Source organism: Mesoplodon mirus (genome assembly GCF_964341445.2).
Source record: "Mesoplodon mirus genome assembly, chromosome: 5".
NCBI lineage: Eukaryota > Metazoa > Chordata > Mammalia > Artiodactyla > Ziphiidae > Mesoplodon > Mesoplodon mirus.
The window spans coordinates 77,709,853-77,987,557 of NC_138980.1; the positions used below are offsets into that span (position 1 = coordinate 77,709,853).

The 277,705-nt window shown below is 38.0% G+C and overlaps 1 protein-coding gene across 1 annotated transcript; it reads left to right on the forward strand.

Annotated features, from left to right (window-relative positions):
• The first annotated feature begins 4,168 nt into the window (after positions 1–4,168).
• On the forward strand, positions 4,169–232,884 carry FBN2 (fibrillin 2). The gene is made up of 65 exons (XM_082621174.1): positions 4,169–5,164; positions 5,989–6,071; positions 11,603–11,701; positions 14,021–14,116; positions 29,126–29,221; positions 73,591–73,788; positions 81,352–81,477; positions 114,310–114,435; positions 125,282–125,434; positions 126,926–127,159; positions 128,084–128,221; positions 132,049–132,168; positions 133,704–133,829; positions 134,671–134,793; positions 136,458–136,580; positions 142,042–142,194; positions 144,611–144,664; positions 146,259–146,384; positions 148,295–148,420; positions 153,128–153,247; positions 158,924–159,061; positions 159,653–159,703; positions 160,179–160,304; positions 162,960–163,187; positions 164,023–164,148; positions 168,762–168,890; positions 169,663–169,788; positions 171,853–171,978; positions 172,441–172,563; positions 172,720–172,845; positions 173,177–173,302; positions 174,385–174,507; positions 176,796–176,918; positions 178,811–178,936; positions 184,377–184,499; positions 185,371–185,493; positions 187,860–188,021; positions 188,752–188,820; positions 189,273–189,398; positions 190,582–190,707; positions 191,312–191,464; positions 194,921–194,989; positions 195,875–196,000; positions 196,182–196,307; positions 197,938–198,063; positions 199,870–199,986; positions 201,513–201,641; positions 202,060–202,179; positions 204,950–205,075; positions 205,739–205,891; positions 206,693–206,758; positions 207,073–207,198; positions 207,780–207,899; positions 208,802–208,924; positions 209,359–209,490; positions 214,646–214,771; positions 216,091–216,297; positions 217,247–217,372; positions 218,959–219,081; positions 220,305–220,421; positions 221,043–221,171; positions 222,884–223,003; positions 227,505–227,736; positions 228,978–229,149; positions 230,999–232,884. Exons 1-65 carry the CDS (start codon positions 4,911–4,913, stop codon positions 231,371–231,373), a joined length of 8,739 nt encoding a protein of 2,912 aa, XP_082477300.1. The 5' UTR covers positions 4,169–4,910; the 3' UTR covers positions 231,374–232,884.
• Positions 232,885–277,705: the final 44,821 nt, after the last annotated feature.

Genomic DNA, 277,705 nt, shown 5'->3' on the forward strand with positions numbered 1-277,705 from the left:
AGGTTCAATTTTTTTTGACAAAGATATTTCACAGGAAGTTCTGTGTGCCTCTAGTTGTACCACTTAAGCAGACACATAATGTCTGATTATCCTATTTTTTAGAAGTTAGCAATAATCACTAGGTTCTGGGGGTAACAGCTTGAATCATTCATTAAAAAGGTCCCCACTGACTGTTCATCTAATGCGAGGGTTCTCAAATAAATTGCTATTTTGGACCAGATAATACTTTGTTATGGGGGACTGTCCTATGCACTGTAGGATATTTAGTAGGATCCCTGGTACCCTCAACACTCTTGCCCCATACACACCATCTTATTGTGACAGTAAAAAATGTCTCCAGATGTTGCCAAATGTCCTCCAGTGAGAAGATGGCCCCCAATCGAGAATCCTTGACTTTACAGTTTTAGTAGCCATTAATAACTCTTGCCTGGATCCATTATTTCATTAGAGTTTGCAAAGTTGTGATTTTTTAAAATTCTATCATTCCTGTGTTTACAACTGTAATTTTTTTAAAAAATACTTCCTCTGAGTCTATCCAGCAAAGGCAAAATAAATGTTTGATTATTTTATTTATCAATGTTTCTAGAATAAGCTGTGCCCTAACAATCTCCAAAGTGACCAATTAATTTTTGTTTAAAGTATCATTTGTAATTCTTGAATAGTTACACATTTCATATATTTCAGTCCTTTGCAGTCATTTTTCTTTGTGATGTTTGGGTTTTCCCATCTTTCGTCAGTGGAATCTTTTTCAAGTTAGGTCCTGTTTCCTTTTGATAGGACCCAAAATTGTTTGATAATTTCCTTGCTTTCAAATATGACAAAATAGATAATCCAGACTCATTTTACATAATTCCTGCCCCAGACCTGAAATCAGCCACCTACCCAAAGGAGCCCTCATTCCTTTTACTGGGAAATGGTATTTAGGGACCACAATCTGAGCACAATGGGTGCTTATTGCTATTGGGTTGTCACTACTTTCAGGTCTTTTCAATGCGTAGGACCAGGAAATACATATTTTTTAATGATAGATGTAAGTTCTGATTACATCTTGGCATTTTAATTCAATTTAACTTGCAGTGTTTTTACTTTCATTTTATATTTCATCTCTTTCCTCTTATGCTGAAATCATGATTTCTAATATCTATCTCCCTCTTTCTCTCTCCCCCTTCCCAATCTCTCTCTCTCACATTACCACCATGGAATGCAATTTCAGACTTCTTTTTGTTCATTTCATCCTTAGGTTACATCCTACTAAAGATGTACAGTCCAAATATTGTATTTAAATGTCACTTTAAATAATAATTCTCTCCATTTATGCCACTAATGTGATAAACAGGTTCATTTGTTTTAGTTTCTTTTCAAATTTTAGGCATAGCTCTTTTAAATTTCATTTTGTTTTTAACTATGTAAGATATACACATGGCTCCAAAGTTAGAACTATAAAACAAGGCATATTTGGAAAGGTAGAGGTTCCATCATTATCTATTCCTTCACATCCTCTTCCTTCTCTAAGATAACTATTTTTATTAGATATGGTTTATACTTGTATTTTTTAAAAGTGTACACACACAGACACACACACACATGCATGTGCATGTTTGCCCCCCAAAGGTAGCATACCGTATACAATATCCTGCACCTTACATGAAAATTTTTATTGTTGTAAAATATACACAACATGAAGCTTATCATTTTAGCCATATTTAAGTATACGATTCAGTGGCATTAAGTACATTCAAAATATTGTGCAATCATTGTCACATTATTAATTTTCAGAACATTTTCATCACCTTAAATGGAAACTCTATACCCGTAAAACAATGATTCCTCATTCCCTTCTCCCACCTCAGCCCTTGGTAACCTTTATTCTTCTTTCTGTCTCAATAGATTTACCTAGTCTATCTGCAGTTTGGTTTTTTTGTTTGTTTGTTTTTCTTTTTCATTGAATTGTATATTCTAGAGATCACTCATAGGCATATAGAGAGATCCTCATTCATTTTTTACATCTGTATAGTATTCTACCGAATGGATTAAACCATATTCAACCAGTTTCTTGTGGATGGGAACTTTGTATTTCTAATCTTTTGCCATTATAAACAGTGCTGCAATGAACAGACTATAGCATTCATCATTTCATTTTTTGCCTGTTTTATCTTTTAAATACATTTCTAAATTTGGAATTGGTAAGTCTAAGGATAAATGCCTATGTAATTTTAGAGCATTTGGATTTGATACAATAGACAGAAATGAACCACAAAACTATTTAAGTATTAAATAAAAACCCATTTAATGGCGCTAAGTGTTTAAAAAGTATGATTAAAACACTGCTTTAACCCAGGGGATACTTTATTTAGCTCTTTTTTTTTTCTTTTTTTTTTTTTTTTGCGGTACGCGGGCCTCTCACTGTTGTGGCCTCTCCCATTGCGGAGCACAGGCTCCAGACGCGCAGGCTCAGCGGCCATGGCTTACGGGCCCAGCCGCTCCGCAGCATGTGGGATCTTCCCGGACCAGGGCATGAACCCGTGTCCCCTGCATCGGGAGGCGGACTCTCAACCACTGCACCACCAGAGAAGCCCTTATTTAGCTCTTTTAATTAAAATGATTTTGTTTGAAGGACAGGGCATGACAAATACCTCTCTTGCTGTCTTTAGTTTCTTTGGATTTGAACAGATTGGTGTCCCACATGAAATTATGTTGCTCCTACTTTTCCTTATGAGAATACTGTAAGAAGGAATACTACCTTACAAGTCTTTGCCTAACTACATTGGGGAAAAAAGGAGGGAGCTATGCCAATTCTCAGAGAATTTTGGCTGCCAAATAGCACATCTGGGCAATGTGGGCCAGGAAAAAATCTTTAGGTATATAAATCTTTAAAGTAAGTTTCTCTAGGCCTGAATAATCCAGACATTGGTGTCTCGTACTATATCCTAAACCATGATTGGATGTCCAGTCCCAGTTTTCAGGGGTGTTAGATTTTTAATTATGAAATGCTGAGAGACAACTAGGGCTTCACAGAAATCTCATGAAATCAGGGCCACAAAGGAAGAACCCAAAGTCGGGTGAGCACAGAGGCTACTCTACGGATCCAGAGGGCATGTGGCCAGCCAGTGGATGCACCAATTGCTAGCGTTTAACCATTAATCAGAAGTTTAAGACAGGAACCAGGGATATGCCCCCAAATCCATTTACCCACCATGCTCGTCCCCCCCAAACACACTTCTGAGGATGTAACTCTTCTCTGGCTGCGAACTCATGCAGAGTCCTGGCAGGGCTCACCCCGAAGCACACCCCCTGTACGGACTCCCCAGGACCGCGGCGCCTGCAAGCTGCCAAGGCTCCCCGCGGCTACGTGAGCTCGGTCTTGGAGGTGGAGGGCGCATTTCAATCCGGAAACGCCCAGCCCCTCTGCGGGTTCCGCAGACTGACGCCGCTCCCGATGGGGAGGTGGGGGTAGGAGGGCGATGGGGAGGGCCCGGCCTCCTCGGATGAAGGTTGCAGCCAACTCCCGCGGGAGTCTCTAGTCCTGCTTGACTGAGAATCCCCCAACCCCGGGTCTGGGTCTGGGTCGCTGCAGGAGGACCCGTTCTCATCCTCAACCTTGTGGCCTCTGCCTGGTGGGGAAGTTCAGCTGCGGGTCTAGCCAAGCCAGGCACGTTTAGAGACCCTTGTCCCTGGTCCGTGGCCCAGCGAGGGCGGAGGGGGAGGGGAAGGGGCTGCAGCCTCCTTTCCCAAATCCGGTCCCTAACTGCCCCCTCCCCCGTCGTCTGCTCGCTTTGTACAGGCAGTCAAAACAGAGCTAGCGGCCAATTGAGGGGGACGGGAAGCAAAGTCGACTAGCGCCTCGCCCCCTCCTCCAGGCGCCCCCGCCCTCCCTCCTCTTTCCCACTTCTCTCCTCGCCCTAACCTCGCCCCCATCCCCCGCTCATTTCCTCTCGTACCCAAGCTCGCCAATCCCTCTTTCCAAGCCCCTTTTCCAAACCCTGGCCTTCCTATCCGGATCGCCCCCCTTCTCCCCAATCTGAGTCCTTTCCCCTCCCTTCACCCTACCCCTTTCCTTCCTCTTCCCCTCCCCCAGCCCCTGGCTCCCCTTGTTCCTCCCCACCCCATCGCCCCCTTACTCTGTCTCCGCCCACTCTGCGCCGGCCCCTCGGTCAGGGCTGCGCCCCACGTGTGGACGGCTGCGCTCCAGCCCCCACTGACAGCCGCCGCCCGCCGGCCCGCCCAGCGCCCCGCCGGGCCTCAAAACCCCCGCGCCTAGCCCTCGCCCGCCGCATCTTCCCCGGCGTCCAGCCTCCCGCCCTCCCTCTCACCGGCGGCTCGCCCCGGTCCCGCGCACCTCCGCCCTGCTCTTCGGCCGCCGCCGGCGCGTCGCTGCCTAGTGGAACTCCGGGCGAGCCGGGAGAAGACCCTCCTTTTCTTTGGGGGGCGACTTTTGTTTGCTTTCCGGCTTCTTTCTGGTGACTTTTGCAGCTTTCCAAGATCTGTGCCCGGAGCGCACGGGAATCCGCCGAGTTGCTGCGTGCAGGCCCTTTTTTTCTTTTGAGGTCCGCTTTCTTTGTAACTTTACGCCGCGGCTGCTCGGGTTACTTTTGTAATTTCCCGCCCCCGCCTGCTGGCGGTCCTGGAGTCGCTCGGGGCAGCGGCCCGGGGGATGCAACGTGGACCGCGCGGGGCTGCCGGCCGCTCAGCCGCCGCGCCTCGCCGCCCGCTTCTCTAGAGCTCGCGCCTCGCCGGCAGTCAGCGGGCCGGCGCTCGGTCCGGGACTCCCACTAGAGCAGGGAGCCTGAGCTCAAGGGAGTCTCGGAGCCGACGAAAGGCTTGTTAGACCTGACTTTTTTCGGGCCGCGTAGATTTTGTCTTCGAGCGCTTCCTCTCAGCGGACCACGGTCCGCGCGCTCTCAGCGCGCGCGATGGGGAGACGGCGGCGGCTGTGTCTCCAGCCCTACTTCGTGTGGCTGGGCTGCGTGGCGCTCTGGGCGCAGGGCACGGCCGGCCAGCCCCAGCCCCCGCCGCCCAAGCCGCCCCGGCCCCAGTCGCTGCCGCAACAGGTCAGGCCCGCAGCGGCGGGCTCTGAAGGCGGGTTCGCAGTGCCCGAGTACCGGGAGGAGGGCGTCGCGGCGGCCAGCCGCGTCCGCAGGCGAGGACAGCAGGACGTGCTCCGAGGGTAGGTGGGCAGGCGGCACGGGGGGGAAACCTCGGCTTGGCAGCTTTCCATCCCACCCCCTCCCAAAACCCAGTTCTGGCGGCTAGAGCCGGGGCCCCTTCCACCAGTAGACCCCAAAGACTCCCAGAAGCGCCTCCCCCTTTTCCTCCGCAGTTCGGCCGGCAAAAAAAAAAACAAAAAAAAACACAACTCCCTCGGGGGGTTGGGCAGCGGGTGGGTCGGAGGCCCCTGGGTGCGGATCGCGGAGCGCCTGCAGAGCCCACCGTGCGGGAACAAGTTCCTGAAGGAAGGCGCGCTTGAGGCCGCCCCGCGCCGCGCTGGGGCTGGTCAAGCCTGCCTGCTCCCCACCGTCGGGGGCGCAACTCCCGAGCCTTTTGTTTGAGGACGTGTGCGGGGCTTACAGCTCACTCTAATCATCAAGCCGAGCGCTCCACCTTCCGACTCGCCATCCTTGACATGTCGGGGCCAAAGTAACAGTTGATCAAGGAGGGATGGATTTGGGGACGAGGGCAAGGATTTTTGAAACGGAGTGCTCCCTTTGTTCTCTGCATCCGGAGTCTAGAATAGTAGCAAATTATATGTTTCCCTGTTTCTTTTCGCTCTTTAAAAAGGTAGCAACGAAGGGCGGATGAAAGGCAATGTTTAGACATTTCTGACCCTCCTCATTCCAGTGTCTAGTTCGTTTACTTCCACGTCTGAGCCCCAAGCCCCAGGAATTTGACGTGTGGTTTTGGTCTGTTGGTTGTCCCATAAATGTTACGAAAACTGCTAATGTATTACCTCACCCCTCTCTAAGTGTGCGTTACTTCACTTGTCTATCGCAGGCCCAACGTATGCGGATCCAGGTTCCACTCCTACTGCTGCCCGGGATGGAAGACGCTCCCTGGAGGAAACCAATGCATTGTCCGTGAGTGCTAGGCTGGGATCGCAGTTTGGGGCAGCACGCTCGGCCCCATCTCAGGGCCGACCTCTTGCATTCAGTCGTTTGGACACACATTTGCGTTTAGAATCCGGTGGCCACATAACAGTAATAATTAGGACGCGCGGCCCCATTTGAATGGTGGGGAAGTAGCAGCCAGTTTGCCTCGGTTTAGACTTCACTTGTAGACTCTGTTGAAGGGCAATAATAATAAAGGTTTCAAAGATACTTGGAAGTTTTATCTTTCTATGTCTATTAATACAAACTGAAGGGGGAGTACAGCAATTCCCCAGATAACCCACACCACTTTTTCCTGAAGGAGAGCAGATAAGACCACAATGTGATTATGTAAATTATCTGCCTTTTGACTCTGCAGGAGGTTTAGGCCTTCTGAATATCAAGCTTTCTTAGGCCTCTGTACAAAACCGCTTTATTATCTCTGGTTTCATCTCAACAGTCACCTAACATAGATATGAAAGGAGCACTCTCAGAGATTTAGAGTTGATCCAGGTTAACAAAAATTTTAAAAGAGAGAACTCTTCCAAATGGCTTGACTTTTTTTTTTTTTAATTTTTGGAAGACATTTAGGAAATTTAGGATTTCCAGATCCCAGATCTCATAGTGTACAGTAGATTTCCAAAGTGTGAGTCTTAGAACTTCAAAAGTTTTGCATATCTGACCTTAAAAGTTTTGATTATTTTATTCAGTTTCCAAAGTGTATACCCAGCTCTCCAAGTTTTAATTGGAGAAGTCATTAGTTACCATTATCAGCCTCACAGTGGTGGACTATGGGATGTCTTACTTCACATGCCTGTGAATTTGTGAGTTGAAGTGTGACTGGCCTTTTCTTGTGTATTTATATAGCACAGCCACATTTGCCTTGTTGGGAGGACAGCCAGGTGTCATAGCACATTTATTTAGAGACAGTCTTGACTTTAGATTGACCTCGATATTCTCCAGGGAAAAGATAATTATGCCACATGAAGAGAGAAAAAGGGCAAGCCACACTAGCCAAGGGATAATAAGGATGTAGTGGCATCTCTGACTCTATATTTATTGGTTTTGTGGGTTTGAGATAGACACTTGATGTTATTTCTGTGCAGTTTTTAAAAAGGCATGATATCTCAAGTGTTGTGAATACTAGCTTCTTATTATTTCTACCCTAAAAATCCCACAATATCCAGTAATGAGGCAAAAACAGGAAGCAACAACTGTGTTCTTTAGGGTGATTCATAAATATTTTAAATAAACCTTTTGATTATAAGCCTTTACTTTTATTAAAAAGAATGGAAGGGTATTGGGTTCTTTTCCCTCCAGCACATAAGTCATATACATGAGGCATTTGTAGGGGTGCATTTACTTTTTCAGACCAGTAGGGTGTTACTGTGCCTGCGTTAAACTTACATGGTTCCTAGAATCCTGAAACAGCTAAGTCACTCACCACACACCTGCCATACTAGCGGAGAGTGACTTAGGCACTGCGGAAAGTCTGACTCACTAAATGTAATGAATGTGACTGCCATTATTGAGTTGGAGAGTAACCGAGGAGAAGGGATTGGTTTATGGTACGTGTTGAAAATCTGTAAAGTCAGATTTTATTGGATCAGTGTGGAATGGGAATTCCAGAGAACAGAGCCTTCCAGAATATTTGCAGTAGGAAAAAAAAAAAAAAAGTATATGTATATATATGGCCCTCTGAGTGTCAGCTTTAAATATATTTTTGGTCTTTGAGTAACAGTGTGCTCTTTACATGTTTAGAAAATCAGCTTTGGAAATCTCAAAGTAACAGTGAATATTGTAGCCCACATTTCTGATACTCCAAGTATTTGGGTGCTTATGAAATACACTGGAATGTACATGTATCATAAATCTATAAAAAGCATAAACTTTGAAATGATCTTTATATCTCCAAGAAACATTTACAGTACTTGTGTCAAGAGATATCTACAAAAATATTTATTAGCACATTTAAAAGGTAATTCAAACACCCAAGACTATAAAATAGTGCACAAAAGAGAGGGAGACTGTAATGCATTTATATTCTCTTGCATGGGTCTCATCTAAATTTTACCTTAATATTTTGCATTAAATTCACTAGTTCAATTAGTTTGACATTTAAAACTGTAGTATATGGAGGTAATAACTAAATTGAAACCATCATAATGTCAAAATTAAGAATTTTCATTCCATGAAATTCTGCCATTTGCAGCAATGTGGATGGACCTAGAGAAAATTATGCTTAGTGAAATAAGTCAGACAAGAGAAAGAAAAAAAATGTATGATATCACTTATATGTGGAATCTAAAAAATAATACAAGTGAATGTATGTGCAAAACAGAAACAGACCCATAGATACAGAAAACTAGTGGTTACAAAAGGGAGAAGTGGGGAAGGGACAAATTAGGGGTGTGGGATTAACAGATACAAACTACTATGTGTAAAATAGATAAGCAACAAGGATATATTGTATAGCACAGGGAATTTTAACCATTATATTGTAATAACATAATGGAGTATAATCTGCAAAAATACTGAATCACTGTGCTATACACCTGAAACTAATATTGTAAATCAACTAGACGTCAATAAAAAAAGAATTTTCATTCCATAACTTTCTTATGATAAAAATTATTTATTATATTTATTGAATTTCCATCATTTAGCAAAAGAAAAGCTCTGAGGAAACTTACAAAAAGAGAATAAGTGAAATACAAATAGAAAAGGAGGACCAAAGATTAATTTCCTTATACATTTATACATCAACATTTTTTCTTTACAGAAAGATATTAAAATGATCAAGTCCTAGAATTTTAATCTGGTTGGCCTTAATCAGGCTTCATGAGAAGATATTAAAATAAAAATATATTTCTCAAACTACTGGAAACTTAATGCATTTTGATTTGAGTCTGCGTCTTGTTGTTATTGTTCTTAATTGTGGCCTGCAAAAATCACTGAAGTACTTCCAAACTTCCAAATATTTGTTTCCAAAATTGACTTTCTCACTTCCCATTTGTTTTTTTAAAATCTTGTTAGAACATGAAGCAATGGAAAAGTTTGCTTATTAATTATTTTGTTGTGAGATTATACTATGAAGAGCATTTTGATCAGTGGAATAACAGTGGGAAGGGGTTGGCCCAGAATCATAGCATTTGAGACCCGAAGAGACATCAGAACATTCCAGTATAATCCTTTTGTTTTATTTTACCAATGAGAAAACTAAACCCAGAGAAGCTGTGGGTTTTTTTCCGAGCTTGCAGTGGGTCAATGGCAGAGCAGGAACTCAACCTCAGACCTCTTGCATACCATTCATTTACTCTCCACTGTGCCATGCATCTTCTCCCAGTGTCACTGAAATCCCAACACCCAGGTCCTCTCTCCTTTCCCCTCTGGTATTTCTGGGCCTCATCATTTTTGTAATTGTGGGAGGGACAGATATTTAGATGAGATGTACAATAGTTTGAGATGAGTGTGAAGAGAAAGAGCCTAAGCATTCTTGCTTCTCATGGGTTCACGGATATACAGGGTACACCTGTGGCCATGACAGGGATCCATCTGAGGATGAGTAGTCTCCAGCCCATCAGACCTTCTTTGGGTTTAGGACCTGGGAAGGGGCACTTTGTATATAATGTAAGCCTAGACTAAATGTCTACCTACTGAGGGTAAGGGGGCTTTGAGATAAAACAATGTTTTAGTAAACATTTGTCATTGGAAAGTTATTGGTGATCAGAAAATCTAGCACATTTTAAGAATTAATAGTCAACTCCATGGCAGAAGCCATATTCTTGCCTAAAATTGTTTTTTATCTTCACACTGTAATTTATGACATTTTCGTTTATAGGGAGTGGTAATAGAGATGATGGCCATATTATGTGGGTGTCAAAAGGCAATCCGGAGAAGAACAACATTTATTGAGTTCATTTCTATAGAACACACCCTTTACATTACATATTGAGGGGCTCAGATCTCTTTGAAAGTTGTGAGACCCCCTCCCTAGCGAAAGATACATACACACATTTACATACATATTTACAGCTACTTTCAGGGCATTCCCAGACTCTCCTCTTCCTGTCTTCATGCATCCACTCATGGAACATTAAAGCATTTGCCTGTGTGCACACAGAGAATTCACTTGTGGATATAGAGATAAATCTCTCAGCTCCTAAATGAACTGACTCTAAATATGGGAGAGACTTCCCATTTGAAGGCACTGGGCTACCGATTTTGAGGATCTGTGGTATGTGCTGTGTCAGTGAGCCTAACATTCTTTGCTCTGATGACCCTCATACCTTGGAGGTCATAGCTGCAGGAGGCGTTGACTCTCCCTCCATCAAAATGTCGCAGCAGCTTTTCTGAGCAGCAGGAATAGGCTAGGTTGTGGAGGTAAAATGGGAGAAGAAAGGCTGGAGGAAGGAGAGAGAGAATTATTAAGGGGAACAAAGATTGATGATGGGGCAGGTCAGATACCAGCCGGGAAGGAATGTGCATGGAACCCCTGGGGCTTGGCCAAGTAGTTAGAGCGTGGAGTCTCCAGCTCAGCCAATTTCACATTCTCTGTCTCCTGTGAAGGTCCTTTACAGAGTTGGCTGTGTTTTCTGAAGGTATGCAGGACCTCTAGGTTTCCTCAACCCTCCCAGCTTCCTAGGACCAAGACTGTCTTCTCACGGTGAATTCTGAGTATAAACTCTTTCCCTTGAATGGAAAAGATGACCTGTATTGATAAGAGTTGAATGATTAGGATTATGGAACTTGAAGTAGCTTCATTTGTGTGAACATTATCATAGGGATACTTAAGAGACTTATTCGCTTGTCTACAATGGGTGATTTTGTTGTATATCTGAAATTAGGCATTATATATCACATATTTAAAAACATTTTTTAACATCTTTATTAGAGTGTAATAGCTTTACAATGTTGTGTTAGTTTCTGCTGTATAACAAAGTGAATCAGCTATACGTATACATATATACCCATATCCCCTCCCTCTTGCATCTCCGTCCCACCCTCCCTATCCCACCCCTCTAGGTGGTCACAAAGCACCCAGCTGATCTCCCTGTACTATGTGGCTGCTTCCCACTAGCTATCTATTTTACATTTGGTAGTGTATATATGTCCATGCCACTCTCTCACTTTGTCCCAGCTTACCCTTCCCCCTCCTCGTGTCCTCAAGTTCATTCTCTACATCTGCATCTTTACTCCTGTCCTGCCTCTAGGTTCGTTAGAACCTTTTTTTTTTTTTAGATTCCATATATATATATATATATATGTTAGCATATGGTATTTGTTTGTCTCTTTCTGACTTACCTCATTCTGTATGACAGGCTCTAGGTCCATCCACCTCATTACAAATAACTCAATTTCGTTTCTTTTTTTGGCTGAGTAATATTCCATTGTATATAATATATCATATATTTTATATCTTAGTTTTTCAGGTTTATTGTTTTTAACTATAGTTTTCTTATTTTGTAAACTATGGTTTATTACCTAATTGTTCGTTCGCTTCCCTGTTTTGCTTTCTACAGCAATTTGTAGAAATAGTTGTGGAGATGGATTTTGTTCCCGTCCTAACATGTGTACTTGTTCCAGCGGCCAAATATCACCAACCTGTGGATCAAAATCAAGTACGTTTTTAATATGTGACCTTATTTACTGCATTATCCGTAAGCTTTTGAGTCAATACTGAATGTCCTTTTCAATGAGGATATAGACCCATGATAATTTTCCTCACTAACTAGGTCAGTACTAATCTTTGGAGTAAAAATCTTTGGTGGCTTAGTTGTTGCCACCAACAACTAAGGGGTAATGGGGGAGTGATTTTCATTAAGAAAAATAATTTCATACTGGTCCAGAAGCTATGTGTCTATTCAGTAAAAGAGCCTGGATTTAGTGGAGAAGTAATTCTTTGCAAGTAATAGCTATAATTTACTGGGTTTTTACCGTGTTGCAGGTACTGTTTTAAGTGTTTAACTATATCATTTTATTTAATTCTCACATGAATATTATGAGATACTATTATTACCCGATTGACAGAGAAGGAGAATGAGGCATATAAGTTTAACTAGCCCAAAGTAACATGGACTTGAAGCCAGGGATTCTGATGCCTAAGCCTGTAGTCTCAAACCCTCAGCTCTGTTTTTTGCCTTTGCTTAATTCCTGTGGCTCATATCCTGTTTTGTGGGTTAACTAAAGGGAAAAGATAAGAGGATTGAGATGACAACAAATATTTATTGTGAACTGACCAGATGTTTTACATATATTAGCTATTTTGCTTTACACACACTGACTCCCAACAGCTCTGTAAGATCACAATAACAGTGGGCTAAGATTGTGTTTTTCATGACCTAAGTAGAAATTTTTGGGTCTTTAAGGTCCAAAATTAATCTTTTAGGCCAGTGTTTAAGGTAATATTTTATAGCAAGTTGGAAGCAGATATTATTTATTTAATTGCTCAATAATTAAATCTTTGTCTGCCTCAAACTAGTGTGAAGTTGGTATATTTTTAACACTTCTCTCTACAAATTTTCCCTAAGAAAAGGTAATAGATAATCTATCTGATTGAGGAATATAAGATTCAAGATTCATATAACAAATGTCATTGTCTGATGATGAAACTTCTGATTAATGCTCTAGTTTCGTTTTCTGTGAAAATAATCTGTCATTTTCCAGACCTTTGAAAACCTGTTATTTAGAATTCATCAAGACTTTCTACCCTGATTAGCAAATTTCTTCCACTACTTTCCTGAACCTCCCTTGTCTGACTGCCTGGACGATACCATTCCCCATATCTTCATTATCCTGTTCTCTTAGTTTTCTCAACTACATCCTCAGCAAAAAACCCAAATCTGGAGAAATTTTTTTACAGTTCAGTTTCTTAATTCCTCTACCTGGGCAGCTGAACAATCACTGGCTGACCCTCAGTTTATGGTATGTAATTTAATAGGGGATCCCTGAATTCATTTGGCCTTGAGTAATACTGGCTGCCTTTTCATCAGGAACTTTTCTCTCCTTTCCAGTCCTCATGATGCTCCAGCTCCACAAAGCATTTAGCACCATGAATCAGTATCTTCTTGAAATGCTTTCTTTTCCCTTCACTTGTAAAATATTAATGGCTCACAATACTCCTTTTCTTGATATTATTTCTTAGTCTCCTTTCTGTATCTTCTCTATTAGCCTTACAGTCACAGTTAGGTATTCCCAAGAGTTCTGTCTACCCTGGGTGAACTTGTTTACGTATATGTCTTCAGTTACTACCAATGTGTGGAGATAATACACAGCCTCCTTGGTCATGGAAGGGTTGCATTATATCCCAAATGCAACAGGGAATCATTGAAAGGGTTTCAATAAGAAAATGAAGCAATGCCATTTATATTATTAAAAGATTACTGTAGCTGCTCTGCAGAGAAAGAATTTGAAGAGGGTAAGAGTAGAAGCTAGGGAACCTATCAGGAGTTTACTGCAACAGTCCAGGTGAGAGATGATACTGAACCACACAGTATCAATGGTGACAGAAAGGAGAAGATGGATTTGAGATATATTTTCCAGTGGAACCTGCAGACCTTGTTAAAACACTTGATGTGAGAGAAAGAGAAGCAGTTGCTTAAGCACTGGGTGATGGCAGTGCCAGGCCTCAGCCACCGCATTCTGAATGGATACATGAGTGCTTCCTGCATCCTAGAACTTACACTTCTAGTCACCTTATATTTCCTTCTTTTAACGTTGAAAGTGTAATAGATTTTAAATATATACTAAATAACATATGTTGTAACAGATATGCTCGTGTGCATACTTACTACAAATAAATAAAGGTATGCTTGGGTCATAACATTTACTTCCGTAGAATACATTTGTCATTAATTGGGTATTTAGTATAGTTTTATAACTCTCACAGATACTATAATTCTAGTGATCGATAATTTTATGTTTTTTGTTGTTCTTTGCAGTTCAGCAGTGCAGCGTTAGGTGCATGAACGGTGGGACCTGTGCAGATGACCATTGCCAATGCCAGAAAGGATATATTGGAACTTATTGTGGACAACGTAAGCAACATTGGGATAGACTCGATTTATTAGAAATAATTTGATTGAGTGGGCATTTGATACTGAGTCATAACTTAAGGTCTTGTAAAGGATCTTAAATTCCTTTAAACATATTTTGATGTAGAAAAGACATACCTTATAGCTGAATACCTAATTTTTTCCAGTTCTTTAAAAATTTTTGTTTTAGAGTATTGATGTTGTTGAATATTACTAGTGCTTTATCAAATTTGACGTATATCACAGGTAAATATTTACTTGATTTTCTTTTATCTAGTTCCATAAAGCATGGATACCTTTCTGAAAAAAATGGTAACGTTCGCTGTGATCTCTCTCTCTTTTTAGGATATCCCAAACTTAACCCTAGCAGAGCCAATCTTATAAATTGTCCTTTTCTCAAATATATTTTATTATTTAATACCACAGTACAGGGCTGTGAAGTGATGTTTTAAAAATCATGTCATTGTGAAAGAGGGAGCTTTAATCCAGCAAAGCTCTTTACTCACTGGAGAATATCCTATTATAATCAAAAACAACCTTTTAGCAAGAATGTAAGGATGATACCTCTTATATTTTGACTTATCACTGGGGAATACTTTAGGTTAGTGTTTCCCAAATTGTGGGACTCTTACAGGAATTCCCATATTTTTAAGTATGGATGAGTAGAAGGACATGATATTAACGAAAGTTGAATCATAAATAGTAAGAAAGTCCCTTTTCACTCCGTTTGCATTTCATCAGGTGCAGAGTCTAGGTTTGCTGCTAATCATCAAGGCCTCCCTAAGAATTGTTCATTAACCATTTTACCATAGCAAGACCACATCTTAGATGTGCAAGAATATCTAGCTTGTTTTAAACTAAACTTATTCTGTTTTTGTTGCAGTCTAAAAAACTTCTAAAATTATTATAAAATATATATATAATATAAAATTTACCATTTTAACTATTAAGTATATGTTCAGTGGCATTAAGTACATTCACATTGTTGTGCAACTGTCGCCAACATCCATCCACAGAACATTTTTTGTGTTGTAAGACTGAAACTCTGTACCCATTAAATGCCATCTCCCCATTTCCCCTCACCCCACCTCCTGGCAAGCACCATTCTACTTTCTGTCTCCATGAATTTGACAGCTCTAGGTACCACATATAAGCGGAATCATATAGTATTTGTCCTTTTGTGGCTGGCTTCTTTCACTTAGCATAATGCGTTCGTGGTTCATTTATGTTGTAGCTTGTGTCAGAATTTTCTTCCTTTTTAAGGCTGAATAATATTCCATTTTGTGTATATATCATATTTTGCTTTTATCTATTTGTCCACTGATGGACACTTGAGATACTTCCACCTTTGGTTACGAATAACACTGTGGTGAACCTGGGTGGATAAACATCCATTCAAGTCCCTGCTTCAGGTCTTTTGGATATATACCCACAACTGGAATCGAGGGATCATATGGTAGTTCTGTTTTACATTTTTGAAGACCTGCCCTTCATACTGTTTTCAATAGTGGCTACACCGTTTTATATTTTACTACAGGTGGGAACCAGCAGTGCACAAGGGTTCCAATTTCTCCACATCCTCACCAACAATTGTTTTTTCTGTTTTCTTGGTGGTAGCAATCTTAATGGATACAAAGTGGTATCTCCTTGTGGCTTTTGATGTTATTTTTGAGGTTGCCTTCAGGTTTGGGTAATTTTAGCTTTCTGTTTATAAGTGCTATAAAGTTTTCTTTTAAAATAATTTAAAATAAACAGGTGAATTGATTTAAAGAAAAATATTCTCTTAAGGTCAGGAGTCGACAAACATTTTCTGTAAAGGCCAGATAGTAACTATTTTACACTTTGTGATCCGTGTCACTATTCAACTCTGCCATTGTAGTGCAAAAGCAACCATATGCAAATAAAAAAGCTTGACTGTGTTTCAGCAAAACTTTCTGGACACTGAAATTTGAATTTCATATAATTTCCATGTGTCACAAAAATATTATTCTTCTTTTGATTTTTCAACCACATAAAATTGTAAAAACCCTTCTTAACTCATGGACAGCACAAAAACTGGCAGCGAGCCAGATCTGTCCTGTGGCCCATAGTTTGCAGACCCCTTGTGTAGGTGGTTCTCAGGTATGGGAAAAGCTGTTGAGCTAGCCTGAGATTGAGCCTGGGAAATGGAATCTTAAGGAATCTGAGAGAACACCGTGCTCTGAGGCCAGTTTTTTGCAAGAATAGAAGATGCCAATGTAATAACTTTTTTTAGGCTAGGGTTGACCAGGTGAGAGCAGGAAACAGCTGGACAACAGTGGATCAGAGATTGTAACAAAATTTCTTTTTTCATAAAAGATTTTTTTTCTGTATTTTTTCATACATTCAAGCATTTTCCAAATTTTATACAATGGACTCCAGATTATAACTATTTTAAAAAGTCTACTATGAACACCATATTTATTTATTTATTTATTTATTTTTATTGAAGTACAGTTGCTTTATAATGTTGTGTTAGCCTCCACTGCACACCAAAATGAATCAGCCATACACAGACAGATATCCCCTCCCTTTTGGAATTCCCTCCCATTTAGGTTACCACAGTGCATTAGGTAGAGTTCCCTGTGCTATACAGCATAATTTGTCTATTTTATTTATAACAAAGCAGATTTATACCTTTTTTTACACCTACAAAAACATTAGGAGATCTGATTGTATCCCTATTTTATAGAATTCAATAGCCAGAGAAGAGACACTGTTAGGCTTCTTGAAACTCAACCTTTTACTTCTTAGGGAGAAAAATTGTAATTCCTTTAGAATTGCAGGGGAAGAGCTTTGCCTCAACTGGTCTTTCAGAGTATTTCGTCAAACCTATCCTAAAACTAGCCACTTTTGCCTGAATTCAGCTGCTGTACCTGTCTGGGATATGTGTGTGTATGTATGTATGTATTTTTCTGAAAGTTCTACAGAAAGAGCTCTTGTAGGTATGTCTCTTCCCTGCTCTTCACACAGAAATGGGAAATGAGGTGACGGAAAGTAGTTTCCCCATCCTGTAGGAGGTGCTTTTATGTTCTTCTGCCCCTGTGGCAAGCCATATTGATGTCACCACACTTTTCAGGAGGGGAAAGCAAAAAAGCACTGGGCCAGAAGCCCATGATACATCTGAAAATTTGTTCTCTAGATATCTCATGGGACGGAACTATCCTTGCCTAACCTTTACTCACGGGTAATAGAACATTTGGTTCAAGAAAGTTATATAACTTAAAAAATTCATTAGTCCCAGCAAATAAGAAGGTGATGGTATGATAACTAGTACATGTCAGCTCAAGAAATGGTTTAAGGAAGATGCTTTCTAAGTTGTCTTATATAGAGAGAGTATTACTGGGAGTAAAGAGGAGGGTGTAACAGTGTCAGCTTGTGAACCCAGAAAAGTCCTGGAAATGTTTTTTAAAATGAAGATTATAGGGCTTCCCTGGTGGCGCAGTGGTTGAGAGTCCGCTTGCTGATGCAGGGGACACGGGTTTGTGCCCCGGTCCGGGAAGATCCCACATGCCGTGGAGCGGCTGGGCCCGTGAGCCATGGCTGCTGAGCCTGCGCGTCCAGAGCCTGTGCTCCACAACGGGAGAGGCCACAACAGTGAGAGGCCTACGTACCGCAAAAAAAAACAAACAAAAAAAATGAGGATTATAAAAACCTTAAAATTGCTTAGCTGTTTTCCCAGAAATGTAGAAAATGTTCTTTAGAAAGTACTCTTTCATTTCCTTCAGCAATGTTTATTGAATAACTACTGTATGCCCCACATTGTGCAAGGTGCTGGGAGTACACCAGTGATGAGCAAGATGATGCCCAACTTCTTAGAGCTTATCTTCTGGTCGGGAAGACAGGTAACAAGTAGGTGAAAAGTGAAATGCCTAATACAAATTTAGGGAATGAGAAGTTCTAGAACAATAAATGAGAGTAAGGGGGAGAGAGTCTGGGTCAGAATAAGCAGTTCTCTGCTATTTTTTAACTGGGGAATCTCTGAGAAGGTGACTTTGAACACAGACCTGAGTCTGTGCTTTTAGGTCTATGGGAAAAGTGTTCTAGAAAGAGGGAAAAGCAAATACGAAGGACCTGTGGTGGGAACATACATTTTTGAAACAAGAGGAAGACTTATGTGGCTGAAGTGAGGGAAAGAAATAATGTCAGGGGATGAGTTCAGAGACAAAGGTGTAGGGCCTCATAAACCAAGGAAAGAAATTTGGACTATCCCCCAAATATTATGGGAACCCATTGGTGCAGTTTGAGCAGTGGAGTGATACAATCCGATTAACATTAAAAAAAAAATCACTCTGGCTGCTGTGTTGAAACTGGATTGTAGAAATGGCAAGAGAGAAAATGAAGGGGCCAGTTAGGAGGCTAGTGCAGTGGTGCTGGTAAATGATGCTCTAGTAACTGAGGATGTGATAAGTGTTTGGATTAAGCTTGCATTGGAGGTAGAATCTATGGAAGGAAGTGTGTACTGATGGAATGGGTGTGGTGAATGAGACTGAAAGAAAAAGCAAAGATCCATAATGACAACTAGAAGGTTTGGGTTGAGCTCTGGGCTGAATGGTGATGCCATTTCCTGATATTCCAAAGACTGAGTGGGGAGTGGGTTGGACTGGGGTCAGGTGGGGCTAAGAGCATGAGATATCAAGAGTTCTCTTTTGGATTTGATAGTTAAAGAAGTTTGTTAGACTTCCAAGTGAAAAGATCTATGAACTCAGCTCTTAGGAGAGAGCTCAGAGATAGAGATATGACTTCGGGAGCATATAGATTGAATTTTTATATGGTTAATCTTTTAATTGTAGGCCTAGACAAAGATCACTAGGAAGTTGGTGCAGGTAGAGAAGAGAGGTAGGCTGAAGCCAGAGCCTTGATTGCTGCCCAACATTTTGAGGTGGAGAAGAGAAAGGAGAAGCCAGCAAAGAGTGAGAAAGAGTAGACAGTGAGACAGGAGGGAAACTGGGAGAGCAGGGTAACCTGGAAGACAAAGGAAAAAGGTAGCGCCAGTAGTAGAGATTTATATTATTTCATGTAGAAAAATAGGCTTTTGTTTCTTTCCTCTTTGTAACATTTTAACCTGGTTTAGCATCTTTTTTTTTACATCTTTATTGGAGTATAATTGCTTAACAAAGGTGTGTTAGTTTCTGCTTTATAACAAAATGAATCAGTTATACATATACATATGTTCCCATATCCCCTCCCTCTTGCGTCTCCCTCCCACCCTCCCTATCCCACCCCTCCAGGCGGTCACAAAGCACCGAGCTGATCTCCCTGTGCTATGCGGCTGCTTCCCACTAGCTATCTACCTTACGTTTGGTAGTGTATATATGTCCATGCCTCTCTCTCGCTTTGTCACAGCTTACCCTTCCCCCTCCCCATATCCTCAAGTCCATTCTCTAGTAGGTCTGTGTCTTTATTCCTGTCTTACCCCTAGGTTCTTCATGACACTTTTTTTTCTTAAATTCCATATATATGTGTTAGCATACAGTATTTGTCTTTCTCTTTCTGACTTACTTCACTCTGTATGACAGACTCTAGGTCTATCCACCTCATTAAAAATAGCTCAATTTTGTTTCTTTTTATGGCTAATATTCCATTGTATATATGTGCCACACCTTCTTTATCCATTCATCCGATGATGGACACTTAGGTTGTTTCCATCTCCGGGCTATTGTAAATCGGGCTGCTATGAACATTTTGGTACATGGCTCTTTTTGAATTATGGTTTTCTCACAGTATATGCCCAGTAGTGGGATTGCTGGGTCATATGGTAGCTCTATTTGTAGTTTCTTAAGGAACCACCATACTGTTCTCCATAGTGGCTGTACCAATTCACATTCCCACCAGCAGTGCAAGAGTGTTCCCTTTATTCCACACCCTCTCCAGCATTTATTGTTTCTAGATTTTTTGATGATGGCCATTCTGACTGGTGTGGGATGATATCTCATTGTAGTTTTGATTTGCATTTCTCTAATGATTAAAGATGTTGAGCATTCTTTCATGTGTTTGTTGGGAGTCTGTATATCTTCTGTGGAGAAATGTCTATTTAGGTCTTCTGCCCATTTTTGGATTGGGTTGTTTGTTTTTTTGTTATTGAGCTGCATGAGCTGCTTATAAATTTTCAAGATTAAGCCTTTGTCAGTTGCTTCATTTGCAAATATTTTCTCCCATTCTAAGGGTTGTCTTTTGGTCTTGTTTATGGTTTCCTTTGCTGTGCAAAAGCTTTTAAGTTTCATTAGGTCCATGTGTTTATTTTTGTTTTTATTTCCATTTCTCTAGGAGGTGGGTCAAAAAGGATCTTGCTGTGATTTATGTCATAGAATGTTCTGCCTATGTTTTCCTCTAAGAGTTTGATAGTTTCTGGCCTTACATTTAGGTCTTTAATCCATTTTGAGCTTATTTTTATGTATGGTGTTAGAGAGTGATCTAATCTCATACTTTTACATGTCCCTGTCCAGTTTTCCCAGCACCACTTATTGAAGAGGCTGTCCTTTCTCCACTGTACATTCCTGCCTCCTTTATCAAAGATTAGGTGACCATTTGTGCGTGGGTTTATCTCTGGGCTTTCTATCCTGTTCCATTGATCTATCTTTCTGTTTTTGTTCCAGTACCATACTGTCTTGATTACTGTAGCTTTGTAGTATAGTCTGAAGTCAGGGGGCCTGATTCCTCCAGCTCCATTTTTCGTTCTCAAGATTGCTTTGGCTATTCGGGGTCTTTTGTGTTTCCATGCAAATTGTGAAATTTTTTGTTCTAGCTCTGTGAAAAATGCCAGTGGTAGCTTGATAGGGATTGCATTGAATCTGTAGATTGCTTTGGGTAGTAGAGTCATTTTCACAATGTTGATTCTTCTAATCCAAGAACAAGGTATATCTCTCCATCTATTTGTATCATCTTTAATTTCTTTCATCAGTGTCTTATAATTTTCTGCATACAGGTCTTTTGTCCCCTTAGGTAGGTTTATTCCTAGATATTTTATTCTTTTTGTTGCAGTGGTAAATGGGAGTGTTTTCTTGATTTCACTTTCAGATTTTTCATCATTAGTATATAAGAATGCCAGAGATTTCTGTGCATTAATTTTGCATCCTGCTACTTTACCAAATGCATTGATTAGCTCTAGTAGTTTTCTGGTAGCATCTTTAGGATTCTCTATGTATAGTATCATGTCATCTGCCAACAGTGACAGCTTTACTTCTTCTTTTCCGATTTGGATTCCTTTTATTTCCTTTTCTTCTCTGATTGCTGTGGCTAAAACTTCCAAAACTAGGTTGAATAAGAGTGGTGAGAGTGGGCAACGTTGTCTTGTTCCTGATCTTAGTGGAAATGGTTTCAGTTTTTCATCATTGAGGACGATGTTGGCTGTGGGTTTGTCATATATGGCCTTTATCATTTGAGGAAAGTTCCCTCTATGCCTACTTTCTGCAGGGTTTTTATCATAAATGGGTGTTGAATTTTGTCAAAAGCTTTCTCTGCATCTATTGAGATGATCATATGGTTTTTCTCCTCCAATTTGTGAATATGGTGTATCACGTTGATTGATTTGCGTATATTGAAGAATCCTTGCATTCCTGGAATAAACCCCACTTGATCATGGTGTATGATCCTTTTAATGTGCTGTTGGATTCTGTTTGCTAGTATTTTGTTGAGGATTTTTGCATCTATGTTCATCAGTGATATTGGCCTGTAGTTTTCTTTCTTTGTGACATCCTTGTCTGGTTTTGGTATCAAGGTGATGGTGGCCTCGTAGAATGAGTTTGGGAGTGTTCCTCCCTCTGCTATATTTTAGAAGAGTTTGAGAAGGATAGGTGTCAGCTCTTCTCTAAATGTTGGATAGAATTCGCCTGTGAAGCCATCTGGTCCTGCCTGGGCTTTTATTTGTTGGAAGATATTTTATCACTGTTTCAATTTCAGTGCTTGTGATTGGTCTGTTCATATTTTCTATTTCTTCCTGATTCAGTCTTGGCAGGTTGTGTATTTCTAAGAACTTGTCCATTTCTTCCAGGTTGTCCATTTTACTGGCATAGAGCTGCTTGTAGTAATCTCCCATGATCTTTTGTATTTCTGCAGTGTCTGTTGTTACTTCTCCTTTTTCATTTCTAATTCTATTGATTTGAGTCTTCTCCCTTTTTTTCTTGATGAGTCTGGCTAATGGTTTATCAATTTTGTTTATCTTCTCAAAGAACCAGCTTTTAGTTTTATTGATCTTTGCTATCGTTTCCTTCATTTGATTTCATTTATTTCTGATCTGATTTTTATGATTTCTTTACTGCTGCTAACTTTGGGGTGTTTTTGTTCTTCCTTCTCTAATTGCTTTAGGTGCAAGGTTAGGTTGTTTATTCGAGATGTTTCCTGTTTCTTAAGGTGGGATTGTATTGCTATAAACTTCCCTCTTAGAACTGCTTTTGCTGCATCCCATAGGTTTTGGGTTGTCGTGTCTCCATTGTCATTTGTTTCTAGGTACTTTTTTATTTCCTCTTTGATTTCTTCAGTGATCACTTCGTTATTAAGTAGTGTATTGCTTTGCCTCCATGTGTTTGTATTTTTTATAGCTCTTTTCCTGCAATTGATATCTAATCTTATAGCATTGTGGTCGGAAAAGATACTTGATACAATTTCAGTTTTCTTAAATTTACCAAGGCTTGATTTGTGACCCAAGATACGATCTATCCTGGAGAATGTTCCATGAGCACTTGAGAAAAATGTGTATTCTGTTGTTCTTGGATGGAATGTCCTATAAATATCAATTAAGTTCATCTTGTTTAATGTATCATTTAAAGTTTGTGTTTCCTTATTTATTTTCATTTTGGATGATCTGTCCATTGGTGAAAGTGGGGTGTTAAAGTCCCGTACTATGAATGTGTTACTGTCAATTTCCCCTTTTATGGTTGTTAGTATTTGCCTTATGTATTGAGGTGCTACTATGTTAGGTGCATAAATATTTACAATTGTTATATCTTCTTCTTGGATCGATCCCTTGATCATTATGTAGTGTCCTTCTTTGTCTCTTCTAATAGTCTTTATTTTAAAGTCTATTTTGTCTGATATGAGAATTGCTACTCCAGCTTTCTTTTGGTTTCCATTTGCATGGAATATCTTTTTCCATCCCCTCACTTTCAGTCTGTATGTGTCTCTAGGTCTGAAGTGGGTCTCTTGTAGACAGCATATATATGGGTCTTGTTTTTGTATCCATTCAGCCAATCTGTGTCTTTTGGTGGGAGCATTTAGTCCATTTACATTTAAGGTAATTATTGATATGTATGTTGCTATTCCCATTTTCTTAATCGTTTTGCGTTCATTATTGTAGGTCTTTTCCTTCTGTTGTGATTCTTGCCTAGAGAAGTTCCTTTAGCTTTTGTTGTAAAGCTGGTTTGGTGGTGCTGAACTCTCTCAGCTTTTGCTTGTCTGTAAACGTTTTAATTTCTCCATCAAATCTGAATGAGATCCTTGCTGGGTAGAGTAATCTTAGTTGCAGGTTTTTCTCCTTCATCACTTTAAATATGTCCTGCCAGTCCCTTCTGGCTTGCAGAGTTTATGCTGAAAGGTCAGCTGTTAACCTTATGGGGATTCCCTTGTGTGTTATTTGTTGTTTTTCCCTTGCTGCTTTTAATATGTTTTCTTTGTTTTTAATTTTTGACAGTTTGATTAACATGTGTCTTGACATATTTCTCCTTGGATTTATCCTGTATGGGACTCTCTGTGCCTCCTGGACTTGATTAACTATTTCCTTTCCCATATTAGGGAAGTTTTCAACTCTATTCTCTTCAAATATTTTCTCAGTCCCTTTCTTTTTCTCTTCTTCTTCTGGAACCCCTATACTTCGAATGTTGGTGTGGTTAATGTTGTCCCATAGGTCTCTGAGACTGTCCTCAGTTTTTTTCATTCTTTTTTCTTTCTTCTGCTCTGCAGTAGTTATTTCCACTATTTTATCTTCCACGTCACTTATCCGTTCTTATGCCTCAGTTATCCTGCTATTGATCCCATCTAGAGTATTTTTAATTTCATTTATTGTGTTTCTAATTGTTACTTGATTCATCTTTAGTTCTTCTAGGTCCTTGTTAACTGTTTCTTGCATTTTGTCTATTCTATTTCCAGGATTTTGGATCATCTTTACTATCATTATCCTGAATTCTTTTTCAGGTAGACTGCCTAATTCCTCTTCATTTGTTAGGTCTGGTGGGTTTTTATCTTGCTCCTTCACCTGCTGTGTGTTTTTCTGTCTTCTCATTTTGCTTATCTTACTGTATTTGGGGTCTCCTTTTTGCAGGCTGCAGGTTCGTACTTCCCGTTGTTTTTGGTGTCTATCCCCAGTGGCTAAGGTTGGTTCAGTGGGTTGTGTAGGCTTCCTGGTGGAGGGGATTAGTGCCTGTGTTCTGGTGGATGAGGCCGGATCTTGTCTTTCTGTTGGGCTGGTCCACGTTTGGTGGTGTGTTTTGGGGTGTCTGTGGACTTTTTATGATTTTAGGCAGCCTCTGTGCTAATTGGTGGCGTTGTGTTCCTGTCATGCTAGTTGTTTGGCATAGGGTGTCCAGCACTGTAGCTTGCTGGTCGTTGAGTGAAGCTGGGTGCTGGTGTTGAGATGGAGATCTCTGGAAGATTTTCACCGCTTGATATTATGTGGAGCTGGGAGGTCTCTTGTGGACCAGCGTCCTGAAGTTGGCTCTCCCACCTCAGAGGCACAGCACTGACTCCTGGCTCCTCAATTTGGGATGATTCGTTGTCTATTCATATATTCCACAGATGCAGGGTACATCAAGTTGATTGTGGAGCTTTAATCCGCTGCTTCTGAGGCTGCTGGGAGTGATTTCCCTTTCTCTTCTTTGTTCTCACAGCTCCCGGGTCTGAGCTTTGGATTTGGCCCCACCTCTCCATGTAGCTCGCGGAGGGCGTCCGTTCTTCGCTCAGACAGGACAGGGTTAAAGGAGCAGCCGCTTCGGGGACTCTGGCTCACTCAGGCCGGGGGTGGGGGGAGGGAGGGGCACGGAGGCGGGGCAAGCGTGCGGCGGCAGAGGCCGGCGTGACGTTGCACCACCCCGAGGCGCGCCGTGCGCTCTCCCGGGAAAGCGGACCCTGGATCCCGGGACCCCGGCAGTGACGGGCTGCACAGGCTCCCCGGAAGGGCTGCGTGGACAGTGACCTGCGCTCGCACACAGCCCTCTTGGCGGCGGCAGCAGCAGCCCAGCGTCCCACGCCCGTTTCTGGGGTGTGCGCTTTCAGCCGTGCCTCACGCCTGCCTGTGTAGCTCCGACTCTAGAGCTCCTTTAAGCAGCGCTCTTAATCCCCTCTCCTCGCGCACCAGGAAACAACGAGGCAAGAAAAAGTCTCTTGCCTCTTCAGCAGGTCCAGACTTTTTCCCGGACTCCCTCCCGGCTAGCTGTGGCGCATTAGCCCCTTCAGGCTGTGTTCACGCCGCCAGCCCCAGTCCTTTCCCTGCGCTCTGACCGAAGCCCGAGCCTCAGCTCCCAGCCCCGCCTGCCCCCACGGGCGAGCAGACAAGCCTCGGGCTCGTGAGTGCTGGTCGGCACCAATCCTCTGTGCGGGAATCTCTCCGCTTTGCCCTACCCAGGTACGTGGGGAGTTTCTTGCCTTTTGGGAGGTCTGAGGTCTTCTGCCAGCGTTCAATAGGTGTTCTGTAGGAGTTGTTCCATGTGTAGCTGTATTTCTGGTGTATCTGTGGGGAGGAAGGTGATCTCCGCGTCTTACTCTTCCGCCATCTTTAGCGTCTGTTTTTATCCCATATGTTTGTGTAGAAGTGACTACCATAATTTCAGATTTGACTTATGTCCAAGTGTTTGTACCTATGTTGAGTGGTACAGGAGTCTGTCTAGTAATAACAGACACTTGTCGTATTACCTAGCACAGAGTAGGTGCTCAGTAAATATTTACTGAATAAAAATATTCAGACTTTGGCAGTCATGATCAGGGTTCTATTTGACAGGCTGACCAGCTTGAAACAGTGTTTGCTTCTCCCTTCTCCCCAGATCATGGCAGGCAGGTAAGAAACCAGCTCATATTTCTTTCCATAGTCGTCTTCTTCCTTGCCTTTTGCTTTGTCCCACACTAGGTGTAAGCACTTTTTTTTTCTTCCTGGGTGGTCAGCATTCTTTCCGTGGTGGAAATTTAGGCTTATAAAAGTTTCTTTCCAACTGCAGTTGAAAGGTAAATTTGTTGCCATTATGTCTTGTTACTTTATAAAATAACTTTTATCCTAATTTATTCAAAAGAAGGAATTTACCTCTTTTTTTTCCTTTTGGTCCACTTTTATATCTACATTGCCTGCTTCTCTTCTTTGGCTATTGCTCTTCAGGGTAAACTTTGGTTGCTATAGAACAAGTCTTATTTTTCATACAGATTCTTTGCAGTGTAAAAAAGAAGGGGAATTAAGATTGTAGAACACTTTAATGTGTAGCCACTGTGAACTTTTTTTTTTACACCATTTTATTTAATCCTCAAACTCCTCTGGGGTAGGGACTATTAACTCTACTTTATAGGCAGGGAAGCTGAGAATCGGAAGGATGACGTGACTGGGATGTGCTGAGCACAGCAGAACTCCTCATCTGTTCCCTGCGTTGTTCCACCTCCCAAAAAGGTGGGAAGAATCCTGCGAGATTTTGACATATTTTGGGAGTTTTTGAGAATCTGCAGTTCATCAAATACTACAGTAAATGAGGGGGAAACAAAGGCAAACTCCTTATGGTCCCTCTCCTGGAAGATCTCTCTCTCAGGTGAGAGTAGGAATAGAAGCAAATGGCTGTATTGGCCGGTCTCATCCTTCTTGTTCAGAGGAACCCTTGGTAGTTCCTTAAATTATTGAAGTCACCAAAGATTTTTTGTTTAAATGGGTTATACGTGCTGATATTTACTGTATTAAAAATTAAAATTGATAAATTAAAAATTTCTTTTCATTTGAAGTAACAAAAAGCCATGTTGCATGTTAACATAATTTTTTATGAATAATAACTACGTTTTCCACACCAAAAAAAAATTCAGTGAGAAGAGAGGCATTGTTAGTCTAACCTGTGTAGGTTAGCCTGGATTTCATGTGTACTGGGCGATCTGTCTCCAGGAGATGCTCCAGGCTCATCCAGCCCTCTTCTCCTCCCTGGCATTTGGAAGCTCTGTCTTGGAAAACCCTGAGAGAAGCCCTCCCTCCGCCTCCTGAGGGATAGATCCTGAGTGACAGTCATGGATGGGTTTTCCCATTCACATTATAAGGGTTAGCATATGCATAATGAGAGAACATGTCTGGGACAGTGACTTTCATTTACATTTCTTACACCTTGATAGTATTTAAAGAAAATTCCTTTCATATTAATTAATTACATTAGGTGAGTGTTACCCATTTGCAGTATACCTTTAACAATCAAAATATTCAAATCCTTACGGTTGTTTCTGTGAAATTATACCCTACCGAGAGTTCTCTTGACAGATTTTTGTTCCTTCCACATTCCTGTCCACCTCCATCTTTCTCATGCTTCTCATGACCTTTATTTCACATCTTTTATCCTGTGTATTTATCCATCTAACTTACTGCCCAACTGTTTTTCCAAGGCAGTGATGAATTGGACTTTCTAGTAAAACTCAGCTTGGGACAAGTGAAGAAGCAGAAAGGTGTGGTTCTTAGGGAGACGTTCCTGTGTAGACATACAAAGAAGTCTGCTTTGGAGCGAAGCCTGATGCAGACAAAGAATTTTAAGAGCATTGGCACACTGATGCTTTAAGACGAAGGTGTCTTGTTTCAAAGTTTGCTTTGGTATTGCTACTATGAGCAGAAGAGAAATCATTCTGTGTGCTCTGGATGATGGTAGGTAATCCAGCTGCATGTTCCTGGTAAGGAAATAGCAACCCTCTTGCATCTTTAGATATCACTTTATTTATTGAGCTTCCCATTTCTGATATGGCCCTCACTTGAAGTGCACGTAAATGTGCTCTGCCTTGTCACTGCCCTTTCGTGTCTTAAGTCCTGTTTTGGAGGCACAGGTCATAGAATGTAATCCTCTTCTACTTCTGTGAGGACAGTGTTAATCTGTTCAACAGGTGGGTAGGTTATGACACAGCTTGTAGTATTGGTATTTTCTCTTGCAGGAGATGAGATTCTTGAATTCAGCTGTCCTCATTATGTTTCACAGGAATACTTATTTTTCAAGTAATCTGAAGGGTGATTTTTTTTAGGACACTTTCTTGTCTTGGGTCCTGGCTGCTGAGTTGCTCCCCTTGGGAGGTGCAGTGGGGAGAGAGTTCAGATTCCTTTCTGACTCTCTGGCTCCCTCTGGGCCACCTGACTTCGGAATTCTGGTCTCCCTTCACAAGTCCAGAGGAGGGAAAGTGTGTGCCGCAGGCGTTTGTCATCATTACTTACAGATTTTGAACTGTGGGTTAATTTCATAAGAAAGAACCTTTTGTGTTGACACAGTGAGGTTTTCCCCTTTCTTTCTTTGTATAAGTTGACACATTAGTTACTTCTCTTGGTATTTTATTGCTGAATTGATAGTATTTTCCCCCATTTTTCGTGTTAGGTTTGCCTTTTACTTATTTATTCTGCCTTCTTTTTTGGCTTCATTTTCTTTGTTTTTTTCTTTTTTATTGCCATATCCTCTTTATTTTTTCATATTGCATTTTCCTCTGCTTCTTTTTCTCCCTCTCTCTGCTCTCTAAAATCTACAATCCTTTTCCTTCATATTTCAGTCACCTTTTACCTATGAAAATAGATTATAGTGTTAATAGAACTGAAATAGTGGATTGAATCATTATATTCTGACTGTATGGGCATTAGAGCCAGCCAATCCTTGTGATTCTGATTAAAAAAAAACTTTTACCAAATGCTTGCTTAACAACGTGATTTACATGAATTATGTAGGTTTTGGTCTCAACATACACTGAAATATATTTACTTAAATGCATGATGTGACGTGTTTTAGAGGTAAGATCCATTATTGCTACATTTCTACACTACTACATTGTACTTGGACATTTACTGTACAGTGAGCTTCTTGTTGTGTTTGTGTGCAGCCGTCTGTGAAAATGGATGTCAGAATGGTGGACGTTGTATTGGACCCAACCGCTGTGCTTGTGTTTATGGATTCACTGGTCCACAGTGTGAAAGAGGTAAGAAGAGAAAAGAGAACCTCCCTTTGGAGAAGTTTATCTTGTTGTAAATGTGTAATTTTTTATTACCTGATGAAAAAAATCTTCTAACGAAATAATATTTTCATTCTTCTTTGATTATGTCTATAACTTGCATGGTCAGATTTTGAGATATAGCTAATAGCAGTTGAAGTGTCTCAGTTTTTTCCACCAGAGTGAACTCAGTTCAGGAGGCCAACTCTGGGACTCCGGCTCTAGAGTAATTCTGAGTGAGTGACTGATGGCAGATCCTAATAACTTGGAGTTAATTCAAATTAGGAGTCACTGTTGGCAGTGCGGCCTCTGTTAAAAAAAAAATGTAGCATGTTCTTGGCTGCAAAACCAACAAAAATCTGAAATAAATTGCCCTAACCAACAAGGAAATATATTACATTGCATACAGAAATTCCAGAGTCACTGGGCTTCAGGTAGGACATGATCAAGCCTTTCATTCTGTTGTTCTACTTCTCTTGGCCTTGCCTTCCTTTGTCAGTTTTGCCCTACCCTCCAGTTCTTTATGGTTGTGAAATGACTGCCAGCAGTAACTAAGGGAACATGCTTTCTTGTTCACATCTAGAGAGAGAAAACCTCTCCTTTAACCATGGGCCAATACTAGCCTTCAGAGATACTCCATACGCTGATTGGATTAAGCTTGAGTTTTTGAACCAGTCCCTGGTAAGAGGAATGGTATTAATATGTTCCATGTAGACTTACCAGGACCTGTCTTTGGAGCAGGAGATGATGAAATCCTCTCAAAGTCATCTATCTGAAAAGGAGAGTTTGGTATCAACCCAGTAGAAGTTGTGTTGGGCAGGAGGAAAGGGGTAGGAGAATGGCTGCTGGGTAGGCATCCAGCATTGTCCACCTTATCCATGTAAACTGTTGGTCAAGCCAATATGAAACCAATTTACCATAATTTAAATAGCAGTTAAACTCGTGACCTGTAGACTACTGAAAATCCCCAGTGTTGATGCAATAAGTGAACTATTAATAATGTTCTGATAGCAAAAGGGCATATCAAAGAAGGTAAATTTTATAAAATGTGATAACTGTTTAGCACTGAACCATAAAAGTAAAATAAGCTTAAACTAAAATCAATATTACATAATCATTCATAATTACATAATACTCAATTGATTTTCCCAGGGCTTTCATAGCATCTAAAGTTGTATAGTGCTTTCTTTGTTGTGAAACTTTGAGTATATGAAGCTATGTCATTGAAATGTTACAGATAAGTAGTGGTGATGGTTTATATATGTATAGAGGCTTTGAATTGCAAAGAAACCTTGTGTTTTTAAAATTATATCCATTACACTGACAAAAACTTAATCCTGGTATTCAGGTTGAAGCTTGAGAAGAAGCTGAGAAATTAGAATTATATGGTGAAGTTTGAAAAGTAAGATGTATGCAGCCTTTTAACATACACTTGTATGTATATGTACATTAAGATATTTACATTATTCCTAAGGTAATAGAGATTTCTTGGGACCGAAGTACATTCCACAAATGACAGAGTTTATAGTTACACTTAGGACAAATTTAAACGTCTTCACCAGATGCTTTTATTTTGGGAAGAAAAATTAATTGTGAAATGTTAGCATAAAATGATAAGTTGTTGAGAATGGAATAAAACAAATTTCCGAGATGATAAGTTTATTTAAACACCATAGAATGGAAAATAGTTAAATTTATAATTTCAAACATAGTTATAATTGGTGGAGATGATGTTCATTTTTCTGGAGGTCATGTAAACTTTGTAGCACTTTTATCTTGAGCAGATTTCAAATTCAATTCCTAATTGGCAAAGGGATTGTGTAGTTTCGAGAAAGAGGCTTCCAGGCATTACATCGTTATTCTGCAACAGTTATTCATTCATTGGGTTTGTTAGTCCTTATTAAATTTATGGAAATTCAGTAAAGACTTAACATATATTTTACATGTACAGTAGCATGTTTTCAGAAGAATTACAAAATTTATTAGTTAATGCATTGGCCTGAAGGATTTTTTTTTTAAACATGGGTTTGTTTCTTAAAAATCTTTTTAAGTACTAACCTTCAGATGAAAGTTCTAAAACTTTGTTTCTTCCAAAGAAGAAATTAGCAATTTCCACTCTTAGGTTGCAACTCTGAACTTTAACGCTTTTGAAAGATATTTTCAATTGAATTTTTAATGTGTAATAGCTAATCCCACTGAAAGTGGAGTTCATAATTTTTCTCAAGAAACATTGTCTGCTTAGCTACAAAAGGAATAATTTATTTATGTTGAGGTTAGTGAATAGGCCCATGTGCCCAGTTTACATTTATGGTTCATATTGTCTTTTTCAATGATTGAATTTTCAAAATATATGTTCTTTGTTCTCCTAGAAAAAACTGTTTTGTAAAATTAGGGATACTTTTCATTCTTAATGTAGAACACATATAATTTCTGTTTAAATTGGTCTCTTGGGATCCGTAGTGTGATAAACATGGCAGCTTTTTCTGCTATCTGGGCTTCTGGCAGACTGGTTTCCGGACTGGAGACAGAGACTGAATGGTAACCAATGGCTGGCATGATTGTGGTATTTAACTTGAGTCTTGGTGCTGGGTAAGCTGAGCCTTTTTGGAGTTCTTTCCTCATTCTTGCTGATATGTACAATGACCTTTTATACTTAACATTGAAGAAAGAGTTCTTGTGGTCCCATGCTGATTGTAAAATGCAGACAGCTTAGCTATGTCCAAGGCACATGACAATATTCAATTTTTTTTGCTTCTCTCTCCATAAAGATGACATTTGAAATAAGATAAATATTGTACTTAATATAAACCTGAAAATACATAGACATGCATTCATCATTATATATCAAGACTTGGTGTTTTTTCTCTAACACTTAAAATATACCTTATTATTTATCAGTAGAAACTTGGAGGGGGCAGGCAGGCAAGAAATGAAATTACCTGAGGGATTTCTGGACTAAGTACAGTGATTACTTATTATAAACTCCAGTGGCCTGGAGACTTCCCTGGTGGTCCAGTGGTTAAGAATCCGCTTTCCAATGCAGGGGATGTGGGTTCGATCCCTGGTTCAGGGAACTAAGATCCCACATGCCGCGGAGCAAGTAAGCGCGTGCGCTCTAGAGCCCTCGCACCACAACGAAAGATACCACGTGTCACAACTAAGACCTGATGCTGCCAAATAAATAAATATTTTTTTAAAAATAAAAATAAACATGGCCTGCCCCAGGTCCCTGTTTCAACTTCTATACCTTAAATGGTTGTTGAAATCGTATTTTGTAATGGAATTTTCCTTGATGCTTATATAAAGACCATCTGTTAGAAATATATCCTAGACCCTTTTAAATTATGCATAAATTACTACTATGAATTGTTAAACAATTATTTTTTAACAGTTTGTAGTAGTAAACATGTAAACATGACTTCCTTTTAAAAAGTGTGTAAATTTGGTAAAATTTCAAATACCCTTATGCTTAGTGATGTTTCCTTTAAAATGTACATCTTTCAGTAAATCGTACCTTAAAAAGGAGGATAGGAAATTTACTTTTTAACCTACTGATATTTTAAAGAAAAGTTCCTTTTGTTAATCTGAATCTGCATCAGAAAAAAAAGTGAGATCAAGTTGCAAATGTTAAAGTTTATAAAATCCAAAGTATCACGCCTTTATGTGAAATGTAAAATGGACAGATTTCCCTTCAGGATAACTTTCATAAAATCATCCAGTTAACGCATGAACTCAGTGTCTAAAAACATGCTGAGGAGGAGTAACTCAGCTTCTGCTCGAATACTTCCAGTCACAGGGTGTGCGCTCGCTCCCTCCATCGTGAGACGGAATTCCGTTGTCAGAGTCCTGGCTGTTTAAACTCTGCGTTATTATGCTCCTGCCTAAGCGGGCATTTAACAGATGTGTAGTGCCTCACTTACTGTCTAATTCAGGGGGAACGTGATGATGGTGACTTCTCTAAAGGCATCCGTTATAACTTACTGCTCAGGATTGTGTGATGGCACCTTAAAGTCTTGAATTATTCTGTACATTTTTGTTCATCCACTCACATTTCAGTTGGTAAAGTAACAATGACTGTTATTAAACCTACTGAGACCTTATCCAGATTCTCCAAGAACGAGCGTGGAGATTGGCAAACTAGGGCTTTCCAGAATTCTGGGGATTATGTAGACCAGACCAAACTTTGTGCAGAAATAATTTATACATTTATTAATCAACATTAATTCCATACTCTTGGAATTTATTATAAAGTATGCAGGGTGGGTTTGTTTAGCCTATAGACATTCAAGTAGCATAGTAAATTAATAATGTGACCAGGAATACAGGGGAGTGTGGTGAGAGAACAGACTGGAATTCTGCAGAATTCTATATGCAGTGGATTTGATACTTCCAAGAAACGAATGGGCAGTACTTTTAGAAAAAATTCCTCCCATTGTAATGTTCTTATCTAAAGGTAATGCGTGTTTGTTATAAGGTAATTTAGAAAATAAGACAAGGAAAAACAAGAAATGCAATTATTTATGATTTTTCTCCAGTCAGAATTAATTACTTTTAAGATTTGGGTTATACTTTGAGTCCTTTCTTCTACCACACATATATTGCTTACAAAGAATGGGCTATTTCCATTCTTATGGAGTCGACTGTAAGAATATTTCACGTTCTGTAACATGAAATGTACTTATGTCCTGCTTCTTCTTTTAGGTTATGAACAACATTGTATTAGATTATGGATTGTAATAGTTACACTGCATGTTGTAATAATGAGGGCTAGGTATCTACATTCTAAACAACTGTATGATATTTGTAAAGTTATTTTCTCTGTCTCACAGATGAGGAAGTTTTGCCCACTTCAAACTTATGGTAGCATTGGGGGTATTAGAACAGGAGGAGGATCTCCAACCATCTGATTTCAGACCTTAAATTCAATTATGGTGATATAGCTGTCTACTGTAATTACATTTTTTATTAATTAACATTTAACATTTAAGGTCATTTTCAGGTTCTCTTGTGATTTTATTGGTTTGTTTCTTAGCAAAGCTGTGATAAAAATCTATGTAGATAAATCTATATCTTTGATTTTATTCTTAGAATATATCCTAGAAGTGTAATTACTGAGTCATTGAATATGTGAAAATTTAAAGCTTTTCATATGTTCTGTTCATTTCCCTCCAAAAAGGCTTTTTATGATTAATTCCTTTGGTATTATGTTTAAAAAGTCTTCCCCATTTCCAAATATTATAAATATCTATAGTTTTTTCCTAGGAATTTCCTAAAATTCCCATTGGAATTTTATTCTTTTACCTTTTTAACCACAAGTTAGAACATACAGGATGGTAACTAAAATAAATTTATTTATAAATATTTATTTATTTATTTATCACATATCTATTGCGTACTTATTTAGTATTAGGCCAAGTATGTGGAGTTCAACTTACAAACAATATATACTCCCTGTTAATGAGAAGCAAATTATCTGTTTAAAGACTAGAACTAGTCATCTGCTTAAACACTAAAATAAAATACAACATAGTAAATACTATAATGGGAGTAGTAACAAATTTATGTGAGAGCTCAGAAATGGTTCCTGATTAAGGGAGAATTACAGAAGTTTTCCTGCAATTAATCTGAATGAAACAAACTCACTCATTATAATGGGAAAAACAGTATCGGACTAATTCCTGTGTTAATATTACACGATATAGCATGATGGAATCTTGTACTGAATAACATTATTTAAACTCCACAATTAATTACCAGTTACCACAGTTACTGAGCTGATGTTGGTTTATAGAAATAAGAGGTCTCCCTTTTTCTTGCACTCAGAAGATTTAGTGAGAATGAAATTACAAGGAACAGAGAAAACATTACCAGCCGCAGATGTCAAACTCACACGCTCCTGCACGATCACACACACACACAGTTCTGCACTCCTGAGGTCGTTAAGAACGTTTTATAACCTTGCACTCTCTAAGCTAAACTTAGCCTTAAATGGGCATCAGAGAAATACCAGAAGATCTGTGGGAACTGAACTTTTTGGCAGTAGCTCAGATGACATCCTTATCTTGAATGCCATTAAGAACACAAGGGAAGGAAAATGAGAGAGAAAAAAAGCAGGCAGTGGAAAGTGGAAGGGAAGGAAAAGAAGAACGGAACGAAGAATGATAGCAAAGGGAGATGGAAAGCTAAAACTCAGAGTGGAGATGCTGGGCTGTGTAAAGGACGGCTCTTAAGTTTTGGAGAAAATCAGTTCATTGATTAATCTGATCTGGGAGAGGCCAAGCTTCCGTTTCTCACTCTTCGATTTAAGCCTGTGCTCTTTTGCTCTATGCAGTAAGATTGAATGTGTTGGCAGCCTGTTAGACCCTGATGCTTTATTTCTAAAACTCCTTTGAGTTAAACCAGTGAGTATTTTCATTTATTCCAGCTCTAAGTGCCCTTATTTATGTATATCTTTGTTTGCTTTTGGTCTGTCTACCTAGAGGCAGAGGAACCTGCAATACAAAATAAAAATATTCAAACATTTTATATTTGTGTAGCTCCATAAATACTTTCCTGTTCTCCTATTTCAGCATCAGGTCCGAAGACATTAGAGTTTTAGTTGGTATGGAAACTAGGTGAAGCTACCACACACACACGAATTAAATATAATGAAAGGTTATTACATAGGATTTAGCCAAAAGCAATAAATAACAAAATGTGCATGGGTGGGGAGAGGGGTTTATGTTATATCACTGTATATTTAAAAAAAAAATTCTCAAATACTAAAAATTCTTAAATAACACCTGTCTGCACGGGTTTCAGATAAAGGATTATGGATCTGCAATTACCTTATAGAGTTGTTGGGAAGATTAAAAGCAATACTATGTTAATAAGCTCTTAACACATAATAGGCAGAGCACCTGGCACATGGTAGGCATCTACTGAGTGATATTTGCTGTGTTTTAGGAACACAGGGTATAGCCAGAATCAAACCTTAATATTAAGACCTGTGTGGCCTTGGAAATGTGATTGCCCTCTCTGATCTGTGTTTCTGAATATATAATAGGTGTCTACTGTGTCAACCTTGAATTATTTTTGAGACTTAATGATACAATACTTGGCACCCAATAAATGATCATTATTGATGCTAATCTCTTTAACTGAACTCCCCAGTTATCAAAAAGATAACAGCGGAATATTCAAAAATGGATTTTCAGATACGGAATAAAGAGATTTTGTCAACCGTTTAAATCATACACATAAAGTTTAATGCTGCTTTTATTGATAGTGTAAGGACTCAGAATAAATAGCATGTTTTAAGAGTGGCTCACATTCTTGGTATAAGAATTAAATGAAAGATAAAGTGCCTAGACAGTGTCTGGCACAGAGTAAGTGCTCAGTAAATAATAAGCTATAATTATGAAAAATAAAGCCAAGATATGATATGCTCTCCTACACAGAATTGTGTTTATGGATGAGGAAGATTGTTCCAGCATCACTCAGAATGTCTTAGGTCAGAGTGCATACGTTGTGAACAATGTAATTTTTATGTGGATTTTTTGTGATAATACAGGTCAAGTGAAAAATACTATATATCATAATCACTGCCTTGCCCGTTATGCAGTTGAATTTTTACACCCTGCTCATCTTTTTTTGGACATGTTTCTACTGTAAGTACCAGTGTTGCTATTAGTAGTTACTCACTATTTAACTGGACTCTTTACTCTCCCCCTGCTCTATGCATGAAGTCTTGTTCCAAGCATTTCACAGTATAACTAATATATAGTAGTTTATTTCACTCAAGGTACTTGTAATCAATGGGCTAGTATATTGCTAAATCTAATACGAGTAGGTCAGAGGGGTCTTCAGACTGTCCAGAGAACAGTTTCTCTGTGAAGCTTTCCTTGACCACCACCTGCCTCCCTGCCTTACCTTACCTTTGGTGCAAAAATTAGGCATGCTCTTCTTTTTTTCCTATACGTGCCATATATCCCATTCCTTTAGACTAGCTCTCTTCATCATTGCATTGTGACTGCTTACTTTTTTGGCTGTGAGCCTTTTAAGAGCAGATATTTTTATCTTAAGTTGCCTTGTGTTCCCTCTGCTCCACACAGTATATAAAAGGCAGGCTGTGTATGTGACTACATAAAAATAGGTTCCAAGTAGAAAAAATATAATGAAAAAAGTACAGACGTAGTTGAGGTCCTTGAATGTTCATGGATGCTTATTCATCAGTGTGGCTCTAAGATACAGTGAAAGGGAAGAGTAGAAGATGAGGCTGGAAAAATAAACTTGGACCTTAATATCCAAAGTCTGGAATGCCAAAGTCAAGAGGCTGCCCTCTATGCAGTAGGCTCTGGGGAGAGGGATTATGAAGGACTTCTAATCTTGAAAGGAGTTCCCTATAAAGGTCAGTCTGGAGTGGTAAACAAAAAGAAATGGAGGGTGGAGAGGCTGAAGGCAAAGACCTCATTCAGGAGAATTCATTGCATGTCAGGTAGATAATAGCAGTGAATCTATTACGTTTGTATGTATAGTGTTTTCAGTCAGATTATGATTTATCTCTGCATAAATTAAAGTAGTATTAATTTGAAATGGAAAATTATGTAATACTGGGGATTATGATAAGATTTTTAGAGAAATTAATACTTATAGCAACCCAAAGATAGCATTTTTTAACGTCATATTACAAATGAGAAAACTGAGGCACGAGGAGGTAAAACAATTTGCTGAAATTCACTCAGCTAATAAATGGAGAAAGTAGGATTGGAATACAGTGGTATAACCTCAAAACTCACACACTTAACTACAACTTTATTTCGAGTAAAACACAAAATTGCAAAAGTCATGTATTTCTACACTTTAGAAATATATTGTATCAATTGTTAAGTATGAGAATGATAGATAGGTACACATTTCCAATAGAATGAAAGAGATGGCTTGCTATTTTTATGTTCTTTTGTTATCTGGCCTAGGGAAATCTTTTTGGTATATAAATTTCTGATTATACCTCTGAATGCTTATACCCAGAGTTTCTTTATGTGTAAGATGTGGTAAAATATTTATTCAAAACTCATAATACTTAAAACAAATTTGAGACTTCTATTTCCAGCCAACATGGCCTAACAGGAACCAGATTAACCCTCCTGCCTGAGAAGAACTGAAAAACAGAATAAATATATGAAACAATGGGTTTCAAGATATTGGACCTCAAGTAACAACAGAAAGTGATCCCTGAAAGGACTCTGCTAGATTTTCCCAGGTTGCTGCTTGAGAGTTTTTCCAGGCTGTGCTGTGGGCAGAGAGAACCCAGGCATAGCCTGACAGATTCTTTAAGCTGTATGCAAAGTGTCTTTTTAGTTCACAATGGAATTAAATCAGAAAGCAGTAACAGAAAGACCTCTGGAAGATACCCAAACATTCAGAAAGTGTGTAACTCATTGCTGGTATCTGTGGATCAAAGAAGAAATCAAAAGGGAAATTAGAAAGCATTTTGAACTGAATGAATGAAAACAATATATCAGAATTTGTGAGATGCCATTGAAGGAATACTTGGAATTTTATAGCTCTAAAGGTCTATATTAGAAGAAGAGAGATCTCAAATCAGGGACCTCAGATTTTTCATTAAAAAATTAAAAGAAAAATTAAACCAAAATAAGCAGAAGAAAAGAAGTAAGTTCAGAGTAAAAATAAATGAAGTAGGAAACAGAAGAAGTGAGAAAATCATTGAAACCAAAAGCTGGTTCACTGAAAAGATTAATAAAATTGATAAGCCACTATCCACACTGACAGGGAAAAAGCAAAGACACGGCTTATCAATATCAAGAATGAGAGAGGTAACATCACTCCAGATTTTACTGATAAGTGAATAATGAGGCGATACCATGAACAGCTTTAAGCTGATAAAAATGAAGTGGGTAATTTCTTGAAAGATGTAAATCAACAAAGTTCACTCAAGAAGAAATAACATAGATATCCCTATATCAATTAAAGAAATTGAACCTGTAGTTAAAAACCTTCTTATAAAGAAAAATCCTGACTCAGATAGCTTCACTGGTAAATTCTGCTGAACATTTAAGAAGGAAATAATGCCAATCCTATAAAAATTTTTCTAGAAAAGAAACAGGAGTTAAAACTTCCCAGCTCATTCTATGAGGCCAGATTACTTTGAAACCAAAACCGGCGAAAGGCATTTCAAGAAAAGAAAAGAGCTTGCAAATATTTTTCATGATACAAAATTTCTGAATTTCAGCAAAGTGCACCAACAGTATATTGAAAGAGTGTATATAATAACCAATTGTTTTATCCCAGAATAAAGAATCAGTATAAGTCACCGTATTAACAAATTTTTAAAAATCACATGATTATCTAACTAGAGGCAGACAAACATTTGACAAAATCCAGAATCCATTCCTGACACAAACTGTCAACAAACTAGAGAGTAAGAGATCTCCCTCAATGTGAGAAAGGGGCAGTTCCAAAAAAGCTGTAGCTAACGTTATACTTAATGATGAATAATTATTTTCTATTTCCTTGATTATTCTTTCTTTCCTATAATGGAGTATTCTTGTTTTCTTAATCTGCTCTGTGCCTTAAAAAAAATTATAGTATGTTAGAAAGTTCCTGTCCCGTTTCTTTTTATCTTATGCTTGCTTAAAATGGGCAGCTCTGTCCAGAATTTCTATTTCCACTAACTTGGTAAAAGTGAATTTTCCTTTTCTTCCTTCCAAAATTACCTAAGAGTTGTCTTCCTGTCCTTGCTCCTGTTCGAGAGCCAGGGATTCAAGTACTTGGTGTTCTGAGCCCAGAAGAGGAGAGGAAGACCTCAGCTGGGGTTTGGGCAGCTTTGATGAAAGGATCTGTGCTCTGCACTTTCTGAGGATATTCTTTGTATGACTTGTGCTAGGATCACTCTGTATGGTCATGGGAATATTCTCTTTTCAAAGAGGATATCCCTGAAATTTGAGTGATTCCTCCCATTTCAGCTATAGTCCCTGGTGTACCTTTGATTTCAGAGAATCATGCTTGGTGCTGATTTCACCCATTTGCCCTATCATTCTCCAGCAGTAGTTTCTCCTTGCTATTGTCATCATAAGGGACTTCAGTCCAGCCTCCTGCTCCCTGAGAATCTTTTTTCCATATTGTCCATGGGTCTCCTCTTCTCCTGTTGAGTACTCGGGATAATTGACCCTGTGTGGCGAGGATCATCCTGTCTTCACTGTCTGGTTTCCTCCCATCTGGTAGAAATCACAATGGCTGGTTCCTCTCTGTTTTTCTGCTTTCTGATGAGCTATTATGTTGGTTGGTAGGGACTTTTACTCCTCCAAACTTTCCCTAATTTCTCCATAAGCTGAACCCACAGTAGCTCTCAAGGGAGAATTAGTGAGACTTCATAGGATATTGATGAATCATTCTCATTCCCTGTATTATTTGGAGGAGCAGTCTCCTATTTCATTCCTTGGCTGCCATTTTCAAATATTATAGCAGGAGGTTGTGCCTATTTCCTACTTTAGGTGCTGAGAGTGAAATTTTTTGTTAGATTTTACCTTTTTTATTGCTGTTTATATTAGCAGTGGGAAAGGGAGATTCTATGATATGGTTTCAATCTCCTGTGTTTGCCAGGAAGTTGATATCACATTTACAAGTTTTTGATCTGAAATCAATCTAAAGTCACAGAGAAAGCCAGGTTATAGGGGTTTCTGATAGAAGATGATATGATTTGTGATATTGCAGTTGACATTTACAAGTAAGATTGTGGTGGCTTATTAAGTACACATTATTGTACCAAGAAACACTGGTTCTATGGGTGCCTCATCTTTTGTGGATTAAAGACTGTGTTTCCCATGACCATACTTAATGTCATGGTTTAATGCATGCAAAATTCTTCCATATGGACAAAGCTGAATGTGAATGTCTTCATCTGACTTAGAAATAGCATACATGGCACATTCCAAATTTTGAACATGACTGTTTTCATCAAAGAAAAAAGAATTAAGTTCTGATTGTCACAGAGAGATTTTAATTAGAATTTGACAAATTAACTGTGCTCTTAAGCAAGTCAATTCATGAGTAATTTCTTGTTTGAAATGTGAGGACACTGGGCTAGATCACTGTTTACCTATCTTTGTTGGTAATAAGAATCACCTGGAGTTTTTTGTTCCAAAATATTGATTCCTATGCCTATATCTTGGAGACTCAAATTTAGTGCTCCAAATTCAATGAATTTCAACCATCGTGGCATATTTACATTTCCAGGGAGCATTTAAAATCCTGACACCCAGGCTTCATCCAGATCAATTACATAAGAATCTTGAACAATGGGACCCACACCCAAGCATCAGCATTTATTTCTTAAAGCTCCCAAAGTAATTCCACTGTAAGGCGAAGTTTGTAGAACACTGGTCTAGCGTGAGGTAGGTACAAAATACCCCAGAATATTCTTATGACAAGTCTGAGAAATCATTTATTAAAATATAGTCAAGATTTTATCAACAACTCAGTTTTTACATTTAGAGCCCCAAATGAAGCCACTCTGAATAAAACTTACTATCGGGTTATTTTGAACAGATTTATAATGTTTTAACAATATTAGAATAGGCTTTCCCTCTCTCTGATGTGGCAAAATTGGATTTGAAAAGAGTCAACTTTATCTTAAAGTTTTCTCCATTTCACAAATTTTTAAATCTCAGTGACCTCAGTAAGATGTTAACACTCCCTGCAGGGGGCAAGATTGAGTCAACAATGTTTAAAATGGCTTCAATTATAATGTTTATAATCTTGGCTTGGTTACTATGTGGTAAACTAAGAAATAAACCCAATATACCTTAAAAATCATAAGTAGAAAATGAAAAGCATTATCTAGGTCTTTTTTAAGGAAAATCTCACTTGTTTGAAGCAACCTTATGACATCATATCTTGCTTAAACTCTGTAGCTTATTCAAAGATACCATTATAGTTTTGTAGATCATAGTGAGATTATAGTAGTGTAGATTATACTGAGATGTACAAAGAGACACATCACATACTTTTCATATCATACGTTATAATATTTCCTCTTTTTAAAATAATTACTGGCATTTATAAGTATTTATTTCTCACTACACAACTATGTACTTCCTGTTGCTTATGACTCTGCAAACTAAAAAAGTATAGTTTATTGTCCCTGTATTTGAGTGGGAGCCAAGGAACTTGATCTCTTACTTGTAATTGTTTTAAGAATGATTTGTGAAGGAGGTGGTATCTGAAACGCTGTTTGACAAACAGACAGTTTGGAGGGCTTGACTAGGGCTGGGGAATACCAGGCAGCATTTTTCAGGCAGAGGGCACTTCAGGAAAAAACCTAGAGCCGGAACCAGACAAGATGAAAGAGCAGCTGAGCAGATAATGGCCAAGGAGCTGAGGGGGTGAGGAAAGGACTTTGGGGAATCCCAGTTAAATCCTCAACTCTGCGGCAAGATGTTTGAAGGGTTTTTGCTTATCTGTTAGGTATGATCATGAGTGTAGGATTTTGCAAACATCCTGGCCAAATCCTCCAATAATTTCAAGGTCCTTGTGGGGCCGTGCAGGAGCCATTTTGGTTATCCTCAGATTGGAGTGGATTTGGGAGGTGACCTCTTCCTGGAGTCTCAAAAGAAGGCAGATGTACTGTGCCCTCTGCATTCCCCTTACTGTATCTAACACACTGTCCCTGCCCTGGACTTCTCATGCTGTGCTTCTCCAGCCTGACTCTGACAGTACTCCTCAGCACAGAGGGGTCAGCCTTTCCTTTTGCTTTTCCTTCCTAACAGGACTTTCTTAGGTCTTATCCTCTTCCTGAGATGCTAGCTGCATGGCCAGTTTGGTGCTAATGAATGCTGGAAAGGTAGAGATTGGTCTAGGAGTAAGGAGCTCTGCATTATGGGTTAGTCCACAAGGTATACTCCAATATATAAAGAACTTGGTACATTGCTTGGTACAAATGCCTAAAAATATTTTCTATTATTTAATTACTAGAATTATGAAACATATACATCCAATCATTCAATTAAAAGCTTTTAGGAGATTCTGTGTTACTTATTGTAAATATCACATTACAAAGGATCTTGAAATAATAGCTCTAACCCTGTTTGCTAGCCCAAAGACATAATAATGAACTAGAAAACATATCTCTTTCTCTGAACACTGTACTGAAAGAAATTTGCAGTAATAAATGCAGAGTTCTAAATTACTGTGCTTTGAATTACCCTGTCTGGGGGCTGCAGTGACCTTGTTCTGTACAGAGTGGCTCTGGATGTCACAGACTATCTTATTGCCTGTTAGGATGACACTAAAGCAAAAGCTTGAACACAGTAGTTACTTAACTAGTAAGCACAGTAGTTCCTGACTCAGGGCATTTATGAGAAGTTTGGAGTGAACTATCTGGCCCTCTGCTTTATTCCTCATTCATTTTGGATTAGATTTATGGTGATTACCAAACCAAATCTAGGAAATTCCACTCACAGTTCCAAGGAAATCTGGCCCACAAATCTCTGAGAATCTGGAATTTCTTGAGTGTGTTCATCCATAACACATGCACACATGTCATATGTTAAGTTTTTGTGTATGGTGTTTGGTGTTCTAGGTGTTGACATCAGGCTGCCCTAGAAATCCTGCCCATCAGGCTGATTATCAGCGTAAGATAAAGCAAGGAATCTCCTTCCCTACCTTACTCTCATTTGTTGAAGACATTTAGGAAAGGGTATCCCAAAATGTCTTAAAATAATTGCTTAATTTGTTCTTTTTTCTCCTTTATTTTATGGAATATCTTTTTATTTACTTATATCTTCTTTAATTCTAACAATGCTTTGTATTTTTGAAGTATGATTTTTATACTTCTTGTGTCAAATTTTGTTAAATTTGTTCCTAAGTATTTTATTTTTTGAGGCCATTGTAAATGGATTTGTTTTCTTAATTTCACTTTTTAATTTTTCATTGCTAGTGTATAGAAATACAGTTGATTTTTGTGTAATGATCTTGTATTCTGCAACCTTGAGGAACGTATTAATTTTTTAGTGGATAATTTAGAATTTTATATATACATGAGATCTTGTCATCTACAAATGGAGATAGTTTTATGTCTTTCTTTCTAGTATGCATGCCTTTTATTTCCTTTTCTTGCCTAATTGCCCTGACTAGAACCTACACTACAGTGCTGAATAGAATTGGCAAGAGCAGACACCCTTGTCCTATTCCTGATGTTAAGGAAAAAGAAAGCAACCAGTCTTTCACCCTTAAGTACGATGTAGCTGTGGGTTTTTTGTAGATGGCCTGCAACAGGTTACCTGTTGTCATAAAATGTTGAGGAAGTTCCCTTGCATTCCTGCCTTTTGACGTGTCTTATGAGAGTCAAGCAAACAAAGACACACTTATTCAAGAAGACCTATTAAATCTAGGTTAAAACAACAAGGGTCTGTGTCACTTGAGCCATGACTTGCTTCCTCCTTCCCCACCCCTCAGTGCAGTGTAATGGAAGCTCCAATCCATGCAGGTATGGCCCATGAAATGGGGCTCCCTCTTCCTCTCAGTTCTCAGTCAAGAACTATTATATCTATACAGAAGGGGCAGCTGCCAGTATTTACAATATATATAGTAATGTGTATACACTGTATAGAGTATATAGTAAATAAGGTAGGAGGATAAGAAAGGGGGGACTATCTCTCAACTCTGAATTCTAGCCATTAAGTTCTATGGTGGGAAATCCAGGCAGAGAGAACATGAAGTACACAGACACAAGATGAAAAGGAAGGGCATGTTTGGGAAGAGAAAATTGGTCCACCATGGCTAGAGTGGGGTGTAATTTGGGGATGGGAGGTTGAGGAATTTATCAGTTATGAAGGAAAAAGGTAATAATGATAACAATAACAGCTAACATTTTTGAACACTCAGTAGTTTTCAGGAACTGGGTAAACACTTGACATGCATCATGTCATTGAAACCTCACAACTCCTCTAATGAGTGGTATCCTTACTTACAGCATAAGGTTCAGAAACATTAATGGTGTACAGTCATACAAAAAGGGCCTTCTATGTCAACTTAAGAAATGTGGACTTTGTTATAAAGAAGAAACTAATTAAAAAAAAAAAGAAATGTGGACTTTATCATATACTAACAGGAAGCCAGCAAAAATATTTTGTTAGGTTGGTACTTTAGAAAATTTTAACTTAGATGTGGAAGAAAATAAACTCTGAAGGCAAATGACACTGAAAGAAGGATGACTGCTGAAATGGTCTAGGAGAGAGCAGGGGGCCTCAACTAAGGCGTCAGAGTTGTACTGAAGGGGAGGCTATGCATTCCAGTGACATTTCCAAAGCAGAATGGACAAGACTTAGTGACAGATCTGGGGCTAGAGTGAGAAGTGTCAAGAATTACTGTAAGGGTTTTAGCTTGGATGACTGTGTGAATGCTGATGACCTTATCTGATGTGATGATCACAGAGAGAAAACCAGAGTTCTAGGAAATGACAGGAGGTTCAGGGTAAGACATGTCATACCTAAGACACCCATGAGACAGTCAGACAACTTTGTCCAGTAAACATTAGCAAAAATGGTCTGATTTCAGAAGAATAGGTGAAAAGTAAAGCCTAAGGATGGAGTAACATTGCTGAAAGGAAGGAACTAGCCCAAGAAAAGAATCAGAGAGGGAATAACAATATTTAATGGATAAAGATGCTTTCTTTAAAAAGTGGCCAGAAAGAAAGAAAGTTGATGAATTAGAAAATGAAATATTTAAAAGACAAATTTCTCTGCATAGAATGCACAAGAAGAGAATGGCAGCATGAAGAGCTCTGTTAATCTGATCCCCAACATTATTTATTTATTTATTTAGTTTTTGCAGTACGCGGGCTTCTCACTGTCGTGGCCTCTCCCGTTGCGGAGCACAGGCTCCGGACGCACAGGCTCAGCGGCCATGGCCCACAGGCCCAGCTGCTCCACGGCATGTGGGATCTTCCCGGACCGGGGCACGAACCCGTGTCCCCTGCATCGGCAGGTAGACTCTCAACCACTGTGCCACCAGGGAAGCCCCCAACATTATTTTTTAACAACCGTAACTGTTAAAAAATATTTTCAAAAACAGCCGTTTTAAGTCTCTGAGTATTTCTGAGTTTGACAAAATGAGATGGGGGGAAAACGTTAACTGTCATTTAGGCATGAATCGCAATACCTTTAACTGGTATTAGGAGAGGAGAAACTTCATTCAAATTCAAGTTCTTCAGAGAATTTGTAGGTCATAGATCAAAATTCAAAGTGATCATGGTGTTTATTAGAAGGGATTGTGACAAGGAGAGAATGGCTCAAAAGAATATCTCTAAAAACTTGGCATCGATGCCCTCAATAGAATTTAATTAGTATCATTTAATTAGAATCAGGTTGAGGAAAAAAAATGCTCATCATTCAGAGATTGGTTTTTTAACTTTTAAAACTAGTGGCAAAATTTCTTTATTCATCAAGGTGGGCTTTTTCTTGATTTGTTATTGTTGCTGCATTTTCCCCACTGTGTTTGTTAAACATTAGAAAATTACCCCCATCGGATATTGGAACCATTTTGGAAGAAATAATTTTGGCTCTATTAAAGAGTAAGAACATTGTCTATGACATAAATGCCAGTATTGTGCCAAAATCATTAGGCTTGTGGCTTGTACTTGGCTCTGGTAGCATTGTGACATGGTAGCTCTAGCAGTCTTTACTTGTTCCAGTTCCTGTGTGGACAGAATGGGATTATTCCCTAAACTCTGTTACCACCCGATCTTGCAAGGAAGCATGCCAGCAGTGCTTTTACCAGTGGAACCTGCTTTTGTTCTCAGTAAATTGTAGAATCTCCAAGTCTCACTGCTTGGAGCATAGTTCTCAGTGTCCTGAGAACATTTGATTGCATTGCAGAAAAATCAAGTGTCTTCTTAAGAAAATTCCAGTATATTTTAGAAAGTGACCTTTTTAAAGGTTATTCAAATTGGTAAAAGTCAGTTTTAAAACTAGGACACCCATTTATGATAAAAACCCTCCAGAAAGTAGGCATAGAAGGAACTTTCCTCAACATAATAAAGGCCGTATATGACAAACCCACAGCCAACATAGTTCTCAGTGGTGAAAAACTGAAACCATTTCCACTAAGATCAGGAACAAGACAAGGTTGCCCACTCTCACCACTCTTATTCAACATAGTTTTGGAAGTTTCAGCCACAGCAATCAGAGAAGAAAAAGAAATAAAAGGAGTCCAAATCGGAAAAGAAGAAATAAAGCTGTCACTGTTTGCAGATGACATGATACTATACATAGAGAATCCTAAAGATGCTACCAGAAAACTACTAGAGCTAATCAATGCATTTGGTAAAGTAGCAGGATGCAAAATTAATGCACAGAAATCTCTTGCATTCCTATACACTAATGATGAAAAATCTGAAAGAGAAATTAAGGAAACACTCCCATTTACCACTGCAACAAAAAGAATAAAATACTTAGGAATCAACCTACCTAAGGAGACAATGACCTGTATGCAGAAAACTTCAGGACACTGATGAAAGAAATTAAAGATGATACAAACAGATGGAGAGATATACCATGTTCTTGGATTGGAAAAATCAACATTGTGAAAATGACTGTACTACCCAAAGCAATCTACAGATTCAGTGCAATCCCTATCAAACTACCAATGACATTTTTCACAGAACTAGAATAAAATATTTCACAATTTTTGTGGAAACACAAAAGACACCAATAGCCAAAGCAATCCTGAAAAGGAAAAATGGAGCTGGAGGAATCAGGCTCCCTGACTTCAGACTATTTTACAAAGCTTCAGTAATCAAGACATATGGTACTGGCACAAAAACAGAAATATAGATCAATGGAACAGGATAGGAAGCCCAGAGAGAAACCCATGCACATATGGTCACCTTATGTTTGATAAAGGTGGCAAGAGTATACAATGGAGAAAAGACAGCCTCTTCAATAAATGGTGCTGGGAAAACTGGACAGCTACATGTAAAAGAATGAAATTAGAGCACTCCCTAACACCTTACACAAAAATAAGCTCAAAATGGATTAAAGACCTAAATGTAAGGCCAGACACTATAACACTCTTAGAGGAAAACATAGAACACTCTATGACATAAATCACAGCAAGATCCTTTTTGACCTACCTCCTAGAGAAATGGAAATAAAAACAAAAATAAACAAGTGGGACCTAATGAAACTTAAAAGCTTTTGCACAGCAAAGGAAACCATAAACAAGATGAAAGGACAACCCTCGGAATGGGAGAAAATATTTGCAAATGAAGCAACTGATGAAGGATTAATCTCCAAAATATACAAGCAGCTCATGCAGCTCAATATCAAAAAAACAAACAACTCAATCTAAAAATAGGCAGAAGACCTAAATAGACATTTCCCCAAAGAAGATACACAGATTGCCAACAAACACATGAAAGGATGGTCAACATCACTAATCATTAGAGAAATGCAAATCAAAACTACAATGAGGTATCACCTCACACCGGTCAGAATGGCCATCATCAAATTATCTACAAACAATAAATGTTGGAGAGGGTGTGGAGGAAAAGGAACCCTCTTGCACTGTTGGTGGGAATGTAAATTGATACAGCCACTATGGAGAACAGTATGGAAGTTCCTTAAAAAACTAAAAATAGAACTACCATACAACCCAGAAATCCCACTACTGAGCACATAACCCGAGAAAACCATAATTCACAAAGAGTCATGTACCACAATGTTCATTGCAGCTCTATTTACAATAGCCAAGACATAGAAGCAACCTAAGTGTCCATGGACAGATGAATGGATAAAGAAGATGTGGCACATAGATACAACGGAATATTACTCAGCCATAAAAAGAAACGAAATTGAGTTATTTGTAGTGAGGTGGATGGACCTAGCGATTGTCATATAGAGTGAAGTAAGTCAGAAAGAGGAAAACAAATACCGTATGCTAACACATATATATGGAATCTAAAAAAAAAAATGTTCTGAAGAACCTAGGGGCAGGACAGGAATAAAGACTCAAACATAGAGAATGGACTTGAGGACACAGGGAGGGGGAAGGGTAAGCTGGGATGAAGTGAGAGTGGCATGGACATATATACACTACCAAATGTAAAATAGCTAGTGGGAAGCAGCTGCATAGCACAGGGAGATCAGCTCGGTGCTTTCTGTCCACCTAGAGGGGTGGGATAGGGAGGGTGGGAGGGAGATGCAAGGGGGAGGAGATATGGGGATATATGTATATGTATAGCTGATTCACTTTGTTATACAGCAGAAACTAACACACCTTTGTTAAGCAATTATACTCCAATAAATATGTTAAAAAAAAACTAGTACAGACTCTATGTATCCTTTCAAAAAAAAAGGCCTTTCCTTTTTTTTTGAAGATAATTTTCTCCTTTTCTTAACTCAAAATTTATAACAGGAGTTTATCTCTGTCTATCTCATGTTACCGTTTTCTTTGGATGTAGGGTGTTATCCTCATCAGTTTAGCATTTGAAGAAATTACATATGGTAAAGGTTTTTCTGAGTATTGGATCAAATCTATTTCCAAATCAATATGGAAATAGATCAGCAAAAACTCGGGAGCACTCTGTACTTGGAAGGAAAAAGTGCATTCCAAGATTTCTGCATTAGTGGTTAAGGAATTGATGAGTAACTTGCTTGTTTTTCATAGAAGCCAGTAATCAGTGGAGTAGAAAACTTGCTATTTTTCATATGCTTGTTACTGTTAATGTAAACTTGCATATCTGGTTATAGATGGGTGAACTTAAAAATGATGTGTGTCCCCTGGCTACATAAACCCATGTGATTTTTTTTAACATCTTTATTGGAGTATAATTGCTTTACAAGGGTGTGTTAGTTTCTGCTTTACAACAAAGTGAATCAGCTATACATATACATATATCCCCATATCTCCTCCCTCTTGCACTCCCTCCCACCCTCCCTATCCCACCCCTCTAGGTGGTCACAAAGCATGGAGCTGATCTCCTTGTGCTCTGTGGCTGCTTCCCACTAGCTGTCTATTTTACATTTGGTAGTGTATATTTAAGCTGGGACGAAGTGAGAGAGTGGCAAGGACATGTATACACAACCCATGTGATTGCACTGCATTATTCTCTATACTTCATGTCTCCATGTGGGCACTAGCATTGATCTCTCCACTTCACAGTACATACAATACCTGCAAGTATGAAGGAGTAAACTCTGGTTTTCCAGTTTCTGTTTAAGAAAATAAGTTGTGGAATTTTAAGGAAAAGTTTGGAGATTTTTATTATTCTCTATTTTGTTTCTTTTTGCATTTACTGAGGTTTCCATGATTCATCCCAACCTTGTTGGTTTTGTCTTCAGTAGAAATGCCAGTGCAAGTTCTCCTGACCTCTCTCTCTCTCTCTCTTCTTTTTCACAAGCCATTCTCACCATCTATACAGCTAACATATGTTGAAATAAAGTTGATATGAAATTGGTCAGCTTTCCTTTTTAATACTTGATCTAGGTATGGCTCTAATCTCAAATTGTCAGCATTATAAAATTACTCTTTTTATATGATTTATTTTTTCTGTTTATAGAAATAATGCATGTTTATCATACAATGCTTGGGCAATGCTGACCATTAACAGAAAATTATTGAAGTCATGTTTAAATAATATTATGATAAATAGCTATTTTTTAATGAGCACCTACTATGTAGAAAGACTCTTCCCATGAATTTTTTCAATAAATTAGTGTCAGGAAGCTAGCAAATGTTGGCACTGAGATTGAACCCAGGTCTTTCTGACTCTAATGTGTATTCTCTCTGCTATACTGCTAGTCTGTATACTATATCGTTCTCCTGGTCATGCATTATAACTAATAACACACACACACTTATTGTTTTTTATGCTGCTGTATTGCTTTGGACGTAGTACCTACCCTCATAGAACCTTTGTTTCCTCAAGTGTCTATTGAGTATAGGAGTAAATTTGCTACTATTTTTATTATTATTAAGAACCATAATTATTTTCCTTTTAAAAATGAATTCATCTGTTATTTACCAATCATGATTACAAGGCATAGATACAAACACATTTACTAGAAAGCCAGAATTTTTAACTTCATTATGGTATTAGAGAGATGTATCGCCTGAGTGCATTAAACATTTCTTATGTAGTATAAAAAGAAAAAAAATGTTTTAAATGGAAGAATATGAAAATAAGAGTATAAAAGCATTTAAAATCCAAATCAGGGGAAAATATAGCTAAATGTATGAGAACAAATATTCCAAATAAAATTTGGTCAAGTGTTTCATGGGCTATCTTGGTCAAATACTTATTAATGAGTACAAATCCAGCTACATTGCCACAGGTGTACTTGCCATTATTGACTCTGATCTAGCATGATTGTATAGAAATGTTCCTTTTTACCATATTTAGTTTAAACTTGATTCCTATCAGTGGCATCTTGCCTTGTCTGAAGCTAGACCTTGAAATGTTACTGAGTTGAGACCTCCAGGCATGTTAAAATCTCCCACAAAATTTATGATAGGTTGCAGCTTACCGACAATCCATGCTTGATAGTCACTGGCAAAAGTATGGCAGCTGACAAAGACTGTTAGTAAAGCAACCGTTTTTACCTTACATCCTGGCAGTTGAATGAGAAGATTTAGGGCTTCAGTGGATGCCAGCCTAAAATTCATTTTTGTAATAGATTCTTGAGTCTGAGTTTATTGAAGCATGAACTCCTAAGGTTTTATCCTGGCAACAAAAGATATGTGGAAAATGAAATGGTCATAAATATGACTGAAACGTTTATTAAATTTCTAGCAGGAGAGTAAGGACTCCAGCTTAGTATATGTGTTCTTTACAACTTCAATAAAATGTCATCTTTATAACTTTTATGACTTTTTAATATGTTGGTTAAGTTTAAGTCTACACTCTGTTTACATGAACTGCATCGAGTTTAACTGGAATTATTTTTTATTTTTATTTTTTTGATAAATCAAGAAGTCTTCTCTAACTGATGTTGTCTAAATTGGAGCAGTGGTGTCCCAAAGGTAAAATAGCTTTTAAGTAATAGGATATGCAAATTCAGAACTTTCATATGTGTTGTGAGAAGTTCTTGTGCATTTTAACCTTTGTTGTCATTGGAATTTCTTGCCCAAGCATGTTAACTGTGTATCAAAATTTGTAAAGTACCTAACATGTTATTTTAAATAAAATAAAGTGAAACATTCATTCATTTAGCATATATTCACTAAGAAGATATCATCTACTAGTCATTGTGCTAAGTACTAGGGAAACCACTATAACCAAGGCATTTAAAATCCCTTTTGTATGGTGCTTACAGTCTGTTTGGAAAATTTAAAACAACAAAAAAAATACACTTAAAAATATATTGTGATAAATTCTCTGAAGGAAACAAAATGTTTCCTGAGATAATGGATTAAAGCAATTTCAATGATCGTGTAAGAAATTCCACTCTTTAGAGATGCCATTTAATTTGAGACCTTGGATTACTCACATGGCCTAGGTTATGTTACTGTAACAACCTTAAAGTCTCTGTGGTTTGTTTACTTAGTAAACAAAGGTTAATTTCTTTTCACCCTATGTAACCAAGTGTCCAGTGTGAGGTATCAGGGGAACTTTGTTCATCATAGTTACTCAGGGATTCAGAGTGAAGGAGACTCTATCTCAACATGTCTCCATGGTCACCAAAGCAAAGAAGGAAGATATGATGACTTGAAGACTGGCCCTTAAAGGCTTTTGCCTGAAAGTGACGTCTGTTATATGATTGGCCAGAAAAGGTCACATGACATGGCAACACCTAATTTTTAAAAATACAGGTATATACAGTTTTCTATGTGCCTGAAAAGAGGGAAAAATTGGATTTTGATGAGTGGTACTAGTGACTTGCACAGGCCTTAAGGATGAAAAGGAACTAGCCATTTTAAGAACTGAAGGAATAAGTTCTTGGAAAAGGAGATTACACGGGAAAAAGCCCTGAAATAAGAAAGAGGTGAATGTTTTGAAGATAAAAGAACAACGGAAGTGGAGTGTTGTGAACAATAATTTTTTATATGACTAAATATTATTTAGGAGAGTCATTGTTTTGAATAATTAACTGTCTTCCATTAAAAATACTAATGTGGTAATAGTGACCAATCATTTTTCCACTTAGGAAATATTTTTCCTAATTATTTATCATTTAATTTAACTTTTTCATTCATTGTCAGCAGGGTTATCTTGAGATTGTGAAAGTTTTTCCTATTGTACTCCATTTATGGTAGGTGTACAGTTGTGTGGAATAAAAAGTCATGATATACTAATTTTTCTTAAGAAGACTTGCATTTGATGTTATGTCTTCTGGGTTTATAAGAACAACTGTGTTTTTCTCTTCTATGACTTGCCTTGTCTCTGATAGCCCTCAGAAGAGAAGTCTAAGTATTAAAATTGTAGGGTAAAAGAATATAGGGAGGATAACATAACATTCTAACCCTAAAGTTATTTTTATATATGGGCATTAGTGAGATATGTCTGATCTCTTGCAGTTAAATAAACTCTGAGAAATGCCTCTAAATAAATTCTGTACTTAAATGATAAGTTTGATTTAGTCCTGGAAATCAGACATAATTCTGTCTAATCACTCAGGAATGCTCTGTTCTTAATTAAGTGATCTTTTTAAGAGTAATACTATGGAAAAATTTTAAAGTCTGGAATATAACAAAAGACATTTCAAGAAATCTTCCATGTGCATACCATCAAATGAAAAGAAAACTAACTTTAAAAAAATTGCTTCAAATCACTTCTTGCTCTTTCTCCCTCTCTTTTATAAAAGAAATACATCTTTACAGGTAAATTGAAATCTCCTTTGTTCTTTTTTTTCCTCTCTCTTGCTTTTCCAGAGGTAATCACTGTCATAATTTATAGTGTATTTACTCCATTCACTTTATACATTTACTACATTCAGTGTTTCCACAAATTATATATATATATATCATTGTTTTACATGTTTAATGAACATAAATGCTATCAGACTCCATGTATCCTTTAACTTATTTTCATTGAACATTGTTGTTGAGATCTTCCCATGTTATTACATACAAAACTAGTTTATTCATTTAAACTATTCTGCAGTATTCCATTTGTATAACTGTAAAGCAGTTTACTTATTCTTTCACTGATAAACATTTAGATTCTTTCTCATTTTTCCTAATTAAAAAGTGCTACGATGAACTTCTTTTAAAGTGTTTCCTTGTGCATGTATGTAAGAGTTTCTCTTGACTAAACAAGATTGGATGTATGCATCTTCAACTTGTTACGCGTTGTTAGACTTCTCTCCACAACAGTTCACTTGACCATGAACATGGTCCTTTCTTAGCCAGAGTTGTCTTATCCAGTATTATCCAATACTTTGTGTTGTCAAGTTAAGAAGTTGGGCTGCATGGACTACCACTCACTAGCTTATTGACCCAACCTCTCTGTACCTCACTTTGCTCTTCTGGAAAATGAGGGTATAATAGCCATACCTTGTAGTTTTCATGAGGACTAAACAACACAAAATATGCAAGATGCTTGGAACAGTGCTTGCTACATTTTTTGGCCTGTCTGATGTGTGTCCAATTATACTTCATTTTAATTTTGTTTCTCTCAGTATGTTTGCATATCTTTTCATTATTTATCAACCATTTGTATTCTCTTCTGTGAGTTGTGTATTAACATTTTTCTCTATCTTTCTAGAGGTGTTCATCTTTACTTTTTGATTTGCATGCATTCTTCATATATTCTGGATATTAATTCTTTGTTTATGGCATACAGATATATATATGTACATGTACATATGTCATACCTACATAAACCATAAACAGAATTAATGTCTATATATGTGTGTGTGTGTATATATATATATATATTTATTTATTTATTTATTTTTACATTTATATGGCTCAGCTATCTGCTCTTAGACTGTTGTTTGCTTTTGAATTTTTGGTTATGGTGAGTTTTCTTATATATAAGATTTTAGTTTTAACTAATTCTCTTTTACTAACTTCTTTTATGATTTCTACTTAAAAGTATCTAATATGTAGGTATACTAAAATATTTAATATTCTGTATCTGCTTAATGCTTAAGTAATAGTAACTTTAAAGGACCTAGAATACATAAAGAGAGAGAATATGAACAAGCATGAATGTGCTCAAGTATAGATAATACAACGGCATGAAAAAAGCTGTAATTCTATGAAAATACAAAAATAAAAATTGAACGAAGTTTTATATTAAACAATTAGTTTTTCTCGCACCCCTCCGCCTTGCCCATTCCATATGCAGTTCAGTTTCTGGGAGTATATTAGACAGCCCAGTCACTCACAGGCTTCCATCACATATATGGTGGAAATGTTACCTCATAGCAGTCAAGTCATACAAAGCAGAAGGATTGAAATGTTGTTAAGTAGCCTCTACTGGCAACCAGATTCATCTACTCTATAAAAAGAATTATATTATTGAAGAAAATTACTATACACTTAAAAATTTTTCCAGCTATTATCAGTTAAAATAAAATGTTTTAAGAACCATCAATTCATACAAAATATTAATATCTTCTGAGGTCTTTTCCCCCAGGCAACTTATTTTTCAATGCTTGGGAAACTTTTATGGGTTCAAAGTCATTATACTTTATGTATCCCACAGACTTACCTGTCTTGGGTTGTTCATTAAAATTTTAACAAAGAATTAGTAAAAATTCAGAACTTGGAAACAGGCAGACTTTAAGTCTGTTGCCCCAAATTAACAGATTGCTTAGGGACTGTGAGTCTCTTCCAAGATAAGTTAAAGAGTTAGCCGGTCCCAGGTAGTTTTTCCAAAAGGCTGGATCTCGTTTTCAGCTGGTATTCCTTCTCTCCATAACTTGTTGGATGTCACCTTTCATAAAGTGCTTTTTATTCTTGTCAACCCTAAATCAGTGCAGCCTGTCTAATTTCTTGTTCCTGTCTTTTAAAAACCTCTTAGCTGTTTCCACACCTTGGCAAGTTATTATAAATTAGACAAGCAGATTTTCACATTATAATGATTTTGAAGAATCTTTACTAAAACAAGCATGTGTACCTTTTAAGGGTTAAGCATCATTTAAATATCTTAATTATTAATATTTGCAGGTGACATGGGAATGATTAAAAATTTGGAGCTCCAGGGCATATTATTAATATAGCCATGTTCTAAAATTCTAATCAGAACATGGACGTCCCCGCAAAGAATGATAGCTGCCCATGAACTTCACATCCTACCTACAAGAGTACAGATGGAAAAAATTATGCGGAGTCTTAAATTTTAGTTAACATATTTAATTTTATTTAATATTTTCCACGATGAATAACATGCTACCTGAAACAGAGGTCTTAACTGCAAAACGCAAAAACCAAATTTGGCTCATTTAATTAAAAATAATAACAAATTGTATGTATGGAAAGGATAGATATAGAATCTATGGGCAGTCTAGAGAAGGAAACGTGGAGACTAGGTAAGAGCCAAGGGAAGCTGACAGCAGAAAAATCAGCTGAGGTCTTGGCTGGTTAGTACCTAGTTAGTCCTTTGATGCCTCCCCTGTCCTCCTGCTGTTGAGACAGATTTCTGAATATGTATGTACCTTTGCATCATTTCTCCCACCAAGACTCACACAATAGAGCTTTCTCCTAAGCGGGAAATAGGTTTGGAGGCAGAACAGGCCAAATAGGTTCACATTTTCCCTACATAGCTCATCATATCTTTTGACCGTGATTTTCATGAACTCTATAAATCCATCTCAACTATTCAAATTTATGAGGAATTAAAATAGAGCCTTTTTGTTAAACAGTTTAGTTGCCCTCAAAATGTATGATTAATTAAGGAAACCCTGGGGGTTTATTACTTCCTGTCTATAGATTATGACAAACATTCTGTAATGACCCAGGAATTAGAACGACTTGCTTACTGAGTAGAAATCTGATAAGCACAATGCTTATATACCAAAAAAGATAATATGAAATGTGTGAGTACTCAAGGAAGATGTTTTTTTCTAGTAGGAAATTTAAAGTTTGATTTCCTTTACTAATTAGCGATAGAAGATATAAATAGATAATATAAAATAGGAATCATAATTTTCTAATTTTTGAAGTCAATCAGAGACACATACTTAACCTAGCAAACATCTGGTTGGAAATTTTAAAATTTACTTAAGTGTCAGGATGTGTTTCTGTATCTGGAATGTTAGCGAAGTTTGGAAACATGTGGACATATAGCTGGGGTTTTCTTTGATCTTCATCATTAGTCAGTCAGAGCCTCTCCCATAAGCTCAGATGCTGACAATCTCATTGTATTCTGTGCCATGATTCCTCCCTACTGAGGGCCTGCTCTCAGTGGCACAAGGCATAGTCTCCTGGCAAGGAGGTAGAGGCTGCAGGTAGAAATGGATAATCTGAAAACCAGATAATGTCATGGATAATCACAAATTGATGATGGTGCTTTTGTTGCCAGGCTGGAGCAGTACTGCTGGAATAATGGCTAGGAGTCAGGAATCAAAAGGGGTGCTTTCTTTTACAGACCACATTAATGGATAAACGTTGTGCTGTTATATTTGTCCATTGTACTCTCTGGCGAGGTAAAAAGGGAGATTATTTTTCACTGAGTAAAATTATGTGGGTCTGGTATTTCTCTTTGCAAAATAATTTATTTCTGGCTGCACAGTATTAATTTTCAGGCTGTGAAACCTGGCTTTGATTCCAAACAGATCTTTGGGAAAGAGGGAACTTTAATAGAGAAAATAACTCCATGAGGAAGTATATTATTTCTTGGAAGGATCCTGCTATCCATACAAGTGGTTTCTTCCAGCTTTCACATCCAGGAAGATTGTATCCATATATAATTATGAGGAGCAAAGGTGGAGGTAGGCTTTTCTGCTTCCCTCATCCTTCACCTTGCAATGTCACTGTATTGGCCGTAATGAAATAAAGCATAGAAAAGTGTGCTGTAAACTAGAGAGTGCTCTAAAATTGTTTACTAATAGCCACAATAGCCACAGTCATGAGACCAGCCACCAGCAGCTGCGCATTTATTAAAAGCCAGGCACTGTGTTAAGTACTGGAAGTTTTTATCTCATGACAGGCTGACATCCACCTCATAAGCTCTAAGTAAAGTTCTCTTGTTATACACATTTTTACAAATAAGGAAACTGAGTTCAAGTAACTTACTCAAGGCTATAGGTGAGTAGTTTGTGAACCATAGGTGAATGGTTGTGAATCCAGAGCTGTCTGACTGCAATCCTGTGCTCTTAATTAGTGTGTTAAGTGCTTCTATATGCATATAATGCTAGAGCCCCAAAATATGACAGTTCACCTTTGAAGGTTTCAAGGTAGAAGATAAACTGCTTGAAAATCTCAATACTATGTGGAGTAAGTGTACACACTTTATCCCATTATCATTAGTTGCTTTAAAAAGAAATGTGAGAAAGCTAATTGTGTGACTCTTTATCACATCTTTTTTTTTTTCCTGGTTCAGCCACTTACTATCTTTGTGACCTTGGACCAGTTACCTAACTTTACTGTACCACGGTATGCTCATCCCTAAAATGGGCATAATAATAGTACCTAAGTCATGGTGTTGTTTTGATGGTCAGAAAAGTAAAAAGTATATAACGTATTTATAGTAGTGATATAGTACTTTGTACCTCTGTTCATATCACTATTTATATGTGTATTTCCTCACATTGCCAACGACATCCTACACAGGAATGTGGGACTGTGTGCTTTCCACTGATTATGGGACATCAGATTTTAGGCTCTAGAAGAATAGATGTGATCTTTGATGTATAGAACAATAATGCAAGGAAACACAGAATCTCTGAACTATGATCACTTATAAATATTTCAGTATTATTAGCAGTTTAGGCAATAGTTTGGCAACTGCTAAGAAAGTTTGAATGCTACAGTCATGTCATAAATTTCTAAAGTTCTCCATGATATTTATGGTAGTAGTGATGTCATCTGGAGGAAAGCCAGTTACACAAAAGATACCATTTTATTAAATCTATTCCAGGCAGTCATGTTTGAGAATACGACAAGGGACTCATCTTTTGATAAGGTTAGATAAGTGTTTGCCAAAGTGCATTTATTTCATCCCACTCTAGTTTATTTTTGGCTGTGTTGGGTCTTCGTTGCTACGTGTGGGCTTTCTCCAGTTACAGTGAGCGGGGGACTACTCTTCGTTGTGGTGCGCGGGCTTCTCATTGCGGTGGCTTCTCTTGTTGCCAAGCATGAGCTCTAGGCACATGGACTTTAGTAATTGTGGCGTGCGGGGTCAGTAGTTGTGGCTCGTGGGCTCTAGAGAGCAGGCTCAGTAGCTGTGGCACACGACCTTAGTTGCTCCATGGCATGTGGGATCTTCCCGGACCATGGCTCGAACCCGTGTCCCCTGCATTGGCAGGTGGATTCTTAACCACTGCACCACCCAGGAAGTGCCCCCCCACTCTAGTCTTGAGGAATGCTATTGAATGAAAGTATTTTATGAGCAAATAAATTTTGAACACTGCCTGTTATACCCTCCTCTTGGCAGTTAATAATGCACACAAGTACACTGAGGGCTCCTGAAAATCATGTAGTTTCACACTCACCTGCACATACACACATTTTTCCTTTTTTTAAATCAAATATATTTGATCACAGAATTCTTTTTTGACAAAATACTCCGAATGTTCTGTGGAACTGGTGTTCCATTGACCACATCTTGGGAATTATTGAGTTAGACCGTATTTCTGTATCTCAACTCAGTGGGTGTATTTTGTCATGAAGAGCCCTTGACACCCCAGATTCCATCAGCTGTAAGCCTCTAATTTGATGTTGAATACTGCAGGAGAATGAATCAGGAAGCTCAAGCTGTTACATCAAATCCTTTTGACTTGGGGCTAGTTGCCAAAACTTTCTGGACTTTATTTCCTCATCTCTTCATCACATGATCAGATAATCTCTAAAGGTGTTCTATCTTTAAAAGTTGTTATTGAAAATAATTACAATTTAAATAATGCTATACAGTTCTCAAAATACTTTTCTATGCCTCCTCTAGAATGGCCTGGAAACCTTTTGGGAAGCTGGCAGCAAAGCCCAGCACCTACCTAATAGTGCAGATTATTTTGGAAGTTTGCAGAGCAGTTTCACCTTCTATAGATACTGTGTGTGGCTTCTTGGGCATTTGGCCAGCAATGTCTACAGTTCCAGCACTGCAGCCTGTCTCAGCATTGAAGGGATACTTCTTCATAGTCCACCTCCTCAGAGAACAGAAATGAAGCTGCTGGTATGACATGAAGTTGGTTGGGTCATCATGCCATAGAGTGCCTGCTGAAAGAGAATTTCCATAGCTGAGAAGTACTTGCTCACCGAGAGTAGTGGAAAGGCTAAATCCAGTTGGACACGCAGCCATCTGAGACATGATGGCTCTCTTTGGAGGCATATCAAAGTGTCCAGGGAAGTATTTGGTAAGCTGGACTTCACTTATTAGCTAAATAAAAGGGCTACAGTCTTAAAACCAGGGAAAAAAATAAATGTCTACAGTAAAGAGCATTTAATGCAGAGTGAGAACCACTGAACAAACACAGGACACTGCCCCCCAACGATGATGCCACTGAGAGGTAGCAGATTGTGGTGCTTAAGGACATGGGTTTGGGGGTCAGATACATTTGTCATTTAAATTCTGGCTTTGTCATGCACTGTCTTGTGACTCTGGGCAATTTTACTTAATTTTTATTTTATTTTATTTAACCTATCTGAGCCTACTGTCATCATCTGTATAGAAAAGCTATTTATGCCAACCAAATAAAGTTATTGTACAGGTACTTTAAATGATGGGCATAATGTACTGCACAGACTTCATGGTAGGCACTGAAAAAGGATAGGAATGATTTATAGCTTCAAATATAACCTCTTAAAGAACTCTTGCCTCAACGCCAAAGGCTGTCTCATTCTCTGTTTCCTCATGGTGTTGGGAGACAGCTACTTCTGTGTGCATCAGTAGAACTTTCTGGGATGATGGAAATGTTCTTTGTGCTGCCAGTGTGGTAGCCACTAACCGCATGTGGCTCTTAAGCGCTTGACATGTGGCTAGTGTGACTGAGGAACTGAATGTTTGCTTTATTTAATTTAAATATAAAGTTTAAATTTAGAGAGCCACGTGTGGCTAGTGGCTACTGTTTTGGACAGCACAGTTACAGATTATAACAAACCACATTGGTATGCAATTTATAACTGCTAAAGTTTCTTTCTCTAAAGTACTTTTTCATGTCACAGATTCTACAGTTTAAAAAGTTGGTTGTGATCCCTTTAAGAAAAAAACACACAAGGTATTCTTTTCTTGTGAATGTCATCAGCCACATTACTTAAAAGCCTCCTGTGCAAGGAGCTGATTCAGACTTTCACACTGTGGAAGAGAAAATATTCAGTGTAACCCCCCGAGGATGTATTGCATTTCACTGAAATGATGGTGTGCTTATGACCAAGTATTTGATTACCTTAATCAATGTCCCATAATAATAAAAAAAATCACGTTCTTTGTTTATATGGTACAAAATTGTAAATCCATCTATGGAGGCAAGCTTTTTGATTGTATCCCTATTTATTTTTTGTCTGTTCTGTCAGATTTGAAAATATTCCTCTTATAACTTTATGCTTGTTTTACTGAAACTTTGCTATTGATATTTCATTATAGTTTTAGTGTATAAATCTTATATCCTCTTAATGAATTGTAATTTTCAACCTTAAGTAAATATTCTTTTTTGGACTCAGGTATTGCTTTTTGTGCTTGAATTCCATTCTATTTGATATTGATTATTACTACTTCAGCTTTATATCATTTATGTTTTCCCTGATTTTTCTTTGTCCTGTTTTCTACTCTTTTTATCATTTCATTTTGATGGTTTTCTTATAGACAGAATAGAGCTAAATTTTGTTATTTTAATAAGATCTACAAATGATTTTTTGTTTGATTAAAAACTAAGCATGTTTGTGTTTATTGAGATTTCAGTATATTTGGTTTATTCCCATCATTTTACTTTATGTATAAAAGTCATTATATTTTGTAGTTTTCCTTTTTTCCCCTTTGCTATCATTTTTGGCTTAATCACTTACATTTCATTCCTCTGCTTCCACTGCCCTTGTTCCTTAATTAAGAAATTCTATATTCTTTAAACTAGTGATTACCATTGTATTGAAACATCTGTTCCTCTCTTACAACTGTTCTGTGGTATAGAAATTTAAAAAATACCTGTTCCTCTCATTCCTAGACATTTTACTTGTTCACATCTCCCAGTCCCAAGTTGAGATCTTAGGAATAATTTATTTCCAAGTCCTCATTATAGCAAGTACCTCTCCTATTCCCCAATTCCAGACATTATTATTTTAGGCTACTGTCTTACCGTATAGCTCTTCTGTTTCAAGAATTCTTTCTCAAAAATTATAAATTAATAACCTGTAAATGTTGTTTCACTGTATTTTAACTCTCTATACTACAAATGGGAAGACTAATGCTAGTCTAGTCCATCTTCTTTGTAGATAGCCTGTTCTTTCTTTCTAGAGATGGAAAGATTTTTTTTTCCTTTTAGTCTTAAGGTTCAGATATTCAGAGATTTTGTGAGGCTCTTTTTAATATATCTTTTTTTCCCATTATTCTTGTCTAGGACTCTATGAGCAATTTATTTTTATTTTTTAAATTTTTATTGGAGTATAGTTGCTTTACAATGTTGTGTTAGTTTCTTCTGTACGACAAAGTGAATCAGCTATATGTATACATATATTCCCTCTTATTTGGATTTCCTTCCCATTTAGGTCACCACAGATCACTGAATAGAGTTCCCTGTGCTGTACAGTAGGTTCTCATTAGTTATCTATTTTATATATAGTAGTGTGTATATGTCAATCCAATCTCCCAGTTCATCCCATCCCCACTTCCCCCGGTATCCATATGTGCGTTCTCTATGTGTCTCTATTTCTGCTTTGCAAATAAGTTCATTTGTATCCTTTTTCTAGATTCCACATATAAGCGATATTATACGATATTTGTTTTTCTCTTTCTGACTTACTTCACCCTGTGACCAAAAGATGTAAAGCTACTTTTCACTTAAGCTTAGGAATTCTTTTTTTCCTATTATTTCTTTATTTTCTATTGGGTTTTTAAAAATCTTAGTTTGGAATTCATATTATTTACATTTTTGTCTTCAATCTCTGTCCTCCAAGTCTCATCTTTTACTTATGATATTAATTTCTTAGAAATTTTGCTCTGTGCTGTAAGCTATTTCTTCTGTCTGATCTTCTAGACAACTAATTTAGCTTGAGACAGTGACCATTTGTTTTTTTGTTCTTTGGTTGAGTCTGAATATTGAAAGGATTTACTTTCTTGAACCAAAAAAATACTTTAGTCTTTTAATATGTGTTTGTCTATTCATGAAGCAAATTCCCTTAATACCTATACCAGTCAAGCTACCTGGGTTTCTCCAGCGGTTACAAACTTGCAGGCTGTGTAAGATATGGTCCTTTTTATTTTACTGAGCTGCTATTGTAGTACTGTAACCTTCCTGCTGAGAGGTCACGGGGGTATCTTTTGCTCTTGAGCCTCTCCTGGTCCTGATGTACGAGGAACAGGTACAGGCTCCAACTAGAGAGCCAGGAATGATTCACTTTACTAGTGTAGACCACCACCCATGCTGGACCACCCCTGCCAGCAGGGTCTGGGGACTCTCTGCTGTTCTTCATGTGGCTAGTCCCAGAGGAAGGGCCTCCCCCTTTGCAAGTCAAATGGATCTAATGATAGATGCTACCTGTGTCCTTTTAGAAGGCCTTATGACCTATGGTCTTTTTTGCTCTTCAGCATTTCCCTAAAACTCCCAAATAGTTAAAACCCCATTAAATGGATCACATGGCATTTGCTCTCTTCTCAGGAGAAATCCCAGCCCCACCCTGGCTGGTTAGATGTTATACTGGAAGTTCTATGTCAGGGCAGAATCATAGAGAAGGGCTTTGGTTTTCCAGTCATATAGTGCGACATGTTTCCTGGGAAAACTGTGATTTATGACGTTTGGTTGACTCAGTGCATGTATATAGCTGCTTACGTGGCTCAGGAGGAGTCGATTTAGGCAGAAATTTCAGAAATAAAACAGTACATTACATCCATATTATTACATAAAGACTCTGTTATCAAACTGTGCCTAATATTTTATTCACTGCTGCTTTAATCCAGTCTTATGACCTCACTGTATTTGGTGCAAGGGATGTATAAGATCTGTTCAAACATTGGTTTCCACTGATTCTGTTTCTGACTTTATTGATAATAGATAAATGTTTTGTGAGCCCATATTACCTTTCCCTGAAATTATTCAGGCTTACTTAATTATACTATAGGTTTTTCTTAGCTACCATAAAATTTGGTACTTTGTTGATTTGACTTGCATATTATCCATCTTCTGTGTTAATCATTTATGTCTGTGGTTCCCTTATTAACTCATGACAACATATTTTTGTCTTTTTAACTTTCTTTTTCAGAAGTGACAATATCTTTCTGCTTAAATAATCTTACTAGTTTATAATCTTAAGCAATTTTTGTCATCCTTAAAGTAAGTTAATTGGCTTTGCTCTTGGGAGAGTGCATTTTAAGTTCATAGGCCATGAGTTTTAGGACCACATCTTTGATGGCCCTCATCCTTATGAAACGTGACATCAAAGATAGCAATTTTGTTTGCATCATTGGCCAGTACCTAATTATCTTTCCCGCCTCTTCATTCTTCAAGTGCTCTTTGATGTCAGCAGTAGCCTTGTGCTTTGAAAGACTGTAGAGGGTGATGAAAGGGGTCCTTATTTGCTGAGCCCACATTCCACTGAAATATTAAATAACGGTATTATGTTAGAAACAAAATGCAATGCAACTGCGGTAATTAAAATAGTTACTCATCTATTTGCAGAAGCGAAGTCTTTAATGTTTCTCTCAGTGTAAGAGAGAGAATTTCTCCCTAACCTAATCTGGCTAGATGGAGACTCATCTTTGGGAGAAATCAGAAACAAAGCAAGACCAGGCTTGCTCATTGGGAATTAGGAGATTGTACATTGGATGGGAGGAGGCATTTGTGGAGAGGTGACAATATTCATTTAAATGCTAAAGGACTTTGGTCTGTTAGGAGAAGGCAAAGCTACCAAAAGCTGAGACCGTGGATGTTCGCTCTCGGGGTCTCATGAATGTATCATGCATGGTGCAGTGCTTTGGTATGAAGTGGATGGCCAAGTCCAATGTCAGCTTCACTTTTTTTAAAAATTAATTTTAGTTGGAGTATCGTTGCTGTACAATGTTGTGTTAGTTTCTACTGTATAACAAAATGAATCAGCTATACATACACATATATGCCCTCTTTTTTGGATTTCCTTCCTATTTAGGTCACCACAGTGCATTAAGTAGAGTTCCCTGTGCTATACAGTAGGTTCTCATTAGTTGTCTATTTTATACATAGTATCAGTAATGTATATGTGTCAATCCCAATCTCCCAGTTCCTCCCATTCCCCTCTCCTTTCCCCCTTGGTATCCATACATTTCTTTTTACCAGCTCTTTGATTCTCCACATATAACTTAGTGTCTGATTTTTAGTTTTTTCATGTGTAAAAATGACAAAAATACTTTTTTAGTGCATCAAAATAAAGTGAGATAGTTTATAGAAAGGGTCATTATAAAGTGCCTGCCACAGAGTTAATTTTCTTCTCTTGATTGTCAATACGTAGGGACAATGAGTTGCCCTGTCATAATTCAGGGAAAACAATGAGATACCATTTTTCACTCATTAAATTAATAAAAATTAAACCGTTTGCTTCTACTCAGTGTTGGAAGGAGTGGGAGGAAATAATAGAGTGTAAATTGGTACCACCTATTCAGAGAGCAATTCCATAATATTTTTCAAAGTGGCTACTTGACCCAGCAATTCCAGACCTCGGAACTGACCTTACAGAAAATCTGCCAAGCTATGTAGTGAAGAAGACCCATGCAGCACTGTGTGCACTTGTGCTCAGTTGTAAACAGCATAAATATCCATCCCAAAGCAGGTGAGCAGTGTGGAAGGGGGATGTTTCAGTGCCCTCAGTGGTGACTGTATATGAAAAAGACTCAAAGTTTATTTGTTTTGGTGTTAAAAATTCAGGTTTGCTTTATTTAAGTATACTTTCAAAACCCTGGTCATTCCGGGAGCTTTTTAAAAATGTTTTTTAATTGTGTAAAATACATGTAATGTGAAACTTACCATCTTAACCATTTTTAAGTGTACAGTTCAGTGACATTAAATACATGTACATTGTTGTGCTACCATCACCACCATCCATCCACAGAACTTTTTTGTCTTACACAACTGAAACTCTGAGCCCATTAAACACTTAACTCCACATCTACCCTCGAGCCTCTGACAAGCACCATTCTACTTTCTGTCTCTATGAGTGTGACTACTGTAGACATTTCATATAAGTGGAATCATTCAGTATTTTTCCTTTTGTTGCTGGTTTGCTTTACTCAGAATAATGTTCTTAAGGTTCACCCATGTTGTAGCATGTGTCAGAATTTCCTTACTTTTTAAGACTGAATAGTATTCCATTGTATGTATTTCGTTTATTCATTAATCAGTCAATAGACACATGGGTTGTGTCCACCTCTTGACTATTGTGAATAATGGTGTTGTGTACATGGTTGTCCATATATCTCTTCAGATCCCTGATTTCAGTTCTTTAGGGTATATTCCTTGAGCTTTTAAATTCGGCGTATAAATATCACTCATCTACTAGTAAGTCTAGCAGATTTTAGTGGTCACTTTAAGAGGTCTTTAAATAGTATTTGGTTCCATTTTCATATGTAGTTAATGAAACACCTCCCTACCTTTTAAACTGCTTTAATATATTAAGTACACCTAATATCTCCCTTAAATACTTCAGAGTACTTTGTAAGTACTCAAGTTACTCTCATAAACCTAATAAAGATCTAAATGTCTAAGTACTCAAACTTACAAATTTATAAAAATCTGAAGTTCACTTAAATGATCCTGTTGTGTGTATAAGCATAGTCACATTTTAACATAAAAATCACAACTCTAAATAAATTACATAATTATTTATTTTAAACTCTGTTTACAAGGCAATCTAATGGAATGGGCAAGATGCTATTAAACATTACAGGTACTGGGCTTCTCTGGTGGCACAGTGGTTGAGAGTCTGCCTGCCGGTGCAGGGGACATGGGTTCACGCCCCGGTCCGGGAAGATCCCACATGCTGCGGAGCGGCTGGGCCCGTGAGCCATGACCGCTGAGCCTGCGCGTCCGGAGCCTGTGCTCCGCAACGGGAGAGGCCACAACAGTGAGAGGCCCGCGTACCGCAAACAAAACAAAACAAAACAAAAAAAAACAAAACATTACAGGTACATAATTTTTGTACAAGTTCCTAAGAGCAAAAATATTAAATTAATGGCTTTGATTCTCTTAAACATTTCTGTAGTTAATTCTAAAATTTCCTGAGGGTGACAGATGTTTTTCCATCATGGAAGACAATCGCTATCTTATTTCACTTTACTTAACTCTGAATATTTAGACCTGGCATGAATTCTGGACCAGCAGACATTTAAGCAATTTTTATTGAGACTAAGGAAACTATAATTAGAGTGGTTGCCTTCTCTGCACGCTCCAGTTATATCTGTGATCAGATATTTCAGCTGGCAGACTGACTAGATAGATTCTCAATTAGAACCATAATGGAATGCACTAAACCTTATTTGTAATTGCTATGTCAAAAACTCCATTACTCAAAGGAGGCTGTCATATGGCCAGGATCATTAGACTTAGACTATACACATTCCATAGTTCTTTTTTTTTTTTTTTTTTTGCGGTACGCGGGCCTTTCACTGTTGTGGCCTCTCCCGTTGCGGAGCAACAGGCTCTGGACGCGCAGGCTCAGCGGCCATGGCTCACGGGCCCAGCCGCTCCGCAGCATGTGGGATCTTCCCGGACCGGGGCACGAACCCATGTTCCCTGCATCGGCAGGCGGACTCTCAACCGCTGCGCCACCAGGGAAGCCCCCTCCATAGTTCTTCATTGTACTCACTCATGTCTGCAGCTCCCACACAAGACGATCACTTTATTGCATGTTGCATTTCTTTGGTTCCTGAGAATGGAAGGAATGGAAATGCCTTCTTGCTTAAGTCCAGAGACTGTGCAGCTTGATGGGAAATCTCACGTACTTTCATACGCCTTCTGGGATCAGGCAATTATTTGTGTACTAAAGTGGGGATGAATGGAATTTTGGATATCTTTATGGCATTATTTGACTGCACGACTCCAGGGGATGTCATTTACATTACAGTAGTTGTGGGTAGCTTTCCTAAATTATGGAGTGTACATCTGTGCAGCTGTGAACCTTAACTGCATTCTGCGGACAGTTAAATAAATACTACTACAGCCACATGGACAGCTGATGTATTGCTATCACTGTGACTAATTTCCCACCTCATGTGGGGCTTCTTGGGGACACCTAGTCTATTGATCTTACTGCTTTCTCCCACTTCTTAATCTGTAAGTCCATTCCTTTTTTTGCTTCCCAGCTCATCCAGCTTAGATTCCATAGTCTATAATTTCAAAATATGTCTAACAACACCTTACACCCCCTTGCCATTCTGAATTTTTTTCTTCTCTGACAGACAAAACCCTAATCCTAGACGAAGCCTTATCTCTGAGTGAGCTTCTCAGCTGCCTAGAGCTGTTGGAAAAAGTCACAAAACAGACAGATGGGTCCCATTATAAGTTCATCTTATTCTTCCACCATAGAGAGGTGCTGTTGTCACCTGGGAATCTGCTGGATTCTCAGGTCAGCTCCCTTTCTTGGTATCTGCAGTGTCCATCTCAGTTAGCCTCCAAGATCTGACACCCCAGCCAACCTCTGCCAAAGACCTACTGTCCCACCTCCTGTTTTACAAAGAAAAGAGAAGGTATCTGAGAGGACATTGCTCATTTTCCTCTACTATATAAACATGCCTACATCTTTGTGCATCCTGCCATTCCTCCCTCAGGTTACAAGAACAGTGCTTGTCTTCTTCTGTCTAAGGATAACTCCACACAAATTCTGGCTTCACTCTCAGCCTGACTCCTTAGGGGTCTTATACTAGAAATTATTATTCTCTATGGTAATCAGAAACCCTCCCTTTCAACTGGGTCATTCCCATTGACTTTTTTTTTTTGCTATTTTTTTTATTAGTTTCTGCTTTATAACAAAGTGAATCAATCATACATATACATCTGTTCCCACATCCTTTCCCTCTTGCGTCTCCCATTGACTTTTACTAATCCTCGTCTCTTCCACAAAACAAAACAAAAAGAATAAATAAGAAAAAAAAATTCTCCCTCAGTCCCAAATCCCCAGCAGACCTGTTTTTGTCTTTACCTTCTGGGAACCTCTGCAAAGGTTTTCTGGTCCATATGACAATAATGCTCATCTTTGGTTAGCTATCACTGTTTAACATCTCTAGTTATATTAAGAGGACTTGTGAAATATAGCAAAATTCCCAACTATATTCAATTATATTTATTTAAAGGGTAACATAGGCTATAATAATAAAGATAGAAACTAGAAAATATTAGCATGGATGTGGAGGAATTGGAACTCTCACTCATTACTGGTAGGAATATAGAACCATGAGGTCATTTTGGAAAACAGTTTGACAGTTTCTTTAAAAGTTAAACATGTGCTCACTATACGGCCCAGCAAAAGGCCACTGGTTGGTTATCAGATGTGGTATATCCATAGAGTGGAATAGTATTCAGCAGTAAAAAGGATTGAAGTACTGACCCATGCCATGGCATGGATGATCCTCAAGAACGTTATGCTAACCAAAAGAAGCCAGACAAAAAAGATCCCCATCCTATGATTCCATTTCTATGAAATTGTCCAGAAAAAGCAGATTTATAGTGACAGAAAGATTAGTGGTTGCTGGGGGCTGGGAATGAGCACAAGGAATCTTTTTGGGGTGATGCAAATGTCCTAAAGTTGGATTGTGGTGATGGTTGCACAATTCAATAAAATTTATGAAAAATCATTGAATTGTACATTTAAAACAGATGAATATATGATGTATAAGTTATACCTTAATGAATTTAAGTTTTTGATGAGTTTGCTAATTGTACCAATTGCTTCATGTGAAAAAAAGTGAAATTATATAAAGCCAATTACTATGCCGTATTGCAGTTAGATATTTGAAAATCAAAATAGCACTATTTGTGTTGCACAGGATAATTTTTAACAAAATTTTCTTGGTCATATAGTAATGAGGAAAATATCTGTTTCCAACCCACTGGTTCCAGCATACCACGTGTTAAGCAGTTCACTCCTTTTATCCTTTGTTTACACACTGCAAGTGTGTCCTGACCTATGAATGGTTAGCATGGTATACAATAATATTTTACCCGAAGTGAAAACATGATGAGTGTATGGCCAATCATAACATTTAATTAAGGTCTCTTAGTACTCTTTGACCATAATTACAATGCTAGTAATGTCTGGGACAGAATGTTTTTTAATCTGATCAGGAAATTTAAATCTCTTTTCAGTATCTAATATTTGTTCACATTTTACATGTGAGTAATTCTGGAATAAATAGGTTACATTGTAAGTTTCAATTTTAAGGTAAGCACTTGCCAACCAGAAAGCAAAGTGTAACCATGTAAGAAAATAGATTCTGAAGCACAGTCTTAATGAAGGGAAATATAGGTAGAAGAAATAAGGAATGGTAAACTCTGTTCCCAGGAAGGGGAGTCTGGGGTTGGCTTAATCAAGGCCTTTAACATGAAAGGTCATTTGCAGGGACAAACAGCTATCCTTGTCCAGATAGTCCTCTTCTCCAAGAAGATCAGACTAAGAGGACATAATTTTAAGAAGGTGCTGTAGTTAGAAGGAAGGCATTTCCTGACAAACTGGCTTACTTAAGAATGAGATTATGAGAGAGGCTATGCAGGCTTCTCTCTGGGAATCCTAAAAGGGTACAGAATGTGAATGTAGGTATATATACATGAATCTATAAAAAAAAAAAACAGAAAAAGAGACTTGGTGAAAAGTAGGCTTTTCCCTACTTGTTCAGAACGTGATACAGTTTATCGTAAGTCTAATATTTATTTAAAATGGCAAAATAACATGTTGCCTGAAGGACAATAGAGTAGGTTTAAAAAATTTATGACCTGACAATTTGTGGTATGGGAAGCATGCTTCTTTACAAGGTTGACATATCTACATGTATAATACAAAGATTGTCTTCTTCAAAAACGTGATTTGCAGCCAGCACATCTGCTGTTCTTGTGTAATGGATTAAAATGAGCTATTTTTGTTGAAGTTCAGCTGCAGAGTAACAGAATGTTAAACCAGCTTGCTAAAAAAGTTACCTATTTTAGATTTTTTCCCTTTATATTGAGCTTTTAAAACGTTCTTCTATCTGACAAAGCCTCATTCTTCACTAAAAAACAGAAATTTTATGTGGCTCTAAGGTGTATTTTTGTCATACTGTAGCATTTAGATGATATCTAAGTTGTTCTTATTTAGCATTTTGACTGTTAAATTATATCCAAGTTTGATATTTCCCAGTAACAGTTTTTCATAAAAATCTTACCAACATTATTGACTGTTCTTCCATTGAATGTAACATTGTTTTGTTCTTACAAAAATCTGAAATAAACTTGTTCTGGCTTTCCCCTTCAGATGGAATTATGTCATTCACATTAAGGCTTATCAGGAAATCCTGACTATCTTCTTACATTCCCAAGAGTTAATAAACTGCATGCGTACAAATCTCTGTAAACGGGGGAAAAACTTTTTCACATATTTCTGTTGTAATTTTATAACAAATGTTAATCATTTAATTGGTCAGTCTTCAGGAAACTGACTTTTCTCTGATTTTCTGTCTTTCAAAACACAAGCAACAACTTAAAAATCCATTAATAATTCAGTTCTGCTTAAAATAGTATACATATACTGATCATCTTAAAGAGTCATTTAAGTAAATTATAGCAGGAAGAGAGATATAATAGAAATGCCCAGCTTTCAAGTTGCTTGTAGTCTGGATCAGTCCTTCTTAAACTTTAAGGTGTGTATGGATCTCCTAAATATCTTGTTAAATGCATATTCTAAGTCATTGTGTCTGGTATGAGGCCTGAGTCTGCATTTCTAACCAGCTTCTGAGTGATGCATATGTTGCTGGTCCATGAACCACTTTGTGACCCAAGGGTCATAATAGCTGTCCTTAATATTCATAGAAGAGTCTGCGTGTAAATCATAAGTGACACACATTTGCTAACATTTTTATCATCATCATAACCAAGCTGGACAATTGTACAATCATCTTCTAGAGAATAGAGATCATATAACATTAACTTGGAAAGAATCCATGACCATGGGCCTTATTAGTACTGTCTTCCAAGCTGAGCTACACATAGAACTAAACAGACTGACAAGGAAACAAATCAATTGTTAGAACTAAATGATTATAGACAATCTGGACTGCCCAAATATAGATGTGATATGGAAGGGTATATCTTCATTGGTTCTGTTTTGATTTTCTGAACTCTTGACCACCTAGTCAAAGAAGAAATTTTTCTAGGTAAAGAGGAGTCATTAAAGCAGGTGCCATCAGGTCACAGGTGGTGCACACCAGTGAGTGGAGAGGGCTGGGTGGCTGTGGTGGTGGTGTCATAGAGGGGACGCACTTCACTCCACCACTGCCATGCAACATGTCAGGCCTAGCATGGCCAGAACTTCCAACTTTTTTTTTTTTTTTTTTTTTTTTTTTTTTTTTTGCTGTATGTGGGCCTCTCACTGCTGTGGCCTCTCCCGTTGCGGAGCACAGGCTCCGGATGCTCAGGCTCAGCGGCCATGGCTCACAGGCCCAGCTGCTCCACGGCACGTGGGATCCTCCTGGGCCGGGGCACGAACCCGTGTCCCCTGCATCAGCAGGTGGACTCTCAACCACTGCGCCACCAGGGAAGCCCGTGAACTTCCAACTTTTTAAGAAAAGCCAGAAATATAAATTTCATGTGAAATTTCCCCATTTAAAAATGTTGGCTACTCATTTAAATTCTTTTAAAACATTAGGCGGCCAAGAAAACACATCTGTGTCCCAGACACAGCCCTTGAGCCATCTATTTACAGTGTCTAGGGTAGAATACATTGAACTCTTGTAATGCACTTCTCAATATTGAAAAATTATGAATTTTCAAAATCAAACACATTGGCCTTTGGTCGCACGATGTTTTCATCAGAAGAGTCTCTGTTTTATGTATTTGGAGGTCCTGGTGTAAGATTGGTGTGTGATCATAAAACCTGTCTTTCTGTCTTCTTTCACATTCCAGATTACAGGACAGGCCCATGTTTCACTCAGGTCAACAACCAGATGTGCCAAGGGCAGCTGACAGGCATTGTCTGCACAAAGACTCTGTGCTGTGCCACCATTGGACGGGCCTGGGGCCACCCCTGTGAGATGTGTCCCGCCCAGCCTCAGCCCTGCCGGCGGGGCTTCATCCCCAACATCCGCACTGGAGCTTGCCAAGGTGAGTTAGCCTTCAGCCTGTGTGTACAGAGTCACCCATGTGTCTGGGCTCCTTTCAGTGTGCTGGGAGAATCTGTCACTGTCTATGGATAATAACGTTCCTGATAAAGCAAGTTTTTTCTATAAAAGATACACTGTACTATATAGTATATAGTATTTACCATACTACATAGAATTCCTAGATTAGATATAGATTACTGTATAATTTATGTAATTTAATGGATTACTATTAAAGATAAAACACTGTATAGATCTACTAGATTATTACTGACTAGATTTACCAGAGTAATAATTTTTGTTTATTCTCTAGCACTTATCACCTTCTAACGCACTTGCTTATGGTCTTTATTGCTTTTACTGTCCCCCAGATAGAATGTAAGCTCCATTTGGGCAGAAATCTGTTTTATTCATTAATGTGTCTGAGGCATTCTAACATGCAGTAGATACTCAGTAAATATCTCTTGAATTAATAAATGGAATTGATATTAAAATACTTCCCAAAACCACTGTTTCGTAGAAATAGTCCAGGTTGAGAAAAGCCCTCAACTTCAGCCAAAACATCGCAAATTATTGACTCTCTTCGTCTTCTATATTTGTACTTAGGCTTCTTTACCTTCGTATTTTGTCAGAGAGGCCTAGTTTTTCTGAACACAATTACGAAAAGTGTGTGATCTGATCTCAAACTTCCTGAATGTCCTTCAGGATTGAGTAATGTCTGAAGGCTTATTTGTTTGAATTTGTTTATGTAGTAGAGATAAGTTTTGGGCTCCATTTGCCCAAGAGTATAATGGATTAATACAGCTACAGGAGCAAAATGAAATTTGCCACATTGTTAAAAGGTCTGGAAAAGTTGAAAAAGTTCTGCTTTATTTCAGAATCATGGCATCGTCAGAAAGTTCTCAATTAAACACTAATCCTCAGTTCAGGCTATTTTAAGACTCCATCTTACTGTGATTTCACTTTTTCCTTTAAATTCCTAGACTGTTTCCCAAATACTCTGCCAAATTAATTTGGAAGATAATAGGGCGTAAAAAAATAAGATAATAAAACATGATACACACATGTCATACTTTTTTTATAATAGTGATCTTTTTTATAGGGTAACTGAAAATTTTTGTGGAGTTAAAAATAAATTTCAGCTGTGTAGATGATAGCCAGTTTAATATTGGTTTTAAAACATGGTTTATATTAGCCAAGGGAGGACATTTCTGAAGTTCTAAACATAAAATTATCCTGTAGCTGATGCAATTAGTGAATTACTTTATCTATGGCTTAGGAGGGGATGAAATAAGGTCTTGTAGTAAACCAAATAAATGTGAAAAATGAGGGCCAACAGAAAATTAAGATGATACTTAAAAAAAACTAAGCTGTGGGACTTGCCTGGTGGTGCAGTGGTTGAGAGTCAGCCTGCCGATGCAGGGGACACGGGTTCGTGCCCCGGTCCTGGAAGACCCTACATGCCACGGAGCGGCTGAGCCCGTGAGCCATGGCCGCTGAGCCTGCACGTCCGGAGCCTGTGCTCCGCGACGGGAGAGGCCACAACAGTGAGAGGCCCGCGAACAGCAAAAAAAAACCCAAAAAAACTAAGCTGTGAGGAAACTAGTAAATTTTTTTACGTTTCACTGTTGCTGTCAAGACTTTCTGTACTCAAATAAGCAGTGTCAGAAGAGTATACCTTCCTAGGATACTATGAGGTCAATCATAATGATTCTTGACTTCTTTCATATATAGAGCATTTCAGTTCTAGCCCTTATGCCTAAGTCTAATCTACATTTAGTCTTGTACATTCTTCATTTTATTAAACACTGAAGGACTAAAGTTGGCTCACATAAGCCTTAAAATTTAAGCTAGCATAAAAATGAGTGAATTAAAGGTAATAAAAGTGGCATTAAGCTCTTTTCCAAGAATATCTACAAACTTTAAATAAATATGTCATAAACTGTCACGTGCATATGTTGTATTATTTTTTTACAAATAGGTTCTTCTTTTAAAATCTTTACTATCTTACACATTCACTCTAATTAGAAGGGTAATTTATTTAAGAATAGTACTTGACTTTGGGTCTTTTAGATTTTCAAATAGAGTATATTTAAAATTTTAAAAAATATATTAGGGCTTCCCTGGTGGCGCAGTGGTTGAGAGTCCGCCTGCCAATGCAGGGAATACGGGTTCGTGCCCCGGTCCGGGAAGATCCCACATGCCGCAGAGCGGCTGGGCCCGTGAGCCATGGCCGCTGAGCCTGCGCGTCCAGAGCCTGTGCTCCGCAATGGGAGAGGCCACAACAGTGAGAGGCCCGCGTACCAAAAAAAAAAAAAAAAAAAAAAATATATATTAAAATTTGTATAATTATTAATTTATGTTGCTTGATTTTTAGAAATTAGGCTTTTAAACTACTCCAGATGTTTCAAAACTGGAAGTATGGCAGAAGAAATTTGCTTATTTAAATCCAGCTTTTGCTTTATTATAGACAATAGTAATAGACTGATGCTGGGCCTCTGCTCCATTCCAAGCAGTGTGAGAGGCATGGAAATTCTGACATATGTGACAGAGTCAGGACCTACCTAGGACATAAGACAGGGACTTAAATAAAGAAAGAGCAGTATAGACCCTGAGTCAGTCCCTGCAAAACAAGTATTCATACCTGTTCTTGTCAAATGGGATTAGTATTCAGAAATATTTAATCCTTCAATCAGACTGCACATGAATCATGTAGAGAAGTTGAATCTTATCTGAAACCAGGCAGGCATGGCTAGTTCCTCAGGTCTATCCTGAGAGGAAGATGCTCTCAGTAGAATGTTATTTGCAGGCCTTCTGTATAGCACAAAATGAAAAGGAGATTTGGTTCATCTGATTAGTATAAATTATTAAACACGAATTTATCTTGGCTGTCTGCATTGACCAAGTTATCCAGATCATTGCAAAGTTTAACTGTAGTTCACACTATGTGAACACAAGTCATCCCTAAACAATCCAAAAAATTTACCTAAAGCATAGTCAATTATAGAAACTCGTATTGAAAATAGCAGGATATTGCCCTTCTTCTAACTCAACAAAAACTAACAAGGAAAGGAATAATAGAGAACAAGCCCTTCTAAAATAAAACTCTGCACCCTCCAGGTCAGAGTAGTGATGGATACATGGCAGTTGTTGGGAGGTCATGGGGACAGGGAGAATCTTCTTTGTGTTTGCTATGAGCATTAGCATCCTGAAAGGCTGTTGAGTGGTTGTGGACGGGCTCTTGGAGAGGAGGAGTATATCCCCATAAGAGAGGTATTCTACTGCAGGCCCTCAGAGTAACTGAAGGCATATGGAAAGAGAGTCTTTGGTGGCAAGCCATTTCTAATATCCTCTAGCCAGCCTTCCAACCCAGAGACGCTCCTTTAGGTAAAGGAGGGGGAAGGAAAAGAGGATTTGGGAGCCACTAGTGAGCAGCTTGCAGAGTCTGTATCTGAAAGGGCAGAGGTGGGAGCTACACCACTACCTGAAAGTTTAAAATTAATACCCAGGAGGAAAAGAAAGTGGAGAGAGTTTGGTAAGAAGCTGCAGGAGTCCCTATAGAAGTTCTCAAATCAACCTGTTTCTTCTTGGCTTTCTCCACTTTTGCTTCAGCAGGAAATGCCCCATTTAAAGGTGAGTACTAAAGAGAAAAGGCTTACATATAAAAGCTTAAAAAAGAGAGAAGTAACATAAGGAAAAGGCAGAGGAACATGCTTCATGGAAGAATTACCTAAATAAACACAAAGTTCATATACTCTTTTATCTCAAGGAAGTGAAAAATAATATGGTTCTTCTCTTAACAGGTGCTCAAAGAAGCATTGTTAAGAGTTCAGAAAGGACAATCAGAGATAGTGCATTGGTAGCACTCAAGAAACTGAAGAAGGACTTGAAACTTTACCTAATGAAAGGCAAATGTTACACATACACATACAAACATACATAAAACTGAAAAAATTCAATGACAAAGGTTAACCTTGAGGAAATCACAAATCACAATGTCTGAGGACAATAAATAATGATTGTAAAGAAGCAGAAAGGTAGTGAAGTCAGCAGAAAGGTTGTAAAGAAAGCTGAAGAAAGGAACTGAAAAAAAGCATAAATATAATATTGAAAAAATTTCTAAAAGAGATAAAAGCTTCAGTTTGCAGATTGGAAGGCACAAAAGTTCAATAAGAAAGAGAAGATAAGGAAAAATTTGTGGACATGATAAGACAGAATAAGCAAATATCTTTGTTAAAGGGAATATCCTAACTGGTCTCAAACTTCTGTAGAACAACTCATAGACCAGAAAACAGTATGGCAGTGTCTACAGACTTCTGTCTTTGATTTACACATATGTAAATAAAAGTACTTTAGTTGCTCTGTAAAGAATCAACTCTGGGGGGCCAGAGTGGAAGCAAAAAAAAACAGTTAGAAGTTTCCTGCAGCAGTACAGGTGATATATCATGGAGGTTGAGACCAGAATAGAGGCAGAGGGCCAAGATTTGAGATATATCTGGGAAGTAAGCACTTGTTACTGATGGAATGAAGTGAGACAAGTGAGAGGATGCCGAGTTTATCTCTTAGGTTTCTGACTTTGACATCGGGATAAACAATGATGACATTTGTTGAGATAAGGAAGATAGAGACAGAACCATGCTCTGTTTTTTTTTTTAGTTCGGAGTCCTACAGGTAGTAAGTTACCAATATTTGCTTGTTAGGATGATCATTTATTCAACATTGGAATTTCGTGAATACATGAATAGGTATTCTGGCCAAATCAAACCACATTGAACGGTTGCCAAGACACCCTGTATGTCTTAGGCTCCAGTCAGAGACAGACCTATTCTTCAATTGTTGTACTTAAAGATTGGCATTTGTTTTTGTAGAAGTAGAAGTACTATGAATGAATATCTGTGGAGTGTAGAATAAGAACTTAAATTTTAAAAATGTATCTAATTTGGGGACAGGCCAAGTTAAAAAATCATGCACTATTAATACAGTAATAGGAATTGGTCCTTAGTTCCCACAGATATAAATTAAATGAACCATTTTTATATGCCTGTAGCACTGGCACATATTTTTTCACATTTTAATCTCAACTAAAAATAATATACCATCTAATGCTAATTTATATAATAAAATCAGTTTAATCTCTTAGGGCAAGTTTATTTGAAGAAGTTGGAGACTAAATGAGTTCATAAACTAGACTTACTATTGCTTTGTTACATTATTTATAACCTTAGTAGACATAGACTGAAGGGATTATATAAGGTTTAAGTTTCAAAAGATTCAATTTTATTCTGTAAAATCCTTACATGTGATTTGAAGTTATCCAGCATTTAAAGAAATAGTAAGTTTGTGCCTGAATTGAAGGGAGGAACAGAAACCCATCTGTATAACTTGGACAGTGGAAAACTAATCAGACGTTAGTAGTTCCTTATGCTAGCACTTGGAAGATGCAGAAACTCTTGCATAATTTGGAGGTCTGAGGCTGGCTTCTTTTGTTTTTATAGGGAGCACTCATGTGTGCTTCTAGGTTCATGTTGATTATTTCTATAAGATTTCTTTAAAATTTTCTTTTTTATTTTAGTGATTAACTTGATCTACCCAAAAGAAATTAATTCTGTATAGCTGCTCACTCTAGGGTATTTCAAAAATAAAAGTTTATTTTTTTCTCGGAAAGTACTTTTTAGGCAATTACAAAATAAACCCTGTAAAGTCAGATTGCTTTTTCCTTTGAAAAATTACTGAATCGACTAAATATGTAGTCAAAGCTTTTATGAATAGTATTAAGGGATTTATAGGTTTGGCCTCATTTTTTAGCTTATACTGAGATATTCTTTCTCTGATTTATCTGCCAGGAAAAGAGGTTTCTAGGGATGTTTTATACCACACTGTAATGAGGGTGGAAATGTAGTACATTTTTAAAATAATACAGTTTGAAATGTAAATTAAACTGTTCAGGATATAAACCCCCTGTCATGTATTTCATTCTAGTTGCTTTCTGTTTGGATCAGCTATCCTTTAATAAGACAATGATATCTACGTTAATTTCAGGATAAAAATACTTTGGACTATTGTAATTAGTTTTATAGACAGATAGTTAAAGTGAGGAAGAAATAATAAGGATGCTAAGCTCTTTTGTAAACTTAAATTCCCTAATTTACACACTAAGATACACCAAACTTGTGGGCTTACCAAAAAAAAATAGGATAAATAGATACTGACATAGAAATATATCCACAAAATATTTTAATGGAAAAAAAACGGTGCAGAACAACACATACAGTGTGATCTTATTCTTGTGAAATAAATGGACCACCACTCTGAATGTGTGTATGAATAAGTCTAAAAGAACAGACTACTAACTTATATCAATGGCTATCTCTTTAATTTTCTATTTTTCTGCATCTTTAATGTTTATTACAATGAGTATATGTTATTATGTAATTAAATATGTAATATTAATAAATCTGTTATGTTGGCCTGTCAGTTTGACTAGGTAATGTAAATTTGCATAAGCTTATATATTATATTTCCTTTTTATACAGTGTTCATCATAACAATATACTGAATTACCTTTTACACAAAGAGAAATTAAGGCAAATTTACATAGATATAAAATGAAAGATTCAGAAACTCTAAATAAAAGAATTTTTCCCAATCTCCTATAATATATTAGCTCTAGTTTTTTTGCACAGGCCCTTTATCAGGTTGAGGAGATTCCCATGTATTTCTGGTTTACCAAGATTTTTAAAACAATGAATGAGTGTTGAACTCTGTCATTGCTTTTTTCACATCTATGATATACTCATATGTTTTCTTTTCCTTAATCTGTTAATATGATGAATTGATTTATGCTTGAATGTTGATACAACCTAGTTCCTGGGATAAACTCCACTTAGTCATGATGTATTAACTTTTTTATATATTGCTAAAGTTGACTTGCTCATAATTTTTGTGTGCCTATTCCAAAAAGATATTCTTCTCTTGTTTTCCTTCTTATGATGTCTTTGTCTGGCTTTGGTTTCAGGGTGATGCCAGCTCAATAAAATGGGTTGGGCAGTGTCTTCTCTTTTCTGTATGAATTTGTGTACAACTGGTATTGTTTCTTTCTTAAATGTTTGAAAGAATTTAACAGCAAAGCCACCTAGACCTGAAGTTTTCTTTGGGGAAAGATTTTAAACTATGAATTAAATTACTTCAATAGATGTAGGTCTAGTCATATTATCTGTTTGTTCACCTGAGGTGGTGAGAAGTTGGAGGATGCTGAGTGCCCATTGCCGGGAGAGTAAACACACTAAGTGTTCTGCAGCAAATCAAAGCAAGGGATTGGTTGCCCACATAACAATATTGTAGAAACAAAATTCTAAAAGAAAAAATCAAGAAACGAAATGAGATCTTTAACATACACCATTTATATAAGTAAAAATACATGCATACAAAAGGATCCTGACTCCTCACACCTCATTCTCATGAGAACAAGCGAACATCTTCTGTGCATTCAAGAAATATGTATGTACAAATAGACATAGATATTCTGAAAATCAGTGATATCTATATTGAAAATACTTTCTTCTTACAGATGTTGATGAATGCCAGGCTATTCCTGGGATATGCCAGGGAGGAAACTGCATCAATACAGTGGGCTCTTTTGAATGCAAATGTCCTGCTGGTCACAAGCAGAGTGAAACTACTCAGAAATGTGAAGGTAAGGGTCTCTATTTTGAGGACATGTCTAATGGTTGACTCTGAATCCAAGAAAAACATGACTTCATTTTGAGTTTTGGAGGATTTAATCACAATTGTAATTATTTATTTTAATATGAAAGTGAAGGAATAACCTTAGAGTAGTTTTGTATTAGTTTGTGTAATTAATGGGGTTGATTTGGAAAAAGAGCCAATGATCATTTTACATTTGTTATCTCAGGTTCTATGTTGTAGTGAGAACGGGAGTAATCCAGCCATTTATATTTTTTCCTTAATGAAATAGTTTTCTATTTCACTTATGAAATTATATCAAACATTAAAATTGGGTAGAGACTAGTTCCTAGGAACAAAGAGAGTGTTTGATTATAGGTGAGAAGGCACAGCCACCGATTGATGAGAGTGGTTGTGACATTTCCATTAATCATCCAACAATGTACTACTTCTTAGTTGAATTGGAATGAGCCTTTTCTACAGCACGTTTCGTCAAAACAACATATAGAACCAGGACACAGTTTGGCGAAAGTCAGTGCAACTCTATTTGCACTTGTCTATGTTCTTTAGGAAAGGGGGCTATTGATGTAATGTAGGCACCACCTGGAGCCCTGAATCCAGTCGTCTCTTTCCTTATTTCCTGCCCAGGCAGCCAAATCCATTTAACCAAAGCCCAGAAAACATTATGTGATTTAATGCTTGGGATTGGTGGGGAATAGTAGGATTGGAGGAAGTGGTGATTAGAATTTGAAAGCTAAAGGTTTTATGAAGCCTTTACTTTGTGTCTAAGTCATGTTTATTTGAATAGGTCTTAAAAGTGAGTATTATCAATTTTCTTTGGGTTATAGTGTTTCTTTATGTAAAAGATCAAGTGGTATTTCCTTACATAAAATTATTTAGTGTAATTGGTGGCATAATATATCTGGAAAGACTATAAACTGTTGCTACACTCGGTTACAGGTTTTGAATTATAGTCAGTTTACATATAGTTTATGTAGTATCAATGCAAAAGTGTTGCCATAAGTTTAAAGTTACTGTTTGTTCTAAATAAAAATATGATGATAGCAATTACTTTTGACCAACTGTCATAGGTAAGATTTTAATTTTTTATGTGGATTACAATGAATGTAAAATATAGAAGTACTAAAAGATTTAGTTTCAAATGATGCCCTCCCTATTTCTATTATAGCACATTTTATATTTCTGTTCATATGGCAATGAAATTCTCCAAAGAAATCTTTTTTAGTTTGTAAGTTACTAGATCTGTTCAGAAATAAGAAAGGTAACTCTAGAGCTTTGAATATGTCATTAGGGGAGTGGTGGTAGCATTAACAAGAAACTGCAAAGTCAGCTTAATAACTTTGAAAAATTGTGTTATTGATTTTTTTTGTATGTGTATTTGTTTATTGACCATCTCACTTCAACACTTGAGTAAGATCATTGCGGACAAAAACTCTGTCTTGGTTCATGCTGTACCAGAGAGCCTGGAACAGTGCCTGATATATCGTAAGCTATATTGATTAATCGGGAACAGGCTAGATAATAAGTTAAGTTCTTTTACTTGGGTTGAATGTCCAAAAGAAAAGAAAATACGGGGCCAGAGTTGAAATTGTATTTGGAAAGAGGCCAGTGATCTTCATGATGGGAATTTTTCCTTCATCTGACTTTTTTTTTCACTTTCTTAATAATCTTATTTTACTTTGGTTGCAATTCAAAGACCAAGAGCGCAAACATTAAGTGCAGTTTAGCATTTTTAGATTTTTGTGTCATTGTCCCTATTTGGTCACCTGCAGGAAATGCTTTTGAGGTCAGGAACCTTCACTCTCTATTTAAAAGAAAGAGCTGTCTTCTGCTTCTTCATTGGGATATCTTCTTAACTAAAATCTTATCCTAAAAGGCTTGTTCTACTGGAAGTTTCAACATATATAGTTTATACTAAAATGTAAAATAAAAATGGTAAGGGAGCATTCATCTCCTAATTTAATGTTTGAAACCTGTGACTCTGTATCTATCAGTGAGGCCTGTTTTGTTTCACATCATTAGTCAGGTGGATTCTTTTTTCTTGTGTTCAGTTATAGGCTACTGTCCGAGCAGTGAATCTGAGTCCAAAGCAGAAAGGAATATATGTTTCTCTCTCTCTGTTTGTCTGTAAAAGAATCAGTTATTTTCCCCCATCACTAAGTTAGTATCCCAGATTCAATAAAACCTCTCATGTCTACAAAAGTCATGTCTTATTTCTCCTGGGCCAGATTGGCTACAAAATCTTTTCTTAATTCTGTCATACAGTGGGCAAAATTATTCTTTGGTGGAATAAACTATTTATTCACATCCAGAAAGAAAGTTGTTTCAGTTATTTACTCTTTTCAAAGATTCATTCATCTAAATGTCTGTTTAAGTTAAATGAAGAAGAAAAGCAGAACATATCAATATAATATGAAATGGTATATCAGAAGACTGTCCACATTTTTCTTTTTTATAATAAAATATGTTATTTTGAATTTCAGTCCACTTGGATAAAGCACAAGTAGGTACCAGATGTCCTTGCATGATCCCTCCTTCCAGACTATACCTTCTCTGACATTCCTTGAGCTACTTATTCTTTCCTGGCTTAAATGGAAGGCAGGAAAATAGCATCATTGTATTGGAAAGTTTCCCTTCAGTGGCCCTTTACATGTCAAATAGTTGTTTGTGATTTATTCTGAAGAGTCTTCAGCTTTGCTCCATTACCACAGTATTTAGTTGTTTGGGATTTGTGACAACAAATGTATTTACTTATGCTCATGAAACTCATGAAAGTTGTTGGCACAGTATCCTTAGCTGCTGTTCCAACTCTGATAAACCGTGGAAAATAAACGTCTGTGCTAAACTGAAAGGTACTTACTTTTACTCATATTACCAAAAGTGTATTAACTTTAAAATAAATAATAAATAAATTCATTGACTATTTCTCTCAAAGAAAACTACGTATTAAAAATTGAGATTCAAATAAGGGGACTGTAAACATTGGAAAACGTTTTAGGTCATTAATTTAAAAAACACAGAACGATCTTTTAAATCTTCTTAAGAAATTTGCAACACTGTAGTTAAAACATAAATCCCCTCTCCCTTAAATAAGAAAGCCCATGCTGCTAAACTCAAATCTACTTTCTGCTCTCATAACAAATAAGGTATTCCTCTATCACAACACTTTTTATTGTGCATTATTAGTAATTTTTTGTCTGAGTCTGCCTGCAGGTAAATTGCACCAAAATAACATATTAATAAAAGCTAATATTTATGGAGCACTTAATTTATTCTCGACTATACTTAAACCACTTTACATGGGTTTTCTTATTAAATCATAATACAGTGCTGTGAGGTTGGTTACTATTATTAACCCACTTTACAGAAGAAGAGACTGAGGCACAGAGAGTCTGAGTGACTTTTGCAAGGTTTAATGGCTAAGAAACCATGGAGCCAGGGTTCCAACCTGCTAGATTCATTCCAGAGCTTTCACTCTCAGCAAGCTCTGTTGAGCAAGCAAAGGTGGGTGACCGGGCAGCACACACTCCAACCCATAGACTGTATTTACAGGGGGAAACTCATGAAGACAGCAGCAGCAACAGGGGTACCTGTTTGCTCATTGCATTCTGTGGTCATGCCCTGCAATCCAGCAAGGCCAGAGTTAGACCCATTTAAGTGATCCTGGTACTGGCTGTGGAGATTTTGCTATATTTTCTATTTATTAAAATGAAAGTTTATTATGTACCACTGTGCTAAAATAACCCATTCTTTATGACTTTAGAATTGAAATTGCAGGGGAAGGAGAACAACAGTAGGGAAAAGTGGAATCGAACTAATTCTGTCTTTATTCACAGAAGGGAGTCAATAGCAGAGGTCTAGAGAAATTAATTGTAAAAGAGGAAGAGGTCAGGGTGTTAATACAATGAAGCTGATTATAATTTGCTTTTGGCAAAAATATAAGTATTATTTTAAAGGGTGTATGTGGTAGTTGTATTGTGAAGAAAGATGTTCTTAAATCATCTTTAAACAAAAAGCTGCAAAAATCCTGGTCATCAACTGCAAATGAGCTTCCTGGCCCAGTGAAATCACAGCTGATGCAGGAGTCAAAACACAGGCTGCTCGTTTGTAAATAAGTAGGTTAGGACTTTTAAAGTAGGAAACAGGTCAATCTAGCTCTACTTTATGGTGATTGCATTTGTCTATTTCAGGATTTCTTTTCTCTCTACACACACATACACACACATCTACCTACATATCTATGCTCCCTCTTTCTCTCAGTTGCACAGAACTTTATTCATCACAGTATTTGTTTCATGCCATAATCTCACTATTATTCCACCCAAACCCTGCTTTCTTTTTTTCTTTGCTTCCCTATCTTAAAGTGTGGAGCAATTTCAGAGGCTTCCACTTGGCCTTCCTCACTATAATAGCTCTTGCCCTACAGGCCAAGCGCTGTCTGTGCCAGTTGTGCCAATTAATAGGTGTGTTCTGACTAATTAGACATTTGAGGTCTTGGGAAGTGAATACTGGCTGGGTCCATTCACCCAGTGGACCCACTGTGACCTGAACCTGGTCCAGAGCTTCATTCATTGCCTGGCTCTTCTGTATCCTCATACTAATGTGGGACCATGATGCCACCTCCAGGTGTCAGTGTCATTTCAGACCCTGTGTCCAAGGGTCCTCCCAATGTTCGGGTGTCATAGCCTGCTTTTTTTAGTTGCTTTAGATAATGTAATAAGCACCCATGAAACTACCAAAAATAAAAGCCAGGGCCAGGATAATAACCCGTATCGATCATGGTGCTCCCTCAACCACACTTTGTATCCGGGTTCTACATTTTTCTGGCTTTTTTTAGATGGTTGTATTACACCTATAGATATTTTACTTATTATTGTTAGTTATTATTTCAGTTTTTAAAATTTTTAAAAATTTTGATCTGTGTGGAGCTTTTATTATAATGAAATGATTCATCTATATAGTTGCATGTTGTTCTAATTCATTCTTTAGAATAGGATATAATATTCTATTATGTGGCTTTATCTTAGTGTGTTTATCCACTTTCTCACTGATGGGCATCGTTTTCTGGTTCTTCCTGTTGTGAGTAGTGGTCACCATACTTGCAGACACACATATGCTGATTTTCCGGAGGGATATCTACCTCTCTTTTTGATCCCTTCATTTCTCAAAGGGTGACTCATTCACATTTCCACTAGGATTGATGTCTGTGTAGGCAGCTTAGGTCACAAGGCTTAGCATGCTGAGCCTTGTTTCCACCTACTGTTGTTTGATGCCTGATTGGGGAACAAAGAGCCTGACACTCTGCAGTTAGGGTGCCTCCCCCCTCATCCCAGGCCTGTGTGCTGCCTTTCAGAGAAGCATCTGCTGAGCGATCAGTGAGCCCACTCTGGCTCACAGGACTAGACTCCCATCTTCTAAATTACTCCTTAGGTCTTTTCCTCAAGGCTTTGAGCTCATAATACAGATTAAGAAATCATACAGGAGAAGCAAAGATACTGCAAACATTTCCATATCTTGTTTGTTTTTGTTTTGCACATGTTACAGTTTATTTATATTTTCCCACAGCATTAAGCATTACCTACTCTTTTTTTTAAATTGAGATATATACTTCACTTAGAATATTAAATTAGTTTCAGGTATACAGCATAGTGATTCGATATTTTTATAGGTTATACTCCACTTAAAGTTATTGCAAAATAATGGCTATATTTCTCTGTGCTCTACAATATATCCTGTTGCTTATCTATTTTATACATAGTAGTTTGTGTACCATACACCTATCTTGCTCCTCCCACCTTCCCTCTCTCCACTGATATTCACTGGTTTGTTTTCTATATCTCTGAGTCTGCTTCTGTTTTGCATATACATTCATTTGTTTTATTTTTTAGATTCCACATATAAGTGATAACATACAATATTTGTCTTTCTCTGACTAATTTCAGAAAGGATAGTTCTTTCTAGTTCCATCCATGTTGTTGCGAATGGTAAATTTTCATTTTTTATGGCTGAGTAATATTCCATTATATCTTCTTTATCCATCATATGTTGATGGACACTTGGGTTGTTTCCATATCTTGGCTATTGAAGCATCACCTCATCTTAAGCATAGCATTTTCCTGGCAACAGCCTTCAATATTCAGTCTCATTTTTAAGGCATATTAATAGAAGGGATGGAGCCTATAACAACCCAAACTCCTCCTTGAGAACAGGATTAAATTCTGGGCAAGGCCAGCACACGGACAAAGATTGCTAAAGCTCATCGTCCTAAGTTAACCTGATCTTAGTCCCCAGCCTCCTTCATCCCAGTTCCCCATACCCTCTCCCCTGGAAACAAAAGTATTAATTTTATAACACAGGGACAATAATGGAAACTTTATTTAAATGGAACTACTAGCTTTGAGAATTAAAGCCTGGCTCAACTTGCCATTGCTTCCTATGTGTGCTAAGGACATCCAACAGGGTCACTGTGTTTCTATCTCTCTCTCTCTCTCTTTCTCCCTGACCCCCCATAGAAGGTAGACAGTGACATGTAATCAAATGAATAGATAATAAAAGTTCTTTGCACTAGGAATCTGCTTTTCATGATGCATTTATCTTGGGAGGCAGAGCCTTGAGTGGCTTAGAAATTTTTTGCATATATATTAAGAGTTAAAATCTAAAATGGAAATCTGACGCATTTATGCTTTCATAACCATTTGGGAAGGGCATATGGACCAGGTTAGCAGTGGGGTTTTCAATTTTGACTTTAGAAGCCCCCCATGTGTCTCATGAATGGAAATGTCACATCCAAGAAAGTGAGGCCAGCAGGCAAGAATGATAGGAAGTCCAGAGGAGCAGCCAAACAGCAGCCTGGGGCTGACATTTGAGGCAAAATCAGCACATATCACTTTCTAGGGTATTTATCAGAAGTTGCCAGTCTAAACTCTTTCAGCTTCTTCCCACAAATGACTTCCGCTATTAAAATGCATGCATTAAGTTACTTGGGCACTACTTTGGCAATCTTAGGCAACTCACAGCAATATTTCATACTGAGTTACTGAAGTGACATCTCTCCCTTAATTTAAACCTAAATAAAATGGTTTTCATGGAAAGTTGCACACATAGTTTTCCATGAAAGCCTGAAGGAGAAAGAGTTCTTTATTTACAGCATTATGGGTAGCATCATCATTACAGACATGAAGTCTGTGAAAAATACATATTCCAAAAGAAAATTATTTAACAAAAAGATATTCTTTAGCTTGTGATCTAGGTTTTGAATCAAAATTAGAAATATTCAGGTCACATTTTAACTTTTTTTATGTGATTTTTTAAAACATCTTTATTGGAGTATAAATGCTTTACAATTTAACTTTCTTTTACAAGAAATTTATTTTTTAAAGTTTTCATTCCAAGAACAAGAGGAAAATTGTAGAGAGAAATGACAATTTAAGTTTCAAGTACAATTCAGGAAATAAATGTGGAGAGAAAAGAGAGCATAGGAGCAAATAGTACAAGATTTGGGGCCCAAATGTCAGGGTCTGTGCTCCAGCAGCATGTGGGGACTGTGTGATCTCAAGCAAATTAATGCCTTTATCTTTACAGTAGAGATAATAATGGTCTTTTCTACATAAGGTTTTTATGAGTATTATATAAAATAAAGCATTTGGCCTTTTTTAGGTCTTTGTTAAAGAAGGCAGGGATATATAGCACAGACAATTTAATTATAAAAGATTCGATAAACCATGTGATTTGAGATCTTAAAAAAATAATTGTAAAAGAGTTCTAATATAATGTTTCAGTTATTACTTGTAGTACAGTTTCCTATAAATAAACTATTTTAATCTTAAACAAAACAAAACAAAATTGACCTACTAGAGCATATATTTGCCCACTCTGACCAAAGTATTAGCAAACAATGAAATGGACTCAAATCCATCATCATGATGAAGGAACATGGAACTGGGGATTTAAGATTATCCATTAATTCCTGACATCTCACCCAGTTTTTACTCCTCTAGCCCCAGTTTCACCCAAATTACAGAAATGGATATTTGAGACCCAGGGGACTTTTATTTATTTAGCATAACACAATGGTCAGGAAATTGTATTTTAGAGGATTCAGGGAAATTTTCCCAAATGGTGGAACCAGTGTTTCCCCAGTGCCATTGTATATTTAAATCCCTTTTTTAAAAAAATATGAAAAACATGGTAAAGTAATTTACATGATTCTTGCAGTCCACTTTCTGCTGAAGATCACTGAAAAAATTGAGAGCCTGCAAAAAACCGTTCTCAGAGCCACAAAAGTAGGTGTGTGTTAGTGATAGAAAAATCTATTCTACCCTGAAATGAAAGGATCAGGTGAACAGTTTGAACTTTGACATTAGAAAAAAAAAGATATAAACTCAAATGTACTCGCTCATTTATTCATTTTACTAAATCATTGCTGTTTTACAGTAGAAATGTAAAGGCAATAATGCAGGCCAAAATAAACAAAATAAAATACTGGGTTTACAATATTCTCGATATGTATCTTTAGCTTCTACTGAAAGAGAGAAAGAGAGAGAGAGAGAGAAAGAAAAGCTATCTCACAAATTACCATGGCTCAGTGCCTGAAGGAAATTAGTCTACTCTAAAGAAATGTCCTGTGTAGTCAGGTAAAAATGTAACAAAATTTGAAATATAATACCTTGATCCATGAGTGCATTTTTTACAAGTGTTGTCAGTTACTGACCTTGTGTATACTACATTCACCACCCAGGCATGGAAAAATGTATGAAGGACTGGTGAAAATTTTTACGAGCTGCTAATTAATTTTAGAGCTTCCATTTTAGTCAAGATATAAATAAACAAAGCTGTGGTAATGCTTAAGCTGTGTTTCTTTCATAGTCCCACATTAGGAATCTCTCTTTTTCTTAAATGTAATCCTTTCATATTTCAGTGTAAAGGGTTTCTCATCTATACTCTGCCTTTGCTAGATTTTAGTAAATTAATTATATTTAAGGATAATATGAATGATTTTGAAAATTTTAACTATAGTCTCCTGCTGTATTGGTCAAAAGGTCAAGTAAATTGTTTCTCCAAGTACCTGTTGTTTTACTTACTTCCAGAACACAACTATTTTAAGCAGCTCTTATTTCAAGGACACAAAATTTAAAATAAACAAACAAATGAATAAATTTAGTTATAGTATGTGCAAGTTTCTTTCAGTGTCATCATATGGATATTAGATGAGTTACTGTGTTTTCTGTTTAAGCTTTGGTTTTCCTGATGGACGGTGGTTTCATATTTCACATGTTAACGTGTCTTTTTCAGTTTAACTATGAAAGCTGTCTGAGGTATATTTTTGTTCCAGTCCAGCAGCAGTGCACACAGGACAAATGCAGGGCAAAGTTGCGGGTTTGTACAATCTAGCGTGGCTGAATTCTGGTGATTGGCAGAAGACAATTTGGGCAATGTTTACTAACAGCTGTACACCATCATACTAAATTTAGTATGGCTTGATTTAACCAGCTGTAGCTGATGCTAATCTGAAGCATAAACATATTTTTCAGCTTTAGGTTTCAACTTCCAAATTCTTGGAAATGCTACCAGGAGTATGTGACTATAAATCAAAATTTCCCTTCTCCAATTTGTGATAGAATATCATAATAGTTCATATCCCATAGAAGTAAACAGCTTTTCATTTTGTTCTTATATGTATTAGGGATTATGGTGAAGACTTTCTTCTCCAGCAAAATCAGTACTATTTGCTAGTTAATAAAAAATGAAAAGAGAAGATAATAAAAGTGATACATCCTTTAACATTTCAGTTTAATTTAAAACTTTGTGTTGACCTTCGTTTTCCAATCTTCTGTTACAGGGAGTGGGCCTTCTTTTTGAGAGTGGTTTCCCAAATGACCTCAGGAACTTTCATTGTCTCATAAACCTCACCCAAATGCTTATGAGTTCCAGTTTCATTTCTTTAAGTTAAAGCAAACTCAAGGCACTCTTGAGTGCAGAATCTTTCTAGATCACGGGTCGACAAACTTTTTCTGTAAAGGGCCAGATAATAAATATTTTTGGAGATGGAAGTCACTTTTTGTTGCAGATATGCAACTCTACCACCCTAATGCAAAAGCAGCCATAGACATTAAATACATAAATGAATGAGTGTGGCTGTGTTTTAATAAAACTTTCATTACAAGGACAGGCAATAGGCTGCAGTTTGCCAACCCCTGTTCTTGATTATCATGGTTATCACTATTCTTGCCCTATTTCAAATTGTCTTCCCTTTACCTAATTTTATAGCTATTTTCTTAGTGACTGGTTAGATGATTTTAGGTGGGTCATGGACAAACAAGTTTTATTTTAATAGTTATAATCTATTACAATGTCTTAAGGAAAAAATCATAACTAATGCATCAAAACTATGTGTTTATGAATGTTATTCCTGAAAGTATTATTCATTATAACAAAGTTCAAATTAAAATTTTTTGTAGAGACTTTATTTTTTAGAGTGGTTTTAGGCTCATAGCAAAATTGAGAAGAAGGTATAGAGATTTCTCCTATAGTCTTTGACTCAGCACTGGAGAGCCTCCCCCGTTATCAACATCCCCCACCAGAGTGGTACCTTTGTTACATTGATGAACGTATATGGATGCATGATAATCACCGAAAGCCTGTAGTTTACCTTAGGGTTCACTCTTGGTATTGCACATTGGATTTGGACAAATGAAAACTGACATGTATCCATCATTACAGTATCATAAAGACTATTTTCAGTGCCCTAAAAATCCTCTCATTTAAATTTTTTAAATGAGTATGCGTATAGAAATACATTAAGTAAAAAGTAATATAAGTGATTTAAGGATATAGCAGTTGGTATGGAGATGTGATTTTTAATGACTAGAATTTTAGAAATGACATTGTAAGATTTATTATTATTATCATCATTATATTTATTAGTATTATTATCACAAAGCTGTTTTACTTCCGAAAATGTGTTCTCCAAACTGAAACTCAGGGTCACCATTATGTTTGCCAGAGAGTTCCAAAAGGAAAGGAATGGGCTGCTAATAAGATCATAATAAATTTAGCTCTATTATCTTTCTTTCTAGGTCTATCTTTCTTATCTCCAATTGTTATCTCCTCTTCTTCCCACCCTTTCTTATAGTATTGCTCTTTTTCTATTCTTCTCTGCTGTCACCTAGACTGTAATTAGAAACCTGGTCATTCCTGAAATTAGAAGAAAATTTCTGTCGACATCATTAACATCATTCCAGGTCATTCTACTCTTAAGCATCTACCTGTATGTGGTCTATGAATCAATGCAGCACTCAAAAAGAAGGGATGTGTATGCTACTGCAGTTAGTATTTTATTTTTAAAATAAAAAATTTCAAACAAAAATATGAGCAAACTTCTTCTAAAACTACTGCTATATGCTTATACATAAATAGGTTCTGTTTTAACATGAAGGCATATAAGAAAGAAGATCCTTTCAATAATGTTGGGAAAAAATATCAAAGGTTGCTTTCTTGTTTTGTTGGGTTCTAAGCACAACAGATTGGAAGCCATTGAAGGTATTTTGTAATAGAAAACATTTGAAGTTTGCTAAAAATTTCTCATCTAATACTTTAGTAAATCCATATTGTGAATGTTTAGTTGTTGGCTTAGAAAATTAATTCGTCTTAACAAACTCATAGAATACAGCTAATCACAAATTAGATTACTATAACTTTTCCTACCACATGGAATATTTTTCCCTTAATTTACCATATGATAGAAAAAAATATTTTTTATAGTTAACTAACAAAAACAGGAAGTATAGCATTTTGGCATTTGTTTGAAACTTGATTTTACATTTAAAAATATTCCCTATAGCTTCAAGATAGAAGATTGTTTATGTTGATGGGTTTTTTTCCAAAAAGTATGATGTTGCATTTTATATAAATCTTGTGTACTAGTGTGGACACTCTATTTGTAGTGACTAGTTAATCGAGTATTAATATTTCTATCTGGAATCAAGAAAGTATGTGGATTTTATGGTAAAATATATTCTAGGACATGCTCCTCTTTAAGAAGTTAATTAAAATTTGATTGTGTTTTTCTTTTAGGAATATTGCTATATTATATGTAACTACTGTCTTTATCATTTGCATAACTTGTGAACAATGGAGTGAGATGAGGGAGAAAAGAAAGGGGAAGATTGTTCTGCCTTCATTGCTTCATCCCTCAACTCCGGGCTGTGTAAAAAGAGAGAATCCTTAAAGAGGTTGAAGAGTAGTGAGGATCTTTTTTGGAAAGTGTTGCCCATGAACTAGAGTGTAGGAGGGGGAACAAAAGAAGTGGAGCCCAACTCAGATCTGAAGAGTCTCTGCTCTGCATTTCTAGAGTTTGAAAGGCAAAAGATACATGAGTTTCCCACCTCCCAAATGAGGACCCCACAGAAAGGAAATGGGTTGGGTGTTCTTGAAAAGAGCTCTTGCCACATGGATTCCTGTAGGGTGGGTGATCCTAGCCTGGGGATAAACTGTCAGAAAACTGGGGCTGATGAGAGAGTTACAAGTGGTCAGGTAGAGGAGGTATCCCTGGGATCAGTGGTGAGAAGTGAGAGACCTCAGCATTGAGAGGTTTCCCAAAATATCAGTAAAAGTATTAGGCTTTGGAGCCACCATGCCCAGAGGGCACTGATGCCAGAATCATTCATTCAGAAAAATATTTATTGAGTTCCTAGCACACTACTAGACCCTGGGGAAAGAGTAGTGAACAAGCAGATAAAAATCCTTTCTCTCGTGCAGGTTACATTATAGAAACAAGGGACAAACAGTAAACAAGTAAAAATCTACACCATGTCTGTCAGATGTGAAAAAGCCATCAGAAAATCAAAGCTGGGTGAGAATGAGGGTGTGAAGGAGGTGAGGGGAAAACCATGGCTGTGTGGGGAGGTGGATGCCTGACAGGGACCAGCAAGTGCAGTGGCTCTGAAGCAGGGGCATGCCTGAGGGATGGAGAGAATGTTAAAGAAGCCAGTGTGACTGGAGCACAGGGGTAAGGAGGACCGTAACTAGGAAGTGACAGGTTTAGAGATGCAGTCTGGTGCCAGATTTTGTGGGGCTTTGCAGGCCCAGGTAAGTACTTTGGACTTCAGTTTGAGTTCTCAAAACGAGAGTCAACAGAGAGTTTTGAGCAGAGGAGTGAAATATTCTGACCTCCATTTAAAAAGATTTGCTCTAGCTGCTGGGTGGTAAAAAGATGATAAGGGAACATGTGGATGCAGGGAGAGCAATTAAAAAGCTATTGCAGTAGTGTGAGGTTTGATGATAGCTTAGACCAGGAGTTTATTGGTAAACGTGATGAGAAATGGTTGAATTTCATGTATTTTGAAGGTTGAACCAACAGAATTTGTTGAGGGTCACTTGTGAGCTGGGGAAACAAAAGAATTGAGTAGTTTCAAGGTTTTCGGAAGGGAGGTCACACGGTTCCCATTAATGAGATGAACATCTGTGGGTGGTACATAGTTGGGTCGGGGGGTAGATACCATGACCTCAGCTTTAGATGGTTAATTTGAGACACCTGTTAGACATTCAGGTAGCCATTTGTAGTTGCATATATGGGTTAAGGTCCAGAGCAAGGTCGAGGCTCACAATATAAATTTGGGAGTCTTCAGCTTGTAGCTGATGTTTAAAGCCACGAGAATAGATAGATAATAAAGGGAACATTTTGATAGAGAAGAATCCAAGGGCTGAGCCCTAGAACATTTCAACACTTAGAGGTCCAGGAGATGAGAAAGAACCAGCAAAGGATATTGAGAAGGAAAAATCTGTGAGATAACATCTCCACCAACCAAGTAAAATCTTTGTTACCAGTACCTGTCCTCTCTCCTCCCCACTATAGCATTGAAAGAACTCATAATAGCAGATGTCTTGGGAAGGAGGAATAGGAAAATAGAAGGAAAAAAGACAACCACATCTCCTCCACTGCTGAAGGCTTCTAAGCCTCCGCAGGCTCCAACTGGGAAGGAGGAAAAGCGTTAACTGGATGAGAAATTAGAACTATGTGGTTTGTTGCATTTGAGCAGACATTTTGTTCATCTGAAAAGAGTGGGAAAACCTAAGGGAGCTGCCTGAAATTTCCTAGGGTCAGGAAAGAACTGGTCAAAAGAAAATGTGCAAAATGGCAGTGGGAGAAATAAAAAGTTGCTTTCTGCTTGCACCCTTATGGTTTCAAATACTCATTACCACATATATTCTCAGTTTATTTGAAAACATTTCAACTTCATGACTTATAGTTGTAAGTCTACAGGCAAACGTTTAACTTTTGCATAAATCATCAGACAGATCCTGTGAGTAATTTAAAGAAAAGTGAATTCCAAACATGAAGGTCTTTCAGAATCTCAGTGAAGACCCCTGAGGTGCTTCAGTGTCCTTGAGAATTGTCCAGATTACTTCCTGTGGATAAGCGACAGTTCTGTCTTGTACCGTAAAGCAGTCATTCAATATGTTGTGCAAATGTGTCTGTGCTCTGTCAGCCCAGAGTGTGACCCCAGTGAGGTCCAATCAGTCTTGGTGAGTTTTCCCAGTGAGCCATTTTGAATTTGCCACTTTGCACACAGAATGCTAGTGGATGAGTTGTTGGATTTATGCAACTCCATCACCTCCTTGAGCAGATCAAATTGTGTGCTTTACAGGCTGAGTGAGCCTTAGGAGTGACCCCTGCATACTTACACCTACACAATACAATCTGTGCACATACACAGATATGTCTGTGCAGTTCAGTGTATGTACAGTTACATATTGAATTTAAACTGGATATATATGAATGAAATCTATCAGGGGAATAAGGAAATCAGCCAAACCCAGGAAAATACAACTGTAACAATTCAAAGATTAACTTTTTTTATAAGAATTGCATATAGTATGTGTCTTAGTAACTGGGCATACCATTTTTGCTGAATCTATTTCCTTTTATGGCGATAAGTATGAAAAGCACAGAGGCTAATGAATATTTATATAATAATTCTATAATGGAAGGTAGGACACATTTTCTCTTAATGCCATTTATTTAGAAAATACAAAATAAATGTCTTGATGCATCATCAAATTATTGATGAAAGATCAAGATTTCTTAAATTAAGGTTCCTACTACATTATGCCAAAATACATTTAAAAACCCCGAGGGTTTTATGATTATGTCTTAACGTACTGATGTTAAAAAGGAAAAATGGGAACAGAAAATATTAAATGCTTGCATCTTTGCCAAGTCCAAATGGTTATAGTGAATTTAACTTCGGAATTTCCTGACTTTTATGTTGTTAAAATTGTAGGTTTTACTCAACATTAAAAGAGCCTTTCAATTTAATTTTTCTATATTAAAATTTTTAAGGTAATCGTGGAGGGCAGAGAAAATTGGAAGAAAGAAAGATTTTAGAAGACATGGTTTAAACAGTTCATCACTCAATTGTTAGAAATATTCTTTTACAGAAGCTCAATGTCATCCTTTTAAGCCTTCAGTATTTTGCAGCCTGTAAATAATTTGGTCTTCTTTGTCTTGGACTAACAAAAGGTAACAAAATATTGCCACCCTGAGTAAATTAGAAAAAAAAAAAAAAAGAAAAGAAAATAGATAGAAAAGGAAAAACCACTGCTGGTAGATAGCTACACTTCCCAAGAGATATCATTTGGGGATGCAGACCAAAAATTTAAACTCATATTGTTTGACTATGTTATCAGAAATTTTCATGTATTTTGAAGTACAAATAGCTCTCCAATTGTTGTTGCAGTCTTAAAAACACTATGATAGAATTGCCTCTTGCTGCCATTACTTCATGCCTGAGTTACTCCAAATTAGTATTTAGAAAGATGCACTCTTGGTTTCAGGCCAAAAAGGAACCATGCATTACATTGCTACAGTCGTAGAAGAAAATGTATTATTTTGCCTAAGTGGACAAAAAAACTCTTAATTTAAAAGGTTCCTTTACTGCCTATTAATGTTATCACACAGAATATTTTAAATATACTTCCCTAGATCAATAACTAGAGGAAAAGGGACAAAGAAGGTATATATAATCATACTATAGTAAAACCCTGAAATAACACAAAAATATTGATATTACGTAGTAGATAACAAGCTTTAATCCTCCATACATTGGATGTACAGTGGGTCGTGGTGTTTTCCATGATCCTAAAAAACTCTCCTTTCCTTTCCATCTTTCCCTTGAGCCACTGCCCTCTCTTTTCCTTCCTTTCACATCACACTTAGGGATTATCTACAGTCATTCTTTGTTTCTTCTGACTTACTCTAGAACTCATTGTAACCTAGAGAATATCCCTACCAATCAAGTGAAGCTAATTTCAACCAGCTCACTAGGTGGACTTTACCCATTTCTTATGTTACCCGACATTCCTGCCCGCCGCTCCTGCCCCCCCAAAAAACCAACAACAACATCTATATGCAGTGGCTCCCAGAAATGGAACCCAGATCTCTCCTGAGCTTCCCACCTTTGTATGCAGCTGCGTACCAGACATGTATGCTTTGGATGCCCCCCAGTTATCTCAAACTCACTGTGTGTACCTTACCAGCATTTCTCAAGTCCCTTGTCTCAGTGATTGGCCCAACTATCCACTTTCTAGCCCAAGGCATAAATCTGGATAGCACTCTTAATACCTTCCTTTCCTGATACAACCATTTTATCACCAAGAATTTGGATGGATTCCACATCTTAAATATATTTTGAATCCATCCACTTCACTCTGCCTTTATCACCACGGTCTCTTTTCTGGATTACTGAGACAGCTTTCTTTGAGGTCTCCCTATCTACTACTTGTTCTTCTCAATCTTTTTTCCACATTGCAGCCACGATGATTTCTCTAGAACACAGATTTGGTCATATCCCTCCTGAGTCTCCTGTTCTCGAGACAGAGTTTCTGCATGTCATCCTCTGCTTACATCTCTAGGCTTGTTTCTTTCTATGCAGTCTGTGATTCAGACACATTAACATTTACTTGTTCTTCAAGTCGTGCTCTTTGTTGCCTTGTCTTTGTGCCCTCTTCTCTCTGCTTGGATAACAATACTCTGTTTCATTTTTGTATCCTGTTTTAGATCTATTTGCCTGTTATGTTTCAGTTTAACTGTCACTTTCCTGTGTAAGTCTCTCCTGACCCGTTTCTCCTCTGCATTCCCTTGTCACTCTGCACTACTCCTGCTTTGGTATTTATCACACCATATTGTCATCAGGGATAATTCTGATCTCCTGCCCATCACAGCCAGCTTCTGCGGAAGGAGTCCAGCAAACCCCTGGTTTCAGCTGTAGTTACAGCTTAGCAATTCTATTTCTGGTCCAAGGAAATTTTCATCTTGTATTTTGAAACCAGCTGGCTCTTTTTGTTTTGTCCTTTTTTGTATATTATCTGTCTTTGTTCTGTGTTTGGAGCAGAAGGGGAGTACCAAAAAATCCTGACTAGAAGTTGAAGTCTGCATGATTAATAAGCTGTCCAGGTGATTCTTATGCACATTAAAGTTTTGTAACATCTGTGCTCTATTTTATTCTATAGACTGAAGCTATTTGACATGAACTTATTCAACCTCAGATTCCCTTTATTACTACATCCTCATTTTCCATTTTCCCTGCCTTTGATGAAGTGTCTTCCCATCTTTCCAGAGTAGAATGTTCTAGCTCCATGCTTAATTCCATCACCTTTCTAGACTCCTTCTAACTCTTGCTATTAATAAATTCATTTTCTAGCTTGCATCTCTTCTCTTTCTTGACTCTTACTCTTTACCTACAATCAAGGCCATCCTAAACCACATTAACACAAAAGCTCTCTCCTCCATCTCTTTGGTCACCTCTCACTATACCATTTTTTTCTGACTTTCTTCACTACAGCCGCCTAAAAGCTTAGTTTGTACCAGCAGTCTTAAGTTCCTTAGCACCTGTTTCTTATCCTTTCGTAAAATTACCTTTATTCTCTTGAATCCCTCATAACACTCGCTTTTTTTTTGTTTTTGTGTGGTTTTTTTTTTTTTTTTTTGCGGTACGCGGGCCTCTCACTGTTGTGGCCTCTCCCTTGTGGAGCACAGGATCCAGGCGCGCAGGCTCGGCGGCCATGGCTCACGGGCCCAGCCGCTCCGCGGCATGTGGGATCTTCCCGGACCGGGGCATGAACCTGTGACCCCTGCATCGGCAGGCAGACTCTCAACCACCGCGCCACCAGGGAAGCCCCAACATTCGCTATTCTTGATTACCCTGTTTCTTCTTAAATATAATTCCTTGGTGTATTAGTTTCCTATCGCTGCTGTAACATATTGCTATAAACTTAGTGGCTTAAAACAACACGGATTTATTATCTTACAGTTCTGGAGATCAGAAGTTTAAAATGGATCTCACTGGGCTGAAATCAAGGTGGTGACAGGACTGCATTTCTTCTGGAGTTCCTAGAGGGGAATCCATTTTCTTGACTTCCAGCTTCTGGAAGCTGACCTCATACCTTGGCTAGTGGCCTCCATTCTCTTCAAATCTAGCAGTGTGACATCTTCAAACCTCTCACTGAATCTGACATTTCTGCCTCCCTCTTCTGTTCAAAAGGACCCTTGATTATGTTGCAGCCAGGACAAGATAATCCACAGTCCTCTCCCCATTGCAAGACCAATCAATTAATAATCTTAATTCCCCTTTGTCATGTAAACTAACATATTCATAGGTCTCCAGGATTGGGGCTCTGATGTCATTGGTGGGCTATTATTCTACCTACCACACTTGACTTGATTAAAATTTAAATGGCCTTTCAATAATTCTGGTGACCTCTTTTTCCTTTTTCTTTATTCTTGCTTGATTTTCTTCCTTCAAGTGAATATACCTCCTCTGTAACTATCTTTAACACCCTCTCTTATGTTCTCTTCTCTTCCCTTTATATTCTAATCTCACTGATTTTATTCACATTGATGGTTTCAACTGTCTTTATCCATAGATAGATGCCAATAACTTTCTGAAGATTTAGCCTGAATTTTCAGCTGCTTTCTACAGATTATTAGCTCGAAATGTTAATGCTGAAACCATCAACTTTGCCAAAAATATAGTTTCTTTACTTCACTGACTTTATTAATATTAGCTCAGTAATGAAGCCTTATTGTTCCTTTCCCATACTCTCGCTTTGACTTTCAGGATCTATATTCATTTCATTTATTCTTTTTTTTTTAAACTTCTTTATTGGAGTATAATTGCTTTACAATGGTGTGTTAGTTTCTGCTTTATAACAAAGTGAACCAGCTATACATATACATATATCCCCATATCTCCTGCCTCTTACGTCTCCCTCCCACCTTCCCTATCCCACCCCCCTAGGTGGTCACAAAGCACCGAGCTGATCTCCCTGTGCTATGCGGCTGATTCCCACTAAATATCTATTTTACATATGGTGGTATATATAAGTACATGCCACTCTCTCACTTTGTACCAGCTTACACTTCCCCCTCCCATGTCCTCAAGTCCGTCTGTACGTTTGCATCTTTATTCCTGTCCTGCCCCTAGGTTCTCCAAAAACATTTTTTTTCTTTTTTAGATTCCATATATATGTGTTAGCATATGGTATTTGTTTTTCTCTTTCTGACTTACTTCACTCTGTATGACAGACTCTAGGTCCATCCACCTCACTACAAAAAACTCAATTTCGTTTCTTTTTATGGCTGAGTAATATTCCATTGTATCTATGTGCCACATCTTCTTTATCCATTCCTCTGTCCATGGACACTTAGGTTGCTTCCATGTCCTGGCTATTGTACATAGAGCTGCAATGAACATTTTGGTACATGACTCTTTTTGAATTATGGTTTTCTCAGGGTATATGCCCAGTAGTGGGATTTCTGGGTCGTATGGTAGTTCTATTTTTAGTTTTTTAAGGAAGCTCCGTACTGTTCTCCATAGTGGCTGTATCAATTTACATTCCCACCAACAGTGCAAGAGGGTTCCCTTTCCTCCACACCCTCTCCAGCATTTATTGTTTGTAGATTTTTTGATGATGACCATTCTGACTGGTGTGAAGTGATAGCTCAATGTAGTTTTGATTTGCATTTCTCTAATGATTACTGATGTTGGGCATCCTTTCATGTGTTTGTTGGCAATCTGTATATCATCTTTGGAGACATGTCTGTTTAGGTCTTCTGCCCATTTTTAGATTGGGTTGTTTGTTTTTTTGATATTGAGCTGCATGAGCTGCTTGTATATTTTGGAGATTAATCCTTTGTCAGTTGCTTTGTTTGCAGATATTTTCTCCCAGTCTGAGGGTGGTCTTTTTGTCTTGTTTATGGTTTCCTTTGCTGTACAAAATCTTTTAAGTTTCATTAGGCCCCATTTGTTTATTTTTGTTTTTATTTCCATTTCTCTAGGATGTGGGTCAAAAAGGAGCTTACTGTGATTTATGTCTGCCTATGTTTTCCTCTAAGAGTTTTATATTGTCTAGCCTTACATTTAGGTCTTTAATTCATTTTGAGTTTATTTTTGTGTATGGCATTAAGGAGTGTTCTAATTTCATTCTTTCACATGTAGCCGTCCAGTTTTCCAAGCACCACTTACTGAACAGGCTGTCTTTCCTCCATTGTATATTCTTGCCTCCTTTATCAAAAATAAAGTGACCATATGTGCATGGGATTATCTCTGGGCTTTCTATCCTGTTCCATTGGTCTATATTTTGTTTTTGTGACAGTACCATACTGTTTTGATTACTGTAGCCTTGTAGTATAGTCTAAAGTCAGGGAGCCTGATTCCTCCAGCTCCGTTTTTCTTTCTCAAGATTGCTTTGGGGGGGCTTCCCTGGTGGCGCAGTGGTTGAGAGTCCGCCTGCCGATGCAGGGGATATGGGTTCGTGCCCCGGTCAGGGAGGATCCCACATGCCGTGGAGCAGCTGGGCCCGTGAGCCATGGCCGCTGAGCCTGCACATCCGGAGCCTGTGCTCTGCAACAGGAGAGGCCACAACAGTGAGAGGCCCGTGTACTGCAAACAAAACAAACAAACAAACAAACAAACAAAAGATTGCTTTGGCTATTTGGGGTCTTTTGTGTTTCCATACAAATTGTGAAATTTTTTGTTCTAGTTCTGTGAAAAATGCCATTGGTAGTTTGATAGAGATAGCATTGAATCTGTAGATTGCTTTGGGTAGTATAGTCATTTTCACAATGTTGATTCTTCCAATCCAAGAACATGGTATATCTCTCCATCTGTTTGTATCGTCTTTAATTTGTTTCATCAGTGTCTTATAGTTTTCTGCATACAGGTCTTTTGTCTCCTTAGGTTGATTCCTAGGTATTTTATTCTTTTTGTTGCAATGGTAAATGGGAGTGTTTCCTTAATATCTCCTTCAGATTTTTCATCATTAGTGTATAGGAATGCTAGAGATTTCTGTGCATTAATTTTGTATCCTGCTACTTTACCAAATTCGTTGATTAGCTCTCGTAGTTTTCTGGTAGCATCTTTAGGATTCTCTATGTATAGTATCATGTCATCTGCAAACAGTGACAGCTTTAACTCTTCTTTTCCAATGTGGATTCCTTTTATTTCTTTTTCTTCTCTGATTGCTGTGGCTAAAACTTTCAAAACTGTGTTGAATAATAGTGGTGAGAGTGGACAGCCTTGTCTTGGTCCTGATATTAATGGAAATGGTTTCAGTTTTTCACCTTTGAGAACAGTGTTGGCTGTGGGTTTGTCATATATGGCCTTTATTATGTTGAGGTAAGTTCCCTCTATGCCTACTTTCTAGAGGTTTTTTATCATAAATGGGTGTTAAATTTTGTTGAAAGCTTTTTCTGCATCTATTGGGGATATCATATGGTTTTTCTCCTTCAATTTGTTAACATGGTGTATCACACTGATTGATTTGCATATATTGAAGAATCCTTGGATTCCTGGGATAAACCCCCTTGATCATGGTGTATGATCCTTTTAATGTGCTGTTGGATTCTGTTTGCTAGTATTTTTTGAGGATTTTTGCATCTCTGTTCATCAGTGATATTGGCCTGTACTTTTCTTTCTTTGTGACATATTTGTCTGGTTTTGGTATCAGGGTGATGGTGGCTTTGTAGCATGAGTTTGGGAGTGTTCCTCCCTCTCCTATGTTTTTGAAGAGTTTGAGAAGGATAGTTGTTAGCTCTTCTCTAAACGTTTGATAGAATTTGCCTGTGAACCATCTCATCCAGGGCATTTGTCTTTTGGAAGGTTTTTAATAGCAGTCTCAATTTCAGTGCTTGTGATTGGTCTGTTTATATTTTCTATTTCTTCCTGGTTCAGTCTCGGAAGGTTGTGCTTTTCTAAGAATTTGTCCATTTCTTCCAGGTTGTCCATTTTATTGGCATATAGTTGCTTTTAGTAATCTCTCATGATCCTTTGTATTTCTGCAGTGTTAGTTTTTACTTCTCCTTTTTCATTTCTAATTCTATTGATTTGAGTCTTCTCCCTTTTTTTCTTGATGAGTCTGACTAATGGTTTATCAATTTTGATTATCCTCTCAAAGAACCAGCTTTTAGTTTATTGATCTTTGCTATTGTTTCCTTCATTTCTTTTTCATTGATTTCTAATCTGATCATTATGATTTCTTTCCTTCTGCTAACTTTGGGCTTTTTTTGTTCTTCTTTCTCTAATGCTTTAGGTGTAAGGTTAGGTTGTTTATTTGAGATTTTTCGTGTTTCTCGAGGTAGGATTGTATTGCTAAAAAGTTCCCTCTTAGAACTGCTTTTGCTGCATTCCATATGTATTGCATCATTGTGTTTTCATTGTCATTTGTTTCTAGGTAGTTTTTTGATTTCCTCTTTGATTTCTACCATGGTCTCCTGGTAGTGTATTGTTTAGCCTCCATGTGTTTGTATTTTTAACAGTTTTTTTCCTGTTATTGATATCTAGTCTTATAGCGTTGTGGTCAGAAAAGATACTTGATATGATTTCAATTTTCTTAAATTTACCAAGGCTTGATTTGTGACCCAAGATATGATCTATCCTGTAGAATGTTTTGTGAGCACGTGAGAAGAAAGTGTATTCTGTTGTTTTGGGATGGAATGTCCTATAAATATCAATTAAGTCCATTTTGTTTAATGTGTCATTTAAAACTTGTGTTTGCTTATTTATTTTCATTTTGGATGATCAGTCCACTGGTGAAAGTGGGGTGTTAAAGTCCCCTACTATGATTGTGTCACTGTCAATTTCCCCTTTTATGGCTGTTGGCATTTGCCTTATGTATTGAGGTGCTCCTATGTTGGGTGCATAAATATTTACAATTGTTATATCTTCTTCTTGATCCCTTGATCATTATGTAGTGCATTATGTATGTATCCCTTGATCATTATGTAGTGTCCTTCTTTGTCTCTTGTAATAGGCTTTATTTTAAAGTCTATTTTGTCTGATATGAGAATTGCTACTCCAGTTTTCTTTTGATTTCATTTGCATGGAATACCTTTTTCCATCCCCTCACTTTCAGTCTGTATGTGTCCCTAGGTCTGAAGTGGGTCTCTTTTAGACAGCATATATACGGGTCTTGTTTTTGTATCCATTCAGCCAGTCTGTGTCTTTTGGTTGGACCATTTAATCCATTTACATTTAAGGTAATTATCAATATGTATGTTCCTATTACCATTTTCTTAATTGTTTTGGGTTTGTTTTTGTATGTCTTTTCCTTCTCTTGTGTTTCCTGCCTAGAGAAATTCCTTTAGCATTTGTTGTAAAGCTGGTTTGGTGGTGCTGGATTCTCTTAGCTTTTGCTTGTCTGTAAATATTTTAATTTCTCCACTGAATCTGAATGAGATCCTTGTTGGGTAGAGTAATCTTTCTTGTAGGTTTTTCCCTTTCACCACTTTAAGTATGTCCTGCCACTCCCTTCTGGCTTGCAGAGTTTCTGCTGAATGATCAGCTGTTAACCTTATGGGGATTCCCTTGCATGTTATTTGTTGTTTTTCCCTTGCTGCTTTTAATATTTTTTCTTTGTATTTAATTTTTGATAGCTTGATTAATATGTGTCTTGGTGTGTTTCTCCTTGGTTTTATCCTGTATGGGACTCTCTGTGCTTCCTGGACTTGATTGACTATTTCCTTTCCCATATTAAGGAAGTTTTCAACTATAATCTCTTCAAATATTTTCTCAGTCCCTTTCTTTTTCTATTCTTCTTCTGGAACCCTTATAATTTGAATGTTGTTGCGTTTAATGTTGTCCCAGAGGTCTCTGAGACTGTCCTCAATTCTTTTCATTCTTTTTTCTTTATTCCGCTCTGCAGTAGTTAATTTCCACTCTTTTATCTTCCAGGTCACTTATCCATTCTTCTGCCTCAGTCTTTCTGCTATTGATTCCTTCTAGAGAATTTTTAATTTCATTTTTTGTGTTGTTCATCATTGTTTGTTTGTTCTGTCGTTCTTTTAGGTCCTTGTTAAACATTTCTTGTATTTTCTCCATTCTATTTCCAATATTTTGGATCATCTTTACTATCATTACTCTAAATTCTTTTTCAGGTAGCTGCCTATTTCCTCTTCATTTGTTTGGTCTGGTGGCTTTTTACCTTGCTCCTTCATCTGCTGTGTGTTTCTCTGTCTTCTCATTTTGCTTATCTTACTGTGTTTGGGTCTCCTTTTTGCAGGCTGCATGTTTGTAGTTCCCATTGTTTTTGGTGTCTGCCCCCGGTGGCTATGGTTGGTTCAGTGGGTTTTGTAGGATTCCTGGTGAAGGGAACTAGTGCCTGTGTTCTGGTGGATGAGCCTGGATCTTGTCTTTCGAGTGGGTAGGACTGCGTACAGTGGTGTGTTTTGGGGTGTCTGTGACCTTATTATGATTTATGGCAGCCTCTCTGCTAATGGGTGGGGTTGTGTTCCTGTCTTACAAGTTGTTTGGCATAGCGTGTCCAGTACTGTGGCTTGCTGGTCGTTGAGTGGAGCTGGGTCTTTGTGTTGAGATGGAGATATCTGGGAGAGCTTTTGCCGTTTGATATTATGTGGAGCCGGGAGGTCTCTGGTGTACCAAAGTCCTGAACTCGGCTCTCCCACCTCAGAGGCAAAGGCCTGACACCTTCTGGAGCACCACGACCTTGTCAGCCACACGGCTTTTGGGAAGTCTGAGGTCTTCTGCCAGTGTTCAATAGGTGTTCTGTAGAAATTGTTCCACATGTAGATGTATTTCTGATGTATTTGTGGGAAGAAGGTGATCTCTACATCTTACTCCTCTGCCATCTTGAAGGTCTCCCTTTCATTTATTCTTTCTTCTCCTAGTCCCACCCTCATTAACTGGAGCTTAGACCATATCTGTCTCTGACCCCATTTTTACCCTAGCACTTTCTTCTTTATCAACACTGGCACAAAGCATTGTCAAAAGTAATAATTCTTTTTTTTTTTTTTGGCTGTGCTGGGTCTTCGTTGTGGCATGTGGGCTCTTCATTGCGGCACACAGGCTTCTTTAGTTGCAGCACACGGGCTCTCTAGTTGTGGTGCGCAGGCTCAGTAGCTGCATTGTGCAGGCTTAGTTGCCCCACAGCATGTAGGATCTTAGTTCCCCAATCAGGAATCGAACCCATGTCTCCTGCATTGGAAGGCAGATTCTTAACCACTGGACCACCAAAGAAGTCCCCCAAAAGTAATATTCTTATTCCCTTTCTCCTGCTTAGTGATTCGGTTGCTCCTCATTGCTACAGAGCAAGGAAAGATTCCTGAGAATATCATTCTAACCTTCTAGTTGTATCTTCTACTCCTTATAAATACCCGCAGCTCACAGGAAACTCTTCATTCCTCATCCATAGTTTTTGGCTTATAGTTTTTCCGATATTCTCTGCCTGTTTAAATTCTGCCCCATTCTTTAAGGTCTTTTATCAACTACTATGTCCTCCAAGAACTTTTCCTGTTTCTCATAATTAAATTGAAGTAGCATATTGTTAATCTTATATGGTGGAATCAATCATATCATGCCTTGTTTTAAATTTACCTACTTAATAAATTATAAATTCATGATGATTAGAGATTATGTATGGCTGATACATGTTATATGACAAATCAAAGGACTTTAATCAGCAATTACTTAATGAGTTCATGAATGAATGGTAGATGCTGAATTAAAATCTAGTTATTTGATTTAAACAGAGAAAATTGAGAGTTATAAAGAATGAATAGCATTTTCATTAATATTTCTTATGAATGTAGATGCAAACATCTTCAAGAAAACATGAGCACACTAAATCCAGCCACATATAAAAATGATTATACATCATCAATTAGGATTTATCCCAGGAATGCAAGTTGGTTCAGCATCTGAAAATCAAGTAATGTAATATATCATATAAGTAGAATAAAGGACAAAAGCCATATGATCATCTAAATATATGCAGGAAAGATATTTGAAAAAAATACGACACCCTTTCATGATAAAAATGATCAATAAATTAGGAATAGAAGGGTACATTCTCAACCTGATAAAGAACATATATAAAAAACTATAGCTAACATCATACTAACTGGCAAAAGAATCAATGCTTCCCTGAAGATCAGGAATAAAATAGATGTTCGCTCTCACAACTTCTATTCAACATTGTAGTGGAGGTTCTAGCCAGGGCAGTTAGGAAAGAAAAGGAAATAAAAAGTATCCAGGTTGGAAAGGAAGAAAAACTATTTGCAGATGACACGCATTCAGTGGATAAGGGATCGACTAAAATGAGTAAGGTATCCACTAAAGTGGAGAAGATATCCTCTAAAAAGCTATAATTAGCCCCAATAAACAGTTCAGCAAGGTTGCTGCTATAGAATGTCAACATATAAAAATGAATTGTAGGGCTTCCCTGGTGGTGCAGTGGTTGAGAGTCCGCCTGCCGATGGAGGGGACACGGGTTCGTGCCCCGGTCCGGGAAGATCCCACATGCTGCGGAGCGGCTGGGCCCGTGAGCCATGGCCGCTGAGCCTGCGTGTCCGGAGCCTGTGCTTCGCAACGGGAGAGGCCACAACAGTGAGAGGCCCGCGTACCGCACAAAAAAAAAAAAAAAAGAATTGTATTTCCATACATTAGCAGTGAACATCCTGAAAATGAAACTAAGAAAAGAATTCCACATCCAATAGGACCGAAAGAATAAATGCTTATGAACAAATTTAACAAAGGAAGTGAAAGACTTGTACACTTAAAACTACAAAACCTTGTTGAAAGGAGTTAAAGAAGATCTAAATGAAAGGAAAGATATCCCATGTTTGTAGATTGGAAGACTAAATATTAAGATGGCAGTATTCCTCAAATTGATCTATATAGATGCAACACAGTCCCCGTCAAAATTCCAACTGGCTTTTTTGCAGAAATTGACAATCTGATCCTAAGGTTCATATGGAAATTTATATGCAAATCATGTATCAGATATGGGATATATATAAAGAACTCTTACAACTCAATTTTAAAAAGACAAATAACTTAATTAAAAGCTGGCAAAGTAATTGAATAGATATTTCTCCAAAGAAGACATATAAAAGCAATCAATAAGCATGTTAAAGTGTGCTCAACATTATTAGTCATTAGGGAAATGCAAACCAAGAGTATAATGTGATACCACTTCACATCCTTAAAATAGAAAAGGTAATAATGAGTGTTGGCAGTATGTGGAGAAATTGGAATCCTCATACATTGCAAGTGAGCATGTTAAATATTACAGCTGCTTTGGAAAACAATTTGGCAGTTCCTTAATAAGTTAAACATAGAGTTATCATATGACTCAGCCATTTTACTTCTAGGTGTGCATACCAAGTGAGATGAAATCATATGTCCAGAGAGAAGTAGTAATCAAATGTTCATAGCAGCTTTACTCGTAATAGCCAAAAAATGAAAAGAATTCAAATATCTATCAACTGATGAAAGGATAAGTAAAATGTGGTATATCCATACAACAGAATATTATTCAGCAATTAAAGGAATGAAGTTTTGACATTTGCAGCAACATGGTTGAACTTTGAAAACATCATGCTAAGTGAAAGAAGCCCGTCATGAAAGACCATATACTTTATGCTTCCTTTATATGAAATGTCCAGAATAGGCAAATATATAGATACAGCTTAGCTATTATAAGTCATAAATCTATTTGTTATGGATTAGCTATTGCCTAGGGCTTAGGGAGAAGTAGGGAGAGTGACTACTAATGGGGTGGAATTACTTTGGCAGGAATGAAATTGCTCTAAAATTAAATTGTAGTGACACTTGTACAACCCTGTAAATACCAAAAATTGTTGAATTTTGTACTTTAGGTGGATGACTGTATTACCGTGCAATTATTATATTTTGATAAAGCTCTTTATAAAGATACAGTGAAATTCTGAGTGCAATTGATATACATTATTCTTTCAATATCTGAAAAGAGTAAAGCAAACATTACTTTTCCATTACAACTTATTTTATCATTTTGAAAATGCCTGTTGTCCCTATAAAAGCTTGAAACAGCAACTTATTGTATGTAAAGTTTAGCCATAAGTTTTCCTAGTTTCAAATAGTATATTCATAAAAATTCAGTGTACATAGAAGAGAAATAATATTTACTTTTTTTCTATACCAAAAGAAAAGTTATATGGAATATACCAAATACATGTGGTTCCTTGGCATGGGATGGAAAGAAAATATTCTATGAGCACTTTTTTAAAACAAAATTTCTTATTTTATTTGTTCTAAGTTCTCTGTAACATAATTGTTACATGGACTGCTTTTATGTATGACATGTAAATATTGGAATTGACAGAATCTCTAGGGCAATGTTCTTAGAATTCAGTGATATCTGAGATCACACTTAGCACTACTTACCAAATTATTCATTATATTCTGCTTAGAGTAAGAGTTACAGTGAATGTTGTAAATGTTGGTTGACAAATATGAGGTTATGTGGTTTGGCAGTCAGAAATCTGTCAGATGGTTTTGCTTAGATCTACTTTCCTTTAAAAAAAAACCCAAAAAAACCTGTATTCCACTTCTTCAAATTACCAAACACTTTCCAATCCTTCTCTTTCTTTACCCTCCATGGCACACTTAAAGCTCCCTCTTTTTTGACAGAGTTCTTCCTTACCATCCCGTCATCATACTCTTGCTTTTACCTTCCCTGATTCTTCCTCCCAGTCTCCTGTACTGGCTTCTCTTCCTTTGACTTTCCCTTGGATGGTGGTGGTTCTCAGAGTTCCCTCCTTAAGTGCAATTCTTTTCATTTATGTGTCTTCTTTGGAAATCTCTTTTATTGCTACAACTTCAAAAGCAATCTGCAGAGTGGGTGATAAACCACAAATATACATCTTTACCCCTTACGTTTTTTACTGAGTTTCAAATTTTTAGCTGAAGAGTTGGAATTTCTGCCTATTTCTCTTCAACATGTCTTGTTCAAGATGTCCCAAACCTCAAAATGTGTTCTTCCCTCTGTATCCCATTTCCTGTTAATAGCACTGCCATTAGCTCCCTTCTCAATCAAGCCAGAAGTCTGAGCTATTTATCTAGTGGCAAAGTCCTGTTGGATTCTCCCTCTAGAATCTCTTGAATATGAGTTATCTCCCTCATCATAAAGCTTACTTCAGGCTCTCATCATTTATCACTGGACTCTTTATTGTCTATCTACATTAAACACAAGGATTGTCTTTCTGAAATATTGATTTGCTTATGAAATGTTCTTGTTTAATTTAAACCTCTTCATAGACACCTTAAATCATTTCAGAAAAAAAGCCAAAGTTCTTGGGGAAGCTCTCATATGGCTTCAGGATTCAGCATGTGGCTGACTAGCTAAGCTTATCTTCATCAGTTTCCCAACCGTGCTGGTACACTTTCCATTGTTCAACTATGCTGTATTTTCAGATGTATTCACCCATGCTATTTTTGGCTTTTATTTTTGTTTTCGTTGTTTTTTTATTAGTCTAAAGCTAACTGTATTCCACTTGCAGCAGTAATTAGTTCAGGACTCCAGGCCTAAGTCAATGAGCACATTTTCCTGGCTAGAGGAATCATTCAAAAGAGTTAGCATGCGACTCAGTTCAGGATATTAGGAGAAAAGGGAAGATTTGCTGGGTGCTCCTGGGAAAAAGTTCTCCTCCTCTTAGAAGAGAACCACTGGAAGAGACACCCTCTCTTCCACTAGATGTCCCAGTCAAAGATCTAGCCTAGGACTGCTATAACCATTTTGCTTCTATCAGGGAAGTCAGCCTTAAGTATGACATCAAAGCACAGAGGAGAGATAGGTGAGCAGATCTCAGAGAAGCCGAGCAAGAGACATTACCTTAAAACAACCCTAAAATCCTTGCCACTTCTGGACTGCCAGATATGCAGGCTACTAAATTTCTGGTTTATGTCAGTTTGGATCAGTTTTTCTATTGCAGACCAAAGCCTCCAAACTAATAAATAAACTTTTTTTAAAAAGTTCAAGGGGAGATGGACAGAAGCATATTAGGTATGCAGAACATGAATGAAATGAATTCCCATTAAGACTGCCTTTTCCTGTGAATAGCCTTGTCCCTATTAGGCTTACTTGTTTGCACCTACATAGGCAATGTATGCTTTGTATTTGTGAAGATACTACTTGCAAATCTGATTGTGACTTATGGTCTTGAAAAACTATTATTATAAAAGAGCTAAATGCATGCATCCTTGTTAACATAAATGTCAATGCTAAATTTAAATTGATGAATAAATATTGGGCACATCGAAAGGCAGGGTTTTTTGATCAGTAAAAAAACAAAACACCAAATTTTTTAATTATTAAAATTTGAGGGGGAGCCTAGCCCAAAAATAAATGAAAAATATTCCTATTGTTCATATAGAATTCTTAAATACTTTACTGAGAGCCTTTTACATATAATTATTTTGAAGCTAACCTTTCAAGGTTCTTACTTACTTCTAAGGAGAATTGTGAAACATGGAGGTTTTGTAAAATAAAATATTTAACACAAAACCCACAAATTTAATATCATTCCATGTGTTCTTCTATGTTCCAGGGTTATTTTTCTCCACTTAAAAAAGAAAAATGGCAAACATCTTTCAATTTCTACTCTTTTTGTTGTCAGGAGGCTATTTGGAAGTAGAGCACAAAGAAGTTCTTTATTATGAAAGGAAATGGCTGAAAATAAGAGTAAATGCTTAAATTAAGGACTAAATGAAGATTCCTAATTTTTAAGAATTTGGATCAATCCTGGGCTCCATAAGTGCCTTGATTGTTGGCATAACTTTAGATGTAAGAGGATCAGTAGGAAAGTTTTGGTCCTTCACTTTTGCAGAGCTTGCTGCTTTACTGTGTGCTATTCTCTTTTTCTTTTTGTCTTCCTTATCTAGAAGTGATTATCAGTTTATTTGGTGATTAGAGTATAGCTGTTCTAGTTTCCTTTCTCTTCTGAATCCACATTCGGTTTTATTAAGATGCCCTGCACTAAGATAGCAACACAGGATGCAGCAGACCCTAATTTTGCACATATGGTTTCATTTTGTTGGATTAAATCTGATGGTAACTCTTTCACCACATTATATGTTTGCTTCTCATGTAACCAATTCATGTTAGAATTCTGAGCTCTCTAGGGGAATTGGTAGATTATGATTTGTACCACTGTGCCTTCAGTGGCTAACTGTTAAGCCTCTAATGAAGATATTATTTCAGAAAAGTCTGAATCTGGTAACTTTTTTATTAAGAACATTCCAAGAAGACACAAGCATATAGTTATTTCATGATACAGCTTGTAGGCAAGAATGACTTCTCAGTAAACGGCGGGAAAAAAGAATGAATAGAGCAATAGAGGAATTTAAGAAAGGTATTGTCAACCATTCTTTAATTGTGGGGTTTAAAATTTATTTCCTTGAATTTACAATTAGCATATAATTTTTCCTTTGCTTTCTGTTGATACACTTAAACATATATGTGTGTGTGTATATATATATGCATCTAAAAAAACTAAAACCTAAAAGCTCAGGTTCACTTTTCAGTAATCATCTATGCTTATAACTTTTATAATTGTTCCCTGTATTCACTGATCTTTGCTAGCTCTGTTCCTTAAAAAGGACAGCTAACTCCCAGGCATCTGTGGCTGGATTCTCCTCACAATGGCTCATTTCCTTTTAAATGTATTAACAAGTAGCTTCCAGTGTACCTAATTGTAGCTTTGTTGACTTTCCACCTCTCTCTGCTTATTGAACTAAAAGAAAAGTACATTAAAGCTTATATAAATGGCCAGGTTTTCTGGTTTGGGGACGGTTTAAAAGAAAGCAGACCTTTCATTAATGTGAAAGGGAGTAGACTAGTCCTAACATTGAGTAAACTGAATGGATAAGTGCAGGGAGGCACAATAGGAAAACTGGACACTTCCCAAAGCCACCCAAGTTTGCCCTTTGCCATTTTACTGTATTATTTTAGGTTTGAACTTAATTTCCAGGATGTCAAATATACCGATATTCACATGTAAGTACAAAAATGTATCCTGAAGCCAAATAGAAAAAAAAAAGTGCTTGCCACCCTCCATTGGTTCAAATAATTAATGTGAAAATTAGCTATAAATTTTTAAATGTAGTTATTTCATATTTTAAAATATCATCCATGCACGTGTTTTTTTTAAAGTCTCTAGTAGGATAATTCCCTAATTGATGTAGAATGGAAACTAAAACATTTACATCTTTACTTATTTCCAATTTAAATTGCATTTGGGGGAAAAAAAAAAGGATATAGAGTTTTGCTTTAGTTGGCCTTGTTTTACTGCCATGGGAGTTTACTTTCATCTCAGTTCCCATAGATATGTGTGAGAAATTCTTTAGGGCCTGAAACAAGAGTATCTTCAGGGTTATATGATCTGACCTAATCAACCATGAGTGCTCTCATACTCTTTTTAAAAAATCCCTTTTAAAAGCTATTTAATGAAGGCCTTTCTCAGTCATCTTCTCCTTCTTCCCCTGATTAGACGTTGATGAGTGCAGCATCATTCCTGGGATATGTGAAACTGGCGAATGTTCCAACACCGTGGGAAGCTATTTTTGCATTTGTCCACGTGGATATGTAACCTCAACAGATGGCTCTCGGTGCATCGGTAAGCCTCGTAGTTTTGAAGGCACAATACACTGTTTCTTTCTAATGACAGAACAGCCCAAACAGGTACGGAGATGGCAACGATTATAAAATGACTGGGAAAATGCTGGAAGAGTTGTTTAAAATAAACGGTACCACTATTGAGGGACTGATTGACCAGGTGCTCTTTGCAAAAACTTCAGTTTCAGAAGCCATCTGAGTTTGCTTTATGTTGTCAAAGCCATTTCTGAAATGAAGAAAGATTTCCTCAAGACATTGCTCTTGCCAAGTGTTACAGACACAAAGGCATGAGAAAGATTTTTAAAAATCTACTTTGGGAGACAAAATGTAGTAATTAAGGGTTCTTTCATTTCTATGAATCATGAATGTAGTCAGTGTCTTATTTACTTAGCACGTGTTTATTCTAGTGAAAATAGTTATTACAAAAAAGAAATCAATACCTTTAATTTTGTTTTAAGCATATTTTAATTAAAGGCATATATATTTTCATGTTCTCTTTTGTTTAGAAAGATAAAACAGTTATGTGTAGGTCATCTATTTTTGAACAAGCCTTCGACTTTAAGAGCACTAAAGATTCCTATAGTACAGGAATTAGGGAAATGAAACCAGCACCCAAAGACAGGAGTTGCTTGGTTTGCTGGAGGATGACCGTCTGGGCAATGACTGTCTCCCATCCCCACTGGGAGGGTGTGTGAGCAACTAACTTCCAGGGACTTTGTAAATCCAAAGGATGTCCAAGTGAACTGGGTTGAAGAGAGGAAATAACAGAGGGTTCAGGATGTAAGCTAGAAGTCCTAGGCCACCAGTAAAAAGTCTTGAATTCACTGGATAAAATGTGTTGATATGCCAAACACTATGCTATGGCCGTGCAACAGCAAACATGAGAAATGGAGATCCTGCCTTCAGAATACTATGGTGTCATCGTAAATAGTAATAGCAAAGTAGCAATAGCAGTCAAAGAAGAAGCTATGGTAGTGGTAGTAAAATTGACAGCTGCCATTTATGAAATACATACCATGTGTAAGGCACTGGACATCTGTATCACCTCATTATCACATAGTGGTGGGGCCTTGGGTAAGCTACTGACCTGTCTGTACTTCAGTTTCTTCTAGTAAGTGTTCAATAAAATATTTCTTATTACTTCTATTATTATCATTAGGGGAAGGAGGAGGTATAGGAGAATGAGGATGTACTCCTTAAAATAGCCCTGTGTGATAGGCATAATTATTCTGATTTATAGATGAAGGAATTGAGGTTTAGAGAGGTAAAGTGACTTACATGATGTTTCAGGGCTGACAAATGGAGCCACGATTTGAATCCAGGTCTCTCTGCACCTGTGTTACTATGGTTCTACACTGTCTCCTTATCTGCTTTAAGGTGACAGAGACCCTGTGCCTAGATATCAAGGTCTCCAGCATGAGTGGTTTCTCTACCACCACGCTGACAGTCTGCTTTGAAAAGTACAGTGTCCATTTGGAGCCTCCCTTTCCCGTTGGAGTATTATGAGATTTGAATAACAATTATTTGTTCTTCACGAATGAATCAGAGTTCTATCTTACACTAGGTAAAACATTATAGAGGCGTTAAGTCTATAAAACTGAGCAAATTAACTGTTTTTAGGGTCAGTGTTACCAGTTGGCTCACTACATAGTAAGTCTGATTCATTTAACATAGTTTAACAGAATTGAAAATTAGTAGAACTACCTATACTTGGCTTAATTTTCTTAAACTGTATAGGAAAAGAATGTGCATACACATACACACATATGTGCAGTCATCAGCTTGAAATAGGCATGAACTCAGCTCTGTTGGGAAAATGTCAGTTTGCTAGTCATCGTTGAACATCACTGGCTGGATGCCATAGACCCTGACTTCAGGAAACTTATATTCTAGAAATGGCTAGAAGAAATGTGGCTGGAGACGTAAGTGAGATTATCACCATGAAGTTCTGAAAATGCCAAATAAGATGTATATATTTTATTTGGTAGATAATGTGGAGTAATTGAAGGCCTTTGGGAGTGAACTGTACAACTAGACCAACTAGTAAGAAGGCAGAATTTGCCTTAACAAATGTTAGTGTTTTATATCAGATTTCTAAGTTGTTTCTTTCTCTCTCATTTCTTAAATTTCTAAGTCTTTCTTTAGTCAACACATGCTCTTTTTTTGTGTGTGTGGTACACGGGCCTCTCACTGCTGCGGCCTCTCCCGTTGCGGAGCACAGGCTCCGGACGCGCAGGCCCAGCGGCCATGGCTCACGGGCCCAGCCGCTCCGTGGCATGTGGGATCCTCCTGGACTGGGGCATGAACCCGCGTCCCCTGCATCGGCAGGCAGACTCTCAACCACTGCGCCACCAGGGAAGCCCAATGCATTGTTTTTTGCATTGAAAAGGAAGCATATTCTTCATCATATTTAGATAATCATGATCAAGATCCCCAGTGATTTTCTGAGGTTGTTTTCTTCAATGTCAGATATTTGGTTTACCATTAAATCATGGTAAACTCTTATCTCTTGCTTCTTTGTATAAAGTTCTCAGCCTTTACTGGACTTTCAAAGCCCTTTAGAGCCTGACCCAGCCTGTATTCAGGACTCATCTCTAACCACTTATACCTCACACTCATGTTTCTCTTATTGCAGTACATGAGCACACTGCCCACAGTACTTCCTCTGCCTGAAGCATCTTGATTTCCCCCTTCTATGCTTGTTAAAACCCAACTCATCCTTTAAGTACCCACTTAGATATAACATTTCTTTATAGCCATCCCTGTTTAACCCACATTTTCTTGTCAGGCAAAGTCAATCCGCCCTTCCCATAATATTTTTTATTTCCTTCATTTCTGGGTTTATCACAGTGTCACAGGTGTTTGTGCTTTACTCATTGGCTAGACTCTGAGCGCCATTAGGTCCTGCCTTATGCAGCTTTCTGTCCCCTGTGCCTTATGTAGTCCCTTCCTTAGAAGTTTGGGCTCAGTAAATCTTTTCTGAATGAATAGGCAAACCAGCGAATGAATGAATGAGATGACGTTGAATGTAAGAATTTAATGTTGGTTAATAACTGCTTTGCATCATTTGGCATCCTGCTGGACATGATATGATGGCACTGAGTTACAGTCCCCAATGCTCAGAAGGTGAGAAAGCCTGCTTGAGCTCCAGAGGCCTGAGGCACAGTGAGTTCTTTGCTAACCATGAGTCCCTATTCATTTCAGTATCAATATCCTGACCCAGGAATAGAGGAAAGCCCCTAAGGAGGGGAGAATGACGTTCCAAAATTGCAAAACCAATGTTAAAATTAAGTAATAAGCAGCTTAAAAATTTTTTGAATAACTATGTTTCATTTGGAATAAGTATGTGTTTTCCACATATGAAAAAAATAAATCTAGCATTTTAATATGTAAGAGATCTTTGGTTTTGATTTTTTAAAATCTGAGTCTGTATTTTCTTAGATGGAATTTATTTATGATTGAATTATATATGTCATAAATATTTCCATGCTGTTTATTTTGTAACCACATGTATGCTAACAATAATGAGTTGGATGAACTCAAAGCTTTTTCTTAAGTAAGAAACTGCGTGTTATCTGCACCTTTATTTTAAGAGTGGCACATGCTGAATGCTGCCCTAATTCCTTATTCTAGTTAATCAAAACATCTTGAATCTATACAACATTATAAAGCATCAATAAACTGCCTTTTTCTTTTATGTGTAGGAAATAGCTTTATATGGCCGGAGAGTTTAGCGGGGCATTTTAATTATAAATGAGGATAGTTTTCCCATTTCATTTTATGCTAAATATAAAAATCAAATTCTTAATTTGATTTTATCTCCTGTTTTCCATCAAGTTTTAAAAAATATTCTGGAAACAGCTCTCCTTTTTAACAAAGAGTACTAACATATGTCATTTCGAAAAAGAGTCAACCCCTACCTAATATTTTTTTTCTTAGAAGCATTTTTAATAGCACAACGTAATGACCCTTATATCATTTAGTAATTCAGTGTCATTATAATATTCATGGCATTATTAATACCTAATTTCCACGTTGCAATATAGGCAAGAAGAGTGACTGGCAGTCAACGAGTCAGTAACGATTGACAAGCAGCCGTGAGCAAGTTCTGTATGCAGGTTAACGTACCAGCTACTGTTGTGTACACAGAACTAGCAGGGACCCTATTTGGGGGACTGGAAAGTGCCAGTCAGCAGCAAGTGAAGTTCAGAAAATGAAAGTAAGCATTTAGAAGTCCTTAAGGTAATGTGATGTTGCCACAGTATCCTTGTGCATTTCCTTGAGCTTTACAAAAGTTTCAGTGCACAGTATTGCCGTGGAGTATTCTTGAGGAAACAAAACCTGAAAACATAATGTGAAAAGTAGTAACGTAAGAGAAAGTTTGAGGCAGTGGGTCGTTAATTGCTAAATAATTTCTTAGCCAATAAATGCTGTAAGTCCAAAAGAAAGTCCTGATTATTATAGTTAAAATTCTCAAGGAAGTGAGTACTGATAGAGACGTTGAAAGATGGATGGCAGCTAAACAAAGGCATAAGACTGCACTGAGCGAAGAGAAAGGTGTCAGCAGCAGTACAGATGCTGAAAGTGAGGGGGCTTGGAGACGGTGAGGAGAGCTTGTCTGGGAAAGAGAGCTGAGTAAGAAAGTAGTTGGAGACAAAACAGGACAGATGGGTTAAGATGAAGACTCTATTGCTGAGGCTCGTTAACTGCCGTGCTAAGAAGTAGCAGGTTGATCCTGAGGATGGTGGAGCCCATCAAGAATTTTGAGCAGCACAGAGACAAAAGACAATGAGGGAAGACTGTTTAAGCAAAATGAGGAAGATCTTCTGACAGTGATACAGAGTGATGGTCAGGATATGCTGTCCTTGTGCAGCACTCTATGTGATGATGGGTGTTGATTACATGTGTGTGCATGCATTTGCAATAAGTGCTTGAAGGATAAACCAAAATTCCTAAAAATGTTTAACTAATGGAGGAAGGGAGACAGGGATGAAACAGTAAACTGTATAGTGTTCGAGTTTTAACCACAAAATCATATAAAAGGCGACTGGTGGAACAGGGGTAGTAGTTTTAATTAAGAAAGAATGTCCTAGAAAGAGAAGGTTAGACAATGAGGAACACGAACTTCACTATTTTAAAGGAAGAAGTAAACCTAGGAGCCACAGTCGTTCTCTTTCTTTCATTGTTCCTAGTTCTAGTTAGTCTTGTATGATAGAAACACAAAAGCAACATGAAAGTATTTTAGGAATAGCAATCTGCAGAATTAATCGAGTGGAACTTAGGTTGGCGCCAGACTCTCAGCAAGGCAAGTGCAGGCCTCCAGGATCAGGAGCTGATGTCTGAGACAATGGTTTCTATTTACTGAACACCTACTATCGCTAGTCTTCTGACCTGAGCTAACCTCATCAGGGTTTTCTGGCTGACCCCTTCATTTTTAATAAGCAAAGCTCATTCAACAGGAGACATATTTTTTTCAAGGTAAGCCCCACCCCCATCTTTTACCAAGTTTTCATCACATTGTATAATTAACTGTTAGTTCACTTAAATCAAGTTTAGACTAAATGTCAAGCCATGAAACAAACTCTGATAAGAGTACCATTATTTTGTTTCAAGATAGATTTATATTTTAATCAGAGGAGACGGATTGCTTCCTCTTCCTCAGTGTGGCTTTAAATAAGACTGATGTAAATCTTCTTCTGGGAGTGTAGCGAGGGTGATAGGAGATTATTAGAGGACTAGACATGTTTTTGTTACTTATGACATATCAATTCTACAGTTAAATATATACCAAGCATTAGAAGGATTTTTCCTAATGGTATAATAAATACGCTTCTTCTGCCTTTGCCCCTAATAATTCCCTATTTCAAGGGATGATGTGCCTAGACAACTCTTAGCTAGTTCTATAGGGTGCCCCTTTTTATTCTTCCATATTGCACATTTCCAACACAGTACTTTCTAAGCACCGTGCAATTCAGATATGCAAAGGAAAGAACCTAACTCTCAGCCACTGTCTTCCTTTTGAAATGTATTTTTGGAGAGACCTTAATTGTGAGACATCACACTACATGTGTCTGTATCTCATCCTGATATGTTTTTGATGCAAAGGATTAGAAGTAGATTGTTTACCTCCCTGATGTTATTAGAAGAGACTAATTATAGAATTTATGGGGAAAAGTTATGATTTACTTTCCAGTCTTCTCTTTCTGCCCCTCCACCCTCTCAACAATGACATGGTTTCCTCCAACACATCTTATAAGACTGAGTAGAGGTTTCCAAACTGTGTAGGACAGAAGTTAATTATGTTTATTGAATTTGAAGACCCCCTCTTTAATATCAAAAATGTTTTCAGAGCCACATGACGATAACCCAATATCTTTGAGAAAATACATAATGAAAAAAAACTACTGGACATTTAGTAATAATTTTAAATGAATTTGTATTTTATTAGTCACAATGGAATCTCCATCAGTGGGAACCATAGTAGTGCCTATATATTATGAGGCATTTTCATTTGCATTGCAGTGTTCAGTGTAAGTATAAATTTGTGGAGCCCTCACAGTGACATTGCAGACTCCCAAAATCTGAGACTGGTACAGATTCCTGATGAGCCCCTACTCATTTTTTTAACATATTACCTTATTTTCAGTATGGTATTGTATTTGACACATGAGTTGTTTAGAGGTGTAAGGAGTTTACTTGGTTTGCAAATCTCCCATGTTGGCTTGAAAAAGTTTTGTGTTTTCTCCAGTTGTTGGATAGATATGAGGTCAAACTTGTTAATTGTACTGTTCAAATTTCCTCTTGAGCTGTTAGATTTTATCTACTGTGTCTATCAGTTACTGAAAGAGTTGTATAAATGTTCCACCTTGGTAGTGGATTTCTCAGTTTCTCCATGTGGCCCTTTAAGCTTTTGTTTTATGTATTTTGATGCTATGTTATAAGGTGATGAATGTTTAAAAGTATTATATTTTCCTGGTGAATTGAACCATTTATTGATGTATATTGATTCTCTAAAGTTTTTTTTCTTTTCTTCTTGGTCTGTTTCTAAATATTTTCTCTTGGTTCATTTTATTTCATATTATTTGGCATCACATTTTGTGAGTTGGAGAGGAAGGTTTAAATATATGCCATTTGGATATGTTTCCTCTCAATCTTTCTGCTTCCTTTTGTCTTAAATATGCTTCTTTAAACAGCCTAAATCTAAATTTTGGGGGGCATAGTCTTAAAACCTTTGTCTTTTAAATTGAGATTTAAATTCATTTGTGTTTATTACAATAACTGATATATTTGCTTTTATTTCTATTATCTTCTTTTTTGCTTCCCATTTATCTTGCCTTTTTGTTACTTTCTCTTTCTTGCTTTCTTTTGGATTTATTCAGGCTTCCTGCCTTCCATTCTTCCACACCCCATTCTTTTTCCTCTATTGTTTAGAAATACGTAGTTTATTTCTGTGGTTTTAGTGGTTATCCTAGCTGTATGAAGATGCATATGTAACTTAAAGCCTAGAATTAATCTGTATTTTTACCCACATCTAAAAAATAAAAGAATATTAGAATGGTTACACTTTGATCTCGCCCTTCCAATTTAAGAAATTCTAGTCAATTGTCACTCCCCGTTTGCAACAAATTAATCATTATTATTATTGTTTGATATTTTAGTACTTGTCCATGTATCTAACAATATTTTCCCTCTTTATTCCTTCATACATTTCAAACCTTCCATTGGAATTATTTTCCTTTTTACCTAAAACACCTCTTCTAAAATTTCCTTTAGCAAGAACCTTTTGGTAGAAAATTATCTCTGTTTGTGTTTTCCTGAAAATGAACTTAATTTCCCTTTGGTTTCTTGGGGTACAGAATTTTAGGTTGACAGTTATTTTATCACAGCATACAGAAGATACTATTCTATTGTGTTCTAGCATCCACTGGTGCTATTAAGAAGTCGGTGATTGATTTAAATATCATTCCTTAGCCAATAATCTGTCTTTTCTTCCTAGCTGTTTTTAAGATCTTCACCTTTTCTTTGTTGTTCTGCAGTTTCACAGTGATATGGATAGCTGTGGATTTCTTTTTATTTTTCCTACTTTGGATTTATTGGACTTCCTAGATCTGAGGTTGTCCTGCAACATCATTAGAAAGTTGTAAACTAGTATCTGTTGACTATTGCCTCCCCACAACTGTCTGCTTATGACACTTTCTAGTACTCTTATTAGATGCAAATTACCTTTTCACCCTCACCTGCATACTTCTTAACCTCTTCACAACATTTTCCATCTCTTTGACTCTCTGAACAACACTAAAATAATATATTCAGCTATATCCTCCTGCTCAGTAATTCTCTTTTCATCTATGTGCAATACACTGCTTAATATAGTCACTAAGCATTTTATTTCAGTTATGATCATTTCATTTATAGAAGTTTCACTGAAGTCTTTTACATCTTTTCTTTCATTGTTTATGGGCTTGTTTTTACTGTTCTCATTTTTAGATTTTTAATTGCCTTAAACAGATTAAAGATGATTTCATTATTAATTAATATTTAATGAATCATCATTAATCAAAAACAATGATTTTCAGAATTGGTTTGACCATTCCAGTATCTGAAACCTGCTGTTTATTCAGCTAGTTTTTGTTCATTGAGCCTTGTTTCTCTGTGCGTTATTTACTTACTTATTTAGTTACTTTACTGTTAGCTACTCCTTTTTTTCCTAGAACTTTATCTATGGGAATTCTTTGAGACCTATGTCAGTATTAAGTCCTCAATTGTATTGGTTTTTGCGAGTTACTTGGAATATCCCTACCTGGAGACCTCTTTAATGTTATATTCTTCCTTTGAAGTTTTTCAGAACACAAACTTAATGTTTTGACATCAAAGCTGTCTGTGTAAGAAAGAGCTTTTGGTTTCATATTTTTAGGAAGAATCTTTTTTTTCCTCCACCCAGCACTGAGGTATAAACAGGCAAGTCTCTTAGCTGCCTTCCTCTACATTAGCCACATAACAAGGATATAGCTGTTTGGGACTCCTACTTTATGAGGGAGTTTCCTATTACATTTTGCATTAACGAGGTGAATCTGGGCTTTTATATCTTAGGCTCTAACCCCCTGTGAAATTATCAGAGTTGAAAATCAAAATCTCCAGTTTTGCAGAAGCCCTAAACCGAAAGCTAGGAGTGCACTTACCTCCTCAGATTCCTGTTTTCACTTCATTTTGAGACTCTGTTTTTTTCCTTTGATGTCAGCAAGATGATGTATTTTTAAAGATAATTTCTCATATTTTATCCAGGGTGTTTCAATTGGGAGAGACACTCAGGGTAGCTAATACACCATACTGCTGGAAACAGAACATATATTGTTTTATTTAATTCTCCCATCAGCCCCGTTCCATAAAGAAGAAAAGATATGTTACAGAATCAACAGTAATAATATTTTGATGTAAACCTAGGTATCCTGACTAAAAGCCATGATGACTCTTCTTCTTTTTTTTTTTTTTTTTCCAAATCTTATGGTACAGCCTCCTCCTTACAGAGCCTTGAAGAGATCAATACAGTCAATGTACCATGTAGCCCTGAATGTGTTTTGTAAGAGTGATTACTGTAAAGAGCTTAGGACTTTCTTATCTTAATTTGCATCCTATTCTTGAGGAGTGTAGCAATCAAGTAAATCTAGGAATATGATACTTTGAGTTCCTGGAATGAATATCCTAAAAACTATTTTCCTGGATCATTCTTGGGAGTAGAAACCTCTCTGTGAAATTATTCCCAGTGACAGCCTATCCAAGCCCAGCTTGTAACGTTTATGAAATGTCTGCAGTGCCTTTAAGTATGCACACATACATCACATTTAGTACTTTGCTCTTGGGCATACTGGGTTTCTTTTGGGAAATGGAAGGCATTCTGATTCTTACATGGAGTACTTTCAAACCAATTCTTTAACAATAACATAGAAGCAACCTGAGGTATACTTTGGACCATTCGAGGAAATAATATATTTATTTTAAACTCAATATCTAGTGTAAAAAATTTAGGCCTTCCCTATTAATAACATTATTTGTAATTAATGGTTTCATCTTCATCAGTGACATGCAGCTCCTGTTTTCTTCTTGTCACAGACAAAACTTCTTGGAAGCATCTAGATAAAAGTTAAATAATATATAGTGAAACTAGACTTACATTTTTTTGACTCTCTGAATAAAATCCGAAAGTCCTTCCCTCATGGTCTGTAGGGCTGTGCATACTCTTGCCTTCTGTACGCCTCTGAGCTCAGGGTCTTCCACCCCCCCTTCTGCCTGCTCTTCTCCAGTCACATGGGTTCCTCGTTTTTCACATATGTCCTTCTTTCAGGTAACTGTGTGGCTCATGCTCTCATCTTATTAAAGTCTCTTCTCGGATGTCACTGTCTCAAAGGAGCTGTTCTGCTCAACCTTTCTAAAATAGCACCTGCATCAGATGGATACTACTGGGTAACAAATAACCACAAAAGTCTCAGTAGCGAACAACAGTACATGTCTGCAGGTTGGCTGGGTGACTAATTGACCAGTCTAGGCTGAGACTGGGTTGTCGCTTTCCTTCAAGCTCTGGGTCTGTCTGGGTGTGGCTTCTCACTGCAGTGTTGGTTCATATCTGCTTCACATCTTTAATTTTGTATGCCATGGCATAGGTGCTCAGTGAATATGTGCTTGGTAAATAAGTAAAGGAATGAATAAATGTGATAGAAATTAAACGAATGAGTAGATATAATCGAAATTAAGTAAAATAATTCCCTTCGCTTAGCATCTCCTAACATGTGAAATAATTGATGTGAACCCCAGGTAATTCTGTCATGTCTTCTATTTAATTTTCATATGTTCAGATCAGAGAACAGGCACATGTTTCTCCGGCCTGGTGAATGGTCGCTGTGCACAAGAGCTTCCGGGCAGAATGACAAAAATGCAATGCTGCTGTGAGCCCGGCCGCTGCTGGGGTGTTGGAACCATTCCTGAAGCCTGTCCCATCAGAGGCTCTGGTGAGCTGCTGGCTGCAAGTTCCTCAGGACAGACAGTGTTAGGAAAATTAGTAACAATAATGTACTTTAGTGTTTCCCTTAAAGACAAGTCATGTTTGCATTCCTATTAGTGTCTTCAATATGACTTGGGTGTTTTTTTGTGAGGGTTAGGGTGGCATTGGTTATTGGGATCAGTTTTTATTATATCCATTTTGTTAATATTAGAAAATATCCTAAAAACTGATCATTACTTGACTTTAAGCAAGAAGTTTTAATAATTATCTGGAATGTCAGTATTTCAGTTCAGTTCTAAAACCTCCTAATCTTCTATCTGAAGCTTGAATAACAAAATTTGGCCTTCATTTATACTTTATTTCAGGAATGCCCTTAGCTTATAGTGTCCCAGTCCTTAAAGATATGTCCTCTCTTTTCTAATGACCTTAAAAATTAAGAATACAAGGGTAGGAGGATACGTCTCGTTCACTTTGCTATATTAACTGCTGTATACCTGAAGCTATACTGCGAAATTAAGGTGAATGAGAAGCAGTTCCTCTTGTTAATATAATATGAATAGTAAAGTACAATTAGTGTTTATCACGTAAAGGTATGTTGATAATATGTTATTATATTATCTTCATGTTATATTATAAATACTATGAAAAATAATAACACTTTTTGAAATATGCTTATAAAGATATGTATCTATATGTACTATTATGGAGAAAAAAATTAAGGCACATTCTTCCTAAATCTCTAAGCCGTGAAATTCCAGAATCGAATAGTAAAAAATTTTAAAAAGCAGAGTTAATGCATAGTATATAATTTTGGAAACTCATCGTTCCACTAGTAGTATATAATAGTAATGTCAGTACTCAAACAATTGCTTGAGCTAAATAGTTTTCACTTCTTCTTATATAGTGCCCTAATTCTGAGAACAGTTAAGGAAATAAGGCAATCACTATATTCTTGCTTCTTTTCCCTCAGCTTTGATACTTGGACAAATAATGAGCAGATTTAAAAGTTTACTAACTACTGTCTTCTGTTAAAAATCCACATTAGAAAAAAATTATTCTGAAGCCATATTAATCCCTTAAAGAGAAGAGAAGAGGTAGGAAAAATGTGTAGTACAATACTGATGGAGATTTAAGTAAAACCAAATATACAGAATGAATTACTTAAAGGTTTAATTTTCATCCATTCAAGTAAATTTCTTGCATTTACAGTTATATCTGGAATTTTATGAGTTGCACTTAGGGACATAAAATCAAAATGTATAGATAATTCTTTGGTTATGCAACTCAGTTAAAATATGGTATACATATTTTAGTTTTTTCTGAAACATCTGTATCTTTTTCTGCCACTGCTAGCATTGAAAATGTTTATTAAGATAATAACTTACTTATTCATATCATCAAGTGAGGATAACCTAAAATGATTATTACAGTACACAAATTGCCTTTATTATGCAGAAATCCATTTATTTATGGTTAACTGTACTTTCTTCTCTTTTAGAGGAATATCGCAGACTTTGCATGGATGGACTTCCAATAGGAGGGATTCCAGGGAGTGCTGGTTCCAGACCTGGAGGCACTGGGGGGAGTGGCTTTGCTCCAAGTGGCAATGGCAATGGCTATGGCCCAGGAGGGACAGGCTTCATTCCCATTCCTGGAGGCAATGGCTTTTCTCCTGGTGTTGGGGGAGCCGGTGTAGGGGCCGGGGGACAGGGGCCCATCATCACTGGACTAAGTGAGTGTTCACTTTGTGTGTAGACTCTTTGGTTTTCCACCTTAAATAATTTTATATCTAACTTTTTTTCCAAAGTATGTTTGTGTCTGGGTGTGTGTGCAGAAACTTATTTCAAGGTCTAAAACATAATATAGTAAAACAGAATCTTAGGAAAGTATTATTTTTATGCTCCATAAACTTTCTAACTTGGAGAAAAGAATGAGTGACCCAGGTTCTCTTTGAAAATAGAGATGAGAGCGTGGTAATATTCCAAGTCCAGATGACACCATTAAAGATCACGTTTTTCGGTTCCAGTGTATTTCATTTGGCGCTTGCAGCTGCCCTGATCATACACCCTTTGAATTGTTTTCCAGAACCATCTCTCAACTGAGATAAACTGAATAAGTCTTGCTCTGTGCCTATACAAATATTATAACGAAATATCTTTCTTTTCTTCGCCCTCTTTTGTTGAATAACTTAAGAAATTGAGAACTGCCAGAATTGGCATTGGTGTGCTTGACATTTAAGTTCATTCTTTTTAAAATAACTGTTCTTGCTAATAATATTTAATGATGTCCTACAGTGTTATGTTTATTCTTTTTGGCATATTGCCTATTTACTATATCTGAATATTCAACTACAAAATAAAAAAAGAAATGGAAAGCATTCAAATGTACAGTAGAACATTCCTGAAATTTTAAAAAGACACCATTATGGGCAAAGTTTCCAGATGTGTAGCTTAACAAATGCAAGTTACAACCATGTGTCTCAAGAATAGTTTTTAGATTCTCAACATTAAAGTTTTAATAAAATATAGAATAATGTGGGCTTTTGATATGTACACCTAAATAATATACTATTAAATATCCTCTTAAAAATCGACTTTAAGAAAAGTAATCCATGTTGGAATGATGAAATATCATTTGTGCTCTAATTTTTCCATAGCTATTCTGAACCAGACAATAGATATATGTAAGCACCATGCTAATCTCTGTTTAAATGGACGCTGCATACCTACTGTTTCTAGCTACCGATGTGAATGCAACATGGGTTACAAGCAGGATGCAAATGGGGATTGCATAGGTAAGCTCATGCTTCTTTAATTCTTGGTTTTCTAATAGCTTTTAGACTACAGGAACAAGTTGGGCTGAATATGGTTTTTAAAAAGTCTTTTGAAGTAAAGCTAATTTCCAAACGGTCTCTCCTGTGTGCATGCTCTTCCATGTGCTCCCTTAACCTACTGCTGAGCTGGACCACTTCAAGACTCCCCTTCCCCTTCTGGTCCTAAATGTTGTGATTTCTGTCTCTGCTTCCCCCTTTCCTTCCTTCTTAGCCGAGCAACACTGGATATACGGTGGCATCATTAACATGCAAGAGAAGGTGGAGTTTGGGAGGAAGCGGTTGATGAGTCTCTTTTTGAGCATGTTGAGTTTTAGGTGTCTCTGGTACTTAATTATAGAGGTCTCAAGCTAAGAGGAGTGTTCAGGACTAGAGTTAGAGATTTAGTAGTCAGTAACATACAGGTGGTTATTAGAACCATGAGGGTGAATATTGTCAGCCAGGCTGAACAACAGGAAGAGTAAAAAGATAACAGGAGTAGTGCAGCTGGGACCCTGTGTACCAGCAACATTAGTAATAATGTTGGAGAGGTGGCAAAATAATCTTGAAAATACATGTCACTGAAGCCTTGAAACGGTATGCTTTCAAGAGAAAAGGAACGTCAAGTGTCAAGTGCAGCAAAAAAATCAAATACAATGAGGACAAAACCACTGTTGTATTTGGCAATGAAGAGTTTTGATGATCTTTTAAGGGTAGTTTTAGGACCATGGGGATTGAACCGTTTTGAGGTTATTCTTTTATTTATTCATCTTATTAGCAAATAATCATGTATGTGTTTTGTAATTAGCATAACCCTAAATACCAGGTTTGGGTTCAGGTCTTCTGTTATAAAATATAGATGAGAGGCCAGGAACAGAGACAGGTAGTATCACAATTTTCCCAAGTAAAATTGAAAACATCTAAGTGCACTATGACTATGAAAAAAATGTAAACCAAATATGCTTTGGAAAAACCAATCATTCTAAACTGTGTACAGAGATACAAGATCAGAATGATTAAATAAAGCTTAGCCTAGGGTCCCTATATACAGGTGCACAGGTTTTGCACTGCCCAACTGTAGAGGGTACCATTCACATAATCTAAGTAAATAGCACACCCCAGGGTTGTGCAGGGTTTAACCATATGCATCAGTCCTGCCTTAGCACATACTACTTGGTGCTTGTTTAAGTGATAGACCACGTGTTTATTTTTGGAACACCAGGACATAATGATATATTTATTCTACTTATATGACTTAAGAATGATTTTACTGCCAGAAAATATGATTATAAGTATACAACATACAAAACATCCCCTCTTGCACATACATAAGCAGTTACAATCTATCAAACTGAAATTTGATTGACTATTTTTGTTTTGCTATTAATATTTGCTGTTCATGTATCGCTGCATGATTCATCAACCAACAAATAAAAATAGGCCATAAGTTTAAAATTTTCTGTAAAAATTATCCAAAGACCTCCATTTAGTTCATGTTAGTACCCAGGTGAGTTTGTAACTCAAATCCTATTTTGGAATAGTAAGAAATAATATGTTTCTGTTGAGCAAAGGTAATCTTACAGCCCTTGAAAATTAAAAGTGTTTTCTAAGTTGGAATATAAAGTACTTTTCAAGGGTAGACATTTCTTACCCCAGTAGTATCTGAGAATTTAACCATTTTGTTAATCAGTGTTTCTCAATTACTTCATTTATTTTAGGAGTTTAAAATCCTTATGAATTTTGCTTAAAAATATTCAGTCCTCAGTGAAAACAGAGGAAGGAATCAAAGTGTACAGACTGTAATATTTAAATTCTGTTCCTCTATACAAGGCAAAACAAAGGTGATCATTTGGAGGTAATAGACATTGAGACTCAGAGTAAAGGAAAAGCATGAAATATACATTTCAGAATGTGGCAGTGGTCTTTTGTGATTAGCCTAAAACTTAAAATCTTAAAATAATCCTGGGAAACAAAACAAACAAAAAAACAAATGGGATTTTAAAATCATATGGAATTGTGAAGTCACTAATAGTTTTTGGTGATTGTTTTCACTTCCGAAGAAGAAATAAATAAGTGAAGTACTATATCTTCTCTGTGTGCTGTAACCTTGGTGAGGTCCCTAAGGGGCTAAGGAAACCAAAATGAATCAGGGCTGTAAATGGCAAAATAACTGGCAGAACTGTCATAGCAATGAGGGACCTTGGGAACAGGTTCTCAAGGGGAGGAAAAGGTCCTGAAAAGTGACCCTGCTTCCCAGAAGGTTTATCTAAAAAGAGGGGGTTGGGTGCATGGTCTCTCATGTTCTTCACTAGAACAGAGCTTTACAATGACGCGTCTAGAAAGATACATCTATGACACCTTTCTAATCGTTGCATTTCGATGTTGGGTACACAGAGAATTTAAGGGATCTTCAGCATTGCCTATTGAAGGTAATGTTGCCAGTTGGACAGACCATTAGTTATGCTTGATATGCTTGCTAATGCTCTAAGCTCTGTCTTTTCTCATATTGCTTCATTCCTTTGGCTCAGTGAATTGATTTTATCAACCAAAAGCATAAATGTGAGTCTTAATGTGCTGAAGGCATCTTTGGATGAATTGAAAAAGTATTTAATCCTGTTTTCCTTTGTCGTTTTTATTTCCTATGAGATTTTTTTTTCCTCCTTTACCAGAGAGGGTTTAATTGCATTCAGTCTGAGTGTATATATCAGTGAAGCTGGTGAGTTTGGTAGAGTACAGTTCCTCTTTTAAGAACATCTGTGAAAGGAGTAATCTGTCTATTAAAATGGTAAACCTGTGAATTGACTTTATTGTTGTGTTCTCCAATTTAGCTGAAATTGTATATGTTAATGGCTTCTCATGTATATGAAATGGCAAGTCACTATGCCTAACCAGTCAGCCAGGTTTTTAACTCTGCAGCATTCAAAATAATATTTAGTGGGCATTGCTGAAATAAGATGAATTAAACTTTTTCTAACACTGGCAAACTTGATTTCTCTGGGATTTGACTAATCTTCACTGTCTAGTCAGTTGTTTGGTTGTGCAGTCCTTGAATTCTGTGATGGGTTTGCATTTAATCAAGGCTTAGAGAACCTGAAGGAAAGCAGTGATGTTTCTCACACTTGGGACCAGAACTAGTATTTGCGTAAAACTTGGCTTCGTACAAAAAAATCCCTGTGCCAATTTTAAGATCCTAAAGAAACCAGAAGCTACTGAATGTAATAGACTTTGTTTTACTTAATTTCCATTTTTTACCCCATCCTTTGTTTTTTACTTCAAAATATTATCCAAGCCTTGATACATAGTTACATATATATAGTTGAGTTCACAAAAAATAATTAACAAAAAATTCCATAATTTGTCTCTTTTTTAAAACTAGTAGAAGTGTCAACATGTAATATAAATATATATCTTTAAAAACCTTTAATTATCTTCTGATTCTGTACTAAGCTTTAAAGAGGCTATTAACTTGCCCAGATTACTTAGATAATAAGCATTTTCTAGTGTATTGGAACCGTGGCTGTGTCTTTCCCAAGTCCATGGTTTTAATCATTGGGCATTACTCAGATTGAAAAGTTGTTATTTCTTGATTAAAGCAAATTCCCTTGTACTCTCCAATAGGTGTTATTTTTGTAAATCTCCAGACTGGCCTCTGTAGTTGAAGAAAGGAATTTTTATTCATTTATAAATACTCTGATATTTAGACTATTACCACTGACTGGCCTTCTCTCAAATTTGGGAGGCCTAAATGTACTTTAAACAAACATTTCTAGAAATGGAGTGAAGTCTATAATGGTTTCTTTTGCTACTCACAGATGTTGATGAATGCACATCGAATCCCTGCACTAATGGAGATTGTGTTAACACACCTGGATCCTATTATTGTAAATGTCATGCTGGATTCCAGAGGACTCCCACCAAGCAAGCATGCATTGGTAAGGCAGTTTGCTTTCACATATGATGATGTTCCATGAAATATAGTGACCCAGGCTGTTGAGGTTAAAAATGAATTTATTAAAATAAGACATGGAATGAAATAAGTGCTGTTACATTATTACAGATTTACTTTATGCTACCCTCAAAGTGCTCTCTTCAAACATAAACACTTTTTGCATGTGTAACACAGGCAACGTGGTATCTGGCTTCACAAAAAAAAAATTCGGTTTCTCTTCCTTCCCTAGAACACAGCTTCCTTTCTCCAAGTAACATCAGTAGCATTACTGCTCTCTGATTAACGGAGCTTAAAATTTATTGTCGTTTTCAACTACTCTTTCTTTGTACCTCACACATAGTCGGACACCAAATCTAACCTGCTCTTTTTTTTTTTTTTTTTGCGGTACGCGGGCCTCTCACCATTGTGGCCTCTCCCGTTGCGGAGCACAGGCTCCGGACACACAGGCTCAGCGGCCATGGCTCACGGGCCCAGCTGCTCCGCAGCATGTGGGATCTTCCCGGACCGGGGCACGAACCCGTGTCCCCTGCATCGGCAGGCGGACTCTCAACCACTGCGCCACTAGGGAAGCCCCTAACCTGTTCTTTATTCACAGTTTCCTTGCTATGCCCACCATCCTCGTCCAAACCTCTCCCTCACTGCTGATTCATCCCAGAATTCTTTTAGCAGATGACTCTGCTTGTCTTCTTTTTCATTTCCTATTCATCCCCTGGCAGTTACTTGAATCACTTTATTCCAGCAATTTTTGTCATGTAGCTCTTAATCCAGATATTCTGTAGTTACTTCACTCTTACTCAAATCCTTGCTGACTTTTTTTTAAATTAATTTTTGTTGGAGTATAGTTGATTTACAATGCTATGTTAGTTTCTGCTGTACAGCAAAGTGAATCAGTTATATATATACATATATCCACTCTTTTTTTAGATTCTTTTCCCATATAGGTCATTACACAGTATTGAGTAGAGTTCCCTGTGCTATACAGTAGGTTCTTACAACTTATCTATTTTATATATAGTAGTGTGTATATGTCAATCCCAATCTCCCAATTTATCCCTCCCCCTGCTTTCCCCCTTGGTAACCATCAGTTTGTTTTCTACATCTGTGACTCTGTTTCTGTTTTGTAAATAAGTTCATTTGTGCCATATTGTTTTTGGATTCCACATATAAGCGATATCACTCGCTCTGACTTTTAGGTCTTCCACCCCTATGTCAGAAGCAACTGCACCGGTAATTCCAGCTGCACTGTCCACCCTTTCCTACATTCACTGCACATCCATTTCATTTTTCTCTTTCTTTCCCTCTTCAGCTATTATAAGTGAGGGCTGTAAAACTGCATAAACCTACGTATCCAAGAAAAAAAGCTATAGTGAGAAATGAAAATTTTGCTGAAGAAGCAACACGATCTTGAATATTACATGTAAAAATAAACTAGATATTTAAAATTACATTTATTGTTTTATTGTCTTTGTCTATAATTATTTTAAAAGACTAATATTTGGCTATTGTTAATTTTCCCAGACATTGATGAATGCATCCAGAATGGGGTTCTTTGTAAGAATGGTCGATGTGTGAACACAGATGGAAGTTTCCAGTGCATTTGCAATGCTGGCTTTGAATTAACTACAGATGGAAAAAACTGTGTTGGTATGGAAATTGCCTGCTCCCTTGCAAAATATTTTTTAAAGGATATACATTTTTATTTAGAACCATATATACTATTTTCATGAAAGCTCACACAACACATATGTGAGAGTTGTTCAGATGACTTAGGTAAAATATAAATACATTTAACATAAGACTGTTAACGTGAAGGGACAGGTTTTTTGGAAATGTCATAACAAATGAATAATTTACTACTTCTGGAAATTTTCTGTGTGGCATATGTTTAATTGTAAGTAGCAGCTGTTCTTTGTAATTATTAGCACCTACTGTATTTTGAATGTTGGGGTTATAACACTGACAAAATAGAAAAGGCCCACCTCCAATCTGGGGAAACATAAAAAAGTTTGACATATGTGATAATCAAATCTCTAAATTTTGGTCCTGGTGATGTCTAACAGTGTAGTAAATATCAATACTCCACAGAAATATTCTATTTGCACAGCAACATGTATTTCACCAACTAATGAAAGTCCAGATCATTTCACTTGCAGTGAGGTTGTCATTGCTTTATTCTCTCATACAATATAAACATCCCCTGAAATCATATTAACTTTTTTGGTCATCAAAATAAAACACTACTCATGTGGTTTTAATAGAAACTAAGCACAAAGGTTCCTTAATTCTTTTTCTTTATGTCCCTTACACTAAAGGTCCTTCATGTTTTCTACACTATTTGCCCTCAGTCAGTTGGCATTCATAAGAAAAAAAATCCATGACCACATGCCTCACTTATGCAGTAGAATATGACTAGTGATTGTTTGTAGAAAGAGGGGGAACTGGTTTCCTCAAGGCCAGTGGTGTAATTCACATTCTCCTTCTGCAGATCATGATGAATGTACAACTACCAACATGTGTTTGAATGGGATGTGCATTAATGAAGATGGCAGCTTCAAGTGCATCTGCAAACCAGGATTTGTCTTGGCTCCAAATGGGCGTTACTGCACTGGTATGTATGGCTTTGAGATAGGAAAGTAACCATGATTGAAACCATCTTTTTTATTTAAATCAATCATGCAAGAATTACTTCAGTTTCTTCATGTGGATTTTGTATTATTCACATCTCTTGCTAATTCAGTACGGCAGGTGTCTGAAGTTTCCTAGAAAAACATACACTAAATATGTGGTTTATGGAACACTAATATCTTTACAAAAATAATAATGGCATAGGAAGAATTAAGGGAATAACAGATTGGTTCTAGCAAGTCTTGGAAAAACAATATAGAAATAATTTCTGTCTACTCTTTGCCTCAATAAAAAAGAGGAAGAAAAAAATCTTGTGTTCTCAGAGCTAGATTTTCCACTGTCATTCATTACTGGTTTTGCATTATATCTTTTCCATAAGCTAATCCACGGATCATTTGTTACTATATCATTACCTAAAAATCTTAGATTGATTTCGTGAAGAAGTAATTTGAATAATCCTAGCAATTGTTTTGTTTATAAAACCCTTTTGAAGGCCGAGCTCTAGCGATAACTTTAGGAAGCAAAATGTATGACTCTTGGAAATAAATAAGACTGTATTATGTTTATACTCACCATTGGAATTTAGTAAGATGGAACAAATTTTGCAGTTTTACTTAAAAACAAGTTATTTACAGTTTTCTTCTTTTAGACAAAATTAACTCCATGAATGCTTTCTGCCTTCAATTATACAAACTTATCTGAATACCAAATAATACTCATAACCAATCCCTGTAATTTCAGTGAAATTCTGGGGACAGTAGAGAGTGAAAAATCAAGCCCAATTCTTGTATTTCTGAATAAAAGTAGTTTCTTGACTATTCAGGAAAGGGGAGTTCAGTATTAAATAGAAATATTATAGCTTTGCTGATTGAACTCATGCATGGGATGTCATCTCAAGGTTAGCTGACTTGGATTAATCACAGGATATGAGATTAGCATTCTGTTCCAGTGTGTAGCATGACATTACAGCATGTAACATTTTAGCATTTCTTAAGAAACTTAAGTACACATATAAAGATCACCTAAATCTCACCAGTTCCTGCTTTATTGAACTTTTTATTAATATTTTAATTACAAATGCTGTAATCCATACATTTTGAAATGCTCATGATTTGGCAGCCCCATGTTTGGAAGGCTGTTTCCCTTTGGGGGAAAACCATTTAATGGTGGATTACAGTTCATAAATTCAAGCAATTGAATTGAAAATTACAAGGGAGACCCCAAATTATTTTGTTATTATGAACTAATTGAATTAAAATTAAAACAGCATCTAGTTAGAATTTTATGTGTGTGTAACTAAAAGTTAAATACAAACACTGACCTCAGTTTGAAGAATTTGTTTCACTTAACTAATTTGAGTTAAATATCATTTAATATTAAGCTGAATTGCCAAATAAATAATGAAAAATGAATTTGTGAGACTCTTCTAAGTGGTAAAATGAGGCAACTTTCACTCAGTCTTTCTGAAAAATATGTTTGAAAGAATTGCATTTGTGTATAAGATTTGTTGTCACATCTGTGTGTTCATCCACAAATTATAAAATTGAAAACAAAATGTTGATAATGTAGAGTGGTGGCAACAGGTGAACTCTGTAGTAAAGTTAAATTTACCCAGTAATGGCCCGGCTTGTGTTTCCTTCTGGGCAGATATTGATGAGTGCCAGACCCCAGGAATCTGCATGAATGGGCATTGCATCAACAATGAAGGGTCCTTCCGCTGTGACTGTCCCCCAGGCCTGGCTGTGGGTGTGGACGGACGCGTGTGTGTTGGTAAGTGAAACATTCTGTAATGGCCCCACTGACCAAATGATCTTTGAAAAAGGGATAAAGATATATCCATACAATGGAATCATATTCAGCCGTAAAAAGGAATGAAGTAGTGATACATACGAAAGCATGGATGAACTTGAAAACATTACACTAAGTGAAAGAAACCACACATAAAAGACCACATAGCGTACGACTCCAAATGAAATATTTGTGAAAGTCAAATCTGTGGAGACAGAGCAGATTAGTGGTTGCTTAGAGCAGAGAGGGTGAGGGTGGTGGGAGAAGGGGTTGATCACCAAAGGCATTTTTGAGGTGGTGAAATGTTCTGAAATCAGCTAGGATGATGATCAACTCTGTGAATATGCTAAAAACTATTGAATTGTACACTCTAAAAGAGTGAATTCTTTGTATGTGAATTATATATCAATAAAGTGGTTTAAAAAAAATGGACAAAGAACCTGGCTAGCTCCCTTCAGAAGCCTCTGATGAGATGCAAGTCAGAAATGCTGGAGAAGGAAAAAAAAAATTGTCCTTTACCAGCATTCTTCATAGTGTTAGATAACCACATCTCTAAATACAATGGATTTATATTTTATAATTAATAACAAATAAGACTTGAAATGGGTACTGTAGTTATATCTAAATAAACTCTTGTTTTTAGCCCAAGAAAATCTATTTATTTATTTATTTATTCCATCTGAGTTTTAAAAATGTTTTTAAATTTTATTTTTATACAATTTTAAAGGTTACTTTGCACTTACAGTTATTACAAAATATTGGCTATATTCTCCATGTTGTACAATTATCCTTGAGCCTATCTTATACCCAACAGTTTGTAGCTCCCACTCCTCTACCCCTCTATTGCCCTCTCCCCCTGCCCCCCCCTGGTAACCACTAGTTTGTTCTCTATATCTGTGAGTCTGCTTTTTTTCCCAAACAAAATTTTAAATGTAAATAATTTATACAATAGAACTTCGACGTATATCAAAAGCTAGAAATGTTTCTAAATAGTTATTCTTCATCACTGTGTAACTAATGATAGAAACCTGGGAAGAGTATGAGAGAGAATGTATATTTTATTTGAAACCATTCAGAATTCCTCTTGGATACTTTTGAGTTACCAGGCATCAGCTTTAAAGAGGCAGGTAAAATGAAAATGTCATTGGCATTTCGAAACCCAACCAGCGTGTCCTAATGATAGCAAGAGCAGAGTGATTGTGTTGTAAAAATACGTTGAATGCCGTATTCTCTCCAAAGCACTTTCATGAAACTTCTAGGGTGAATTAGCCATTGTGCACCATCTGTTTTCAGGTCACATAGTAAAAGGCAGACATACTCACTGGTTTAAAAGTATATTTGAGAGAAATGAAATTCTTTCTCAGACATAGTTGGTTTTACTTTATTCTTACCTATGGGAATCAAAACATTTGGATTCTGAAGGTTAAAAAAAAAAAGAAGCAACAGCAGATGGAAATAATCTGACCACTTAAAAGTTTCATCCACTCTATCCAATCTAGGATTTATTTCAGCTTACAAGATTGTCAGCACTTGTTCAGGGCTATTTCAAATACAGTAACTAGAAGAATGTAGCTCCTTGCTGCTTAGAGAGCTAAAATATTTTCAGTTGCTTTTTTCCTTTATCTAAATGATTTTGCTGAAACCTATGGTGAATACAAAACCAGTTTTGGAGGGAGAAATGATTTTTCTTTTAAGCAACTGACATATAAGTAGTTGTTAGGAATTCAGTGTTCAAACACAAATATTCCTTCTCTTGTCCACATACAGAAGAAGCATTAGAAATTTTTGGGAAACCTTCTCCTGTTTTTCACAATTGTGGTTACTTAAACTTTTAAAAATAAAAGCACTATTTGTTCTGTGTGTAAAATTATATATTACTGTTTCCTTAACATGTTAGATATGTTTTCTTCATGTCTTCTGCCTTTTGAAATGCTTTCAGATGCATTGATTGTTGAGGTTAGAAATGAATCATTACTATGAATTATTATTAGAGTTAGCACTTTAACTTTAGATTTTGTTTGTTCATTTTTATTTCCCTAGATAGTGAGATGTGGGTTTTTATTTTCAGAAAATTAAACTACTATTGTAACTAGTATGTTGAACAAGCATGACTCACAGGCAGAATATGAACAAAAGGCAACTGTATTTTGTTTTCTTCAGTCCTTTAAAAATACATTTTTAACTATTCAATGGGAGCAGTTTATCCAATAAGTAAGGGAGAAAACTCAGGCACCCCCTTACTTTACTATTTTTAGATAACAAAAATTTATATGACTACTTTAGGTAATGAAAATAATCTGAATTTAGCAATTAGAATGTCCAGCATCATATAATAGTTAATATTAGAACTTGATTTGAAGTTATCACTTCCAAGCTCAGACCTTCGTGAGGAAGACATTTCTGACTCCACAGGCTCAAGTGCAGGAGGAAAGGTGAGAAGGCAGAAGCAGTGACAGTGTCCTAGGGTGGCTTCAAGACTTCTGGGCTTCACACGAGTTTAAAGCCAATTTCTTCCTCGTGGGTGATTTCATGATTTTGTCAGGGACGTTGGCCTGCCCTTGCCGAGATGCAGACACTGCATTTTTCTCCTGGTGGCCACTCCTGGCTCAACGTCTTGTCTTTCTGCAGTCCACTTGAGACAGAGATCTAATGGTGTCTCATCACCCTCCATGTAGTTGTTTTAGGAACCTCTCTTAGTGTGGCCCATGTCTCATCCATAGGACATGCCACCCTTTGCCCTCTGAACCGAGTGAATAGAGGTTCTACAGTGGGAATAGCAGCCACTCTCCTCTGTGCGCTACGTGTCCCTGACAGAGTTGGGTACAAAGCTCTTCAAGTTGCTCCCTGCGAAGCTCTGCTCTCTTGACCAGGGGTGAGGATGGAAGCATGCCCAACTTGTCATCTGGCTCTTCCAAAAAAATCCTCCTCAAAAACTCTTCTCTTAATTGCTATTCTCCAAATTGTATCCTCGGCATTGGGAGGGGTTTAAGGACCTGGCAACCAATTTTCCATCTCTACTTCCTTCAGGATGGAGTCTCAAAATTCACCTTGTTATATGATATTTAGCACCATGGGATTTCAGCTTAAATTTCCGTTTTAACATCCTGTTACGTTAGTATTTCAATATCTTCATGAACACTGTTTGACAGTTCTGTCAGGTAAAAGGTTAATTTTTTTCTTTACCCTAGTTCTGCTATTTACTAGCTATGAGGCCTTAGGCAAGATACATTACCTCTCTGTGCCTCCTTTGCTCACTGGTTGTTTTTGAAGATTAAATACGTTAACATTAGATGTATTTGTGTAAAGCTTGAATGATGTCTGACACATAAAACATGCCCAATAAGTTAACTATTACAATTATTACTGTTTTGTTAAATCGGAATAGTGATGTTATATTAAAAATAGTCTTAGAGTTGCTGCTTTAAGCTATAAAGAAAAGTTGATACTAAAGAATGAAAAATACAGTTAGCATCTTGTGTCCATACCGATTTTACCTTTGGTAAAGATAAAGTATGATAATTCCATGAAAAACTCCTTTAGCAATTCCAATTTTTAAGAAAGAAAAGACATGGAGAAATTTGATAACATACGGAACAGGTATAGCTTAGGATTAAGTCCCCTCACCGACCAAAATATTCATGTGAGCATGTTCTGATGGTGCTGCTGGTATCGGTGCCTGTAATTCTGTGCACTGGGGACAGTGGCTTGGTTACATTGAAGAGAATAATGTGAACTAAGGTTGCAGTGTGGGGTCTTTGAAAAGGAAAAAGTCAACTGTCTTCATTAAAAATAGAAGTGAGTACCATAGGTTTTTTATCAACTTGCTTCTAAAAATTGTTCCTGGCTTATGTTCTCAACATGAAAACAGAAATAACTTTGACCATTCTATGATGCCTTTTGAGATAAGTGGTACCATGCTAAGAACTCACAAAAATCTTATTGAAAATCATGAACTATGTGGTATTTGTGCATATTTGTCATTGTGTTGAGTTCTATTCTTATGTGTAACTCAGAGCTGACTGCCAAACCAGGCCATAGCAGAAGCAGAAAGGGACAGCACGTCCCCTTCCCAGGGTTGGTGTGGTAAAATCTTATGACCTTCTTCTATCTGAGCATACACAGATCTCATTGTTTAATGCAGCCACACATCTCATTGTTTTAACGGGAAACATCACCACATCGTAAGACATAGGTGACTCACTTTGCATAACAAGCAGATAAAGTTATTTCCAACAAGTTATGAATAATTATAGATATTTATAATAATGGTTATCTCTTTGATGGAATTGCCATATCAATAGACTGTTTAAAAGCTCTACTGCTTCTCTGGCCTGTATGATGATCTGAGTTTCTTTATAGTTCACCATTTACCATCTCATAAAGTTGTATCATATTTTATGAGAATTTAGAATGAGAGAACTAAGCAGGATATGCTTCTTTGGGGTGTAACAGGACATAGTAGAAAGAGGAAAAGTTTTGGAGGTCACACAGCCTGAGTCTGAATCCCAGGTCAGACAGTGGATAGTCTACAGCTTTGAGGTACTTATATAACCCCTCTGAACCTCAACCTCCTCATCTATAAAAAGTGGATAAGGGGGCTTCCCTGGTGGCGCAGTGGGTGAGAGTCCGCCTGCCGATGCAGGGCACATGGGTTCGTGCCCCAGTCCAGGAAGATCCCACATGCCACGGAGTGGCTGGGCCTGTGAGCCATGGCCGCTGAGCCTGTGCGTCCGGAGCCTGTGCTCCACAGTGGGAGAGGCCCGCGTACCGCAAAAAAAAAAAGTGGATAATGATCACTATCCTATGGAGTTGTTGACCTGAATGTTCAACAAGATAATGTCTGTAAAGCAACACGCACAATGCCACAGATACATAGTGATAGTTATTGCATATTACTTGTGTAACTGGATTTATTAAGAGTCTGCAATGATTAAAACATAGTCACAACAGTAAATTGGGGGTTGAAGAGAAAGGTCACCTAACTCAGAAATTTAAGTAAGAAAGTTCATGACCAAGCAGTATCATCTCAAGGTAGTTTAACTGCACTGCACTTCATTGTTCATAAGAACTTCTAAAATAGAAATAATATTAAATGTAGTCAGTGATTAGAGCTCTAAGTCTTGTTTATAACTCTGGAAATATATCTGGCTCAATGACAGGCCCGTGAGGAAAAGTGGGATAATTGATGCATGTGTAGCACATAAAACTTCTTGGAGAAAAAAAAAAGAATTGTTGATAATGCATTTATTCTTTTCCTCTCTCAACAAACATTTGTTGATCTCTTAACACTATGAGATGCTAAAGATACAAAGAAAAAGAAAAGTGGCAGATGCCTTCTAGAAGCTTCCCATATAGTGACCACTTAAGTTACAAGAAGCCTTCAGTTTTGAAATCTCTTTGTCTCTATCACTGTCTCAAATCATTGTTCTTCTGTTTCCTTTAGATACTCACATGCGCAGTACATGCTATGGTGGAATCAAGAAGGGAGTGTGTGTCCGTCCTTTCCCTGGCGCAGTGACCAAGTCTGAATGCTGCTGTGCCAATCCAGACTATGGTTTTGGAGAGCCCTGCCAGCCATGCCCTGCTAAAAATTCAGGTAGTCACCTTTGCCAGTTTCACACCTGATAAAGAATCTAGAAATATCACATTAGATATTTGGCCAAAGAGTACCTCGGCTCTGAAGTATTTTGTCTTTATTTTTAATGGAAGAAAAGAAATACAAATCTGTGTTGATATGTGAAGCATATAATAAAGAGATCTGTCTTGTTTTTACTTATGATCTCTAGGCAGAGAGAACACACGGTGAATTTTATGATTATTTATTTATTTTATGATCCAATTATGACTGTTACAATGGATTCTTTACGTGAATATGTTAGCCTCAAAATCTTCCATCCCTTCTGTCATTCTGAAGATAAATAGCATAAAATTTACGTATCACTTTCAAGGTTATAATAAGTTCATGAGAACCTGGTTTTATTTATTTATTTTTAATCTTTACACAGAATGGTCTTAGGCTGCAGTCTATCAGAAGTTCCAGTCTATCAGGAATCTATCAGTGGTTCCAAAAAGTCATAAATTTACTTCTGAATGTTGTCATAAATTATAGGCACATTAAACAGTTTAATTCTTTGACTATTCTATGACTTGTTTATTCATATTTTTATGGAAACTGTATTGAATAGATGTAAGTACAGTAGGGAATCAGAAATAAACACAATCTCTTTTCCTTTAAAGTTGGGAATAGTTGAAAATATAGGTAGGCAAACATATAAATTACAGTTTAATATGATTACTGCCTTAAAAGGGACATAAAGAACTGGGAGAGCACAAAGGAAGGAGCAATTAGTTGCCTGGGGAGGCTGGGAAAGACTGCACAGAGGGGTGGAGGCTTACTTTGGTCTTGAAAAAAGGAATAAGAACTTCCCAGGTAGAAGATGGAAGAAATGAATTCCAGCAAAGGAAATGGCTTGTAATTTTGTTAAAAGTCCTAAATGGACTGTTCAAACCTTAGCAAAATGGTGAGAGTCCCTCTGGAAGAATTACTGAGCATGACATTTTTTAAAAGGAGGAGTTAATGAAGGAAGTCTTCCCCTAAAATGTTAAATGAATTATGCATATTATGAAAGAAGTGCAAAAATTGATAACAAGACTAGGTAAAAAGATTAGTGACTAATAAAATGAGTTGTGAATATAAGTGGAAATGTAGGACACAATAAAGATAGCATTGAGATCAGTGAGAACAAATTAAACTAAGTAATTAATATTGTTGATAAATATTGGAAAAAATATGAAGTTAGCTCCCTACATTAAATGTTACAAAATAATATTTTTGTAGAAGATACAAACTTTTTGTTAACTTGTAATGATAAAGGACTCTCAAAACAGACCCCAAAGACTAAAATACACATATAAAGTAGAAAAATATTTTATTTAATTTATAAAGAATTTACATTAATCAATAAGGAAAGTTGAAATCCTCTATAGAAAAAAGTACAGTGTACACAGAACTTCACAAAGCAGAAAGGCAAATGGTAGAGTGCTGTATAAAAAGATGTCCAATCTATCTAAAATTAAAAGAAAAGTTTAAAAAGGATCATTTTTGTTTATTAGATTGGTAAAATACAAATAATTGATTTTCCCCAGTGTTGGGGAGAATATACAGAAATGGGTACTCTCTTACATTGGTGCTAGAAGGGTAACCTGGGATATTTAGGGAGAGGGGGACTATCAAAAACCTTAAAAGAGACATAAACTTTGAGCAGTTTTACTTCCAAGAGATTAACCTAGTGATAGAATTGAACTTTGTATTTTTTTATTATAATTGCAGAAAGTTGAACAAACCTAATTTCATCAATAAGAGATTGATTGAATGAGAGTGGTAGATCCACATAACTGAGAAAAGATGTTAAATCATCTATTATAAATAGGCTATTACATGAAATGTCTATTGTAGAGTACAGAGAGTCCAAGCCTGCTCCCCACTTACAACCTCTATGACCTGAGTATGTTACTTCCCATCTCTATCCAAGCTCTCTTGGGAGTAAAAGAGGAAAAATAACAGTATCTAGTTTGTGGTATTGGGAGGATTAAATAAATTATTAGATGCAAAATGCTAGAACAACACCAGGCACATCACGTAGTAAATGCTATTTATTACATAAGTGTTTTCTGTTAGTTTATTATTGAGAGGAGAAGAAAAGCTAAAAAGCAATCTCTGTTGTACAATTTAGATTTTTTTAAAGTTTACATAAGTAGAAAATATTTGTAATGTTTATCAATATATTAATGAAATTCAGAGTGATAATCACAGTTATTTTTATTTACTTTTTTATGCTTACCTGTGATTTTGGAATTCTTAAAATAATTTTGTGCTAGGAAATGGTCCTTCTTTTCATTTTAAGTTATTGCAGGTAATTCTTAATGATAGTTTTGGAGTTATGTAAGTGACTTGTGTATGGAACAGATATAGTTTAAAGGTTTTGATTTCTCTATTTGTTTTTATCTTACAGCTGAATTCCACGGTCTTTGTAGTAGTGGAGTAGGTATCACTGTGGATGGAAGAGGTAGCTCTATTCAATTCTCAATCTTATAATAATTATATAGTTTTATAGCTTTATTATTATAATATTATAGATAAGATGTATTTAATATTATAAAAATATATCAGTATAAAGTAATAAAATAAGTTATCTCCTAGAACAATGGTTATAAGCTAGATGATATCAATCAGTATGTAGATGTACATTTTTCATAGTAGATAAATATTTTTCTGTTAAATATGCATTGTTTAAAATGTCACTAACAAACTACAACCATGATTTTACGGATACCGTCACTTAAGAAGAATCTAGAGCTTGTAAAAAAAAAAAAAAGAAAAACAAGACAATTTAAAGAAAAATGTTAGATAATGGTGCTGACATGGTTTAAACAAAAACAATCTGTAAGAGATATTTGATATGGATCTTTAAGAGATATTTGAGATATACTGCCCTAAAAATAAATTGACTACTTATGACTAAGAATACTAAAATGTTTCTGTCCAACCAAAGAAGTACAAGGTTTCATTAAAGTTTTCTTTTTTTTAAATTTAGCACTATGATTAACAAAATTACGATATAGAACTTGAATATTAAGTGCATATGTGTTTATAAAGTTTTTTTATATGTTAATAGTGTCCTTTGTTTTTTTAAAATAAAATTGTAGGGTGCTATTAATCGTTAGTTTACATATATATTCTAATACTTTCATGTTTGAGGAGACTTTAGACAAATTATAGATTAATTGACAGTAAATGTCACATTTTTTTGCAAAGAACATCAGAAACCAGAGTAAAGGGCAAACTTTTACAATGATGTTTCTCCCAAAAATTAAATTAAAAGACTGACATTTCTGGAGTATTTAAGGCTTCCCAAATTCTAGAACACAGTAGTTAGGATTAAAATTTGAGCATAGTTACCAAAATTTTATTTTATGCCAACTGTTTTTTTATTCCCTTTCAATATGGCCTCCCCAACAGAGTCAGCTGCCCATTGCAACTAGATGGTTGCTCATACAAGCACATCATTCCTCAAGTCCCACGGCCCACGGGTGACAGAGAGTAGTCATGTTCATGGCTTGTTGTAAAACATTGTGTTCTCAAGCATCCACATTTCAACTGTCCTCTCCATTAATTTCAACTTATCAACAATGAGTAACATTTAATAAGTATCATATTACTTAGTTGACTATAAAAAATTATAATAAAATAAAAATATTCCAGGCCTTCAGGACCATAAAATTATACAGACACCCTAATAAATCTTTGCCTTTTAATTAGATGGTTATAATACCTATCAAGTTGAGTTTTCCTTTGGGTTTTGAGCCAACAGTCTATAAATTTCTTAATAATTTTATCATAAATGCCAGCATATTACATGGCTTAATGCTTTGAATTTCTGCCAGTTCCCTTCATTTTTCTTTTGACTTACCACAAAGTGTCCCATATCTCTCAATTTTATTCTCACTCCTTATTTTCATTTCCTTTCCCTTTCTGAAAGGCAGACAAATTGGGGGTTTGCAGGGTTAGACACTATGTATTTTGAGTGATCGTTACTAGACATACATGTATCAACAGACAGTAAGTGGCTGTGAGCATTAAACTTTGAACATTTAATGCAGATATCAATGAGTGTGCTCTGGATCCTGATATATGTGCCAATGGAATTTGTGAAAATTTACGTGGTAGTTACCGTTGTAATTGCAACAGTGGCTATGAGCCAGATGCCTCTGGAAGAAACTGTATTGGTAAGTTATTTGTTTTATTATACAAGAGCCTTTTGTATAGTTTAATCCCATGGATTATAGGAGAAATCAAACTACAAATAAATGAGTAAAACTAGAGATCTTACAGTTTTTCTTGTTTCCATTTTAGTACAGAGATATAAAAATATGGGAATCAAACAAATGCTGTTACATAGTAGCAAACTTTGTAGTGGCACAATTTAATATTTAAATTATTTTTCCCAAGCGAATGGACACAGAGTCAGTTATCGGCCTGTTATATCTGCATATATCTTAATCCCATAATTTTTCACTAGAAAGTGGGATTCAAAAATTAATGAGGCAGTGTGGATAATAATAAGTTAAGAAAATTAAATATTACAGGTTGACTTATAAAGAATCAGTTGCTGCAACATATCCAAACATGATAACTGAGATGGGTGTTTCCTTTTGTAATTTATAAGAGAATGTTTGAAAAAACTCAGATATGTAGTTCATATGTTCAAGAATTTGTGAAGAATCTAGATTTTCCCGTGGAGCACTTGAGTTCACTTTTATAAAACAAATGTTATTCCATCAATTATTATATATAATAATTTTTACATCTAACCACTGATGACTCTTACATCCAAGTCTTGATGATTATGATTAGAAAGAAATACATTTTTCTATGTTTATGGCTCTGGGTTTTATTACTGATTTATGTTATTACATATCCATTTCACCTTGGGTTGAAGATATACATCAGATGGATATATAAAGCTATATTTAATATCATGTACTTATAACAGATTTTGATATCTGTTGGGAAGGGCACCAGCCAGAGATTGTTGAACATTTATAAAAATATGCAAACCAGCTAGTTTTTATTCCCCAGAAGCAAAGTTGCTTCCAGCATAGTGTCCAAGTACAGTTGAGCACATGAGTACCCTACTGAAAACAGGGAAATTCAGTGAGCATTCACACATTGAACACGGTTCATGGCACTACTCAACTCTTTAAAGTAGGTACGTGCATAATTTTGATAAAATTAAAACTAGATTTTAAAAATAAAAATGAAGCCAAATTCCAGTTTTAGTTTGCTGGGGCTGCCCTAACAAAGTACACAAAACGGGGTTGCTTAAAACAATGGAAATTGATTGTTACAGTTTGGGAAGTCAGAAGTCCAAAATCAAGGTGTCAGCAGGACCACACTCTCTCTAATGGCTCTAGGGGAGAATCTTTCCTTTCCTCTTCTAGTCTCTGGTGTTTGCTGGCAATCTTTAGCATTCCTAGGCTTTTAGATGTGTCACTCTAGCCACACATCCATCTTTCCCCTGTGTGTCTTCACATCAGCTTCCCTCTGTATGTGTCTGTCCCTATGTCAAAATTTGCCCTTTTTCAGGTGGACTCCAGTCATTGGTGTCCATACCTATATTGGAATACAACCTACCTGAAAGATCTTATTTTAACTTGATTACTCTATAATGATCCTATTTCTAAATAAGGTCACATTCTGAGGTACTGTGGGTTAGAGACTCAAAATATTTTTTGAGAGACGCATTTCAACCCGTAGCATGGACTAATGGATAAATAAATAGTGATTCACCCATTTGATAAAATGTACAATCATGAGGGAGATTATGGTGATGCTTAAAATATAATACCACTGCGGGGCAGTAAGTAAATGAAGAACAAAGTAGTTATGTGCCTTTTCCAAAGCATTACACACCTCCCAGGAACTTCAAAACATCTTAAAAGTAGCCACAAGAATAAGAATGTTCCATATGAGTAAAACCAAATATATTTTGCTTAGGATCAGGAATGTGCTTTGGATACGAAGAGACTGAGTCAAGGTATGGGGTGAGGAAAAAAACAACAAAAATAAAACATTTTGATCACTGTGCTGTTTGTTTCACTGTGTGTGTCTCCTGTCTTCTAACGGTTGCTTCCAGACATTGATGAGTGCCTGGTAAACAGACTGCTCTGTGACAATGGCCTATGCCGAAACACACCTGGGAGCTACAGCTGCACCTGCCCACCTGGCTATGTGTTCAGGACTGAGACAGAGACGTGTGAAGGTAAGAGCCATCTTCCTTCGTTGTGAACAGTAAGCACCTCAATATGTGTGAACCACAAGTACGTTATGAAGCAATAGAGCAGAAAGAATGTTGTTTGAATATGTTTTAAATTTTATAATCTCTTTCAGCTAATCTGCCAGTTTTAGAAATAGCATGCACCTAACCCAGTTTATGAAACCATCAGTTTTGTCCCATTCAGATGAAATATCAACAAACATTTTGAATTTAATGGGAAAAAAAAGTGAAAGGAGCTAATTTGTTTTACTTGCTAATAAAATGTCAAATTTTTGTTTGTTTTTCCCTTTTTAAAACCACTGTGACACATTAGCTTGGGGGAACCTGCACTGTAATGGCAAAGTCAGCACTTTGGCATTTTATTTATGAAATGATTGATAGACCTCAGAGGTTGGCCCAGAAAATATTTGGGGCTTGAGTAAAAATGGTCACCTTAATTAAATTTATAGTCCAAGAAAATTGTCCTTTGCATTTGAAAATTTTGAAGTTATAATTTGGGCTTAAAGATCATGAATCACTGTTTAAAAATGTCTTCCTTTTCTTTTAAGCTCATTTTTCTTCAGTGGAAGTTACATGAATGAGTTAAATGCTTAGGAAAGGCCTCATTTTCAGGAGATACCAGCTAAGCAATGAGTGCCTTCAATTATGTTTTTGTTTCTTGATCAAAGTACTGTGTATTTCAGAATACTCTGTTGTATGACTACTAGTCATTGTTCCTTTTAAGTCTCACTGTGTGGGCCTACAGAAGTGTCCCATGACATTCTCAAATCCAATAACTACTTCCGAATAGTAACCTCTTCAAAAAAAAAATTCATCTTTAGTTATTCGGAGTAGCCCTTTTTTATCTGTTAAAGTATTTGTTTCCTAGTGACTTCATAGCCAAGAAAACTGCAATAGTAATATTATGCAAAAAGATGTTAACATTCTCTTCATCTTATTGTTTAACTTCAAAGCATTCTTATGAACAGAAACAAGTTAGGACTCAAACAAGATGCCAGAACACAAACGATTTAGCTGAAGTCAATGAAATGCAATTACAAAGTGCAATTCTCAGTTTGGATTGAATTTGAGGGACCACTGAAAAGCAGTAATTAACCTGAAGAAAGAAAACAAGGGAAGAAAAAAGAAAACCTCCGCATAAAATGCAGTTTTTCTGAACTTAGTTCTGATAACTGTTGAGTTCCCCTCCTATCCACCACCTGTGGCAGGAGCTGCTCAAAGAAAAGCTCACTTTCCATTCCCAACTAAAGTACTTGAAGATTCATCCTGTCCATAGATGAGCAGAGATGACAGGGGGCACACTTAAGAATTTTGAATATTTTCACATAATATGTGTTTAGCCTAAGCTTCTTAAATGTATTCAACCCGAGTCTTTATTTTCTAGCACCCACTCCCCTCAACACCTCTTATCCTTCAAAATTGCCATGAGAAACTTTGTAAAAGAAAAAAAATTCTAGCCATATTTACTCCATGAGTTTTTTGGAGGGTGGGAGAAGGGATTTCAAGAATTGTGTTTCCTTCCATTTTGTTTTTATTCCCAACTTTCTACACTTCCTTCGCACTGCCCTTTATCAGTTTTATCTATTGTCTCTTGGAAGATAAGCTTCTGTTAAATGTCAGGAAGCTCTGAAAGCAAGAATAGCTAAGGATATCATCTTGATTTAACTGGGAAGCTGATGATTATTAGGACTGGTTTCCCTGTCCATAGCGACAGTACCCTTTGGTGCTATTGTGAGGGAGACACATAACAGGGAACTAAATGGTTGGTGTCTGATTCAGTTTGGTTTGCATACCAAATCATCAATATTTACAGCATATTTCTTCCATTTTAACGAGTAAGATGAAGTTGAAGGGTACTGAGAGGTGAAATACCAAAGGGTAAATAAAAGGGATTCACCTACTTACGTGAAAAAGTGAAGAGTAGGAGCTAATGGTGTTTAATAGTATGACATTGGATGATTACGTAAATATTAAGCCGTATTAATACCAAATCAGGCAACAGTGATGGTTAGAAAACATGGTCTTTACTTATTTTGTCCAAAGGATAATTGTTCCTGATAAACCTGAGCCTTTTCTTTAATACGAAATATGTTTTATTATCTGTCATTTATAAGAAAGAAGTTAATATTATGTAAATAAAAGAGAAATGATAGAGAAATATTTTGGTTCTAGCCTTATGACATTTGTGGAAATAAAAATGATTTATTTTGAGAAATCCAACCAAATAAATGTTATTTCTACACTTTCTTCCCACTATTAAGTTATTTGCATTTTATTAAGTGTTTTGCAAAAAAGAAATAGACCTGCAGGCCATGGATATCTTTTTCCCTTGGGTGTCCTCCTTATTTCCAGCCTTGCATTCACACAATAAATTTGTCTGCCTGAAGCAGTTCTCTGCATGCTATTCTTTCTAAACTAATTTCCAAAAACTAGGCAGGGAATTATCAGCCAATTCATTGCCGATTCTAGCTTTCTCTATATATATTTGCTATATTCACTAATTTTGCTTGTCATTCATGTTTTCAACAGGCTATTTTAAATACGTAATAAATAGCAGTGATCAAGTTTCTCTGATATTTCAAACTGAAGTTAAGAAAATTTATTTTACTTTTTTTGTTTGAGCTCTGAGAGTCTGTGAAAGTTAAAATTTTTATAGCAAGCACTGTGGTTTAGATTGTGTTTCCAGTGACATAACTAGTTAAATGTAAACCAGATGTGCTTTGAAGTTTATTTCCAGGAATGTACAGTGAACTGTTTCAGTTCCTGGTTCCACGACATTTATAACATAAAAACATTGTATTTAAAGAAAAATTAAACAGTTTATATTTGTAGCTGTCATGGCATGTGTTTATAGTTTTTGAGTTCATAATTGCTTAATATAAAATAGGGATTTTGAAAGTATATGATACTGACATTTTTCTTTTGGGGGAGCTTCTTACAAATAAAATTAGTAGGTAATATATCATCTGTCTTCAGATTAGGTATCTGCTGCTTTTTGGCTGATTTCTTTTTTACATTGTGTTTTTATTGAAAGAATTTTAGTACTCTGGAATAGATGTTTTCATTCCAAATCTGTGCTATATTTATAAAACCTGCTCTTGTATTTTTCTTTTAAGAGGCTTTCTTGCTACAAATGACCTGAAAGAAAGATGCATTTATATTTCTTCACACAATTTCTACTTGAAGAATTTATTTAATACCTGGGTACTTCTTTAGTAGTTTTGAAATAGCAAAGAAGGAACATACCTGTTTTCCACATGGATTTTTAAATTTGCATTTCAAGTCCATAGACTTGAAAATCAGCGAGCCCTGCCTTTTCAGAACCAGTTTAGTTTATATTTGACTTGAGATGTTCAAGAGTAAACATTACAATCTTCTAGTTATTTATTTGCATGTTTTCCTTGGTATATATAGTATTCATGTTTAATTCAAAGAGGTATTTAGAAAAAAATAAGTATTATGGTGAACTCGGAAACTGTAGTGTTCAACAAAAAAAATCTTGAGGTATGTTGACCTGTTTCAGATAGTTAACCAAATACAGAAAGAAATCCATGTCTCTCTTCCTTAAATTGAGTGGTTTAATTTATATTGAAGGTCAGTCTTTGATATTGTTTCTAAACACTTTAGCTAAATCTTGTATTTATTTTTAATTAACTCATGTTAAACTACTTAACTTTATTGGCTTGACATTTTGTTTAGTCACCACTTGAGAACATAGGCATACTCTAATTCTGACCGTCATACTTCTGACCGTCAACAGGAGTTGTTTAGATTATGGTATATGTTTTGATTTAAGACTCAGATCAAATTAATGATGGTAAAGGTCTATTTAAAACAATTAAAAGATTTTTTTCTCTTTTTAATTTTAGCACAATCAGTTGTGCTTTAAAAATGTCTCACGCCAGGGGGCTTCCCTGGTGGCGCAGTGGTTGAGAGTCCGCCTGCCGATGCAGGGGACACAGGTTCGTGCCCCGGTCCGGGAAGATCCCACATGCCGCAGAGCGGCTGGGCCCGTGAGCCATGGCTGCTGAGCCTGCGCATCCGGAGCCTGTGCTCCACAACGGGAGAGGCCACAACAGTGAGAGGCCCGCAAAAATGTCTCACACCAAACATGGAAATGTGGACGGGAAGGTGGATAAGGGCTAGAGGAGAATGCTGTACCCAGTATTAAAGTTTCATCCCTTATTCCCTGATTTGTATCCAGAAATTTAGAATTAAAGCCAGCATTGTGATATGTTATCTCTACTACAGGCTTTTAAAATTCTTCCAAAACCTCTTGGAGCCACAGATGACAGAAACAGTCACTTTTGTGCACAGCACACATTGCACCCAGGAATATGTTGCTTTCCAAGGAATCAGAATTCAGATTTCCCACAGGAAAATTACATCTCATTATAGGAGAAAATGAATCCAATTTATGTAAAGTTGTAGTGAAACAGTGAAGATTTAGATGCTAAACCCTTTCAAAATAAGCTGATTCCTGTAGTCTTACTGAGTCCCTGGCCGTGCACATGTGTATTCACACGGTAAAATGCACTTCTCCATTCCCCATTCACTTTATGCCTCATAGAACCATATTAAAATTACAAGAGCCAAGTTTACCAGACATTCTGGCATAGCGTGGCTTGTTGGAATAATATTTTCCAGAAACACATGGCAGCTCTAACAGAATCTTTTCCTTCTGGATTGTAGATATAAATGAATGTGAAAGCAACCCATGTGTCAATGGGGCCTGCAGGAACAACCTTGGATCTTTCAATTGTGAATGTTCTCCTGGCAGCAAACTCAGCTCTACAGGATTGATCTGTATTGGTAAGATTCATACGTGGTGCTGATGTTTCAGTTTCACTACAAAGATAAGCAGAGACCTCAGGACTTCTGTGGATAAAAACAGAACACGATCACAGGAAGCTAATAATTAGGAGTTACTTCAGGTGTTTTCTCTTGTTATCAAGATAGGAGTACAACATGATAGCATAAACTGGACAGGCTCTTAAATTTTGTTAGATTCTGGGAAGCGTTCCTTTCTTATAAGTATATATATTATGCTATATGTTATAAGCATTTCCATACCACACACATATTTATATGCATTCCCCAGGAATGCCTTAGGCATCAATACAATCAAATCCTTACTGCATACTTTTTATAAACAACCTTCAATGGTAAACAGAAATGTGATCACATTTGGACTCAGTTAACAAGAATTTAAAGAGTTTAAACTTTAAACAAATAGAAAGAATTTATTGTTTTTTTTCATTTCTCCCATCAATCATAAATTTATGAGCTCCAAGGAAGAGAAGATAACTGTTTTCTTGCTTTGGGAAATCTCTAAGAGAGAAAGATTCCAAAACTTCCAAGACATCTTTCAATGTATCTCAAAACATATAAGGTCAGTTTTTGATAAAGACGATAGGAGATATATAAAATGAAATAGTCTGATCTATCACTATAAGCAACCGTTCAGCATATGTAAGGGAAAAAACGATCCCAGTCATCCTTTCCTGCTTCTAGTGTCTATGGCTACACTGGCTAGGTATACGTACTTCATATTATTACCTAGTATCCACCTTTAAAGGGAACTAAATATATATTTCCAAGTAGTTAGGGAGATGTTTCAGTTTTACATAGTGCCAAATAAATTGGCTGTTTTTGTTTGTTCTTTATTCAATATCAATTTTCAATTTAGTATTTCCCAAAGACAATAGTATTTTCAGTATTATGTCTGATGCTAGCAATGTTTAGCTGGATGCTTAGAGTACCTGTTTGTCACAGGAGGAGAACTGACCAAGTCCAAAGTTTCAATGAAAACCTTCCCTTTGGAAATGCCAACTCTTCATCTCCCAGTGAGGTACAGCTGGTGAAATTTGAGCCTTGCTCAGCTCTCCAAACTAGGAAATAGACTGCCATCTGCCTAGGGCATTACTTTTTTTTCTCACAGAATTCCTGGTTTGGGGGGAGGACGTGTGGGTTGGATCTGGTAAGGCAGAAATATTTTTGCTAAGCCACAGTTTCCAACTGAGATAGACTCGTTTTATTATGCAAAGGAAATGAACTCAGCATTAGTCAATTAATGTCTCAGAAAACTAACTTGTATGCCACTTGGGCATCAAAGATATCTTAGTTTTTGCTTTGTCATAAACACGTCTATGATTTTGGCCTTTACCCTTATAGTTATTAATGAAAAGGAACAAAGACTTTTTATTTCCAAGTCATTATGTTGGACACCTAAACACCACCATATTTTTCTCAGCCAACGTGTTACGTGTTTTCATTCATTGTGATCAAATTTGAAGATCCCAGCCTAAAGCTGCTCAGAAAGAAATTTACTTAATATTTTAAAATTTTAGACATCATTTTCTCTTCTTTTTTTATTAAAAACAGAATTCTAGTTTTAAAAAGGGAGTTAATAGTAAAATATACTTAGGAAGTATTATGAATGTACTTTTTAATAAGACTGTCAAACGGCTTTAATCAGCAATTAGCCTGCAAGCTGTTCTTGGTAGGGGCCAAATCTCTAAATTTAGAACTGGATAAAAATTCCCTGATGTAATTAAAAATTTTAAATTGTCCAGACGTACATGAATTAGTTAGATACAAAGAATATTTAGGGATTTAGAAGATATTATGCAAACTTCCTAAGTATAAACCAATCTTGAACTGTTCTATAAACTGCTTGAAGAGACTGCTGTATGCTGGTTGAAATGATTAAATATAATAGAACAATAAATTTGGTTAATCTTTGCTGCATTGCACTGCTCACAGCTGATAGCTCTGCATAATCTAGTCCAATTTCCCTCATCTTTGGCTTGGATCTGCATTCTGTCCTTAAATTACATGGACACGACAGGGGCAATGCTCCTCCTCTTAGCCTATTAGCAGTGTTTAGCACAGTTCATCACTCATCCCTTCTCAAGAAGTTTTTCATTTATGGCCTCCTCTTCTTTTCCTTTCACTTTTCTGGCCAGTTTTCTCAGTTTCCTTTGTTAAATCTTTCATATTCTCCTGTTTTCCAATTTGAAATGTCTCACAGGTCAGTCCTTGGACCTCTTTGCTTCTCTGTCTTATACTCATGCTTAGATGGCCTCTACATTGACTCACATCTCTCTCTCCATCCTTAATCTGTCTGCTAATTTCACATTTGTATTTCTAATTATCTGCACAGTGTCTCCATTTGGGTGTCTAGTTGACATTTCAGACTTAGCATATCTAAAACCAAATTTCTATCTTTCAGCTTAAATCTGTGTCTCCTAGAATCATTTCTGTCTTGTCAAATGGTAACTCCATTCTTACAATTGCCAGCCTCTAAAATCCTGGAGTCACCCTTGATGCCTTTCTCTCAAACTGCACATTTAATTCATCAGTAAATCCTATTGATTGTACTTAACGTTTATCCATATTTCAACCACTTCTCACCACCAAGATCAAGAACCCCCAGTCCAAGCCACCATTATTTCTCTTCTTGATTTTTACTGTAGCCTCTAGCTTATCTGCTTTCCCTGCTTTATTGTTTTTCAGAGATCTTAACCAACCTCTGACTATATAACTACGTCTATATTGTGACTCTGTGTGTGTGTGTGTGTGTGTGTGTGTGTAGGTATATAGGTACACACACAAGAGAAAAAAACAGTCAGGAGATAGAGATGGATTGTATATGTGTGTGTATGGATGGATTTGGGGACTTTTCAGTGTTGATACAATACCAGCCTACAGAAGCAGAGTAAAGCCTCTGAAATCATACAGTGCAGGTTTGAATCTTGATGCTGACACTCTCCTAGCTGGGTGAACTTACTTGGGTAAATTAGTTGACCCCTGTGCCTCAGTTTTCTCATCTGCAAGTTGTCCATAGCTTATAGGGTTGTTTTAATGGGTAAATAAACTAATACACGGAAAGCCTTTAATAGTGCTTGTTGCTACCTCAATAAATATTAGCAAATATTATTACAATATATCTTACTTAAAATGACTACAGCCAAGGTGATAAATCAGTAATTAACCCCGTCCTTAAAAGACCATTTAAATACACAGTAGCCTTACACAAGCATCTCTGTTTCCTCTGTGCTATGGAATGTATAGGTTTAAGCCTATAAAACTGTAATTTGAGACCTGATACAAATGCATATGAGCAAATCTTTTTCATTTGCACACAGTTTTTATCCAAACTGAATCTCAAAACAGAAAAAAGCAAATGGACCGCCTATTTCTTCCCCACATCCTTGCCCCATAACTTTTTGTATTCAGTCAAGGACAGAATTGTTTGTTTTGTTTTATCTTCTGTCCCAGAGGGCTTGGGTTGTAGGTAATGTCCTCTTACCCACTACCTTGTTCCATAGGGAATCAGATTACAACGTCTCCCTTCATGGGCCTGCCAGTTTCACTGCAATTCCCTTTCTGTGTTTCTGGTTGTATTTTTTTTTTTTATTGTTGATTTTAGCAGTATAGCTTTATTTGCCCTTATTATTAGATGAGTCTTAAAGTAAATACTGTAGTTCACATTTAGGTCTGTGATGCATTTTGAGTTAATTTTTGTGAAAAGTGTAATGTCTGTGTTTATATTAATTTATTATGACCTTAGGTTTGATAGTGACTTGCATACAACACCAACAGCATGAGTCATGAAAGAAGTAATTAATAAATCAGACTTCATTAAAATTAAAAACTTCTGCTCTGCAAAAGATATGGTCAAGAGAATGAGAAGCCAAGCCACAAACTGGGAGAAAATATTTGCAAAAAACATATCCAATAAAAAGACTGTTATCTGAAATATAAAGAGCTCTTAAAACTCAACAATAAGAAAACTAACAACCTAATTAGAAAATAAGCTAAAGACCTTAACAGACACTTCACCAAAGAAGATATACAGATGGCAAATAAGCATATGAAAAAATGCCCACATAATATTTCATTAGGGAAATGCAAGTTAAAACAATGAGACACCACTACACACCTACTAGAATGGTGAAAATCCAAAACACTGAGAACACCAAATGCTGACAAGGATGTAGAACAACAATAACTTATTTATTGTTGGTGGGATTGCAAAATGGTACAGCCACATTGGAGACAGTTTGGATGTCTCTTATAAAACTAAACATACTCTTACCATACACCCCAGCAATTGCACTCATTAGTATTTATTCAAATGACCTGAAATTTATGTCCACCCAAAAACCTGTACACGATATTTATAGCAGTATAGAGTCGTTGACTGTAAAAAAAATGTACCACTCTGATGTGGGATATTGATAGTGGGGAAGGCTGTGTGTGTGAGGGGACAGGGAGTATATGGGAACTCTGTACTTTATGCTCAGTTTTGCTGTGAACCTACAAATGCTCTAAAAATTAAACTCTATTTTAAAAAATGAAAAAAATAAAGTAAATACTGTAGGAATAGGCTTTTTCTTTATTGTTTTCCAAGACTGTGACCACACTACGCTATTAAGCTTTGTTAAATTGTTTTACACATCACCTGCAGAGGGATCACCTCAGGAGCTTGTCAAATGCAGACCCCTGGGCCACACACCTGGAAACTTATGAGTCTGCATTTTAACAAGAAGCTTGGTAATGTTATGCACAGTAAACTGAGAGCCACAGTACTGCAAGGAAAACTTCACATATGATTTATTTTACCCAATTAATATTTGCCATGTCAACTTTGGATTCCTTTTCTCTGCTTCAAAATTGTTTTTTTAATGGGCATTTAAGGAAGAACTTAAATCTGATGTAGAAACATAGTATAAAAAGTTAGGAGTAGTTGCCTCTGGATGGTTGGATTACAGGTGATTTTTATATTTTCTCTGCTATTTCTTCAAGTAGTTTATCATAAACATGTGTTACGTTTTGAACTAGAGATAAGGCTATACATATGTATCATAGAAAGATGCCTGAAAGAAAATACATCAAATATTAGCCCTGGTGTGTCTTAATGGTGGTTTTATAAGTGATGTTTATTTTTTTATCTTTAAGATTTCTTTTTTCAAATTATTCATCAAATAATTATCTTCAGTTGGAGAGGTGCTGGCTTCTCTCCAACAGAACGGAAATTGTGTGTGGTTTATTTGGTGGGGAGTTAGGAGAGAAGGAGATTATTTGGAGAATGTTATTAGATACAATCTTAAATATCAAAGTATCTGCCATAAAGAATAAGTCTTATGAATATTTTTCATACAAGTAATGATCTTATAACAGTAACGCCCTGTATTTGCAAATCCCAGTACGAAATCGTGGGCAGTAGCAGCTGCTCCTAGAATACCCATAGATATAATTGTATTAATTATCATATCATGTGAAATATATACAGTACCATATTTAATTTTCATGTATGTAATATGCTATATTTAAATGCATGTATGTGTAAATGTCTATAAAAAAGTTTTTTAAGTAATGGTTTTGTTTTTTAATACTACTAAATAATGCCTTTGGTGTATAGAACTGAGTTCTATTTTCTTCAGAGATGAGAGCTCCCCACTATTTCCTGTTCCTTTTCAGACAGCCTGAAAGGGACATGTTGGCTCAACATTCAGGACAACCGCTGTGAGGTGAACATCAACGGAGCCACTCTGAAATCCGAATGCTGCGCCACCCTCGGGGCCGCCTGGGGGAGCCCCTGTGAACGGTGTGAACTAGGTAGGAGCCTGGCCAGCGGGCTTCTGGGCTTTTCATCAGAAAGCTTCTTCCTCAGTAGGCATCTCTTTCTCTGTATATTTCCATCATGAGGAAGATCATAAGATCATTACCCTCCCCAACATGTTGTCTTTTCTGGTAAAATGTATTCACTTCTTGAAATATGTTTTTGGTTTATCCTTTTACTTTAAGCAGACCCTCTGAATAGTTTGGATAAGGAAGGGAATCAACTAGAATTTAGCTACTGGGTGACTATCAGTATCCTCCAATATTCTTATTTGCATGTGTCCCGGTAGAGCATGATGTCTCTTTTCTCTAAATCTTTTGTTTACTTGTGATTTGGTTGACAGTGTGAAAGCAAAAGGAAATTGTAGGAAAAATTATGAGAATCTCAATATGGGTCAACACCGATGGAGTTACCACAGCATGTCATGTGCTCCACTGAATTGAACAGAGGGCAGCTGGAGTCTTTTGCCTCTAAAGCCCAGATTGTGGTTTTTATTTAGTTCAATTTAGATTCCATTATACTGTTTCTTGAGCTTAAGACAGTTGTGTTTTTGTAATGAAGTAAAAATGTGTCCTTTGTTCTCACAGATACAGCTTGCCCAAGAGGGTTTGCCAGGATTAAAGGTGTTACTTGTGAAGGTGGGTGCGTTCTTGAATGACATTTTAAGTCTTTAGAGCAGTATTTAAAATTAACATTCACTCTCACACTTTGGAGATATTTATCACTTTCAAAAACCTTGGGATTTCAATAAAAATACTAGATGTAGTCAACAAATGTTTTAGAATAATATTCTTAGGAAACAGCTTAGAATTTCCCATTTCTCCTCTTTATGCTGTTGGGTGAATTTTTGTGAGGACATCACTAGCCTTTAAGGTACAGAACAGCTGGCAAAGGTGTATGTCTGGGATGTGTTTTATGGACGGGCAAGGCTGTGGTAGTTTTCACAGCTGGTACCCAGGAAACCCGGTGGCTTCGTTGTGGAATATTTCTGCTTAACTCAAGTAATAATCCACATTGTATTGCAGAATGAATATGCTATACAGGAAGTAAGACTACACATGCTTTTTCTACTTGTAACATCTTTCCCTCTCTGCTTGCTTCATTTCCCTGCAGACGTTAATGAGTGTGAGGTGTTTCCTGGTGTTTGCCCAAATGGACGCTGTGTTAACAGCAAAGGATCTTTTCATTGTGAGTGCCCTGAAGGCCTTACGTTGGATGGAACTGGCCGTGTGTGTTTGGGTAAGTCCATGCTGTCTTGTGTTTTATGCATGAAACCAAGCATGAATTTTCTTATTTTTTTGGATAGTGGCCTGACCAAAACTATTTGATCTATAGCTGGAAAACTTGCTTTAAGTGAGATATTTGGGGGAAACTCACCAGAGGATATTTTTAAAGTGAATGAATTTAAATGAAATGGTTTCTGTATAATACAGAAAGTTAGTATACTCACAAATTTATCTCAAAAATGCATCTTCCCCGACTGAAACTCTGTACCTATTAAACACTAACACCCCATTTATCCCTCTCCCAGCCCCTGGCATCCATGCTTCTACTTTCTGTCTCTATGAATTTGACCACTCTAAGTGCCTTATAGGAAAGGAATCATATGATATTTGTCCTCCTGTGACTGGCTTATTTCACTTAGTGTGGTGTCTTAAAGGTTCATCCATGTTGTAGCATGTATCAGTATTTCTCTCCTTTCTCAGGCTGAGTGGTGTTCTATTGTATGTATGTACCACATTTTATTTGTCTACTTATCTGTCGATGGACGCTTGGGTGGCTTCCACCTTTCGGCTGTTGTGAATAATGCTTCTGTGAGCGTGGGCGTACAAATATATTTTCGAGTCCCTACTTTCACAGACACACAAAAATTATAAGTTCTTTAATCAGATATTTTAGGCTGTTTAGTCTTTCACACTGAGTCAATGGGAGAAGAGAACTATGTATATTTTGAACATAGAAGAAAAATTGGAGACTCGTGTTTGAAGTTTAACATTTACCAGCCCATTGCAGCTATGCTCCTTGACAAGACAGTGGGGAAAGTCATGGCAAAGTTATGTGGCTTCTGTGTGAAAACATTGACTGATCCTACCCCTTCCTTTACCATCTTCAGAATTTAAATGTTCTTAATGCTTTATTTTCTTAAGATTTTAAATAAGGAAGCTATTTCTGTCAGCATTGTATTATAGAAATGCCTAGCTGACTTTATTTTTTTATCAGTGTTATTCTTGACTAAACTTAAGTTTCATGATTGAAAAAGAAACTTCTATTGATTCTATGTTGTCTCTGAACAATTTTTTATTTACTTAAGGGATTTTTTTCCCAATATCTTATGAAACAGTAAGTTTTTAGTTTTGTAAAATAACTTTACATAGGCTTGTATTTGAAATTTAAGCTTGTAGACAAAGTGTGAGCAATGGTAGTATTATATTCCAAGATCTTCAAGGTATTTAAATAGGTATTCTAAAATTATATATTAACTAAGTATTCAAAAAATTATATATTAAAAATTATTTCAAACTATATAATATATATTTTTAAATTATTCTATTCAAAGATCTTTAAGGTATTTTAAAAACAGGCATTTTTAAAATTAGTAGTAAGAAAAAAAGTTTGCAACAGCATACAGTTTAGTTATTATAATAACACAAATTTCATTTTAAAATAATTTTTGATAGCATATTTAAATTTGGATACAAAGTATGACTGTAAAATCATATGGAAAAAAATCATATGGAATTGTTTAGAAAGTATAATATCCAAAGTCCAATTATAAAGAAAACTTCTTTTTGGAGTTTTATTCTTAAATTATCTCCAAAGTTTAGAAAAAAGTAAAGTATCTTTTGAAGATGACAAAGTAATAGTATCAGTATGGTCAAATAACTAATGAAATCAAATTGCCTTCAGTAACTAAATGATGCTATATATGAATTGATATCATTGATTTTAAATTATCACTCAGCAAAATAAATTCTCAGTAATATCACTCAAAATCATGCCTTTGTAATATTCTAAGAGGATATATCGGATTCTTCATCCTTGTACTTTTGTTAAATGCTTTTTTTTAACATCTTTATTGTTAAATGCTTTTTGTCACTACTTAAATTTTGCTACAATAATTTACCGTGGCTGTGAATGTGAGAAGGTTTCAAGAGATTGGCATATGAAAATGGAAAATATTCTGAGAACAAAAGAGATAAACTGCTCTGATAGAAGTTGATCTAAATCAGGAGTTCCAAACTCAGATGCTTGCAGGGGCCAAGCAGTTAACATAAATGAGTGAGGTGGTAATAAGGAGTAGTGGAGACTGCAACAAACTGTAAAGCACATGTACTATCCAAAGGTTTCCAAAATTAATATTTTAATTTAATGTATGTAAGCCAGTCAAAACATTCACAGGCCGTATGTTGACAATGTTTTGATTCCTGATGTAAATATTGATATGAAACTCAGTAGTAAAGGCACAGGATTACTCTACCAGGCTCTTATAACTTTTTACATATGTAATTCAAATGTTTTTTTTCCCCGACTAATCCCAGAATTGCTCATATTTCAGTGGCCCTAAAATATGCTAAAGTTATTTATTCTTTCTGATGTCAGTGATACAAAAAAAGGATCATAGCTGATGATAAGAAGGAATCTTATCCCAAGGGAACCTTTTCTTCCTGAAGGTGTCAGGTGAGAATTAGGTAACACTGAAGGAGAGCCCACCTGTTCTCTCTTTAAATGACTGTCATTATGGTATCCGTTTCAGGAGGTCAGGGACTCTGTCTCCTGCTCATTGGTGTGTCTCCAGGGCCTGGCCTCATCCCAGGGCCTAAGCAGGTGTTTGGTATGTGAATGTTCAGTGCATCTTACAGCTTAATCTCAAACTGTGGTTCCCTCTCCCTGTAGATATCCGCATGGAGCAGTGTTACTTGAAGTGGGATGAGGATGAATGCATCCATCCTGTTCCTGGGAAGTTCCGCATGGATGCCTGCTGCTGTGCAGTTGGGGCGGCTTGGGGCACTGAGTGTGAGGAGTGCCCCAAACCTGGCACCACGGAGTACGAGACCCTGTGCCCCCGGGGGCCTGGTTTTGCTAACAGAGGGGATGTTCTTACTGGGAGGCCATTTTACAAAGGTAACCGTCAGCAGCGCATTTGGTCCCTTTGCACTAAAGCTCACCTTCCGCATTCTCTGAAGATTGATTTTGCCTTAAACATTTGATTTCGCACTTTATTGTCTTTGTTAAACAAAACATGCAACCAGCCTTATGGCCCAGGAGTATAAATCACCTATACAAGTTGGTATTGAAGTGAAGATACTAAAAAAGACAGCTAATCTCACTTTTCTTACAGCCTTCTACTGTACTGCTGCTTTCCTCAGCACAGCCTGATGAGATGCAGCCCTGATGTTGCAAAAAGTTCTCTATCTCCCTTAAACTTTACAAAACAAATGGTCAGAAATAAAGGGATCAGAACTGTTCAGTAAAAATACAGAATCTTTTTCACAATTGACACTTCCTGTGTGGCATCAATGTAATCACTGAAAAATTTGATATCCCCCATTTTTACTTGAGTACATTCTTTTCCATCATGTTAGATTTTTAACTTAAAATGATGAACCTACCCTTTTATTTTTTAACATCTTTATTGGAGTATAATTGCTTTACAATGGTGTGTTAGTTTCTGCTGTATAACAAAGTGAATCGGCTATACGTATACATATATCCCCATATCCCGTCCCTTTTGAGCCTCCCTCCCTCCCATCCTCATTATCCCACCCCTCTAGGTGGTCACAAAGCACGGAGCTGATCTCCCTGTGCTATGCAGCTGCTTCCCAGTAGCTATCTATTTTACATTTGGTAGTGTATATATGTCCATGCCACGCTCTCACTTCATCCCAGCTTAAGGGTAAGCTGGACCTACTCTTTTATTACCAACCGGCTCTACATTCCAGCTCTGTTCTGCCTGTAGATATCAATGAATGCAAAGCATTCCCTGGGATGTGCACGTATGGAAAGTGCAGGAATACAATTGGAAGTTTCAAGTGCCGTTGCAATAGTGGCTTTGCTCTAGACTTGGAGGAAAGAAACTGCACAGGTGAGACTATTCTTCTGTTGTACTGGTAAACCTTGGCTCTCTTTCTTTTGCTATTTGGAAGTACTGCCTTTAAAAGCCCATCTTCTCCTAGGAATATGTACATTGTTCTTTTTATTTCCTTTTCCCGATGCCTAAACCACTTCTCCAGCAAACTTGTTATGAGAGAGCTGCAAAAGAGCATGAAAATAATATCTGTGCTACCTACAAGAACAATATAATAATAGGATTTTCAGAATATATGAGTACTAAAGAATATAGCCATTAAATCAACACTTGTATAAACTTGACATTCTGTTACAAATTTTAAGGTTTGTAATAGATAAGTTGTAACTTATTTTCCTCATCTGTGGACAGTTTTCTTAATATTATGCTTCAGTCACAATCCATATCCATACCCTTATCCATAGCCATTCTCTCTAAGAAAATATACAAAATTCCAAGTTTTTCTATTAGGTAATATAACAAATTATTCCAAACACTTGAAGTATGTCTCCAAGGTCTTATTTTCAGAACTCTCGTTCTTCATATTCTCTTTGGAATTTTCCCTTTTCTCCTGCCCCCACTACGCATTCATGATCTCCATTGAAGTGTCTCTCTTGACTTTTTCCTAGCTTCCTACTCCATAGGATCCTACTGATTCACTCCTGGCCCTACCCAGCCTAGACTATCCCCCTAAGCATTTCAGAACTATCCATCTGGTCTTGTGGAGTTCTGCCGTCTTGTCTTTCTGCCGTGCCTCCCATGCTGATCCCCGACTCCTAACCCCCTCACCACTGTTTTCTCCACTCGGGGCTGCTGAACTTGGCGGGGAGAGCCTGAGAAAAGGTGACCGAGGTCCCTGCATTCACCCTCAACCAGGCCTTTGCAGCTGCTGAGCGATACTTGTATTCACCTCTTTACGTCCCGTAATAAATTTCTCTTAGCAGCACTTCTAAACCTCTTATGACTTACACACCCTCTCATATCGCTATTCATTCCTTTTCTTCTTTATTGAAGTCAAACCTGATTGCCAGGACCCTTCTCACACACCCTCTTCTCTGGTATAAAATGTCCTTTTTCAGCCCTACTCTCTCCTCCACTTCCAGAGAAGGAAATGTGATGTTCTTCTGCAATTTTCCAGCGAAACTCTCTGCTTTCACTCTCCTTCCCTCTTTCTGCTCCAGGCCCTTCTTAGCAGAGTTCACTCCTCTCTCTCTGGCATCTCCCCCTCTTTACCGGTTTCTTTCCCTAGACCTGTAAACAAGTGCAGAGCGTCTCCTCAGCCCTCCTTTTCCCTCAGGCTACCATACTCTTTTCCTACTTTCACCTCTCATTCCTTTTAAGTAACCATTTGCTTTGTAGCCCCTGAATGCTGACCTCCCTCCTTCAGGCACATATATATACTCTTGCAAAAAACCTTTGCCAAGTTCAAAAAAATCTTTCTCTCAGTGCATAGTCTCCTTGACCTCTGGCCAACCCCCTCCTTGATTTTCTTCTCTCTTAGCTTCCGGTATTTCCCGTCTCAGTTGTCCTATCATGACTATGATGTTCCATCTCTAATCTTCCCAGATTCTTCTTGCCTTTGGCATTTTCCATCCCTTGGGCATTTTCCAAAGTCCTCTGCTCTCTCAACATTCTGCCTCTCAGAATTGCATCTACCATCACACCTTTTTTGTTTGTTTGTTTGTTTTGTTTTTTTTGCGGTATGCGGGCCTCTCACTGCTGTGGCCTCTCCTGTTGCGGAGCACAGGCTCCAGATGCGCAGGCCCAGCAGCCATGGCTCACGGGCCTAGCTGCTCCGCGGCATGTGGGATCCTCCCGGACCGGGGCACGAACCTGTGTCCCCTGCATTGGCAGGCGGACTCTCAACCACTGTGCCACCAGGGGAGCCCCCATCACGCCTTTTTGGATGGCCTCTGTTGAGCTGACTCCTAGGTGCCATCTCTAGCTCTCTAGTCCTCCTGAGTTCCACTCCTGCATTTCTAACTTCCATCTGGACAGTTTCTCTTTGTTTTCATCTCCCTTTGTCCCATCCCCCTTCCTCTGCCTAGGGACTTCCTTGGATATATTAATAGTATCATTTCACTCAGGATTGAAGCCTCAGACTTAATTTTGACACCTCCCTCTCCCAATAGACAAGTGAAAAAGTTATGTATATTTTTCCATCAAAATGGCTATCTCAAGTACTTGTGCTATTTCTTCTACACTATTGCTGCTGTAGGTTCAGCTCCTCAGGAAACAGATTGAGCAGAGATTAGCAGGCATGAAGGTTATTAAGGCTTGGTCTTGGGAGGGAGGGAAAGGAAGCAGAAGTGGGCTGTGATGCAGTCCCAGTGTGGTCCTCAGCCCACCCACCCCGGGAGCTCTGCATCTGGGAAGCACATCACAGTTGTCTTGAGTTAGGGCAGAGGGGCTAGGTGTTTACATACCTGCATGATGAATCTTTGCATACATCTGCCCCAAGAAGGGGTGTGACTGTGAGGAAGATACGCTTAGCTGAGGCGCTTCCTGAGGATAGTTCTCACCTCAGGACTTTCTGCCAGCCGCAGTCCCGACAGCTGAGGGCAAGGATGCGCGAGTCCTTCCTTCTTGAAGGGGGACCTGGGCAGCACCTCGCAGTCTCTACTACACTGCAGATTCCTCCAGCGTCTCCCACCCCAGTAAGTTTCCAATTAGATCCTTCATTTTCACAACCACCAGGTTTTTCATCCTAAAGCAGGGCTTGGATTGTATAACTTCCCGCAAAACAACTTCTATTGACTTAGATGATCCTAGACCTAGGTAAAGAAGCTTTTCCAGTTCTGACTGCCCTGTTTTTGGTGTGAAATTAGCCAAGTCACTTAATGGCTCTGAAACTCACCTCGTTTATACTGTATAAGAGAGAAGTTTGTTGACAGCACTGCGGTGTTGTGGGATGCAATGTGAAAGGACAGTGGGACACGGTCGGCTGCCCTTCTTCACAGCATGTAAGGCCCATCTTCTGCTCCCCACGCTGGCACCCTCAGTAACCATACCCATCTCACCTGTACTTGCACCCATTATCAGCCTCTCTACAACTTGATGTTCTCTGAAATGCATTAGTTTTCTTCATCTATGCATTTTATCTCTTGCCCTTCTATTTATTCTACATCTTTAAAGTTAGAATATCTATGCAGTCTTCCAGGATCAGTTCAAAAGCCACTTCCTCCAAAACACTAATTCTTAACAGCAAATAGCTTTCATATATACTGCCCTCTTTATGAGACAAGAACTGTTCTCAGCACTTAAGAAACATTGGTTCACTTACTCCTATGAGGCAGGTGCTACTACATGCCCCATTTTACAGATAAAGAAACTAAGGCACAGAGAAATTAAGTGGCTTTCCCAAGCCCCGACACCCAGAAGATGACAGAAGTGGGGTTTGTGCCCAGTCATCTGGTTCCAGAGTTCATAATCTACACTATGCAGCTCCCACCACATCACGTCAGCCAAAACCTGTCCCTCCTCTGCCTTTGAACTTATTCTGTGTTCTTCATACAGCTCTCATCACCAGTTCCTAGATACCGATAGATAAAAATTAAGAGAATTAGTGTGCGTATTATTACCTGCTTAATTGAATCTTGTTTAAAAGAAAGTACCTGCATTTTTTCAGTATGTCCTGCAATTGGGAAAAATCAATAGAAAAAAAACCAAAAGCTGGGAGAAAGCAGGGGCTGAGACTACCCCCCCGCCCCCGTCAAGAGAACATATGCAAATTAGCCATTTATAAATCCTGTGATAGAAAAACTTAAAAATTTAAATTCACGAGAATAAACAGATGCTGGCAAAAACATTCTTCCCACTCTGACAAAAATATTTAAGCAAGTCATGTTTTCTTAATCTTATTTTACAGACATACTGCTCTATTGAAAATCTTGATTTCAAGAATGGGAGATTTCTCAGAGAATCCTATTTTTGAGAGTCTAAGTGCTGCTATTAAAGATTCTTATTTACTGTAGTATGTAAAAATTGACAAACGCAAAAGCCCATCATTATCGTTTGTTTTTAATTTTAAAATTAAATCAGTAGGCTCTTCCGTCTGAATATGACACAGAAACACAGTTGGGGCATATTCCACGGCCCTGCCATATAGGCACGTTCTCCGGCTCAGGGTTCAGTGGTCGCGTCTGCCTCTGAGGCTGTCTCTGTGGCCGGCTAGCCACCCCTGCTCAGAGGCAGCAGCCCTCACACGCCTGCACCAGGGGCGCACGTGGGCTAGTGCAGCAGAACCAGCGTGGGCTTTGCGTCATGTGTGGGACTCCATCCATATGGCCACTGCTTCCTCGTTTGCTACCTGCCTTGGTCGGCTCATATCACAGTTGCTTGGTTCATCCTTCTGTTATCATTTCTAAGCAACAAAGAGAAATCCACAATTCCAGAATTCTTAAGGACAAAAAGGGCCCACCTGCCCATTGGCTGTGACAGTTTTGGCAGTTGGGGAAAGGAATGTGCCTGCAGCCCTGTCCCCCTCGAGGTGACCTCCTGAAAACGCATCCTTCTACGGCTTGCCCCTGCTTCCTCCAACACCTTTGCTTGGAAGGCCAAATCTCTCTGTTCGTTAACACCTTCCCATCTCACTCTGGTTTTCTGAATTTCTTTTAAACCCTGTGACCTAGACATTGACGAGTGCAGGATTTCTCCTGACCTCTGTGGGAGTGGGATCTGTGTCAACACGCCGGGCAGCTTTGAGTGTGAGTGCTTCGAAGGCTACGAGAGCGGGTTCATGATGATGAAGAACTGCATGGGTAAGCCTCTCGGGTCTGCAAACCAGTGTAGCACAGAATCCTTAGCGCGACCTTCGCCTGTCTCAGAGCTGTGAACAGCGTGCTTGGCAAGGAGCTGTGGCGAGAGAGAGAACAGATCTAAGTGTCAGACAGGAAATCCGCTCCTCGATAGCTCTTGGGGAGCCCCAGCCCCTTGGTGCCTTAATGGCAGTGAGATATTGAGACTGGGTTCTGCTTATTTATAGAATCTGAAGTCACCACAGACTAGCTGCTGAGGAGGGAGTCACTGAAAATATATGGTAGTGGGTGGTGACCCCCAAATTTATATTGTCATGCGAATCCCATGTTCGTTTCCTTACTTGTGTGTTATTACAAACACTCTTGGCATTGCCCACCTTTTAGCCCATCGTTTGATTTTTAGCAACTTATAGGACTCACCTCATGGGATATAGAAAGTGATCAGTCTAAGAGTTTTCTTTCACTTTGATTAGAGATAGAGGCTTATGGTGTCTGGAGTTTAGAGTGATATAAAGCGAATATTGTTTATTTTTACCTCTCATAAGCCTGCTCATTTCATACGAGTAAAAGCCTTGATAGCTCACTGTCTTTTCAGAGTAGAACCTTAACCTTTTATCTACTGATCATAAAGTGAGGAGAGCGTTATCCCATCTATTAACCCATGTCTCACGTTTGAGTCACAATGGCCTCAGATAATGAATCTTTCTCCCATGCTGTGTGCGTGAACGTTTTTTCCTCAGAGTTCTTTAATGGCTCTCACGTTTTTACCTTTCAGACATTGACGAATGTGAACGTAACCCTCTCCTTTGTAGGGGTGGCACCTGTGTGAACACTGAGGGCAGCTTTCAGTGTGACTGCCCACTGGGACACGAGCTGTCACCGTCACGTGAGGACTGTGTGGGTGAGTTTGTCTCCTCAGCACATAAACCCTCCCAGTTCAACTGGTAAAGATCATAAAGATCAGAGGTCATTCTCATGAACTGGTTGTTTTTGGCCTGTGAAATCTAACAGATTAAAATTCGGGAATTCAGAGTCCGTACATTTGGATTCAGGCTGTGTCTTTAGAAGATGCTTTCCCCAGTTCCCCTCTTTTTCGTTACAAGCGCACTGGAAAGAACCCTGTGGGAGGGACCCTGTGTCAGGCCTTGTAGTTCCCTCCTCCGGGTGGGCTGGAATGGGACAGCTGCTCCCCTTGGAAGTTGGATAGTTTGCCTGTGCACACACCTGTGCACAAGAACCCACTCGGTGCCCCATGTCAGTCGTCACCGGGCCTGCTCACCTGTGTGTGAGCTCACGCTCCAACCCCCTCCTCACAGAAGCACTGAGGCCTCTTTACTGGCCCTGAGCTCGAGGATGGGGGGGCGGAGGATGTAGGTGTGCGACCACGGCTGGTCTTGAAGAAGCGTTCCGTAGGCTTTAAAGCTTTGATTTAGCCAGGAAATGTTTTCCTCACAGTAAGTCTTTTCTTGAAAGTGTAAGCAAATAAAATAGTTTAAAATAGACAGATCCCACACCCCCAAATAAAAACATAACTTGAGCACACCTCCCGACTACTCATGTACTTATTTATAACCCATATTTATATCGCTATACTAATGATTAGGTGAATCTTAAATCATAGACCAGACATTTTATTTATTTTTTTAATTTTTAATTTTTTTATTGAATGAAAGATTCTTTAAATTCTATCGTGCTTTACAATTCTCAGAAGTTTTGCATTCATGTTTTTGTATGATCCCATAATAACCCTTCTTTTTTTAACCCCTACCCCTATCTTGCCCCTCCGCCATTTCCTCTCCCCACTGGTAACCACTAGTTTGTTCTTTGTATCTGTGAGTCTGCTTCTTTTTTCAAACAGACATTTTTAAAAGGTGAATTTAAAGGTTTTAAATATTTTTAATTCCACTTTAATAGTTCAAAAAGCTTTTTCACACAGATAATTACAGAATATTTATTCATGGTTGTGATACCAGTGATCCAGAGATCTGTTTCTAAGTTTAGTTTATTTTGCTAATTAATTTTCATGGGTTTTATAGCTGAAAAAAAAGTTCCCCTCAATGACATAATGTACATTATAAAATACGTATTTTTGCATGTTCAAAATAAATATTTCATGATTACAAACATAAATCTGCCACATTGTCTTCTTAGTAATTTTGAGAATTTGGGGTGAATTTCTTGTTATATCTGATTTTTACCTTAGACTGTGTTTGACAGGTAACTTGTGTGAGGAAGTGTCACTCTACCATTTTCTTGCTCTTCTCTTTTTGCATTATTAGTACTAGCTTCTTCCACAGATCTTTGCAGGCGTTTTCTTTAAAGCATCTGCCCATCTTATAAGGGTTAGTTTACTTAAAAACAGGCAATATAATCTGTAATCCACCTATCCAGGCCCTGTAAACACAATGCCATGAAAACTTAAAAACTGAGGGCCCTATTTTCAGCCCCTCTGTTTTGTGGAACCAGCTGTTTTCCCTCAGGAACCTTCATGTTATTTAGACAACACATAACCATCCAATTAAGACCAGTTGAGGGTTCCAGTGTAAATTCATAGATTAAGTATTAAGCTTTATTTGGGGCATGTGCTAGGTGGATGTGGTTTAATGTGGTACTCACTAGCCACACGTGGTCATTTAAATTTTATCAAAATTAAATAACGTTAAAAATTCAGTTCCTTAGTCACAGTATCCATGTTTCAAGCACTCAGTAACAGCTACATATTGGACAGCACAGATATGTAACAGTTCCATCAATGTAAAAAATTCCACTGGAGAACACTGTTGTAGATAGAACTAGGAGAAATATAGATTCTGGCGTTTTCTTTGAATTGTTGCAAGAGACCATCTTACTTCCCCCTGAAGTAAATAAAGCCCTTTGGAGACCATTGCTCTGATGCTGCATGTTCTTGATAGTTTAAGTGGTGTTGTGATTTCATAAAACATTAACTCTGCGTATCTTTTTATAGATATTAATGAATGCTCCCTGAGTGACAATCTCTGTAGAAATGGAAAATGTGTAAACATGATCGGAACTTATCAGTGCTCCTGCAATGCTGGGTACCAGGCCACGCCAGACCGACAGGGCTGTACAGGTAAGGGTAGGCCAGACAGGTCTGGAAGTTGTATTTCTCAAGTCAGTCGAGGAATGCTTCTGGCACGGAATATATAATGACGCCGATGGGAGTCCTTTGTCCTAAAAACAAATCTAAGAATGGGGGCAGATGCCATGGTTTGGTGGTTTTGCAGAGGAACCTTTGGTTTTATAATAAGAAACATCCTATATTTCTCTCTAGATATATATTTAGTCCTATATGGTATATCTGAATTCTTTAATCTTAGGTTACTGGAGCTGAATGTCAAATGAAACGCTGTCTAAAAGGAAGTGAGAGGAGCTAAGAAAGGCTAATGTTACAATGATCAATCAACATGAATAGTGGGGAGAAAAATCCAAAGCCACTGAAGCATTGTCTGCTTAAGAAGAAGTAGAAAAACTCTCTCTCTTTTTTTTTAAGGAAGTATCCCTGACAAGTAACATGGTGGCAATGTTTTTACAGATATTGACGAATGTATGATAATGAACGGAGGCTGTGACACCCAGTGCACTAATGCAGAAGGAAGCTATGAATGTAGCTGCAGTGAAGGTTATGCCCTGATGCCAGATGGGAGGTCGTGCGCAGGTACAGGAAGGAAAATACACAGACTTTGTACATCTGGTTAATCTTATCTTACAAATCTGGCTCCACATATTTTGTGTAGAACTGGATGGAAAAAAATGCATGAGCTTAATAAAAGTCATCCTTGTTTTTCATTTGATTTTGATTTTGTATCATCAGATATTGATGAATGTGAAAATAACCCTGATATCTGTGATGGTGGGCAGTGTACCAACATTCCTGGAGAGTATCGCTGTCTGTGTTATGATGGCTTCATGGCTTCAATGGACATGAAAACATGCATTGGTGGGTACCATAAGAACAGGATAAATATTTATGTACAGTATGCACACACACACACACACACACATGCGCACCTAAGAAGAAAAGGCTTTTTTGGTTATTTTTAAAATTCAAACCATTGTATTAGAAGATGTGAAAGCCAAAAAGGAAGAATTATTTGAAAAAAAAAATCCTTAAATACAATATATTTATCTGTAATACTGTGTCCTGCAAATACATTATATTTTAAACGTTATTTGTGTATCTCATTAGTACGCTATTCAGTTTAAAAGATAGCTTTTGAATTACTAGAATAAACAAGTATTAACCAAGGTGTTGAAAATCAATTTCCTAGACGTGAATGAATGTGACTTAAATTCAAATATCTGCATGTTTGGGGAATGTGAGAACACCAAGGGATCCTTCATTTGCCACTGTCAGCTGGGGTATTCAGTAAAGAAGGGGACCACAGGATGCACAGGTAGGTCTCAAGCTTGTATCCCCTGTGTTTCAGCTTCTTATATTTCAGAAGTTAACCTTCAACATCATTTGTTCCCTGGAATTTCTTGTACTTTCACCCACACCAGGTTGTGACAGTTATGTGATGAGTAACTGGCCCAGAGCATGTGTGATGCGTTTGTCTCTTCTCTGTGGTAGATGAGCATGGTCTCAGCTACCAAGCTGCAGACCTGGCTGCGTGCTTGGTCATGGAGTGGGAGAATGGGTGTGGAATCTGGCCCCCATGGTTCTGATGTGCTCCTGGTAGCTCTTGGGGCAACGTTCACTTTCTCCTGCCCAAACAGGAGATATACGTAAGGAAGAAGCACCAAAAGACCTGGAGGAATCCCAGGTGCTTGCAGTTCTTTTAAACTAACAAAAATTAATCTAAACTTATATTTAGACTCTTTTCCTTCCTTTCTTTCCCCCATCTTTTTCTCTGCTCTTCTCTCCTCTCTTTCCATTTGCTTTTGTCTTCTCTTCTCCCTGCCCAAATTTCCTCTCTTCGCTTTTTTTCTTTGTTCACCCCATTCATTTTATCTCTTATTCCTGTTCTCTACGAAATAGTTTTAGCCTTTTGAAGGGCGGATGGGGGTTGAACCCCCAAGGTCAGTGCTTTGGGCCAAATGTCCATCATTGCTCAAGGCTCTAGTGTGGTATTTTGCTCAAGCCAGGTGGTGGGTGACTTAGACTGCAGCCTAGGCCTTAAGCTGACACCTCCAGGGAAGAGCAAGTAATGAAAGAAGAACTCTGCATGTTCATATGTATGTGTACCACATACACAGACACTATATACATAATTCTGATAAAAGCATCTGGTCACTTTCCAGATAACATTTCCAGTGATTATTTTTATATATTCTGGCTGGCAGTTTCTTTCAGGGAAGGCCTTGTTTGATTTGGATCATGAACTTCCAAATCCTGTTGAAGTCTAAACATATTAAAAATAAAAGTGACGTTAATGTTTTCTCTGTGTTTACTTTAAAATTTTGCCTATACAGAAATCTCTTGGAAGTAGAATTAACTAGGTTGTATCTTATCTTCATATTAACTATGGTTTCTCAGATGTGGATGAGTGTGAAATTGGTGCCCACAACTGTGACATGCATGCCTCATGTCTAAACATCCCAGGGAGCTTCAAATGTAGCTGCAGAGAAGGCTGGGTTGGAAATGGCATCAAATGTATTGGTGAGTATTTTGCAAATGTAAATAACCTTTGCTAAGACACAAAATCCCTAGAGGCTCTTCTTTGCACAGTTGTTAACCTACATACTTAAATAGGAACATGCCTCTTATTTTCATTTATTCTCTTGAAAATTAAAGGCTGTCTTTCGTTGCAAGATAATTCTTGCCTAAGAGTTTCCTTTAACTTTGGTATAAATGATCAAATTACAACAGTATGCCTTGGCATCTGCTTTTTAATGTGGTGTTGTTCAGTAAAAATTATTTGATGTGCAGCCAGAAATCCAAACAGCTGTAGGATGAAACATGACTAATATATTTTTCCAGTTTTTTCATAGAGTAACAGTGAGATTTAAAACCCAGTGAAATAAATGAAGGGAATGAAAAGATTTTTTTCAGATAACCTAGGTCTATAGTAAGTGGTCAATACCAGCTTCTTAATAGAAAATAGAATTATTCTTCCAGAGAAATCTAAATGTTTTGGATTCCAAGAAGCCAGATTAGAAGGAGAATGTGAAGGCAGTTGCCATTCTCCAAGTTGTATAGTTCTTACCAGAGTCTAATAAGTCCTTTATAGCTGTGAGGCAAGGAACTGGATTTTACCCTTGATGTCATTCATAGTGCTGCTTGATACGTTCAGTGTTTTATGTGCCTCAACAATAAGGCATGTTGCAAATCGTAAATTATCCAGGTCTATTTAAATTACAAATTAAAGCAAGCAAAACCAACCTCCCCATGATTACTCATTAAAACCTGATAAGCCTGCAGCAAGAATTAAAGGATAATTTTAAGATCTCTTATTAATAACATTAGTCAATTTGAATGTACTTTCTTACCTACTCAATTGTTTTAGATTTGTCAAATGTTTATGAGCTGACTCCAGAATTTCAGTTAACATAGTTTTTAAATAACTTTGCTAAGGAAAGTTCTCTCATGGTGTCACTAAGTCCACTAGCTACCCACTTGAGTCCAGCCATTTCTCTATCATTAATCTCACAACTTTTCAGCTATATCCCCATTCCCATTTTTCTAGTCCCATTTGTTTACTGTTTTTCTCTCCTCTAGCCTCCCATTTTTTGTGCTTCTTGTCCATCTATCACTCTGGCCAGCTATCGAAAAATAGCCTGCCGCTAATGCAAAAGATTTAACCATGTCCAGGCACCTCTACTCCAAAATGGCATCCCAATCCATCCACTCCTTTCCATCTCCATCCCCCGCTCTCATCACAACTGTTCTCTCTCTCAATCTGCCCCCCACCCCAGCCCTTTCTCTCTATTAGCTGCTAAAAGAACCTCCTCATATGTTTGCTTACTCCCTCTCTGGTCCTCCCGCAATCCATTCTCCACATTGCAGCCAGGTAGATTTTTTAAACCATGGATCTGATTTCTTCACAATTGTCATTTTAATCCATTAAATTTAGGATAAAATTCAGCTTCCTTCACATGGTTTACAAGACCCTATGGCATCTTCCCACTATCTCTCCAGCTTCACTCTCCTTCATCCTTGGTCTCCTACATTGTGCTTTATCACTCTGACCTCCTTTAATTTTTGTCACATCAAAGCTCTTGTCCTTCTCCGTGTTTTTATACGTGCTGTTCCCTCTGCAAGAAAGACCCATCCCTACTTCTGTTTGCAGGTCAACTCTTGCTCATCCTTCAGGTGTGAAGTTAACTAAAAATTACTTCCTCAGTGGAGCTTTCCTAATTCCTGCAATCCAAATTAGACACCCTCCTTATTTCCTTATACCTTGTAACTTTTCTTCATGGTACATGTATAACAGTATTTAATGTAATTTTCTGTGTTTAACATCTGTCTTTTCCACTAGACTAGGGGCTCCATGAGGTCAAGAATCATATCTTGGTTTCCTCATCTATAAAATGAACTTGAAAATTCGATGGTAATTGTCCTGCTCTGAAATTCAGTATTATCTTGAAAATTGACCCCTTTTTTAGTGATAAGGTAGCCAATGATAAAATTCACCCTCAGTAGAAATCAGAAGGAAATCTAGGCCTAGTTTTCTTTTAAACATTATAATTCTAGTTGATTAGACAGCTCACAAAACGCTTGAACTAATTATTTTAGCCCATGTTTGTAGCATGAACATTTTGGATCATAGGTCTGAGGTCTTAGAAAATTAGATAGAACTGCAACTTGACCTGTAAACTAAAATACATTCCATTTGGCCAGTTTGGGGCCAGTTTACATTTAAATTAAGACAAATGAAAATCTTCCTGGGTGTTTAAATATTCCACTTGCATTTCTGAACTTTATTGCTATGCTCTCTTGACATGCAGATCTGGACGAATGTTCTAATGGAACCCACCAGTGCAGCATAAATGCTCAGTGTGTCAATACCCCAGGCTCCTACCGCTGTGCCTGCTCCGAAGGGTTCACTGGAGATGGATTTACCTGCTCAGGTGGGTGAGGTGCTGATTTTCATGCAACACTCTGTGTGTTTTCATCATCAGAAGAAGACTGTAGGTAAAGGAGGCTGAAATCACTACCTCTGTTTTTACACTTGACTTAAGGTGAATATGTATCTTTTGCTTATATTAAACGCAAAAACCTGGAAATTTTTTAAAATAATGGCATTTATTACTATCATGTACTCTTAGTGACTGTCATTTCCTTTTATTCATTAATTAACATAATGGTCAAAAATACAGACTCTGAGTCAGACCATCTGGATCCAGATCTTGCCTATGCTGCTTACTGGCCATATAGCCTTAAGTAGATGACTTAACCTGTGTGTCCTTAGTTTCTCCATTTTGAAATGGACATGGTGGTAATAATAATAATAAATACTATTTCCTTTTTTCTTTTATATCATTGAATGAATGACATGTTGGGAAAACTATACAGCTTCTTAAAATAAAATCTATGACCTACCCAATCACTGCTAGTTATTGTGTTTATCAAAATCTCAGTTTATCACATGGTATTGAAAGGATTAAATGGAATAATACAAGTAAACAGCTTAGAAACATGCATCATAAGAGCTTAATGGATGTGAGTAAATTCACTCTGCATTCCTTGAGGATAAAACATCCACTCATTATATTCACGTAAAAGACTAGATCATCTTGCTGGACATAAAGAATGATATTTTTAAGCTTGAGAGATAGGTGTTTCTCAGTTGAATTTCAGTGCACACTTTAAGCCCCAAATTAAAAGATAGTTTTTTCTAATTATTGACATCAAAAACACAGACTTACAGTTTTCTAATGCCTCTTTAAGAAAACATGTTTAGGGCTTCCCTGGTGGCGCAGTGGTTCAGAGTCCGCCTGCCGATGCAGGGGACACGGGTTCGTGCCCCGGTCCGGGAAGATCCCACATGCCGCGGAGCGGCTGGGCCCGTGAGCCATGGCCGCTGAGCCTGTGCGTCCGGAGCCTGTGCTCTGCAATGGGAGAGGCCACAACAGTGAGAGGCCCGTGTACCGCAAAAAAAAAAAAAAAAAGAAAACATGTTTATTCAGTTGTAAAGCTTCCTTACTTTTAAACCTCGGGTACTGCATCTTTCTTAACATGTCTCTGCACCGTGGTGTGAGTGCAGGGGCATGGCCTTGGTATCAGACACAGCTGGACCTAGACCCTGGCTCAGCCGCAGATTAGATCACTGTGACTCCCAGGCATCAGTCGCCTCCTCTTAGCCTCAGGTTCTTCCTCTTGTAAACCTCACAGGGTTGGTGAACTAAGTGAAAACATGAATGTCAGGCAGCTAGCACACTCCCTGGCAAATGTTAGGCCCTCAATAAACATTTCTGCCCTTCCCCCCTTTTTCCATTTGATAGAATCAAAGAAATTGTCTTTAAGTTCTATGAATAATACTCATTTGTGTAATTAAAATAGAATATTTTAATGAGATTGTAATGGCATGACAGAAACTTTTCTCACTCCCATAGAGTGTCCCTTACTTGCTTAAAAATACTTGAACTAGTGAAAAAGTTGTTCATTTTAATACTGTAATGTTTTCAAGTGAATTAACACCATTTTAAGATTAATTCCAATGTTCTTGGTTATATCTAAATGATGTTGGCGTAACACAGATGCATCAAATTAGCATTAAAGAGAACTGAGACAGATGTGAGAGACACCTCTTTCCTCCTGTTCATCATAATGGAATTGAATGTAAGGGCATAAACAGCTCTGCTATCAAGTTGTATACCCTTATTTAGGTGTATATGGATAATTGTTGTTTCATGTTAATGAGCACTAACTCAGGCCAGCGAGACTGGTTTAGTTATAGAGCAAAGAAAAAAATGTCATGAGATTTGGAACTTAATAGAGATGTAATTTGCTCCTTCAACAGATGTTGATGAGTGTGCAGAAAACATAAATCTCTGTGAGAATGGACAATGCCTCAACGTCCCGGGTGCATATCGCTGCGAGTGTGAGATGGGCTTCACTCCAGCCTCAGACAGCAGATCCTGCCAAGGTGGGTCACCAGGATTCCAACTCATTTCCAAGTTGGATCAACTACAGCAAATGAAACCACAAAAAGAGCTGAACAGGCTCCACCTGGAAGCAGAATACACAGCACATGCTGCACACATAAAAGTCATTCGTTTAAGCATGGACTATTTTGCCGAATGAATAATGATGAAGGTGGCTTTCATCTCTTATGAAGTTTTCCTGGCCAAGAGCCAAGAGTTGGAACTTTGGCTTATTCGTTTTTCTTTTTTTTTAACTATTTCTTTTTTTATCACTAAATGAATGAAATGTGGATAAACTGTTCAGCTTTTAAAATATATTGTGTACCTCAATCACTGCTATTTAATGTGTTTATCAAAATCTAAGTAGCTCATTTTTGGCATTACCTTTATGCTTTAGTCAACTGTCTGTATGTCTGGGACTGGAAGTCCTCTTCAGGGACTCATCAAGAGCTGCACCTTTTGCTTAACAGTCATGTCTCCTGCCTCTAAGTTATGACATCACCCCCTTTCCTAGAAATGGGACTTCATGACTAGTGTAATATCTTTCCAAGAAAAAGAATTTGGATTTTCTTTTACATTAGAGACTCAATTTACATTACATAGAGTTTGGACCATCATTGTGTTCATAAAAGTACATGAAAATGTAAATAAAGGAAAAGGATTGAAAACAATTCATATGCCATCAGGTTTTAACAAAATTAGTGATTCATAGAAAACCTTAAAAAAAAAACTCAGGCTAACTGCTAGCAAAGATTATAAAATGAAACCAGATTACAGGCTTTCCCTACATGAGTATCTAATCAAATGAACAGAAATAGTAAATGCCAGTGCGCACACACACAGAGACACACACACACACACACATACACACACACTTCACCAGCATCAATGAAACAAAAATTATGCAATCTGGCATAGCTTGGAGTAGAGCCTGACTCTGCCCCACCACCAGAAGTGTCACTGAAGAAAGAAAGTGTGCCTAAAAGATCATGGAAATTTCCATAAATATCTACCAATTTGGAGAGAATCAGAATGAGAGAATGAATAGTAGGCTCTGGGAAGATGATATTAGAAACTGAAAGTATTCATGCTTCTACTTTGACCTGCTAGGTTGGGCAGAATCTAAACCATTTTATACAGGGCAGCTGTAGAATGAGCTTTATTTTTTTCCTAGTCCTGGTTCCTTCTAAGCATTGAAGTCAATTAGTAGAAACTGTGAGTCAATGTGTTTATGGAATTACATGATTTATTACCCATGTCAGTGTGACAAGAATTGGTGGGAAAAGGGATAAGTTAGCAATAGCCAGACACTTTTACCAACATAAAATTTCAAAATTAGCCCTTTATACATAAGACAACATTTCCCTTTCATAATTCTGTTCCATTACTTGTGGCCTAGGGTCTTCCAAAACTTCTCGCAGAACCTCCCTCAAGGTGATGCTAAATAGTTTCTGTTTACTGTACTTCCTTCTCATGTTGGCTTTCCCAAAATATGTTTCCATGGAGAGAAATCCCAGTTGCCAGGGCACCTGAGAGTGGCACACATGTAGCTCACCCTCTGCTCCATTTAACCAGATGCCAACTTTTGAGATCCCAAAAATGTAATTCCATGGTTCTGCCTGTTTCTCCATGGTTTTGTCTTCTCTCTTCTATGAGATCTGGCACATCTAGACAGTTTATCCTGAATTTATTACTTTAATTACTTGATATTTTCCCATCTTATTATAAATTGATGCCCCTTTGAATTGATCCTCTAATCAACATTTTCCACTCAGCATCTACCTCTAATCATAAATTCTCAGAATTTCTATAGAGTTTAAAAAACTGCTGGAGTTGGCCATTTCCCAGTATTCTTCACCAAAATGGGAAAGTACAGAACCTGCAAGAACCTCCTCAGGGACAGGTTAGGACTCCATCAGATGGAGTAAACCCAGATACAGAGCATTTAGTATGATTTCCAAAGAGAGAGCAGGGGCCAGGTTCACCAACAAAGAGCACACAGAGCCCAGTGGAGGTCCGCCCATCCGTATTTCTCCTCTTCCCCCACCTTATGAAACTCTGGGCCACAGAATAGAAGCTATAATGAAACCCATACCCCAAGCTGTCTTCCATAGAAAGCCCAAATCAAAAAAGAAGGGAGGATGTCAAGAAGCTCCATCTAAACTGTATCAGAGTACAGTTGACACTTGAATAACATGGGGGCTAGGGACACCTACCCTCAGCACGGGGGGGAAATCTGTGTATAACTTGTAGTTGGCCCTCAGTGTTCACAAGTTCTCTGCATTCGCGGTTCCATGTCCACACATTTAACCAACTGCAGATAGTGTAGTTGTACTACATACACTGTAGTATTTACTATTGAAAAAAATCCATGTACAAGTGGACCTGCACAGTTCAAATGTATGTTGTTCAAGCATCAACTGTATATAAAACTCTTGAAAGAGCTGACCAAGTAATGTGTAAACAAACTGAAACAGCAACTGTGCAGGTGTTCTATGGAAACAACAATAACAAAAAAAGCATACAAAAAGCAGATAAATAATCAATCCAGAGTAGAGGAAAACTACTCAAGGAACAAGAGCCAGTTTCGCATAGGTATATTGTACCACAGATAACCTTAATGAAAACATATGATTGAACAAGTTCAAAGTGATTATAAAAACAGAAAAAAAGACAAAAAGAGATATTGCAGAGTTAAGGGAGACAAAAAACGTGGACTAATGCAGCAAAATAAGAGAACAATTAAACAGATACAGCAAAGAACAGAGGAGATGAAAATATAATTACTACCATAGAGAATGGACGTGAGATAATCACAGTGAAAAAAAAGGGGGAGAGGATAAATTAACACTATTAGAGAAAAGACAAAGACCATAAACTTAAGTATAATGGGTGTTTCTGAAGTGAAGAGTCCCTAAAAATTGAATAGAAAAAAAGTATTAAACAACCAAACATTTTCCTGAAATAGAAGAAGGAACTGAATATACAGAAAGAAGTAAATCATTTTTATTTAGCCTTATTGAATTTGTCAACTTAAGTAATAGAGATTCTTCAAACTGCAGGTAGAAAAGGCAAGTCATGAACAAAACAAACATTCAGTACCAACACACATTAGAATGCTGCCCTCACAGTTATCAGGACACAAGTGACAAGAATCTTATACCTCAGAGTTAGTTAATTATAAAGACAATAGACAGGGTTTCCCTGGTGGCGCAGTGGTTAAGAATCCTCCTGCCAGTGCAGGGGACACGGGTTCGAGCCCTGGTCCGGGAAGCTTCCACATACCAAGGAGCAACTCAGCCAGTTGCGCCAGCAACTGAGCCTGTACTCTAGAGCCCACGCGCCACAACTACTGAAACCCACGCACCACAACTGCTGAAGCCCTCGCGCCTAGAGCCCATGCTTCGCAACAAGAGAGGCCACCTCAATGAGAAGCCTACGCACCGCAATGAAGAGTAACCCCCACTCACCACAATTAGAGAAAGCCTGTGCACAGCAATGAAGACCCAACACAGTCAAAAAATAAATAAAATAAATAAATTTATTTTTAAAAAAAGACAATAGACATATCCTGACAAGTGAAATAATTCAGAAAGAAACCACCTGTGGGCTCTCTCTTCTTGTCTTGGGCAAAAACAAAAACAAAAACAAAAACAAGAAAAACACACAACTTATCAGCAATGAAAAACAGCCAATCAAGAAATAAATGGAGAAGTGTCAATAAAAACATTATTGATTCCTTTAAAGAATTAGTACTAAATACTGTAGAGATTATGGTAAATGCCATGAACATTTAAAAAGTGAAAATAATATGAATAACAAAAATGAGTTAGAAGCATATATGGATGCTAATTGTTAATCATCATTGTATAGAATCCATTAATACTGTCTTAAAATTGTGTTTGAATTTTAACATAAAGCCAAAAGATGATACAGTTTTAGTGTTTTCATCAATTCTTAACATTAGGAAACATTTTAGAAGATACTGAGATAATGAAAAATTGATCTAATGCATGGAAATTGTTTCAGCTTTACTCTCTGTGAATATGCACTGAGAAATATCAATATTTGGAATGGTGTTCATCCAATTACAATGATAATTCTGGATAGAAGCATTTTGGAGTGATTTTTGTTCTTGCTATCTTATTTTCTGTGTTTCCTATCTTTTCTGTTTCCTATCACCACTTTTCTGTATTGTTCAAATTTCTGAATATGCATCAATTTTATAAAAACAAGACAGTATTCTCTTAAAATACCTTATTCCACGCAACTTTTACATTATTTAAATGGAAGTTATTTCTAATAAAGTTCACTTAAAAGTAAAATGCATATGCAGAAGGCTGATAATACAATTCCACTTCAATTTATAGATTAACACAACTCAATTATAAACTAACTTAATGAGTCTTTACTGATTTATATAAGAAGAGTAACTTTGTTTATTGCCCCAATACAAGTAAAGACAACTTTACATCAATTGAACTTCTAGACACAATTTGAACCATACTTTAAATATAAGATAGTTGCAGTGCTTTATTTTGACAATCATAAATGACCAAAAGGCCCGTTTATACTTAAGATATAACTGTCTCAAGACAGCATTTTAGAATGACTTGTCTAGTCTAGCCTAAAATGGCATGCCTGGTCTGCATTCTCAGGATATGAGGTAATTTGTGTACAAAAATGTCCATCTTCTTCCTATGAGTAGAAATACAGATTACTTCTACAGTTGTACAGGCACACTATGCCTTCATTTTCATACGAATGAGGAGTAATAACTTCTTGTTTATTTTGAGTTAAAGCTTCATGGAAGACTTCCATAAACTGAATTTATGATTTCAGTCCAATAGAGATATCTTAATGAGATTTGGAGGAATGTGGGGCAATGGATGATCTTATTACACACTACTGGGAAAAAACTTCTTTCCCTGTTTGTAACTGACTTTATTATAACAGATCAGATTACATAACAAGAAAAGTTTAAAAAAATTAAACTTAAATAATTTAAAAGATATATTTAATATTTAAAATATTTATGTTGTATATTTTGTATGTTGTAGATGTTTATAAAATATCTGCTGTTTTCACTTAATTATTATAATCTTTGAATTTGTTTTTATCTTCAATTTTTTACAATCTTATTCCTTTAACACGTTCATATTTAATTTCTAAAAAGTTTTTATGCCCTAGGCCAATTTTTTTCTGAAGTATTTTACAGCCCAAGACAGTAAAATACTGTCAATAAAATAAGATAATATTCTTTCATATTTCTGCCCCATATGAACATTAGTTGCTTGCCATTTATGTGACATCCCTGGTCAAAGAAAAAGAAAATTTTTTGCTGCATAAAAACGTCTGAGGAGATAGAATAATTTATTAATGTCATACAGTAAATCTAAATGTCTTTGTAATCAAGAGATTACTATTTTTTTTAATCTCCAGATATCGATGAATGCTCCTTCCAAAATATTTGTGTGTTTGGAACATGTAATAATTTGCCTGGAATGTTCCATTGTATCTGTGATGATGGTTACGAATTGGACAGAACCGGAGGGAACTGTACAGGTATGGCCAGTTAAGGGCTTAATTGTGTTCTTATTAGTTGAAATGAACATTTTGTGCTAGATATAGAAGTTCTTCAAATTTCTGCTTAGCCTGCTATGCCTTGGGCTATGCATTTTTTTGCAAAAGAAAATTACATTCTGATACATTTATCGTTTTATTATTTTTTTATTAATTTTTATTGGAGTATGGTTGCTTTACAATGTTGTGTTAGCCTCCACTACACAACAAAATGAATCAGCCATACACATACAGATATCCCCTCCCTTTTGGACTTCCCTCCCATTTAGGTCACCACAGTGCATTAGGTAGAGCTCCCTGTGCTATACAATATGTTCCCATCAGTTGTCTATTTTATACATAGTGTCAATAATGTATATGTGTCAATCCCAGTCTCCCAATTCCTCACACCCCACCCCTTTCCCCCTTGGCTGATACATTTATTTTTAACTATTGAATTGATCCATTGTAATATAAACAACTTAATATTAAATATCCAACGTGAAATTAGTAAAGTATTTCTTTGTATATATTTATGATGTCCACATATATGTACAAATATATAATACATATGTTTAAGTTTAATTAAGCAAACAGTGGTAAAATGTTTTTCTTCAGAATTGCAATGTTTCATTATTATTTATTTATTAAGGATATTAAATGATATCATCATGAATACTGTGTGACTGTGTGACTGATCTATGGAAACTGCTTTAGGTGTATACAAGTATTTCATTTTTATTTCATTGTTCTGACTTCCTCCTAAAGATTTTTAGTCTACTGACTTGCAAAATTTCCACCAAATTCTTTGGAACAGCAGTATGCACAAGGAAAGTAAAGATGTTAATGTGGGCATTTTAAATGTTTTTCCTAGATATTGATGAATGTGCAGATCCAATAAACTGTGTGAACGGACTATGTGTCAACACTCCTGGTCGCTATGAGTGTAACTGTCCACCCGATTTCCAGCTGAACCCCACCGGTGTGGGTTGTGTTGGTAAGCAAAAGCTCTATGAAACAAATGAATAGAAGTACATAGAGTTAAATACTCATACTCTCTTGTGATGACCATTTACTACAATTAACTTGAGAACAAAATAGTAGTCCTTTACCTTAAGAAACTCTAGATTACCAAAATATATGGTCACTTTTATCCTGCTTATCTTCCAAGTCATATTTTGAAACAGGAATTTTTGAGACTTCTGCTCCCACCACCTCCTCTCACAGACTTGGGAACCAGGGCCCTAGAGGTGCAGTCATTTGTTCAAGGTCTCAGAGCTTGCAAATGGCAGAGCTGAAGCAGTGTCCCGAGTTGCCTGGCTCCCTGTCCAGTACATTGGCCAGGACAGATGTGTTTGAAATGTGGAATCAGTTTTACAAAATGAATATGTTTCAGGTTTATGCATGACAACGGACAGGCAAGCAGTTAATGGCATTTATAGGACCATTTCAGGTATATATTTTTTCAAAACCAAGAAAATATGGAATAAAATTTGAGTTAGCTATGATTAAATTCCCATTAAAATCTCTAGTAAGGTTTGTTGTGCCTTTTTCTTCTGAAAATTATTTTCAAAATGACTTACAAATATAAAAAATTAAAAAGGTTCACTGGATGCATATGGCAGATAACAAGGACTGTTTTTCCTGATACCAAAGGCTAAGAATATGCAAACTCTGTGAACCAGCAGTTCCTCTCTGGGCTTTAGATATCAAATAAAGTAACTTACAGGCCCATACGGAAACATTAGGAAAAATATTCAGTGCCTCATTATTTGCAGCGGCAAGAATTTAGAAGCCATATTTGGACAGTGGATAGATTGAAAAAGAATCACAGTTGAATACTGTGGAGTTGACGGATTGGATGTTATAAAGATGGAATGAGGTATACGACAAAGTACCATTTATAGAAATTTAAAATGTGCACACGAAAACAAAAATACTAATTTTGCAGGAGCACAGACCAAAAAATTAATATTAAACACATTCATATGGTTGCGTAGGGGATGAGGAATGAGAATGGAGAGCAGGGATAAAAGAGAGAGAATGGGAGGGCAGGAGGAAGGAAGGATGAATGAATACAGGCCTAGTAAGAGCAGAACCATGAGTTAACACCTCTGTCTGCACCAGAGTCAGCAACAAAAACAAAACCAAACAAAAAAAAGAATGAGAAAAGTAAAATAATAAAAAGCTGCCCAAGTGATTATAATGTGCAGCTGGAGATGAAAACTACTTGGTAGACTGTAATAAGGACTTTGGATTTTACTCTGATTGAGGTGGGACACCACTGGGCGTGGCCTGACCTAAGGTAATGCTTCTGAAGGATGACTCCGGCTATGGTGGGAAAAATAGACTAGAGTTGGGTCCAGAGATGAGTTAGGAAACAATTGCAGTAGTCCAGGTGAGGGATGATGGTGGCTTGAACTCAGGTTGTAGTGATTTGGAAGCAGTGGTAAGTCATCAGATTCCAGATATATTTTGATAGGGTTGACAGACCTTATTACTGGATTGAATAAGGCATGATAGTTAGGATTCAAAGTTTGACTGCAAGGTATAGGGCCTGAGCAATTAAAAAATTGGGGTTTCTGTTTATTGAAAACGCAGAAGCCTGGGAGAGGATTGGAGCAGGTTTTTTATGTGGAGGAAAGAGTATCAGGTGTTTGATTTTAGACGTGTTAACCCTAAGATACCTTAGATATCTAAGAGGAGAAATCAAATACTAGGCACATGGCAGAAAGATCTGAGTTCAGGGGAGAGGTGAAAGATGGAACCACAAATTTGATAGTATTTAAAGTCATGGAACTAATGAGGTGATCTAGATGGTAATTATGGATAGAGACAAGACAAAGTCTGAGATTCATTGATCTCTTAAGTAGCCTCCCTAAAGTTGTTACAGACTGGCTTTCCCAAAACCTGCAAAACTGAATGTGCAAGTTGAAACTAAACTGTGGGAGAATGGAGATTATGGGGAGGAGAGGAAGGAGATGGCGTTATCAATATTTCAGTGATAGGATACATTGCTTTAAATTAACATATTGGATTTCACTCCCTTTATTGATAAACTCATGCTATAGATTGATTATAGGAAACATTTTTTGCAATCATATTATTAAAGGTCCAGAATGTCCCAGATGAGTAATTGCTTACTATCTTGTTTAGTCCATGATCTATATGGATGTCTAGATGTAGCAAAGTGTAATTTATTTAATTCCTGCAACTCAGTCTTGAAAAAGTTGAAAGCAAGAGATTATTCTGTTCTGGGGATTAATGTACAGAATTTGAATTTGATCATCTGAGTGACCATTCTCCAAAAAAGGCATTCTTACTCTGATAAGGACAATTTTAAACTCCTGTGTTGCCCTGCAGACAATCGAGTGGGAAACTGTTACCTGAAGTTCGGTCCTCGGGGCGACGGGAGTCTCTCCTGCAACACTGAGATTGGGGTGGGCGTCAGCCGCTCCTCCTGTTGCTGCTCTCTGGGGAAGGCCTGGGGGAACCCCTGCGAGACCTGCCCCCCTGTCAATAGCAGTGAGTATGGAACGGAAGAAGAGGAAAGAAACACTGGTAGCTGAGCACTAGCTACCATTTTCTTCTGGTGCTGGGGGTGAGGGAGGTAGTGAGGGTCAAAACTTTGAATCTGGGCTACTTTCAATGATTGTGCTGAAACCAGCCAAGAGTGTGTCATATAAAAGGAATCTGAATTCCTCTCTTCTTACTGTTTTTCTTGATAATGCTAAAAAGAAAAAAACAGTTTTTAACCACAATCCAATATGAATAATGATGATAATATCAGTTCTCCCTGGTGTCACAGGTAAAGGACATTCCTGTTTCTTTTCCACAGTTGTTTTAGTTCAGGTTCATAGATGAGTTGTATTCCTCAAGTCCAGTCATATTATGTCTTAAATTGAAATGTATGTCTTGATATGAACATAGGTGAAACTTTTGAATTGTTGAGTCTTTTAGTTTTTATTTACTAGCCAAAAAGGTTGTGATATAAATTGTCTGAAAATAATTTTTTTCTTTAATTAAAAGCAAATGGGTTTTGTTATTCTACTTTATATATAACTTGTGAAGTAATGATCATATTTCAAGTAAAATGTAATGTACTTTGAAAGATAATGTATTTGAAAAGGCACTAAGGAAAATGTGGATACACCCCTTAGGATATGAGCTTTGAGCCTGGCGGTTGTTAAGTGCTAATTCACTGTCAGCCTCTTGCACACAGGTATCAAATTTCTGTTTTTCCATTGTTTTGCAGCTGAATATTACACTTTGTGTCCTGGAGGTGAAGGCTTCAGACCTAACCCCATCACAATCATCTTAGAAGGTAAGCATACCTCTAATTGTCACCAGATTTAAACAAGGTAAAGAACTTACTTTAGAGAAAATCTGGTAGAAAAGATAGTGTGGAACAGTCCCAACAAGATTATTTTGCAAAATTACAGATGGACAATTACCAGTCTGATGAATAACCATTTGTAAATCAGAAAGATTTGACCCATTGCAGTGACCTGATGTGTGATTGTTCTGCAGAGAAACTCTTTTTATAATTATCCCCAACTTCAATCATCCTCAGCTTGCTGTAATTACTCTTCTCAGATTATAGCAAAGTTCCATGACAAAGCCAAGAAAATTTATGGTCAGAATAAACCTCCCATCTAAGTGTGCATTCACTTGGATGTGTGGACGTCTGCAGGTCTTACAGTATCACACATTTGAAAGCTCTCATAGTAACTCTTATCTTTCATGATGGTATCTGAGCTGTCTCCTCTTTTGCAGATATTGATGAATGCCAGGAGTTACCAGGTCTCTGCCAGGGTGGAAACTGTATCAACACTTTCGGGAGCTTCCAGTGTGAGTGCCCTCAAGGCTACTACCTCAGTGAGGAAACCCGCATCTGTGAAGGTGAGATAAATTTATACCTAAAAATTATTAGTGCTATTTAAAACAAAATTACTGGTCAGGCCTGGAGAAAAAGGGTCCATCTTCAAATTTTATCAAAGGATATGTTGAGACTGGTTCATAGCTTTTTTCTTTTCCTATCAGTGCTGCTAGGTTGTATGATGATAGATAAATTAATTTACAGATTATTTGCCACAATTTACCATTATTTTTCTCTGAGTAAATGGGTTGGTAATAAGTGGGGGAAGCTGGAATAGTATGAAAACATTCAGTATCAAAATAAGTTATTAGTTCAAATACCAATAAGTTATATTTTATATAGCAAAATAGGTAAGTTTGAAATGCAACCATTTGGCTAATATTTTCAGTAACTTTTAAATGTTGGACAACATAGTATGAAGCAGTTCAAAGGTTATGCAGATGCCTTTCTTGGTTCCATCCCCAACTTCTCACATGGTGGTATAATCATCCTTTTAGAGGCCTATCTCCCCACTAGACTGGGAGCTTCTTGAAGCAAGGTCCACATCTATTTCATCTTTATAGCTACAAGTTCTAGCTTACAGTAGAATCTCAGTATTTATTTATGGAATGAATGAATGCTTCTAAAAAAATGAACATTAAACATGTAATTGTTTCCATTATAACCTTTCTTTTAGAACATGTTAGATAAATGCATCTGGAAGAAATGATTTAATAAGGAGAATTACCCAGCAGCTGTGCTACTTCTAGAATCTCTGAATGGGTACTATTTTGAAAGGAGCTATAAAGAAAAAGGCTTTTCTAACTGCATTCAGTTTAAAGTTGACACTAATATTTGGTTTTCAATGACATAAGAGGAAAGTAGCTTTAAAGCAATTCCATTTGAAGAATATGAAATTTCAATTAAAAAGTATAGGTGCCATTTAAGTTATTTTTTGCCACTTTGGAATAGTTTATTCTGATCATCTTTACTTTTGAATGTTAGGTTTTTATTCTTCAGAAGAAGGACATATTTTATATCATGTAAATGCATATTTGGGGGCATTTCCTATGTAATTGCTTTAAATTCTAAATTTTATAAAAATAAGATAAATTCTATAAAAATATGAATTTGGGAAATCAGCCATATGCTTTGTTCAGTAGTTTAAGTGATATAAATTCATGGGGAAAATATTTACTAATTAATGGATATTCTTGCATCCTCTAGATATTGATGAGTGTTTTGCACATCCTGGTGTGTGTGGACCTGGGACTTGCTACAACACCCTGGGAAATTACACCTGCATTTGCCCACCTGAATACATGCAGGTCAATGGAGGCCACAACTGTATGGGTAGGTAAAGGTCTCTGAGATTGATTAGGTCACAGTTGCTGGCTTCCTGGCCAACAGTTATCTCTCAGATACATCTCAGAATTATTATTCAGAAAGTTTGGAAGTTAAATCTTTATGAATAGTGAAGTATTTCGAAGTCTTATAAACTTCTGGGTCTGTACCATATTTTTGAACTTTGGCTACATAGTTACATGTTACAAAGCATGAGTCAGGTAGAAAATTTTATCAAATATTACAAATATATATTCTTAAATAATTTTTATTTTCCATTCATGTAAAGTGAACATTATTTTATGAATAAGAAAACATTTAAAATTTAACATGTAATCCTTTTTAAATTAAATAAATGCATTTGAATAGAGAAGTATCTATTAACTTTGTCCCCCCAAGAAAATTGTAAATGAAACCCCTTATTTAAAAACAGGAAAGATGCTTATCTAAAAACGATTTGTGTTCAGCTTAAGGAATTATTTTAAGATACCTCCAAACGACCGTGAAAATTTTCAGAGTTAATCGAGGAAGTTTGGTGTGTCCAGGTGTGTGGGGTTTGCTATTAGCTGCTTGCTGATAGGGTTGGTTGGCTTACTTGTTTTTCTCTATGTAGACATGAGAAAAAGCTTCTGCTACCGAAGCTATAATGGAACCACTTGTGAGAATGAGTTGCCTTTTAATGTGACAAAGAGGATGTGCTGCTGCACATACAATGTGGGCAAAGCCTGGAACAAACCTTGTGAACCATGCCCAACGCCAGGAACGGGTAAGCACACAGCTTCTGCTTCTGCTGAAGGCCGAGTCAGTGACACAGGTATACATGTAACAGTAGAGGAAAAGCAAAAAGTACTAAAAGTACGGAAAGCAGACACACTCCGTTCTGAAAATATCCAAGAGCTCATATGGCTCAGTTTCTCAAGCAGCCCTCTTGGGATTCAAACATTAATTCCTGAAATGTCTGTTGAGTAGGAGTCTGGATCCTGAAAATAAGCCCCATTGCTGAAATTAAAATTTATAATGCTAGCCCATTTAAACTCATTATCTTAAACCATGCTGCTTAATTATTCTTTTATTCATAAAACAAGTATTTATTGAGAAACTATTGTGTGTCATTGTGCTATATTTAGAAGGTGTCATTTTGATTTAAAAATTTGTGGTCATTTATAAAGTCCAGCAAGCTCAGTGAGTATCTTTTTAGTTCAACCTTGGAAAATATGCAAAAAATGGATTTGATGAGCAAACTTAACATAAAAGCAATGTAGTGTCAAAGTTTTCCTTATGCATCATTTCCCTCAAACTTACCTGAAACTTTTAGGCAGAAAAGAGAGCTGGTCTTTACACAGTAAAATTTTTCTCCAAGCACAGATTCTTTTGAAAGAAAAACTGAACGATAATAAAGACAAGAGCAAAAACATCGTCTTAAAATTGTTGCCCACTCAGGTTCCTTTATGACCTGAGAAGGGATCACTCTTAATAGTTGTAGATACTAAGAGTTGAACCAATAGGACAAATAAGAAACAATGGTTATGCATTTGTTACCAAATACAGTATTACTTAGGGTATATTTATTAAAATGTTTCATTTAACATGATGAAATTAAGGAGAGACATGGTGAAAAGTGACATATGGGGCCTTTCTCAGTGGCTCAAATTCAGTGGGCAAATGGATTTTCTCTTTTTTTCTTTTTTTTAATTGAAGTATAATTAATATACAATATTACTTTCAGGATTACAACATAGTGATTTGACATTTATATACATTATGGATTGATCTCCACAATAAGTCTAGTAACCATATGTCCCCATACAAAGTTATTGCAATTTTATTGACCATTCCTTATGGATACATTACTTTCCTGTGACTTATTTATTTTATAGCTGGAAATCTGTACTTCTTAATCCCTCACATCTATTTTGCCCAACTCCCAACTCCCTTCCCCTCTGGTGACCACCAGTTCTTCTTTATAACTATGATTCTGTTTCTGTTTTGTTTTGTTCATTTGTTTTGTTTTTTAGATTCCACATATAAGTGAAGTCATACATTGCTTGTCTTTCTTGGTCTCACTTATTTCACTTAGCAAAATGCCCTCTAGATTCATCTATATTGTTGAAAGTGGCAAGATTTCATTCATTATTATGGCTGAGTAATATTCCATTGTGTATATATATGTGTGTGTGTGTATATATACATACAATGTATCACATCTTGTTTATCACTTCATCCATCAGTGGATACTTAGGTTGCTTCCATATCTTGGCTATTGTAAATAATGCTGCAGAGAACATAAAAATGTATATATCTTTTTGAGTTAGTGTTTTGTTTTCTTCACGGAAATACTCAGAGGTGGAATTGCTGAATTGTATGGCAGTTTTATTTTTAATTTTTTGAGAAACCTCCATACTGTTTTCCATAATGACTGCACCAACTTACATTCCCACTAACAGTACACAAGGGTTCCCTTTTCTCTTCATCCTCACCAACACTTGTTATTTGTGGTCTTTTTGATAATAACCATTCTGACAGGTGTGAGGTGATATCTCACTGTGGTTTTGACTTGCCTTCCCCTGATGATCACTGACGTAGAGCATCTTTTCATGTGTCTGTTGGCCATCTGTATGTCTTCCTTGGAAAAATGTCTATTCAAGTCCTCTGCCCATTTTTAACTAGATTGTTTGTATTTTTTATATTGAGTTGTGACCATTCTTTGTATATTTCAATATTAACCCCTTATTGGATATATCATTTGCAAATATCTTCTCCCATTCAGTAGATTGCCTTTTCATTTTGTAGATGATTTCCTTCACTGTGCAAAAGGTTTTTCGTTTGATGTAGTCCCATTTGTTTATTTTTGCTTTTCTTTCCCTTGCCTGAGGGCTTTTCTTTCCCTTGCCTTAGGAGACAGATTCAAAAAAAAATATTGCTAAGACCAGTGTCAAAGAGCATACTGCTTATGTTTTCTACTAGGAGTTTATGGTTTCCAGTCTTACATTTAAGTCTCTAATCTATTCTGAGTTTATTTTTTTATAAAGTGTAAGAAAGTGGCCAGTTTCAATCTTTTGCAAGTGTCTATACAGTTTTCCCAGCACCATTTATTGAAGAGACTGTGTTTTCCCCACTGTATAATCTGGGCTCCTTTGTCATAAATTAAGTGATCACATAAGTGTGGGCTTACTTCTGGACTCTCTATTCTGTTCCATTGATTTATGTGTTTGTTTTTGTACCAGCACCATACTGTTTTTTTTGTTGTTGTTGTCTTCGTTTTTTTTTTTTTGCGGTACGTGGGCCTCTCACTGCTGTGGCCTCTCCCGTTGCGGAGCACAGGCTCCGTACGCGCAGGCTCAGCGGCCATGGCTCACGGGCCCAGCAGCTCCGCGGCATGCGGGATCCTCCCGGACCGGGGCACAAACCCATGTCCCCTGCATCGCCAGGCGGACTGTCAACCACTGCGCCACCAGGGAAGCCTGATGCATTGTTTTTGATGCCTCAAATTTCACATTCCAACAAATAGACGTTTATGTTAAAAAAAAAAAAGACAAAATTCATGTCTCATTCATTACTCATTGTTAACATGTTTCACCACTACAAAATTATTTTTGCATGCCTATGCCTTTGTGCAATTCTAATCCCTTTTAAAATTTGTACGCTAACCTGGTTTTTCAATCTACGTAAATCGGATCATTTTTAAAGCCCTCCATATCCAAAAAAAAAAGAATTTAAATACCTAAAGTAGATATTTTGAATCTCATAATGATTTACTTCTAATATCAGAGCAGTAAAAAGTTAATGATGATAATAATAAGAATAACAGCAATAATAATGATAAAGTATGCCTAGATTCACTCCTTGCAGAAGCTGACATTGTTATCAAATAAATATAATTGAAATTAAAATGTCTCATTGTGAATAATATAAAATGTATCTGTCAGGGCTTCCCTGGTGGCGCAGTGGTTGAGAGTCCGCCTGACGATGCAGGGGACACAGGTTCGTGCCCCAGTCCGGGAAGATCCCACATGCCACAGAGCGGCTGGGCCCATGAGCCATGGCCACTGAGCCTGCGCATACGGAGCCTGTTCTCCTCAACGGAAGAGGCCACAGCAGTGAGAGGCCCACGTGCCAAAAAAAAAAAAAAAGTATCTGTCAGTAAAAGTAATACTATGTAAAATGTTATTTTGAAGGAGTTTGAGAATTCTAAGAGTGCATTTGCTTTGTTTATATTTTAAAGCTGACTTTAAAACCATATGTGGAAATATTCCTGGATTCACCTTTGACATTCACACTGGAAAAGCTGTTGGTGAGTTTTTTCTAAATTATGTTTATTTTAATACATACACGTAGCATTTTGTAAAAATTTGTTCAGTGTTTTTAAAGTACCATAAAAGATAATAATCTGTATTTGGATATAATATAGTTAGACAAGAAAGAAATAACATGTTTACAGCCTCTAACCAAGTGTTAACAGTGGGATTAGTCCATCAGCATAGTCTGGTGATTGAGTTATGATAGCTATGTGACTATCTCAAGATTTCGTACATATCAAGCTGAAACTTTAGTTTTCCTCTTCATAAATATTGTATTACATGACTGTAAATAATCCACTTTATTTTAACCTTTACCGTCTGTTTTCATAAGTATACGTTTAAGTTTTGGGTGTATTTTTACAGTACTTCTTTCTCCCAATCTACTTATGAATTTGCAGAATTATTAATTATATAAATCACTTCCTCCTGAATGTACTTTCTGTTGCACAATCTACTTTTCTTCCACAAAGGTTAAATAAACAATATAATTTTAAGTGTCCATTATCAATGCATGTATAACAAAGGACATAAAATTTAAAAAACATAGCTGGCTTTATCAGATGACTGATAGCAATTTGGGGAGCCTGACCTGTAACTTAAGAGGAAGTTTGATTCCCTAGGAAGTTCATTTGCTATATTGACACTAATATCACTTGGTATATTTGATCAGCTACTTCATTTTTTTTCATCACTGTTCAAAGGATATATCTTATGGTCTATATGCTTTCATAACCCACAAAATCATTCATACTGGTATAGAATTGATTTTTGTGACACTGTGTGTTTTCACTCCAGTGTACACATAGTATTATTCAAGGTTTTATGGTGAATACATTAAGCAGAACCCTGTATATTTGATCACATCTGTTCAATTGCAGACATTGATGAATGTAAAGAGATTCCAGGCATTTGTGCAAATGGTGTGTGTATTAACCAGATTGGCAGTTTCCGCTGTGAATGCCCTACGGGATTCAGCTACAATGACCTGCTCCTGGTCTGTGAAGGTAATCTGAATGATGTGTGACCTTATCCAAAAAAGTTTGGCAGACATAACTGGTTTTTAGACAGTTTTCTGATTTTTACTGTTTCTTCTACAGCATTTGGGAGTTGATCACCAAATTGGTTAAGTGAATATAATACTGATGCAATAATGAAGTTTTAAAAACGGAATTGTTGCTCTTTCAGATATTGATGAGTGCAGCAACGGTGATAACCTCTGCCAGCGAAATGCCGACTGCATCAACAGTCCCGGCAGCTACCGCTGCGAGTGCGCTGCAGGTTTCAAACTTTCACCCAACGGAGCCTGTGTAGGTAAGAAAGAGAATGACTCGTTCTTTGACACTGAGCACAATGTTCTTTACACTTCCTGCACTGAAAAACTGTCCATGCTTTCCTATCAAAAAAGGTATTTTCTTTGTCTGGTTTTGGTATCAGGATGATGGTGGCCTTGTAGAATGAGATTGGGTGTGTTCCCCCCTCTGCAATTTTTTGGAAGAGTTTGAGAAGGATGGGTGTTAGCTCTTCTCTAAATGTTTGATAGAATTTGCCTGTGAAGCCATCTGGTCCTGGACTTTTGTTTGTTGGAAGATTTTTAATCACTTTCAGTGATTAAGCAATTTCAGTGCTTGTGATTGGTCTGTTCATATTTTCTGTTTCTTCCTGGTTCAATCTGGGAAGGTTTTACCTTTCTAAGAATTTGTCCATTTCTTCCAGGTTGTCCATTTTATTGGCATATAGTTGCTTGTAGTATTCTCTTATGATCCTTTGTATTTCTGCTGTGTCAGTTGTAACTTCTCCTTTTTCATTTCTAATTTTATTGATTTGAGTCCTCTCCCTTTTTTTCTCAATGAGTTTGGCTAAAGGTTTATCTATTTTATCTTCTCAAGGAATCAGCTTTTAGTTTCATTAATCTTTGCTATCGTTTTCTTCGTTTCTATTTCATTTATTTCTGCTTTGATCTTTATTATTTCTTTCCTTCTACTAACTTTGGGTTTTGTTTGTCCTTCTTTTTCTAGTTGCTTTAGGTGTAAGGTTAGGTTGTTTACTTGAGATTTTTCTTGTTTCTTGAGGTAAGATTGTATTGCTATAAACTTCCCTCTTAGAACTGCTTTTGCTGCCTCCCATAAGTTTGGGGTCATTGTGTTTTCATTGTCATTTGTTTCTAGGTATTTTTTGATTTCCTCTTTGAGTTTTTCAGTGATCTCTTGGTTATTTTTATTAGGACATGTATGTGTAATCTAGAAAATGGTATAGATGAACCTATTTGCAAAGTAGAAATAGAGGCACAGACGTAGAGACCAAATGTATGGATACCAAGGTGGGGAAGGGAGGGTAGAATGGATTGGGAGATTGGGATCGACATATATACACTACTATGTACAAATAGATAACTATGAGAACCTGCTGTATAGCACAGGGAACTCTACTCAATGCTCTGTGGAGATCTAAATGGGAAGGAAATCCAAGGAAGAGGGGATATATGTATACGTGTGGCTGATTCACTTTGCTGTACAGCAGGAACTAATACAACACTGTAAAACAATTATGCTCCACTTAAAAAAAGAGAAAAAAGATAATTTTGAAAAGATTTTCTAAGTAAATCTATTCATTCATATTGAACCTATTTCACCATATCTTTTAGATTCTTTTGTTAGGAAAAGAAGAGGTCTCTCAATGGATTTTCCTGGAATTGGACCTAAAATAAAATAATGTCCTTGAGATACCAATCAGCATGTAAAAATTGCACGATTTAAAATTTTTTGAAAAGAGGTTTGGATACTTTTAAAGCCTTGCTTATTTTGATTCAGCTGTTGTTATGGTTCATTTTCAGACTGTCTGTAATAATTAATAGCAGATTATAGAAACAGCGCCTGTGGAAAAAAATGAAGGAATCTTAATAAAGATCAGATATGTATAACATGTGTTTTATTTTTTGTGCTAGATCGCAACGAATGTTTAGAAATTCCTAATGTTTGCAGTCATGGCCTGTGTGTGGACTTACAAGGAAGTTACCAGTGTATCTGCCACAATGGCTTTAAGGCTTCTCAGGACCAGACAATGTGCATGGGTAAGAAGGAGGACATTAGTTTCAGGGGGTGACGTGGAGCTGAGACTCCAGAAGAGATTACAGTTCGGTCACTTGCCACAAGTAACTACCAAGTCTCTGTCAGAAACAGTCTTATAAAAAATGAGCTATGTGAAACTGTTTATGGTTTTATTCAATGTAAAATTTGCAAACAGGACACACCACAATATGTTCTTGGGTTCAGTGTTTACAGCCTTTTTCCCCAGGTGACTTTCACATGCTTATTAACCTGAGCTCTGGGATACTCAGGGTTACGTGGAGATCACCACAGTACCAGCTGCCCATTTACCCCTCTCTATTCCCACTCAAGAAAGCCTTTTGGAATGCAAGAATACAAGGGAGTAGTAGCAGAGTGACAATTTTGAAATGAATATATAAACACACACATACGTACATATGCTTCTTTCACCCGAATCATTGAATACATGAGATTTATCTGCTTGTTTTGCTTTTTAACTCTTACAAACAATTTTTAGAAGCAAAGATAGCGGAACTTTGAAAAGCCCCAGTAGCTAATGTACAGTTAGTTAAGCAATAATTGTGTTCAGTAAGTACTTGCTGAGCTGATGATTAATATTTCAAAAGCAGATGGGCTGGACACCTTGGAACTCAGCTTAACTACTTAAATCTGATGTCAGCCACTGGCTCATCTCCACTGAAGCACTTTGCGCTTGCAGGAGGAAAATTAAATTTAAAAGTTGGCTATTTATAATTATCATGTTCTCAGTTTAGAAAAAGCTAAATTGCATCTACTCTTTTGGTATTTAAGATACTATCTTTGTGAATCGTAAGGTCAGATTTCAGTACAGCAGAACGGCAGAACTAGTATCCTTTATGGCGTATCCATAAATGAGGACCACCTCGAGAACGTCTCCATTCTTGCAGCGCCTCCTAAGAGCTTCCCTGCAGCCATTTCCCATGGTCCTAGGAAAAATTCTCTAGGGAAGCTTGTGCAAAGGACACACGGAGGATGCAGCCCTATTTGCATGAACTTTCTGAGATTGCTTGCCTATATATGCTTCTCCTGGCTGTTCTCTCTGAAAGGGAGAATATGATTTGCTAAGAAAACCCCCTGAGCTATATGGTTCAGAAATTCATCTGGTGAAAATCTGTCCTTGGTCTTAACAATTCATCCATGATGAAAGTCAGCTAGCCTCCTTGGTAATACCTCTCTTAAACAAAGCTTCCTTCCTAAGGAACAGTAATACCCTCTTTTTTTTTTTTCAGCATCCTGGAGTTCATAGTCTAGCATTTCCTCTCTTATATGCCATGACCTTTCTAAATATTAATTCCATTTTTTCAAAGGCTGATAATAATTGAATTCTAATAGACTTCTTCAATTTAGATTCCACTAATTCATAAAATTTAGGAAATTACAGTTTACCTTTGTTGTGCTGATCAAATTAAGATATGAAAATTTCTGGGGGAGCATTTATAATGCTTAATAGAACAAATTGTTCTAGTGTTTCAAAAGATTGATTTCCTTACAATTGACAAGCGAACCTATTCATTAAAACCTCGCACTAAGGAGATAGTTGCTTGCTTATTAGTCCAGTTCTTTTCTGAGTCGTATATGTTCCTGTAAGTCACTAAGTGACACTTTTTCCTATAATTTTCTACTTCTGAGTTAGCTCTACCTCATACTTACTTTCCTTAAATAAATGTGGGTTCTTAGTATTGAATGAGGAAAATCTAAGTAAGCCAGTAGTTTGAAAAAATCTAAAAGTTTAATAGGCTACGTTTTTCTAGTAAAAAATTGAATTCCTTTGAGCCAGTGTTTCTTTGTAGATGTTGATGAATGTGAGCGACATCCATGTGGAAATGGAACTTGTAAAAACACCGTTGGATCCTATAACTGTCTCTGCTACCCAGGCTTTGAACTCACTCATAATAATGATTGCCTGGGTAAGTACTCAGTCCTTTATTGCTTCTCTTTCATTTCTACACAATATCCTGAAACACAGACTAAAGCCAAAGAATAAATATGTTTATTATTCAAATTGCGCATGTGTGCCAAAAGATATGTAATATCATTAACTAATTTCTGGTTAACTGAAGTCACACTCTTGGCTTAAATAGTCACAAGACCATCTGCTGGGTTGAATACTATGTCAATCAACCAGTCGGTTCAAGGGAAAAGGCCATGCAGAGGATAGTAAATATATTGGGACTGATTTATGGTTTGGGGTTATTTTTACCCCTTAGATGGGATCAAAGTTAGACCTGTTATGGTTTCATTGTTATTATTTCATATTTCATAAAATCCATTCTTGATTTACATTCAAACACTGACAATCTACAACTGAAAAACCCGTTGTGTTTTGAAATTTTATTTTCCGTCAGCTTTTGAAGCAAGGGATGCCTTTTCCCACAGAAAGAGTGCGTGGTGTCTAGGTTTCCAAATCAGCCCTCAGAAACCTATTTAATCTCTGTGAACAACTGTAAACTTTCAGTGGAAAATAAAACTGTCTTCTCTACATGGCACAGAATTTTAGCCTTTGCCTCTAACAGACAGTGATTGAAATAAAAATTGAAAGTGACTCGAGGAGGAGGAGGGGGTCCTGTAGTTGGTGGAGAAGATAGTAAAAGATATGACAACAAACACTGACAATATTTCATTTACCATGTGCCAGACACTATACTGGTGCTTTACTACATAACATCTCTTAATTCACATTATCCTGTAAGGTATGTGAAAGTAACTTAGGCCTTCTACCTTAATGGAACCATCACAGCTCAAACCCACCTCCTAATTTAATCCAATATATATTCCTCTCGGCTTTCTTTATTTTATAAAATTCTGCAACGGTGAAAAAATTTAGAGCTAACTAGACACTTTATTGAACCACCTTCTTGTCTGTAGTTTCTCAGACCCTTTGTACAGCCAGGGAGAATGAAAGATACAAATATGGCTCTGATCAAAGTATAATCTGCAAACAAACTAAAAAATTACTCAAACGGGATCAACCCTAAGCTTAAATGAAAACCTACCACTTAAGAACTTCTTTTTCAAATTGACGGAAAAACGTGTCAGCAATTCTAGAGTGTTTCTCATATAATTGATTTTTCTGTATTTTTGACATGCTTCGTTATTTGTCCTTTGAATATAAATATAGTCAGCTTACCTCCAGGTAAAGTTACCTGCAAACCGGGCGGTCCAGTTAAATCCGGGTATCCTCTTACCTCCAGGATGAGAACTATTTTTCAATTGGAAAGCATGGAAAGCTTCACCTTAAGCCTACAGGAGAGATCTGTGTGACCTTATTAGTCACCTGATCTTTATGATGTGAGCCATTTTTCTCTGTGTTGATGAGGAATTGTAATGTAGGGTTTTGTAAATGTCTACCAATGAATATGTTTTTAAGTTGCAACTTGTGACAGAATATGTGTTAAGAGCTCTCTCTGAAAAGCTAACTCCTGTTTGCTTACAGACGTAGATGAGTGCAGTTCCTTTTTTGGTCAGGTGTGCAGAAATGGACGGTGTTTTAATGAAATTGGCTCCTTCAAGTGTTTATGTAATGAAGGCTATGAACTTACTCCAGATGGCAAGAACTGTATAGGTAAGTATGTACATAATAAACAGTCTTTATGTTGTTTTGTTTTGTAAAATAATGATGTGATTCCCCCCCACCCACCAACTTTGGGACACATTTGCATTTCATTTGGTCATCTGATTACATGACCAAGAAAAATTTCATGGGAAATTTTGGTAAAAGGTATAAGCCAACAGTTGGGAATGACTCGTATGCAGTGTTTTTATTGGGATAGAGCTTCAGGCTATCCGTGTCTCAGTAAACGTAGACAAAGGAAAATTAGCCTCTTGCCAAATGAGTAATACTCAATATGTCAAAAGTCTCTGAGGGCATATTTGCCCAGAATGACGTGGCAGATCAGAAGGCCGGAGTTGAATTCATGTTAATATCCTTTGGCAACAATCGTCTCATCTTTAAATCATTTTTTTCGTGTTTCTCTTTAAAGATACTAATGAGTGTGTTGCCCTTCCTGGCTCTTGCTCTCCTGGCACCTGTCAGAATTTGGAGGGATCCTTCAGATGCATCTGTCCCCCAGGGTATGAAGTAAAAAGCGAAAATTGCATCGGTAAGGCTAACGTTTATTTTGAGTCCGTGAGCTGTTTAGTATAATAAGACCTGGTATAGACTCTGTGGAAATATATTAAATCCAAACCACTGTAAGCATGCTGACCCAAGGAATTAAACATATAGCTGCCTACATCTGTTTTATTGAACCATCAGAAATGATTTGAAGGTGGAGTGGTGAGAATAAAGAATTTAAGGATGTGGGATTTTTCATTAACAGAAATCTTATACTAGTCAAAGAATTTTCAGTGCATTCTAAGCTTTTTTCCAAATGTCAACAGAGACTTTCTACTGAATTTAAAGTGTGTCTACAAAAATTGTAATCTTTGGCAACCAATTTTAAAACAGCTATTAAAGGTGTCTGGAGTCCTAGAAATGTGAAGCAGAAAATCTTGACAATGCTGTTGAAACATTTTTTTCCCTGGGAAGGCCACATGTCAAAACAGAAAATATTAATCCATTTGTCAGAACAGATGTTTTCTGCGGAAACTCTCCTAGTGTACAAGAACGCTGTAACCACATCAAAAGTGGGTCCCAGAATTGCCTGGTGGACATGATGAAGACCGACCTTTTTACAGTTACTTTATTTCACTTTTGTACAAATTATTTTTAACAGTTTTGTTGAAATTCAGAAGCACCAGCATCTTAGTGTGGTTCTTCTAACGTGAAATGATTAAGAGTTTTTTTTGCCTTTGAGTTACCCAGTTTCTTAAAAAAATTCTAAGTAGCTCTACTGTTCACACTCAAGGGACTTATATAGATGGAACTGAAGGAAACAGTTCACTTAGTTAAATTTAATTTCTTTTCAGACCATATAATTACAAATAATAGGTATCCCTAGTCATTCCAATTTGGTGTTTATATCTTGTCCCTTTTTTGTCTGATTTGTATAGTTCCTTGTAAGATTGTCTAGTGTTTTTAATACTTAAAAATAATTAATAATAATACTAGAAGCATCTTAGCAAAAACTTCCTTGAAAAGTTTAAGATCCTTTCTTTTATTTTCTTTGTTTATATTTAATCTCAATTCTTCAACATCCCTGTGATTCATCTCTTTATGGAGCAAGGACAGCAGCAGTGTGTCAGCCATAAGGAGGAAATAGAAATGCATATGTCTCCTTGTATCAGAAAGACTTAGCTACCATTTTTCTTAGTGAAAAAAATCTATGATTCACTTACATTTTTTTAAACCTCAGGAGTATTTCTTCATCCACTGATAAACAACATCACTATTTCACATGTCGTAAGAATGGGTTTTTAACTAACTTACTTCACTGTAAGAATATTTCCTTCATCCTATCAATAGAATCTCTTCTATCAACTTTCCTAGATGAAATGCTTCCTAACGTGACTATATGTACACTCACACACACACACACACATAAATCCATCCTGACATTCAGTGGACATTACAGTAGACACAGCATCTTTTAGGTGCTGGAAACACAAAAAGCAAGTTTTTTCCTACAGGTAACTTACTGCCTAAGAGAAAAGACATATTTCGTAAGAAACCCCATTTTGTAAAGATATCCTTACAATTCAGCGTGACAGACACTGTACTGCGGTCTGTTCAGGATGTGGGATCACAGTAGGAGGCTGTGAATAATGATGGTGGTGGTGAGAGGATGACATGTCAGGAAGCCTGTCACAAAGGATTGGTGACATTTGAGTTGTCTCTGAAAAGTTGGATAGAAATTTACTAATCAAAGAAGGAAATGGAACAGAGAGGCATTTTGAAAAGAGAGGCAAAACAGACGTGGTAAGGGGCATCGATTGGCCAGCTCAGAAGATTGCACTCTGTGCTGCAAGCAGTATGGAGCACTGCAGGTTGCTTTAGAAATGATGTGGTACGACTCACTCAGTAAAATTCTGCAAATATAAATTGAGAATGTAGAATGTGCCAGACACTGTGCTAGACTAAGCTGAGGGTGCAGCAGTGATCCAGACAGACAGACACATCACATAAGTCCTCATGGAGCTTATGTTCTAATGTGCCTGAAATTGTGTAATGTTTATTCATTTAGTTAAAATAACCTATTAAATAAGCACTTCCAATGAAAAAAGGCCAAACATCACTGGTAAGGAATCCTTGTATATTTTAAGGAACCATTCTGGGGTCAGGTGGAAATGATAAAATTCTCAACACGTGTCTGAGTTCCACTAGTTCTACAGGCACAGATTTTCAAATAGGTGTGTGTTTTAGAAAACCAGCCCTGGTGGCAGTGTGAAGAGGCGAGAAGGAGATGCAGCAGTCCAGCTGGGAGATTTGCGATAATCCAGGCGGCAAATGATGTTGAGTTTGAATGTAGAGAGGAGATAGAAATTACAGGCCACATGCTGCTTGCATGTGAAAGTTGAAAGGTCAGGGAGAGGAATAAATGTGATTCCAGGTCCCCAGTGTGGATTGCTGAGAGGGGCATCATAGAAGGGGACCATTGCTGAGGATGCGATGCCTGTGAGACATTGAAGTGGTCCTGTCAGGTAGGCAGGTGGATGTAAAAACACCCCCAGCGGTCAAGTCTGGAGAGCTAGAGACCGACTTGGGAGTCTGGGGCATAAGGTTGATTAAAACTGGATGTAATCTTTGACTTTTGAGGCAGTAACACTTTATTTTTTAAAGATAAGTTAAACGTATACATAGTACAATGTATTGTTTCATATTAAATATCCAATGGCTAGTGAACTGTTAAAGTGTGGACAGATTATTTATTTTCAAATATTAAACAATGTTTTGATTTGATTAAATCAATAAATTATCCTGCTCTTCTGCAGATATAAATGAATGTGATGAAGATCCCAACATCTGTCTTTTTGGTTCCTGCACCAATACTCCTGGGGGCTTCCAGTGCATCTGTCCCCCTGGTTTTGTATTGTCTGATAATGGACGGAGATGCTTCGGTAAGTTTTGAAATGGCTCCTCTGTCATAATTGGCCCTTAAACTTCAAAGCTAGACAGTAAGCCATGATTCAGTGTTTGTCACTAAAAATATATGTCTCTGGCAAATACATCATCTGTAAGTTTAAAATGTAGGTCTCAGATGTATATGCACTGTACAATTTTTAAGGTACTTTGAATTATTGGCTCTATTTCTACATTTTAAAAAACTTCATACTAAAAGAAAAATTGTTATCTTGTTTCATCATTTTCATTCTGTTGTTGGCATAGATTTTTTGTACATTGGTGAGGAGTTGCTTCTGATATGATGTAACCTACTGAAAATTACCTAGATTGATTTTGTTAGGCTATAATGTAACAGTGGGGAAAAAAAAGACATGGAAATCATTTTAATATTGAGCATAATTTGTCAAATTTCCTAAGCACATTATTAAAATATTGTAAATATTTTAAATAATTAAATATAATTTTACAGAGCGGTCAGTTTAAACTGGCAAGTGTTATCAGCAACTGAGGATTTCCAGACCTATCTTTTAACTGCTAATCTAATCTGCATCACATGTTCAGCCCATGAGAAATGTTCTGTCGGAAAGAGTTTTGTACAAATTATTCCATCTTTTAAAATGACCAGTAAGGAGGTCTGTGATGTTTGCTTTCTTGATTAGATACTCGCCAGAGCTTCTGTTTCACAAACTTTGAAAATGGAAAGTGTTCCGTACCCAAAGCTTTCAATACCACAAAGGCGAAATGCTGCTGTAGTAAGATGCCAGGAGAGGGCTGGGGGGACCCCTGTGAGCTGTGCCCCAAAGATGATGAAGGTAAGAGCAACAACTACATAAAATGCCAGTTTGCACTAGTTTGGGGCTGTCTGGCAGAACCCAGTTGGACTATGTAATTTATGAATATTTTGAGGATGAAATTATCCCCTCACTTATAAACTTTAATGGTTCAGTGAGCAACCTAGTCTCAGGAACTTCTTTCAGCTTTTGTATTCAACATGTGTACATGCAGGGAGTTACCACGTTATTTCATTTCTCCCCCCAAGGCTAGTATTACTTGTTTTGAAAGGAATGAATTTGAGAGGTGCAGGGCAAGAGATCCAAGGAGGAGATGAAAATTATATTCCAGATTGCTGTGGGAGTCCCACATGGGTATTGTATCCCACGCTGTGGCTCCCAGGCTCTTATGTGAAGTTTTGAGAAGCTGAGTCAACACAATAGCCATTTGCAGGAATAGACCAAGAGCCTCACAGATCTAGTTAGCACAGCTGAACGGTACGATTGTTCCAGCAGGCTTGGAACTGGCCTGGTCTGTAGGCCAGAGGTAGCTTCTGTGTGTAATGGGCAGAGAGGCGCTTTGGCTGACCAACATTAAACAAGCAAGCAGACAGAATCAGACACCCTCCATAGGTGGCACTCTGGGAGAAGCTGGACAAGCTCAGGTGACCTCTAAATATGCTCAGTGTTGCTTTTGCAATAAATTTAAAAATAAAAAGACTCTTACTAAAAACAGCCTTGTAGAGGGGAAGTAAGCCTAATTTCATGTATTATCAATAATCAGTTAAGTTCTCTGATAGTTGAGACTCTTTGATAATGGGTAGTTTGTGTTTTTCTCTGTAGTGGCGTTCCAGGATTTGTGTCCCTATGGCCATGGAACTGTTCCTAGTCTTCATGATACCCGTGAAGGTGTGGTTTGATACATTTTATTTTTATAGTCTTACATAAGTATATTTTTGTACATTTATTTTATAATCCTGCTGATTTTACTGTATAACATAGTATATTGCATTTAATGCACAAATACAATATTTATTATATATTTATCGTATGCACTATATTTATCATAAGACTATGTTGTAACATGTGAAATACCTTATATATTTCTCCGATAAAAGAAATGTTTATATGTTTAAAAATTTTTAAGGCTCTTTTGAATAGATATATACAGTTTGGGCATATCTTTTTATGTAAGAAAGTTCATGGGTGATTCTGTATTTTAGATGTCAATGAATGTCTTGAGAGCCCTGGCATTTGTTCAAACGGTCAGTGTATCAACACAGATGGGTCTTTTCGCTGTGAATGTCCAATGGGTTACAACCTTGATTACACTGGAGTACGCTGTGTGGGTAAGTGCTGACTCCACATTTCACACTTTGAAAGTTCTGTTTTCTTTCTTATATTCAGCAAAAGGTCTCTCAGGCACCCTGGGTGGCAGTGGGATTTACAAACCCAGGATAAGTAGCTAGTAACTGCTCTTTCTTCTCCCATTCTACATTTTCCAGTTGACCTGGTTTATGTGAAGATGGGGAGAGTTGCCCAACCTCTGCCTTCAACCAAATATACAAACTCTGATGTGTCTAGAGATTTACAATTGCCAAAACCACTAACTGGGAAAGAGATCCATTTTACTTTATGACTTTCCACTTCTGCTCTGGTGGCAGAAGACCACATCCCTCCCTGGGTTTGTGTTTTTTTTTAGGGCAAGCCACAGCTGTCTGAAGCTTCAGATCATTGCACACTTGATCTCTCGGGGTTCTCTGCCCTGCATAAAGGCCAGCCAGCCAAGGCCAAGGGGGGTTGCAAGAGTCATGTGTGCCCTGCACAGATCTGGGACATGTGTGAAGGCCAGATGGATATTCATGGGCATACTCCTATAAAACTAAACCTTCTCCAGATTTTGTGGCACTTTCTTATTCTTCTTTTTCAGATACCGATGAATGTTCAATTGGCAATCCCTGTGGAAATGGGACGTGCACCAATGTTATTGGGAGTTTTGAATGCAACTGCAACGAAGGCTTTGAGCCAGGGCCCATGATGAATTGTGAAGGCAAGTGATACTTTTCTTTAGTATTATTTCTTCTTGATATAGAAAGGGTTTTTCATGTCTCAGCTTTTATTTATACTATTCTGACATTCTCTTGATGATTATATTCATCACAAACATATTTTCCTTTATCTCAGTGAGCATAGTTACAAAAGCTACTTTAAAGCCCTTGTCTGATAATTCCAGCATCTTGGTCCTCTCAGAGTTGGCGTCAGTTGCTTATCTTTTCCCATGAGATTGGGTCACATTTTCCTGGTTCCTAAGTAATTTTGGATTATGCCCTGGATATTGTGAATGATGTCTTCTGGAATCAGTTATATTATTTTGAAGAATATTGATGCTTTTGTCTTAGCAGGCAGTTAACTTGGATAAACATAAAAGTGGACTGTCAGACCTATGGAAGACAGTGGTTCAGATTTCAGTTCTGCTCTTTAAACCCTAGTGGCTAGCTTCTTTGATTTTGGCCTATACATGCATGGTTAAGTCAGCAACTTGGGCTGCGTTTATGCAAAAAAAATGAATAAGGTATTTCTCTACCTCTGGTCCTCTCATTTCCGGGATTCCTCCTCATTCTTCAGCAGCCTTGGTTGCCCCAAGGCTCCCTCACCTGAATCCTCCTGGACAGAAGCTCAGAAAGGTTCTACTGAAGATTTAGCTGCCAGGTGCTGCTGTCAGGACTGGTGCTATCCACAGGAAAAAAATACTTGAGAACCTATTCTTTGCCTGTTGTTTGCTGACTTTCAGCTCACCACTAAAAACCACTTGAGGTGTTGTTTTTGTATTTTTTTCAGAGTTTATAGTTATTATTTGTTGGAGGATGAGTTAGGTGCAAATACATCAGTGTTTATTTGAGCAAGCAATTAGAACTCTAGGCTGAGCACATGCCTGCCTCTTTTCTTGATCAGATATCAATGAGTGTGCCCAGAACCCACTGCTGTGTGCTTTCCGCTGCATGAACACCTTCGGGTCCTACGAATGCACATGCCCGATTGGCTATGCCCTCAGGGAAGACCAGAAAATGTGCAAAGGTAAGGCCACAGACAGGGGAGTAGTTAGCACTTTATTTGCCATGCTGGAAATATATCTTAATGAGTTTATGGTTCTCAGCTATCTTCTTCTAGAGCTTTAGAGAAATGTATCTGACAACATTGCTGGTAGATTTCCATATCTAGATAACAAGATACTTGATGGTCTGTCCAATCAAGTCAAAAATAAGATGTCACACTCTTGAGCTCTTATTAAGGCAAAGATAGCCCTTTCCTGAACTTCTTATCTTTAGGACCAATGCTGAAATTTTATAAATCTAGAATACAGCCAACAGTTGAAAAAGACTGGGCTCCACCTTCCTCTGTTACATAATAAGAGCCAGAAGACCAAAAAAGTGACAATAAAAATACTAAAAAATAGCCTGTTCCTGAAAATTTCTTACTTCTATGTTTTTCCTGTTAAAAATATTTTATAGACCTGGATGAATGTGCTGAAGGGCTACATGACTGTGAATCTAGGGGCATGATGTGTAAGAATCTGATTGGCACCTTCATGTGCATCTGCCCGCCTGGGATGACCCGAAGGCCTGACGGAGAAGGCTGTGTAGGTAAGGCTTTATGGAATGGTGTCTTCTTATTTAATACTCCTACTCCAAGACAGATTTACAGCGCTATTCCCAAATCATCCTAACTGCAAGCCAGCTATTTTCCAGCTGTTTCAAGGCTGTGCTATATAGCTAGATTTCTTCGATCTCAGGGTCCATGCTAATACAACAGGTTCTGGATAATACAGTGGAGATTATGCCTGTCCTAGAATATATGCCCTCTTGTTTATCATCATTCTCTGTCTTGTAAATCTAAATCATTAAATTTATAAGTGTGGAAAAACTCCTTGAAACAATGCTACTTACTTATGTAGCAAAATTAAAAGTATGAGTTAATATTCTCGCTTTTGTGGTACTCCATGAATGAGAAGAGTAATGAGGCAGGTAATCTCCAGAACTCTGTTACAGGCTGGGTATTTCTGTGACTTAGCCATATTTTTTAATGTTTTTGGACCTCAGTTAATTCATCTATAAAGGGAGGAGGTAGGGCTGGGACTCTAAGATGACCTCAGGAATTTGAAATGTTATGATTTTATGATGTGTACTGAAGTATCACGCCATGTAAGCTGGTCATGGCCACCCCATCCAGTATCTCAGCACTTATTCCCTAAAGTGTTGTCACCTGGGGCACTGCAGCCCATGACACAGTCTTCCTCCTCCTTGAGAATAAGTGGCTCCCTTTCTTTAATTAAGAATCTGCTGTGCTCCCTTTTTAACCTCCAATACCCAGAAAAATGTGGATATTTTTGGAGGAACATTTGAAGATTACTAATAATTTCTCATTTGGGAAAAAATAACATAATAATAGTATTTCTTAAAATAAATCTATTAGTGATTGCCTGGTGCTAAGAGTCAGAATGGAGAGTGGCTGTAAACGGTCACTGGGGATCCTTTTGGGAAATGGAAACGTTTTAGAACTGGATTGTGGCAATGACTGTATGACTCCGGAATTTACTAAAAATCATTGAAGTGTACACTTAAAAATGGAAATTTTGTAGCCAATAAATAATACCTCAGTAAAGTTGTTTTTAAAAATGAATCTACCGGGCTTCCCTGGTGGCGCAGTGATTGAGAGTCCGCCTGCCGATGCAGGGGACACGGGTTCGTGCCCCGGTCCGGGAAGATCCCACATGCCACAGAGCGGCTGGGCCCATGAGCCATGGCCGCTGAGCCTGCGCATCTGGAGCCTGTGCTCCACAACGGGAGAAGCCACAACAGTGAGAGGCCTGCATACCTCAAAAAAATAATAATAAAATAATAAAAATAAAAATGAATCTACCATAGGAAAAGAAACATGAGGATGTCCACTAAATTTTGATTGTAGTAACCACCAAAAAAAAAAGAAAGAGTAGGAAACAACCTAAATGCCCATCACAGGACGACAGCTAAATAAATGTGGCATGGCAATGCTATGAAACCTTACAGAACAGTTAAAAGGAATAAAATAGATATGTGTATGTACTGAAGTAAAAATACCTCTAAATATTTGGTTACAGAATAATATATACAATGTGTCATATTTTAAAGAAAACTGTAAATCATACAATATGTTTTCTGTAGGTACATATGCAAGCCAGTAAATACACAGGAAAAGATTGATTTATTTATCTATTTTTAACCATTAATTCTTTATTTTTGTGTTTATATTGCAACATCATATTGGAATACAAAAGCTTTTCCCCAAGGCCAGCGTGCTTCCTTCCACAACAAATTACACTCCAAGTTCTCACTATTGATAACATATATTAGTTACAAGATGTGCATGCAAAAGCAAAATATGATTTGTGTGACTTAAGGCACTGTGAATATTTAATAAATTTGGTGTAATGAATATTATTAGGAGAGAGAAATGATTTGAAAGTAATAAGATCGATGATATAACAGGAATCAAGAGGAATATAAGGTAATTATATCATTTTACTGCATTCAGCAACCAGAAAAATCTGAATTTTAGCTATCAAACTGGAAAAATATGGTGTATTATTTTCTTTGCAAATAGCCAAATAGATTAAAAATTAAAAGACTCTATTAGGTTCATTATACAATATGCAAACTGTAAAATATTATTAATCTTTTCTATCATTACTAGGTTTCTGTGGCAACTTGGAAAATCTTATGCTCAAGAGAAATTTCCCAACATTTGTTCGCATTGTCAGGAAAATTTTTTAAAAAGAAAGAAAATAAATCTAAGATTTGTAGCAATCAGGTCTTTTTAGATATGTTTCAGTTATACATTTTGACTTACAAAAAATATAACATTAAAGCAGACAAGATCCAGATGGATGCTAAAATTAGTGGGCAAAAATTTAAGAGAAAAAGGATATAAACTCCAATTTGTAGAAAAAGAATTACATCCAGGGACACTATTGAGATTAGAGGTTACTGGTCTGAAGTGAATTCAACTTTATGTGTCAATTTTAATTTTTTACAAAAGAGTGAATTCCTGAATTACGTATGTAATATTAAATTAATTTTTAAATGTCTGCAACAACCCATCAGATTATAATTGGATTTCATAGTTTCTTTTAATCTAATAGATATTTCATTCAAAATCCACTACTTAATAAAGTTAAAATAGATCACCTTAGAGGTTTGGTTATGCAGTGGTTCTTTCAAAAACACTGTTTTTCTAAGATCTGAAAACACTGTTCTTACAAGATCTGAACACTAAGTTAAACCTAGACTCCTAAGTCATGTTTATAGAGTAATATATGTTTCTCAAAGTGTATGAAAGGGTAGAAATAACATGTATGGAAGACACTGTTACAATTCTGACTTCTTACGCATGAGATCCGTTGTAATTTTCTTTTTTTTTTTTTTTGGTTGTGTTGGGTCTTTGTTGCTGCGTGCGAGCTTTCTCTAGTTGCAGCCAGTGGGAGCTACTCTTCGTTGCAGTGCACAGGCTTCTCATTGCGGTGGCTTCTCTGTTGCAAAGCACGGGCTCGAGGCACACAGGCTTCAGTAGTTGAAGCATGTGGGCTCAGTAGTTGCAGCGTGCGGGCTTCAGTAGTTGTGACGCACAGGCTTAGTTGCTCTACGGCATGTGGGATCTTCCCAGACCAGGGATCGAACCCATGTTCCCTGCATTGACAGGCGGATTCTTAACCACTGCGTCACCAAGGAAGTCCCCATTGTAATTTCTTTTTGTCAAGTTCTCTCAGGGATTCTCAGTGCCAAAGGTGTGAAAGCAAAAGTAATTCAAGACTTTAAGATACATCAAGTTATCTTTCAAGTATAAAAGCTGCACTATATATCATCAAACATGGCAGAACTCACTCAGTATATCCAACAAAAGCCCTCTTGAAAAAAGTAATTCAAATCAGACAACTAAAATACTAATCAAAATAAAGGTATCAACATTAGGGACAGGATGAGATCAAGAAGGTAGACCTTGAACCCTCAGATTCTAGAAATAAGAAACACTATACAATTTTTTAAATCCATAACTCAGTTTAATACTTTTGCATATACTTTAAACTTTATGCAATAATTTTCCTAAAAGAAAAAAAAACATCTTTAACAAGAAATATCACAGTGAGTTTCAGAACAATAAGAACAAGTGAAAATCCTTAAAGCTCCCAAGAGAGCAAAACCAGATTTCCTACAAATGAACCTTAATACTGGGTAAAAGAAAACAATGGAGCATCAGTATTTTCAAAACATTCTAAGGAAAAATAATTTTGAACTAAAATTTTATATCCAATCTAGTGATAAAGCAAACAAAATATGACATTGTCAGAAACGTGTTGTAGAATATTTATCACCCACATACCGTCTCTGAAATGATTACCAAACTATATTCCAATATATTTTTTAAAGTTAATTCAAGAGGAAGTAGTAGTATACATGAAGCAATGGTAAGCCAAGAAACCAGTAACCCTTATTATGTGGTTTAAATAGATGCTGGTGGTCCATAAAAACAAAAGCATAACAACCCAAAATTTCTCGACCACATCAACATGGCAGGTGACACAGGGAGAGAAGAGAAAGAACTCATACCAAGGTACTCGTTATGGTCAGAAGCTTTTGAAACAGATACCTCTTGATATTAATAGAAAAATATTTATTAAAGTATATGTTGAAGTTGTTTCATGGTTACCACTGGAAGAATAGAAGATTACAACTTCCAGACATGAGTTAGGGATGAGAGGAGGGCAGAGAAAACTAGACTGATAGAAGAAATATTGAGAGAAGGGGGCAATAGCATGGTAAATATAAAATAATATAAAATGGCAGGCAAGAGTCCAAACATATCAGTTTGGAAATAGTTCAAATTTCTGTTAAAAGGCAAATGTACTTTAAAAAATTCTTTTACAATGCAGCTTATTGCTTTTTACAAGAAACGTACCAAATCAAAATGTGAGCTAGATTGAAAATAAAGGGGTAGGACAAGATATTCAAGGAAAATGCTAATAAAAAGCAAGCACATGCAAAATAAATATTAACAGATTGAAGATTGAAAAGTATAGACATGAAAGGAGCAATTAATCAGAAGGATTTAATTGTCATGAGTTCTCATGCTTCTGACAACATTGATTTGAAAAATACCTCAAACAAAATTTACAAAATATCAAATAAACACAATAAGTAAGTATATAGGGATTTTAATAAAACAATTTGGCTCTAATATATTTATTTATTTATCACCAACCAAAAGAGCAGTACGGCCTAAATTCCTTCTTCCATTAGCCGCCCTTAACACACTGCTCCGCTCCTGTGATTTTACTCAGTCAGTCTAGGAACTTGTCCTTTATCCGTGGCCTAAGTGCCCTTTTACCCTACTCTCCAGCTCTCCCTAACACCTACCCCCCTCCCCTGCCCTCAGCCTCTCTCTCATATCACATAAATTGGCATCCTCTTCCCCAAAGTTCTTTCTCTCCTTGTCAGTAATCCCTTTTGGAGGCCAATTTTCTAATTGTCTATCAAATATCACCTCTTCCCTGAAAAGAGGAAGAGGAAAAGAAAGAAAGGGAAAAAAACACTTGTTAACAAAGAACCCATCTTGGAAGGATGAGGTAAATTTAAAAATAAATTAGTATTCTATCATATTAATATTTTGGTGAGGAAGTTTTAAATATGGTATAACCCATTAGAAGATAAATTTGTAAATTATAATTTTATAGTCTACTCATGATTCACATTATTTGCTTTTCTAAAGATGAAAATGAATGCAGGACCAAGCCAGGAATCTGTGAAAATGGGCGTTGCGTTAACACTATTGGGAGCTATAGGTGCGAGTGTAATGAAGGCTTTCAGTCAAGCTCTTCAGGCACTGAATGCCTTGGTAAGTTGATAAACGAATATATTTTACTTGGTAAATAAAACATCTGTTTTGTGACATCATCACAGAAGAGTTCTACATATGTATCCTTGTCTGCTAAACAGATTCCCCAATCTGAGTAATCCACGTACCTCTTCCTTAAAGGTAGATATCTATTAAAATGACATATTTGTATATGTATGTGTTGTACCTACATCTATGCTTAATGTAAATAACCATCTTAAATGGTCTTTCCAAAATTAAGATTAATTAAGCTCTATGGAAAATGTGACTTTAGTAAAACTTACATCAGGGGATGATTTAATTCCAAAAGAAAATATTTGCTATGTAAGGTAAGCTTTGCTATATTAATGATATTAAAGAATATGCCACATTTCAAAAATTCAGTGAAAGTTGATTTTTATTTTATGGTACAGGAAAATGTTTTACAAAATATTTTCTTTTGGAAAATATAAGTCTCAGACATTTTAATGATAACATGCATACATCATAAACCATTTTAGTTAATTATGAGCAGGTGTAAAAGTATGGAGTAGTAAAATTTAAGGCAAACAGAGAAACAGCACTCATCACTGGATTTGGTGCAAAAATAGAACATTTCAACTACATCAGATTGTTCTCAAAATGCTGTCATCTGCTTCAAATCCTAGGAAATTATTAGTCAAGAAATTGGCTATTGTTGTCTTAAATCTAGACCTTTCTGGAAATAGAAAAGATAACCTACAGAAAAAGTGTTCTTTTCTGTTCATATTATTAACAGTTCATTAGGATGGTTCTTAAAACCACATAAAAGATCTCTTTGCCTACTTATATCATTGAAATCCCTTTATTTATAATAAAAAAAAACTACTTAATCCAATGTTTGAGCAGTCTTTTAGATGTCTAAAATACAGGAGCTTAGATTGAATATGTACCAAAATTATAACATAGTCTAGAATTTGCTTTTCAAAAACAAATCCTGTTGCTCATTTGCTTATTTAAAGGGAAGTAATTTTCTTTGATTTTCCTTTTATCTGGATTCTACAGGAATGGTAGTTTACTATCACTTAGCTGCAGATGAAAAAAAAAGAAAAATCCCAAATCTATTTCTTAAGTATAGTTTCACTTATTATTAAATTTAATAAACTGTGTTTAGTGAAAGAGCACTCCATGAAATTAATCTCCAACAAAACTTTCTAATCAGTGTCTTAAACATTGTCTTAAAAGAATATTTAGCTTTTAAGAAAGTATTTCTAAGGAGAACATTGACTGTCCTATTTAATTTGAAGACCAAGATGTCAGTTCCTTGACATTGATGCCTATTAACTACACTGTCATTTCAGACAATCGACAGGGACTCTGCTTTGCAGAGGTATTGCAGACCATGTGTCAGATGGCATCCAGCAGCCGTAACCTTGTCACAAAGTCAGAATGCTGCTGCGATGGGGGGCGAGGCTGGGGTCACCAGTGTGAGCTCTGCCCACTTCCTGGAACTGCCCAGTACAAAAAGATATGTCCTCATGGCCCAGGATATACCACTGATGGAAGAGGTAAGGAGTTGAGGAAATTCATGCATATTATTAACACAGTGAACATTAATTCAGATTAATTTGAAGGAAGTAAAATAATAGCTAAAATATGTGTGAGTATGTTGTGGTTGTATATGCTTTTCGCTAATGCTTCAGAGACTTTAAAAGGTATAATCTTCATATCAAATCTAAAAGGCAGAATGTATTATTATTCCTATTTTAAAAGATAGAAACTGAAGCACAAAGCTTAAACGATAAATCATTTTCCCAAGATCACAGCCTTTTTAAGGGATGGACCAAGGAATGGAACATATCTGTCTAACCCCAAAGGCCATGTATAACCCCTGAACTATACTTGCTTCATTTAAATAAAGGTTGCTTGTTTGTTTGTGTGTAACACATTTGTTTGAGTGTACGCAGGAACTCATTCTGTTTGCAACATATTTACGAACCAGCAAGTCTCATAAATGATTAGTAGTTTCCATTTTTTTGGTACAATCAGTATACTAATGTCCTAAAAATATCATTTTCCTCTATTACTGTACAGATTCTCGACCCTGTGCTTGATTACTTTGCTAATGAAACCCTTTCTTCAGTCTAATACAAGTATGAATTTAAAGCCAATCCATGATATACTATCACAAATTCCAAATTAGTTGAACTTCAGAGGGGTAGCTTTCTAGATTCCCAAAAAATAATTCATACTTAGATTGCAGAACGAGTAGACTTCAGTGGGGCTTTCAACATAGCCTTCCTTTTGTTTACCTCTTCCTATCACTTCAGATTCTCTTTTTTCTCTCCCTTCCATGTTGCCACTGGACTGAATGATGAAAAGTTACACCAGCACAATTATGAATGTTGGTTCTTAGTGATCTGTCAATTCCTTAATTTCTCTTAGTTTCTAACCAGTTTTATTCTTGCATCTGTATTAAATTACATTTGTTTTTGCCTTGGGGTTTTTGGCGCACAGATATTGATGAATGCAAAGTTATGCCAAATCTCTGCACCAATGGTCAGTGCATCAATACCATGGGCTCCTTCCGGTGCTTCTGCAAGGTTGGCTACACCACGGACATCAGTGGAACCTCGTGTGTGGGTAAGGCGAGGCGAGGTGTCTCTGCATCTGGGTGGTGGTTTCCTACATGTCATTTACTGTCAGCAGAGTATCTTTATTATGGAGCTTTGGAATGTACATTTTGTTAAAAAATGCCATTCCTTTTAGCAATGTGGTTCTTAATATCATAGGAGTTGTCCAAGGCCTTGTCTAGTAATGTGAGACACAGAATTGTTCAATTCATCAAAAAGTCTGTGCAATTAGGGAAACAGAAATTATTAAAAATATATTTTCAACATTTTATGTTTAATTTAAAATGTATAAAGGCACGTTTGTCATTCTTTTAATGAAAGAATAGGACTTTTGATTGTGAAATTGTGTGTTTGCATATGGAGAGAGTGCTTTTTGCTTGTTTCTCATTGTGGTTTTTTTGCATAAAATATACCAATTAAGCATCATCTAAAATTTCCAGTTGCAAAGCAGTCTCAGTACAGAGACCTTCTACATTTTTACAATCTCTTTTTCTAATTTATTTTATTGTCTCATCGACACCATTCTATGACAATTGGAGGGGGTTCGTAGCTTGCCTTTCTGAGTCTTTCCAAAGCATTTAGTTTTCATTAGGAAAAAAAAAACTTTTCTCCTTCATATTTCATCAACTTGTTTTAATAACAAGCATACCTGGCATGAAAAGGTTAAGAAAAACCAAACTAAATCTTAGTAAACATTCAACTCACTTGTTTGGGCAAGACAGTGATAGAGACTAGGCTATCAATCATGAGCTTTTAGCATTCTGTGGGCATCAATCAATGTGTTTTATGGGGGAAATGGAGGTGATTTGCTATCAGAGTCCTAGCAGAAAGAAGGTGGCATATTCAAATGAGGACAGTTTATGGAGACTTGTTTTTGACAAAGAGACAGTATATAAACGTGTGGGCAGAGTGGGCAGAAACTACAAGGGATAATGCTGAGTGCTGGGGCTGTACCACCTCTGGGCCAAAGATAGAGGGAAAGATTGAAACTTAGAAGAGGAAAGAAGTTTTGCCCAGAGACCTGCCTTGAGAACATCTGTGACCTCTGATCCCATCTTGCGAGGAGGGAATTGAGGAATTAAGGACCAGCCTGAAGACAGAGGGCAGGAGAGCCTGCTAATGGTGTCTGTGCAGTTCAGCCTCCTGGGCCCGAAAACGGGGTGGACCAAGTTGAGGACTGCATCTGAAGGGGGAAGTGGAAGACTTCCAGCACAGTCTGTGATGCCAAAAGATTCTTAGGGGAGTGTCAGCTAAGAGTTTGAGAATTTCTGCCACATCCACGTGTCAAAGGAAAGAAACTCTAGCCTTTAAGTTTATGATTCTCAAGCTGTAAACCAAAGTGCACCAATCTAAAAAAAATCTAGTGTATTTTTTTGAACCCAGACAGTTGTTCCGGATATTATAATATTTGCCCAAGACACGCTCGACAGAGTAAACCAGTAAATTACTTTAGAGAAAATTGTTCTGTGCCTCGTTTCTATTTTCCATTTTAAGTTGAAGAAGAAAAGAAAAAGATGAAGTGAGAATATGGAAGGAGGAAAGGGACTGGTTTTTCCTTCTAACCAATAATTTAATCCTCACATCACTTTTGCTTAGATCTTGATGAATGTTCACAGTCCCCAAAACCCTGCAACTTCATCTGCAAGAACACTGAGGGGAGTTACCAGTGCTCCTGTCCTCGGGGCTATGTCCTACAGGAGGATGGAAAGACATGCAAAGGTGAGTGAAGAGTCTGCGTTTGTGACCCTCTCTTTTTTCAGATTCAAAGTCAGCTAATCAGGGATAATACTGTGTGTCTCACCTTCACTAAAGCACATCTTCCTAGTGACCATTTTATGATTCATAGAAAATTCTACCAAAGGACACATGCCAGGAGGCAGAGAGAATTAAAACCTGGGTTACAGTGGTTTGCTTCTTACAGCAAACCACACAAACTGAAAAATAAATTAAATAATACAGAAAGCTATAGTGAAGGAAGAGATTGAACAACTAAAATGATATTTATTTTGTTGCTTACTTGAGATTTCATTTCTCTAAACTATCTTTATTACACGTTTACTGCAGAAGATTGAAAATGAATAGGTAAATTTAAATTTTTGCTTACATAGTATTAGTAGTAATTATCAAACTAAATTAGATAATTAAAAGAGTTTCAATACTATACTCATATGTCCAATTTTATAGTAAACCTCATCGGTATGAAAATAATGGACTGAGGAAATTTCTGTCTAATTAAATTTTCGAAATACAGTTTATTCTCAAGAAGATGAAGTTTTATTTCCAAGAAATACCAAAAAACAAATAGAATAGAATAATAGGAAGCAATATTATTCTCTTGGCTCTACTTAGTGAACCATTATGAGTCAATTTAATTTTGCACGTTGTTTAAAGTTCCAATCCAACCAAAATCACATTTTGAGTTTTCTGTCAGTATAGTTCAAATACTAGTTCCATTTATGACTAGAATTATAGATGCTGTGTTTTTGCTTCTTCTGGTATTTATGACGGTGTTTTCATTTGGATCCTGAGAACCTGACTCAGTGTTTGTGTTAAGACCTTCATCAATTTTCAGATTCTGTTTTATTTTTGTTTAATCCCTTCTTTAATAGAAATAAGTGACCAGACATGTACTAAACTGTGCATTAAATACAAGAATTATAACCTTTGGATATTAGTTTTGAGAACAGTTCACGAAGACCATTATGATTCATCCTTTCAGTTTTTTATTTTAAGAAAACTTTGTGGTATGTATCACCTTAGCCATCCTATCATTGTAGCCCATAATATTTATACTGCTTAAGTATGTGAAAAGAAACCCCTTGCCATATGCATATGGATATCTACAAAGCTTCCAACAGAAATCTAGACAAAATACTCCTGGTGGCTTCCTGATTTGCCAGATAACTTTGCTCCAATTTTCATAGGCTTCTCTTTCATTGCAGACCTTGATGAATGTCAAACGAAACAACACAACTGCCAGTTCCTCTGTGTCAATACTTTGGGAGGTTTTACCTGTAAATGTCCACCTGGTTTCACACAGCATCACACTGCTTGTATTGGTAAGACAAAACTACAAAAGGGAAATTTTGCAAACTTTTAGTAGAAGCCTAAAACTGTACTTAAAAAATGGGAGAATAATGGCTCAGTATTTACATTAAAACCAATCCCTCATAATTAGTGGTCTAAAAATGTTGTTAATAATATTTTTTTTTCACTAGAACAATATCCAAAGGAAAAAATCCTGTATAGTCCAAGCACATGCACACCAGGTGTATTCCAGGCAATGCCTTTATATTGCATTCTAAATATAACCATGTTTGTTCAGATAAAATATGATTAAAGGCTCACTATAATTTAGAACATGCTAATGAACATGCTGGGTTGTTTTTTTTTTTTTATGTTAGAAGACACACAGGTTAAGAGACTTTCAGTCTGTACTATCGAAAACCATGTCCTCAATTGACCCAAAATATACTCTAATTTCAAATCTCTTGAAATATATTTTTTCTGACCATTTTTGCCTTTAACATGACCATGAATAATAGTATACATTTCCCTAAAATTCTGTTTTCACATCATGAAACTTAGGCTTTCATACTTCACTTTTTACTTCATGTAGTAAAATTTGAGTCATATAATAAGTGGGAAGCTTGATGCTCTCCCACTTTGTGCTTTGCTAGACAACAATGAATGTGGGTCTCAGCCTTCACTTTGTGGAGCAAAAGGAATCTGTCAAAACACCCCTGGAAGTTTCAGCTGCGAATGCCAAAGAGGGTTCTCTCTTGATGCCACGGGACTGAACTGTGAAGGTGAGTTTATTTGCTCAAATATTCTTGTTCTAATAGAGCAAACTGTTTTCTTTTAACTTCCAAGCCACTCAATAAGAAATTGAGATCATCTCAAAAGAAAAAAAAATTAACAAAATAAAACCCAGAAATTGAGTTTTTTGTTCATAAATTTTCATATATCATTTTGGGGGCAGAGGAAAACCTTAATGTGATGAAACAAAAATTCTGTGAGTACAAATTGGCTTCTAAAGTAACTGTTTACCTAATTACTGATCTACAAAAGAATTGAACTGAAAAAGAATTCTGTACCTAATTTAGTTTACAGTAGTGTATGAGTATACCAGAAAAAAATTGGATGTCTGTTCCATGATACTTGAATGTGTAAATGTTATGTGTAAGACAAAGAACGAATTATAGAGAACCGAAAAAATGTACAGAAAGCTCTGGGGAAAACTGATGGCGATTTTATTTGGTCTGAGACTCCTGATTCACTCTCTTTTCTACAAAGGGCATTTCCTATAAAGTCTCTGTCACAATAGGTATTTCCTATTAAGTCCAAGGGAACATTTAAGTGGGAATAAAATAAGAATTTGCCTGTGGTCAATAAAATATTATATTGTTCTTCAGTATTTCCATTGCAAGTGCTAGCGTATGAGACAAATGTACTAGGATTGGTAGCTTTTACAAAATGCTCATGCCGGAGGTTCTGAGAGCATATACATCCGCTTTCTATTTTTATATACAATTGTAATTTATGTCTTTATTGATATTAGTCACCCTTTAATTAATTATTCTTAGAAATATATGATTTTGAATTCTAGAAATATATTCAAAATTGTTAATATTCTCTAAGAATTACTCAAAGTTTTTTAATATACTCTAAGAATTATAGGACTTTTATATGTATCTAATTTTCCAAGAAAAATTCAATTTAAAAATTTTCTATTTTAATATTTTGTATTCGAAGTCATTGAGACTTTGAAGGTATTCTAAACATACAGCTGCTTGCCATGTGTGGGTTTGGCTTGTAACCATCCACATAAGATATCATTTATTAATTATCCATATAAATTTGTTACGCATACATCAGACATGCCAATTTCATTTCACTTTTTATGGGTAGGTTTCAAAGCCTCAGTTGTCATTCCAGAAGAGTATGCATGTCTGAACAAAGAAATTATTCCATATGTGTCATAATACTATATCGTGTCTAAAAATAACATATTTAGAATACTTTAAATTTGCATCTAATTAATCTTGAATGGTAATAAAATTTTTTGTGTGCAAACCATTATACTTTTTAGGTATTTCTGTAGTGCTTGTATCTTCCCCAAAATGAGGTTTATATGTCAATCACTTTTGAACCTACTGGAATATATAATGCAAAGATATTTATATCATTTACCAAATAAATCATACCGTATGTAGTTAATCCATCCAAAATGCACAACATTTGTGGTTGCTATGGTTGATTTGCTGACATTAAGTTGTTATTTAGAGCACTGACGTGGCATGGCTGGTGGATAGCATAAGAATGATGTGGTTTCTTATCTCAGAACTGTTCTCTGCGCCACCACTGATTAATAACCATGTGACTTGGAAAAATCACAGCCCCTCAGTATGTCCTGTTTGTTTGTTCCTGTGATAATAGTTACCCCAGGCTGTGTTTGGAGTTCATTTAAGAATAGTAGAAGAAAGGTTACATAAAGATCTTGCCGGGATTGTTTTTGCAGATGTTGATGAATGTGATGGAAACCATAGGTGCCAGCATGGCTGCCAGAACATCCTGGGAGGCTACAGGTGTGGCTGCCCTCAAGGATATATTCAGCATTACCAGTGGAATCAGTGTGTCGGTGAGCACTCGCTTGTTACACAGCATCTGCTTTTCTCACGTTAAAGTATCTTTGAGTAAAAAGAACAAACAATAAAGACTGGCATTTCAGTGTAGACTTTAAACCCTAGAACTTAAAAACCAGTACTTAGGACTGATGCATGGGGATCCATTAAACTAGTCTCTGTACATGTGTGTATTTGAAAATATACATAGTAAAAACGTTAAGTACCTAAATGGTAACTCAACTAGAGCTTTCATAATTTTAATTTTCTGCTAGGTGTAATTCTAAGTTTCTGAAGATGGTGTCAAGAATCATCATCTTCACATGCTAAGGTCAGAGGGTTTTTATCGGTAATTTAGTATCTTTTGATTTGGGGTTGAAGGATTGCCCATCCATCCCCCTCATGTAAATCTAAAGGGATTCAGATCAACTTAATGAGCACCATTCATCTGTGCTCTCCAGTCACATATTTAATGAAGAGGCTAAAGGATTTTAAGGTAGAAAAAGTACTAGTTACAGCAAATTCTATTGAAAACTCCATACAAAAGTGTTTATAAAATAAAATCTGTAGGCACGCAGCTCCCTTTCTTGCACTTGATAGAGTCATGGAAATTCTCCTTTTAAGGCGGGATTGATCAAAGAGAACATTACTCTCTACTTGAATAGCTGGCTAACTTAGTTAGCATATGCCTAATTTCTTGGCTCCATTTGAATGCCCTTCATAGAGGCACCATCCAACACAGTGTGACATTAGATGCTGGCACAGCAGAACAGAAAGGAGAACAGTGGTCCTGCTGAGAAACAGTGGGGTACTTCCTGTTTCTCTGTAGTCATTTAAATTACCCCACGTGTATTTCAAATATTTTACTGTGAGCAATCCACTAAATAAATTAACCTGATTTTATCCTTGGTGATCTTCTCAAAAGAAATTTCTAATGACAGTTTAGTGAATTGAGAAAATCAAGACAAATTTCAAAGGAGGGAAAGCAACTCCGAAAGTCATCGCAAGTCTGCTGTGGCCTTGTGCCAGGTTAAAGACAGATGCTTAGCCACACCACAAATAGACACTCGTGGGGGAAATGCAAAAACCACTAATGATCTAGGAGTTAAGGACAGAGTTTGAAAGGATTATCAAAATGATGAGTTAGGCAGTCAATCAAAATAACTTCATAAGTTTAGTTTACTTCTTTTCTCTTCATAGAAAAAAAAATGTCACAGAAGTTGTTAATGCCCTGATTTACTGATTCATAAACAGAGATAAAGTGTAGGCACACTCTTCAGAACATAGGGAATGGTACTTTTTTAGATAGCTATTAAAACAGATTTTATTGTGTTGTTTATAAAATATGAGGCCCAACCCTCTATTTGGTTAACACCACGGGCTTCTTGGTTAATTCTACAGAACTTAAAGCAAAAGAATGATCCTCTAATATTTCACACACGTCAGCTTAACTAAAATTCTTGTTTTTAAAGTGATCATAAGTGGAAATAGGAACGTGTATGGAGTATCAACTCAATTTCTAAGTTTTTAAGTTTCCTGGAGTTTCTGTCTGTAAGCATTTAGTGCGAAAATAGCCACACAGGTTTTCACTGAATTTGGTCTGACTTAAAGTCAGGGCTATGTGATGTATCCCAGTTCTTCTTGCTGGGATCCTTGGAATAGGCACTCAGGCAAGGCAGTCACCCCAAAGCAGCTCACGCTGGAGTCCAGCCAGAGGCCAGTGTGCCTTCGAGTCAGGAGAGACCCCCATGGGCAGAGGGATAAGTGGTTTCAAAGATGAGTTCAAAGCTAAAGATACATAAGCAGATATCCCCAACTGCAAGAATTAATTTGTTAGCTTGCTCTGCTAAAATGGGCCTCTGTAAGCAGCAGGCCCCTGGTAAGTAAGATGAAGCAGGGGTTTAATTTGAAAGATTCGAGATTCTTCTGTGCAGGGTTGAGCAGTCCAGCTGGTCTCTAATAAAACTGCTGACTTTCTTGCCTTGAACCCACAGAACACAGTTGGAATTTTAACTCAAATATATGGCAGTAAGAGAATTAAACAACCCATTGGGAACTAATAAAAGCAACAAGTTAGCAAAATAACAAGCATTCTAACAAAATGCAAAACGAAAGGCCACAAATCGTTTTATAGGTATGAAATATCTTCAGTTATTCATATGATTGAGGGGGAATATAGTATGAAGTATTTCAGATAGATTTAAGTGGGGTCCCTTGTAAAAAGACAAAAATGTTAGTGCATCAGATAACTTAAGTAATATTAAATTGTAAACCTACAACGTTGTTAATACTACTACCAATTTAAGAAAAATGATAGTTCTTGTAAGTGTTAATAATGAAAAAAATTTTTTAATTCAAATGAATACTTTCAGAAGTTTCCAGCCAGTTACCACAGAACATTTATAACATTCTGGTACGTGGACTGTACAGATTTAGGTAACATTCTCAAATATATGCAAGCATGATGATTATTCCAAATTGAAAATAAGGGAATATTATTAACATTTGCATATGATTACTTCTTAGTATATGAAGCTTTGGGTTATGTGGTGTCAGCAACTTCTAGTTCCTTGTATGTCCTTTTCAAAATAACTTGAACATGGTTTAGCGAGGCTTGAGTCAGCTCAAAGTAGGTCTCAAACAGGAACATATTTTCAAAGTCAGATTACCTAAGCCTATAGAATTATGCTGTGATGTACGATTATAGCATATAAATGTGAAGTCTATCCTGGTGCTTCCAAAAATTTTACCTATTTAAAAATGTTCTTGTCAGTGGTATGTTTAAAAGCAATTTATTCAACTAATTGGTTTTGCCTGGTAATTTTTCTACCTAACACAGTGTCGAATACTATATTCATAGCAGGATCATTTTGTTAAACTATAACCTAACTCGCATTCTCCATTAGGAGAGAAATACCACATATAACTGTCAGATTTAATTATAAAAGCAGATGAGCCGTTGAGGCAGAATTCCAAGTCTTTCGTATGTAGAAATAAAATAGTTATATTTATGTCATAGGTAGCCTGGTTATTAAGAATTTATTCATATACTTTCTCCCCATGAAATGAAGGCTAAGAATTTGTACATATTAGGCAATCATAGCACATTTCATATCCAGTAATTAAGAATTCTACATTTGGCAGTTTGGTTTAATTCTGAAACTATAATCACGATACAGAAATGTGCCTAATAACATCGGCCCTCTCAATAACCTCTGTAACGTAGTTAATGAAGTTTAATTTCCTGTGTGAGAGGCCTCTTCACTGAGACTGTATCTGCATCTTCCGTAATCTCACTGAGCTCCTGCAGATAAGCACTTCCCTGTAGCTGCTGTGTCCCAAGGGTACACCTAATTGCAAATGGGCCTGTTTCCCCACATGGGCTGAAACATAGACTTGTCAGGTATTAGGTAAACAGACACACTATGCTCCAGTGCAGTCATGAGAATTTGAAAGAATTCCACGGACCAAATGTGACTGGTACCCAGGGTGACATTTGGATTATAGTAAAGCCCACAGGGGTCAAGCCACAAAATAGGTATCAACCAGATAGTTAAGAGCAAAATTATCGTCTCCAAAGTTAAAAGCACAGTCAAGCTTTGAATTTGTAAAAATGATAAGAGCAGCTGAAAGTATCAACCTGTAATTATCTTGCTGTCAGCCATTTATGGTATAACGTGAGTCATTAAACTAGTAAAACCTATGTCAGCTGATGGCTTGGTGCAAACCCATGTCAGAAGGCAAAGTCTGCACTTGATGCATTCTCAAGTGTTAAAAGTGTACAAGGTTATTGGTTCAGAAGGTTCAATTAAATAATGTTTATTTCAGTTATTTTCATTTAAGGTATTTAAATTTTTTATCTGTTTTTCTTTCCATATATAGTGAAGGCTTTGGGAATTTCTGGGAGAATGGATAAAAATATAGATATAAATAGAAGCTTTTAAAATGTTGACATCTAATTCACATACCATAAAATTCACCTTTTAAAATGTACAGTTCAGTGGTTTTTAGTATATTCTCACAGCAGTGTGCAAACGTCAACACCACAACATCTTCATTCCCCCAGAAAGAAACCCCATACCCATTAGAAGTCATTCTCCATTTCTCCCTCCCCGCAACTCCTGGCAACTAGTAATCTGCTTTCTGTCTCTGTGAATCTGTCTGAAGTATAGGCTTTTGAAGTAACCTTCTGATAAGAGAATAGAAGAGTTCTTCAGTAGTCAACCTGCAAATATCTGTCCCCAGAGGCTGCCAGGGTATTCAGAAAAACCTAGTACAAACAGAATATAAAAGGGCGGGGCAAGGTTCTGTTTAAGTCATAATTTAGGGAGATTTGTTGGGTCTTGTTGTGTTTTTTTAAATTTCATAGGCTTTGCAAATCGACCATGAGGGTAAACATTTTAAAAATACGGTTCTAGAGCTATCTCCCCTGTAAAATCATAGGTACTTTGAAACTCAGGCTCTTCTTTGCCCCACTGCCCCTACCCCTTGTAAGAGTCTCTTGCTTTATGTTCATAGATGAGAATGAGTGCTCCAATCCAAATGCCTGTGGCTCTGCTTCCTGCTACAACACCCTGGGGAGCTACAAGTGCGCCTGCCCCTCTGGGTTCTCCTTCGACCAGTTCTCCAGTGCCTGCCACGACGTGAACGAGTGCTCGTCTTCCAAGAACCCGTGCAATTACGGCTGCTCCAACACGGAAGGGGGCTACCTCTGCGGCTGCCCACCTGGCTACTACAGAGTGGGACAGGGGTAAGGCCCTCCACCTCCCCGCACACAGGAAGGCTAGTGTGGTCCAGCTCAGGCTGCCCTCCCTGTGTTCAGGCCGCCTGGCCGCCCGGCACTCAGGAGGGGAGTGCACAGTGATTAAAAGCCCACAAGGGAAAAGCATTGATCAGGGCACTTAGGGAATGTGAGGAAGCACATGGAAGAAGAAGCACATAGAAGAAGGCATGTGGATTACCTCCTTTGTGGTGAGCATAAGACTCGAACATGTGTACAGGTATCATTCTCTTGCCTCTTAAAATGGCCTGAGTGGATTCAATTGGATCCCTCAAGGCCAGAGACAAGCAGTTGTCTAAAAATGCTATGGCTCATGTGTTGTCAGAGACACCTGAGTTAAGAAGTACAAATGGAAATGGCTTCACCCCAGATTCTTCTGTGAATTTTGGCAGGTGCTAGCTGCATGCTCCCTGAGGAAGGAGTTGTTCCTCTCTTTGCTCATCTGGTTTTTTGTTGCACAGAGAGGATGCGCCTGGTTGGGGTGACACTGTCTCCACAAGGCTGGGTTCCCTCCAGCTAGTCGCATTTTCCCAAGTGCGGCTGTCTCAAGTCCTATCAGCTGCAGATGAGGTGCTGGCCACCTGCATCCTTCCTTCAAGGAAGTCAGTGCTCGGCAGCATAGAAGATAAGAGTTTAGGAGTCAGTCAGGGTCACCCTCCTCAGAAGGAGCAGTGTGTGAGTCAGACACTGAGGGTCGTGGACTAGTATGTCCACTGTGGGTACATAATAATGCTTGAAACAAAAGTCTTGGTGTAGACAAGGGTCATTTAGAGCCAACTGGCTGAGTCTTTCACTAACCAGGATTGGAGTTCAGAAATCTCAGTTGGTAAAGCAGAGAGCTTTGTTGTGAGCAGCAAACATAGGCTTCAGGCTTTTGAATCAAAAGAACTTCTGGCACTCTCTTTGGAAATTCATACTTTGCTTTTATTTTCTTGATTTAACTACACATAGTGCTTCAGTCTAATTAGGATAGAAAATTGGGGGAACTTGGGGCTCACTCTTAGAAGAATTTTGCTGTTCAAAATAAAGGAGAATCTCACGTATTAAGTGTTGAAGAAGAGAGTTACCAAGACTATTAGGTTTTTATATTTATGATCTTAGGGTTTGCTTTGTGGGTTTCTTATTTTGGAAAAATCTCTGCTCTACCTCTGGAAAACAGTAGTCAACATTATAATGAAGTCTAACATCACCTTGCATCCTATTGCAAATAGCCACTGTGTCTCAGGAATGGGATTTAACAAAGGGCAGTACCTGTCAATGGATGCAGAAGTGGATGAAGAGAATGCTCTGTCCCCGGAAGCATGCTATGAGTGCAAAATCAACGGCTACTCTAAGAAAGACAGCAGACAGAAGAGAAGTGTTTATGAACCCAAACCCACTGCTGTGAGTAACCTCTCTTTGTTTTGTCACCAGATTTTATCCATATGGAGTCACGTATATTTTGCAGTAAACTTTTATGTAGGTTTCAGCCTCAGTGAAGCTAAAACTGTCATGAAATTTATTGGCTAAATTCATGGACACACTATGGCAGAGACAAGTAAATTAAAATTAGAGGCATTTTTAGCTCAAAACACAAGGACTGGGGGACTTTAAGATTCACAGTTTCAGATCATATGTTTTCATTTTTTGATTTGTGCCAGAAGGCAATAATATGTCCTTCTAGGAAATAACTATTTTGAAATGATTCAAAAACCAAAATTATTTTGAATCTGTCCAATTCTGTTGTGTACATATGTAGTACACTGGGCTGATTTTAATTTTCAGTAAGTAAGCCAACTAGGTCTTATATTGTAATATTTATAAGACAGGTGTTCCTCCCATAAAGAGTTTATCTCCACCTAACTTATATTTTGTAAGGAGCTGAAGATCTGAATTGCCTGCTGCTGCTATGTCTTTGCTGTTCATAGTAGTTAGCAGAGTGGTTAAAGGGGCGGGCCACAGACTTCATGATTTTGAATATGTTCCCTGATCCTCCCTACTTACTACCCATGTTACCTGGGCCATTTTACTTAACCTCTCTCTACCTCAATTTCTTCACCTGTGAAATGGGAATAAAAATAATTACCTCTGAAGGCTGACAAGAAGATTGAGTGATTACTGTGAAGCTCCTGGAATGGTGCCTGGCATAAGCATCCTACATGTTCTCTGAACAGTACCCGGTATCTGGAGATGTTTTCCCCCAGACATCAGGGAGAGTACCATCCTTGTCAGTTAGTGTTACTGCAGAATTTCCCATCAAAAAATGTAGTCTTCAACTCACTGGCCGTGTGAATTGGGCAATTTGTTTCAGTTTTCTGGGCCTCAGAACCTTATTTGTAAGACTAGATAGGCTTTGCTATCCAGAAAGTCTCTGGTTCTATTTTATAATAATAAATAGGCCAGCATTACATTTACCTTGCAGAGACGGAGGTGTCTAACTGATATTTAAATATGGCAACTGAGATATTCATCAAGTATCCCAAACTACAAATCCAGAAATTCTGCTCATAAAACCTTCCCATCGTAGTTCTGGGGACAGGATTTTGTCTGCACCCTGATGGGGCCACTTCTGCACCACTTTTCTCAAGTTCTTGGCAGGCGCCCACTCGATGCATTGATTTTTTTTTTTTTTTTTTTTGCCTGTCTTACTGAAATAGTATTCCTAAACCTCCCGTACCGCTGACTGAGGGAGACTTGGTCCATTTGGGCCGTGCTCCATTGGCTTTTTACCAAAGCTGGTTCAAACCTGAGCCCTGACGACTCTGCAGGTCCCTCCCTCTGCACTAACAGCTCCCAGCAAAAACACTCACTCATGGTTTGTGACCATAAAATCAACCTGGGCCTTCAGAGTGAAGAGCCCTCTGGGGACAGTCCCTGCTGTAAGATAACAGCTGCACTTCTCATTTTAACTCCAGAAAAAAAAAATTACAGTCATTTCCTAAACTATATCTTGTTTATTATTAATAAGCATGATATTCCATAAACTCAACAAAAAAAACTTGAAATATGAGTGCTCCCCATAGGCCCAGACCTGTAACTTTACCTGGATAAGGCTGAGTGAGAAGTCATAAAGATTTACAGGGCATACTCTGTGGAACTGACCTTTTCTCCCAGCCGACAGTAAGTTACAAGCAGAGTGCAGAGGGGCAGAGATACATCGTCCTTGTGGCTGCACCCCGACAACAGGCTCCTTTCGAGTCATCTACCTGTGCTGTCGAAGCTCTTCCCACATCGTTTCCTGCTCTTTCTCCAGGTTGAACAGATCAGCCTGGAGAGTGTCGACATGGACAGCCCCGTGAAAATGAAGTTCAACCTTTCCGGCCTTGGCTCTAAGGAGCACATCCTAGAACTCATGCCCGCCATTGAGCCACTCAACAACCACATCCGCTATGTCATCTCCCAAGGGAATGACGATGGTATCTTCCGCATCCACCAAAGGAATGGGCTCAGCTACTTGCACACGGCCAAGAGGAAGCTCGTGCCTGGCACATACACACTGGAAGTCACTAGCATCCCTCTCTACAAGAAAAAGGAGCTTAAGAAACTGGAAGACAGCAATGAGGACAACTACCTCCTAGGGGAGCTCGGGGAGGCTCTCAGAATGAGGCTGCAGATTCAACTCTATTAACCCCTTGCAGACTTGGTTCCAGGCTCAAATCCCTGCACAGCCAGCCTTCAGAAGCCTCTGAGAAATCAATGACTAATTTTAAAGAGGAAAAAAAAAGACTTTTATTTCTTTCCTCCCTGTCTCAGACTTTAGAATGTTGACCCTCACAGGGAGTGATAATTAGACTCTGGTATGGCCAAAGATTTGAGTACAGAGGCAACCGTGGTTACTGTATTTTCTATATAACTTCACTTTAAAATATATTAAAAAAAAAACCTAAATATTCAAGAGATCAGCATATGGCACTAAATGCACAAAAATAATGTGAGCTTTTTTTTTCCTGTTAGCAGTCTGTAACACTTTGGGTATTTTGCTATAGTTGCTAATTAAAAAAATATAGATGTTTATTTATTTTTAATGCAGTAATATATGGAGAAATGAACAAACTATGTAAACAAAAAGGGAAACTCACTTGTTTTTCTTTAGATTTATAAATTTGAGCTATTTCTTTTAGAGGTGCTTTTTAAAAAATTCTGTAGATTCAAGAGGTGTTTCCGTTGGTTTTCTGCCAGTCATCCAACTGGTACACATCTGATTATTTTAAAGGAAGCCTCACAGAGCTGAACGGGCAGTGTAATCAATGTGTCATTAGATCCTTTATAAAGGAGATCAAAGCCAGAGCAGCTCATTGTGATGATATTTCACATCACCAGACACACCAGGCAACAGAAGATGAAGCACAACCACTGTAGCAAAATACCTTGACTGCTTGTGAGACCAGTAGCGTTGCAGGCCAAACCGTACTGTATTTCCTTCTCATAACCTCAAGGAAGCACATGTGCTACCCACAACACCTCATTCTTACCCAGGGCATGCTGCATACTTGTGGTACTGTAGGCAGCTGAAGAACTGCTGTTCCTTCGGAAAGGAACACCTGGCGTTCTGTAGTGTTTGGTGCTGTCTTAGATTAATGGTGCATTTATTATGTTCAAGCTATTTCAGGATTGCCATATGTGCAAACAAATCATGCAGTACAGCCAAGGAATATATGTTGTTTTTTTTTAAATCCAATTTTTTTAGAATTTTCATTAATACTGTAGTTATACACCATATGTCTCGTTTTATCATAGCCTAATGTGTATGAAAGATGTTTGTACAATGAATTGATGTTTAGTTTGCTTTAGTCATTTAAAAAGATATTGTACCAGGATGTGCTAATAAGAGTACGTCCCCGCGTTCTTCTCAACCCAAGAACCTGTCCCTGGACCAGTGACCAAACCTCATATGTGAAATGGCCAAAGCACATGCAGGCTCTGGGTTGTTCCTCTCACACCTGTGCTGACCAAAGATTAGTCACCAGTTAGATCCAGTTTGGGACTTTGTTTTGTTTTCTAATAACTAAAAAAACAAACAGTGTAAATTTGTAATCAAGTGTTTATGAGGAAAAACTTATGGCTTTTGGTTTTGTTTGTTTTCGTAGGTCTGTGTATCAAATATGACACTTTTCTTGCAATAAAGCTTATTTTGGGGTAGCTTTCCGACTGAGAGTCTTATGGGACTACAACCCCTGTTTTGTTTGTGGGAGGGGCTGGGGGCTTTGCTTACAGGGACCTGTATGAAAGTACCAGAAGGAAAGCCAGGCACATTTACAAGAAAACAAGCGACTGCTGTCAAGTCTGTGACAAAAAGTAGGCAGGAGTGTTCAACTGACAATTATAATGTAAGGTCATATTCAAATTGAAGGACATAGTCAAGGCAGTTGGTTGTTCACTTCTGTGCAGACTCTAAGCCTCCAAGGACCCATCTTCCTAGAGACCTCAGAATCTCTTCACTTCATCCTCACCTGTGGTTTGGGTGCCATTGTGTTAAAGCACCCTAAAACACCTGTGAGGAAGTGAAACATTCTCTTAAAGAGTCTTCCTTCTTAGGGTTTTCCTGAACTTGAGATTTTAGGCAAAAGTATGCAGCAGGCATACCCCAGGCCAAATGGCACCTTCACCAAAAATAACAGGAAGAGAGCTTCCTGTCTCTTGCAGTGTTGTACACTGTCCTCACAGGACAAGTGTATAGATAGGAGAAATCGTTTAACAGAGACTCTTCTGATACACAGCTGAAATGAGAATAGACACGTCTCTGAAGTTAATTCCATACAAAGTTTGAGAATATGTGTGCTGAAATTTTTCATCCAAGGAATAAGAAAACAAGGAAATATTATGACTGATCTTAATGCTGTTCTTAGCCAACCAGAAATTAGCTGCATGGAATAAGGGAAGTATTTGCCTTGAGGCATCCTTTAAAACTTAACATGCGTCTTCAGTTTCATCTGGCATCTGTTACTGGTACAGCGTGAGTGCTGTAATATGAAATTACCTGGAACCAAATTTGACTGAATGTTGAGCAACAGCACTCTTAGTTTAGCTTTAACCTGCTCTGGAGGAAGTTCGAGAATCCACACCATTAGGTGCTTTACACAGAAGAGAAAAAAAAAAAATCATTAGGTGCTTTACACAGAAGAATGTACTAGAAGGAAATGACTACTTCAAGATGCTCCTTCCAAGAAGAACTGTTTTGGGCACGTCTGAGAGCTTTATTGCAACTCTGTTATTGTGAGCACTGACACAGCTGTGATTAGTTTGTGCCTCTCTGGTAACTAAATGCTAATGATATATCCTGTACCATTTGGTCTTTCTCATTAACTGTCCCCTCAGAAATTACCTTGGCTAAGTTACAGAAAACTTCACACAAGACTAAATTAATAATGTAAGCCCAGACATATAAACCAAGTCCAGCAGGTACATGTAATAGTAAAATAATAAGCAATAATTTGGCCTTCAGCTGACATGAATTCCTTTTCCACTAGCATTTAGATTTGGAGCTTTTAAAAATTTAGACCAGTTTAGTACTTTTTATTTTGTTCCTTATTTGTGGTAGGTGAATGTTGGTTACATTTGCACATGAACATTGAAAATAATTTAAGGTAATATATAAGGATTTTACTGTAAATTCTAACATCTGCCCTATTTCATTATCTAACAATATCAAACAGGATAATTCATAGATCTGTCCCTTCTAAGGTTTTGTTTTGCCTTCTTGGTTCAAGAATAAATGCTTATGGTAGAAGGTGGGGAACACAACTAAAATTTACAGAACATCAGTTTGAGACCTACAGACCTTTTGGTTCATATCCTTAATGCTTCAAGGGAAATGAGTCAATTCATATGTTAAATTGAACCATGAGGAATTGCCAATATTTGGCCATGTTTGACTTACAAAATGGTAATTTCACATGGTTCGATAGATAAGTAGTTCAGAAATATTCATGTTTCTCAAGAATAGGCTGGAAATCTGAAAATTTCCCTTCTCTTTGAAAGAATCAATTCTGTTCACTTCTTTCCATGCTGCTTGTGGCTCATTTGAACTTCTAATTTACAATAGTCCACAAGAGAATGAAAGTACATAATTTATTCAAACAGCCACTTTCTTTCATGCTCCGAAGACTTTGGAAAGAGTCTAAATCACACATCTTTGGGGCCTTGAGGGGATTACTGGAAACTGTTTAAAGACAAAGGCAAATCCATTGGGAAAGGTTAAATATAGCCCATGTTTTTTAAAAAAATAAAGGGGAAACTTTAGGAATCATTACTTCTAAAGAGACAGGAAAGATGGTGATTCATTAACACCCCACAGGAAGTGAAGGTGACAGCTGTTTTGCAATCTCAGCCAAGCCTGCCTTTGATATCTAGCTTATGGTTCTATTTTATTTTATTTTTTTTAGCATGATAGCTTTCTCAAATAAATACAAAGCCATGGTTTTCTTGCTTAATAAGAAGTACGTGTTTCTGACCTTAGTTCTCTGTGAAGATCCATTTGATGTACAGAGCGAGAGTCCTGAAACACAATGAGCAGCTCACTAAATTCAGCATTTCAGCCACTGAGACAGTATCACTTTGCAGGTAAAAGAAAGAGATCTTCAGACCAGGCCGGCCTGAGTTTAGCAAGTGGGAGATAGGACAAGCTCACCAACTCCCTTGGATATGCTGTCCCCTCTGAGATCCTATCTGCCCTACTTTTGGACGGACGGGTGGGTAGAAGCCTCCTGGGTGTCCTGGTGTGATGTGCAAGGCACTTTTATTCATGTCCAATTAGTTGTAAATGAAAGAGGAGTTAAAAGGAAGGACTCAATCCAACAAGCTACACGATGTCCCTGAACCTTGGTTTCTTTCCTAGGATGATGCTTCCCTGCAGTGTGGCTGAGAAAACAGAGTGAGATGGTCCAGGCAGCGCAGTCAGCGGAGGGCTGAGCACACAGCAAGCACGAAGTAACCGTCAGCTGTTCTTCTTCCTCTTCCTCCTCCCACCGTGCCTACAGCCACAATATGCTCACCTCCATATTCACATAAAACTCCTTCCCAAGTGTGGCCCTGAAATTACAACCTTCCCACTGAACTGTATGGGATAACTAGCATCCAGGACGTGTCCCCTAAGTGGTCTGTACCTCTAGGGAGAAGTCCTGGTGTGGTCATGAGAGTTTACAGTCTCCACTGTGCTCTTCACTTACTGGAGTCACCAGCTACAGCCCTGGAAGTTCAGGCCACCAACACAGCCAGAGCCCTCCTATCTACAGATGCCTAGGAAACCAAACCTGAAGGAGAACACAGACATCTAATAATCGTTTTTAGAATGATGTAGTGCCATGGAAAGTCAGAGCTACAGAGGCCTTTGGAAACCTACTCATATGTACATGTGAGGAAACTGAGGCCCAGAGTCGTAACCGAGCTAACTGTACTGCTAGTTTCCACCCAGGTGAGACCAGAACCCTGGCTGCACGGTTGTAGTCTGTATTCATACTTCCACTACATGGTCAGCCTACTTGGATCTCTTTTAAACCCTGAGGATATAGGCCAGTTCCCATGGTTTTGGCACACATTGAATCCAAAAATGTTTTCCAAGCACGATTCAAGCACTGCTTTTTGTTTTGTCCACCCCACCCTCTGTGTAACTGCACCCACTCCTCTAGACCAGAGGTTTGTATACACACTAGAATGCCAAGATACTAGCTGCTACAGAGTAGACCCCACCTAAACCACACACTGCTTTAAAAGCACACTAGAGCTCTGACTTTCAAAGGGTTAAATGTTTTATTTAAACCAGACCTTCAAAACATTAAAAAAAAAAAAACACATACACTTTTGTTTCAGTAAGAACACTTAAGGAAAGCACACTAGTTGCTTGTGTTGCTTAATTGTCATTCTTTTCCTTTTCCTGTGAGCCTAAGAAAGATATTACTAGATTAAGCTGGCTTACTTTTGAAAGAGCCAAGAACCAACAGCTCATATTAGTCACCCCCATAAGGGCTGCAGATGAAATGTCAGGATGTAGTGTAGACATTTTGCAAAGGAAAACAGGAAAACGCTTTACACGATTTTGAGAGCAAACCATAGGGAAAGTGAGAACTACTAGCCTTCCCCAGATGACTCCTGCTACATGTGTGAGTTCCATTAATGAAATAGCAGTGAAGGCTGTGAATGGCCAATTCCTGAGAAACATGTCAAAAAAGCAGCCCCTTGGCCTGCTCAAGCTCCTAGGTTTCTGCTCCTGCGTTTACCGCCTTCCTTCCACACCCCAGCACCCCTGTACTGAGGGAACCCATTCATGCAGGGATGAAATTAGAGCCTCGGGCCTGTGCATTCATGAAGGTAAGGCCTGAGGCAGAGTCTAAGACCCATGGTCATGTATCAGCACCTAGGAACTCAATGTGAGATGAATCTGTACCTTAGTCATTCTGGTAATTCACAGAGCCAAGGCCAGAAAATAGTCAATGAGTAAATGAAAGAAGGGAGAGGATTCTAAGACTCTCCATAAGATCTACTGTCTTGGGTAGTAGTGGATGGCCACAGAACACCACGGACCACCTGGGGAGCTGGGCCTCGTCCAAGGAATGGGTGGTTTCACAGTAATGATTTCACTGGACATCATCTGGACAGATTTCTGGGGGTCACTCTGGAGGTATCTTACCTTCTCTCTGGAGGACTTTCTTGATTTATGCTGCTTTTCTTCACCTTCTTAGGGAGCTTCATAGATCTTACCCAAGATGATAGTAGATTGAAATCTCTTTGGGAAGGCTGACTATAATTTGGATTTGTCACATGAGGGGACACCCCCATCCAAACCTGAACTGAAGCTGCTGTTGCTTCTGTAGTGTCGTGGGTGGGAGAACAGGCCCAATAACTTCTTTTAGTAAAACACAGATTACACACTTCTTGTTTTTGAAACAAACTGATTGTGTGAATATTTGTTGGGTAGTTATTACCCAGTCCTAAAAAGATTTTCCCTCCAAAAGCCTACAGTCAATTCAGGGAAACAAGATAACCACGTAAGATTATGAAGTGGTATGTGGTTAAGGGCCCAGACAAATGCCCCAGACTTTTTTTTTTTTTAAGTCTTTATTGAATTTGTTACAATATTGCTTCTGTTTTATGTTTTGGTTTTTTGGCTGTGAGGCATGTGGGTGGGATCTTAGCTCCTGGACCAGGGATTGATCCTGCACCCCCTGCACTGGAAGGTGAAGTCTCAACCACTGGACTGCCTGGAAAGTCCCCCAGACTTTGCCTTGAAAAAGCAAGTGGCCATTGAAATGTAGAGCTACTGGAGATGGTCTTTTGGAGATGGTGAGAATTGAGCTGGACCTTGTAGAATGAGGCAGATTTGGATACAAGGTAGAAAGTTGGAAGGATTTTCTCGAGTATAGAATAAGATGAACTAACCTTGGAAGTGATAGCGTGGATGGCCTATTGGAACACAAAAAAAAGATAGGCCAGTGAGTCTTGAATTATGGCACCATAAAGAACAAGAGAAGATTATTAGGTAGTATGGGGCTTAGACATGAGGAACCCTGATGGACTTGCTGAGCCATTTGGACTTTATCCTTTAGTCAATAGCTAGTGATGGTCATTGGTGTATGGATGAAAGTTGATGGAGAAGAGAGGACCTAGGACCAAGCCCTGGGAAATAGAATATAAGGAGCTGTCAGAGCATCTGGGAGAAAGAGAAAGGAGAAGTGATAAAGACCAGAAGAGAGGAGTATCAAGGATACCTAGATGGGAAGGTATTTAAGAAAAGTGTCGTGAAAATCTTTTGCTAACAAAATCAAATCTTCTATGCGGCTGCTTCCCGCTAGCTATCCATTTTACATTTGGTAGTATTTATAAGTCCATGCCACTCTCTCACTTTGTCCCAGGGATAGGAAGGGTGGGAGGGAGATGCAAGAGGGAGGAGATATGGGGATATATGTATACGTATAGCTGATTCACTTCGTTATAAAGCAGAAACTAACACACCATTGTAAAGCAGTTATACTCCAATAAAGATGTTAAAAAGAAAATCAAATCTTCTCCTTTCCCACCCATATCTACTCACCACATCCTCCAATCTTCATCTCTTCCTTCACTTTAGTCACTTTGTTGCAAACAATGACAAAATAAATGGTTTACATGATCCTTGTCCACCTGGGTATCTGAGAGGTAGCATGGCAGCATGGGAAAAGGGTAGCCTTTGAGGCAAAAAAAAGAACTGCGTTTGTATCCTGGCTGCCACTCATTCACTGGGTGGCATCAGTCAAGTTATGTTAAGTTTTCTAAGTTTCCGTTTGTGGCATATCTGCATTTTTTGCCTTTCCAGCATCCTTTCCCGGTGCTTTGTGACAACATACCAATTTTACTTTGGGTAACTACCCAGCCACCATCGCATACAGTCATATTAGGACTTCAAGGATTTCCACTTGCCCCCGTTAGATTCTCTCTCCACGAAACTTGAGACTTGACCAGAATAATGCAAGAGCATTATTCCATTCATCCAAACAGTACCCCAATGACAGTGTGGGTCAGTTCCAGCAATCTAGATCCCAGGAACTATTCCCTTCTATCTTCTTTCTAAGCCTGATTCTTCAATTTTCCCAAAATTCTCTGAGCTCTCCTTTCAATCAGTTACTTTAATTGTTAGAACAAGTTGTTGCTTTCATCTTAAGAATGCTAATACCTACCGTACTCCTAGGATTATTATGAGGATTAGAACTGTGGAACTCTCCAAGCATAGGACCTAGAATACAGCTGCTTTAATGATGTCAAGAAGAAGGAACTGAGTTTTTCTCAGTCCCACCTCTGGTGCCCTCTATTACTATGAATATCTAAGCCAACTTGGGTTCGCCGTTCACAAGAGCTCTGCCAATTTCATTCATTATTTCTTGCATACTCCCCATCTCTCTGGTTTAGGCAGGATGGAGTTGGGTTGGGCACACTGGACTCCATCCCAGAAGAGGGAAACCACAGCCAGGCCTCTTTGTTTCTGAAGTGCACGTTGGCGTCTGCTCTGCCCAGGAGGTAAACTTTTACATTTCACAAAGGACCAAGGAAAACTGCTGTAAGAACCATTCATCATCCCCGAGGATTATGCCCAACGGCCCCAAGAAGCCTGGATATAGCCCAGCTAAGTAAAAGAGATAAATTAAATGCTGTCAGCCACTTTAATTGTTTCTTTCCATGCTGTCATCCTTTGCTTTTCCTGCAATATTCTGCTAAACTGTTTCATGAGCTGATTGAGGACATGCACGTGAAATGTTGTGTCGAATAAATAATTACACAAGATGTTTTTGAAAGAATAAATGCATTTAGCCTAATAAAACTAATTCACATCTTAAAAAGCCAGCTTCTCCAAATGCCAGTTATGTCAGCTAACTATTTCTCCAGCAACCTAACGATTTAATTCTTCACCCTTGTCTCCTTGGTCCTGCTACACACAAATGGTTTTCAGAATAGAAAAAAAAAAAAAAAAAAAGCTTTCCGGTGTCTGTTCTATACTTGTTTTTATCTACTTGATGTCTCTACCTTTTCCTCATATTTGTTTTAGAGCAAAAACAAAATAGAGGAATGATATCAACCAGGCCCCAAAGGTTTATATATCTGTAAGTTCTCTTTTGCTGTTGATAGTAAAAGCAATTCTGTTTTATAGCATAGATCTTGTCCGCAAACTATAAACATCCACTTCCCTCACTTCTTCAAGTCTCTTTTGAGGGCTGATGAAGGAAGGGAAAGCCATTGACACATGGGTATCTCTCCAGAGTGTTCTTAATAGCAGCCATTTCTGCCGCAAGGAACCTAATTGCCTGATTGCTTGATCCTCTTCAAAAGAGGAAACAGAAATCATTTTGGAATCAGAAAAAGCCAAGATGAGGAGTTGTGTTGCTGAGCCCCTGGCCCTGACTCCATCCAATAGCTGTCCCCTGACAAATCCTCAAACAAATCATGCCTCCTATGTAACGTACAAGCCTGAATATCAGGCAATCCCAAGTGTAAGCAAGCTCCCATTTTCCCAACTGAGGCTATTAAAAAAGGGAGAGAGAGGGCTTCCCTGGTGGCGCAGTGGTTGAGAGTCCGCCTGCCGATGCAGGGGACACGGGTTCGTGCCCCGATCCCGGAGGATCCCACATGCCGCGGAGCGGCTGGGCCCGCGAGCCATGGCCACGGAGCCTGTGTGTCCGGAGCCTGTGCTCCGCAACGGGAGAGGCCACAGCAGTGAGAGGCCCGCGTACAGCAAAAAAAAAAAAAAAAAAAAAAAAAAAAAAAAAAAAAGGGAGAGAGAGAGTGAGTGCAGGGCCAAATTGAATCTATAAATGTTAGAAACTGTATAAAATAATAACGTTTACTTTCTGTTTTCCAATTTACTTACTCACCTATTTAAATATGGTATAATATCTAAAATAATATATTGATTTAACATATTTTATTTCTCTACACTCACATTTTTTTTCTTTTTTTTTTTTTTTGCCAGGCACAGGCCTCTCACTGTTGTGGCCTCTCCCGTTGCAGAGCGCAGGCTCTGGACACGCAGGCTCAGTGGCCATGGCTCACGGGCCCAGCTGCTCTGCAGCATGTGGGATCTTCCCGGACCAGGGCACGAACCCGTGTCCCCTGCATCGGCAGGCGGACTCTCAACCACTGCGCCACCAGGTAAGCCCTATAATCTATTTTTATTTACATTCCTTGCATGCATATTTGCCCTTTGTATGTGCTGCACTTTTTAAATCGTTTAACATAGGTTTCCAAAGTATGCTATCTCCAATGTCACCTAAACTGTTTTTTTGTTTGTTTGGGGGCTTTGTTTGTTTTTTATTTTTGATTTTAGTTTTATTGGAGTATAGTTGGTTTACAATGTTGTGAATTTCAAGTGTACAGCAGAGTGATTCAGTTATACATATAATCATTCTTTTTTTAGATTCTTTTCTCATATAGGTCACCTAAACTTTTGAGATACGGCACTTTTCCAGTGAGGCTGTACTGCAATTTTTTTCTCAAGCTACAAGTGCTCATTTGCATGGTATTAGGACAATTGATTATTTTCATTCATCCTTTGATGTATATTCATGATCTTAACAGAGAAATCACTCATCATGTTGCTTTTTTAATGGTTATTAAAAAGCATCTTTAAAAGATAGTAAGGGGCTTCCCTGGTGGCGCACTGGTTGGGAGTCCGCCTGCCGATGCAGGGGACGCTGGTTCGTGCCCCGGTCCAGGAGGATCCCACATGCCACGGAGCGGCTGGGCCCGTGAACCATGGCCGCTGAGCCTGCGCGTCCGGAGCCTGTGCTCCGCAACGGGAGAGGCCACAACAGTGAGAGGCCCGCGTACTGCAAAAAAAAAAAAAAAAAAAAAAAAGATAGTAAGAAACTTGCAATTATGATATACCGCAGGAATAATTACTTAACCTATTAAATTTATTTTCCTTAAAAAAACACTACACCTCTATCAGGTGACCTTTATAAAAACCAAAGTTATCATTGATTGAAGTCATTTCAGGATAATGTAACTTCTCCAAACCTGTACTTTATTCATAATGAAGTTATTGGATGTACAGCCCATCAAATAAGGAAAATTTATAAAATTAGCACAAGTAAACAGCATCCTGCAGTATATGCTTGGCCAAATATAGTAACCATCTATCATAAACTTAACATTTCTATGCATGAATAAGTAAACCAAAACACTATAATTAAAATTAATGTTCATATATATTAACCAGTCAACAAAGAAACAGTAATTTCATGGTTGGTGCTTATTAATATTATATGTTTCCTGGAAAGAGGGTTTTTTGGCTCATTATTTTAACTCAGTCTGAGAATCTTTTATTTTTTAAATAGCTTTTTAAAATTTCTAAATTAAAAAAATATTTTTAAAATTCACTATAGAATAGTTAGAAAATATAAGTTATGATGGCACCCCCAAAATGTCCCCACTCTAATCCCCAGAAACTGTGAATATGTTACTTTACATGGCAAAAGGGACTTTGCAGCTGTAATTAAAGCTAAGGACCTTAAGATGGGGAAAATATCCTGAATTATTCAGGTGGGCCCAATGTAATCATTTGAGTCCTTAAAAGCAGAAAATCTGCTATAAACTGAATTTTTGTGTGTTTGCCCATATCCACCAAATTCATTTGTTGAAATCCTAACCCCCAAGGTGATGGTATTTGGAGGTGGGAATTTCGAGAGGTGATTGGGTCATGAGAGTGAAGCCTTCCTGAATGGGACTAGTGCCGTTATAAAAGAAACCCTAGAGAGCTTTCTTGTTCCTTCCTCCATATGAGGACAAGCAAAAAGACCACCTTTTTGGAGGAGGTCACAGCAGTAATCCAGGGGAGATATGGTGGAGGTGGTGGGAAGGAGATATGTCTGAGGTAGAGCCCACACAGTTTATTGATGAGATAAGCATGGAATATTAAAGGAAAAATAAAGGAGTAAAGGATCATGTTGGAATAAGGAGCATCTCTGAATGATGACTGAGCCTGACAAAGACTGCCACTGTTGTCCTCTGTGCCAGGACAGGCTGGCCCCATAGGAAAAGCCTTTGCTGTCATTGAACCAATGACATCATGAAAATACCAGACAATTTCAATGTGTCCCTTTTTAGTTGCCCAGGTAGGAGCCCCACAAAAGATAGAGTTTGTTGGAATTAATTTCTTTAAGCCACCATGCATTTCTTCCAAGCTAGAGACTTAAATTGTCTTTTCCTCCAGGTTGATGTGAGTCCTGTTGGGACATGTTTGCCCATCAGGAAGCTGTTACCCCAGAGTATGGCTTGGTTTGGCATCAAAATTATCTGATAAATGGATAGAAAAAATATTTTCTCCTAATTGCCATCTCCAATGAAGATGCATAATATTTAGAAGTCATGTGGGCTTTATCGAGCAAAGAAGATGTAACCCAAACATAAGATTTCCCCAATGGTCACTTTGCTTTCAGAGTCCTCCTCTGCTCTGCACATCCATTCCACGTGCAGAGTGTGAACCAGGCTCTTAGAAACAAAGTGCCACAACTTATCTTCTTCCCCATATCCTCGTACAAGGAGAAAAAAAAATTCAAGAAATTTGCATCAGTAAAACATCACCACCATGTGGTTATCCTTTCACAGAAGGAAAGGAAAAGGGTTAATAGAAAGATCTGGAAATACACAGAATAAGATAAGTTATAGGAAACAGTACTGGTAACTTCAGGAGAAAGAAAGGACATGCATTGGAAAGCAATTAGTAGACATCCTTATAACCTTCTGTGTCTCTTGTCCAATCCTGGTTCTGGAACCAGCAGCAAAATGAACCCCTCCTCCAACCTGCTCCCAAATAAAAGGCACTTCCTCCAAAAGAGGAGATGAGAAATTCAATCTGGTTCTGATAGTCATGAATCAGACCTGCCACAAGGATGGTTCAAAAAACAACAGTATTCAAAAACATTTCCCGTGGGAAATGGTAACTGGAACAACCAAACCCCCAAACTCCACTTCAAACGTAACACTCTCCACACACGTACTTTAAGCACGAACCCAGCCCTATGTATGCCAGCTGCACTTAAACTTGAGCAGCCAGGTTAATAACCCAAACAATCCCCGACTAAAAGCGTACTGACAAGAATGGTGGTGAAAACGTATAGAAAACAACAGCAGGAGCACTCAAGTCAGAAAGACAAGAGTCTAAAAATAAAACCACACTTATCAAAATGAAGGATGAGACACAGATAAGAAAATAACAAGAAACAGATGACAATGATATTTTCCATTGAAGTGTTGCTTTTTTCTTTCTTTTTTTTTTTTTTTTTTTGAGTTTTGGTGTTCCGAAAGATTTTTTCATGGGGGCTCTGGGCATTCTACCTGTACAAAAAAGAGTAGAAATCATTTGTCAAACTCTGAAAGAAACATTTGGCTGATATGTTATAAAAAACTTAGCAGTCTGACTGCATCCCCAGCAGCTCATCGATGAAGGATTCCCCCAAAGGCATGGGAAGGCACTCTGGGGGACAGCCAGAGGGAGGCCCTTCTGTCAAGGCTTGATTAGAGATCAGCTTTGGAAAGTATAATCCTTAAATAAGGTAGTGGAACACCTGTCATAAGACTCCTGGATGGTTTTATGGTTTTCTTTCTTCTGCCAGAGTCAACCGTTAAAAAATTGTGCACAAGGATATGAACTCCTTAGCAACTCTAGGGAGAAGTCACTGTAAGACTGAAATAAAATATAGCTCCCCTTTAGCCCATCACAAGGTCTAGAAGAATGTTCTCTCCTGATTGGCAGAGGAAGGTAAAATTTATTTTATGTGCCTGTCTTAGTCTGTTGGGGTAGCTACAACAAAAATACCATAAAATGGATGGACCTAGAGATTGTTATACTGAGTGAAGTAAGTCAGACAGAGAAAGACAAATATCATATGATTATCACTTATATGTGGAATCTGAAAAACAAAAAAGGGTACAAATGAAGTTATTTACAAAACAGAAGTTGAGCCACAGATGTAGAAAACAAACTTGTGGTTACCAGAGGGGGAGAAGGGGAAGGATAAATTGGGAGATTGGGATTGATATATACACACTACTGTATATAAAATAGATAACTAATAAGAACCTACTGTACAGCACAGGGAACTCTACTCAATACTCTGTAATGACCTATATGGGAAAAGAATCTAAAAGAGTGGATATATGTATATGTATAACTGATTCATTGTGCTGTATGCCTGAAACTAACACAACATTGTAAATCAACTATACTCCAATAAAAATAAAAAAATAAAAAACAAACAAAAAAAATACCATAGACTTGGTGACCTATCAACAGCAGGAATTTATTTCTCACAGTTCTGAAGGCTGAGAAGGTCAAAATCAAGGCAGCAGCAGAGGATCCACTTTCTGGTTCATAGATGGCTGTCTTGCTGCTGTGTCCTCACATGGTCGAAGAGGCAAGGGAGCTCTCTGAGGTCTTTTTTATAAGGGCACTAATCACTTCCCAAAGGCCCCACTTCCAAATGCCATCAGATGGAGGGATTAGATGGACACAAATATTCAGTCTATAGTAGTACCTTTGAGGAAGGGGTAATATTTCATCATCATTTCTCAGTATAAAAACTGCTTTTGAAATTATTTATTTTACAGGGTTTATTTAAGTTTGGTGGTGGTGGGGGAATGATTTGGATTTGTGGTTTTCATGAGGGTAAATTCTGGGCATTCTAGGGAAAAAAAAATGAGTTCTAAATGTTCTTCATCCCTGAGTGAAGAAGTTTCTATCAAGTGGATGTGAAAAGACCTTTCTTGTTTCATATCTGGGCTAACGCCAGTCAGTGTAAGAAAGAACAAAGACAATGGGCTTCAGAAATAGACAATGGTTTGAGGTCCTGCTCTGATGTGTACTATTTCCATGACTGGCAAATTACCTCACTTCAGTGACTAAGTAGGGATTACTATTGACCTACCCAAAACTGCTGCAGGGGTTAACTGAAGTAAGGCATTTAGATCTCTGAGCACAAAGTCAGGCACAGAGAAGGTGCTCAGCATCTGTCTACCTCCATTCCCTGCTTGACACTGGTTTTCCTGCAGGTAAAACTCTTCCATATTCAGGTCAAGACCCTCAGATGATTGATTGTCTCTCCTTCTTCTCTCCATATGGAGAAAGTCTAGGTTAGAAGATGTGGAACAAATTCTTTTGGTGTGAACTCCAACTATCTTTAGTGTTATGCATCAAACTTAATTTATTCAGTGATTTGGCTGATTTTTTTCTACACCTCCATCATCAGATAGCTGCCAAACAGCACTTAATCCCTGCCAACCCAGAAATGTCAGCTCTTTTCTACTAGTCACACCAGCCCCTCCCTCCCTAAACCTTCTAGAAAAAGTAAAGTTTTCAGGAACACACCTAGAATATACCTTGATCAAAGGAAAGCAAAATATAAGTCTTGGGAACCTGTGGGCTTTACCCTGATCCAGGATTGGTTTGGGCTTTCTTCTCCAAAAGTTCATTTTGGGTAACTTTTCAGAATTGCGAGTTATTTTTCTCCCTGTCACTCTTAATACAGTGGGGGGAAAAAGTCACATGCAATAAAAAGCCCAAGTACAATACCTGAGCAGCATAATCAGCTTAGAAAGTGAGGTGTCACTGAATGAAGCCAGTCATATTAACATATGAGCTGGAGTCAGAAAACACTCTTGGTTAAAAACAAACAAAAAAAGAGTCGGGGAGACCTTGGCTAAGGGAGGTTAACTTTTTTTTTTTTTTTGCGGTACGCGGGCCTCTCACTGTTGTGGCCTCTCCCGTTGCGGAGCACAGGCTCCGGGCGCGCAGGCTCAGCAGCCATGGCTCACAGGCCTAGCCTCTCCACGGCATGTGGGATCTTCCCGCACCGGGGCACGAACCCGTGTCCCCTGCATCGGCAGGCGGACTCTCAACCACTGCGCCACCAGGGAAGCCCAGGGAGGTTAACTTTTAAAAGCACATTTTATAAAGACATCATGGCTGACTCATTAATATTGAGAACCATGATGATGTTTCTTGTGGGGAATAGAAGAAGTGCTTGCTCTGGGGCTCCAGCAGTTAACAGTGGAACAATGTGAGGTTCAAATAGTTACAATTTCCTAGCATTTCTTGCATTATCTAACAGTGCCCTTGCCATGACATTCTTGCATCCTGATCTGTATATCACATTCTTTGCGGTATGTGGGTTGCTGCCCTTAGTGCAAACCAGGGAGACCACCATGCAAGATTCAGAACACCCATTTTTGGTAGCATTAGTCACCCTTCAGCTTTTACCAGGATGTGTTTCCAAGTAAGCGTGCCCAGAGGAAGCCAAGGATGTTCAGGAAATTTTAAGAACTACTCTTTGCTCCTGGGAAAGTTTAATTTGTTGAGTAGTGGGATTGGAACAACGCCACCTACAACAGATGCTTTAGCAAAGAGGGACAGTAAAACAAATGAGTGCTCTAATGTGTAGCATCTGCAGAGAATCTAGGTGAGAATTACTGGTGTTTAATGACCTAATCCCAGCAAGGTCGGCCAATAGTAGAGCTTAGAAAGAATCAAATCTCAATTTCTTGGCACAAAAGAAGCACAATTAAGATGCAGTGTGGTAACCGGTTTGCAGGGAAGAAATAGAGACGCAGATGTAGAGAACAAACGTATGGACACCAAGGGGGGAAAGTGGTGGGGTGGTGGTGGTGGTGGTGGTGGGATGAATTGGGAGATTGGGATTGACATGTATACACTGATGTGTATAAAATGGATAACTAATAAGAACCTGCTGTATAAAAAAGTAAATAAAATAAAATTAAAAAAAAAAAAGATGCAGTGTGGTGAGTTCCTGCACATGTTAATCATACCTGGGCTGGCATTAATATCTCTAATAGGGCTTCCCTGGTGACGCAGTGGTTGAGAGTCTGCCTGCCGATGCAAGGGACGCAGGTTCGTGCCCCAGTCCAGGAGGATCCCACATGCCGCGGAGCGGCTGGGCCCGTGAGCCATGGCTGCTGAGCCTGCACGTCCGGAGCCTGTGCTCCGCAACGGGAGAGGCCACAACAGTGAGTGGTCCGTGTACCGCAAAAAAAAAGAAAAAAAAAAATCTCTAATAAGTGTTCATAGGAGATTTTTTTAAATTATCTTTTTAAATAGTATAGGTGATTGGTGTTTAATAAGCTAATTTCACATCTTTCTTTATGGTGTCTATGGAGGACAAGGAGACCCTAAAAATGGTGCCAAATGAGATCCATTGCTGCAATGAATTTGGTAGGGCCAGAGCAGGTCAGATGGTCAACAGGGTTTCAGAAAAGTACAGTCCTACTCAGAGCAGGAATTTGCATTGCTGCCCACCCTCAAGACCATGTAACACATAGCCCCAGAATGGGTACAAGCCTGGGTCTCTCCTATCAACAGTCAAGGGGCCATAAATGTATGAAGAGTCAGTGACTTCTTCCTGGGGAAGTAAACCATTCCCTAAGCTAGCCAGCAGCTTGTGAACTCTGTGAGTCAGCCTCACCAAAGGAGCCAAAAGAGCAGGTGTAGCTATATTTGTCCATCACCAGAGCCAGGATAGAGGTATGTGTATGTTATGAGATCAGAGAACCCACCAATGGCCAAGTGTGTCATTGCTAAGGATTAATATAGTTCAGCATAGAAGTATGTGTGTGGGTATGCTGTGGGCCCATGGGTACGGATCTCTACCTCTCTCTGCCTTTCTCTCATACACATACACACACACACACATACACAGAGGTTAGTATGGACCCTTTGCTAAAACAGCCTGGTGAAGAAGAAACTATGCTGAATTGTCAATCACTAAGCATGGATTCTTGTTCTGATTTTCCTACTACTTTGGCTGCTGTGTGACCCAGGCTAGAAACTTTTCATTGTTGTTTTCCTTACTCATACAGTGATAGTGTTGTATACAGATCATTCCTGTGGTCCCTCCCAACTTGACCTGAGTTTATGAGTCTATTTCTTGTCCCAGCTCATTTTTTGCCTTCTATTCCTTAACTCAAAAGCTTACAACTTCTTGGAGCTTCCTTCACCAAACCAGGTCTTACTATGATATTCAGAGTGAATAAGGGAGAAAGTTTAAAGAAATACATACAATACATATGGTGCTGTGATTCTTCAAGGGGCCACAATTCTTTCTCAAGGAACCCCTGCTGGTCAGAGATGGAAATTGTAGGGAAGGCACAGGTATGATCCAGGCCAGAGTTCTCTTCCTATCACAGCTCCCTAGAATAAATACTTCACTCCCTCTTCTCCACGGCAATGGGCCACATGCCCCTAGGCCACTGGGCATACATTTAGGCCCATCTGTCCCCTTTAGCACAATTTCTCTCCCAGAAAAGCAGTGTCCTCCCTACTTCCAGGAACCCGGGCCCTGAATGGCTAAGGCATCAGAAACTCCACCCTTTGAAAGCCTTCTCCCTTCCCCACCGCAACACCCATTCTCCAAATCTACCTCTTTCTTCCCAACTGCCACTACCACCAGGTCAAAGTAGGATGTGAGAAAGTCTCTATGTTTCCTTCACTTTCTTCTAAGGGCATTTAATAATTAAGAGTTGCACCATATCCAGCTGGCTACAGGAGAGAGGGAACCAGTCTTTTTTTTTTCCATTGCTGAGCACTCATCTATTTCTCTGTGACACTCCTACCACTTCCCCAGATTCCACCCATCTGTACATAGCACTGTCTTCTTTCAGCTAAAAATTCAGCAAGTTTATCTACTTTTGGGGGGGTGGGAGGGTGGGGTGACCAAATCACATTATTTGAAGGAAGGGTACAAAAGAAAGTATCTAAGGAGATGTTTTGATACATCTTATACACAAGATAAAGTTAACCCCGACATGCATGCTCTGGTGACCAGGGAAATCACTCCCATGGCTATGGAAGGCAGCCTAAGACTTAGCTCTGGTTATCACCATCTCCCTGGTGTGTTTGTCAAAGAGATACTCTGCCATGCCAGAATCAGGGGTCACCATCTTGCACAAGATGGTTATGAGGTCACCCAATTCTTTGATGGGTTGCACCTGCTCATTCAGGTAATGAGTCTTGATGAAGTCAAACAAATGGGGGGGTGTTGAATTTTCAGAGCCATTCCATCAACAGAATTTATACTCTTATGCACTGAGCCCTTTAAGGATGCTGGGAATCTCAGTAATTTGGGAGATCTGACAAAGCTGTGTGTCATAGAGCAATTATGGGTCTGGGCCCAAAGGAAAAGACAGGCTGACAATGGATGAAAAGTAACTCGCAGACCTATTGCTGCTTCTGCTAATGGCTTTCTTTACTCACCTTGCCAGGAAACCCCAGGGCTTCCAAAAGCCTCAAATGTGCCCACGACACATTATCTGGAAAGGCCATGGAGATGCCAAATTGAATAAAAACTGACAGGATTTTACAATAAGTGGAACTGAAATATTGTAAGGATGCCAGTCAGCCTCTCAAGGGAGCTCACTGGCATTCTGTGGTTGGACCTTGGTCCCACTATGAGGGCTGGTGACTGATGCTGTCACTTGACTACATGACATTGCCCTCCCTCTGAGACTCATCTGGCCCCTTCTGGTGGCACAAACTTGATTCCCAGTCCAGCCTTCCCACGCAGGCTGAATCTGTTGTACAAATCAACAGGCTGCAAGTGACTTGGCAGTTTCCCCCTCCTCTCGGTTTCCTTCTTGGAAGAACAGGAGAGGTCCCTATCTGCTGCAAAACCAAGCATTTTTAATGGAAGTGCAGCTAAAAGATGCATTAAGGGGAAACACAGTATTGGAACTTTATAACACTAACATTCTTTTTGTTCTCCTCTTCATAAAATTACTTCAAAGCCACATTATGTCATAGTGTGGATGAAAAGGGGCTGGGTTAAAAAAAAGGGAATTTCATTATTAACATCACCGTGGTTAACCCCAGTGCCAAGATTAACAAACCAGCCTAACCCTCTGGCAATTCATTGTCATTTAATATATACTTAGAGCCCACCCTGTGTGAAGAAATGGGGAGAACACACATGTGGCCCTTCCCAATCAGACTTTACAGCCCAAAAAGGCAAGGCTCACATCTGGCATATCCTTTCCATAAAAATATTAAAATGCCACACAGGCATGAACTAATCATTTTTAAATGGGCCTATAAACCTTAATGTTTGATAGGTGTAAGTTCTCTCTGTGTCTTTCTATTCCACACTGAAACATTTTATGGTGATTTGGAAAGAAATACCAGTATTCTTTCCCTTTCTCTGACTTCAGTGTTCTGCTACTCCCTCAAAGCCTGTTACACAACAGGCACTCTGCAAGGCTCAGGAGCTCAGAGCTGAGAAATGTATGGAACATGCTCTCAGAATGCTCAGACTGGAAGGGAGAGAGGGTGATAAGAGCAGGTGGGGCCAGATAAAGATATAATGGGGGAGTTCATGACCCAGATCATGAAAGGAGCAGCTCAGGAGTTTGGATATAGTAGATAAAGAGGGTACTATTTATGGAGGGTGGGAGGGGAGAGGGAAGGTTTGGGCAGTGAACTTCTGAGCCAAGGAGGAAAATGGTCAAGTTTGTCCTTCAGAAAGATAAGCTTGATGGTTGAGTGGGGAACAGATCAGAAGAGAGACAGGGGATTAAAGCTGCTGAAATGGCCAAGGCAGAGGGAAGGCTGAACTCAAAGGCAGCAGGTATCCAAATGTAAGTGCTACCCAGGCAGAGCTTTCATCTTCATATACTTTCTTTCTTCAAACTGGTCGAACATGCCTGCAGTGGCTGGACTGGTTCTCCTTCCACAACTCATCCTTTTCCCACATAATGAAAGAAAGGCACCTCTCACCACCAAGAATCTTACTATGGTGTAATGTGCCAGAGTAAAAAGACTTGGGGTGGGGACAGAGAAGCTGAAAACAAGGGGACAATTCAAAATATAAACATCCATCTTATTAACAGATACATTTTCCCCCAAATTTTACTTTTTACATAAATGTCTTTTTATATAAATTTATATTCATTAATTACCAAAATTTAAAATATATTTCTGCTGTTTTGGTCCATTTTGAACTACTATAAATGATGGAAATAACTCTAACCAGAATTTTTAAATTGCATATAGACTTATGATCAAAAGGAATTTTTTAATGTCTTAATTTTGAATTTATATATACTTTGTAAATGAGAAGTATATTGGGGTTATCAATAATAGACTTTCAAGTATAAAAATATATTACATTAGGATAAAATTCTTGGAGGGGTAAAATGGAAATGCAAATTTAAAAAGAAAAAGGAATGGTGTAAAACTCTACAATTATTAAAGAAGATGTAATTCATATATATGTATATATAAATTTTTAAAATTTACATACAGTAAAAGTCCCTCTTTGGAGTTACTGTTGTATGGGTTTTTAGCAAATGTATTCACCATCACAATCAAGATGCAGAACAGGGACTTCCCTGACAGTCCAGTGGTTGGGACTTCACCTTCCAATGCAGGGGGTGCAGGTTCAGTCCCTGTTTGGGGAGCTGGGATCCCACATGCCTTGTGGCCAAGGGACCAGGACATAGAACAGAAGCAACGTTGTGACAACTTCAATAAAGACTTTGGGAATGGTCCACATCAAAAAAAATTAAAAAAAAAAAAGATTCAGAACAGCTGCCTCACCCCCCAAAATTCTCACATGCTGCCCCTTTGGGGTCTATCCTTCCCTCAGTTTCAATCATCGGTAACCACTGTATCAATATTTGATACAGTATTGTAGTGTCATCTTTTCCAAAATTTCTTATAAATGGAATCATGCAACCTTTGGGGGGTCTGACTTCAACCATTTTACTGTGCTTACCAATAGTTCATTCCTTTTCATTGCTCAGTAGTATTCCATTGTGTGGCTAGATCACAGTTTATCCATCACCAGTTGAAGGACATTTGAGGTTTTTTCCAGTTTCTGGCCATTAGAATAAAGGGTCTATAAACATTTGCATACAGGTCTTTGTGTGAGCATAAGTTTTCATCTCATGTGGCTAAATACTTAGAAGTGGGTTATTGAGCCATGCAGCTGGTGTTTAACTTTAAAGAAACTGCCAAACTGTTGGCTGTACCATTTTCCATTCCCACCTACAATGCATAAGAGTTCCACTTGCTTCACATCCTCACCAGCACTTGGTATTATTTTCTGTGTTTTGTTTGTTAGTTTCAGCTGTTCTAATAGGTATTTAGTGGTATCACATTATAGTTTTAATTTGCATTTTCTTAAAAACATAGAGCATCTTTTCATGTGCTTATTTGCCATCCTTATTTCTTTTTTAATGGTGTCCAAATAGTTTTGTCACAATTTTATTGGGTTGGTTTATTATTATTATTATTAGGTTTTGAGAGATACAAGTCCTTTGCCAGACATACGATTTGCAAATATTTTTTCCCAGTCAGTGGCTTGTCTTTTCATCCTCTTTGGAGTGCCTTTCACAGAGCAAAATGTTTTAATTTGGTAAGGTCTACTTTATCAATTTTTTTCTTTTATGGATTACGCTTTTGGTATTACATCTGAAATCACTTTAGTAACCCAGGTTTACAATATTAGAATGTTCCTGTGTTTTCTCCTAGAAGTTTTGTGGTTTTAGGTTTTAAATTTAGGTCTATGATAATTTTGAATTAATTCTTGTGTAAAATATGAGGGGGTATGGGTTGAGCTTCAGATTTTTTACCATGGACATTCAACTGTACCAACACCATTTGTTGAAACATGTATTATTTAACATGAATGATGGTGGGTATCGATCATTAGTATTTAGACTTTACTGGATACCTTTAAAGAGTAATAATGAGGAATGAAATGTTTTTCTTTCCATGTGTCAGTATTCATAATATGCTGGCTTAGATTCTTTGCAAATATTTGAAATTATAGAAAACATTTTATTTTTTAAGTTATTTTTTATTGAAGTATAGTTGAATTACAGTGTTGTGTTAATTACTGCTCTACAGTAAAGTGATTCAGTTATTTATATATATAAATATATATATTTATATATATATATACAAATATATATTTATATATAAATATATATATATACACACACATTCTTTTTCATATTCTTTTCCATTATGGTTTATCACAGGATATTGAATATAGTTCCCTCTGCTGTACAGTAGGACCTTGTTGTTTACCCATTCTATATATACCAATTTGCATCTGCTAATCCCAAATTCCCACTCCTACCCTCTACCGCCTTCCTCCCCAGTGGCAACCACCAGTCTATTCTCTATATCCTGATTTTGTTTCTGTTTCATAGATAGGTTCACTTGTGTTATATTTTAGATTCCACATATAAGCGATATCATAAGGTATTTGCCTTTGTCTTTCTGACTTACTTCACTTAGTATGATAATCTCTAGTTGCATCCATGTTGCTGTAAATGGCATTATTTTGTTTTTTTTTATGGATGAGTAGTATTCCATTGTATATATGTACCACATCTTCTTTATCCATTCATCTGTTGATGGACATTTAGGTTGTTTCCATGACTTTGCTATTGTGAATAGTGCTGCTATGAATGTAGGAGGGCAGGTATCTTTTTTTGTTTTTGTTTTTTTGGGGTTTTTTTGCTGTACACAGGCCTCTCACTGTTGTGGCCTCTCCCATTGCAGAGCACAGGCTCTGGACGCGCAGGCCCAGCGACCATGGCTCATGGGCCTAGACATTCCGCGGCATGTGGAATCTTCCCAGACCGGGGCACGAACCCATGTCCCCTGCATCGGCAGGCAGACTCTCAACCACTGCGCCACCAGGGAAGCCCGGCATGTATCTTTTTGAATTATAGTTTTGTCTGGGTATATGCCCAGGAGTGGGATTGCTGGATCATATGGTAATTCTATTTTTAGTTTTCTGAGGAACCTGCATACTGTTTTCCACAGTGGCTACACCAACCTACATTCCCACCAACAGTGTAGGAGGGTGCCTTTTTCTCCACATCCGTTCCAGCATTTGTTATTTGTAGACTTTTTTTTTTAATTTAACATTTTCTGAATCAACTTTTTAAAAAAAATTATTTATTCATTTATTTATTTTTGACTGTGTTGGGTCTTCGTTTCTGTGTGAGGGCTTTCTCTAGTTGCGGCAAGTGGGGGCCACTCTTCATCGTGGTGCACGGGCCTCTCACTATCGCGGCCTCTCTTGTTGCGGAAACACAGGCTCCAGATGCGCAGGCTCAGTAGTTGTGGCTCACGGGCCTAGTTGCTCCGTGGCATGTGGGATCTTCCCAGACTAGGGCTCGAACCCATGTCCCCTGAATTGGCAGGCAGATTCTCAACCACTGAGCCACCAGGGAAGCCCATATTTGTAGACGTTTTAATCATGGCCATTCTGACTGGTGTGAAGTGATACATCATTGTAGTTTTGATTTGCATTTCTCTAATAATTAGTGATGTTGAGCATCTCTTCATGTGCCTATTGGCTTGTATCTCTTCTTTGGAGAAAGGACTCTTTAGGTCGTCTGCCCATTTTTTGATTGGGTTGTTTGTTTTTTGGTTGTTGAGTTGTATGAACTGTTTGTATATTTTGGAAATTAAGCCCTTGTTGGTCGCATCATTTGCAAATATTTTCTCCCATTCCGTAGGTTGTCTTTTCGTTTTGTTTATGGTCTCCTTTGCTGTGCAGAAGCTTGTAAGTTTGATTAGGTCCCATTTGTTTATTTTCATTGCCTTGGGAGACTGACCTAAGAAAACATTGGTACAATTTATGGCAGAGAATGTTTTGCCTGTGTTCTCTTCTAGGAGTTTTATGGTGTCATGTCTTACGTATAACAAACATTTTAGAGGGAAGCTTGATAATATATGGGGGCTACATAGTTTTCCAAAATTATTTTGGGGAATATTCAGGCAAAAAAAGAAAAGTTCTGAAGACCTCTTTTAAGTATCGACAGAAGAAATAGAGAAAAAGGGTTTTATGAAGAGTGTTTCAACTCTGAAGGCTAATAATTTGACACTAGTAGAGAGGAAAGTTAGAAAGAAAGAAGTAAAAAAAAGAAAAAATGACAACCCGGTTCTAACTTGAGGGGGATATTGTGTGGTTGATGGTATTGCCACCAACCAAGCTCAGAAATACAGGAGGTAGAGCAGACAGGGGTGGGAGAGAGGACAAGAGCTCAATGTGGATTATGCCTTTGGATAAAAGCATGGAAAGAAACAGTTATTATTTTATGGGGTTAGAGTCTGTTTTGTTTTGGTTTGGATTGGGTGGAGATTTTTCTTTCTATTCACTCTTTTCATTTTATGTGTGTGTGTGTGTGTGTGCGCGCACGCGCACAGGTGTACTGAAAGGTTACTTTATGTTGGACTGTTTCTTCATATACAAATTGATGTTTGACTCAGGCTAGTAGTAGAGAAGTTTGTGTGGTGTGATGGAAAAGCAAAGATGGGAAACATGCAGGTATGAAGTATGAATCCCACCTTTGCTACCACTAGCTGAGTGGCCTTGGGGAAGGTACCTTACTTCTCTGAACCTCACTTTCTTTGTGTGTAATATGGTAGTAATAACACCTACTTGAAACAGGATATTAAATGGGATATTTTTCTCATGGAACTGCAACCAAGGACAAAGGGCAACAAGAACCCCTCACACACACACATTCTAATAAGAGAGGCTAGATAGATCCAGATAAGTTTGCTTATTTGTTTATGCCAAGTGAGTTATTAAGTCTAGGAGAGGGACTCTAAGATACTAAAGTATAATTTTCAAAACAAACAAAGTACAAGATTACACACATATAAATAGAAGATTACCCATAAAAACTCACTGCTAAAACCCTGGCACTGAGAGAGGGAAGAGCTGGGGAGTGTACCTAAGGCCATGGCAGGCAGAGAGGAAAATAGTCCACATGACTGACTGTCCCATTGATACCTACATTCCTCCTATCATTGCCCTTGACGGCCACCAGCCCTCCACACAGCCCTGTGGGCATCTCCAGGGACCTCTGGCCTCCATCTGTCAGATCTATGCAGGTTCCTCTGTGCCTGCCTCACCTGCCACCCATGGCCCCCAGGGGTTGCATGCTCTCTTTCTGCTCTCTTCCATCACCCAGTCAGAGAGCCACTGAAACTTTTGGGTGCTGTCTCACAGTACTTTGAGGGATGACACTGGGCCTGCTGGAGGCTCCATGAACTTCCCCTGGTCTACTGGCCTCAAAGAGCACACACTGGACATGGAGTTTCTTCCCAAGGCCGAACTCTGGGAATCAACTCACAGGGTCACTTTGCTCTGGGACCACGAAACCTACTGGGGATATTGGTGTCTCCTCTCCAGGTCTGGCCCAGGAAATACAAGGATAGGCTTGGGTTCAGAGTCCTCCTTCTCCTCAACAATCATCACGTGCACAGTCAATTCAAACTCTTGTTTCCTTTCTCTCATCAACAACTCCTTCCCCCAGCCTAGGGCACCTCTGTCTAGTGGGGGTGGGAGATGAGGTGGTACTAGTTGTGGCTGATTTTCTCAAACTCCTAAAATACCTGAACCCAAGGCTTTTGAAATTAAGAGATGAGACCTTGCTGTCTTTGTTTTCCAGCTCGTTCCTGACACTCCTTCCCAGTCTGGGGGACAATGCCAGGCTCTGGTCTCAGGCCAACTGGCAAGAGCATTGTGGTAGAAAGAGGTGGAGAACCCCAGTTAATACTTCACGTCCTCTTACCACATTCATTTTATATGACATACACCTTAGGTGTGATCTGCGATATTCCAGTTTTCATTAAGACCTGACTGACCCAGAGTCTGATTGCATCTGGCCCTAAGTCATCTTCTAGCCATGGGTCTGCGGTGAAGCTCATCTGAGCACATTAAGGCTAGCTCGGGAGGCCATGGGCACAGACCACAAACCCCTGGCCTGAGACAAGCTGCTTGGCTCCCACTGGGAGTCTCAGAAACCCAAGCCTACTGCACAGCAGGGGAGCAGGAAGGGAGAGTGAGAGCGAGGGGAGGCTGGTCTCCTGTGCTCTGTCCACATCAGGGCAGAAACCCTGCCAGGATCAACAGCCTGGCTCCTGGCAAAGCCTCTGCCAGGCTCCCTCAACACTGTGGTCACCAAAGGCCTGTGTTTTTTCTGAGATGTGGATTTTGAAAACGACCTCCTGAGGTCTGGCAAACAACTGAGTTCTTAGAGGAAAGAGGACAGGGAGGTGACGGCTCGCTCCAAGGGGGTTATGAAAGCAGAGCAGGCTGTTACTGCGTGGGAATGGTGTTACAACAGCATCAGTGAACGCTCAGCGTTCCCCTCCATAAGACAAAACTGCAGCCCAGGACATGGAATCAAGTCACGGAAATGTACACCCCCAAAAGAGACCACAGGAGATGAGTTCTAAAATGCTGTTTCCACAGTTCAGGGGTCGATACTCTTCCTCAAACCATGTCACCTGGCTCATCTCTGAACTCCTTTGCTTGAGCATGCAAAGTCATCACCTTACCCTGCCTCCTGCCTCTGCTGAGAGATGTTCTCTTGACTCTTCTTCCTGCCATTTTTCCTACTCTTGGTCTTCTGTCTCCTCTTGCAATCTCCTTTCCTACAGAGAAAGCTGACCTTCACATATACTTTTGAACAATTATGGAGTATCTTATACTCGGTGCATTTAGATCCATGCAAGAGAGCCCCAGCCAGGCCCTGTGCTTTGTGTGCCCTGCCCTGACCGTCCTCTGCTGTGCTCCTCTCCATGCAGTGGAAAGTCGGCAGGGTCAAGGGAGCATGATGACCCAGAGCCCTCAAGCCACCCACAACTCAAACATGGTCCCCAAATTTCCCACCCCATTGGCCCCTGCCAGGTTCTAGAACCCACATCAGCTTCTTCTCTGGGTCCTTCTTCCAATGTTCATAAGGCCCTAGGGGTGGAGGGCAAGGGGAAGGTGTTTGTGAGAAGAACAGACAGAATATGGACACACGGAATGAGTTGTGCACACCCATGCACATAAGGTCTCTTAAGCAGCCCAGGAGTTGGCTCTCCCTGTGTGTTCTAGGGCAGGACCTTGAGGGCAATGAGAATCCAGACTCCTTCCATGACATTAGGAATGTATACTTGTCAACTTTGGATGATAGAACATATTTTATTCAACAGCTTTTAGCTTGATTTATAACGTTAAAATGAGATAATACTGTACAGGGCTTCCATTTGTACTCTTGCCCCCAACCTTGTAAACATGAGGGGTGGGCCGGTACTCTTGTATCAGGTGTGGGGTTTGTATCCATCCAGATTTGTGTCCTTTCCTATAAAGACTCATAAACTGTCTTGAAGTAAAATAAAGAATATGTGGAGTGGTTTGGTTGGCCTTGACTGCACGTTAAAAGGCATGAGCAAACCCCAACTAGGGAATTAGATTGGCACATTTTTTCTGCCTCTCCAATGTTTCCAAATTCAAGATATTCCAAAGGCAACTTTTAAAGGGCTTTTTAAAATACTTTGTTCATTGTGCTTATCTGAATTGTAACTAACTTCACAAGTACATACTCAAGGAATTTTGTACTATCATGTTGACATTTCAGAAGGATTTGATTCGTTCTAATCCTTCTGATTAGTTCTAACTTCACAAAGGAGGTACATGTATTCTGTACTGTGGAGACTCTGAATGAGCTTCCCTGTACTGGTTGTGAGCTTATCCATTGTTACTCTTAACCCCACAGTGGAAGGTTATTGCTTAGTGTCACTGTGGGAGAAGTGTTTCCTTGACATGAATTTACACTTAAGAGAAGAATGATTAAGAAACATTTTTACTGATTTATGAGGTGGGCGGTTTGTGAAAACTTATTTTTGCACCACATAGCTCTTTTGAATTGGCAACAATATCATTAAAAAATAAGCAGGCAGCCCTTTCAGTCCCTAATGCTATATATGTATGTACTCACTCACACCTACACCCACACACAAACTTAATCTGATTGTTTTGGGTAGGATACAGGAAGTTCTAACAATTATGAAAAAAGTATTTCCTCTAACCCCACAAGCTTCTTTATTCCCCATTCTTGAGATTTACATATTTATATATCTCATATATAAATTTTGAAAGCTCATTCTGGAAACAGCAAACTTGTCTTTATCTTGACTGGCTTTAGAAAAAGTGAGATAAATTCTTTTCATAGTCCAGGGAAGTTAGTAAAAAGTCAGACAAGCTTATAAGTGAATTCTGACCAATCCAGTGACTAACTGCAAAACCTCGGGAAAAATCCTTAAACTTTCTGAAAGCCTCCTCTGTAAAATGGGAATAATGATACCTACCTTACAGATTTTTCTGAGAATTACATAATGGCAGACGTAAAATACTTGACACGCTGCCTGGCTCATAGCAAAAACTCAATAAATGGTGGATCTGTTTGTAATTACCATTTCTTTTTTTATTTGTTCCTGAAATTTGCTATCATAGAAGTGTATTAACTCTACGATTTGTCTACCATTTCTTCCAAACAAATATCTGGAGTACTTTTTTCAAAACTGATAATTTGATAGATTTTCATCATCTCCTGACTTCTTCCTTTGATGAGCATTTTGGACGTCAGAGCAAATGGCCCGGGGTTAGGGTAATTCCTTCCCTACACCTACTACTCTGGCCACAGCTTGGGATATAAAAGCACAACCTCAAAACAAGAGAAAGATATGAAAAGCTAATAAAAGTTGAGGGAAACTCTCTAGCTTCTAGTGGGTACAATGTGTGCATTTCTAACACAACTGAAACGACACTTTAAACCTAGATTTTAAATGTGTTTGCCTCAGTTCACCAGCTTCTAACAAGCAGCTTTTTCCCCCCAAAACAAGGGCAACGTCGCCATCTACTGTTTCCATTTCATAATGGAAAAGAAACTGCTTGGTCTTAATGTAAAGCTCGGAAAAGTTTTTTTCCTTGTATAACTAATAATGCAGTCTCTATTTCAGCTTCCAGAAAAAACTCCTTTTTACAGAGTTTCACTGTTTGAAAATCTCTTGTTGGGGCCTGAAGGTGGCTCGATGTTGAGAATGGGTCTTGGACAAATTTAGTTAAATTTCTTTTCCCAAATTTTGTACCATGTGTATCTGTCCTCAAGCCTTCACCCTCAATTTAGTTATACTTAAAACTGACTAATGGGTGGCAAGTTGTGTGTGGTTTGTTACCTCTGCCTTGAAGATTGTACAGCCAGGGAGCACTGGGAGGTGAGGGAAACCTGAGAAATATTGAGAGGCCAATCAGTGGTTACTGCTCAAAAAGTAGTTATACTTGCATGACAGATCCGCATAACACCTGGGAAGAGTGGAGTCAGCTATCTAGATCAGCTCTGTGGTGCTCTAGCACCAGATCCTCAACCTGCCCCGCCCCACAGACAGTTAACAGCCATGTCATCTCCTGGATGTAACTTTTTCCTCTGCCTCTACCATGATTTATTACTGCATACCAACAAATGGCTAATACAGAGCTTTTTGTTAACTGTAAAGTGGTTTTGGAAACAGTTTGTATGAAAGGCACTTTGCAAAATCAAGTCCTAAGCACTTCATGAAGTTGGAGAAAAGGTACCCTTTCCACATTTATGTACATACTTGTCTGGCGTTTTGTTTTTCCATCACCTCACTTGGCCCCGGTACACTTCGGTGTTAATTCAGTCTCTGGTGAACTGTTTCTGCCCCTGGGTGTGTTCCTCAGACACCAAGACTGTAAGATTCCTGTGTAATAATCTGGAAGGTTCGCGGGGTTCATTTTCCACAAACAATAAAATAATGTAAAGTGTCTTTACCTCCTACCGGGATAAACTGCACACTCCTCACAGAGAACAAGGACCCCTGTTCACATCCTGGACAGGAAGCAAAATGATTTAGAACAAGTGGAGTTTTTCACGTTTTTGGAAGTGTGTTCGTCTCCACCACTGGACTGGATGCTAGCCCTTAGATTCCAGCTCTTTTTGGGGTCATTTCCCTCCTGAAATTGGGATCAAAGTGGACAAAGCCCATGGCCTGGCCAGGGTATACACCCCGGAAGAGGAGGCTTGATTTACTTTAGTGCAGACAAGGGGCTTTCCAAAACTAAAGTTATTGGGAAAAGCAGGAGGGGGAAGGGTTGGAAACCCACCCACACACCCCACCCCCAGCCCCACCCCTGCTGTTCATAATCACTCACAGACTCGAGATGTTTAGGAACAGATTAGGTAACCTCAGCTTCTATAGTCCCTCAAGACAGGAAGCCACAGAAACCTCACCTCAGCTCCTCTGATTCTGGTTCAACTGTAATTATATATACTAATTAGTTTTGGGTTTTTCCTTACCTTTTGACTCCCTTCACCCATTTCTCCCACCCCTCACCCCACCCCACACTAATAAATGATCTATTCTCTGTATCTATGAGCCTGTTTTTTTGTTTTGGTTTGGTTTGGTATTATTTTTTTAGACTCTACATATTGCTATCCCGGGACAATTATAAATTAGGCTCATAGAGTTTTTTAGACCACGTTGTAATTTGTGTTGCAAATCCTAGTTATAGGTTGTTTTATGCTTGTTTGTTTTCCTTTACTCTACTGAAGCAATTGTCATTATACCCCCCCAGAGAAGGGGTCCCCAACCCCCGGGCTGCTGACCAGTACCGGTCCATGGCCTGTTAGGAACCGGGCCGCACAGCAGGAGGTGAGCGGTGGGCGAGCCCGCGAAGCTTCATCTGCCGCTCCCATCGCTCGCTTTACCCCCTGAACCCGCACCCACCACCCACCGGTCCGTGGAAAAATTTTCTTCCACGAAACTGGTCCCTGGTGCCAAAAAGGTTGGGGACCACTGCCCTAAAGTCAGGAGTTTGGACACATCAATTTCCAGATGAAATTTACTTGATAGTGTGAAGCTCTCTGAGGTTCTCAGCATTTTCTGAGAAGATCTTCTGCTAGACTCCCACCCTGAGTGGGCCATGAACTTTGTCTGCTGTCTGATATGCCTCTTGAGGTCCTAGAACTGAAACTCATGTTGAGCAGATATGGAAAATGCCTTCTGGGCACTGTGGTTTCAACTTTTTTGGTTCCCACCTTCACTTAGATACTGGCCCAATAATTCCTTACTATTCAGCATTCTGCTGCTTTAAAAAAATAATTTGTAGGGCTTCCCTGGTGGCGCAGTGGTTGAGAGCCCGCCTGCCGACGCAGGGGACACGGGTTCGTGCTCCGGTCCGGGAAGATCCCACATGCCGTGGAGCGGCTGGGCCCGTGAGCCATGGCCGCTGAGCCTGCGTGTCCGGAGCCTGTGCTCCGCAACGGGAGAGGCCACAGCAGTGAGAGGCCCGCGTACCGCAAAAAAAAAACAAAAAACTTTTTAATATTTTATCATGGAATTTTGTGGGGTTTTTTGTTGGGAAAGAAGATCCAAATACTTAGCCCACCTTATTAGTTGAAATAGGGACCATTTCAGTTTGAATCAATAGTTGTCATACTAAACATGAATTTTATAGTATAACTTTCTTTGCCTAGAAGATAGATATAAACGTTTCACTTGTTTTTACTAGCAGGAAAATAAATTATTAATGCAGTGTATTCAAAGCCACTCCCTTTCCTCCACTGGTTAAGAATTCCTTCTTTGCCAATTCAGTTCCAGGACCTTTAATTTGCAGAACTGAGACAATGAATGAGGAGGAAGAATGAAAAGGCTTTGGAACATGTTTGAGTGGTTTATATTGGAAAGGGCTTAGAGTTACTGGCAATAGAAAAAGAAAATTAAGAATGTGAGAAAGAAGGGATGAAAAGATAGTCTGTGGGACTGGTCTTGGAGTCAAGTTAAACATGTGGAGGAAGGGGGAATAGAGGCTTCCCAGGTAGCTAACCATTCTCTGAGACAGTAAGAATAAGATATACAGAAAGATAATCTTAAAAGCTTTTACTGTGCTTTAAGAATGAAGGAGCTCTTGGGTCTTCCCTGGTGGTCCAGTGGTTAAAAATCCAACTACCAGTGCAGGGGACTCAGGATCATTCCCTGGTCAGAGAACTAAGATTCCACATGCGACACTGCAACTAAGCCCGCGTGCCGCAACTACAGAGCCCACACGTTCTGTAGCCTGTGCACCACAACTATAGAGCCCTCACGCCACAACTAGAGAGAAGTCTGCATGCTGCAACTAAGACCCGGTGTAGCCAAATATAAATAAAGATATTAGAAAACTGTTAAAAAATTTAAAAGAATGGGCTTCCCTGGTGGCGCAGTGGTTGAGAGTCTGCCTGCCGATTCAGGGGACGCGGGTTCGTGCCCCAGTCCGGGAGGATCCCACGTGCCGCGGAGCGGCTGTACCCTTGAGCCATGGCCGCTGGGCCTGCGCGTCCGGAGCCTGTGCTCCGCAACGGGAGAGGTCACAACAGTGAGAGGCCTGCGTACCGCAAAAAAAAAAAAAAAGAATGAAGGAGCTCTTAATAACGTTTTGAGAGCTCTCAGAAGAGAATTAGCTTGATTCTCTAATAATTTGTTAGATTTCAGAGTGATATTTCTTTGAATGACTCTCTCCATGGCATCTATGTTTACAGAACTGCCTAGCTTTATTCTGATTACATCATGTGCCTTACAAATGATCATTTTTATTTTGTTTTTATTTTTTTTGTGGTGCGCGGGCCTCTCACTGTTGTGGCCTCTCCCGTTGCGGAGCACAGGCTCCGGACGCGCAGGCTCAGTGGCCATGGCTCACGGGCCCAGCCGCTCCACGGCATGTGGGATCTTCCCAGACCGGGGCATGAACCCGTGTCCCCTGCATCGGCAGGCGGACTCTCAACCACTGCGCCACCAGGGAAGCCCCTCGAAGGCCCATTCTTGATAAAATATTCCCAGTTCCCTCCAAGAGGTAATCAGTAATGTGAAGTTGATATTATTCCTGGGTTGAATTTATACTTTTAAAAATAGATGTGTGGGCTATGTGTGGGTGTATGGCAGGAGAAAGAGGAGGATGACCTAAGGAAAAAGACAGATGTTTTTTTCTGGTTCCTTTCCCAGCCCCATAAGATAGAAGCGTGATAGAAAGGGAAAGGGAGGAGACCAACTAGGGGCTGGCTACGTCCCGTAGCACCAGTGAAGAAGGGAGTTCCCCAGTGGTGGTAACTGGTGACTGAGCTGTTCTGACCCACACCCAGCAGTAGCTCTGTCATCCACAGAACTCTCAGATGACAGCAAGCTGGGAAAGCACTCCAGTTTGGGGGCCTTCCTGGAAGCTTTTTACCCATTTCGTTAAGTGTCACTGTGACATGGGATAGTGATGGTAAGGAGTATATACTGTATTTGCCATCCTGTGGACTAAGCATGAGCTATTTAACCTACTTCCCCTTTCTGCTTTGAATGCTGGATCTCTTCACTTAGTTGATTGTCCCTCTGAATGCCAGCTTGGCCTTCAACTTGGGTTTAACATTTTTATCTCTGCCTTCTCTGCCATCATCCTAAATGGTTCATAGATGAACATGTATCTACACATATTTCTAAATAATACAAAAAGCTTTCTACTTTGTAATCTTCATATGCAATAATCCGTACTCATAAACAGGATTTTTAGTTCTCAAATAGAGATGGAGTCATTAGAAAATATTTTTAGTTGTAATAGGGGAGGACTCTAATGAATGAGGAATTTCCTAACCCCTTCCTACTACAAATTATTATAAAACAGATTACAGCCCTCCACCTCCATCACTACCGCTCCTTTGGGTGAGCCACAAGTAGACTGCATGCCAGTTGTGAACCATGCCCTTAACAGGAGATTTGACGACCAAAACAGTACTGTTGGCACTGCCTACTCACTTTCCATCACTATCCAACATGCACAGATGAATGCACAGATGAATAAGGATGAAAAGAAAATACATTTATCCTTTAAGTAAGGATGAAAAGAAAATGCATTTATCTTTTAAGTGGAGCTATTTGATTTTGACTCAGTTTAGAGTAAGGTGGAGAATTTTGAAATAATTCTTCTTTTTAAGTTGACACTATTAATGCATATAAGTATGTTTGTCGGCACACAACTGACGTGTGAAAACGTGGTTGAAACAGTTTTTAAGTAAAAAAATAATGACCTACAGTGGAGAGCAATTACAAAGAAATTTTTCAACACTCAAGCCAAGTAATGGACCTTCCTCACTGGCCCTAACTTGGTGTTTAGATACATGCCAAGTACAGCACACACTCTACTTAATTTCCTTTGCTTCAACTTTCATTATAACTATGTTTCTTTTACAAATGCAATGCCAAATTGGCTTCCTTAGATGTTGGCCTTGCAGTTTAAAGAGTTTGTATAGTTCCTAAGATAGTAAATTATCTACCACAAATATTCCAAACCATTTGGGGGGGGTGAGATTTTATTTTCCATACTTTTTAGAATTATGACTTTAAAAAAAAGTTTCTGTGGTTGACAAGTAATCATTTTTCCTTAGAGTGGGCACTGGAATTTAATCGTCTCCTGGTTCCAGATATGCCCCTTTACTAAGCTGAAGTCTGGATTAGTCATTTAGCCTTTCAAGCCTCAGTTTCCTTACCTTTAAAATGCAGATGAAAATATCCACTTTGCATACCTCCCAAGGTGAGCAGGGATCAAATAACGTCATGTAAAAGCTTAAATATATTTCTAAATCCCAAACTTTGGGGAAGCCAGTTATGGTGAAGTCTAGAGAAAAATATTGGTTAGCGTTCTTTCAGTTCCAAGTACTAAAAGTACAATTTAAGCAGGATTAAGGTTAACAAAAATATATTGGTTCAATATGCAAAAATGAACTGAATTTCAAATACTGGCATACCTTGTCTTATCATGCTTCACCTTATTGCACTTTGCAGGTACTGCACTTTTTACAAATTGAAGGTTTGTGGCAACACTGAGTTAAACAAGTCTATTGGTGCTATTTTTCCACCAGCATTTGCTCACTTTGTGTCTCTGTGTCATATTTCAGTAACTTGCAACGTTTCAAACTTTTTCAGTATTATTATATCTGATAAGGGACTTGTATCTAAGATATGTAAACACTCTTACAACTCAATAATAAAAAGGCAAATACTTCAATTTAAAAATGGGCAAAGGATCCAAGTAGATATTTCTCCTAGAAAGATATATAGTGGCCAGTAAACACAAGGAAAGATGCGTGACATCATTATTCACCAGAGAAATGCAAATCAAAACCACAATGAGATATTACTTCACACACCCACTCGTATGGCTAGAATTTAAAAGTCAGATGATAATAAGTGTTGGCAAAGAAATGAGAACACTCACTGCTGATAGAATGTAAAACAGTGTAGCCACTTTGAAAAACAGTTTGGCAGTTCCTCAAACAATTAAACAATGTTATCATATAACCCAGCTGTTCCACTCCTAGGTATATATACTCAAAATAAATGAAAACATAAGTCTACCCTAAAACTTGCACATGAATGTTTATAGAAGCATAATTTATAATAAGCAAAAGCTGATAACTCAAATTGATGAGTGGGTTAACAAAATGTGGTATATGTGTACAACAGAATATTATTTCACCATGGAAAGAAATTATACATGCCATAACATGAATTAACCTTGGAAACATTATGCTAAGTGAGAAGACACAAAATACCATATATTATATGATTCCATTTATATGAAATAATCATAATGGGCAATTCTACAGAGACAGAAAGGATTCATGGTTTCTTAGGACTGGGGAGAAGGGGCGTGATAACTAAAGGGGATGGGGTTTCTTTTTGAAGTGATGAAAATATTCTAAAATTGACGCTGGTGATGGTTGCACATATCTCTCAGTGTACTAAAATCCACTGAATTACGTGCTCTAAATGGGTGAATTGTATGATATCTGAATTATGCCTCAATGCAGCTGTTTAAACAAAGATAGTGGCTCACATACTGGACAGTCTAGGGTCCAGACCCACTCTCTCTCCCGTTCACAGCTCTTCCTCCCTCTGTTGGCCTTCTCACTTGGCGGCAGAGATGATGACCAGTGGCTCCCAGCTGGTCTTTTACCACTATGCTACCCAGTTCAGGCTGCCATAACAAAACACCATAGGCTGGGTGGCTTAAACAACAGAGATTTATTTCTCATGGTTCTGGAGGTTGGGAAGTCAAAGAGAAACGCTTCAGCAGGATTCAGTTCAGGTAAGGACTCTCTCCTTGGCTTACAGATGGTCACTTCCTCTCTGTGTCCTCCCATGGCCTTTCCTCAGTACGTGCATGTGTTGGGGGCTGGGGGGAATAACACATTTTAGTGTCTCCTCTTCTCACAAGGACCCTAATCCTATAGGATTTGATGTCCACTTTTATGACCTCGTTTAAACTTAGTTACTTCCCTAAAGGCCCAATCTCCAAATACACTGGAAGTTAGAGCTCCATCATATGAATTTTGGAGGAGGCACAGGCATTCAGTCCATAAAAACCCCTTTTGCAAGCCCAGGTGAAAGACACACTTTTCACTCAAAGGTGCTAGTGAAACCTACAGCTGCCTGCTATTGGCCCAATTTGGACCATAGCTTGTTTTTGTAACAATCACTTTGACTAGCCAGGACAGAGTCAGGTGTCTACCCCAAAAGCCAGGATGGGGTTAGCCTCTCTAAAACAAGACAAGAAAAGAAGGAAATTATAAAAGAAAAGAAATCATCAAAGAAAAGGGATAAACTGAGGCCAAATAAATGCTAATGCCTACCCCACAGTGCAAGGCTACAAGTCAGAGAGTCTGCATGCCAGGCTTGGGTGGGGCAGAGGCTGTCTCTGTGACCAAGGGCAAGTCTTAAACCTCTCTATGGCCTTAGCATCCCCAGACCAGAGCATTGAAGATAAGGGGAGACAAGACGTGAAAGTCCTTAAGAATCAGAAAATCAGAACTCCCAGAACTGGAGGGTTAGGAGGAACCTTAGTGATGCTCTCACTTGACACATATTTAAAAATCTACTGTATAAAAGCAGATGTAAGACAGCCTGATATGAGAATCAAAATGGCTTTCACATCACTAGACTTGATGAAATCCATTTGCTAGTTGTAATAATTTTAAGCATGTCACTTCATCTCCCTTGGCCTCACTTTATTATATGAATTAACTAATAATAATAATAATGGATGTATTAATTAACTAGTTGGGGAGAATCCCTTCATAGTGTTTATCATTACTATGTACATTTGAGATATCTTGCAATTTTAGTTGTCAATTATACATCAGTAAAACTGAAATAAAAACTCATAAAAACTATTCTTGAGATGAAATCTGCAAACGCAACACACTTTACAAATGCAGAGGCAGAAGTGACACACTCACACATAACTCAGATGAGCCATACAGATATAAGGATATTGGAGTTGTAACATAAGGAAATTTCTCTGGAATGTGACATCTCTAAGGAGAAGAAATTGAGCAGGAAATGCTGCCTTCTTGTAAGTGGTCTCATTAGTGCAAAGCTCTGGACTTAGGTCACAGTTTGGACCTACATCATTTTGAGACCTTGTGCTTCCGAGAATCTTCTTCCTTGTCTATAAAATGGGGATGGCAGTGTTCACTTTGGCAGCACATATACTGAGATTGGACAGATACAGAGAAGATTAGCATGGCCCCTGTGCAAGGATGTCAGGAAAACGCCATATTTTTTAATGTATAAACAACAAGGATATATTGTACAGCACAGGGAATTATAGCCATTATCTTGTAATAACTTTTAATGGTGTATAATCTGTAAAAAAAAAAAAAACCAAATCACAATGCTGTACACCTGAAACTAAAATTGTAAATCAACTATACTTCAATTTTAAAAATGGGGATAACTCCTACTTAAGATATTCTAAGATTAAATAATGACGTAAAATGCCTGGCACCTAGTGGGTATTCAGTTAATCAAGGTCTTAACCTCCCCTTTCCCTCATCCGCGTGACAGCAGCAGCCTTGGTGTTTCCTGCGGTAATTCTACCCCAAATGCTTTCCCAGGCAGGAGTTCAGTTACTCGAAAATGGATGTTACTGAATTCCTCTGCCAGAGTCCACGTTAGTCTGAGAAAACCTGGAAACTTTTTCTACTCTGAGAGAGACAAAAATGTGCTAAAAAGAAAACAAGAGTATCTCCTCTGCTCCGGAGGGCAAGACCCTGAACTTCTTCCATCCTCAAAACAGAATGGAAGTATAAACATTCAAGTCACAGACTTCACCGCCCACAGGAGCCACACGGGGGAGCCCCTGTCAGGATAAACACGGATTCCCCAGCCCCAAGCGCTCCTCTGCGGGCTAGGCGCGCGCTGCTCAGGGAGGCGCGGTCTCCACGTGAGGGCGAGGCGCGCGCTGCCTTGTGGGGTGGGGCCTCCACGTGAGCGTAAGGCGCACGCTGCCCCGTGGGGCGGGGTCTCCACGTGAGGGCGAGGCGCGCGCTGCCCCGTGGGGCGGGGTCTCCACGTGAGGGCGAGGCGCGCGCTGCCCCGTGGGGCGGGGTCTCCACGTGAGGGCGAGGCGCGCGCTGCTCAGTGAGGTGCGGTCTCCACATGAGGGCGAGGCGAACGCTGCCTTGGTGGAGCGGGGCCTCCACGTGAGGGCGAGGCGCGCGCTGCTCAGTGAGGTGCGGTCTCCACGTGAGGACAGGCGAGCGCTGCCTTGTGGTGCGGGGCCTCCACGTGAGGGTAAGGAACACGCTGCCCCGTGGGGCGGGGTCTCCCCTGGAGCGCGAGGCGCGCGCTGCTCAGTGACGTGGGGTCTCCACGTGAGGGCTAGGTGCACGCTGCTCAGTGAGGTGGGGGCTCCACGTGAGGGCGAGGCCAGAGCTGCCTTGTGGGGCGGCGTTTCCACGTGAGGGCGAGGCCCACGCCGCCTCGTGGGGCCGGGTCTCCACGTGCGGGCGAGATCTGTCTTGCCTCTCCTCTAAACCGCAGAGAGCTGACGAGGTTCCCCCCAGCCAGTCTTCTCTGCGCTCTGACTGGCATTTGATAAAACTGAAGTCAAAATAAGGAAGAAAGATGTTTTTAAAACTATAAAAGGTGTTAAAGTTAAGTTCTTATTTTCAAGACCCTCCCCCTCCAATTAAATAAATGGTGAAATTTGAGAACTGTCAAAAAGAAGACTGAAGGGTACGACTTAAGTCATAATAACACTTGTACTAACTGTAAGAAGAGGGCTCAGACAAGGAGAGAGAGAGAAGGGAACGAGGAGAGGAGGGCGGGCGAGCGGGCGGGCGGAATTATCAAGGTTTCTTCAGTTGGTCTGCACCAGAGTTAGGCGTGACCCGGGTTAAACAGGAAAATCCCCCGCTCCATTTAGGACCTCTAAGTGGAGGAGTATGTCAACCCTCAGTCTTCTGTCTCAGAAAAAGGACCTCTCAAAAGACTGCAGGTTTAACAACAAATGAGGTTTTGCTTCAATTTGTGTAATTTTCGACACAAAGTTTTCTCAAAACAGTGGGCACCTGTGGGTTCGAATTGTTCAATAATCCTCAAAGAACAAAAGACACCGAGAAAAGTGTTTAAAGGGCAGTTGGGATAACAGACGGTGCCTGGACTTGGCCAAGCGGGTGACTAATTTCTTAAGCCAAGTACTTTGACACCTAACTAAACACTGGCTCCTTTTCCTCTTCGACTTTTCGAGCATTTCATCCCCAGCCCTATCGCCCTCTGTCAAGGGTGGGCTGGAGCCCCAGGGCTGCTCCTGACACGCTTTCCCCCAACTTGCTTCTCGCGCCGAGTTTGGGGGTCAAATCGCCTGGAACCGACCTTTAAAAAATGCCTTAAAGGAGGGCGCCCTCGCCCAGCTGCCCAGCCCCCGGTGTCCTTGGGTGTCCTCCTGCGTTCTTCTCTTCCACTCCCTCCCCTTACACGATTCTACTCCTTTATATTTACTGAGGACCTCTTATGTCCCAGGCACTGTGCTAAGTATTAGGGATACAGCCACCAATAACCACTTATTAAATGACCCCTTCTGCAAATAATGATAGCCTAGTGATTAGCATGAAGGAAACAAATTCTTGAATTGAAATAGTAGTTGTTGCAGGTTAGGTCTCAAGAATTCAAGCATACATCTTATGCATATTATTACTGTGTAGTTGTTACCACTAGAGCACTAAATCAAATCACCCATTTCAGAAAGCTCCAGTTCTAATAAGGCTCCCTTTCCTGTAATTTCATTCATCCATTCTCCTGTTATCATCAGCCTTCCTCTCTATATAATTAATTTTTTCACTAATTAATTAATTCCAAAATCCTATATTGAAACCTCCTAGCTGTTCACAACTGAGATAAGCCATTGGAGATACGAAAATGAGTATGTCAGTTAAACTAATAGGGAAATCAAATATATAACAATGCCAGTGGCCCAAGAAAAAAGATGAGAGGGCTGCAGAAGGAGTTTGGCAACGGGTGTCAGAGAAGTTTCACAGAGAAGTTGACTTTTGAGCTGTGTCATAAAGAAAGAGCAGAATTTTGCCAGTTGGGAAAAGTCATGGGTAATATTTACATAACATTTTCTCATTCATAAAGTATGTATAAGAGCATGGGTTTGGGAGGCAGTTGGTCCTCAGACACTTGGCAAGACAAGGCATTGATGGCAGATGCTTTTTCACAATGATAAAACAAATTCGTTCAGTTTTTAAATATTTCACCACTCCCACTTAGTTCCAAAAATGTACTGATACTACAGTATCGGTGAAGAAGTTGGAGTGGAGTGGAAAAGAGAAAGGATGCGAAAATCCAGGGGTAGCCCTAATAATTTGAATATGCACTATATACTCCTAATAGTATTAATACTTCACCTATCAGTCAAGGTTAAATGGAAAACAAAATAAACTACATGGTCCATAGGGTTCATAAGATAAAAAAACCAGTTCTTTTGTTCATCATTCATTTCATTTATTCAGACATTCAGCAGCATTAAGTGCCCACTATGTTGTAAGCCCTGCTTAAAGTCACTGCTCCTAGGGTGCTCCCAGAATGGTGTAAAACACAGAACAAAGCAAGTAACTCCAGTGTAGGTGGTGAGGCTATGGCAGGGGCAAGTGGGTGAGCACAGAGGAGCACAGCAGAGAGTAGGGACCCCTAATGCAGCCTGGTGGCACCAGAGGAAACTTCCCAGAGCAGTTGATTCTGAGCTTCCTCTTGAAGAGGAAGGTCAAGGACAGACCAGCCCATGAAACTGAGATGTTCAACTGCTTGGAAGCAAAAGCTCTGTGCAGATGGTTAATCTGGCTGGAGTAGAGAGTTAAAGACACAGGACAGTGGGAGCTGAAAATGAACCTAAAGAGGTTCATTTTCAGAATGACGTAATTAATATGAGAGGCAAAGAGACAAATGAGAAACCTGTTGTAATAATATGAGCTATATGATCATTTTGGCTAATCCACAAAATCCGGGTCTGAGTTAGAGGACTAGAACAGAATAAAGATTTGGACTTAGTTTTAAGTGGCCTTCACTTGGGTGTGCTGAAGAACTTAGCAAAGAAACAGTGCAAAGGATACAAGTCAGTGGATGTAGCTCTGAGGTGGCCCTCTAGTTCCTCAGGAATGCACCCACCACGTTCAGGGGATATGGAGGGAGAGAGCCTTCGGGAGAGAGGAGCCCAAAAGCATGGCCCACATCAGTGCCCAAGGAAGAGTCCACCTCCTCCAGGTGCAGGAATCATTCCTCTGCCCTGACTTTATAATCCCGAACTCTTTATTACCATCACGTTAGGATTAGAGCAGGCCTGACGTGGTCAGTCTCACGGTGTTGGAAATCAAAACTGATGTCATAGCTAATCTGTTGGTTGGAGAGAGGTAGAAATTTGTGTTGCTTAGGAGGAAAACATCAATAAGATTGGGTGATGGATTATCCTGAGGGGTGAGCAAGAAGATGGAGTCACTCACGGTGCCCTGAGTGGTTGAGTATTTTCTTATTTCTAATTCAGAAGAGATGGGGGAGAAGGAGCTCACATCAACTGAACACTGTCCATATGTCACCTATTTACATATTTTAACTTATTTAAATTTCACAACCCCTCTCTGAAGTGAATAGTATCCTCATAGTAGAGTCGAGGAGCAAGGCTTAGAGGGGCTGTGATCACAGCAAATAGCAGAGTCAGGACGAGAACCCGGGTCAGTCTCTCTGGAAAGCCACATCTACACTTCTATTTCCTCTCACAAGAGGACCTTCCAGTATATTTACACTCAACTTCCCTGAAAAAATATGGTCTCCTGCAGTGAGCAGAAAATAATATTCCTTTCACTGTACTATACTGGTGACTTTCTTCTTCATCATTTTTTTAAGTTCAAGAGATGGCTCTTGTTTATCAGCTATCCAGTACAACAAGTTCATCCAACAGAACATGTCAGCTCTCTGTGCAACCTGAGCTCATGTGCAGCTTTCTGCCAAGGAGCTAATGTTGTGCCATGGTTTTAGAAATAGAAGAGTATCTTTGATATTTTGGAATACTTAAGCCTGTTGGAGATAGGAGCATGACTTTTCCTTTATCTACATCCTGCTATTTGCAAGATAGTGATACCTTTTGGAAACTAATGATTATTTCCATAGATTTGTATCTTAGAGTGTACTTTTCTGGGATTAAGAGGGAAAAAACTCATATTCCATGTGATTTAGGAAGGGGAGAATTAAATGTAGAGCATTGCTTCTCTATTTTTGTTTCTTTAGCCATGACACCTGAGAAAATTAATGGAAGTGATAAATCCAAAAGTGTGTCTCTTCTAAGGATCAGAAACAAATCCAGCTGAGAAAGGAGAAAAAAAATGTAAAAAAGAAAATGAATATATCAAGTGTATAAAGTTTGAGATTATCAAATCATTCTCGAATTGCTAGAAATTTCAATACATAGGAATAAACATTTAATGAAGGATTATTAAAACTGACACAGCAAGAAATAGAAAACCTAAGTAAACAGTAACTGTGGAACGAAATCAGCATAATTTAAGTATTGCTTCTAAAGAAGGCTCTAGTCCCAGTTGTGTTGGTAAATTATTTCAGTGTTCAATAGCTAATTGCCGTGTTGGGTTCCAGACCCTAAAACTTATCTTAAGCTCATGTTCTAAACAGCTCCTTTATCTTCCTCCCGCATGCACACCTTTCCCCGGACTTGCTCGGCTTCCTGTTTCAATTTCACCATCCACCCGTGGCCCAATCCAGAAACCTCGATGTCATCCTCACCTCATCCCCTAGTCTCTCCTCCTAACCACACTACGTCCTATTGCCTTTAAAAACTCTTTCCCAATATGTTTTCTGAATCTAAACTCTTTAAATTCTTCCTGCTACTTACTTGGTTCAATACCCTCCACTCCCCTGACATCTCTGTCTAGAACTATTGTAATGACCCTCCATCTGATACAATACCACCAGTGCCCACTGGCTCCCTCTACTGTAGGCTGGGGGTAATGTATGTCTTCTCCAGAGAAGTTAATTCTGCACTACACTTTTTAAATCTTTTTGGGGCTTATCATTGCATGGGCATGGTTCAAGGGTAACAGGGTGAGCTGCTGAGAATTTAGTGCAACATAGTAGGAAAACTGCTTTCAATTTCTTTAGAAAAAGTATAGTACTCTGCCTATTTTGGTGAGGGAAGACTCTGCTATTACCATTCCAAATGCATTTCTAAATGGCTATTGCATTTCTAGATACTGTAGGAAAAGCAGAATCTTCTGTGATCTGGAGCCTACTAACTGAGCTTTTCTGAATTTTCCCATGAAGACCATTGTCAGGGAAAGGGAAAGGGAAAGGCTGGTTCTTGTTCTGGGGTTGGGGGAGGCTGACCCCCCAGTGTGGGCAGGGACTGGGGTGGGAGGGAGTTCTGGAGAGATACTTCCCTAAGGAGAAGGGACAGGATGGTGTGCACATGGAGTTGCTGCAGACTAGGGAATCAGGAATCCACTGCCAAATACCCTGTGAACAGAAACTTTGAGTCAGGGATGGCTGGGTTGGAAGACAGGGAGGGGAGTGGATATGAAGCATTTGGCTGAAGAGCTTGGAAACCTAGTAAAGCTGTCAGTGGCTTGGGTTGGCCTGCGAGCTGTTCACCTTTGAATCAACCTCTGGAACCTGGGCAAGCCAGCACCTGGAGAAGGAACCGGCCACTGATGTAGACCAAAGAGCTGAGGCCCTTCCCTAATTTCCTGGCTACATAAACCCCAGACTCAGGGCAAACCCAAAGAAGAGGGCATGGCTCCTGAAAACTAATGAGGTTATTGTAGCCATCAACATACCACCTTTTTACTACAGTCGTTGTTGAACTACTGGGATTGAGTTGTTTTTTTTCAGAAGCCATAGAGCACACTATGCAGTGACAGTCTTACCTGAAGAATCAAGTCAAGCCAAGAGAGGCAAAGGAGAGAGAAGGAAAGGTAGAGACAGAACCTTAGAGTCTCTGCTTTTACACAAACTTAAGTCCCTGAACTGAGCTGTCTTCCTGGACTTCTTTTTCTGTTAGTGTGCTTTAGGTTCTATTCCTACCACTGAAGAAGATCTAACATAAAAGGAAAACACTGAGGAATGTGGAAGGGAGGTCATTATCTGAATTCATATCTGAGGACATGGAAATAAGTGTACCCTGTGGAAGAAACTCAATAGATAAGGCATGAGTAAAGGACAAAGGCCACCATAAAGAGAGGGTTATACTGGGAAGCTGGCATTTGTGAAGGGGAGGAATTTCACTCAGAACAGAGATTGTTTGGCAGGAGCAATTAGGTTTTAACAAACTCTCCAGGTGAATCTGATGCACTAAAGTTTGAGAACCACTCTTCTAGTGAGTGTTTCAATACATAATACATCTGTGCTTCCCTATCTTCAATTTTCTGAAAAACACCAACTGTGAAATTTATGTCACGACTGCTAAACTCACAGGTGCATGGATTAAACAAGGGATTATCTTTACCGATGGAACAGCCATAAAGACTACCTGAAAGAGTTAGGTCATACCTCTGAGATTAGTACCACGTAGCTAATAGGAGATGCTGATTAAAATCAACAGATTTTAAAATTCAGGAAAAAAAACTAACTTCCATTCTTCACAATTCACTGTTTCCCAGAAGGAAGAATGAATGCAAGACTTTTAGCCATAAAAGCAGTCTTTCACAATCCATGAACCTTTCTTGGAGTGTAACTTTCCATCCTACTATCCCCACCCCAATTCCCAAATAGTCCTTGTCATCTTTTAAATGTCTTGACTAGTAACACTTCTAGAAACCTCAAAGGAGTTTTCATGGCTTAAGCAAAAATGTTGTGTGCTTGAAATAAAAATAACCTGTGTTATATTGTTCATACAGATAAACTCTTAAAGCTCACTCCTTTCCAAATTGTGATGACCTCCTTTTAAAAATGGGTTACTTGGGACTTAATTTTAAAAGAGCAAATGCAATCATATCTTACAGTAGTAGTTGTTATATGCCTTATGTGTACTATATGTAAATCAAAACCACACTGCCTCCTTACTTTTAAAAGTTTTTGCTCTGTTATTAGAGATATGAGCTGGATATGAAATTATCCTGTAAACTACTTCCCTTTTTCAGACTAAGTTAACACTTCCAGAATAAAATCTCCACAACTCTCTACCCCCAAAGCTTAATTAGCAGTATTCTAATGAAATTCTGACAAGTACCGAGTCTGGGACGTCTGTTTTTGCATTCAGTATCCATGGATCACTGATCCTATTCTGTGGATCAAACAAGTAAATTTCATTTGTTTCTG

Coding starts and splice junctions, on each gene's coding strand:
- FBN2 (XM_082621174.1), top strand. CDS start 4,911: ATGGGGAGACGGCGGCGGCTGTGTCTCCAGCCCTACTTCGTGTGGCTG. Junction 169,789..171,852: donor GTCACGTGAGGACTGTGTGG/GTGAGTTTGTCT, acceptor ATCTTTTTATAG/ATATTAATGAATGCTCCCTG. Junction 207,900..208,801: donor GCCCATGATGAATTGTGAAG/GCAAGTGATACT, acceptor TTTCTTGATCAG/ATATCAATGAGTGTGCCCAG.